Source organism: Myodes glareolus, chromosome 17 (assembly GCF_982192425.1).
Source record: "Myodes glareolus chromosome 17, mMyoGla1.1, whole genome shotgun sequence".
Classification (NCBI taxonomy): Eukaryota; Metazoa; Chordata; class Mammalia; order Rodentia; family Cricetidae; genus Myodes; species Myodes glareolus.
Window position 1 is genome coordinate 53,204,095 of NC_142042.1, and position 239,624 is coordinate 53,443,718.

General features: G+C 37.9%; 1 protein-coding gene and 2 pseudogenes across 3 annotated transcripts; 2 read left to right on the top strand and 1 right to left on the bottom strand.

Annotated features, from left to right (window-relative positions):
- The first annotated feature begins 13,309 nt into the window (after positions 1–13,309).
- Magi3 (membrane associated guanylate kinase, WW and PDZ domain containing 3) lies at positions 13,310–238,024 on the top strand. Of its 3 annotated transcripts, XM_085677890.2 has the most exons (22): positions 13,310–13,718; positions 112,600–112,716; positions 135,197–135,316; positions 140,469–140,678; positions 143,640–143,817; positions 153,106–153,185; positions 169,854–169,911; positions 177,273–177,367; positions 179,519–179,707; positions 182,627–183,232; positions 184,761–184,792; positions 197,638–197,794; positions 200,865–200,956; positions 203,058–203,250; positions 205,996–206,175; positions 213,543–213,728; positions 225,341–225,443; positions 226,110–226,236; positions 226,764–226,907; positions 233,662–233,800; positions 234,588–234,678; positions 235,247–235,384. In XM_085677890.2, the coding sequence occupies exons 1-21, from the start codon at positions 13,397–13,399 to the stop codon at positions 234,635–234,637; spliced, it is 3,378 nt and encodes a 1,125-aa protein (XP_085534016.2). In that variant the 5' UTR covers positions 13,310–13,396; the 3' UTR covers positions 234,638–234,678; positions 235,247–235,384. The 3 variants fall into 3 exon arrangements, with proteins under 3 accessions (XP_085534016.2, XP_085534015.2, XP_048298233.3); XM_085677889.2 differs by lacking the exon at positions 234,588–234,678 and having other exon boundaries at positions 13,312–13,718; positions 235,247–238,024; XM_048442276.3 differs by lacking the exons at positions 13,310–13,718; positions 234,588–234,678 and adding an exon at positions 88,571–88,613 and having other exon boundaries at positions 235,247–238,024.
- Positions 53,450–54,394, top strand: LOC125405657 (small ribosomal subunit protein uS2 pseudogene; annotated as a pseudogene).
- LOC148119410 (small ribosomal subunit protein eS28 pseudogene) lies at positions 157,545–157,786 on the bottom strand (annotated as a pseudogene).
- Positions 238,025–239,624: the final 1,600 nt, after the last annotated feature.

A 239,624-nucleotide genomic window follows, 5' to 3' on the forward strand; every position in this document is an offset into this window, starting at 1 on the left:
TTGATGAGCATTTCCGTTGGGTGTTTATTTTTCCTAAATCTCTAAAACTAGACATTCATAATGCAAGACTGAATTCCTGTGATTTCCCAAGTCTCCCTGCCTGCCCCTTGGGTATTGATCTATTCACTCTGTAAAACTTTAAACTTCCTTCCTTTTGCATGGAGTAAACCCTTAGATCAAAATAAGCATGGGCTAGAACCCATTGTGCAAACCATGGCAACACTAGAAACCCAATGGACCTCAGATTCCTCCAAAAGCTCGCACTGTAGAAGTTTCTGCTGAAGAGCCTGTACTGGTGCATTAGCTCATCATAATGGGCCTTTCTTTTGTTTCATTATTTGGTGGGCCTAGCTGTTCAACTCACGCTGACCTGGAAGTTACTGTGTAGACTGAATGCATCTTCTTACCTCAACCTCCCAAATTCTGGAATTAGAAGACATGCACCACGGTGCTCACCTTCGATAGGTCTTGTCCCCATAATGATAACTCACCCATCTGTAGCCCAGATGGGCGACATGCTGCTTTCATATAAGGGAGCTTTTCTCGTTCCCTTCTTTTCATCAGTGTTGATTTACCTTTGATCCTTTGTAATGTGTGTAAGTAGCAGGTGAATTTTAATTTCCTGTGGATATAAACTACCTCTTTATATCCTTTAGCTTGAGCATTTCATACCCTGAAATGTTAGAGGTTAATTTGAGTTGAAATATAGAACTGATACATAAGTGAGATTCGGGGCTGGTAGAAAGGATTTGAGAGCTTTATTTATGCCATTTACTAAATGCTAGACCTTGGCCAGGGCAATTGGGGTGTGCACAAACTGCCCTTCCTCTGCCGCTGCCTTTCCTTATTCCCCTCCTTCCTTCCACTCGACTTTCTTCTCTATTGTGAATGTTTGATTTTTTTAAATGTAGCAAGACACTTGTAGAACTTTTGGACATCAAAAGTTCCTTCCACCCTCACATGAATTCTGGGGATCAGACTCAGGTCATCAGGTTTCGATCAAGCACATTTACCTGCTAAGCCAACCAGCCCAATCAGTCTAATCTTAATAGGCATTTGAGTTGTTCTCAGTTACAGGCTATTATGAATAATTCTTATGTTGATCTTTGGGATGACATGATTTCTATTGTGCATATATCCAGGAGAAGAATTAATGAATGATATAATATATAGAGACTAGCTTCAGTAGAGATTGCTAGTTTACTGAAAAGGCCAAACCAGTTTATCTTCTCATAGGCAGTGTTTGGAAGTTTCCACATGCCTGCATTGTTTTTGTTAACACCAAAATCAGGTTGGTCCTTTTCATTTCAACTGTTCTGATGCGGTTGTTAATAGACCGCTGTTTAACAGTGTTTTGATTTTTTTTTTCTTGTGAGAATGATCACCACTGCATAGGAAAGGAGACCGGACATGGAGCATAGATAGTTCCAGTTTTGTCTGACACCATTTTTGTAAGTTTTAAGTGATTAAGTGACCCTTCTCATCTTTTGCCAAGAGGAGGACACTGGTAACAGCGACTCCTAACAGTGATTGCAGATTAAATTATGAGAATGAAATGACAAACTCTAGTTAACGTCTTTGAAAGAACTTGGAATGGGAAGCACTTGGGCAAACAAACATTTCTGGAGAGTACTCTGAGCAGGACAGTCTTCTGGGAGTGTCTCAGTGACTAAAACAAAGATTCCTGACCCTTCTGGAATTTTTGATCTAGAGTGGAGTGCTGGCTACTTTTATATCAGCTTGGCACAAGCTATAGTCATCCGCAAGGAGGGAACCTTGCTGCGTAATGCCGCAGGCAAGCCCGTAAGGAATTTTTTGTCTTTATTTTTTATTTCTTTCTTCCTTTTTTTTGATATTTATTCTTCTCTCATACATTACACCCTAACTGAAGTGCTCCCTCCATCTTCTCCTTCCACCCCACCCCCACCTCAGATCCACTCCTCCTCCATTTTCCTTCAGAAAAGAGATCTCCAGAGATATCAACCAAACAAGGCACAAATCCTCGTATCAAGGCTGGACGACAACCCAGTAGGAGGAAAAGGGTACCAAGAGCAGGCAGAAGAGTCAAGCACAAGCCCTGAGATTCCTGTAGGAGGGCCCGATCCACTGTGGGTGGGGCTATGCTTGCACTGGTGGTCCTACATTCTGTAAGAAAGCAGTCTGGGCAAGCCATGACACGCAAACGAGTAAGCAGCGCTCCTTTGCCGTCTGCATCAGCTCCTGCCTCTAGGTTCCTGCCTTGTTTGAGTTCCTGTCCTGATTTCCTTCAATGATGAGTCAGGTGACGTGGAAGTGTAAGCCAAATAGACCTTTTCCTTCCCAAGTTGCTTTTGGTCTCCCTGTTTCATCACAGCGCAGCAGTAGTGACCCTAAATAAAACAAGTAGACAGATGAGACACAGGAGATATAGCAAATAAACTGTAGGCTATGCTATAAAATTTAAATACCTGTTGACAGAGAAAGAAAGCAGGGTAGAGAGTTGGGGAGTCAAAAGGTCAGAGTGGAATCCACCAAAAGGGGGCTTTTGAGCAGACTTAGAGGTAAAAAGTACACTGGGCAGGCAGACACCTGGAGGCAGAGCTCACCAGGCTGCCGAAAGGCTCAGTACAAGTTTGCCTGGCAAGATGCAAGAACTGAAGAAGGCCAGTATAGCAGCAGTAGAATCAAAGGGAGGAGGTACGGACGGTTAAAAACTAAGGTTTGAGGGCTGAGCACATGACTTCAATCACCAGCTCCGCAGAAACCAGTGTGATAGGCACGGCAGCACCTAGGAAGGAGGACCAAAGACCAAGCTCATCAAGATTCCATACTGGGCAGCTTACTCAACAGAAAGTTTTCTTCCTGTTTTCGAAGCTGGGAGTCTGAGATCAAGTCTGAGATTTAAGTTGGCCTTTCTTTCCTTCCTTCTTCCCTTTCTTGCCCTCCCTCTCTTCTTTCCTTCCTTCCTTCCCAAGTGTCCTAGTCAGAATTACTATTGCTGTGATGAAACACCATGACCAAAAAGCAGGCTGGGGAGGAAAGGGGTTATTTGGCTTACACTTCCACCTTGCAGTTCCACATTGAAGGCAGCCAGAATAGGAACTCAAATAGGGCAGGAACCTGGAGGCAGGCGCTGATGCACAGGCCATGAAGGAGAGTACTGCTTATTGGCTTGCTCCCCATGACTTGCTTAGCCTGCTTTCTTATAGAACACAGGTACGCCAGTCCAGGGGTAGCCTCACCCACCATGGCCAAGCCCTTCTCCATCAATCACAAATCAAGAAAATGCCCTTATAGGCTTGCCCACAGCCCCATCCCATGGAAGCATTTTCTCAGTTGAGGTTCCTTCCTCTCAGATGACTCTAGCCTGCATCAAATTGACATAAAACTATCTAGCACACCAAGTGATAGGATTTCAGTCTTTCGTTAATGCTGAGTAGTTTTGCACTGCGTTTACATACTCTTTGTTTGTTTGTTTGTTTCATTCATCCACAGGTGGACGTTTATGTTGACTCCATATCTTTGACTCTTGGTAGAAGCACTTTAATAAAAATGAATGGGCAGGCATCTCCGGCTTTGTCATACTTGTTTCATATCTCTCGGACATATACCCAATCATAGGGCTGCTGGCTCCTATGGCAGGTCTGATTTTCCATAACGTGTATAGGGTTCTCTTTGCTTCCCTACCTGGCCCACATGTCATCCCTTCACCTCTCTGATGATAACCATCTCAACAGGTGTGAGGGAGAGTCTTCGGTTCTCATTTGCATTTTCCTGAAGATTAGCGATGCTGAGTATCTTCTCACTATCTCAGTCAGCCCTGTGCATGCTTTCCTTAGCTCCTTCTCCAGTTCTGAATGAAGGCAAATCTACACTTTACTTTGATGTTTTTGTAAGCGTCTGAAATGCCTTAGGACCCTGTCTTTGAATGGGAATAGCATTTTAAAGCACATGTGTTAGATTTCCAGTCAGTTTTACCGTGAAATTTGGGTGTTTGGAGGCACTTCCCTTAAGCTTAGCTGGGTAAGTGAGAAATTTCGCTCTGTTGAAGAAAGGGAGCTTCACGTGGAGCTTTGTAGTACAATCTGCTAGAGGCACTGCTTGCATCTACTCTGTACTGAGGAAACAAGGCTCCAGGGTCTGCAGCTTTCTAATTAGCCAAAGAACCTACAAGATTCCCACAGTGGTGAGGTCCTTTGTAAAATAAAGTCCCCAGTCCCTTTATAATTTGAGAGGCACATTCTACTACTTCTAACTACATAGTCTCCAGAATAAAAGAACAATGCAAGTTTTGCCAACTTGAGGATCATCCTATGCTTTGAGTGTAAGCTACTCCCTTAAGACAGAAAACCAGAACCTTGAAATTGCTATCAGACCTGTGCATGTGTTCCTGGGTAAGCAGATGAGAGGCACCTGTATACATTTAAAATTAATTAGGAACTGTCCCTCACTTTCTTTCTAATCCTCTCCCCTTTCTGAGGAGAGAGACTTTTCAACAAAGCAATTATACTCTACAGAGATCCCTACACAGCACAATTGTAACTTACACTCCGTTAGCCATAATCAGTGTATGAAATTAAAGCTATAATTTCTGATTTCCACAGCATTCAACGAATTTTCATAGCTATCCTTTCTACCCCGGTCCAACATCACCATCATTTATTAATGGGTCCCTGGTCTAGATTTTTCTGAAAACAGAGAAAGAGCTGACTTGAACTTGGATCGAGTTTCTCTTCTATAGTCACAGCACAGGCCATTAATGACTCCAGTTTAGGGGGGAGGGGGTGTCCACACACGCCAGCCAAGCAATCAGCTCTGCATGGTTACCGGCTACATGTTCCCCCAATTTAATTCAACCCTGACTCCGTCTTAGTGTCAGACCTTGCAGGCTGAGGGCTCAGCCCTCTTCTTTATGTGTCAATTGCCCGCTGCAGGTAACCACAGGTTTCACCCGCGCTTCTGATTGGTCAGCCATACGCTAGGGTTCTCTCAATTTCCTCCTTGCCGAGCTCAGGGAGACATGCTTACTGATTTAGTATTTATTATTATTATTATTATTAATTCTTTTCCAGAGGCCACAGTGTGAATGTTACACAGATCAAGGGTTGGAGGGAGGGATCCTGCCTGGGTGTGCCACCCGACAGGGTGTCCCCTCGTTCCAGAAACTCTCTGAACCTTGCCCTGTTCAGTTTTATGGAGGCTTCACTACAGACCTGTGACTGACACAGGGACACCCAGGGTATGACGCTGATTGGCAGAGGCTTACAGTGGAGTGGGGAAGCCTAGCAAAGCTGTCTGTCTAGATTCTCCTTGGCCTCATTCGCGCGCAGCATTCCTTCTTGCTGGGTGTGGGCAGGATTGGGGGTTTTATGACCTTCTATTAGACAAAGAGAGTCCGAGAATTTCCAAGATGGAAAGGCAGAGGAAGTTAGAGCGAGTGGCCAAAACCAGTTATGAATGAAGCCCAAAACAAAATTGTAAGCCTACGAGTTTTTTGTTGTTGTTTTTTTTATTTGTTTGTCTGAACTTGAAAGTGTGATTGCTGAGTGTTAGCTCTGTAGGTGACAACATGGGGTTGCCAGTCAAAATTTGGGCACGCCCACAAAGAGTTTTCAGGATTCATCCTGGGGAAGAAAATTCTGATTTTTCTGGCTCCCTTTGGAGAAGAAAAAGTCAGTTTTTCTGGCCTGCCTCCCGGCAGGGAAATTTCATTTCTATTGCCTGCCCTGAGGAAGGAGTCATGAACCAGGAACCAAGGAGGATATCATCCTGTCACAGTCGTCTGGCTTCCAGACACCCAGCGCCCTTCCCATCAGGAGCCAGAGGCAGAACAATAGGAAGCAATCCAGACCGGATCACACCGCTCCTCTCCACAGAGCTTTTTACTGAGCTCAGAGTAAAACCCGCGTTCTTCCTTGTATCCTTGAATGCATCTGTCATCTCTGGCCTCCCTGACCTCATTTCCCTACGCTCTGCTCTGGAACCACGCTGCGTGCACATCAGCCCCATTCCTCATGTCTTATGTGGGATTATAGGATCTGCAGAGTAGTCTGGTCTGTGTGGTCATCTGCCTTGTCATTTGACCTCTGCATTCTAAACCATGATTTCGCAGTCCTTAGTCTTCCATCCAGCCGTATCCACCTATCACACATTCTGTCTCTTCTGCTTTGTGGAGAGAATTTATTACGCCTTGAGTCTCACGATTATTTGCCTGTCTCAGGCTTACTTCCTTTCTTCCTATAAAAAGCAGTTACCCTTTTTAGTGGTGCACACCTTTAATCCCAGCACTCTGGGAAGAAGCAGGCAGATCTCTGTGAGTTCAAGGTCAGCCTGGTCAATAGAGTGAGTTCCAGGACAGCCAGGGCTGTTACGCAGAGAAATACTTGTCTGAAACAAAACAAAACAAAACAAACAAAAAAGGAAGGAGATTTGTAAGCCTGTTTATGGCTGTAAAGGGAACAATTAAAGCCACGTCAGCTCATAATCTGGGGAATGGATGGATAAAGGAATCTGTGCCAGCTGAAAGACAGGGGCCCAGCCTGATGACACACACACAGATGGGTCAAAAGAGTGCACCCTCTAGGTCTGGATCACACAGGGCTGGGCGCTCCATAGCTGACGCCACTCTAGGAAATCGTGGCCAGCTTTAGGTAGGACACTGTAGTTAAGCTAAAGGACTAGAGTTAGGCCAGGCATGCTGGCCTATATCTGTAATCCGAGCACTCGGGAGGCTGAGGCAGGGTAGGAGGGGGCAACAACCGAGGGCCTATTGACATCTTCTATTGCGTTCAGTGCTCTCTGTGTTCTGCTGTGGCCAGCTTTAGGTAGGACACTGTAGTTAAGCTAAAGGACTAGAGTTAGGCCAGGCATGCTGGCCTATATCTGTAATCCGAGCACTCGGGAGGCTGAGGCAGGGTAGAAGGGGGCAACAACCGAGGGCCTATTGACATCTTCTATTGCATTCAGTGCTCTCTGTGTTCTGCTTTGTTGGACTAGCTTGCTGCTTGACTGCTTGACTACCTTCCCTGTTCAAAGCAGGCTCCTGCTGTTGACCTTTAACGCGCCTGTGAGATCATTTGAAGTTAAATGTACCTATGTGCTTATGTGTGGAGCATAATTCTGATTTTAGACAATAAATTAGTTTAACTGAAATACAAATTTCCATATTATTCTATCAGTCTCTGATTTGAGCACTCTCATACAGATGACAAATAAAATGAGAGACAAATAAAAATGCTAATTAAACATGATGATGCATCATTAACACGGGGTTAGGCTAGTGATGGTGTATTATGTTGCGTATTTTACAACATAGTGGTACATTCAGGGTGTGTGTGGTGTGTGTATGTGTGTGTGTGTGTGTGTGTGTGTGTGTGTGTGTGTGTGTTTGGAGGCTGCTGTTTGGTATCTTTTTCTATTGCTTTCCACTGTATTTTTATGGACAGGGTCTCTCACTGATCTGGATCTCACTGACTTGGCAAGATTAGATACCTGCCTCAGTCTTCCAAGCCTGGCTTAAAGCATATGATGTCTGGCTGGGGTTAAATTTAGATCCTCAAGCCCTTTGCCCATGGAGACATCTCTACTGCTCCTATATGAACATGTCTAAGGTAAAAACGGTTCTCTTACCCCCTGCCTATGTACAGGGGGTCCACAGAGGCCAGAGGAGGATATTAGGTGTTCTGCTCTATCATACTCTACTTCATTCCCTTGAAATAAGGTCTCTACAAGATGATCCTGGAGCCTGTGGGTTTTGGACTATGGATGGCAAGCCCCACCAGTCCTCCTGTCTTTGACCCAGTTATAAGTTAGGGTTACAAGCATGGTTATGTGCTGCTTTTATGACAGTATTGAAGATCACAACTTGGGTCCTTAAATATTCTTACCCAATGAAACTATTTCCCTGACCCCTTACTTTCTTTTTTTCTTTCTTTCTTTTCCTTCCTTTCTTCCTTCCTTCCTTCCTTCCTTCCTTCCTTCCTTCCTTCCTTCCTTCCTTCCTTTCCTCCTCCTCCTCCTCCTCCTCCTCCTCCTCCTCCTCCTCCTCCTCCTCCTTCTTCTTCTTCTTCTCCTCTCTCTCTCTCTCTCTCTCTCTTCTCTCTCTCTCTCTCTCTCTCTCTGCATTGGAGATTGAACCTAGGACCTCATTCCTGCTCTATAAGTCTCTATTACTGAGCTACAGTCCCAGTCTTTTAGAACTTTTGCTATTGAGACAGGTCTTGTTATGCTGTCCGAGCTAGCCTGGAACTTGTGATTTCCCTTGCCTCAGCTTCCCTAGTATCTGGAAATGGAACAGGTCTTTCTTTGGACCCAACTCCCAAATAATAACATGGAAACTTCTTATTAATTATGAAAGCTTGGCTTTAGCTTAGGCTTGTTCCCAACTAGTTCTTAAAATTAACCAGTCTGTATTAATCTACAATCTGCCATGTGCCTTGTTATCTCTCCTCAGTACTGTATGTCTGACTTCCTCCTCACCTCACTGGAAAATTCTGCACGACTCAGATTCTTCCCAGAGTTCCTATCTCTGCCAGGAAGTCCCACCTAACCTCTCCTGCCTAGCTATTGGCTGTTCAGCTCCTTATTAAACCAATTATAAGGTGCCTTAGGCGTGTGAGGTTAAACAGACACATCTTCACACAGTGTACAAAAGATTTTTCCAACAGGATTGCAGACTTGTCTCACTAGGCCTGTCTTGTAAAGAGTTTGTAGTTCAGAATTTGAACAATTCAAGATGGTTATAATAATTGGCAGGAGATCACAGTGTTCTCACGTATTTTGTATAGAAGGATTCATACTACCATAAGCTCTGCCTTTCTACCTCCATACTTTTGTTCTTTTGACTTTGTAGCTCAGGCCTGTAACTCACTAGGTAGCCCAGGCTAGCCTGAAACTCTGATATTCCTGCCTCAGCCTCCCAAATACTTGGATTTAGAGATGTGTGCTACACACTTGACTTTGAAGAATATTTTATTATGATTTGTGGCAGAAAAACCAAGCTAAAACTTCATGTATTCTGTACAGAAGGCAAAAGTTTACAACACTTGTCTGCCCTACACCCTTTAATATCTCAGGTGACCGATGAGGAACTGATTTACCATCACTGGAATTCAGGCTTCCTTCAGAGGAATTCCGGAGATTGACTTACGAGTGAATCAGCATTCTTTCTAAACTTGTCTTGCTTTGTTGCTGAGCCGCAAAAAGCTGGGGATACAATTTGCATAGAGTGAGGGGGCCCCTGCAAGTAACCCTGGCTCATGTCAGAAACATTGTGTTTATTCTGAAGTTTTCTACTAAATGGGCAGGTTTACTTAACTCTCATTAGGAACATAGCATAGTAACGTGAAATAAACTTTTTTACTTTTTGCTAAAAGAAAACAAAAAAAATCAAAGAAACAAAAAGACAGAAGCAAATCAATACATTATATTTGTAGAGGATGCTATGGTTTCCTTCCCGAAACACTAATACTAAATGAGATTTATTTATTCAAAAAAAATTTGAGACAGGGTTTCTCTGTGCAGTCCTGGCTGTACTAGAAGTTGCTCTGTAAACCAGGTTGCCTTGATCCTAAAGATCTGCCTGCCTCTGCCTCCTGGGTGCTGGGATTAAAGGCGTGAGGCATGACACCTGGCTTTTTAATTTTTTAAAAAATATTTGCTTTAAAAGATATGTGTATATGTGTGTGGGTATATGCGGATGCCCATGACGTTCAGAAGAGGGCATCAGACCCCCTGGATCTAGAGTTACAGGTACTCCTGAGCTGCCACTCATGGATGCTGGGAACAGAACTAATTAGCTAGTGGACCATTGCCTCCTCTTCATCCTTACTGAGCCTCTTCAGCTTTGCTCAGTTGCTGCATAACCATGTATCTTCTGAGGTCCGTGGGGGTGGGGTGGGGTGGATATGCAATGTAATTTTATTATCCTCAGCAGGGAGTGGCTAGAAAAAAACATTTGGGGCCTTGTGGCCAATCAGCCAGAGAGGAAGTCCTGTTGGGAGGGCATTTGGGAAAAACTATCTTGAGATACAGAAAGGAGATGATAAAATGTCTTTCCTCCCTAGACATTGTTGGTTGAGGACAACAATTATTTGGACCCTTGATAGCCATCTTGGGATCTAACTTTTTTTTTATTCTATAAATTAGAGAACCCAGAGAAACTTCCGAAAACATTAAATTCGGTTGTTTTATTTAGTTTTGTTGGGTCTGGCTTCATATTGTTTGACTTAGTAATATTCCCTTATGAAAACTCATAACTCTTAACCCAACCATTAGGTTTAGGAAACAGTGATAAACTTGAAAGCAGTTTGACTAACCAAGGGCCATTTTAGAGAGAAAAATCTATGTGACATCTGTGACTGCGTAGCGATTTCTAGAAGTGTCCTACCGTCAGAAGCTCACTGAGCGGGCAGAATATTCAGATAGCAGGGAAAATGGACGACTTTTGCAGAACTGGAGAGGCACCCAATGATGCATGAGCCTTGTCACAAATATTACGATATAGCACTAGCCAAAATAACATTTTGAGGAGAGCTTGCTTTGCCCTCTATGCAGAGTGCTGGGCTCAGCTGCGGACATGTCTCAGCTCAGTTAAGTATTGTTGTCATGTCTGTTCTTCGCATGGGGAAATGGAGATCAGGTGACAGTAAGCAGCTTCCTAGGAAATAGACAAGCTGGATGTGAGGCTGACTCTGATGCTCAGGCTCCTAGTCACTTCGGTTTTCTGCCTGAGAATTAATATGTGGTTAAGACATTCAGCAGATGTTGGGTGACTACTTAAAACAAAGGGAAAAGGAAAAAGAAAAAAAAAGAAAAAGGAGAAAGACATGCGATGTTGTTGAGTGATTACTTAATAACTATTCTCCTCCTCCACCCTCAAAAATGCCCTCTACTTTGTTTGAAGGTGACTTATGATTAAGTTAATGGACTGTTAGCAATTGCATTTCCTACTGGTCTAAGGCGGCCATGTGACCATTTTTCTAGCCAACTATGGTGGCTCAAGCTAGGTAGGATTTTTCTCCTTCAGAGTAACATTTCCTTACCCTCCTCTCTTGCTTCATCTAATGACCCCTGAGGATGTGATGTCTGGAGCTGCGGCAGCCACCTTGTAATTAAGAGGTGACAGGCTTGGAGACAAAAGTTCATACGGATATGATGGCAAAGAGTAAACACAAAAAGCTCTTCGGTCTTTGATAACAGAGATCTTCCTGCCCAACTAGTCCTGAAACTACCAACACTTAAACTTCATGCTAAGGATGTCAAAAATGACCTCACACTCTAAGTTACTACTAGTCAGATGTTTTGTTCCTTGCTGCCTTAGCCGTTCCAAACAGATACAGTTTAGGCAGAGAAATGTGTTTCAGAGTCTCAGCAAAAATAGATGTTAAGGTGATCGAGTTTTTATCCAGGAATTTATTAGCATTAAGCAGCTGTTCATAAAACAAATTGAATTTTATCTCGGGTGTGGGTCAATCTGAGTAATCTACATGATGCCTGTGATAAACATTTCCCTCACTGGTTTCCAGATGCTGGGCTTCCTCTACCCCCATCATCAGTGTGAAGAGCATCAAAAGCCATCTGAGTTCCAATGGATTTGGTTAGAGTGAGGCTCAGCAGGATGGGGGGTGATCCTATAGAAATCGCCTTGTTCCTCTCTTGGGTGACTGCTCAGCAGACTCCAAGCAAGGACTGAAGGTTACAGTTTCCTGTCTGGCAGCCTCTGGGCCTTCTCTGCCTGGCAGGTCCCAAGCCTGCAGCTCCAGGACTCCACTTTCCTCCTGTTTTCTTGAGCCTCGACTACATTTTGTGTTTTTATTTCTCCAATTCAGTGGTGTGAAGGAAATCACTGCAGCTGTCTTGAAGCTTGGTCCAGTCTGTGGAGTTTCTCAGAGTTTAAATAAGGGCTATTATTAAAGGGAATCAGAAGGCATGTCCTGTCACAGAGGGAGACAAAGTGCCCTGGTTCAGAGAAAACACTTTCCTAGAAATCCTGGAAGACTACTTGGATGAGATTTTTTTCTAGAACGGGGGCAGTCCAACGACAAGGAAGAATGAGTCCAATAAAGAAGGAGAAAAGCCTTAAGAAGTGTTTCTTCACAGTCACCTCTCCTTCCACCTTCTTTACAGGCACGAAGCAGAGATCTGGCCAAGGTCAAGTGACCAGTGGAAGGATTTAGCTCCTTCCCGCTTCCCTCAAGAGATCTGCTTGTCAGACTCTTCTGTTAAGCTGCAGTCTCCTTGGGAGCAGGTTCACCGTTTTCTTCTTTCTCGGAGCCCTGTGGCTAGTGCAATTAATGATCTTCACTCTCAGCAAGGCTGTCTAACTTGCGTGAGATCACATAGCAGTCAAACGCCGGTCTGTATTTAACCCTCCATATCCGGACTCTGAATGCCTCGACACAGTGGATCATTCAAGAACATCTGTTGGACGAATAAACGAACCCAAACTGGTCGAATCCGTTTAGAGGCCCGGCCGCTCGGGGTAGCTGGAAACTGAGCTCGCAAGATCCAAGCCAAGCACTCGCAGGCTAGTCCTTCTGTTCAGGCTCCGAGTCCCCGCCCCCTGCCCAGCTGGGCACGCCCCCATCTTGGGGACTTGGGTCCCTTTCTGGGTCCGAGTTTCATTTGGCTCCAGGCCCTGGGCGGAGGGCCTCTCCCGGCCTGGCGACCTGTGCCCGCTCCCAGACCAGCCCTCTCTCTTCCCCTCCCTTCCTCCCTCCCGCAGACTCTAAACTTCTTTTTTCCTCCCTCTCTAAACTTCAGTCATTCTAGCGCCCGCCTTCTCTACTCAGCACAGCCAATTAGAATCAGCAGGTCCGCTGAGAGCCCGCCCCCAGCCTGCCGGAACCCAATCCGCCGTGCGGAGTCGAGAGCTGGGCTCGTCCCCCAGAGCCGGGCTGGTGACGACAGCGCGCCGGGCGCTGCGCTGCGGGAGGGGGCGGGGCCGGGCCGGAGAGGGCGGGGGAGGGGCCAAGCGGGGAGGAGGTTGCGGCGGGTTTGAAAGCGCCAGTTTCCTGGCAGCTGGGGCAGGCGTTGGTCTCGGCGCTCCCGCTCCGCAGCGGCGCCGCTCAAGCGGGCGACCGAGCTCCGTGCGCGCGTCCCGGACGGAGCTTCGCCTTCCAGCTGCTCCCTCCGCTCCCGCCCCTCTGCCTCAAGCCCCTTCCCGCCGGGCGGGCGGCCGAGCCCCGACCGTCGGCGCTGACCCCGCCCGGAGACCCCGCCGGCGCCGCCCGCGGGGCGCGTGCTCCCTCCGGCTCTCCTCGGCGGCCCGCGTGAGGGGCGGCTCGCGGCGGCGCGCGGCCGGCGGGCTGAGGCGGGGGGTCAGCGGCGGGGCCCCTCTGGCCGGGCTGTACGCGGGGCCCGGAGCGGCACCGCGGCCGCCCGCGCGGGGGCTCCCCATGGTGCAGCGCAGGTCGGGATGTCGAAGACGTTGAAGAAGAAGAAGCACTGGCTCAGCAAGGTGCAGGAGTGTGCGGTGTCCTGGGCCGGGCCCCCGGGCGACTTGGGCGCGGAGATCCGCGGCGGCGCCGAGCGCGGCGAGTTCCCCTACCTGGGGCGGCTCCGCGACGAGCCTGGTGGCGGCGGAGGCACCTGCTGCGTGGTCTCGGGCAAGGCGCCCAGTCCGGGCGATGTGCTGCTGGAGGTGAACGGGACGCCGGTCAGTGGGCTCACCAACCGGGACACCCTGGCTGTCATCCGCCACTTCCGCGAGCCCATCCGTCTGAAGACCGTGAAGCCAGGTACGTTGTGGGCTCGGGAACCCGGGTCCTCGGGGTCCCGACTCCCTAGGGAGGGGAGGGAGTAGGGGAGAGGAGGCGGCGCCGGGGTTTCCCATTTTGCGGCTGGTAAAACTGAGCTCGGGTTGAACCGACAGCTGTGTAGGCTGTCAGGGAATTGCAACTAGGAGCTGGCTTTCTTAATCCAGCTCGGTCTCCCACCGCAGACAAGAGTTTCTATTTGTATTTGCATTTTTTATTTTTTATTTTTATTTTTTTGCCTAGAGAAGGCCATTCTTTTCTGCTCCCTTTTGTGGAAAAGGTCCTATCTAGCGCGATAGTCTTTTCTTGGGAACGGTTCTGCGTATTCTAACGCGGAGAAAGGGCTTTGCTATGGAGACCTGTCGCTGGATCGAGTGCCTAGGTTACCGCCGAAAGCTCCCAGGAGGGCTCAGCTGGCCCGGTGTGTCGTGCACAACCGCAGACGTCTGGGAGCTGACAGCCCAACTCTGTAGGTCTAGGTGGCTCAGGTGTCTGGGTATCGGCGAGGTACAACGGGTGGTATGTGGAGTGGAGCTCTTGTGTTTGGAAAATACCTAGGTGCCCAGCCTAGCAAATGCTTTTGTGAGGCTTTTGAATCTACAGAATTTGTTGAAGCGTTGGGTAAAAAAAGAACCCTCGTTGCCCTGGTGTCTTTGATGCTCGTAAAATGTGCCGCAAAGCACGCTACGCTTATGGCATGCTCGCTAGTTGGAAAGCATTGATCAGACTGCGTACAGTCTGGTCTGGTAGTATGTAGTAAGTTTTCTTATGAATTTGTAAGGAGAATGTTGTTGTACCTTTCGGTATTGGTAAAATGTGATTCTGGCTTCTGAGATGGTTGTAGGCAAGAGAATTGTGATGAATTATTAGAGATCAAATTGTTTCTACTGAATATGCGGTGCATTTGAACATATAGGGCTGCCAAATCGTGACCCGGGCAAGATGTTGGTCTTTCCCTTTCACTACAAAATGCTAAAAATTTCTAGAGAAAATTTAATATTCTCTCTTTCTCCCCTCTTCCTCTTCTTCAGCTCACTTGAGGAATATTTCTTTAGTAGTCCTTGAGCTAATTGCAACTGATGATTTGAGACAATATATGTATGTATTGTGGGTATGTAACAGCCTTACTATCTTGAATGAAGGTTCTTTCCTGTTTTATCATACCCATTTTAAGATCTGTGCTTTTGTGAGTTTTTCTTACTGTTAGTTTTTAGAACTTTGTCAGACTGTAAACAACCTTTTCTTTGATTTTGAGGATTGTAAGATTCTTATTTCTTCTACAACCATATATGAAGGGTGAGGGAAGACTTTTGGGGCTGTAATTTGGCCTGTTGGTTACTGTTTGTAATACTGAAAAGATTGTACAGAAACATTTACTAGCCACTTAGATCAGTGGTTCTCAACCTATAGGTCGTGACCCCTTGAGGGGGGTGTGTCTGAATATAAACTATCCTGCACATCAAGTATTTACATTATGATTTATGACAGTAGCAAGATTACAGTTATGAAGTAGCAATGAAATAATTTTATGGTTGGGGTCACCACAATATGAGGAACTGTATTAAAGGGTCACAGCATTAGGAAGGTTGAGAACCTCTGACTTAGATGAAATCCCAGGAAGCCAGCAAATGGTGAGAACATGTGTATCATCGCTCTGTTTTGTTTTGATCATGGGGCATTATTGGGAGAATAACTGTTTAAAAAACAACCATAAAGTTGCTAGGTTGTTGAGGAAGCTGGTGTATTCCAAATCATTGTGATTCTTTTCAAAGACTAGGCGGTGGCTCCTTCATAAATACCAATCTGGCTTACAAATTATACACTTTTCAACTTTCACATTGAATTGAAGAAAATACTTAAGGGTTTGGAGTGTTACTCAGTAGTGTTAGTTAACTAACTGTATTGATCCAATTCTTTGTGCCCCAGAATATAGTCAACATTTTTTATTAATAAAATTTTCCTTTTTTGGCAACCAAAGACCTGTCCTATTTTAAATATTTCGTCAAAATAAAGGGAATAACTGGTGCCAATGGCTACAACACATCTTGTCAATCACAGTCTGAATGTTGTGCTTGCTTTTTAAAATGTGCTCAGCATTGATAATTTGTAGTGGATATCACTATTTCTGTGTCATTTGGGATTTGAAACTGCTCTAAGCAAATTATAATGAAAATATTTGTTAGGTAAATGACTTTCTTAAATGTCTTTGCTTCAAAGCGCATTTATAATGAAATACTAAGTGTTTTGTAGGTTAAACACAAGCTCTAGTACTAGAAATTAAGAACTTGAAGAGGCTGTTTGTACAACTTGGATTTGGTTAAAAATAGCACAAGTATATCTCCAGAGGATTCTGGATTCTATATGGTTGTGATTTGTTTAGAAAAGCATGAAAATACAGTGTAAGGTGTTCTATAAAGAAACTTGCCCTGCCCCCAATCCCAGTTTATCTAAACTTTGTGAGAGAGATGAATTTAATTTAAATTCATTTTTAGCATTTAAATTTAAAGCATTATACACTCTTCTTGACTGGCAACTCTTCCCTAAAATGCATTCTTGAAAGTCATTTAGAAGCTAACACAGTGAAAGAGTAAAATGTGGCCATTTCTGTAAGACGTCATGTTGATGAGTAATGATCTCATACTGTCTTTGACAGTTTGGCAGAAGGACGAGCTGCGCTGTAGACAAGGCTGCAGCAGCCCTACTTCCTCACTCCAGCCCCCCCCCCCCTTTTTTTCTTTCCATCCTGGAGATGTTCAGGGGAGTCTGGCCAAAGCTGTCAATACAGGGACTTAAAGGATGTCTTTGATTTAGTTGTATTTATTTTCATTTGTTATACTTTATAATGGTTAATCAAAAGTAGTTGTTTAAAATTTGTATCCTTCTCTGAGTTGGGTTAGTGTTTTAGTGTTAATATAGTACTTAGCAATCAATACTTTAACATTTAAAGGTTAATCTTTAGTACCATTTATTGCTTAGCCCAATTAGTTATTTCTTTTTTAATTGTTATCTGTGGCTTGTTTTTGTTTTGTTATTGTTTTTTTTTTGCAAGAGAAAAGTTGTCATTCGAATTTGAACTTTTGAACTTTGGAACACTGGTGAAACTTTTTATGGTATAATACTGTCTCTAGCACAAGTGCCTGTGATTTTACATCAGAGTATATTCTTAAACAATTTTTATTTGGATTACTATGATAATTAGGTAGTTTTGTAGAGTTTTAGAAAACATAAGTACTTGCTTCTTAGTACACCTGTAAATGTTTCATCAGTTGTAAATTACACAGATTTTGTTCTAGTTAAAGATTAAGTATTGCATTATAGTCTATAAGTACATGGAATCATTGTGTGCTGCCTTAGTATGCACACAGTGCATTGGACTGCCTTAACTCTACTACTGTGTCTAGGGATGAAAATCACAGGGAACATTGTGTTTAATGCAGTTAGTTGTGTGTTTAACAACTAATTTGAAACAAAGTTTGTAACATCTTAAATGCAGGTAAAAATGCTCACCACTGACTCAGGGATTATAGTGTCTAAAGAAATTACTTTAAAATGATTTCACCCCTAGAAATACATTCCCCTTTAGTGAAGAAACTTTATTGGATGCTTAAAATAAGGAATGTGTATGATAATCCTAGTAATAAGAACTCTGCTTTACTTCTCAACTCTTGGATCTTTTCGATGGTTTTTAGTTTTGTGGGTAAGTTGGAACATTATTGAAATTTGCTTAAGTGGTTTAATATCCAAACAAGAGATGAGCAAAAGAAATGAGACTTAACTGCTAGCCTTTTAGGTTAGTAATACAACCAAGTATTCAATATCTTCAATACAATCTTCAATTCAATACCAACAGAAACTAGAGATTAGGTGAGGTAGGCCTTTTGTTGAATACAATTGTATCAAATTTTGACAAACCTTCATTTGAAACATTCCTGCTTTTCCAGATTTTTGGTAGCAGATTTTTTCCTCTTAAGGTCTTAATTTAGTGGTTCAGGTTCAGGATTCCTATAAAAAATTAGGGGGTATATGCTGCAGCAGCAGCTGGTGTGCTACTCTTACTACATTGTTAACATCTTTATACTTAAAACCTTTTTTCTATAATACTTTGTAGGAGTACTGTATCCAAATATCTCTCATGTATTTAATTTGATTACTTTTCTGGTGTAAGTAAGACAATCATACTGGTTGCCTTATTGATTTATGTTCCCTGTCTGAAGATTTTCATTGCTTTGATGAAACACCATGACCAAAGCATCTTAGGAAGGGTAGGGTCTATTTGGCTTACACTTCCACTTCTCCTGACTCATTACTGAAAGAAGTCAGATCAGGAACTCAAGCAGGGAAGGGACCTGGAGTCAGGAGCTGATGCAGAGGCCATGGAGGAGTACTGCTTACTGACTTGTACTCCGTGGACTACCTGCTCAGTCTGCTTTCTTGTAGAACTCAGGACCAACATCCCAGGGATGGCACCACCCACAATAGGCTGGACCATCCCAGATCAATCGCCAATTAAGAAAATGCCCTACAGTCTTGCCTATAGCCTGATTTTATGAGATATTTTCTCAGTTGAGGTTCCCTCCTTTCAAATAACTATAGCTTGTGCCAAGTTGACATAAAACCAACTCTCATATTCCCCTTAACTTTAGACAGTCTTTCTTAGGTTGATGTTTTTTAGAAATTCTTTTATTTCTTGCTGTCTTGCTACAAACACAGGTTTAATATTTGACACTTTAAATTTTCAGATCACTTTTTTGTTTTATACAATTTATCGGCGAATCAATTCCACACCAGTTATGTTTTAAGGGGTTATTTATTTTGGGGGGTAAAACTTACATACACCATAAACCGTCAGGAAGGGAGCCTAGTCGCTGGAGCAGGAGCCGGGAGCAGGAGCCAGGACCAAGCACCGGAACCAAGAGGGCCTGATCCGGATCTACTTCTCTTTTTAAAAGAGAAATATACCACGCCCCAGTGGGCTGGTATTTCAGCAGCTATTGGCTGACGGAGCAGAAGTCGCTCCCCGCTGCACTGTGGGCTCGTGCTTCAGCGACTATTGGTTGAGGCAGCGGAAGTTACTCCCACAACAACAATTCATTGATAAAACTGAATTTCATGGAACACAACAACACAAGTACATGTTATTTTTCCTCTAATGTGGGGAATACTTTATAAAACCACTTGTTTAGTCATTCTTAAAAGTTTGTTCACTAATTTATGCAAGTCAATGGTAAAACATCTAAATTTGTTTGAGTATCTGATTTATAATGTTAGCATCTCATCTTTAGGTGAATAATGTCACATTGTTTTTAGTCTATAACCCTCCAAGTCCTTTTTGAAATTTTGTGGGTACTCAGTGTTTAGTGTTTTTGGACTGTGTTATCTTGGCAAACACCTTTAATCCTAGCACCCAGGAGGCAGAGGCAGGTGGATCTTTGTGAGTTCGAGGACAGCCTGGTCTACAAGAACTAGTTCCAGGATAGGCTCCAAAGCTACAGAGAAACCCTGTCTCCAAAAACCAAAAAAAAAAGTCTTTTCTCTTCCTCATCCTCCTTCCTTTCTCTCTTTCCTTGACATCCTTGACAGGCCTTATTTATTTACTTATTTATTTTGGTGTGCATTCCTGGCAGACTTTGAACTTGTGAGATGTACAACTACACCAAATAACTTCATTTTTTTTTTTCCTGTCTTTTTTTGGTTTTTCGAGACAGGGTTTCTCTTTGTAGCCCAGACTGTCCTAGAATTCACTCTGTAGAATTCAGGCTGGCCTTGAAATCAGAGATCTTCCTGCCTATGCCTTTCAAGTGCTGGGATTAAAGATGCACGCCACCACCACCTGGCTTCAATAATTTTATTTTTGAGCCACTCATATATTCTTTATCAAACTCTACTGATTTTAAAGTGAATTTTTGGTCCTTTGTGATTTAACAAAAGATGTTTTAATATTAAAGACTGCAAATATGTTACCGTGAATTAACTTTTTCTTTTTTTTTTTGAATTTATTTATTTTATATATCAGAGCTCTATCTTCCTGTACAACTTTATTCCAGAAGAGGGCATCAGATCCCACTACACGTGGTTGTGAGCCACCATGTGGTTGCTGGGAATATAACTCATGACCTCTGGAAGAGCAGCAGCCAGTGCTCTTACCTGTCGAGCCATCTCGCCAGACCCAACTTTTTCAGAATGTGTCCTGAAATGTTGAGAAGTATATTTCTTCAAATATTTTGGTAGGGAGGAGTGGCCCCTGGATGTAACACTGCTGCTGAGGGTGGAGAGCTGCTGTGCAGCGAGGAGGCTGGTGCTTTGGAGACGTGTGTGGTGGAAGAAAGGCAAGTCTACTCACTGCTCTTCCTGTCCTGAAAAAAACCAATATTATTTTGAAAGTTTTCCTTGGAATGCTGCTTCTTTTAGAGAAAGTGAAAAATCGGCTTACAGAACTTGCTTCCCCCTCAGATACCTAACGATGTCCCCACAGCAGCTAGCACTGGCGTTGTCAAATGAGTCAGAAATGGTATCATTAAAAAGCACATAAAATCATAAGAACCAAGTGATTCACTGATAAAGATTTTTTGTAGGAAAGGTTTTTATTTATTTATTTATTCATTTTACCTTTTCCTTACTATTTGAAACTCCTCATGTAAGATTTAGTATGAATTTGGGGGAAAACTAAATTCTGTAGTGTGCTGTTCTAAAAAGTTACTGTGAATAGATGTAGCAATAGACACCCTTGAGTCTAGTTCTTTGATAGTCTGAGGTGGGAGGACTGAGAGTTCAAAGCCAGCCTGGTTTGCATCCTAAGACCCTATGTCAATGAGAGGGAGAGGGAGGGAATGGGAGAGATGGAAGGAGGGAGGGAGAGAGCGAGAGCGAGAGAGAGAGAACATTAGAATATCTTAGTGAGGGTTTTTGGTTCCTTGTTACAAAAAAGGGAAATCAAATAAATAAAAGTATCTTTTAAAAGGTCTGTAAGTTGCTCACCAAGTGCTGATTTGTACCACTTTCAGAATGAGTCTCCCATACCACCCATATTGGAATCACTGCTGTGTTTTAGTAGACATCACATTAAATGATTTTTACAAAGTAAAATTCTAAGAAATTATTGTCAAGCGGTGTCAATAGTGAAACTTTAGATGTGTATGTGAAGTAAGAGAAAGGTTTCGTTTGTTTTTGTTTTAGTAGAGTTCTGGTCACTTTTCCTTATTTTCTGACTTGGCTGGATGGGGAAGGAATTAGGAAAAAAACCTGAATTTATTTTGGTTTTGAAAGATAGATAGGTTTTGGTTTAGTTGAAGAAGAACATTTTTTAGTAGTAGACGAGATGAGAAAAGCACAGGTTAGTCTATAAATATCTATAAGGTGTTCCATTGCTATAGTTTTTATATGTGTGTATATTAAAAACACTTTACTTAATATAGTTGGTGGTAGTACACGCCTTTAATCCCAGCATTTGAGAGGCAGAGGCAGGTGAATCTCTGAGTTTGAGGCCAACCTGGTCTACAAAGTGAGTTCCAGGACAGCCAGGGCTACACAGTAGAACCCTGTCTCAGAAAAACAAAATAAGAAAAAAAAACCCCAAAGCAAAGAACCACTTAGTACAAATGCACAAATCATATTTCATAACATTATATGCTAATTGGAAAGTAGATGGGAAATTATATTGCTTAAATATAGAGATAATTCTATTTTGTATTATTCCTGATAATGTTCTCTCAATTCTAACTTAAAATGTGTTTCTCCTAGTAATGATGCTGTTGGTGGGTTTAATGGTATTTCTGTCTTTAGCTTAAGTCTCATTCCACTCATGATACAGCACCACGATATTCTTATTTTTGCCATAATGTTGTGCTTGCTTTGGCAGCACGTGCACTAAAATTTTGCCAGAATGTATGGAAATATTACCATTAATACTAATTGTTTCTGGATAATAAATTTGTTTGGATTACTTTGGAACCCAACAATTTTATGTGCAAACATAGTTTACTAATGTAGTAGAAAGGGAACTGAAAACAGAGTTCCTTCTTAACCTTGACTAAGTCACAGCGGATTGACTTCTAGTTACAAGATTGGTATCATATCTTTATTTCTCCACTATTCCAGTAATTTCATGCAGCTAGTGGCTTGTGGCATTGTGGTTCTGAGGAGTAAACCTCCTACCATTTCAATCATTTCAGTCATTCCAGCATGGATAGCCCAGAGAGTATAGACTGCATTTTGCAGATCACAAATTTCAGTTGTGACATAATCTAAGCACCTGAGAAAGGGCAGTCTGTGTTTGTAGATTTAGTTACTTTGTTTTATTAACATGTATTAGACATATTGTTTAGAGATTAAGGCATGTAAAAGGTTATATAGCTAATGTTATTGTCAACTTTGTTCAGAGAAGCATCTTTTTACTATGTACACTGCTGCAGAGACTCATGACTGCTCAAAGTGATGAGAACATGTGATGATTGAATGCAGAGCCAAATATGGGACATATGTATCTATGTGTCACCCCTTCCGAGGTTCAGAGGACGTGGTGAAAGAAGAGACAGAGTGTAAGAACCTGATGAAGTGGTGCTTAGTGTCGACTGCTGACATCCGGTTATTGGAAAGCATTGTACTCGAACTCATAGCAGCTAGCATCTGTGATTATCTGTACAAGATTGGCACAAGATTGGGCTTGACTGTGTCCCATGTCCTGTTGTGGACAGGGAGGCTCTTTGGAGGCCCCACCCCTTCCTGAAGATATATTCAAAACTAATGGTTGCTAAGTAATGCAGAGACGTTCTTCATGGTGTGGCCACTTGTTTTGATGCCTATGCTCTTGTAAAAGTCTCTCATCCATTTTTCTATAAGCAACCCTAATTCAGTGGGTCATCAAAAGAAAAAAAAAAGAATTAAAGAGGGGAGTTAAATTTTCCTACTATAATTTAGTTGGGAAGTTTTTATTTTGTTTTTATCATGGAATAGGAATGAATTAGACATTTTGCCTTTAATTATTAGGGTCTGTTTTGTTTAGAGAATATCCTTTCTGTGCTGGGTAGTTTAATGCCTACTTGATGAAAGTTGGAGTCACTTGGGAAGAGGTAACCTCAGTTGAGGAAATGCCTCTCCAGATTGGCTAGTGAGAAAGCCTGTGGTGTTTTTTTTCTTGATTGAAGATTGATGTGGGAGGGCCCAGCTCACCCAGGGAGGGCAGTGCTACTCCTGGACGGTGGTCCTGGGCAGTTTGGAAAGCAAACTGAGCTAGCTTGGAGGAGCAAGCCAGTAAGCAGCACTCCCCCATCACCTCTGCACGAGTTCCTGCTCCAAGTTCCTGCCCTGACCTCCTTCAGTGGTGACCTGAGCTGTGGAATTATAAGCTGAAATAATCCTTTCCCTCCCCAAGCTGCTTGGTTATCACAGCAGTAGAAGCTCTAAGGAAGACACCTTCTTAATGTCTTGGATTTGCAATATGAATAATAACATCTACTTAACAATTCTGACATTTTAAACCCTTGGTTATTGCTATGTTTTTTTTTTCAGAGAGTTTTAAACATAATTATTTTCCTTCCAGAAAGCTTGTGAGGATTTGGCTACCCATATGACTATAAAAATTGGATTTTACTGTACATGATGATATTTAATAAAGTAATTTTATGAATTGAAAATTTATTAAGAGAAGACGTTTTTATTAGCAAATACTTTATTTTCTGAACTTAAATAGAATAGTTTTGTTTTTTTTCTTTTGATAACATAACTTTTAAAATTGTGCTTGAATAAAGTAGTCCTAGAGAAATAGTGCTGTTTGTACCTAATCATTCAAACTAATTATGCACAGGAAACTTGTGGTAAATGGCTTAGATCTCAGCAGGAAACATGAAAAAATCCAACACCAACACCAACACCAACGAAAAAACTCAATTCATATGCCAATTTTGAGAATTTTGTAGCAAGACAGACAGGAAAGGAAGCTCTGAACCCTTTAGAAATAAGGGTCAATAAAGCTTCTCATCTTCTCTTATGGTGTCCAATAACAAACCATGGAGGGACTTTGATGTACTCTGTGTTCATCTCTTTGAGCCACTGCTCTAAATAGAGGTCCGTGGTGTACAGTGATTGGACAGGCTGGGATAGCATGTCCATTCTTGCAGCTCCGTACAGATAACACAATATCATTAAAGCAGAATTCCACAAATGGGAAAGAGGAGGGAGTTCCTCAAAGGAAGGGCTGCTAAGCTGACAGCATGGGATGTAGCCTCTTTTAAAACACTTAATGTTTGCTACTTTGAAGTCAACAGCTGGACCTAATTGAGATAAAACCAATTTAAACAAACAAACAAACAAACAAAAATCACATATATGCTGTAGAACAAAGCTGAGACCAATTTTGTCAAATATTTTGCTCAAATGTTATTGCATTTGATGTTTTTAAATCTGAAAACTGCTTTATATAAAAATTTAGAAGTTTGGTTGGAGAGATGGCTGTGCTGGTGAAAGTGCTTCCCAACAATCCTGTGAATTTGATCCTTGGGACCTAAGTGGTACAAAGATCCACCTCCCTCTTATATTGTCCTGACAGCTATGTAGTTACACACACACACACACGCGCGCACACACATAAATGCAATAATTACAAAATTATTTTTGGTCTGGAGGGAACGGCTTAACAGTAAGAGCGCTGTCTGCTCTTCCAGAGGACTGGGTTAGACTCCTTAGCACCCACATGGCAGTTTTCACCTGTCTGTGACTCCAGTTCCAGGGCACCCAGCATCCTCATACAGACTTACATGAAGACAAAACACCAGTGCATATAAAATAAAAATAAATTATAAAAACGTTATTTTTATGTGTATGAGTATTTTGCCTGTATGTTTTTCTGTACACCATGCTGCATACCTGGTGTCAAAGAGGCCAGAAGAGGGTGTCAAATCCCTTGGAACTGAAATTATAGACAGTTTTGAGCTGCTATGTGGGTGCTGGAAGCTGAATTTGGGTCCTGTGGGAGAGTAGTCAGTGTTCTTAACCATTGAGCAATCTCTCTAGATTCCCAGCCCCCTTTTGTGACAGTATCTTGCTGGTTAGCCCTGGCTGGCCAGGAACTCGCTATGTAGACTAGGTCAGTCTCTAACTGTACCTGGCTTCCTGCAATAAAACATTTTAAAACATTTAGTTGCTTAGAAAATTGAGATGCTGATGCTTGGATATGTTCAGTCGAGGCATACTACTTATAAGTGTTCTCATGCAAAAAGAAAAATAAAAACAAAAGCCACACAATATCAAATGAGACTCTCCACGTCAGGGCTTCTTGTTCTAGAGTAGATGGAATGCTTTGGTGGATCATTAAATAACTTTGGTAGTGAGAAAATGTCCTAGTTCAAAAACAACGTTTTAAAACTTAACATTATTATCCATTTTGAAAATTAAATTCTAAACTAATTGCTTCTCAGTGTTTTGCTTTTAAAGCAATAGACATTTTAGACTTAAATTGAGACAGTATCACTATCGCATTATTTCTAAAGGCTCCTGTACTGACTAATTTTATGTCAACTTGACACAAACTACAGTTATCTGAAACCTCAATTAAGAAAATGTCTTTTTAAGATCTAGCTGTAGGACATTTTCTTAATTAGTGATTGTGGGGAGACCCAGCTCATTTTTGATGAGTCCATTTTTGGGTTGGTAGCCCTGGGTTCTAAGAAAGCAGACTGTGCAAGCCATGGGAAGCAAGCCAGTAAGCAGCACTCCTCCATGGCCTCGGCATCAGCTCCTGCCTCTAGGTTCATGCTCTGCTTGAGTTCCTGTCTTCTACTTCCTTCAGTGATGAGTGATGATGTGGAAGTGTAAGCCCAATAAATCTTTTCCTCCTCAAGTTGCTTTTGGTCATGGTGTTTCATCATAGCAATATCAACCCTAAGATAGTTCCCTAATTTTACCTTTTAAGTATGATCTCATAGCAGTTATATATAAGTGAACCTACTGACTTCTAGCTTAGAAACACTGCTTAAAGTAAAATATAATGTGTTACCTTTTTAATAACGAAAAAGCAATTTGGCAGGCATTGCAGAATAAAAATTCTTTTGTTAAATTTACTTTTTCCTCTGCCTCTACTGGGCAAATGGAGATACTTCAAAAAAGAACCAAAGGTTGGATGCTCGCTTTACAGGGTTTTTAAAGATTGTTTTAATTTTATACTGTTTTAATATTTAATTAAAGTATTAATATTTTCAGATTTTATGACACAAAATGATTTTATTTTTGAGACAGATAATACTGTGTAGCTCAGGCAGCCTTGAACTCATGATCTTTTTGTTTGCAATTATGTCTCCTGAGTGACAAAATTACAGGTCTGTGCCACCATACCTGAGTATAAACAATAATTTAAATATTAATCTTTATTCACAGAGGAGTTTTGCCCAGTCATCTGATAGCTAGATCTTTAGTAGATTATTGGTGAATATAAGTATGCAATGATTGTGTATACAAATGAACATCTTCATCTGGGTGTGGAGGCACATGTCTGCAATCCTAGTACTTGGTTGAGATGCAGGCATGAAGGTCAGGAGTTTAAAAATTCTAGGTCGACCTGGGATGAGTGAGATCTTGATTCGAAAACAAAATTTCCCAAACATCCCCTAACGTTTTCCCCTGGCCCCCCCAAAAGAAGTCTAACAAAAAATGAGACATCTTTGGATTGGGTATGATTCACTAATAAGAATCAAAACAGAGATTTATGTTTTTTTCTTAGATTATTTTATACCTTCTAGGCAAGTCTTTTGGCCATATTTGGAAAATTACTGCTTCTGTTGCAGAAGCCTGGAATGACTAGAGTTCTCTAATATTAATTTCATATACTGACTAATTGAGCTTTAGAATCTACTTCAATAATCCATTCTTTCTTACCTCTGTTCACAGAACTGTATCTTATCCCATTTTAGTAATTTTGGGTAGAATATTTTGTCAAAATTTTATTGTTTGAGCTCATGGTTCTATTTACCAATTTAAATATTTGTTTTAGGATGGAATGCAACTAATGAAAATTTTAATTTCTTTTGAATAGAGTTAGAGCTAACCAGAGCTGTCTCATGATGTAGTAATCATAAGTAAAAAAGACACTCAACTTCTTTTTGGTTGGTAACCTCATGTTCCGACCACTGTGCTGCAAATCTAACATGACTCTTCCACCCTGAGACCTTGTCATGGCATACTAGCTTTTCTATCTGATGTGGTTTATAAGGACAGAAATGGTGGCATTCACATCTTCCTGTAGAGAAATTAGGAATTGCACCTCCCTTTCTTTATACACAAGGAAACTGAGGTTCAGAGAGAGATTAACACATTAAAGTTCTCATAGTGAGGACTGTGAACAGGAGCATCATTAAGCCTTCATTTTTCATTTATTGGGTAAAATATTAGTTCATTATGTCTGAATAAAGCTGCTTTTCCCTACAGTTTTGAATTGAGTGGGTGTTAAATGTAGTAAAACATTGGGTGAATGCTAAACTGAAATAAAAGGTTCATTGTTTGATTCTGTTTCTGAACAAAGTTTGTGGTAGTACAGTTTAATTTGGCAAAACTGAAGAGTTATTCATAAGGATTATTAATCAAATAGAAAATAAGATTAAATTATTGCTACATTTAAAAGTGAATGGTTTGAGCAGTTATATTGAAAACTTGGATATTTTAAAGAACCTACTTGAAACAACTGTATTTTTGATATTGGAATTAATACTTTTCCTGTATTTCCTGTTCCCTTGATGGAGGAGGGTTATCTGTCTATTGTGTTATTTTCATTGGTCAATAAAGAGACTGCCTTGGCCCATTGATAGGACAGAAAATTAGGTAGGCGGAGAAAACAGAACAGAATGCTGGGAAGAGGGCTATGAGGCAGACGCCATGGAGCCAGCCACCAGGTCAGACATGCTGAATCTTTTTCGGTAAGCCACTACCTCGTGGTTCTACCACGAGATTATTAGAAATGGGTTAATATCAAGATATGAGAATTAGTCAGTAACTAACTCTCTAGAGATAATGGGCCAGGCAGTGTTTAAATGAATATAACTTGTGTGTTATTATTTCTGGGGCTAAGCTAGCTGTGCGGGAGCTGGGCAGGATGAAAAGCAGGCCTGCCCGCAGCCCCTCTCTACATCCCCTTGCTATTAAATTTACTATGTAGGTGTCTGTTAGCACACTTATCCTAAAGACTGATAGCCTAGAAAATAATGAACATAAGATTGCCTATGTTTTGAAATTAGTGGTCTTTTCTAAGTATATAGACTCTTCTCAAAGTATATTTTGCTTAATAAAACGTATCCAATCTAGAGAGAATAACTCATTGTATTCAAGCAGACCTCTCCTGCAGTCTCCAAGCACTCTACACTAAGATGGACTCTTTGAAGAGGTAGTTCAGAGCAGCCTGTGGCGTCGCTGCCTCCTGGTCTTTGTGTTGTTAGATTTTCTTTTGGGCTTAAAGGTCATCATCAACTGGAAGGAACTACGTCAATCCAGTTTGTACCCTGAGTCTAAAGAGAAAGTTGAATTCTTAGCAGTGACAGAGTGTAGACTAGAACCCAGATCATCTCATTCCTTTTATTGTTTGGTTTCTGGTATAAGATTTTACATACAAATTTGATGAAAACATGAGATTCCTCAAGGAGTCTGTATTATTTTAGAATTACTAAACCTGTTTGTTGAGGCTGTCTGCATTCATTAGTGTGGTTAGATGCAGTGGTAACCCAGAAGTTGGAGCACATGAAATAATTTAATTAATGTATGCCATAAGTTTTCAGGGCATTTTTAGCCTGACATACTGGTATAGCTTATGGATAAGATTTAAACAAGCATATAAAATTTTTAGCTGATGTTAACAGTTGAGTATCCAAGTTTTTTTTTTTTCAGTTGTTTCAACATTGAGAAAATATTTCTCTAAAAGAAATTGATCACAATGCTTTTAGTCCAATTCCCTTCAGTTGCTGCTGCTGTGTTAGGTAGTCTCCTAATGCTATTTCTCGCCCCTCTGGCCACACTTGTACTTTTTGCTTCTGAGTAAACAGGACATATAGTGAGGGAAAGTAAGTTTTCTGGCTGGGAATTTTCAGGGAGAGTTAAAGGTGAGCCATCAGGTGCACTTTGACTTAAACTTGCTTGTCTATAATGGATATTGATTTAAAAGAAGGGAAAGATTGTGCTTCTGGTGGAGGCAGGGCTGGAGAGCTGGATGTATATGAGAATAGAGAATTTACCTGTATGAGGCGAAGCTGAAGGTAGGGGCTGAGGTGGCAGTTCTGGGAAGAGTGTTCTTCAGGTGTCCTTAGTGGGGACGAGGAGAGCTTGAGTGGCTGTGTGTGTGAAAGAAAATCTTCCTGTGCTAACAGGTTACACATTCTGTCATAGTGCCCGTCATGGACTAGTGCAGGGAACAGAAAGAGATGCAATGTAGAGAATTAGTTATGTGCAAGGTCTTTGAAAGGACAGAGGGCTGAACTTGTAGCTGGGCCTCTGACAGTTGACTTCCAGGATACCTTGCAACCCACCATGGTAGCTGCCACTTTGCCACAGTCAGGTAAATAGTTAGTGAGAGGTTCTCCGAGAAAATGGTGGATCACACAGCCACTGCTGTTGTCACCTTCACTACTGGAAGTGGAATGTAGTGTCTAGTCATTGCTGTGACTTCTTGATGCCTGTGACTGTGTGTGTGTGTGTGTGTGTGCAGAGCTGTATTGTTAATAGCAGAACACTGAGGTCAGAATCATTCTTGAGTTCTAGAGATTCAACTATATTTGAATTTCTGTTCTTGAGATTATATGAAGTTGTGAATTTTTGTGTTACCAACTTTCATGAAACAGTTTGGAATTTTGTTTATTTATGGCTATGTGCTTTTTCATAAAGAGCAGTATAAATTTGTCTTCAGATTTTTTGGGGGGATAACGATAAAGTTAAAGATGCTGAAGAAGTAAGGGAGAAATCTGTTTCTGTAAGTAATTTCCAAAGAGACATTTGTGGGTTTTAAGTATTAGTGTGTGGCCTGTATCTCAGTCCTTGTAGTTTTGAAGATCATATCAGATCAGGTGCCTCAAGGTAGTATGGCCATAGATCCCATACGTTTAAACTAGAATGAGATCAAACTCTTAAGAGATACTATTTACATTTTTTAAGTTTTGTGATTTTATTTTTGATCATAAGCAGTTTGAAGTGATTGTAGCTTTTTGTACATAGAATTCCCTTTTCTTTCTGTGCACATGCACTAAGCTTCCCAGCTTGGAGAGCTGGAGAGTGCTGGGCGGGGTAGAACATTGTTACACCTCCAGCCTGTGCCTTTAGGAACTCTTACTCTGTCTGCAGCTCACAGCTTGAACCTCCCTGCTGGCTTTGATCAGCTGCCTGTTCTCTCTACTCATCTCTCCAGCTTTGTTTTCTCTTTACTCAGATTGTTTCTCCCACGTTTCTCTGCTTTCCAGAGAAAAAACTGACTTTGTATAGCTCTCACCAGTCTATTGAAGTGTTTCTTACCATCGTGAATTGTCAGTCTCTGGGGTCAGGTAGAAACCACAGGTTCAGGTATTCTTTGTTATGTTGATCATGGCTGAGATACACATACATAAAGATGCATACACTTTTATATTTTATTTTTGCGTTAGAAAATATTCTGGAAGCCAAGTTTCAAGACAGTATTTTACTTTTATTTGGAACCCTTATTTTAGTGGATCAGACTAGACTATTTCATAAATCCCTCCTTTTAAAGTCATCTTTAAAAAGGAGAAGTGATTGGAAATGGATCTTGAAATGAATCTCTAAGGATAATTTCTTACTGAGTGAAAATTTCCAAATCTGCTTATTAATTCAGTATTAAAATGTTACAGTGTGTATGACAATTTCATTAGCACTCTGTGTGGCATTTGTTTCAGTTAGGTGGTCAGGGAGGGCCTTCCTAAGCGTTCGTACTACAAGTTGAAATAATAGAAGGAAGTCTGCCATGTGAGTGTTTCTAGGCAGAGGGAACTATAAACTCTTCACTACAAGAATCTAATACAGTAAAGAAGCAGAAAGACCAGTGTGCTAGCGACGAGGAAGTGAGGTGAAAGCTTGGAGGCTGAAGAAAGAGACAGGTGTCTGTGGAGGTCTGCAGACCACAGGAAGGGGTCTGGAGTTGCAGTTCTCCTTTCCTGCTTCCTCATTGTCTTCCTCTCCTGCTCCTCCTTATCCTTCCTTCTCTCCCTCTCTAGTTACTGGTTAGGTAAATGCTTCACCATAGCACAGAGCCAAACTCCAGACTGGATTTTGTTTATTCAGAATTTGAGAACGAATGTTCGAGGCATATTTCAAAAAGCCACTGAGATTTCAAATTAGGGCAAGAATGTAAGAAATGAGACCTTTTAGGTTAGAAGAAAATTAATGATGGATTGGATTTTTATTAAGTGTAGTGCCAGTGAAATGGTGGTGGGTAGATTTGAAATACATGTTTTGAAAGAGGAAATGACAGGACTCTATGACTGCGGGTAAGGAAAGGAGAGGATTTAAGTTCAGGATGATGTTTAGGTTTTGGCTCTAGGCAACTAAGTGGGTGGTGTTGCCATTTTCAGGAATAGGAAAAACTGGAGGTTGGGTAGAATGATCAAAGTTAGGTTTCTCTCTCTGTCTCTCTGTCTCTCTGTCTCTCTCTCTCTGACAGATGTACATCCAACATTTAGCTTACTTTACTATATTATGTGTAATACATTCCTTTATTCATCCATTAGTCTATTTTATTTTTTATGCATTTAAAGGTAAATTGCCATCATCAATGCTTTTCTCAAAGGATAACTTTTGTTTTCCCCTCCCTACATCTACCCCCCTCCCCCCAATTTACAGGTGCAAAATCTAAGGTTTGCAGGAAACCATGCTCAAGTTCTTGTGTCTAGTAGTTATTGGTAGATCTAGGATAAGCTTATCATTAATCTAGAACTCTAATTTGATTATATTTTAAAATTAAGAATAAAAATGGGTGTTGGAGAGATGGCTTAGCAGTCAAGAGCCTGAGTTCAATTCCCAGCAACGACATAGTGGCTGACAACCGTCTGTAATGAGGTCTGGTGCCCTTTTCTGGCCTTCAGGCATACACACAGACAGAATATTGTATACATAATAAATAAAAAAATATTAAAAAAATATTTAAAAAACAAAGAATAAAAATGGAAGGTGGATGTTGTGTGATATGCCTGTAACCCCAGCACATGAGAGGTTAGAGGCAGTTCAAGGCTAGCCTTGGCTACATAGAGAGTTTGAGGCCAGGATAGATTATGTGAAATGCTGTCTCAAAAACAAAGCAAAACAAAACAAAACAAAAAACTAAAACCAAATAAAAAACAAAACAAAATACAACACCAATAACAAAGAATAAAAGTGAATTTTAGAAATAGAATACATTTTCCTATGTGCTGTATTGTGGCTAAAGTCTCTTGGGTGGGTTCAAGTTTCAAAGACAAAAATGCAAAAGATATACTAGTATCTGTTGTATTTGGTTGGATTGCAAAGTTATCCTGGACTTTTAGAAAAGTAATTTATTGTGCAGAATTTAGAACATTTTTGGTTGTTTGGTTTAGGAAAGTGACTTGCAATTAAATTAAATTAAAATTAATTAATTAAAGCATTAATTTTCTTGCAAGGCCTTTGCATTAGCAAATTTCTTTATATGCCTACTATGTAGCAAACCTCATACCAGGTCCAAAGATGTAACAAGGAATAATTTAAATTCAGTACTTTTAGTTCATTCTTAACTTCTTTTTCAAAATTTAAAATTCCTCTTCATATTTTGCTACATTTTTAAAAAATATAATAAATGCTAAAGATCAAGTTGATTAAAAAAGCTTGTTTAATCTTGGGAAAATGTTAGCCTTGGTAATTAAAAATAATATTATGTTGTATATTACACAGTCTGCAGACTTGAATCATCTCTACAAGTGTGAAGGGCAAACAGACTTTTCATTTGTTCTGCATGAACATCTTACTAAGGTGTGGAAATATAGTACTTTAATTTCTGTCTCATGGAGTTTGTACTAAGTAGGTTATTGGTTGTTAATATTAAACCTGGGAAATAATACTTCCTAAAGTTGGAACAAAAGTATGAAGCTTGTTTTATTTAAAATTAAACTAATTTTCTTCTACTGATAGTTTATACTTATAAAATATACTTATATTTGGTTTGTAAGAATTTGAATTTTAAGGAAATTAATCTAATAAAACATTGTGTTTTTTCTTGCTGTGTTCTAACATTTTAATATCCTTTTGTCAACTCTCTCAACCCTCATCTTCCTAAATGCCCTTTCTCATTAGTACATACTATGGCTGCTTTGTTATATTACTTCAAAATCCAGTTCCAAAGTTACCTCCTTCAGAAGTTATTCTAAGATTAGCGTATTAAAACTTTTATTTCTATACTTTCCAATCTCAGGATGTGCAAATAATACTGTACTATTTATTAATTCCAATTAATTATATATAGCCCAACAGTTTAGATTCTACTCAGTGGATTTTGATGGTAGAATTGATCTATTACTAATGTTGAGTGAAATTCAATAAATTTTATCTTAATCAGTAAACACATTTTAAACTAAAAGACAGTTCTATACTTTCACATATTGGTGGAAGATTAGAGAATATAGATGGATTTAAAAAAGGGATCTGTGAGCACTCAGTTGGCAGATGCAGGCAGATCTCTGAGTTCGAGGCCAGCCTGGTCGACAGAGTGAGTTCCAGAACAGCCAGGGCTACACAGAGAAATCCTGTTCTGAAAAACAAATAAAAAAGAAACAAACAAACAAAAAACAAAATAAAAAACGGAGTGAAAAGGCAGCTGATCCATAACTCAGGTAGTACTTGGTGACGTTCAAGGTCGTAAAGTTTTGCTCAACACTTGGGTAGAAAATTTTATTTTTATTTGTTTATTTATTTACTGATATTTTAGATATCTTATTATTTCATTTTAAAATTACTAATGACGATAAGAATGCTTTCACAGGATTATTAGTCTGAAAATTATCTCATGAGAGTGTCCTATTATGTAGCTCAACTGACATTCAACTAGCTATCCTCCTGCCTCGGTGCCCTGATGCTGAGATTACAGGTATGTACCATTATGCCCATCTCTGTCCTTTTTTTTTTTTTGACACAATTTCTATTTCTAATCAGTTTTTCTGTGTAGCACTGGCTTTCTTGGAACTCACTCTGTAGATCAGACTGGCCTTGAACTCACAGAGATTCACCTCCTTCTGCCTCTCAAGTGTTGAAATTAAAGGCGTGTGCCACCCCCCCCAAAAAATTATCTGTGGTTTTGTTTTATTAGGTTGCACCCAACTCAGATTTTGTGGGAAAAGGAAAATGGTTAGATTTTAGTTCCTTGTTAATAAGAATTAGAAAAGTAAGAGGATGGAATTAAATTGAATATTTTTGAACTTATTTGAGATTTGTTTGAACTAGGAGATGATTTACTTTTGCTGGCCTTGGACTTTATATATATAGTAAGTAGCCGTGTGTGTGTGTGTGGGTGTGTGTGTATAATATAGTATATAGACATATATATCTGCTATATTCCACCTCTTGAATGTTGGGATTGCAGGTATGTACCAGCATGCCCTGTTTACATGATGCTGGGGATTGAACCAAGGGCCTCATGCAAACTAGACAAGTGCTCTACCAATTGAGCTAAATTTCCATCTTCCTTGTGTTTTATGTGTGTGTGTGTTTAAATACGTGTGTGTGTATGTGTGTACCTGTGCGTGTATATGTGTGTGCATGTGTTTGTAGACTGAAAGACAACCTTAGGTGTCATCCTCAATGCTGTCTGTCTTCTTTGAGACAGGGTCTCTCACTGACCTGTAGCTTACTAATGAGGTTAGATTGCCAGGTTGTCAAGCCCTAGGAATCTTCCTGTTTCTGCGTCCCTAACACTAAAATTACAATGCTTGCCACCACACTGGCATTTTTATGTGGGTTCTGGCACTTGAACTCAGGATCTTGTTTTTTATAAGGCAAGAACTTTATTGACTGAGTCATCTTCCCAGCCATACGAGCGGATGCTTAAAAATCTCTTTAAAAAATATAACAAGTATAAAATGAATAGCTTTAGGTTAATTAAAGCATAGTTTACTTGTACTCTGAGAACAAAGTCCATTGGATTAAGATGGGATGTGTCTAAGAAGCTGCCCACAAACTGAATGTTTTACATAAAGTTATCATATGTGATTTTTTTGACACCCAAATTCTTTCATGGAAATACTTTTAAAGTCTTTATAGTTAACTTCTGGGGACTTGTAGTTTGGTCAGAATTAGATGTAGTGTGTCAGAAACAAGTCTGATGTCAGAGATAACTTAAATGTTGGCATCATTGCCACTAAGGAGAGCTTAGGGTAGACTTTAGTATGACTGTAAAGTAAAATTAGCATTTAGAACCTCTCAATTTTCCCCTTTGACCTTTGATAGTTTTTCTTGTTATTATCCTCTATGCCCTGACTCCAGAATGTCTAGTCTCCCCTATCTTTGATAGGCACTTAACAATAGGCATTTACCATCATATACTAGGTAGTTATTAGCAAAATTATCTGATTAACATAGTCTATACTAAGCTGGTGCAAGAAATTGCTTCTGTTAAACCTGCTTGTGTATATTTTCCTGTTAATCTCCTCAGTAACTACAAATAATAGGATTTTAAAGCCATTGTAGGAGCTTACTTTAAACTACATCACTAAACTAATTCTGTCTAATATAATGGGTTTTAGAAAGTGTAAGGAAAATATGTATGGTTCCTATCCCTGTCTTTATCATCATTTTTTAAAAATAATTTCTACTTTATTACTTGACTATTACCTTTCTCCATATGTACTTGTCTTTTGGTTCTTAAAGTCATTCATTATTTTGGATTATTCACTAAATTGTTAACTATATAGGAAACTTTGAGCTTTCCCTGTATACCAATTTTTTATATGTATGGATATTTTGCTTGCATGTACGTATGTGCATTACTTGTGGGTCCAGTGCTTTCAGAGGCTGAAAGAATGCATCATTTGTGGGAGCTTCAGAGAAGACTATTTTCTTAAATTCAGCAAGAACCACTATCCATACCTAGCTTCCTACTGTCTTAGTGTAGTGTTTGTTTTGGTGATACAATGTAAATACTTGATTAGAATATGCAGAGACACCTGGTTACCCTTATACAAAGAGTATTTTAGTGAATCATTTGGTAGCTAATGAAATTTTGAAGAATAATGATCAATACAGTAAACATTAATATTTTAACAGACATGTTAAAGAAAACTCCCAAGACTTTAAGGTGAATTATATCGTAGGCACAATGTATGTTGCAGTGCATTTGTCGAAGCTGCATCATTGTTAATGGAGGAAATTAATTTTGGTAGATATAACTGTTATGCAACTTTTGAAATATTTTGTAAAGACATTTGGCTTAACTAGTGTTGTACTTTGGTTAATTAATTTTTTTGCAATAAATTCTGTAACTCTCTTAATTAAGTGTAAGGTAGGGGAGATAGCCCAGTTGGTAAGGAAAACATGAGGGCCTAAATCTGATCCTCCAGAATCCATGTTAAAAAAAAAAATTCCAGGTGTGGTGGTGTGCCCTTGTAATTTCAGTGCTGGGGAAGCAGAACAGGGTAAATCCCTGGGGCTTGCTAGACCACTTGACGAACTTCTGGACCAGTGAGAGGCACCATCTCAAAATATGTATGTATGTATGTATGTATATGTGTATATATGTATATATGTACACACCTTAGAATCATACCTGAAATTGTTCTCTGGCTTTCACATGCATGCATACATGTATACCAGGTCTACCATTACATACTTACCCATACACATACACATACGTACATATATATGCACATAGTAATGTAAAGTTTAAGAAGCCTGTTTTTTAGGATACTCAAATCATTAGTTATATGATTATAAGTCTGAATTAAGTTATCTAATATCCATTCACTATTTTTATGAATAATTTAACTTAATTAAAAAATTATATATGTGTGGCTCTGGAATGGTAGCTCAACAGTTAAGAGAACTGGCTGCTTTTCCAGGAGACCTGGAATTTGATTCCCAGCACTCACATGGTATCTTATAATCATCTCTGACTCTAGTTCCAGGGGACCCAACACTCTCTTCTGGGCCCCATGGATCAGGCATGCCCATGGGCGCACATATATACATGTAGGTAAAACACCCACGCATAAAATAATAATTTATAAAAGTGTACGTGTACATGTACACATACATGTCTGAGTATGGATTTGTGCATGTGTGTTCAGTACTTATGGAGGCCATGTCCCTAGAGCTGGAGTTGCAGCCTGCTATGGGTGCTTGAAGAGGACTCATGTCCTCTGCAACAACAATGCATGCTTTTAACTGCTGAGCTATTTCTCCAGCCCTACATTTGATAGTTTTACGTCCATGTAGATGGGATAAACTTAGTTTTGGGAGGATTAGAAAAATAAAATCACTTCTTCTTTTAGAATACCAGAACTATTTAGAGTTCTGAACAATTCATTTCATTTCAACTTAATATTTGTTGAGTTATTACTCTGATAATATGCCTGGTAAGTACAAGGGGACCATTTGAGTAGGATTCCTGACTTTAGTGCGGGAGAGAGAGTCTTAGGACTGTTTTGGAGTTGAGTAGGATGTAGGCCAAAGAGGAGGGAAAACATGGGATTTTAGGCAAAATGAAGATTGGGAATGTCTTAAGAGCAAGATTAGAAACTATCATGGAGTAATAGAATTGTTGTATTAGTTTCCTTGCTGCTGTAATGATGATGATGATGATGATGATGATGATGATAAAATTTGTTGACATGAAAAGTTCAAGTTATTACCTTAGAATTTTAGAGGTAAAAAAAAATCTAAATGTATAGCCTGGTGTGGTATTGCATGCCTATAGCACTAGCATTTGGAGATAGATGTAGGACATTCTGTTGTTTAAGCCAGTCCTAGCTACCTAGTAAGTTTGAAGCCAACCTGGGTTGTATGAAACTGCCTTAAAAAAAAAAAAAACCCTGAAATGAAGTAGTTTAAAATGTATGTGGACAGATTGTATCCCTTCTGGAGGCTCTAGGCAAAACTCTGGTTTCTTTTTTCTACCCCTGCCCCCAAGCTTCTAGGGTCCCTGCATTTCTTGGCTTGTGGCTCCTTCATCTACTTAAACTATATCTCTCTAACCCAGTTGTTCTCAACCTGTGGGTCATGACCCCTTTGGGGGTCGAACAACTGTTTCACAGGGGTCATTCAAGACCATCTGAAAACATATATATTTACATTACAATCCATAACAGTAGCAAAATTACAGTTATGAAGTAGCAATGAAGATAATTTTATGATTGGGGGGTCACCACAATATGAGGAACTGTATTAAAGGGTCATAACAATTAGGAAGGTTGAGAACCACTGTTCTAGCCTTCGCTTTCTTCATCATATCCCCTTTCCTCTGACCTTACCTCCCCTCAAGGACTCATATTATATATGCTTGTAGGGTAAACTCCCCACTTCTGGTTTCTTAACTTAGTCACTTCTACCAAGCCCCGTTTGCTATATCTGATAATATAATAGGTTGTTGGGATTAGGACATGGGCATCTGTAGGGGGCTATTTTCTAGCGTACTGCAACAATCAAGAGAGACTTGATAATTGGCTTCAAATATTTGAAGGAAGGACTGACATATGGAAGAAGGACTATACTTTTTCTGTGTGGTCTCAGGGATAGAATTAGAACCAGTGGGTGGAAATTGTAGAGAGACAGATTTGTACTCACTTTAAGAGAACTTTGTAATGGAGCTGCGAGAATGGAGTGGGCAGTCTTAGAACAAAGCAGCATGTCCTAGACACTGGCAGTGTTGAACAGGGAGTGAAAGACCTCTTGCTGGTTGTCATAGATGGGATTTAATAAATTTAAGACTAAGTAATTAGAACTAAGTGAACTTTACACCCTTGCCTGTCCAGTGCTGTTAGCTTTTGAATATAAAACATAGCCTCTCAGAAAGGCTTTCAACTTTGACTCCATTGGTTGCCTGTTGTTTTCCTGTTCCCCACTTCAACAAACAAAAGGCTCAGAGAGAGGTCTTAAAAAGATCGGTAGACTTAAGGACTTTCTGATGAGACAGTGACTCACTTTTATATGATAAAGTTCTTGTAGTTCAGTCTTTTTATTTTGTTTTGTTTTGTTTGAGAGGGGGGGGTCTCATGTTTTCCTCCCTCTCAGGTACTGGAATTTTGTATCTGTACCATACCTGGGTATTCCCCCCCACCCCATTTTTTTCTTTCTTTCTTCCTCTCTCCCCTCCTTATGTAGTTCTGTAGCTCAGGGTGTCCTGAAATTTATATCTCCCTGCCTCTGCTTCTTTCCTGAGTAGTAGGTATAGGCTTTTATTCCTTGTTTACTTTAACATATTAAAAAGTAATTCTCTTACTTGAGGTGAAAAAAGGGAAGATTTTGAAAAAACAAAATAGATACAATTCTTAAAAGTTATCTAGAAAGGAGTTTAATTTTTAAAAATTTATTCCTTGAGAATTTGTACATACACACAATATATTTTGATCATGTTTACGCAGCCTTCCTCCAACTCCTCTGGGATCCCCTCCTACATCCCTTTCTCAAACTTATGTTTCTTTCTCTCTCTCAGTTTTAAAATAATCCTCTGAGCCCAGTCAGTGTTGCTCATTCATGCACGGGGGTGGGCCCATCCACTCGAGCAAGGCTACCTTACTAGGGACCACACCCCTAAAGAAAACAGACCCTCACTTGCAGCTACTATTGTCAATGCCTTCTCATGGGAAGGTGTTTGAAAATCTTTATTTGACAGCTTTCTAGAGAGAAGTTAATTTTTGCAATTCAATATACTGTTGTAATAACTATAAATGAATTTATTCATTTATGATAAATACTATATTTCATTCCATAACCAACCAATTCCAGTTCATCTTAGAGAGTTCAATTAGGAAATCTCAGTTTTAGTAGTTATTTATTATCAAGTAGTACTGGAAGATCAATACTGACTCTCAGGAATCCAAGTCAAAAGTTTGCATATTGTTTAGGGGCTTTTAGGCTTCTGGAAGTCAATGAAGACATCATTGCTCCTGAAAAAGCTTATATGTTTTTAGACTACCATAATGTATATTTCTTTTTTTTTTACATTTTAAAAAAACTCTGTAAATTAAAACTTTTGAGAGAACTAATGGTTTTTTTTTGGAGAAGGATTTTTGATGAAATAGAGCTAAACTAAATATTCTTTCTAGCCAGCTTGGCATAGTTTAGCATCATGGCATTTATACCCTGCCACCAAAACAGCAACAGCAGCAAGCAACACAAAATCAAAAACAATTGCATGTCATGTTTTCTACTAATATATGATTTTGGTAACAGTACACAAAAACTTCCATTGTAAAGTGGATTACACTTTATTTCACCCTGGATCCCCTCCCCCATTACATCGACACAACATTTAATAGTGTAAAGAGATAATCTTATCTGTCTGCTTGACCTTGAAATAAATAGTATTAGAAAGGGCATTAAGAGGTTGTTTTATATAACTCCCAGTTTTAAAGAGGCAAATGGTTTAACTTGGTATAATAGAATCTTAAAAATGTAGACTTGAAATCATTTCCTAAAATTTAGGCATTAGAGACTTAAACCTTTGAAGCCGCATAAAGTTTAGTGAATGTACATTTTCTGAGATGAGGGTCCATAAACTTTTATCATTTCTTTTATAAATTATCATTTAAAATATTTTGTGCCAAGTTTGTCATAAGCACTATGCCCAACTTTCTCAATTTACAGTTCATTGTGTGTGTGTGTGTTTATGTTCCCATGTGAATGTGTTTGCACTTGGATATGTGTGCATTGAGGTCAACCCCCTCCTTTTTTTTTTCAGTCAGGGTTTTGCCTTTTCCTGGATCTCAGTTAGGCTAAGCTGGCTTGCTGCCAATCCCCGGGGATTGTCCTGTCTCCCCTTATCTCTTTCCCCTCCTCAGGGTTGGAATTACATGAGTGCACCAGTGTCCCAGACATTTTTATGTAAGTTTTAGGAATTGAACCCAGGTTCATGTGCTTACAGCTGAGCTCTTGCCAGCCTCTACTGTATAATTCTTATATACTTGATTTTTTTGTTTTATCTGGAGCCTGTAGGAAGTAACCAATCTTAAAACAGAAGGGAAACTGTTTTACTGTTGAAAGATGGATGCCAATTATTGCTACTGTAATTAAATAGATCCACACAACATTCTCAATACTTTAGGGAGGATCTCAAGGTCAGTATGTGTATACAGTAAGTCACCTGTTTGAAACTATGGCCTTGTAATTTTTTATTTGCTCTAAGGTGTATTTCTTAGTACATTTTTGCCTTGCTCTCTTATTTATATTCTATCTTGCCTTAAAGAAAATCTGTATGTATTTAGATTTGATTTTCTTACTGACTGATTTGTATGATTTGGCAACTTGGATTCAAGACTGACTTCCTCCTTAGAGTGCATATTTGTTTTGTACCTTTTCCTTTTATCATTAGGGTAACTGAGTCTAATGTTGTGGATAAAACATGCCCAGACTGAGTCTCTCTTTGCCCTTTTATTGTTTGCAGAGGAGTGAACTCGATAGTAATTATTGCTTTTGTGTTTAGTTTAAAATTTTAATGTTTTATTTGTATATCTATTTGTAAGGTCAGTTCTGTCCTTCCACCTGTATATTGACAGAGGCACCTTTGCTCTCTGAGCCATTTTACCAGCCTTAGTTGAGATTTTTTTTAACTGATAAAGCTATATTCACATGTAGCTAGAAGAAGTAATAGAGATCCCATGTACTTTAAATTTTTTTTTGTAGTTTTCAACAATGGTAACTTCTTATAAAACTGTATTGCAGTATTACAGAAATCTGACCTTGATTGCAATAAGCAATATTATCAGATGTTCCTAGTTTTACTTGTATGTGTGTGTTTTTAGTTTTCAGTAGGTTTGTTATTTGTGTAGGTTTGCATGCCTTCCACCCTTGTCAATGTTTGGAATAGTTCCATTACCAACAACAGAAAAGTTCCTCCTATTGGTCTTTTATAGCCACAAAATCCTTTTTATCTCTTGTCATTTTTATTACTTTATAACTTAAACAATGTTATGTAAATGAAATCATGCGATATATAATCTTTTGGGTTTTATTTTTACACATAGATATAAAAATTTATTTTATCATATTTATCTTCTGTTCTCCTTCACCTCCTTCCCTCTTCTGACCCAGATCCTCCACTACTTTTGTGGGATTTATTTATTTATTTATTTATTTATTATGTATACAGCATTCTGTCTGGATGTTTGCCTACAGGGCAGAAGAGGGAGCCAGATCTCATTATAGATGGTTGTGAGCCATCATGTGGTTGCTGGGAATTGAACTCAGGACCTCTGGAACAGCAACCTGTACTCTTAACCGCTGAGCCATCTCTCCAGCCCCTTTTGTGGGTTTTGAAAAACTATTTAGCTAATTAATTTTGATGTAAGTTTAATTAAGATGACTTACAGAGTCCTGTGTGAGGGAGTATTTACAGGAGTACTGTTTTTTTACTAGTGGCTATTATAATGGTTTGTCCTGTTCCTTTAAGAGACAAGTCCCGCCTACTCCCCCTTCTGCCGAGGCTCTGCTCTCTTTCTTTTTGTCTCTCTCCTGAAAAGGTAGCTTCTCCTCTCCTCCCCCCATTCATTTCCCTTTCTCACTCTCTCTACCATCCCCCTTCTTCCTCTCTCTCCCTTTTCCCCTTCACTTCCATAACCCACTAAATAAATCTCCAATCTCACTCTGCATGGTATGCCTATCCGCCTCTGTCTCTCACCTGCCAGCTCGAGCAGGTTCGAGCTCAAATTGGCAGAACCGCTGAGGTCTCTCACCTGCCACGTGTCTCCCTGCCTGGGACTTGCTGCCCCTTGTGGCCTGCTGCCAGCTGCCACCCCTTGGAGAATGGTATTGTTTTATTTTTATCATTACAGCTGTAATGATTTAAGTAAAATGCTGCAGACCCCTGAGTGGCATCAATGGGCAGTGGGCCATGAGGCCACACCGCAGGTCCCCAGCATTGGCAGGCAGTGGGCAGCCAGGTCCAGGTAGGAAGCTGTGTGGCGGGTGAAAGACCGAGATGGATAGACATGCCATGCAGAGTGAAGTTAAATATTTATTTAGTGGGTTATGGAAAGGAAGGGGAGAAGGGGGAAGAGGAGAGAGAGAGAGAGAGAGAGAGAGAGAGAGAGAGAGAGAGAGAGAGAGAGAGGAGGAAAAGGGGAGAAGTAGAGAGAAGGGAGAGACAGAAGCTGCCTCTGAGAGAGAGAGAGAGAGAGAGACAGACAGACAGACAGACAGACAGACAGACAGACAGACAGAGATGGAAAAGAAGAGACTCAGGCTGGAAGCTGAAGATCAGCTTGCCTTGGTAGATGGGGGAGGGAATGGGCGTGGCTTGTCTCTTAAAGGGACAGGACAGACCATTACAACAGCTATACCACTGAAGGAGTGAAAATATCTCCCCTTGGAATTGCATTAACTGGTTATAGATACTAAGTGAGGGGAGGGGCTAATCAGGCCCTCTAGCTACCATCATCTGCCTATAAGTTCTGGAGGTGGATATGGTCTCATGGGGCCCTTCTATGTAAGGATTTTGGCAGGCCCAGGCTTGCATAGGTCTTGTGTACATATCTCAACTGTTATGATATCAAGAGTGCACAGCCATGCCATGTTCTAAAGACACTGTTTTACCTACCTCACTCCATTCTTACCCCTTTGCCTTTTACAGTGGCCAACAAACTGTGAAGGGGATAATATTTAAGTCTCATTTGTGGCTAAGCATCCAACAGTCACTGTTCTAAGCACTTTGACCAGTTTCAAGTCTTTGCAGTTACTACATACCACAGCAAAAAGGAACTTCTCTAACTATGGCTGATAAAAGCAGTAATCTGAGTATAAACATAATTATTTAGATGGCAACATGAGTGCACAGTATCCATTTATAGACTTCTTTTTCATTTAGCATAATTTAAGATCATGCTGAGTAGTTGCATGTGTTGATCATTTCTTTTCGTTGATGAGTAGTATTTTTGCTCAGCCAGTTACCTGTTAAGAGGCATGAATTGGTTCTACTTTATGACTACTATGAGTAAATCTGTGTCTTAGTTATTGTTTTATTGTTGTGAAGAGACACTATGATCATGATCAAGAAAGCTTGCATTCTTTTTTGGGGGGGGTACTGGTCTTTTAAATTGGGAATGTATTTTATCTTTGCAGCATATCTCCATTATGACTCAAATTTTTCATCAAATTTGTATTTAGATTTCAAAAAATTCACAGTTGAAAGAGTTGAGTCATATACTTAAGTTGGCTCAAGCTCTTAGTAACTTATCAATGATTAACTCTTGAATTTGTGTAGTTTTTAAAAAAATTATCTTTTGTATATGGGTTTTTTTGCTTGCATGTGTGTTTGTGCACCATGTGTGTGCATTGTCCATGGAAGCCAGAAGCCATGAACTTAGTTACAAATGGTTGTGAGCTGCCATGTGGGTGCTAGGAATTGAAAGCTGGTTCTCTGGAAGATCAGCCAGTGCTCTGATGAATAATCTCTCCAGCTCCTTAACTAAGTTTTTTTTCTTTCAATTTTGATTCACTTTTAATCATGTATATGTATGTGTGTGCATGTGAATGCAGATACCTGTAGAGGCCAGAGAACTTCAGTCCTCCTGGAGCTGGTGGTATAGATTGTTGTAAATTGCCTGATATGGGTGCTGAATTATATTTATTTTCACCTTTATGGAATTATGAAGTATGATATGTGTTGACAAAGTCGTTCCTGGCCATTCTAAAGTTATCAGTTATTCAAAATAAAAATGCAAGTCACACAATCCAGATTTAAGAATATAATATGGTATAATGTCGTGGTTTGAATGAGAATGAATTCCATTGTCTCGTATGTTTGAATGTTTGGTCTCCAGTTGGTGGAACTTTTTGGAAAATATTAGGAGGTGTAGCCCTGTCAGGGAGGTATGTCACTGTGGACAGGCTTTTAGGTTTCGCAGTGTGTCATATCTTCCTTCTTGTGATTGGAGCTGTTAGCTTTCAGTTGTTCCTGCTACCATTCATGGACATTAACCCTTTGGAATCCTAAATCCAATTAAATACTTACTTTTTATCAGTTGCAGCAGTAGAAAAGTAACTGTTATGGTTTAAGTAAAAATGCTGCAGATCCCTGAGTGGCTGCAGCGGGTGCTGAGCCATGCCTCAGTTCCAGGAAGTGGCAGCAGGCAGCGGGCTGTGGGTCCCAAGAGCAACCAGTCCCAGGCAGGGACAGCATAGTTCCCCAAGTGGTTGGAGTGGGCCATGAAGGGCATTGAGTCCCAGGCGGGGAGCCACATGATGGGTGAGAGACAGAGGCATGGATGGCATGCCATACAGCCATACAGAGTGAGGTTGGATATTTGTTTAGTGTGTTATGGAGGGAAAAGAGGAGGAGGGAGAGGGAGAAGGGGAGAGAGAGAGAGAGAGAGAGAGAGAGAGAGAGAGAGAGAGAGAGAGAAGCAGAAGGGGGAAGGGAGAAGGGGGAGAAGGGAGAGACAGAAACTGCCTCTTCTAGAGAGAGAGACGGAAAAGGAAAGGACTCAAACTGGAAGCTGAAGATCAGCTTGCCTTGGCAGACAGGGGAGGGAGGGAGTGTGCTTGTCTCTTAAAGGGACAGAGCAGACCATTATAGTAACTAATGCAAGTGGTAAGAAAAAAGTAAATAAATGTGTTCCATTATTTCTTTTAATTTATCAGAGAATGGAGTCCTAAAAAGGATATAGAACTAGAGAGAAGGTTGGAGTAGCCTCTGGTTTTAGACATAATATTATTCTATATACTGCCTCTACTCTTTAATGCACAGACTGATGCACAGTAGGTGTCCAGACATTTTGTTGGGGTTGCCCCAACGTTGGGGCAACATCTGTTGGGGTCCAGCCTCAATGGGTAGGAGTATGTGGATTAGAAATATTAGATAGGAGACACAAAGAATAAGCAGAACAATTACCTGCTTCAGTACCTGAAACATCAAGAAACTATATCCTGGGTTAAGCATTCTATTGTTTAGACAGGACTTGTTAGTGACCACACCTTAGATCAAGCAGCCACTCCCTGGGTTAAACCTCCTGTCACATCCTTGATGAACAGGGAGGGATAGGCTTAATTCTCTGACCTTTGGTCAAAGTGCAACAGGTCCACCTCTCTGGGCCATCTCAATACCCAAAACACCAAGTAACCACACCATAGGTCAAGATATCTTGTTTGTAGCCACACCTTAAGTCAGCCTTTTGTCAGTAACTTTCAAAGGGCAAGAGTAGGCTTAAACTCTCTGGCCTTCAGTCAAGGTGGAGCGGACCTACTTCTGTGAGCCCCACAATATTTGAATAAGTAAATGGTGTCATTGTACTTAGCAGAGCTCTGTGACTAGAAATGCAGACACTTGCAGTTTACAAGCAGGTCTTCTATTACTATAAACTGAGACTTGGTAGAAATGACTGAGGAATATTTTATCAAGAAATGCTAGGAATTTAGGATTTTATATCCCTTTAGAGTGTGTAAAGAGCTGTTTGGAGACATAATTACAGTTGTATTGCTGAGTATATTGGTGTAACTAGTGAGTCACTCAGATTGAAATAGTACACTGGTAAAGCATATCACCTCATGCTTTTTAAGTAGTTATCAAATTATATCCACACTAGGACAGTTAGCTGGTTATCTGTTCATGTTAGCATAAACATTTTACATTTAATGTTTTCATTTTATTACCACCTAAGTGAAATGGCATTACATTTTGTTCTGTAATTTCCCTCATTGGAATAGATTGTCTGTAATGATAAAAATAAAATTGGTGCAATTCCCCGAGTGGTAGACCATAGTGGGCCATGAGGAGCTGTGGTGGGTGGGACATGGATACGGATAGGCACATCATGCAGAGAAAGTGGGTATTTATTTAGTGGGTTAAGGAGAGGAAAGAGAAAGAGGAGAAGGGGAGAAGAGGGAAGAGCAGAGAGTGAGACAGAGAGAGAAATGGGGGAGGGGGAGGAGAAGAGAAGCCACCTCTTTGGTAGAGAGACAGAAAGGAAAGGGCTCAGGCTGGAAGGGGAAGGAAGATTTGCTTGCCTTGGCAGAGAGGGAGGGGGAGTGGGTGGGGCTTTTCTCTTAAAGGGACAGAACAGACCATTTCATTATCTATAACCGCTTTTTTTAAAGCTAGAAAAAAATGAAACAAAAACAGAAATAAACTTAATATGACTTTATTGTATAAGGTGAACAGTCAAGAAAACATTAGTGTTTTTCTGTCAGTATGGCCAGTTGAACCTTTCATTTATAAAATATTTAAAATATGCTTGATTTTAAAGAATATATGACAAGAAAAACTCATTTAAAATGAGTGAAAGAGTATAAGAGGGAACAGAGGTTGAGAAAATAGCTCAGTTGGTAAAGTACTTGCTATAAAAGGTTGAGAGCCTGAGTTCATTGTCCGGAATAACATAAAATTCTCAGTGTGGTGGCACTTGCTTATGGTTCTAGCACTGGGGAGGATAGCAGAGGAGGATTCTTTGTGTTCCCTAGCCAGCCATTCTAGTCTACTTGGTGAGTTCCAGGCGTTTGGGAGTCCCTCTTCTCACCTGACGATGGCTTTGAAACTACTAAGTACCCTGGAGACTTAAATGGACCCAGATGACCTGGAACTTGAGAGCACAGAGCTGCTAGAAATCACAGTACAAGTTTCTACAGATTGATTAGGTAAGGGACCAGATTGGAATTATGTTAGGGAAAGGACTACAGTGTATTAAAGCTCTGAAAAACACACACCTTATAGAAGGAGTCAAAGAATGCTCTTTTCTTTCTTAGGGTCATGTATATGTTCACTTGGTGTTTCCATGATCAGTGTTTGCATGATCAAAGTAAAAATCTAAGTAAAGAATTATATCTTAGATTTGGATCTTAAATGCTTTTGATACTGTATTAGTCAGCATTATCTAAAGGCGCAGAATTTATGGAATGAATAAATTGGAGAGGCTTACAGGATGCAGTCTGCTAATCCAACAATGAGACTGGAAGTCTCAGCTGTCCAGTCTGGTACTGGAGTCAAGGAGGATCCTAGAGAGCTTCTGTTCTTCAGTCTGTTGGAATCTTGAGGAAATAGGCTGTAAAACCAGTGGAAGAATACCTCAGTAGGTATAGATAGTTCTGCCAGTAGGAGTGAGGGCATGCAAGCAGAGAGCAAATGTTCCCTTCTTCTATGTCTTTTGATGCAGGCTGCCACCAGAAGGAATGGCCCAGACTTAGGGTGTACCTTCCCAGCTCAAATGATCCAATCAAGAAAGTCCCTCACAGGATTTTAGTTGATTCCCGATGTAGTCAAGGTGACAACCAAGATTAGCCATAATAGGTACCTAGCAAACCAAACTGAGTTGCTGCCGATAAGACAAGGTTTTCACATGACAGGGAATAAGCATTGTTATATCGAATAAGAACATATAAAAAACTATGTCAAGACAGACCACATTGACTGAGAATAGGAACTTTGTAACAAGAAACCAAATTCAAAAGACATTTATTGGGACAGACATGCAGATTATGAGATAGGTATTTTAATTTTGTTAAAAGGAATCAATTGGAAACATGTTTCAACAGCCAAGTGGCTGTTGGATTGGTCAGGTGACTTTGAAAATGAACCAAGTAGAAACTGTAGAAATGCAAAATAAAAAAAAATCTTTAAAACTTAGTGCCAATGTTCAATAGCAGGTAGCCACAACTGAAAAGAAAACTTACTGCGTTGTTATTCTGAGTTTGTTAGAAAGAAAGCAGTCCAGAATCAGAGACCAGGATAATTGTGCTGAGGATAAAACTCTGGAGGTACATTTCAGAAGGTGATGTGGGGGAACAATATTTGAAGTGATTAATGACTTAAAATTTTAAAGGAAAAATTAGAATCTTCACATTCAGAAGCCCAACAAATAAATATGAATGAGGACATCTACTCCTGAAAACATGGGCTTGTTCTTTTGAACTGTGGCACAGCAGAAAGAGATCTCAAAATAGGAACCTGAAGGTAGTGAAATAAGCAAAATGTTCAAAGAATGGCTGACATAGGATTGTATCTCTGGTAATTTTTTTTGAATATGATAGTAGAATAAATGCATTTTATAGTAAAAAATATTTCTACTACCACAAGGCCATTCTTCCTCCAAATATTTTAGATTTATTTTTGGTCTTGAAGTAAGAAGGGACATAGTGGTTAAGTATGTAAGTAAATCTAAAGGTATATTGATAATGTAAAAAAAAGTCTAATTGGAAGAAATTTTAAAAAACTCTGTTGTGTTAAATTATTTCTTTAAATTATTTTATTGTGTGTGTGTGTGTGTGTGTGTGTGTGTGAGTGTTTTGCATGCATGTATGCCTGTGTACTACGTACACGTCTACTGCTCATGGAGACTAGGAGACTGTGTCAGATTCCCTGGTATTGGAGTTAAAGAGAGTTGTAAGTCACCACTTGGGTGCTAGGAAATAAAACCAAGTCCTCAGGGAGATCAGCCAGTGTTGTTAACCACTGAGCTATCTCTAGCTCCTACCGTGTATGTTCTTAAATAATGTGTTATGCTGCTTGTTTGTTTTGAGTATCTAGGGCAATACTCTCAATTTTTTAGTATCAGGAAATGTGTTTATGACTATAGGATAGAAAAGTAGCATTGTTTTTCTGTTTTGTCTTGTCTTTAAAGGAAAGATTTTTATATATACCAAAAAAGGGGAAATTGATAAATTTGGCTAACTTAAAATTAAGAAATTACTTTAATAGTTTTTAATGTTTTTATAAATGCAGGTCAGGGTTAGGAGAATTTGTAAGAGGTGGTTATAACCAGAAAATACAAAGAATTAAGCAGTAAGATAAGTTTCTATTTCACATAATTGGTATTGTTAGACTTTTAAAATTCCTCTGGTTTCAAATGGGGCCTTTGAGCAAAGAAGGGAATCTGTATATGTGTGTGCCATGCACACATACAGGAGGACAAATTAGAACAAAATATAATATATGTTATTGCCATAGTGAAACCCATTGCTGCTGTGGAATGGTGCTTTTTGTGCACTGTAAAGATTTGTCGTTTGTATTAGTTTGATAAAATGCTGACTGGCCAGTAGCCAGGGGTGGCAACCAGACCAGGAGAATTCTGGGAAGAGGAAAGGCAGACACAGTAACCAACCAGCCAGATGCAGAGGAAGCAAGATGAGAATGCCTCACTGAGAAAAGGTACCAAGCCACGTGACTAAACATAGACAAGAATTAAGGGTTAAGTTGTAAGAGCTAGTTAATAATGGACCTGAGCTAAATAAATCAAACAGTTTATAATTAATATAAGTCTCTCTGTGTTTCTGTGGGACTCGGCAGGACAGAAACTTCTGTCTGTACATTATCTTGTATATTTAGAAATTAAATTAAAAAAATAAAAAATTGAGCCTAATGACCAATATTTGACATATTTTATTATTTAAAAATTGTTTTAATTATATATATATGTCTGTGGATATGTGTAGGCCAGTGTGGTTGCCTGTGGAGGCCAGAGGCATTGGATCGCCCTAAGCTGTAGATGTAAATGGTTATGAGCACTTTTAACCTATGAGCTACTATGTAACCCTATCATTATTTTCTAATGAGGAAAACCATCGTTTCCATTTGTTTCTTCAGTGGGAAATCTGTAGGAGCTAACCAGTTGGTGCTCCATGAAGCTTGTGAGTAGGCATGATATGGTTCTCCCTGCAAGTCCTCCTGGGTCTGTGAATTTGACCAGGGAAGCAACCATGATCAAATCTGCTGCTCTGGCTGGTCTTTTCTTTCTAGGAGTTTTTTTTTTAAATGTTTATCTTCATTTATAGCTGTACTCCTGAATCATTAAATAGAACACTATGACTCTGCTGCTACAGTTCATAACATTTGAAAGGATTAACATTTGGTTTATTCTCTCTAAATCCACAGCTATTAGGATATAGCCTTAAACTTCAGGATTTACTTTGCAGAAATGATTTCCTTCTAGTGTATGCTGTTTAAAAGGAATTTTAAAAAATCCTGTTATGTAAAAGGCTATACAGCATTAATTTCATGCATTGATACTTAGTATCTAGGTATACATAAATTTTTTTAAAAAAGATATCTCTAATTTTAAAAGTAAAATACATTTGTACATACATAAGAAAACTTGGAAAATATGAACATTTAGATGACGATAAACTTTTAGTAAAGTTCAGATTAATGTTTGTAGTAAATTATTTTGACATTTTTATGTTTGTGTACATGGTTGAAAGTAAGCCTGAACTCTAAAATGGGTTTTAATTTATTTTAAAGATTTTATAGACAATTGATCACATCAAAATTGAGCCTAAGTTTGTAATCTAACATTAATACCTGTACCTTCTTATTCTGTGTAGTTTTCCAGGGCGTGATATTTTAAAGTTGTGACCACATTAAATCCTTTAAAGATATAAAAGCAGAGCGTGTGCCTGTTAACAGTTCAATGCCTTTCATTTCTAAAAGCGTTGGTTTGTGATGTTTGGGTAAACATCCTTTGCCAGCTGGCACATGTTAAGCTTTATCAGTAGAGGGTGCTCCGAGATGGAAGGGGCTTTTCTTCCATGTTCTGACAGCTGCCCCCCCCCCCATTTTGCAAAGGCACAGAAGAGACAATGAAGCTCACTACTGAGTTTTGCAGCCTATTTCGTTCGGAGTCCTTGTCATTCCTCTGGCACCCTATTTCCTCCAGTAGTAATGAATAAAAATGCCTCCAGGCTTTGTCAAATGTTCTTGAGACAACTGGCAACTGTGGTGATATTTTGTTTGTGTTTTAACAAATAAAGCTTGCCTGAAGATCAGAGTGCAGAGCCAAGCTACTAGAGACCAGGCAGTGGTGGCACACACCTTTAATCCCACAACTAAGAGACAGAGACTGATGGATTTCTGTGAGTTCAAGGCCACCCTGGGCTACACTAGATTGACCCAGTCTCAAAGTCTCAAAACAGCTCAGCAATGGTAGCTCACATCTTTAATCCCAGTATTTGGTAGTCACATGGCTTTAATCCTAGCACTAGGGAGGTAGAGACATGACAGACATGGCTGAGCAGAGAGAGAGAAACATAAGCAGGAGGAGGCAGGAGCTCAGTGCAGTCTCAGGTTTGGTGGAGACGGATGCAGTCTGTCTGAGGACAGGATCAGTTACTTCCTCTGGTCGATCTGTTTCCCTTGTGGCTCACTTTCTTAATGTCAAAGTACTTGACTCTCTTCTTTTTATATTCCTCATCTGTCGGTTACACCACTGGATAAACTGCTTTGATCATTTATAACTGTGTTTTTGGTTGTTCTTGTAAATCTTTTATGCAGTATTTTTGATTTGTATATTATAAATACTTATATTGTTAAGTTAAACAGTTGATGTTTTATGAGGTTACATACTAAATCTTCATGATGAATTCACGTCCCACTTTGCTCAGTGACTTACTTCTTGATTACCACTTTCCCTTCGTATTCTGAAGTTCTAAATCTTTTCCCTCAAGGGAAATTTAGTGTTTAGTGCAGTGTTAAACATGTAGTGAGCATTTAAAAAGCATATGTTCATAGTAATGGCCACTTTGTCGTTTTGTTCCATTGAATTTCACACAAAATGTTTATTCTTGACTGACTTATTTTAATAACTAAATGCATTATTGACCCTCAGCATGATAAGCATAACTTCATTATAAACACAGCAATACCATCTCTGATTCCTCCCTCTTTATCTTAGCCTTAAAATGTTGATGTGTAAATTGATATGTAAATGTAAAGTCTCTGTTTCACAATTGCACTTTGAAATTTATAAATAGATGTCTTAATTTTTAAGTTATAAATGAGACTGAGGGTAATTTAGAGAAGTAAGTTATTAACTTTAAAGAATGTTATCAATATTAACATCATTTATTTCTTCATTAGTTCTTGACTCAGCAATTTATTTGGCAAATATTTTTGAGTGCTTGTTGTATTGCATTACTGTATGTGAAAGGAGCTGGCATTACAAAAGGGAATTAAACATTAGCTGATGTGTTAAAGTATTTTTTTAAAAGATTTATTTATTTGTTATGTATACAACATTTTGCCTCCAAAAATGCTCGCATGCCAGAAGAGGGAACCAGATCTCATTACAGATGGCTGTGAGCCACCATGTGGTTGCTGGGAATTGAACTCAGGACTTCTGGAAGAGCAGTGAGTGCTTTTAATCATTAAGCCATCTCTCCAGCCTGTATTTTTTTAGTTTATACTTAAATCTCTAAGATTTGAAAAAATGTAGAAAGTGATCATTGACATTTGTCAAGTGGAGAAAGAGTGAACAAAGAATAATTTCACTGATTTTTGACCTTTCCTACTCTCCTTTTTGATCATTCTATAAATGTAGCAAGTGAGAGTTAGGTATTTGAGATTGAAAACATGAGAACTTAGATTTTTATTGACTACAGATTTTTGAGACACTAATAGCATGTAGTTATTATTCTAAATCTTTAAGAGTTATTTGTAGCTCTCTCTCCCTCTCTCTGTCTTTTCTCTCTCTTTCTCACCTCTCTCACCTTCTCTCTCTCCCTCTCTCTGTCTTTTCTCTCTTTTCCCTTCCCCCAATTTTTCTCAACCGAGGGCTCCGAATAAAGGCGTGATTTAGGAAGAAGAAAAAAAAAAAGAGTTATTTGTATGCCCCGGGACAGGTCCATATGGCGTTGTTCTTTGTTCCCGACGTAACTTAAAAGGGAAACTTACACAATGTCCGGAGCCCTTGATGTCCTGCAGATGAAGGAGGAGGATGTCCTCAAATTCCTCGCTGCGGGAACCCACTTAGGTGGCACCAACCTCGACTTTCAGATGGAGCAGTACATCCACAAAAGGAAAAGTGATGACATCTACATTATCAATCTGAAGAGGACCTGGGAGAAGCTGTTGCTTGCAGCTAAGGCTATTGTTGCCATTGAGAACCCTGCTGATGTCAGCGTCATCTCCTCCAGGAGCACTGGGCAGCGAGCGGTGCTGAAGTTCGCTGCTGCCACTGGAGCCACTCCGATGATCGCTGGCCGCTTCACCCCAGGGACCTTCACTAACCAGATCCAGGCAGCCTTCAGGGAGCCACGGCTTCTAGTGGTGACGATCCCAGGGCTGACCACTAGCCCCTCAGAGAGACGTCTTACGTGAACCTGCCCACCATTGCCCTGTGAAACAGACTCACCTCTGCGCTACGTGGACATCGCCATCCCATGCAACAAGGGAGCTCATTCAGTGGGCCTGATGTGGTGGATGCTGACCCGGGAAGTACTCCGCATGTGTGGCACTATCTCCCGTGAGCACCCATGGGAAGTTATGCCTGATCTTTACTTCTACAGAGACCCAGAGGAGATTGAGAAGGAAGAACAGGCTGCTGCTGAGAAGGCCGTGACCAAGGAGGAATTTCAGGGCGAATGGACTGCACCAGCTCCTGAATTCACTGCTGCTCAGCCAGAGATGGCTGACTGGTCTAAGGGTGTGCAGGTGCCCTCTTTGCCCATCCAGCAGTTCCCTACTGAAGACTGGAGTGCCCAGCCAGCCACTGAGGATTGGTCAGCAGCTCCCACAGCGCAGGCCACCGAGTGGGTTGGAGCCACCACTGAGTGGTTCTGAGCAAAGGAAAAAAGGTGAAAGTTCCTACAGACTGGAAAAAAAAAAAAGAGTTATTTGTAGCTGTGAGTTTGTGAGAATTGAATAGGCTGTTTGGAAATAATCATTGTAAAACATGCATGTAAATATAATGTCAACATTATGTTAGTGAACTATATAAAATTTAATGATAGATTTCTTGTAGAATAAATTATTTTGGTTATAAATTTAGGAAAGTTATAGTGTAATAGCAAGGAAGAGCTGAATGATAATCATTTTCTTATTAATCTCTTTACTATCCAGTATGTTATATAAGAAGTATATCCTTACATAAGTGGGATCATATAATTGTCTTCTATATTATGCTTCTGGTATGCAGAAGGCCAGATTAAAATAACAAATACACCAGTGAAGTAAAAACAAAAGATTTCTCTAATGGCAAAATGGTTTGTAAGAATGATGAAGCAGCTCACATAATTATAAGCCTAAGTGATTTTTATTCATTGTTTTTACTTAAACAAGACTAATAAATTAACCTATAACTCAGTAGGTTAAAGTATTCAAAAATCAAAAGGTAGGCCACTTGAGGAGCCTAATTTCTTTATTTACTTAAAATTAAAATGTAAATGCATCAGATAGCAATTAATCTAGGTTAGTAGTTAATAGGAGATGCTAAATGCTGCTTTTTCCCTTTATGCTTTTTTAGTACACAGACTTTTGGGGGGTATGGGTGAAACACTTTGTGAAATGGAATTGTAACTGCACAACTTATAATGTTATTTTTAAAATTCTGAAAGTCTTTAAGCATTTTTTAAAATATCTTTTTAATGCAGTTTAAAGAAAGTCATTTAAAAGGTTCATTTCCATTTTACACCACGGGAGTGTCTTTACTCAAAATGCTCCTTTGGAAAGGCATTAATTATGTATTGCTTTGTTTGTTTATTTTGACTAGACTAATTAGGTTCTTGTTTTACGTTCTCCTTACTCTTAATACATGTGTCTGTGTCTATATTTAGTATAGATGTGGAGACCTGAATGTGCACAGGACCTGATTTCTTTCCTCCCTAAAATAGTCTTAGCTTTAAAATATATACATATTCATCTTTACAGTTAGTTATGTTTGAATGTGACAGTACTATAGAAAGTCTCAGAGTAAAATCAGTATTTTTGCAGACATTCTAAGAGTGTTATATGAAATAATTGGTGGTGACAATCTTAGAAGTATTGTTGTTGTTGTTGTTGTTATTATTACTACTACTTTGAGTGTGTCAGTGTGGAAGTTAGAGGTCGACATCAATGATCTTCTGATTGCTCTTCACTTTATGTATTGAGGCAGGTTTTTTAATTGAAATCAAAGTTTGATGCTGTTGCTAATCTTGATAGCTAGCTCTGCTCCGCAAGTACTAGAATTACAGCCAGGCAACCATCAACCATTCCTGCCTGGCCTGGCATTTATGTGGGTGCTGGAGTTTGAACTCTTATTATACAACAAGGGCTTTAAGGTGGGTGGTGGTGGCTCACACCTTTAATCCTAGCACTTGGGAGGCAGAGGCAGGTGGATCTCTGATTTTAAGACCAGCCTGGTCTATAGAACTAATTCCAGAATAGCCAGGGTACACAAAGAAAATGACTCAAAAAAACAGAAACAAAAACCAAATAAATGCAGCAAGTGCTTTAGACCCACAGAGCCATCTTCCCAGTCCCAAAATATGTATGTATTTTCTCTATTTTTTTTCTTGTCTCCACTCTCATGCTTAGCCTGGGTTTTACTTACTGCTATTTAAATTTTAACATGTTTTTTTGCAGTTTTTTCCTTTCACCTTTGGAGCTAAACTTACCTACTAATATTTAATAATAAAATTGGAAGTGAGATAAGTGTATGCTGCCTTTAAGCTGATGACTACTACTTCCATTATTCTTAACTAATTAAATTTTACTTTTTCTACACCCATGTTACCCATTTTTTATTTCTTGTTTTTATCATTAGCTTGTGATTAATTTATGGGTTTTATTCTTTTTCTTTCTAGATAATCAAGAAGGAAAGATGGTAGACCATAAAAAAGGACTATTTAATGATTTTTCATTCAATTTCTACTTGACTGTGTTTGCCACTGGCAAAAATAGACCTTTCTACATATTGAATAACGTATTAAAATTTTAAATGATGTAATTACTCTTTCAGTCCACAAGAATATAGAATTACTTTTTTTTCTCCCTATCTGTATGTTAGATACCATTGTTAATGGTTCAGAAGCTAGAAAAGACTGTTCACAATTCTTAGTATTCACTAGCAGTAATTCAATTTTTTTGTTTTGTTTTGTTTTTGTTTTTGTTTTTGGAGACAGGGTTTCTCTGTAGCTTTGGAGCCTGTCCTGGAATTAGCTCTTGTAGATCAAGCAGGCCTCAAACTCAAAGAGATCCGTCTGCCTCTGCCTCCCTGGTGCTGGGATTAAAGGCGTGCGCCAACACTGCTTGAGTCAAATTTTTTGGGGGGCGTTTTTTCGAGATAGGCAGGGTTTCTCTGTGTAGCTCTGGCTGTCCTGGAACTCACTCTGTAGACCAGGCTGACTTCGAACTCACAGACATTCACCTGCCTCTGCCTTCCTGAGTGCTGAAATTAAAGGCTTGAGCCACCAACACCCAACTGTAATTCATTTTTTTTTTAAAAAAGTATATAAAGTAAAGAATTTCATTGTAGCAATTTTATCCTTACATGTTGTTATACTGCATTTTAATTTAGAACTCTCCTCCACTGCTCTTTCTTGTCCTCTTTGTCATCCGCCTTCACTGCTTCCCTTCTTCCCGAGCAATGGGCCTACCATCTATTTTCTTTTTTTTAATTGATTTTTATTGAGCTCTACATTTTTCTCTGCTTCCCTCCCTGCCTCTCCCCTCCCTTTCAACTCTCCCACAAGGTCCCCATGCTCCCAATTTACTCAGGAGATCTTGCCTTTCTCTACTTCCCAAGTAGATTAGATCTATGTAAGTCTCTCTTAGGGTCCTCGTTGTTGTCTAAGTTCTCTGGGATTGTGATTTGTGCGCTGGTTCTCTTTGCTTTATGTTTAAAAACCACTTATGAGTGAGTACATGTGCTACTGTCTACTTTCTTCACATTATTCCATTGACTTCTTTTCCCCCTCCTCCCTTTTTATGATTTCCTTACACACACACACACACACACACACACACACACACACACACACACACACACTATGACCATGGTAACTCTTATAAAGGAAAACATTTATTTGGGGAGGCTTACTTACAGTTTAGAGGCTCAGTCCATTATCATCATGGTGGTGTGCAGGCAGACATGGTGATGGCTACATCTTGGTCAGAAGGCAACAGAAAGTGGATTGTAACACTGACGAAGCTTAAGGAAAAGAGACTTCAAAGCCTGCCACAGAAGTGAGACACTTCCTCCAATAAGGCCATATCTCCTAATACTGCCAGTCTCCCAGTCTCAGTCTCTCTCTCTCTCATTCTCTCCCCCACCCCAATTTCAAATATAATTTCTTTATCTGAGGGAAAATATGGTAGTTTCTTTTGAGTCTGTCTTATTCTCCTTAACATAATGGCAGTCATTATTTTTAAATTAAGTACTTTTATAATCTGTTACTTGTCTAATTTTCTGGTTCCTTCTCTTGTTACTTCCCTTTGCTAGTGTCAGCTCTGCATATTGTAGTTCCTTAAACACAATCCACTTTTCTCTTTCTTCTGTGCCTTTGCATGTACCGTCTACTTCGACTGTTATTCTGCTCTTGGCTCTTTTCCTTTCTTGTTATCTGACAGCTCCCTCAAGTCTGTTTGGAGGTTATTGACAGGGGTCACTCATGATTCCTTCTCATTTCCTGTGCTCCCATATGTCCCATTGTTGCCTCTCAGACTGTAATACTGGACTGTTTGTCACCCGGTGTGACTGTAAGCTCTATGGGAATGCAATGGGATCCTCCATCACTCTCGTTCTCTACTTTGGACAGAACACTCAGTGTTAGACTGTGAAGACAAAAGGAAACTGGAGTTGAGTGTCTTTCACGTGCTAGAGAAGTTAAGCTTAGTTTTCTAGACACAACTGAATATGGTAAGTTGTCCCCAAAACTTTCTAAACATAGGATTTTATCATATATTATTGTGTACTAGCAATCATATAGTCAGAAATCTGAAGTTAAGTAGTTTCTCCAGAAATTAAGTGTTAGAACTGGGACATGAATAAAGACACATTTTGACTTCATAATTTTTGGTTATTTCATTTTTATCACATTGTTTTCTTAACTGTATAAATGTATTTATAAACAACAGACTTATTGACTAGCACTAACTTTAGGAAAATAAGTGATGATAATAAAAAGTTGAGGTAGTTTTTAGTGGGTTACATTTCTTAAAAAAAAAAAGAGAAACCTCATTCATATTATTGTTGGGTATCTGTGAAGTTTAAGTGTTAGCCCACAGCTGGAGTAAGGGAGAAGGAAGGAATAGTAGGTATTTGGCCATGTCTATATCTCTTACTAGAAGGAAAAAAATCTTTTTGAGAAGTTCACCTTATTTATCACTGCTGAAATTGGTTGTGTGTGACCTTGTAGTAATTTAACTGTTCTACTGATTATCTAAGCTTTCATGGAAAATATCCAGAAAGTGGAGAACATGGTGTTTGAAATTAGATCATCTTTCATCTAGGGGAGAGTGCATAGTTCCATCATCTAAAGTTAGGAAACTGTCTTCCTGAGTGATGATGATGATGGTGATGGTTTGGGATGGAGCAGCCCTAAAATTCATAATTTGAAGCAATAAAAGGGAATTAAGCATTGTTTTAATCCATATCAAGGAAAAACTAAAAGTAAATCAACCATGTTTCTATATAGTATTTAGATGCTAACATTTTTGCAATAGATTTTCAAGTTTTTCCCTATGCTATTGACAATACATATGCTTAAACATTTTATGTGTGCTGTTTCTTCCCCTTACCAGACAGCAAACCCCACTAATTTTGAACCACCACCAGACACAAGGTAACAGAACTCCATAACATAACTAGAGTAGACTGTAGATTGTTAGGTGGTAAGCACCTTTGCCTGCTAAGTTGTCTCACAGGCCTCATGGTGTTAAGGCCACTTTCCTTCAAATAGCTCTTCCTTACAACTTCCCTCAGTACTGTTTTCAAACACAGTGTAAAAGGATCTTCAGTAACTCTTCCTCCTGCCACTCAGATTTCTGTACCAGCATCTTCCACAATTACTATATCCCCTCAACCTTCTCACCCTCTTGACTTTTGACCATTTGGAGAGAGAACTCTGGTAAATTAAATTGTGAAGTTCTCACTGATTTACCACATAGTTGGGAGGATATGTTATTTTGACATAGAAATGGTGGTATAAAAGATGTTTGGTTGTGTGCTATTATTACTCTTATAGTTGAATTATATTTTAGCTTTGAAGATTGTTCCATGTTCTAACTACCCTCATACGTTTTTTCCCAAAGGGAAGTACTTTATGATTTCCTAACAATTTGGGAACAGTCATTTGGCATAGTGATCCACCTGTCTTTGGATCTCACCTTTCTCTGTCTTGGTAGGATTTTAGATTAGTAATCCAAAGCAGAAAAGTGAAGCAGTAAGGATAGGGATAATTCAAGTTAAGGACATGGATAATTATTGTTTGATTAATTCATCCCTGTATAATTAAAAGTTAAGGACACCAAAAATTCAGAGTCTTGGCTATAGAATGAAATATATTCTTTTTTGTGGGTACTCCATTTTTTAACATTAACATTTGAACATTTCAGTTATTTTCCCATTATTTCTTTACTTAGAGCTTAAAGATAAGTAGACATAGAATAACATCTGATTATTTCATGACTCTTGGTGTATTTCATACTTTGTCAACCAGATGGTTCTACAAATTGTTGTAATGCCATATTTTCTAGATCCTTAGATATATTGAATAGCTTTTAGTCATTCAGAAACCACTGATAATTGATGCACCAATAATAAACATAATGTTTACAATCAAATTTAGCTTGCAAATATTGAGAAGATGTATATATGCTTTTACTGTAATAACTTTTAGAATCTGTTTAGAGACAGATGAAGAAAAGGCAGAAGATATGCTAAGAAGCAGATGTTGTGTGACTAAAGTACCCAGCTGTGTACTAACAAAATGAATCTCATGCCAGTTAGTTAACAATTCTTTGGCCGTCAGAGACATATGTAAAGTAGTAAACACAGCATGAGGAAATAAAAAAAATTAAAAATATTTTCTAAGCTCAAACACTGGCAATGTCTATTCTACCATTTGTGCTATTGGATAGTTGGTTTATTGGATAGTTGGTTTATTGGATAGTTGGTTTTATCATAAGTACCAAGGACATGTAAAAAAATGACATATTAGCTAACCTGTTAATCTTCATTCTCAAATATTAGTTTTAAATATAGTTTCCACAACTTTGACTTAGTTGAAAAATTCATCAAAATTAATTCTACTTGTTAATTTAAAAATTATGGTATCAGCTTTTTGGTAGGTTTTGGAACAAGTTTGCTTTGCTCAAGTCTTATTTGAATTCTTTCAGATCAAATATGTTTAACGGTTTTTTCTATTGAAGTGCTTCTTTGCTAGACTTAGATGAATGAACACTTAACTGCAAAGTATATTATAGTCATGGTCTTCTGTTAGAAGGGGCAGAGCATTTTCATAGTAAAGGTTTTCCTCTTTTAAATGCATGGCAAAGGTTTTAGGGATGTCCTAAGTAGGCTAAAAGTTCAGTTTTAATACTTGAAACAATCTTCCATCATATTCTTAAAAATTAGGACCCAAAATGTAACTATTTCTACACATAGATTGGTTCTATATTAGCTCTTTGCAATTGGTTTGTTTGCTACAGAAGTTTTTCCTTGATTATTTACAAATGTTGCAAACTGAAGCATGGAGTTTTCTTAGAGACCTAATGAAACACCTTAAACCTTTACAGAGACGAGAGTCAGTATTAATTTGTTAGAAAATGAAAATGAAGAACCATAATTAAACCTTTGTGTGCTTTAGAGATTTCAACTCATGGTTTGTTGGCCTTATGGCTTAGGGCTTGTGGCAAGGCATTGGCATTCTGGTGGGAATCAGGCAGAAGAGTGAGACCACTCACCATATGGCTGAGGAGTAAGAGAGAGAAAAGGAGATCAGAATCTCACAGTGCTCTATGGGAGCTCCTCCGTGGTGGTGTGAACATTTCTCACTAGGACTTACCTCCTAAAGGCTCAGCCATCTCCCAGTAGTGCCTTGGACTAGGGCCCAAGCCTCCAACATATGATGGACCTTTGGAAGACATTTAATATTCAGATGAGAAGTAAGTTTCATTATTAGGGTAGACCTTCCCTATTGAATAGTATAATAGGGTTACTCTAGTAAAATCGCTTCTTTGTATAAGTTAGCACTTGGGAATTGAGTAATTGGGAAACCTCAATTCACTCTTTCCTGTTAACCTGAGCATCACCAGTTTTTGTGAACCCATTAGAGAACAATTGTCAGGTATCCTTTCAAATATAGAGCAGGAGGCTAGCCAAGTGACTTTTAGTAGGTAAAGTCACTTGCTCTGCCAAGTCTGACAACCTGATTTTGATTTCTGGGACCCACAAGGTAGAAGAAAAGAGCTCACTCCTTGCATAATGGCAAGAGCTTACCCATATGTGTTTCTGTCTCGCTCTGTCTTCTTTCTCTCTTTCACATACACACATACACACATTAAAATTACTGAGTATGAAGGTTGTTGTAATTGACAAATTATATATGTCAGTATACACACTTTTTTGTATATAAACTTCTTCGTTAGCGGGAATGATTTTCTGTAAACTAGCATTACAGCTCTGCTGTGACATGATAGCTCAGGAAATCAAAATAATAGTGCTGTTTCTTTACTCATGTCATCATAATACCATATTTATAATATGATCAAAATTCAGTTTTAGAAATACTGCACTAATTATATAAATAATAAGACAACATGTCAGGTATTAGTAATGTGATATACTAGATTGTAAAAGATAGATGATCAACCCAATTTATGTTTTTATGTACATAATTTTTTTGTGTTTCAGTGTATTTTGGTGTGTGTGTGTTGTATAAGGTGCTTAATATTTAACTTATGTTAAGAAAATATCAATAAACTTAGAATATTGGGAATTCATTCTATGTTTTTCTCATTATTGTAACATTTATGTGATTTAAATTTCTAAATCATTTTTAGAAAGGGTATGTATTCAGAACATATCAGACCCTAGAACTTCTCGATTAATTGCAAATGAAAATGAGTTCAACATCAATGTTTATTATGCCAGTACTTCTTTTTTTTAGAATAAAAAGCATTTATTTATTGGTGTTTTGCCTATATGTATGTCCGTATGAGGGTGTAAAATCCACTGGAACTTGAGTTACAGACTTATGGGTGAGCTGCCTTATGGGTGCCTGGGAATTGAACCCAGGTCCTCTGGTGAGCAACCAGTGCTCTTAACCGCTGAGCCATCTCTCCAGCCTGCTAGTACTTTTTTTTTTTTAAATTTATTTATTTATTTTGTTTGCAGTGTTCTGTCTGCACGTATGCCTGCGGGCCAGAAGAGGGCACCAGATTTCATTACAGATGGTTGTGAGCCACCATGTGGTTGCTGGGAATTGAACTCAGGCCCTCTGGAAGACCAATCAGTGCTCTTCCTGCTAGTACTTTTAAAAACAAAAAAGTAGGTTGAATTTCTGTATTCTTTGTATTAAAGAGACTTATCTTACTCAATCTTACTGTCAGTATTATGCTAGCTTGTAGAATTAATTGATATATTTTCTATATGGGTTAAATGTTGCCTTAACGTTTAGTCTCTGAAAATATCTTGCACTGTACTTCAAAGGAATACTTCAGGATAGATATAGCTTTGGGTTTCTTCAGATATTTTTTTCTCAGATTAGTTTTGGTAATTCATATTTTTATTAAAGAACATAGGTAAGTTTTTATGATTTTTAAAGTGCTTTATATGATTTTAAAAAAAATCTCTCATCTGCAGCTATATTACTTTTCTCATTTATGATGAGTTAGTTAACTATCATTTATGATGATAAAGTTAACTTCTGAGTGTTCCTGAAAAATGTCAGCAAAGTTCATTGCTAGACAATGGTATACTTTAGATTTTTTTTTATTCCTCATAAGGAAAATAGATACATATCAAGGAGTTGGGTTTTTTTGTTGTTGTTGTTGTAAGTGGGCAGTATAGTCACATAGGTCTATAACTTTGGGGAATAAAACATGAAGAGGAGAAAAAAAATCACAGCTATGCTATTGATTATGGGTAATTTTTCTTCAGCATTTCCTTCTCTGTTTTTGTACTTGACTTCACAGAGAAAATAAACAAGCATTAGAAATAAATGTGATCCTAATTGCCATGGCAATATGTCTGCACACTTTCCTCTGTGTTCACCCACCTTCTATTGGTAATGTGCTTAACAAATGCTTAAACAAATGCGGCTGGACGGGTAAATACTTTTTTTTCTTGCTTCCATAGCTCTCACTAGGGATTCTGAACTATTCCATAACAGGTTCAAGTCACAGACATGATAGGATAGTTTTGCTCTATATAGGCACAGGGAGGAGTAGAGAGAAGAAAGGAAAAGGAGGGAGTGAAGGAGCAGAAGTGGCCGTCAAGATAGCAGCATTCTTTCCTGAGTAGTTGAAGTATAGACTGGTTGATTCCTCTTATTTTTCTGCAAAAAGCAGATCTTACTTTTTTATTTCTTTTGGAAACTTTCTGCAAAGAAGAAATGGGAAAAACAGGAAGGTAAGTGAAGTAGAGGTAGCACTAAGAGTGATTTTTTTCTTTTCTTTTCTTTTTCTTTTTGTGCAGTGACTTGTAATGTACAACAGCTCCTTAAGAACAGGTTCCTTTTGCGGTGAGAAAGCATGAGTAAAAACAGTGGTTGTTTTGTGTATTTTTTCCCTTTTAAGTCATGTTAATCTCTCAGATGATCTGTCTATTGAGTGGAATACACAGGCATAAATAGTAAGAAGGTTTAAGTATGTTAAAGAGGAGCAAGTAAAATACAGTAGAGGAAACCCCAAGATTAGAAAGAGTCAATGAAAACATTTACTAAAGGAAATGAAAGGACTTTTAGTTGTTCTACATTTCTTTCATGTTGCTATGCCCAAAGCAATTATGGTAAGAATCATGCCCTCATCATCCAGCTAATACAAGTGGAATCAGCACCAGCATATTGAAACGTTCTATAGCATGCAAAAGTTAGGTTATTTTAAGTAGGCTGTTTTGCTATACAAAAAAATAAACCTAAGCACATATAAAAATAGATTATAGGTTTTTATGGGAAGATAGACAAACCTAGCCTACACAGAAAATCATCAGTGGTCTCTTACATGTGCATAATAAATAGGTGAAGTCAATAATTGGTTAGTTAATTGAAGTAAATAAGGAAGAGAATCAAAACAAATGATGTACACGTTCTGTCATTGTAGTGAGGAGCTACGGGCAGGCCTGCTTTTCATCCCACCCGGCTCCCGCACAGCTAGCTTAGCCTCGGAAACAACAACACACAAATTGTATTCATTTAAACACTTCCTGGCCCATTATCTCTAGAAAGTTAATTACTGGCTAACTCTCACATCTTGATTAACCCATTTCTAATAATCTGTGTAGCACCACGAGGTGGTGGCTTACCGGGAAAGATTCAGCATGTCTGACCTGGTGGCTGACTCCATGGCGTCTGCCTCATTGCCCTCTTCCCAGCATTCTGTTCTGTTTACGCCGCCTACCTAATTTTCTGTTCTATCAAAGGGCCAAGGCAGTCTCTTTATTAACCAGTGAAAATAACATATAGACAGAAGGCCCACCTACATCATGTCATGGTTAGCTTTAGCTGCCATCAACCTAGAGTCATCTGAGAGAAGAAGTGCTTCACTTGAGGAATTGCCTAGATCAGTTAGCCTTTTGACATGTTTGGGGGTAATTATCTTGTTTGCTAATTAATGTAGGAGAGCCCACACTATGGACAGTACCGTTCTCTGGGCAGGTGGTCCTGGATTATATAAGAAAGTTGCTAAGCATGAACCTGTGTGAGTCAGTAACTGGCATCTTCTACCCTACTATACTTCTTGGCTGTGATGTGAGTTTCTTGGTTGGAGGTAATGCTGTGTGGATTAATAAGCAGTCTGCCTCCAAGTTTCTTCAATACTTTCCCTCAATGATAGACTATAACCTGAAATTTAAGCCGTATAAACCTTTTTCTCCTCTAAGCTGCTCTTAGTGTTATATTACAAAAGAAATGCAACCTGGAAACATACTATAAATTCAATTTTTAATTTAAATCACACAGATAAACTGTAAATTATCACAATTTTTGCCTAAACAACCTACAGATCTATTAATTGTTTTCAATTCCATTTTCCATAAAGAACTTTGACATTTTCAAAGTAAACTAAGGATGAAATCCTATTTGATTTTCAGATTTTGTAAAAAATAATTTTCTTTTTAAATGCTTAGAGACTTACCTTTCCAGAACTTTCAATGTTTTCTCAAAACATGTATCTTGGTTTTCATAGAAACACCCTTTCTTCAAAGAAAACCAGCCTACAAATCACAATCCCAGAGAATTTAGACAACAATGAGGAAACTAAGAGAGACTTACATAGATCTAATCTACATGGGAAGTAGAAAAAGACAAGATCTCCTGAGTAAATTGGATGCATGGGGACCTTGGAGGAGGGTTGAAGGGGGGGAGGGGAGAGGCAGGAAGGAGAGCAGAGAAAAATCTAGAGCTCAATAAAAATCAATAAAAAAGAAACACACTTTCTTGAACTCATACTTCATAATGTTTAATCAAGTACTAAGTTATGTAATCATAGCTTGCATACAAATAAGTGAAGATAAGCATATATTTTGATTTGAAAAATGAAACCCGTTGCTAATAAGTTATTAAACTTAAATTTATGGTTTATAGCATATGCCATTACTTAGCATTAAAGAGTATGATTTACTGATACATGAGCAGTGTAAATACATATCAAATCATTATGCGAGATGTAAGCTATCGAGAACTACAAACTTCTTACTGTTGAGTTTCTATGTTGCATGTCTTGTGAGCTGTACTTTGAGAATGTATCCAGGATTCAGTGACTTCTAATTTCCACTGACATTCCACCATCTAACTTGCCATTGTCTTTTGTTTGGATAGTTGTCTAAACTTGGATTTGGTCTTGTGAAGCTGCTTTGTGTGCCTTCAGTTAATCAGTAGAGTCTTTGGCTCAATTTCTTACTTGATGTCCAACTTAAAATAACCCTTAAAATGAATGGGCTGTATGTACTTACAAGATCTATCTAGTTATGCCCTCCGATCCCAGTTTACTCCTGCTCTCCCACTGCAGTTGCATTACCTTCCTCGCCTTCCCTTAAACATGCCAGATAGGCCTTTTCCAGGATCATTAGCTTTGTTGCTTTTCTGTAGTTGTCTACATGGCCCGCTTGTTCTATTACCTTCTTCATGTATTTACTTACCTGTTACCTTCTCAGAAGGCTGTTTGTAACACGAATTCTAATTGTTCTTAATTAAAAACCTGGGGTCAGATATTAGGGAATGAAAGCTGAAAGATCAGAGAAGCAGAACAGACAGTCACTAGAGAGACCTTTTATATCATCTACCGATGCTTAGACCGAAGGGGTGATCCTGTCCTCAGACTGCCACTGTCTTTCTTTTGGGCAAGGAATTTGAAGGAGGGTAAAGATATCATTCTCTCTTTTTAAAACATTATCAATTTACTCGTTGATTGTTATAAATTAGACAGCAATACTGACATTTAAATCTGAGATTCTATGAGAGGTAAGTCACATGTAGACATCTCTGTTATTCTTCAAGCAGCACTGAGATAACTGTGGAGTAGGGTTCTTCAGTAAGGAATATATGGCAATTTTATGAATTTCCCCTACGTCAATTAAATGACAAATGTTGATTACTGTTTATTTCAAATTCTTGTTCAGATGTAGAAATAATAGTGTTGAATAATATATTTTCTATTTTAAGATTACATTGTAGCCTGACCTGTTGTACAAGTCTGTAATCCTACCTATATGGGAATTGAGGAAGGAAGATTGAAAGTTCAAGGTCAGCCTTGAAATTAAAGTAGCTGGGGATATAGCGTAATGATCAAGTGTGTACCTAGCACATGCCAGATCTAGTTAGGCTCAGTCTTACTTAAGTTAGAAGTGGTCATTGCATTACAGAGGGCTGTGAAAGGTAGTAAACTATATATCTATAGATAGATAGATGGATAGATAGATAGATAGATAGATAGGTCAATTATTGATAAGATAGCCTTGATGAATATGGAGAAGGAAAATAGGATATTCTATAAATATGGTGGCATGAGGAATAGCAAGAGCTGTTTAGATAGAATCAAAAAGCCTTCACTGTAGAGGTCATATTTACATTGAATCCAAAGTGTTAGTGAAGAGGACATTTTAAGAGGACCTGTTATCTTGACTTTTCTAGCAGAAAGAACTGCAAGGTTGTAATAATAAACTTATATTTAAGAATGCAAAGGAGACTGGTATGCCAAAAGCTATGAGGAAAGGGGAGAATAATAAGTGACAACATTGGATCATAAGCCATAGGCTAGATCAATGAGAAACTTGCAGGCTATAAGGAGGAATATGGATTCTCAAAATGTGAGAAAAAGCTTTTAGAGAGTGTCTTAGTTAGGGTTTCTATTGCTGTGAAGAGCTATCATGACCACATCAACTTTTATAAAGAAAAACATTTAAGGGCTGGAGAGATGACTCAGCGGTTAAGAGCATTGCCTGCTCTTCCAAAGGTTCTGAGTTCAATTCCCAGCAACCACATGGTGGCTCACAGCCATCTGTAATGAGGTCTGGTGCCCTCTTCTGGCCTTCAGGCATACACACAGACAGAATATTGTATACATAATAAATAAATAAATAAATTTAAAAAGAATTATTTTTAAAAAAAGAAAGAAAAACATTTAATTGGAGTGACTCACAGTTTCAGAGGTTCAGCCCATCATCATCATGATAGGGAGCATGGTAACATGCAGGCAGACTTGGTGCTGGAGAAATAGCTGACAGTCCTACATCTTTCAGGCAACAGGAAATGGTCTGAGTGTCACATTGAGGGAAGCTTGAGCAAAAGACACCTTAAGGACCATCCCCACAGTGACACACTTCCTCCAACAAGGTCACACCTACTTCAAGAAGGCCACATCTCCTCTAATAATGCCACTCCCTTTGAGAGCCATTTCCTTTCAAACCACCACAGAGCGTTGTCTTCTTGATTTTGTTTTCCAAAGTAAGATGTTTATGATATATATAGAAAATTGATAGGAACAAGGCAAAATGGAACTAGAAACACTAGGAGGGGCCCTATTGCCTGCAGTGATGACTTGTGTTCGGGTGGTGACAGTGAGACTTAGGGTGTATGTTGGTGGTAAAGCAGTATAACTTGAAAGAGTGTGAAATAATCAAAAGTGGCCTTACATTATTTGTATATATAATAAAGTGCATAGTGGTGCTCTTTGCTATAGCAATCTGCCCTGAGGCTGGAATTGGAAATATAAGTTGAGAATATTGTTTTATCTATATTAACCTTCAGTCTACTAAGGAATATAGACATCATCATTTGTCATCTCAATCTTTTGTCATTTTTCTTTTAGATAACAGCATTTAAAAGTTATTTTAAAATAATTTATAGGTGTAAGAATAATTTTAAAACTTTATTTAAAATTTCATTAATTTCAACATAGCTATTTATCTGAGATATGGAGTTATTTTGGTTTACTGTTTCAGAGCTTTTAGTCAGTGGTCAGCTGATGGCAAAGCATCATGACAGAAAGGTAGAATGGTAGAGTAAGCCCGCTCATCACACTCAAGAAGCAAGACACTAGGACGGGCCTGGGAATAAGGCATACCCTTTAAGGTTGACTTACTTCCTCTAACTAGGTCCTACTGTTACTGATAGTCCCAATCTAGGCCAGGTTCTTGGTCTCCTATTCAAAGAACTGGAATAAGAGTTCACATAGGTTTGCAAGAGTAGCAAGGTAACATTATTCAAACTGAAAGAATAATACAGACTGGAGAGATTTATGTTGTCAAGACTAACAGCATGTCTCATGAGTAAGGTTGCTTGCTCAAAGACCTCAGATTAGTGCCAACATTCCTTTTACAAAATCTAAAGGAAGAAGGCTTTAATATTTTCTGCATTGCTAAAAGGCATAATTTGAATAGTTACCTTTTGATTTATGGGTGAAATCATGTAACCATTGTTTCTACGTGAATGTTCCTTTCTACAATCCATCTGATTTTAAGTGAATGGATACTCAATTATGCATAGGCATAAAATGATAAATAGGGAATTTTCTCTGAAACTTCTCTGTGGGGGCATAGTTTCCTTTGCTGCAAATGCCCTCTAATCAGTTCAGGATAAATTTGGCCTTTTTGGTCTCTGACCTGAATACACTGGAATATATCTGAATAGAAACTGTCTAGTTTGGTTGTTGTTGAAGAAACAGAAACTTGTATTATTAGAGCAGGGTATATGTGTGGTGAGAGATGCAGGTGGGGGGCCCAAGATTGCTAGGTGTGTTGTTTGAGGAGGAGTGTACATGTATAGTGTCTACCTTGCTACCTCTTAGTTTCTACCAGCTTCTAGTAATGCCATGAAATTATTAATTCAGGGCCTTCATAATTCAGTCACTTCCCTAAAGCCCCACATCTGAATATTACATTAAGAACAAGGCCTTCAGCACTTGAGTTTTGGGGATTCTTCATATCTAGGTTATAATAGTAGTAAATCTGGGACTGGAGAGATGGCTCAGAGGTTAAAAGCACTTACTACTCTTGCAGAAACCTGGATTCTGTTTCCAGCATCCAAATGGTGGCTTACAACTGCCTAAAGCTACAGTTTCAGTGAACCTGATGTCTTCTTTTGGCCTCCACTAGCACTGTACACACAGTACACAGACATGCACTCAGATACACATACACATATATACTGTGGGATAACCCTTTTGTATGCTGTGAATGTATGTTACTCTCACTGGTTGATAATAAAAGGTGCTTTGGTCAAGGCAAAATTTAGGTAGGTGGAAAGCCAAACTGAATACAGGGAGGAAGAAGGGTGGAGAGAGACGCAAGCCAGCTGCCCAAGAAACAAGATGCCAGAAGACCATTAAATGCCATGGCCATGTGGCAATACATTAATAGAAATTAATAGAAATGAGTTAATTTAAATGTAAGAGCTAGTTAGTAATAAGCCTGAACTATAAGCCATAATCCTGGAATTAATATTAAGTCTCTGAGTGATTATTTAGAAGTGGCTGTGGTACAGGGCAGGACAGAGAAACCTCCATTTACACATATAGAAATAAAATAATTTAAAATAGTAAACCTTAATTTTAATTTTGTATCATCTTGTTCTTGAAAGCAAATAATTATACTTTTTTTTAAAAAAAAGTTCATTGAGTATAATTAACTGCCCACCAACTACCATAATTCTGGAATATATACATTCTATAAATACTATTTCCAGATATTACAACTATTTTTCTAATAGGTTCTACCTTATCATTACTTCTGATTTTTGCATTTTCAATGTCAAAGGAAAGTGCTTTTGAAAATTTTGTTGTCTAATTTTGTTGAAGAAAAGGTAGCCACGTAAGAAAACACTTTTTTTATTTATGAACTTCAAGTTGAATAATCAACTCAGTTAAATAGTTCATTTCACCATCACCTGTTCTCTTTAGTCTATCTTTGTATGCCTTCCACTTTTACCCTCAAAGGAACTTTATTGAGTGGCTTGCTGTATAAGCATCATAAAAAAGATGAGATAATAGTATAAATATAACCATATTGCTAAATGGCATGATCCGAATTTTCATAACAATTATATGGTAATGTTGAATGGCCACCTGGCTAGACGTACCATATTTTCTTTCAAATTTTTTTTTAACATTTTTTGTGTGTGTGCGTGTGCACGTGTGTGTGTGCACACCATAGGATACTTGTGGAGAAGATAGCTCAAGGTAGCTGATTCTTTTCACCATGTGGTTCCAGAGATCAAAATCAGGGAGAATGCTCAGTGACAAGAGATTTCTACCTATTGAGCCATACTATCTTGATGGCCCCATACTATCATTTTGTCTTAAAAATCTTTGAGAAAATTCATCTATAATCTCTTCATCTGAAAATTTTGTCTTCCCCCAGCCTTTCTTTTCTCCATTGTTTTGCAATAGGGTATCAGTTACATACCCAAGTTGTTCTGAAATTTAGCACCTCAAGCTAACCCCTCCCACCTGCTGGGATTATGGGTCATCACTTCTGGATTGCACTGATGCGTTCTCTCTCTGTCTCTCTTTCTCTCTCTCTCTCTCTCTCTCTCTCTCTCTCTCTCTCTCACACACACACACACACACACACACATTCTAGTTCTCTCTTACTTGCGTTTTCATGTTAAATTCTGCTAAGAGTTTTGTCTTTTGCTTATCAGAAACATAAACACTGGTCTGTAATTTTATGATGAAAATTTGAAAATCTGCCAATTTTGTTCCTACTTGTCAGGGATATATTTAGTGCTTCTTGTGAATCAAGCCCGCTACATAGATTTCTTTATCTTTGTCAAAATTGTTATTTCAAGTATAAGAAGAATAGAAGAACCTTTTAATTTAGAATATGTAACATGAGGGCCAGCTTGTTGGGGTTTCTGTCCCACCCAGTACCCCAACAAGCCAGCAAGTCCCAAGGAAAATTACACGGAGTCTACATCAGGTTATAAACTGATTGGCTCATTAGGTCAGGCTTCTTGTTAACTCTTATAACTTATATTAACCCATTATTCTCATCTATGTTAGCCATAATGGCTCCGTACCTTTTTCAGCTGGACAGGTTACATGCTGTCTCTTCGGTGGTCTGCACAGGAATGGCTGAGGAACCTTTCTCCTCCCTAGCCTTATCCTATTCTCATTACTCCGCCTCTACTTCCTGTCTGGTTGACCCGCCTATACTTCCTGCCTGACCAATCAGCGTTTTATTAAAATACATGATTGACATAATACAGATAATTCTCCCACACCCTGTCTGTCTCTTCCTCCCAGGCAATGGAATTAAAGGTGTGTGCTACCACACCTTGAAGTCACAGAGGTCAACTACCTCTGCCCCTTAAAGTCTCAGAGGTCAATGTGCCTCTGCCTCCCAGGCATTGGGATTAAAAGTGTGTACCACCACACCCTATATAAACTTAAGTTTAGTATATCTTTTCACAGAGAGTTGTTAGCTGCCATGTGGGTGCTAGGATTGAACCCAGGTCCTCTAGAAGAGCAGTACCACTGAACCTTCTCTATCCCCCCCAAATATTTTCCTAAGTTTTGAGGAACAGATGATTAAAACGGAAAGTCTTGAAACTATTTATCTATATAGGTGTCTGTCCGTCTTTCTGACTGTCCGTCCGTCCATTCATCCATCCATTCATTGACTAGTTTGGAGCAATGAGATCTTATGCTTAAACAACTGTTTTGAATCTTTTTCTGTTTCCTTAAAAAATAATACTTTGCTAAAGAGTATAAGGGTTATATTCAGTGAGGTTGGCTTTTATCATTTCTAATAATTTTCATACTACCTTAAATTTAAAATTTAAATTGAATTTTTTTACTTGTCCTAGGATCATCATTTTGTAATTCAAGTTTAGAAAAATATCTTCTATACAACTTTCATCTTTTGGATTTTTTTTATTGAGTTTTTTTATTTTTTTAAATGAAACCAAACTATTGTTTTTCATTTTACATACCAATCTCAGTTCCCACTCTTTCTCCTCCTCTCATTCCCTCTTCTCCCCCCACCCCCCATCCACTCCTCAGAGAATACCACATTGCTCTGGGGAAGGTCCAAGGCCCTCCCTACTATATCTAGGCTGAACAAGATATCCATCCAAAGAGAATGGGTTCCCAAAATGCCATTGAAAGCAGTAGGGATAAATCCTGGTGCTGCTGCCAGTGGCCCTGCAGTCTGACCCAGCCATACAACTGTCACCCACATTCAGAGGGCCTAGTTTAATCCTGTGTGGTTCCTTCCCTCTCTGGCCAGAGTTGGTAAGCTCCTTTAGCTCAGATAAACTGTTTCAGTCGTTGTTCCCATCATGGTGTTGACCTCTTTGCTCATATTCTCACTCCTCACTCTTCAACTGGACTTTGGGAGCTCAGCCCAGTGCTCTGTTGTGGATCTCTGCCTCTGTTTCCATCAGTTGCTGGACGAAGGTTCTATGGTGACATTTAAGATATTCATCAATTTGACAATAGAGCAAGGTCAGTTCAGGTACCCTCTACTCTAATGCTTAGGGTCTTAGTTGGGGAAATCCTTGTGGATTCCGGGAATTTCTCTTGTCAGGTTTCTTGCTACCCTCATAATGGCTCCCTCAATCTAAAGATCTCTTTCCTTGTTCTTTTCTCTGTTCTTCCTCCATCTCTACTATCCTATTCACTCAATTTCTCCTTCCTCCACCCCTTCTCCCCTCTTCCGTTCCATCCTCCCTTCTCCCCTCACCCCCATGATTTTTCTCCCAATTTTGTCAGACGAACTTTTTCTTTTCTATTTCCCCTTTCCAGGTGGATCTGTATATGTCTTTCTTAGGGTTCACCTTAGCAGCATTATTTGTAATAACCAGAACCTGGAAATAACCTAGATGCCCCTCAACTGAAAAATGAATTTAAAAAAAAATAAGGGTATATTTACACAATGGAGTACTACTCGGTGGTTAAAAAAAAAAACAATGACACCTTGAAATTTGCATGCAAATGGATGGAACTAGAAAAAACCATTTTGAGTGAGGTAACCCAGACCCTGGTATGTACTCTCTCATACATGGATACTAGCTGTAAAGCAAAGGAAGACGAGCCCTGTATATAGACCATGATCCTAGAGAAGCTAAGAAATACAACTTTCATCTTTATTCTTAGTTTTGTGTAAAACTCTAGTCTCTCAGTGTTGTGTGTAGTAGTTAGTCCTACAAGCCTGCTTAGGTAAAAGGCGTTCTGAAACAATTCTAAGGATTATTCTTGGAAATTAGTGGCAGCTAAACAATATTAGATGTCTTTTGCTCAGAAATTTTTGTGATTTGCTTCTATTAAATGAGATCATTGGATGCAGAAATTATTTTGTTTCTTTGTCAAGTCCCTCCAGACAAATTTACAAACCTAATTTTAAAAATTATCTAAAGAAGTAAAAATCACAAAATTGATGCTCAAGGCAGGCTCTCCTAGCTTTTCAATGTTTATGATGCTAAAATTCTCAGATGACCTTAACTTGAAGTAATGGTTGCCCAATCTGTTGTTTTACATTTTTATATTCATAAATGTTATTTTTTAATATTTAGCCACTTGAACTAAAAATGTTGTTTCTTTGATTTTCTCTTTCCCTTGTTTTAACACTAACTTCTCTAATTCTGTCACAGGTTTAGGGAGGAGAGGCTTCCTCTTTGGTCAGTTGTAGCATCATATTATCAGTTCTAGCACATTATAGGATTTAGTATTTGTCCAAGGCTTGGATAGTTACATGTCTAAAGCACTCTTTATAATTTACTAGTAAAAGAGGAAGATTTTGGATCTTTTCTTGTGAGTTTTTCCATTTTTCAATGAAAACTATCCCCTAATTTTATTGTCTGGCAAATTTCTACCTTATATTTTTGCTAAAAGATCACCTTTTCAAGGTTGTACATTTGTCTTCCCCCATGACTTAAAATGACCAATAAAGTCAATAACTGCTGATCAACATTCATATGTGATTGATACAACCAAAGAACTAAGACTTTAATCGTATAAATTAAATATGAGTAATCACATATTAGTGGTGAGTACTGGGTCGAGCAGCATAGTTCATAGTTTCTTTAGTGTGCTAATAGATAAAGGAAGAAGAGGATTAAGATCAGATTTATAATGAAAATATAGCATCTACAGTGGTATCTAAGGGTACAATTTTGCTGAATTCGATGATACACACTACTAAGAAAGAATAAATTTATTGTCAATAATTTAAAAATTATTACTTAATACCTTGGTATAGTTAAAATATATTTGGTTAAATAGAGCATATTATTAAATATAGGTTTTACTTTTTTGAAATGCAGCTGCCACAATTACACACATGATTCCTATTAGTGGTTTTTACATTTCTATAGGATAGTACCTCTGTGAGCTCTAGTAGGGCAAGAACCTTAATTTTTTACTTTAAATTCAACTATTACTATGTCTTAGCTGTACTACTTAACCATTTGCATGAATGAAATAACATCTAGTAATTTTAATCACAGCATTGTTGTAGAACTGAAATTTTTAATTAAACCAAGTAATGGTACAGTACTTCAGGTGTATATCTGCTTCATATTGTATCTTGAAGTATGATTGAAATATACATGGACATACACATTTATACAAAGAAGAAAAAATATGTTTCAGATACTTTTTCTGAGTGAAATTCTTATTCATAACGGCATCTAGAATTTAATTCTGTCAATCCCATATATAAGACATTGGGGCAAAGATTGAGTAATTTGATTTAAGAAAAATACTTGAATTCAGGCAGCAATTCATACATTGGTAAGGATATTTTAGAAAACTAAAATCTTTTGAAAAGATGCCATCAAAAGATTTAGAGGAATTCGTAGTTTATATTTGTAACCATTATGCAGGTGAGATAAAAAGTACATAATTTTGTGTCCATAGTTATTTAGTCATGTTCATGTTGTGAAGGGATCTCAGTGAGTGAGACTGGAGGAGCCTCGGGGAGTGCTTCTGCTGTTTGCTTGGAGTAGTGCTTACTCAGAAATAGTACTCTGGTTTTTACAAAAGATTTATTACTGTTCAGTTTTGTTCATTCAGTACTATGTTTATGATTTTAGCAATACTTATCAAAAAGTATTAAGAAAATGTTGCCACTGGTAGGACACCAGTGATGTCTTCACTTGATTTCTGGGAAAACAGGGTTGTTGCTTGTGTAGCAGTGTTGGAATCAGCTTCCCTTTTATGTTAATGGAGGAGATTCCTGCTCTGTAAAAGACCTAAAATACTTTACTTCTGGGGAGAAAGCAAAACATCAAGAATGTATGTTTATTTCTCCTCAACTCTCTGTTAACATCTCCCAGGGGATGAGGGACGTTTTATCCACTCTAGTTGTAAATCTGATATTTTATTACTCTGAATAAATCTTATCACATGAATAGTCTTGAAGTTGTGGGGTATAATTCCCAAGGGATAGCACTATTCTTTTTCGTTTTTAACCTGCTGCCACAAATTCTCATTTATGTTAAATTTATTATTTTTCCTGTTCATAAGATTCTTTTAAAAAGTAATGACATGCATTTTGATAATTCATCCATTTGTAAGAACATTTCAGAAAAATATTTTGAAAAATATGCCATCCAAAGATTCAGATAAATTCTCTAGGTAGGGAAACGAGATACCTCTAGGCACTATTATTTTACATGCAGGTAGAAGGCCTGTTTAGCTCATGCTTGCATGGGTCTGGGCTGGCAGGCCATTTGGAGTATCGAGCAGCACGGTTCCCTACAGCTTTCAGGGCCCTCATACCGTCTATTTTACCTCTCCAACATTTCTAGTGGAGGTGTTCTCGTCTGAGATGAATCTGGATCATCACACTAAGTTACATTCACATCCTACTTTGTGGGGAAAAGGAAACAAACAAGTGAAATTAAGCAGCGTTTTAAAGAGTGAACCACCCCATGTTCTTACCCTGTTGGCCAGGAGTTAATCTCATGGACACAGCTATCTAACAAAAAGGGCCTGGAATCTGTATTTTTAAAAGAAAGAAGAATATTTATTGTTTTTTATGCCATGTTAATGAATCCCATTCCCCCACCCACCATTCCTATACCTGCTGTAGGTGTCACTTTGTACTAGGAGTTTTTCCTATGTCATCTTACTTAGTCTTAATGACTGAGATACAGGTTAAGTCATCCAGAAGTTAGGCGCTAGAGGATTTGATTCCCAAGTACTGTGGCATTGCAAGCATACATACCTGAGAGATTAAGTACATATCCAGAAAATCTTGGCGCAAGCTTTAACGATGGTGCTGTCATCAATAAAGACTGAACCATTGAAGTTTGAATGATATGATCAGAAATTCATCTTGTGGCTTTTAAATTTTAAATCCAAATGAGAATGTAGATTAGGTAGTATGTGTATGAACCTTGAATTTGGGGCAAGTATTTTGGGTTAAGATTTTAGTTTGAGGATCAGGAGAGATGATTTGCAGAAGTTATAGCTGCTCTTCCAGAGGTCCTGGGTTCAGTTTCTAGCACCCACAGGGCAGCTCACAACTGTACATAACTTCATTTCCAGGGGATTTATTGTCCAGTTCTGGCTTCTGTGAGTACCAGATATACATATGGTACATAGACATTTACAGGCAAAACAACCATACATGTTAAAATAATAAAACAACAAAATAAAAGATTTTAGTCTGATTACCTTTTGTGTATAGATGTCATGTAAAGCAATGCTTTCAATGAGGTCATTGAAACTTAGAAGGTAGCTAAAAGAGAATAGGTTCAAAGACTGTACCCTAGGATATCCTATCATTTTCAAAGATCTGGGAGATGAAGTAGAAATAAATACTTTTACACATAACTTTTTGTAAATTTATGAATAAATTTTTGTAAATTAACTTTTCCAACCTATCTCTGTTTCTGACTTTGGTATACAGAATGCCCACATTCTTTTATTTGATATAACTTTTACTTGGCAGTTGATAGAAATTTTATATACTTTATGAAATGATTACCATTATAAGCTAATTGGCATATTCATAACCTCTATAAGCTAAGTGGAATATTTCTCACCTCTTACATTAACGTTTTTAAAGAATATTTAAGAGTTTTAGCAGGATTCAAGCATACAATATAGTGTTTTAAGAGACAGTCAAGGTGATATAGTTTAGTCCTAGTATTTATTTTACATAATTGGAACTTCGTTTCTAGTGACCAGCATCTCTTCATTTTCCTACCTTCTAGTGGACAAACGCTAATCTACTCTTTGTTTGAATGAATTTGAAAAGATTTCACTTGGCATAATGTCCTAGGTTCATTCTTGTTGCTGTCAATTACAGGAATTCCTTTTGTTTAAGGCTAAGCTTTCATTGTGTATTAGTTTTGTATGTCATTTGTGTATTTTTGCTTTTGTCACCTGGCATTTGGGGTTATATTCAACAGTTGTTTCCCAGATCCATGTTTAAAAGCTTTCATCCCCTTATTTATAAATATGTTGCAGCTTTAAGTCGTATGTTTAAGCCTTTTAGTCCAAAGGTTCTCAACCTTCCTAACACTGCGACCCTTTAATACAGTTTCTCATGTTGGGGTGACCCACCTCTAAAATTATTTCTGTTGCTACTTCATAACTATAATTTTGATACTGTTATGAATCATAATTTTTGGAGATAGAAGTTTGCCAAAGGGGTCACCACCCACAGGGTGAGAACCACTATAATCCATTTGGATTGAGTTTTGTATATTGTGTGTGGTAAGGATCTGCCTTCATCCTTCTACACCAGTATATCTAGGTTTTTTTTTTTCTTCACAATACCATTTGATGAAAAAACCCTTTTTTTTTTTTTTTTGCATGTCATTGACATCTTTGTGGAAAATTGAATGTCTGTAAAGAAATGCTAGAACTTGTTTCTGGGCTTTATTCTATTTTATTGGTGTGCTTGGAATATGCCAGTTACTTATATTGTTATGATTGCTGTAGGCTATAGCATATTTTAAAGTCTAGTAATAATATGTCTCCCAAATTGTTTTTGTACAGGGTTTCTAAGGCTGCTCTGGATCTTTGGTGGTTCCGTGTAACTTTTAGGATTTTTTTCTTTAATTCTGTTTTGCTTATTTTGAACCCAGAGCCTTGCACATGCTAGAAAAGTAATCTACCACCGAGCATTTCCAGTTTTCCCTCCTTCCCCAACACCTCCCTTTTTTTTTTAAAAAAAAAATGCTATTTAAAAATTCTTCAAAAATTTCATGCATTTATACAGTGTCTTGATGATATCCATCCACTGCTACTCCCCTCAAGCTCTCCGTAGTGCCTCCAATCCCACCACTCTCTCAAATTCATGCCTTTCTGTTTTGCTGTCATTATTTAATACCCCCTCACTTTCCACCAGCACGGGGACATCCTGCCAGCAGCTACATTCCCAAAGGAGCGTGCCTGCCCGTCTCTTAGCAACCGTTAACTGGTAATCTCTTCCACCAGGGTGGGGCTTTGGTGGCCCCTTCACTGTTTGTTTTGGAAGTTTGGTTTGATTTTGTGTAGGTAAACTCAGGTGCTAGGAGTAGATAGGTGCAACAGCCGTGTCAAGCCTGTATTTTATAGCTCTTTCACCCATCAGCCCTTAACTTTATGTCCACCCTTCACAATGTTTTATGAGCCTTGGATGGGGGACTGCTTCCCCTTTTGAGACAGGGCTAGTTCAGGTTAGCCTAAACGTTCCAGTTATCCAGCATTAGCCATCCAAATAGTGGAATTACAAAGCATCATTGCAACTGGCTGGAATTTCTTTTATTTTCTATTCTGTAAAGACCATTACTAGAAATTTGAGATAAATAGCATTAAATAGCAAACTGCTTTTAGTAACATGATCATTTTAGCAACTTGAATTATTTCAAACCATAAAAATGACATTTTGCTGTGTGTATCTGTGTCATTTTCAATTTCATCAGTTTTTTAGTTTTCAGTGTATAAGTCTTTTTTCACTTTCATTAATTTATTCCAAAGTGTAAGTATTTTTAAAATGTTATTGTAAGTAAGAGTATTTTGATTTCTGAATAGTTTGTTGTTAGCATATAGAAAATTTAAGTGATTTTATATCTGCAACTTGATGTTGTTTTTGTGGTGCTGGGAATCAAACAAGGACTTCTACTATATAAGTAATAATTGTCAGCTATTTAGATAATTTAATGTAAATATGTTTTATATAATACTAAATCCATATTCAAAATTTCTTAGGTGTTTTGTTAAAATTCTTTATTGTTTATCTACCTTTAATTAAGAATAACACATTACACCTAACCATCATGCCATTTGGTCTCCTTTAAATTAAGAATTTATAAATCTTTTCTCAGAGAGGCAGAAAGTCTTCCATGTCAATGTTTGGTATTTTTGAGTCCTAGGCAAATTGTTTTGTAAGATGTCCCTCAATTTATATTTATCTCTTTTCTCATGATTAATCTAGTTTTGGCAAGAACATATCAAGATGTCATGAAATTAGTTGGTTTGACTGTATATGTTACAGAATTTTATGGTTTAAGGTCAAAATGGTTATTAAAAATCACATGAATTAGTACCTTCATGTTAAAGGTATATTGGAGTATAACTTTCTTTAAAATATAATATTGAGGGGATGGAGAGATGATTCATTGGTTAAGAGCACTGGCTGCGTTTCCAGAAGACCTGTGTTCAATTCCTGGCACCCACATGGCAGCTTGTAATATAAAATATTATGTCTACACATGTATGAGATAAACTTTAATAATTTTTTAGATTTATACTTTTCTAAGTTCTGCATCCATGTTGTACAAGGTCACTTAACATCTCAGCATAGCTATTTACAACTTTAGTTAGGAGATTTTCCCTTTGAATTTTGATTGATTACCCGAGTTCTTAATGAAAACCACTGTGTATATCTTCATATACTTTATTCAAATTAATGAGTTTTTGGTAATAATACTTTAAACTAGCTAGATTTTGTTTACTTATTTTCAGTATGTTTAAAAATAATATTAATAGAACAAGGAAGGCAGGATCAGAGGGAACCTTCATCCGACGATGGATGGTGATTGAGACAGAGACCCACATTGGAGCACTGGACTGAACCCCCAAGGTCCAAATGAGGAGCAGAAGGAGGGAGAACATGAACAAGGAAGGCAGGACTGTGAGGAGTGCGTTTACCCACTGATACAAGGGGACTGAGCTAATGAGAGCTCACCAAGGCCAGCTGGGCTGGGACTGAACGAGCACGTGATCAAACAGGATTCTCTGAATGTGGCTGGCACGGGGACTGTCTGAGAAACCATTGATAATGGCACTGGGACTTGTTTCCTCTACACGTACTGGCTTTTTGGGACCCTAGTCTGTTTGGATGCTCACCTTCCTAGACCTGGAGGGAGAGGGGAGGAACTTGAACTTCCCACAGGGCAGGAAACCCTGACTGCTCTTAGGACTGGAGAGGAAGGAGGAGAGGGAGTGGGGGGAGTGGGAGGGTATTGGGAGGAGGGGAGGAAGTGGAAACTTTTATAAATTAATAAAAAAATACATAAAAATAATATTAATATATTGAGAATTTCATGCAATAAATTTTAATCATAATCAATCCCCATTCTTTCCAGACCCACTCTAATCTCTACCCCCAATGTTATATCCTCTTTTTAAAAAAATAGCTAATCTATTCCAGTTATTTTTAAGATCCCTGGTTCCACATATCTGCTATTACAGCTTAAATATATCCTCAAAAGAACTGCATATTAACAAAGAGAAACTACCAAAATAGATGTGGAAAGATATAGTAGGAAGAATCTTCAGATTTTTGCTATTACTCTATTTTTTCTGTTTTTGTAGGGATTATTGCTAGAAAATTACTTCATACTGTCTCCTTTTACTTTTAGAGATAGTAGTTGGAGCCAATATAACTGCTGAGTAATTAGAAACAATGCAAAGTATGTGGGCTAAGAAAACCATGGAGGATCTAAAGTGCTTTTTGATTTGGCAGGATCTAATATAACACTAAGTAGAAGAAGCCCACATATACATTATAGAATTCAAGATGTTATCTAGCTTGCAGATTTCCAAAGACTGTAGTATTTTGTTTTTCTATTTTTAAAAACTTTTGTAATAGTTTTAATTTTTATTAGCATTTATTAATTAAATATTATCTTGACATTTTCATATATGTATATAGTGCGTTTTGATCATTTTCATCTGTTACCATCTCTTATTAACCTCTAATGTTTTTGTTTTTTTATTTTGAGACACATTAGCTTTGTAGCCCAAGACTGGTCTAGAACCCATAGCTGTCCTTCTGTTTTTGTCTTTCAAGTGCTGGGAATACAGGCATTTAAATAATATACTGTGCCTAGCTTGTGACTTTCTACTTTAATGCCAGTTTATGATGTATGTTTGAACTTCATTAAGTTTATGAATGTAATTTGTAAAAATAGCAGCTTAATCTGATTAAAATCATCTTGTTTATTATGCAACATCACTGATTTAACAAATAAGCTGAATAATGAATTTAGGACTGAAGTATGCATTTGTTATTAGGGATATAAAGTCAGTAATCTCCAGGAGTTTACAAGCTAATAAGAGAAGGAGATGTAAACAAATATTTATAGCAAACTCTTTAAGAAAACATTACAGAAAATATAGAAGTAGATATGGAGTTTGGCCAGCTCTTCTATGTTAAAGTTAGTCTATGTATCTATATGTACCCCACATATCTAAGTAGATGACATCATTAGACCTTCTCTGAGTTATAGAAGGATTGCCTTTGGCAATTGCCTGTGCTGTGCATAGAATTCTTAGATTTTTCTTTAACATGATAAGTAAATACAACTGGTGGTTTTGAAGCTTTTAGTGATTGATGTCTTTCTGTAAACATTTTAGCCCAAGAGTCTAAAAAGGGAATTATGCTTTAATTTGTTACTTTTGGTAATGCATCTTAGGATTTCCAAATATTCTCATGTTACAAAATAAGCACATTAAAAATTTGAAAAATCAGGTAGCTATTCTACTTTAATTGACAACTACTTAGATTTAAATTTTGCTGAACTCTGTTTTTGTCAAGGGTAAGTTTCTAGTCAATATAAATGAGACTTATATCTGTGTCTTTGTCCCAGAAAAATCACTGGCTTCATGCTCTTTGAGTTTGAGGTTTCAATTTAGATTTGAATTGGAGAAATGGCTCCGCAGCTAAGAGTGCATATTGCTTTTCCAGAGGACCGGAATTTGATTCCCAGCACCCATGACAGGAAGCTCACAACACTCCCGCTCCAGGGCATTCTACCCCTCTAGCCTCTTTGGGATCTGCTCAGGTGTGGCATACATACGCATACAGGCACACACACACATATGACTAAAAACGAGATAAACCTGAAGAAAAAATTGATTGTACCAACAGATAGGTCGATGTTTCAGTAACAGACAACTTGTGAAGTCCAACATGCATTTGTTAAATAAGATTATCAGGTGTGAATTAATTAGTAAGCCAGTTTACTAACACCAAGTAAGAATTTGCAGTCTTAGAATTTTGTTGAGGAAGTAAACCTTGTTTTGTTGGAAGGAACATTGATGATTAGTGAGTTTCTCTTTTCTGTAGTGTTGTTTACCTGTGAATTTACTTAATAATTTATTAGTATAATCATGATTATATTTTATGTTCAGAATTTTATTATTATTTTCTTGCATCAAATCAATTTCCAACCGGTTAAATTGTAAAAATGTTTAGTGATGTTTATGGTTTTCTTAATTTTTGCTGCTTTGGGATAGCACTGAATACCATAGAAAATCCAGTTCTTAATGAGCAAGTACTTTGGAGGATAAGACCTTTTTTTTAATTGACATTTTTTTCTTTTATTTTACATACCGACTGCATATTCCCTCTCCCTCCTTTCTTCCCGTTTCCTACCCTGATTCCCATCTGCCCCCTTCCCATCCACCCACTCCTCCTTGTCCCCATTCAGAAAGGGACAGGCCTCTCATGGGCTTGAATATAGCATAGCACATCAAGTTGAGGTAGGACAAAGCTCCTCCCCTTATATAAAGGCTGGGCAAGGTAATCCATATGGGGAACAGGTTTCTAAAAGCCAGCTAAGTGCCAGGGATAAGTCCTGATCTCACTGCTAGAAACCTTACAAAAACAGACCAAGCGAGCTTCCATCCAGAGGGCCTTCCGAGGGATCCTGCATCTGACGAAGGACGGCGATACAGTCGGTGACCCATATTGCAGCACCGGACTGAGCCCCCCGAGGTCCAAATGAGAAGCAGAAGGAGGAAGAACATGAAAAACGAAATCAGTACTGCGAGGGATGCTATCACCCACTGATACAAGGGAACGGATCTGATGAGAGTTTACCAAGGCCAGTTGGACTGGGACTGAAAGAGGACGTGATCTAACCAGACTCTCCGAATTTGGCCGGATTCTCTGACTGTGGCTGACCCGAAGTCTTTCTGAAAAGCCATTGACTATGACACTGGGACCTGTTTCCTCTACATATAATGGATTTTGGGGATCCAGTCTGTTTGGACACTCACCTTCCTGGACCTGGAGGGAGGGGGAAGGAACTGGAACTTCCCACAGGGCAGGAAACCCTGACTGCCCTGTGGGACGAAGAGGGAGGAGGAGGGGGAGTAGGGGGAGTGGGAGGGTGTTGGGAGGGGGGGTGGAAATGGAAACTTTTATAATTTAATAAAATTTACAAAAAAAAAAACAAAAAAAAACAAAAAAAAAAAAAAAAAACAAAAACAGACCAAGCTACACAACTGTCACACACATGCAGAGGACCTGGGTCAGTCCCATGCAAGTTCCCTAACTGTTTGCCCAGAGTCCATGTGTTCTCACAAACTCAGGTCAGCTGTTTCTGTGGGTTCCTCTTTCATGACCTTGACCTCCCCTGGCTCCATACAGTCCTTCCTCCCTTTCATCAGGAGGGCTCCCAGAGTTCAGACCAATGCTTGACTGGATTTCTGTATCTGCTTTTATTAGTGCCTCGGTAAAGGCTCTGTAATGACAATTAGAGTAGTCACTAATCCGATTACAGTAGAGGGCCAGTTCAGACACCCTATCTACTATTGCTAGGTGTCTTAACTGGGGTTTTTTTGAGGCTGAGTTTCTCTGTGTAACCCTGGCTGTCCTGGAGTTTGCTTTGTAGACTAGGCTGGCCTTGAAATCAGAGGTCTGCCTGCCTTCACCTCCTGTGTGCTGGGATTAAAGGCGTGCGCCACTACCACCCAGCAAAGATTTATTTGTTTTATTTTATGTATTTGAATGTTTTGCCTGCATGTATGTGTATCACATGTTTGCCTGTTGCTCACAGAGGTCATAACAGGGAATCAGACTCCTTGGAACTAGAATTATAGATGTGAGCCACCACATGAGTGCTGGGACTTGAACTTGGGTAGTCTGCAAAGAGCAACCATTGCTCTTAACCTTGGAGTTACTTTTAAGCCTAGATAAGAACATTTTTAAAAAATAATTTTTATCTTTGTTGAATTACTCTTCCAAATGCACGATCTTTTATTTGACTCTTCTTAGAACTCTTATAAGATGCATTATGTTCTCTGGCCTGAATATTATATTTTCTAGATTAAACAATATAATTAGAGTTTAATTGATTGAATCAGATTTGGGAAAACAATGGTAAATTTTCATTTTCTAAATACTGTAAATGTGTCTTTTGTTGTCATTCGTTTGTTTTTTGAGACAAGGTCTCCTTGTGTAGCCTTGCCCAGCCTGGAGCTTTCTGTGCGTACAAGACTGGTCTCAAACTCAGAGGTCCTTCTGCCTCAACCTCAGTCCCAGTGCTGGGATTAAAAGCATGTGCAGCCATTATTTCCAGCTATAAATGTGTCTTTTTATCTTCGCCTTTTTTAATTTCTATAATTCCCAAGTACTGCTATTATTATCTAATATATGCACCACATTTCCTTACAATATTTCTTGGGTAGCATTTTAACTACACAGCAATTTTCGCTATATAGCTGTTGTAATTGCGTGTTCGTTTGTGTGCGCAGTACTGGAGCTAGTTTAGAGGGACTTTCTGAGACCATTGAGTAAGGAAAGAAATCAACACAGAATTTATCAGTATGTATGCCAGCCTTCTGCAGAAAAATGATCAAAAAATCTTGTGTGGGTTTATGTATGTATTTTTACACATTTACATGATTGTATAATATTACTAGTATATAACAACATAGACAATCGGCAGTACGTAGTGAACCTCATTCAGAAAATGAAACACTAGAATAGTAGTGAAGGAGGACATCAGGGCCCAGGATATCGACTACAGAGGTAACTCAAGCACCTCGACACCAGACTTAATTATTCCACTATTGTAGGACATATTAATCTGTGCATAATAAAGCTTTTATTTGTCCAGTAACACATCTTTATGGCAAGTGTTACTATAGACCTTATAATAACAAATAAGATGTACAAGTTCCCTGTGTTATAAACCCAAGTATTTTGTTGATCATGTGAAGAAGAATCTGTGGAGAAAATTGAGCATTTTAATGAAGTAAAAAAGGGCAGAAATGGGAACAAGAGAAGATGTGATTGTGATAGAGTAGGACATAAAGGTTTTCCTATTAGAAGGTGAATTTGAATAAAGAGCTGAAGGAAGTAAGACTTAGATCCTTTGGGAAACAAGTAGGATCCTATAGAACAAGTTAAAAGTTTGTGAGCATTGGTTTATTCTAGAAATTTGAAGAAGACCAGAGTAATTTAGGCATAGGGATGAAAAGTATGAATAGCTGAATTTGAAGAGGTGGGTAGACTCTTGTAGAGTCTCGATGGGATTAACTTTATTCTGGTTTTCATGGGAAGCCCCTGAAGCATTATGAACAGGGGAATGTTGTATGTACTGAAAGCTATACTAATTTGGACTTAAGAAAGCTCAGTCTGGCTGCTGTGTGAAAAGTTGACTTTAGACAATAGAGAAAAGCTAATTCTTAGCCATATATGTTATTGTTTAAGTATTTTAATATATTAAACATTTTCATCTTCAAACCAACTGTAAGATAACAAGTATTATTTTCTCAGTTTTGCACATAAGCAGACTACTAGTACCTATACAACTCCAGATAAAGAACCTAATCTTCTACCACAGTATAACGTACTATATATTATTCTCTCCTTTACTTTTGAGGAAATAGTTTTCCCCCTTATTTCTTTTTGGTTCTGTTTTACACTGTTGAAAAAATTATAAAGGAAGATTTTTGAGGGACTAGAATGATGCATTGTGATTATAGTGTATTCTTTCTCTGTACTTTCTACTTTGAATATTATCTTGATTTTCTTCTCACAGACCACAAAAATAACCTTAGAATTATAGATTCTGAATAAAAGGAGTTGCTCTCAAATGATGTTTCACATCTAGAAAAAGTCTTTGAACAGTCTTGTTTTTTTTTAATTCACAAAACTGCTGCTTTTGTATACTAAGTGACCAGAATAGCACTTAACACATAGCAGATAGTAAGTGTTCAGTGAATGAGTAAATGAATGAGTTACACATTTCTCTGTAATGCGTTCTTAGTTTTTAACCTAATACGAAGAACTGATTGGTTTTTCTATGAGAAAGAATATTGTGACTAACTGTTCTAATTAAGACATCACAATGAATCAGTATTCACATGTTGACTTTATTAGAGAAATCTGGTCCTTTGGAATTGTGGACCCTACCTTGGTACCAATAATTACCGTCCAAAATAAGATATGGCTGGCCAATATCAAGTTTTCCTTAACTGCCCATGGAAGAAGATTTCATTACTAAAAGAAGTATGAGGAGCTTGGGTATCTTTAATTGTCTGCATAAAATATTAGTTAATATTTAAGCTTTAAAAACTTATCTCTTTAAAAAAATTTAAGATTACATTTGTGTGTGTGTGCATGCGCACATGTGTGTATTTGTTGTTTATGTAGGTCAGGGGACAACTTGTGGCAGCCTGTGTTCTCCTCCTGTGTGGGTTCCAAGGATCAAACTCAGTATTCAGACTTGGCAGCAAGTACCTTTACTGGCTGAGCCATTTTGTTAACATCAGTTCTTTCTTTTAATTCTAGTAAATTTGTGAAAAGATATGTTAAAAAGAAAGAAATATGTCACATAAATATGGACAGTGTACGTTGTAATATTTTTGTTAAAAGAGCAAAAATTTCCATATAAATGTGTCTTAATCCCTTTGGTCAGAAAGTTGCTATCCAGGTTGTTTGGCAAGTCTGTCTGTTCTTCCCCCCCCCCCCAACAGACTCCAAAGTCCATTGATAAGTAAATATACCTTGAAGTTATGACAACTCACCTCATTTAACTGAACTTGAGAAGGTTTGTGTAGTTCTAGTCATCCACACTTATTTCTGATAACTCGTGAAGGTGTGAGGAAAATAAAATCAGCTCTACAACTAGTTAGGAAGTCAGAAGTCGGAGCAGCATGAGTGATGACACACCCTTACTCCTTCATCACGGGTAAACTTGTAATGCTTTCTGCCTTTTCTTTAAATTGACTCGTGCCATATTTTACTGTATGTAGAAAGTACATTCTCAAGGGAAAGAATGGAGTCAGAACTAGATCCAGAGCAGAAGGAAATAACTAAGCTGTATTGATCTGTGCTTGTCCTACAATGCTCCTTCCAGCTGAGAAAATGATTTTTTTTTTTTGAGAAAACAGCCCTCGGGATTCTTTGTTGGATGCTGTCACTGCTATTTCAAAACAGGAAAACAATTATGCATAAGTTATGTGGAGAAAATAGTTTTCTTGAATTTTTCTCTTAAGAATGAGTAGGAGGAAATTATAGGAAATGGGTAAATGATGGTATTATTTAGAGATCATTCCATTTTCACATAGACAACCCTAAGATAAGCAAGGGTATCTTTGTGAGGAAGGGTTTTTTTTATTGTTATATTGTTTGCATATTTACCAAAATTCTCTGACAAAAGGGTTTTTATCCCAAATTACTATGTTGAGGTCTAGATTTTTTCCTAGCCCCCAAATGTCAAAATCATATACAAATTTAAAACTATATAAGAATATCCACTAGAATTCTAAAATGAGTAACTCCATAGTTATTTTTATCTTCTTATACATTTTACTGAAATTAGGGTTAAGTTTTCATTTCTCATTACCAGTGAGTACTATTCAATTATCTTTTTATATGAATTATATAATTTCATTCCTGCTGTTTCTGTGGCACCAGAATGAAGATTCTATCATAAAATTACTTTTTAGAAATTGTCTATCATGGTTTCTGTGTTACTGTGACTTATTAGAACTACAGTCGGTCTCTTGACCCTGGCCACCTCTCTTGGTCAGTGGCTTCTCTCTTGCTCTCCCTTCTTCTCTCTTCTCTAATGGTTGGGTTTAGTCTGCTAGCCATATCCAGCTGGGACTCTTTCCCCTATCTGCTTTCTCCCTTGTGTCTACAATAAAAATCTCCATATTTAAAAACAAGCAAGCAAGGCATAGTTTCTTATTTTTCAATATGTGATTAACACAATTATACACACACACACACACACATATTTAAAAATCAGGGCTTGGGAGTTAGCTCCATGGGTAAAGTGCTTGCTGCAAAGCAGTGGAGCTGAGTTGGGATCTCCAGCACTCACCTAGACTAGAGTAGTGGCATGTCTATAACTCCGAGGGTGGAGATAGGCAGCATACCAGAGTTTGCTGTTCATCCACTCTAGCTGAATTGGTGAGTTCCAGGTTCAGTGAGAGACTCTTATCTTGAAACAGAATGTGACGAGCAATAGGGCCGGACGCCTGACTTTGATCCTGGCCTCCACAAGTTCGTAGACACCCATACCAACCACACAGATCTGTAAACCATAATCTCTTGCAAACTGTTAGATCTTTGTGTTTGATGAGGTGCTTCTGGTAAATCTACATACCCACTTTTTACTTACTTACTTAGCTACCTCCTGTTATACTTAAGAACAGTGGTTTCCTAAGAGAGAGATTCTTGTAAATTTAAACCTGGACATGGCCAACTTGTTTCCTTTTACATTTGAGATATTACCTTCATGGTATTTTAAATGGATTTGCTTGAGTAAATGTAACACATATGGTTGATATGTGTTTGGTCTTTTCAGTATTCTTAAGTCTATTCCTTCTACTAGTAAGTTCACATTTCATCATAACTAAAAAGGAGCTATTGAGTTGACTCCCTGAAGTTTTTCCAAACCTGTACTCTGTTTCTCTTATACACTGTTGCCAAATAGTCATTTTAAAAATTATACTGTAAAATCTATGCTTATTGGATTTGTTTGTATGGTGTGCTTTTTGCTTGAATAGAAGATAGTGGTTATTTTATTAATTTGTTGATTGTTTCGAAGTTTGACATTTGAAGCAATTTAATGACTTTCCGTGCTTAGAACAAATAAAAATTACCAGCTTTTACCTGAGAACAACTGATTTGTTGTTTCTCTTTTAGTCAGCAGCCAAGTATATATGTTTTCACATTTCTATGTAAGTATGAAATATGAATAAATTCCAGAATTCACTATGTGTCACATATATTCATATGTGTCATTTTTATGTCCCTAAGTGATTTTTTAGAAGATTTTGATATATGAATTGGCAGATGTCTCCTTTGCCTTCACAAGATAATTACAGGTTGGTGACATTTCTTTTTCTTGCTAACATCTGCATAAAAAGTTGCCAGTCACTGTATGAACATTTGTCATATCATTGCACAAAAAATTTTATTCATGAGGCATATATTTCTAACACCCAAAGAAAAGTAGTAACTGAGTGAGTGTGGTTGTCACATACCTGCAATCACAGCATTTGGGAGGCTCAAATCGGAGGGTTATGAGTTCAAAGCTTTGTCTAGGCAGCATACTAGTTAAGGTAAATCTAGGCTACATTAAAGAGGCTTTATCTAAGAAAATAATTAAATAAAGATAAACTAAGTTAGTTTTATTATTTGTTCTCCAAATGTTTTAGATCAACTTTAGGCCTCTAAAACATAGGATTAATGCTGATAATTGGGTATAGGTAAATATCCAATGTAGATATAGATTGGCGATAAAGTAAAAATAAGTTTATAAGAAAGTTTTATATGCTAAGCATATAGAATGAATGTATGTGAAGCATTTGTGCAGCCCTGCATTAACATTCTAGGCAACACTGAGCAAGTTCTTTATCTGTTCCGGCTTCTTTATGCTATTCAAGGGGGAGATCACAGAATTTGAATGCGTTCTCTTTTTAGGTAGTTACAAGTGGCTAGATAGTAGCTTTATAAAATTTACCTTTTAAGATTGATTTATTTTATGATTGTGAGTATTTTTTTTTTTGGATGTATGTATGTACACTGTGTGCATGCAGTACCTGAGGCATCCAGAAGAAGGTGGCATACAGATCCTCTGTAGTTGTAGTTACTGATGGTTCAGAGTCATCATGGGGGGTGAGAACTGTACCCAGGTCCTCTGCAAGAGCAACCAGTGCTCTTAATCTCTGAGCCATCTCTTGAGCTCATAAAATTTAATTTATAAGAAAGCATAGAGCCAGGTGGTGGTGGCATATACCTTTAATCCCAACACTCAGGAGGCAGAGACAGACAGATCTCAGACTGGTCTACAAAGTAATTTCTAGGATAGGCTCCAAAACTACAGAAAAACCCTGTCTTGAAAAACCAATAAAAAAAAGGGAGAAGAAAAATCACACCGAGGCAGACAGTGGGTGAATATTTAAATAGTTTAGACTTGAATTGAGGGAAAGTTACCTTTCAGGACATTATTCTCAGATGAGCAGCAAATTAGAATTATGAATTTAGTGATGTTTTAACTACTTTCTTACATCTACAACTAATCAATTATTAATGTATTGGGGAAGTGGGAAATTATGCCTTTTAGCACAATTAATAAAAACCCAGAGACAGAAATTGGGATGCAACCTGAAGGTCAGAAAAGCAAAACAGCCAGCCACTGGCTCTTACCTCTACCTTAGTCCAAAATGACGATCCTGACTCCAGGAATCTCAGAAAGAGACTGTGTGTGAGAACTGTCTCCTCCCCGTTTTATATTCCTCTCTAGTGCTGGGTGGGGTTAAAGTCATGCACTACTACCACTTGGTTTCTTTGCAAACTAGTGTGGCTACTGGGATTAAAGGTGTGCGTTACCACTGCCTAGTCTGTAAGGCTGATCAGTGCATCTGTTTTACTCTCTGAACTTCAGGCAAGCTTTATTTATTAAATGCAAATTAGCTATCACTACAATGACTTAAAGTTATTAACATCATTGTCAGGAGCAATCATGTCTCATGTCAACAGAACCCTAAATTATTTAAATGCCTTGTTCTACAGATTCTTGAAGTGGTTGAATATTACCTATCCAGGCAGAATACAATCTCTATGTATCTAAAGAACCTAATTAATCTGACTATATGTATAACAAATATGAACAACTATTGACCTATATTATTTAATACCTCTATAGCTTAAGGACTAAGACTTAATGTCAAAATATTAACTAATCTGTAAACAAATGTGCTGCAATGACCTCAAAATTTAAACAGTGTATATGTATCTTGATCAGAGGTAAGAATAATATATAATGCAATACAAAAATATATTTTAAAAGTTATATCAGTATACAAAATGTCCTAAACAGAGGTAGAAGCATGCATGTATACAATCTGACAGAATAACTTTGCATAGGTGTACAAATATTGTAAACAGAAATAACAAATATAATTTGAACTTGAATCAATATACAAAGCTATACCAATGTAAATTATCCATAAATAACAGTTCACAAGTATTCACTCTATTATCTACTATTATTATCCCCATTTTTTTTGAAACTACATAGTTTCTACCCCAACCCTCTACCTTATACAAATAATCAACAACCCCTAAATGGTGTTCCCAACCCTGAGGACAAACTTTTTTGGGAGAGGGGACGTTGTCCTCTAGAATTGCTTCCTGTTGTCATGGGGGCGATATTCTCTTTATGGAATTTGGCAAAAGGAAAGTGATGGTTAATTTTCAAAATTACTGTCTAGTATAGTTGTAAATGATTTTAAAGTTCTTATTTGGAGTTCTGGCCAGAATGTCATGCGAAGGTGTACCATTTCAGCAGCTGGTACCCAAAAACCAGTCTTACAGTAGTGCTATCAGTATCATGATGTCATCTCAACCAGGAGTTGTTGCTGTGGGGCTCCAGCAGCACCTTCAAAGCAACTGCGGTCAATTTTCTAGGACTGCTGAGATGAACTGAATCCAGTCTTGTGGCGTTGCTTTGTTTCTTGAAGCCCACATTTTGATCATTTCCTTAATGAAGGACAATTGTATTCCATAAGATACAATGCTTGTTTAATTTTTTTTTTTAGATCAGTCATATGTGTGGCCTCCTATGTATATTCTTTGACTACTGTAGGGTATTTGGTGCTAGATACTCTTTCTGATGATATCACTGGAAAAGCAGGTATAACTCTGGGTAAGCTATGCCAGAGTTTGGTACGTACTGATGAGGCTACGTTTTGTCTTTGTACCTTTGTCCCTGGTCATCAAATTAAATAAATTCCTTAATCTTTTCAAATCTTTTTACCACTACATTTTGTAAGGTCTAGATCTCCTGTCTAGTGTTCTGTTCTAATGCCCTCATTGAGGATTTCAAGGTGTGAAGTCTGTCCAGTAGAAATAATGTCTAATCCTTGGACATATTTTTTAAATTATGTCCTAGACATAATTTTAATGTGCATAAGCATGCACATTAACCTTCCTGGAGAGACAGTCTATTAGTCAATCTATCATAACCCTTCTACAGAGTCCAGTTAATATATTCAACCATATGAATTCTCTCAGACAATGTCTCAGCACCCTCTGTCATTGACTGGGTTTTGTTCATCAAATTGGCTGTATCCTTCTCCAGAATGCTGAATTTTCCTTTTAACTGATCATTATCAGTCTGTAAATACTGTATCATTTTTTAAAGTACCTCATTTGTCTGGGTTTTGTTTGTCAAATTGGTTGTATCTTTTTCTGTAGCACTGAATTTCCCTTATAATTGATCATTGCCAGTTTGTAAAGACTGTATAATTTCTAAAAGTGCCTTATTTTGGGCCCTATTATCAAACCATGTTTTTTAAGTATAAATTATGAAGGACAAAGCTAATCCCCAGAATCAAATTGAGGGGTATAGGAGGGAAATCATATAAACCTTGCATAACATTGTACATGATCAAGTAAAAAGATTATTGAACTCCTGTATGGTTAAATTCCCTGTCATTTTTTTACTTATAAATTATAAATTTATCATTTATATTTCAAATTATAAATCTTACCTGTGGTTGAATTTGAGCTGGAGTAGGTGCAGTAACAGTTACCTGCCAGTAGGTGTCATAGCACACTTGGAGCCGTGTGGCTGGTTTGAATCTGATTTTAGTATTAAATGCTAAAAGATATGCTCAGATTAAAAACAGTCATTTAGTGTAAATCGCAGACTTTTTGCTCCACAGAGGTCCCTGACTGATTGGCAGCTGCACAAGCAGTAGAATAGCAAGGTAGCAGTGCTAAGCAAAGGCATCTGGGGAGCCCACATCTTGCCTGAGTTTCTTGCCTGAGTTTCCTCGGTACAGAAAAACTGAACCCAGAGTGGCTTCAAGTCCTCAGGCACATTGACCCTCAGTGACTGCATGGCTCTGAGGCATTTAATGAGGAAATTTGAAGGACCTCAGCTAGTGGCTATTTAGGGCTGCTGCACTTTGGAATTCTATACTCAAAATGAATGGTGGTGTGGAGCCTGACTATGGCTGGCCAGAGCCCCACGTTGGGTGCCAACTGTAGAAATTAGCTCAATTCTGGAAATAACCAGGTTACTTAAAGAATAAAGCAATTATATTTTTATTTATTATAAGGGGAAAACTCACAAAGCAGGATTGAGAAGTCCAAGCTCAGCTGTGCCCTGTGGGAATCACAGAGAGAGGGGGGGGGGGACACCTGGGCCATGTACGTGCTTTACTCCTGGTCCCAGAAAGCCACACTTTAACTTGGTTCCACCTATTAAAGATAATTGGCAAACGAGGTTTCCCCATCAGCCAAGCATAGCTGTTCGTATTGTAATCCCAGGATTTGAGAGACTGAGCAGGAGGATCACCATGAGTTCAAGACAGCTGGGGCCACAAAGTGAGATCCTGTTTTAAGTATTAAAAAACCTCAGCAATAACAAACTCCACAATTTCCAAACATCACCAGATATTTCTTGGAGAATATAGTTGACTTCAAGTGAGTGAATATTTAGTTAATCCATAGAGGTAAAAATTATGTATTTTGTTTGTGTCTGTTGTGTGGATCCCCAATAAAGAAATAACATTAATGGAAATGCCAAGGACACACATAGTTAAATACAAACTAATTATTTTCTTATTTTTATAGTTTGTTTCTGCCCTAAAATTTTGTGTCCTTTTTTGTTCTTTTCTTTTTAAATTGTTATTTAGTAGCTGTCTAGAATTACTTCATCTGTGTCTATGGCTTTTCTGACCACTTAAACATTGGCACTAACAATGCAGAGCCTTTAGGATGGTGTTAGTAAGCATGAGGCTTTTATGTCAGTAGTGTGGACATCTTTCTGTAGTATGTCAAACATAGTAGGTGAAATAATTCAGATGCAAAATCTTATCTTCCCTGAATTTTTTGTTTTGTTCTTCCTGGTTTCTGCTAGGTTGTGTAGGAGTCATTCTAGATTACCTCTACTATAATATGTGGACTTTTGTCTCCCTATCTTCCTCTCATTGTGTCTTCCATTTTGTTTCAAGTGCTGGATCAAAAACAGAAAATTGATCCTAATGTGTTTTCTTATTGAACCATTGTAGAAAGACTTTTTTCTATTGTCAAATTTTTCACCATCTGTAAAACTGACCATGTCCATCTCTTTGCTCCTAAATTTATCTGGTGGTCCTCTGCAATAACACCCATAGTATACCACTTGCTTTGTTGACCAATCTTGCCCTCTCTACTTCCACGAGCTCCTGGAGTGCAAAGGCCTTATCTTTGTGTCCCTAGCTATGATCTATTTATGTTGATGAAATGAATGAGTGAAATATGTTGTGGTTATAATTTTTATTCATTGTGCTTAACTTTTATTCTCTGTTCTTAAATATTCTTAAAGTATGGTTTTCTAAATTCAGTAATGGTAGCCAGATGTTTTGCATTTTTACAAGCAATTGCCTTCCTAACAGCATACTCATTACTAGTCTGGAAAGACTGTGTAATTAAAATTATATCAGAAAGAAACTGCTGTTACATGTCCGGACAGGGGCAATCATTTAAATCCAAAACATGTTGACAGTCTGATTGGGTAGAAAAGCATTTTAATCAAAGTTAGAAAAACAGTTCTATTTTTATTCTCATTTTATTGTTGCCCCCATTAACATTGAGATTTAAAGTTGAGGCAACATACCATTTTTTTCCAAGCTCACAGATTGATTGCTGTGAAGTTGGGTCAAATACATTTTTCTGTGATAGGTAAAATAGGTATTGTATGCTGTATTTCTAAAGGGATGTCAGCTTTAACTAGTTTAATTTAAAAACTAATTAAGCTAAGTGTTATTTAATGTTTTAGGTAAAACATGCTTATTGTGAGACAATGAATATCTAAAATCCTATTTATAAACAGGAATGTACAAATCAGAAAGCAGCTAAGTAACTTTGAGATACATACTGTCTCCAAGTTTTATCTCTTTAGAGTAATGTGTAAGAGTTGTTTCCCCCATTACTGTGAGCTGTCTTTTCCCAGGGTCGGGAGATGGGCAACAGTGCTTTTGAAATACTCTCATCCTGCAAACAGAAACAAAAAAACTCAGGAATTTTGGTTTTACAATGTAATCTTTGAGTTCCTGTTCTAAAGGTGTGTCTTTTGTATGAATACGTGTGTGTGTGTGTGTGTTTGTGTGTGCGTGTGCACAAATGTAATTTATTAAGATAATTCTATTCATTTTGAGGCCTAGACCTGATTCATAGCTTAAGGTTACAAAACCTTAAGATTAAGGTTAGCATGAATCCCTTTGCTTCTTTGTTCTGTGAAGGAAGTTTACAATAACCAATTCATTGGTTGTAATTATACCAAAACAGTCCAAAGTAAAAACAAGCAAACAAGCAAAACCTCCCAAAAACCTTAATGATACCTATTAAATTTCCTTTTTATATGATTTTTCATAAAAAAGGTAATTTAAAAAATAATTTTCATTATCCTAGGATCACGAGTCTATCTTATATGTAGTATACTGTTTTCAGAAGTCAAGACCACTTCCAGGTTTAATGATTTGTTGCAACAACTCCCAGATGACTCATCTTAGTCCCTCTCAGTGCCTGATTTACTATAGTAAAAGGAAAGGAAACGATGTAAAGTGTGAAGACACCAGGCAGCACTCACTCTGGAGTCACACAAGATGCCCTCAACTCCTCCGGTGTGGAATCGTGGCAGCACACGTGAAATACTTACCAGGAAAGTTCATCAGAGAGTAATTGTAACATGACGGCCGGCTTGTTGGGCTTTCTATCCCACCCAGTACCCCACAACCGACAAGTCCCAAAGAAAATCACACAGAGTCTACATTAGGTTATAAACTGATTGGCCCATTAGCTCTGGCTTCTTGTTAACTAATTCTTACATCTTACAGTAACCCATAATTCTTGTCTGTGTTAGGCATATGGCTTGGTACCTTTCTCAGCTTTCAGCTCACATGTTGCTTCTTTGGTGGTCTGGGCAGGAATGGCAGAGGGAGCTTCCTGCTTCCCAGAATATTCTGTTCTCATCACCCCGCCTCTACTTCCTGTCTGGTTGACCTACCTATACTTCCTGCCTGGCCAATCAGCGTTTTATTAAAATACATGATTGACAGAATACAGATAATTCTCCCACACCAGTAAGTGGCTGGGTTTTTATGGTAACTGGTTTCATACATATCTTCGACTTCACAAAATTTCAGCCTCCCTGAGGTATAACAAACAGACCATATAGTTTGCACAGTTCAGATATAGTGAGAATTTTCAAAATCAGGGAATGGTGAAAACTGTCCCGTGATCCAAGTTCCCAGAGGGAAGCCAACATCCAACTTGCAAGTAGATTTTTCAAAGCATAGCCATCCAGGTCTTCTGTGTTAAGGCTGTCAGTGCATATGTAGTATAACTTGAATGCTTACAGATAAAGTTTATCTATAATAATAATGATAACTTTGGAACATATCAATACATCTGTGCCTATTTTATGATGACATATTATAAAACAAATATATCTATGATCAGTTCAGGTTTTTAACACTTAGCATATTAACCTTTAGAACTGTTAATATTTTTTTCTAATAAAAATTTGAAAAAGGTTCGAAACAATCCTGACAGCCTGAATTCTACTCCCAGAACCCATGTAAAGAGAAAAGGAAAGAACCATCTCCACAACATTGTCTTGTGACCTCCACATGTGTCTCTCATGTTATGCACATAGGTATAATAATTTAAAATAAATGTATTGAGAGTTCATTTTTTGAATTCTTGTGGAAGTCCTCTAAACATTTATATAAATACAGCAAACAGTTGAGTGCTTTATGTATACTTATTATTGTTTCATATACTAGGGATATAGAAAAGAAGCAAGCATGGTTCTTCCCATGAAAGTCCCTATTCTAGCAAAGATGTTAAAAATGCAAATAAATTAATAAAGGACGTATATTGTTTATCAACTTGTATTTTATAAGCAGTTTTAAAGTATTTCCTAGTGTGATGGTATATATTTCTGTGTATATTGGGACAGTTTTCTTTTTCCTGTTTTTTTAAATTTATTTATTATGTATACAGCATTCTGTATGCTTACAGGCCAGAAGAGGGTACCAGATCTCATTTTGGATTGTTGTGAGCCACCATGTGGTTGCTGGGAATTGAACTCAGTACCTTTGGAAGAGCAGCCAGTGCTCTTAACCTCAGAGCCATCTCTCCAGACCCTCTTTTTTCTGTTTTTTTTCCCCATATTTCTTTAATTCTGTGGTAGAGAAGGAAAGGTGTACATAATTATTTTTAGCATATGGTAAACACTATGCATAGGTTTGAGTATGTTGTGTCTTTATTTTCATTAAATTCAAGGAAGACTTTAATTTCTTTCTTTATTTCTTCCTTGACCCAGGGGTGACTTAGTAGTTGACTGTTCAACTTCCATGAGTTTGTTGACTTCCTGGGGGTAGCATTGTTGTTGAATTCTAACTTTAATCCATGGTGATCTGACAAGACACAGGTGGTTACTAATATTTTTTTGTATCTGTGGAAGTTTGCTTTGTTACCAAGTATGTGGTCAATTTTCGAGAAGGTTCCATGAGCTGCAGAGAAGAAGGTATATTCTTTCCTATTTGGGTGGAGTGTTCTATAGATGTCTGTTAAGTCCATTTGATTCAATACCTCCAATAATTCTCTTATTTCTCTGTTAGGTTTCTGTCTGATTGACCTGTCCATTGGTGAGAGAGGAGTGTTGAAGTCTCCTACTATTAGTGTGTGTGGTTTGATGACTGTCTTGAGTTCTAGAAGAGTTTCTTTTACATATGTGGGTGCCTTTATATTAGGGGCATAGATATTCAGGATTGAGACTTCTTCCTGATGAATTGTTCCTGTTATGAGTATGAAATGTCCATCTCCATCTCTTCTGATTGATTTTAGTTTGAAGTCAATTTTGTTAGATATTAGAATGGCCAAACCCACTTGTTTCTTAGGTCCATTTGCTTGGAAAACCTTTCCCCAACCCTTTACTCTGAGCAGGTCTTTGTGGTTGAGGTGTGTTTCTTGTAAACAGCAGAATGTTGGATCCTGTTTTTGTGTCCAATCTCTAAGTCTGTGCCTTTTTATAAGTGAATTGAGTCCATTGATATTAAGTATATTAATGACCAGTAGTTGTTGACTCTGATCATTTTTTTGGGGGTAGTAGAGTGTATGTGTTTTTCTTCTTTGAGTTGTGCTTGTGAAGGGTTGCTAGATGTCTGAGTTATTATAGGCAGTGTTGGGAATGTTGGATTCCTTGGGTTGTGATTTTCCTTCTAATATTCTCTGTAAGTCTGGATTTGTAGCTACGTATTGTTTAAATTTGTTTTTATCCTGGAATATTTTGTTTTCTCCATTGATAGTGAACAATAGCTTGGCTGGTATAGTAGTCTGGGCTTGCATCCATGGTCTCTTAGTTTCTGCAGTACCTCTATCCAGGACCTTCTAGCTTTTATGGTTTCCATAGAGAAGTCTGGTGTAAGTCTGATAGGTTTACCTTTATAAGTTACTTGACCTTTTTCCTTTGCAACTCTTATTATTCTTTCTTTAATCTGAATGCTTTGTGTTTTGATTATTATATGGCGAGGGGATGTTTTTTTCTGATCCAGTCTATTCGGTGTTCTTTATGCTTCTTGAATCTTCATAGGAATATCGTTCTTTAGGTTGGGAAAGTTTTCTTCTATAATTTTGTTGAATATATTTTCTGGACCTTTGATCTGCAATTCTTCTCCTTCTTCTACCCCTATTATTCTTAGATTTGGTTTTTTTTATTATGTCCCAGATTGCCTGAATGTTTTGTGATGAGAATTTGTTGGATTCGCTGTTTTCTTTAGTCAGAACGTTTATTTTCTCTATGGTGTCCATAATCTGAGATTCGTTCTTCTATCTCTTGTATTCTATTGGTTATGCTTGTTCCTGAAGTCTCTGTTTGTTTACCTATATTTTCCATATCCAACCGGCCCTCAGTTTGTGTTTTCTTCATTGCTTCCATTTCAGTTTTCAATTCTTGAACTGATTCCATTACCTGTTTGATTGTTTTTTCTTGGTTTCCCAGGGTATCGTTTACGAATTTACTCATTTCTTCAAACTTTTTGTTATATTTCTCTTCCATTTCTTTACTCATTTCTTTAATCTTTTTGTTAAATTTCTCTTCTATTGCTTTAAGTGAGTTATTCATACCCTGTTTAAGAGACTCTATTGCTTTCATAATAACACTGTTTTCCACTTCTTCCGGAATAGAGTGCTCAAATCCTTCTGTCGTAAGATTGCTGGGATCTGGTGTTTTCATGTTGTTTCTAAGATTGTTGGAGGAATTCTTGCCTTGGCGCCTGCCCATCTCTTCCTTCAGATGCTCTCTAATGGCTCTTCCCTCTGCTGGGTCTTCTGCTACAGGATTAGTGCCCCTTGCTATCCAGGAATCACTTTGCCTGCAGTCCTACCTTGCTGCAGGCAGGCTATTAAAGCAAAGGAACTCCCTCCCGTTTGCACTCACCGCCCTGTCCCAGCGGCACCCACACAGGCTGAGTTGAAGGATTTTATGCCCCGAAAAAGGGAGAGAGGAAGGGAAGGGGTTCCTGGCTGAAAGCGGGGCTGGCGTAGGAGGAGAGAGGGTTTAGCTGGGGGAAGCTGCCCCTTCTGAATACCCAGGGAGATAAGGATGGCGGGAAAATTGTGTGTTCCCTTACCGGGCTTGTGTGGCGGGTCAGGAACACACTTACCCCTCCATTGTATCTTCTGCTACAGGATCAGTGCCACTTGCTGGTCAGAAATCTCCCTGCCTGCCTTGTTATTATCTTTTCACTATTGGAAATGTAGAAGTGGGGGTTGCATCTCTGCCTTAGTGGTTAAGAGCACTTACTGCTCTTGCAGACAACCCTCGTTTAGTTCCCAGCACCTCAAGTCCAGAGTGGCTTGCATCTGGTCTATACCTCCAGTTCCAGGAGATCTGAGAGCTTCTTCCTATCCCCTCAGTCACCACACACACAAGTGGTGCACATAGATGCAGGCAAAACACTCATACATATAAAATAAACCTCTTTTTAAAAGAGAGAAAATACAAAAGCTATGGGAAACATGTTTTGTTCATTTGTTTTGATTTGCTTTTTTGTTTTGGTTTTTTTTTTGAGATAGGCTTTCTCTGTAGCCTTGGAGCCTGTCCTGGAACTTGCTTTGTAGACCAGGTTGGCCTCAAACTCACAGGGATCTGCCTGTTTCTGCTTGGGATTAAAGGTGTGCGCTGCCACCACCACCTGGCAAAGAAAAATTTTAAAGCAGAGCTTTTTTTTGTTGTTGTTGTTAAATTATTTTTTGTTTTTGTTGTAGTTTTAAAAAAGATGTGGTGACATAATGTTTAGTCCCTGAACTCTGGAGTTGAGACAGGAGAATTGCTCTGACTTTGAGTCATCATGGTGTATTTACTAAGGTTCCGGGGCAACCTTGTCTCAAAATTAAGACAAAGGGAGAAAGGGGCTTTAAAATTTTTTTTTAAGTAACAAGTATTCTGTAATATATTTTTGAAGTATTATTAAATGTTTCAGTATGCATTTGTTTTAATGTTTCTCTCCTGGTACCACCTTTTGAGACAGGGCCTTATTATGTATTCCTAGCTGTCCTAAAACTTGCTGTGTAGACCAGGCTGGCCTCAGACTCACAGAGATTCCCTTGTCTGTTCCTCCCTAGTGCTGGGATTAATCAAGGGCATCCACCACCACACCTGCTTCCCCTTAGATTTTTCATTACACTTCAGATACATTTTAGTTTGCGTTCATGCTGAATATTCTATTTTATAACCTGTTTTTTCATTAAATATATAATTAGCCTTTGACTACATCATCATATCAAAACTTTGCTTTGAGTGATGCTTCTTAGAAGTGATTTCTGTCTTTTAGTACTATACTAAAAGTATTTTTCAGAGATGAATTCAATTTAAAATTATCAGTATAACAGCCATATTCTTAATGTTTGTGTGTGGAGGGGGGATAATATGACTTTTATTCAACTCCTTGGTAAATATTTTTCAGTGACAAAATACATGACTAAAACAACCTAAGGAAAGGTTGAGAGTTACAGTTCAGCATGGCGAGGAAATCTTGGTAGTAGTAGTGTGAAGCACTGAGTTTGTTGGATTCTCAGACAGGAGCAGAAAGAGAGAAAGTAAGGGAAAGAAATGCTGGTTCTTGGCTTGCTTTCTTTGTTCCCCTTTTTAGTCAGTATAGGACCCCAACCCATGGGATGGTGCTGCCCACATTCATGGTGGGTCTTTCTCTGTTATAGACAAGGCTCACACAGACATATCTAGAAGCATGTTTCTAAGTCTAATCAAGTTAACAGTGAAGACCAGCCATCAGAGTTCCTGATTTAACATGCTGAAGATCTAGTACTTGAGGCAGAGACGTACTCCAGTGTTCCATGACTAGCACACAGGAAAGGGTGAAAACCAGACCTCTTAGTGTGGGCTGCAGTGGGTCTTGGTTTCAAACAGTAGATAGACCAGCGATCAGTTTGCAGAGTTTTTGCTCTAAGCGTATTTTTGTGCACATAGCATTGTAAAGTGTCAGGTAGAGTAAGTGCAGAACAAACTACTAAGAAAAGTGGTTGGCTGTGGACTTTAGACAGGAAGGGAAGAGTGTTAGCAGGCTTGAGTTTGCCTTAGAGTGAGAATGTTCCTAAAGCGCAGCAGCATTGTTTTCTGGGGCACCACCTCTTTTCCTCTGTAACTCAACCTGGCATGTGTGAAAACTTTTCAGAGAAATATTATTTGTGAATATGTCAGCAAATAAAACTGAAAAGGTATACAATACAATGATGTGTTTTATTTATATTATCTAAAATGAAGGAATTTCAATGCTACATTAATATGAAATTGTACAAATAATTAACAGTGTCAGACTTTTAGAAATAAATATTTTCACTTTGTTAGAGTTTAGTTTTTCTTTTTTTTTCAGATGCTACTTAAGCCAAAGAGTTTTCTCTAGCTTTAATCTCAGATGTTCTGAGTGCAAGTTTATTTCAGAACAACAAACAAGAGCTGGTGGGATAGTTCATTTGGTAAAGTGCTAGCCATGCAACCGTGAAGATCTTCATTCAGTCCCTAGGCACATGTAAAAGACTAGGTTTGGTGCTGCATACTTATAATCCCAGTGATAGAGAAGAGGAGGCAAACAAATCCCTGGGGCTCACGGACCAGCCAGTCTAGCCTACTAGGTAAGTTTGAAGCCAGTAAGAGACCTTCAGTGAAAAAACAAAGTGGATAGCTCCTGAGGACTTATACCAAAGCTTGATCTCTATGTACATGCACACACATGTACACATGTACCTGGGACAGGAAAGAAAGGGAAATGAAAACACTTTTCTGGAAATGTTTGCGGTATCCAGTGGCCCTGATCCAGGACATAGGAAACAGATGAGGATGAGGTGGAGCTGCTGTGCGGCTGTTGGGCGCTCCTGTTTTGACATCTACTGTTGCTGTGACCCTGTGCGCGGAAGACTTCTCTGGACTGGTAGTGTTTGGTGTTGTGCAGAAGATGGCAACGTTGCTTCAGCTTGTGCTTGTGTGGTTTGGTTTTTTGGTTTTTTTCTCTCAAACTGTATTTGGAGCAGTACTAAAAACCAATGTGTCTAAAACTGAAATAATAGCTCAAGAGATTCCAGAGTATTTAATATTTTTCACACATGGGACTTGACAAGAATATAATTAATTATTTTAAAAGTTCATTATTTTCCTACTTGCCTGTAATGAGAGTGGCCTACTTAGTTATAGAGATTCCAGCATTCTAAATTTATAATTTTAGATACACTCTTACAGATTGAAGATAGGAACTCAGATGAGATGGCCTTTGAGCAAAAGTAAGGAATGTGGAGGTAGATAGAAAAGTATGTCTGTAGTTGTTATGTGAATGACTTTTTAGTGTTAGACTTGAGTTTGTTAGATGTTCTTTTAAGAAATTGTGACAAGTTTAATGCTCAGCCTATTGAATCCTGGAACTCTTGTTTCTGCTTGAGTGAACTCTTCCTCCTATTTCTAGAGTGGGCTAGTTGAGGTTTCTCTCACTTCCTGTAACCTACTGTTCTTTCCAACTTCAAGTATGTAGTTGGAGGCTGCTTGTTCATTCCCCACTGCCGAGAACCAGTTATTTGCGATACTATATTATTTGCGATACTGTTTGGTCAATAGCTTAAATGTCTTTCTAGTTAGCTCTTATATCTTAAACTAACCTATTTCTATTAACCTGTGTATCTCCACGTGACTGTGGCTTACCCGGCAAGGTTCTGGTGTCTGTCTCCTCTGGAAGCTACCTGGCTTCTCCCTGGATCCGCCTTCTTTCTCCTCTATCTGCTTGGAATTCCTACCTTGATCTATTCTGCTAAGCCATTGGCTGAAACAGCTTTATTCATTAACCAATAAAAACAACACAGAAGGACTTCACTCACCATTTCCCCTTTTCTGTCTAAATGAGAAGGAAGATTTTAACTTTAACATATTAAAATTACATATCTAAACAGGTATTAAGCAAGAATTACAGTTACAATATTTATATCTTCATTATCTTTTATTATATTAAGGAAAACTATAACTCCATCAAAGACTTCAGAAGAATATAATATTACCTAAGTAAACAGGAAGTGCATTGTAAGCAACTTCCAAAACTCTAGAATTGACAGAGATGTCTTGCTGCTTGGACAGTCACCCAAAGTTCTTCTATAACATTGGGGCATCCATCTTCAACATACAGGCCAGGCCCATAGTATTCACCAGACTTTTCCATGAAGCAGGAAATTTTAAAGACAGTTCCACCTATGTTGGCAATTTGTCAGTCACTTTCTTCTGTGTCCTGCAGAATGTCTGGCAGAATCTTTCATGAATCAGGAACCTAGTAAGACCATCTTACCTTTAGGCAAGGTCAGCATTCATTTTTCTGTGGGTCCTGCATGTCCAGTTCTAATAGCATTTTAGAACTTCTCTGGCCCTCAGCTCCAGAGACTTTCATGGTCTTCTCCCAGACCAGTTCCAAAGACTTGTGAACCAAATAGATTGATTGTTACAATGATCCCAGTTTTGATACTAATCTCTATAATTAGTTACCTTTGTATCACTTTGACTAAAATGTTTGACAAAATCAGGGAAGGATAGATTTGGTTTGATTTGTGGTTTCAAGGGATTTTCAGTCTTACCATGCCAGAAAAGGCATATCAAAGATCATCACAGTGAATCGGGTAAAGGCACCTCAGAGCGTGATAAACTAGGAAACAGCAACTAGAACTAGAACTATGACCTTCGTGGACTCCTCCTCTAGAGGCCTGCTTCTACCAGCCAGATCCTTTCGTTGAGGTTGCATAGTCTCCTAAGATAGTGCTATCTGGGAACAACCACAAAGCCTGAGTCTTGGAGGGACATAAAAATGTATGAGGTTTTTTTTTTTAAAAAAAAATATGTAACTTTTATATCACAATATATTTTACCATTAAATGTCTACATGCTAATTATCTAGAAAATTGTATGTTTTACAGTTTTACAAACTGTTCTTTGTGTTCTTGGTCCTCATTGTCTTGATCTGCGGAGCCAGCTAAGCTAATTGTAAGCATGTACATCTTTTTTACAGCTTTCCTGAGGCCTTTCCTGATTTTACTAGAACACACAATATAGGAGATTAAATAAGTTATACTGATATTATGAAGCTAGGCCTAATGGGAAATAATCAATTATTGTTAGTAGTGTTGACTTAGTTATATTGAATAGTTTATTGGGGGATGTTTTAGCACTCAGAGGCAAGAGGATCAAAGTTGCCTTTTGGACATTGCTACAAGAAAGAATTGAGAAATGATCGTGCCCATCCCTTGCTTGTAAGAAAAGCAAGATTATATTTTAAAGGTTTCTAGCATCTATACATACAATTTCAAGGGTAGAGATTTATAAAAGAAAAAATGTATGAAGTTTTAAAAGATGTATACAGAATGCTGTCAGCATCAGCACTTTCTGAAAATATGCATATGATCAATAGATGAAAAAGAACTAATAATTATCACACAGTCATAACAGACTTTAAAAATAAACATATGCTCTGCCTATGATGATGCACAGCTATAATCTTAGTATTAGGGAGGCCAGTAAGGGAAGATCAGGAATTTAAACACAGCCTTGACTATATAATGAGATCCTGTCTCCAACTAATAATATAAGATAAACTTTTTTCTTTTAAAGACCAGAGCTCAAAAGGAGCCAACACTCTTCAAGAAGAACATAAATGAAGAAAATGACCCATTTGGAGTTGGGGATTATTAAGCCCAGAGTCTGGATCCCACTGCCAAGTTCTTTTCCACTGAACTACCTTATACCATTCTTCTTCTGCTTCTACTATAATGTTGAAGGAAGTTGGGCATGATGGCACACGCCTAACACTGAAGAGGCATAGGAAAACAGATTTCTGTGAGTTTGAGGCCAGGCTAGTATACATAGTGACTTTCAGGACAGCCAGGGCTATGTAGAGAGACCCTGTATCAAAACAAAACCACAAAAACCAAAAGACAATAAATAAATAAAATTTAAAAACCTTGAAAAACCAAGTTACTTTTCCAGCAGTGTAAACTTAAATAATACGTAAGAGGAGAGCTGGGTATTATGTTATATGCCTGGTTTGGGGGTAGGGGTGAATAAGAACATAATATAATTTAGAGGTGGCTCACAGCCACCTATAACTCAAGTTTGAAGGAATCTAAGTTCAGGGCATCTGCACGTAAGTGGTTCATGTAGATTCACATAGGTGCATATATACAGGTGCACATACATAAATCTGTTTTAAAAGAGTATGATTTACTTTAAACGAATTTATAGTTTCAAAACTTTAAAGAGAAATGGGGAAGGAGCTCAGTTGGTAGGGTGCTTGTCTGGAATACATTCCATCCCCAGCACTAAATAAACCCAGTATAGTGGTACACACCTGTAATCTTAGCACTTAGAGGCAAGAGGATCAGAAGTTCAAAAATCACCCTCTACTTCATATTAAGTTGAGGTCAGATTGAACTATTAAAAAGACTGAAATGGATTGATTTCTGGAGTTAAAGAACCCAAGACATGACCTAAAAATTATTGTAATTTGTTTTCCACCCCCAAATCATAGAGGAGAATGTAAGAAGTACTCATGTAAGAAGAAGTGGAGAGAAATGTTTCATAGACTGTGAAAACACAAGCCTATTGCCCTATTGTAGTCTAAACTGCAAGCAAAACCTAAATAAAAGTTTAAAAAACAAAATCTAAGTATTTAGAAAAGAACAGCTTATCACCATGAATCTATATATATTTCTAAGAAACAAAAAATGCCAAAATGACTTCATTTTGCATTTTCCCACAGTTTTCTAATTGCTTCTAGACTAAAAATTAGTATGGACATGTTGTATCTTGACTTTAGTAAGAAGTTGACAAAGTCTCCTTACTGCCTTTGTTAAAAAGATGATGAAGTGTAGGTAGATTGATTTCCAGTTGTTTGCATGCTGAACCCATGCCAACAGGTCTCAGGGTTTATCAGACAATAGCCAGCTGCTTTATCCACTGCTTTCTCAATGACAATTGGTGGTGAATAATTGTTTGCATATTCAGTAAAGATGGATTTGTAATTGTGAATTCCTGACTAAGGAGTTGTACATTGAAATTGGAGTTCCAGGATTTTTTTTTCATATACTTGAAATTTCAGTTACATTCATCTACCCAAACTCTTTGTCTGATATGTATATTTCTAAATTTTATACACCAGTTTCATTATTCATAAAGTAAAATCAAAGACTAGAAGTCAAAGAGTAACAATTATTTTTTTTAAAGATTTGTTTATTATGTATACAGTGTTCTGCCTGCTTGTATGCCTGCTTGCCAGAAGAGGGCACCAGATCTCATTATAGATGGTTATGAACCACCATGTGGTTGCTATGAATTGAATTCAGGACTCTGGAAATGCAGCCAGTGCTCTTATCCTCTGAGCCATTTCTCCAGCCCCAGTCATAATTCTTAAAGCATAGGCTGGTTAGATAAGAATGTTCGCATTATGAAGAATCTTTTGTTTGTATTTGTTTAGTTAACATTTGCTCTAGCCCCAACTAGATGTTTTCCATGCACTTAAAATGTCAAGGTTCTGTGAACTAACCAGTTTTATTAAAGTTTCATTATATATAAATCACTGAGGGTTACAGTATTTTGTCTTCTTTGAAAAAACAAAAACAAACAAAACAATGATGGAAGTGCTGGAGAATTGAATAACACTTAAAAGCACTTACTACTCTTACTGAGTACTCTGGTTTGTTTTCCAGAACCCACATGGTGGTTCATTCCCATTCCTAACTCCAGATCCAGGAAATCTGAGACCCTCTTCTTGCCTCTTCCAGCACCAGGACACATGTGGTACACATACATCCATGCAAGCAAAATACTCATAAATATAAAATAAAAACAAAAAATTTTGAGTTTCTCAAAATAGTTCCAGGTTTATTTTCAGTTTTAGTGATGATAAGCAAGAATTCTACCTTTAGCCTCTAGTTGCACATTTAAAATAAGATGTCAGCTTTTAATATAATTGTCTCTTCTCATTTTCTTTGTAACTGCTCATTCCAGTAGAAGTTAATGGTAAAAAAAAAAAAAGTTAGTGGTGTTATTCCAATTCTGATAATTATGCACATTACTCTTTAAATTTAGCCTTTTCTGGCTTTAACATATCAAATTCTCTTAAAATAAGATTTGCTTTGACACCATTTCCCCTTAAGAGATTCATCATGCTTGATAATTTATGATTTAGGACTTTATTGTGGCTTTATCTTTTAGTTATCTCTAAGCTAAAAAACATTATTTTTGTAACTTAAAATCTAATCTAGGTTTTAGCATTTTATATTTATCTCTAAGTTGTGCCATATCCTTAAAGTTTTGAGTGTAAGAAAAGTAAATTACGTTGTGAGTATGAGACATTTATCCCTATTACTCATCTGTCATGTGGTTGCATCTAGTGAGGGTTGCTGTCCAACCCTCCTTCCTGCCCCCGCTCCCATCAACCCCTGAGGCAGGTGGAAGAGCTGGCCCAGAGATTATGAAAGCTAGAGCTAACTCTGTGTTCCCCTCATCAGCTGCGGATTCTACACCTCACTTGGACAGCACCTTAGAGCTGGCCCTGTAGGTGTGGGTGTGGGAGAATCAGCCCTTAGGAGGTGAAGACCTGCCGTGCCCCTTGCTCATTCTTTGAATTATCCAGGGCAATACTGGTCAGCTAACCCTAGTGGTGAAGACAGAGAAGAGCTGGTAGACTGGCCAAGCCCGCAACTACCCAAACCCAGAACCAGGGTTATGTGTTGGCCCACCCCAACATCCACCTCATCTGTGGTCTGCTAGAGCCTGGGGTGGGGGTGGGGGTGGTAGTTGTGGTCAGGGAGTATGTCAGTCCTTTGGACCCGGGGCTGCAGGATCTCTGCGACACAGGGCAACAACAGGAAGCCCAGGAAGAATCACAGTGAGGGCCCAGCATTGATGGTGTAGCAGAGATCACGGCCTTGAACCAATGATTCTTTGCGATGAATGCCTGTATGTAAAAATATACGGATAAAAAGGGATTTACTTCGTGACTTACTGCTTTACTGCATCACACTGCAGCTTCCATGACAAGATTTTCCCATTCTTCCTTTTTTTATTTTAAATTTTACTTTGTCTTATTTTGGGAATGGAGGAAGATGGGTGGGATTGAAAGATATGATGTGAAAGACAAAGAATAAATAAAAAGAAATTTTTAAATAGAAAAGGATCAGTTATAAAGTGTTGACTCGTTTTTAGTTATACCTGTATTACATTTTATCAAGACTAAACCTTTTCCTGAAGCTATGTTGGAGAGCCAAGTTTTGAATATTGAAACCTATGTTATTCTTTTAAATGATAAAGAAACAGACACGTTCTCTGTTTATCCCAAAAATGCCTATCCAAATATCTCAAACACTTTCGGCCATGTGTTTGGAATCCACCAAAGCTTTTGTTAAATATTTACAAATAACTTGAGATACCTGTTGCCAATTTTTAAAAGAATTTAATGAACTCATTATCTGGTTGATTTTTGTAAAATGAATATTGTGTAGTATTGATTATGTGTTCGGTTTTATCATCTACTCAGCAATGAATACATGTTGGAGTATACATAAAAAGTAAGACAATATGATTATGTTTGAATTGGGGTGGGACCCTAAATATCAGGAATAAGCATGCTGTAAGATAGGGGTTGTTTTGCATTCATCATTGTAAATATCTTTAGGGTTATCTGTTAATCTCAGTGTTCCCATTCTCCCCTTCTGCAGTGCCTATTTTTGTTAGGACATTGAATGGAGTTGTTTTGGTTTGTGTTTATTACTAGGCCCTATGTTATCTCTAAACTTTAGAAAAAATACTGATTCCTGGTTATATTACCATCTTTCCATGTAGGTTCTGTGTATTTATGTGTAGTAGAAATGAACAAAAATGATTATAGAGATGCAGTGTTATAGAATAGTAGATGAAAGGGTGAACTGATCTGTAGTAATCTTTTTGTTTTGAAACCTTGTTTAAGTATGTTATTCTAAATAAAACACAGTATAGTCAGGTAGTAATTTCTTATTCACTGAGATAATATGTTTTGTCTGAGCATGGATCTTTTCTAATTATCTACAGTCTTGTCTAATAAACAATGTTTGCACTGCCTTTTCATTTAAACCAGTCTTTGTTACAAATTTATAGCTTTGAGATTTCTTCACCTTCTGTTTACTGTTCCTGTCCCCCATTTCCACATAAATAATAGAAAACATTGGACTGTCTTGCTTATTTACTCTATTTAGAAATCCACAAGTAGACTGGCTGCTCTGCCTACTGACAGGTGGCAGGTCCTGGTCTAGGGCCCAGATGTTTTTTCAAAGAGCAGGAGTGCACAGTGAATCAGCTAGGGTTAGAGACTGCCAAAGCTGGAACATGTGGGAATTGCATCTTGAACAAGAGTTTGGGATTTTTTCAAGTGCAACAGAAAGTCATGAGGATGGGGGCACTAACACTGACCTCATCTGTTTTCTGTCTCACGGTGGTGACTGTGTGAGGGGCAGGGAAGAAAGGAGACAAAAATGGATGCTGGGTTCCTGGTAAGATTCCAGATGGGAAATGACGATGGTAGATTAGATTTCAATGGCACTGCTGAAAATGGAGGGTAGTGGCATAGGGTTTGGAAGTGCAGCTGGCAAAAACTGCTAATAGATAGACCTAGAAGACAAAGGTGAAAAGAGAAATCAAAGATGACTTCGAGTTAGGAATTGTTCTTCCAGCTGGTGGTGCTGTTATTTTCTAAGAGAGAAAACTGGGGGGATAGTGGAAGAGTCTTGTGTTGTCTGTTTGAAAGTTGAGATGCTTATGTCATCTGCAGTGTATGTGAGTGACGTAAAGTAGAGATAACGTGTAAGAATCTGGATTTGGGGCTTTTAAAATATGGTGGTAGTTAAAGCCATGAGACTGAATGAAATTACTGTGAATACTCATCATATTCTCTGCACTATATGTTCTCCTGCCACATAAAATTATGCCTGCATTATATTGCAGTCATTTATTTTAATTACAGTACCTATAGAATTCTTATCTTCTTGTAAATCAAATACTGATTTCCTTGTCCTGTTATTAGCTAAATGATTTAAAGCTATTTGATCATTATTTTATATACTTAAGTGAGTATCTAATAATTACTTTTTTTTTAAAGGCAAAGTCATAAATAAAGATTTGCGGCACTACCTGAGTCTTCAGTTTCAGAAAGGATCAATTGACCACAAACTTCAGCAAGTCATCAGAGATAATCTCTACTTAAGAACCATCCCATGTAAGTACATGATGGCATAAGAGAAATGAGACTGAAATGTCTTTACTTAATTAAACAGCTAGAAATACTTTAGTGAAATTTATTTATTTATTTATTTATTTATTTATTTATTTATTTATTTTAAAAAAAGGTTTGAGCATTGGGTAAAAGGACTTGCTGCCAAGTCTGGATGATTTCCCAAACCCAGCTGGTGGAAGAAGAGAGTTAATTCCCACAAGTTGTTGTTTGCCCTGCACACATAGCATGTGCGTGCACGCACACACACACACACACACACACACACACACACACACACATATAAAATGTATTTTGCATGAAATTGTGAAGACTAAGTTGAAGGCAGAGAGTGAAACAAAAGTTGAACGAGGAGAAAATTTTCCTGAAGAATGTATGTGGTCAGTTTAAGTAGAAAAAAATTGAGATTCCATGTTATGACTTGTAACAAAGTGATGACCACAATTTTAAAATATGTACTTACCTGTTCTTTAAAAAAAAAGTTTATATTTTTGCTGGGTGCCGGTGGTGATCTCTGTGAGTTCAAGGTCAACCTGGCCCACTGTGAGTTCCAGTACAGCCAAGGCTACACAGAGAAGCACTGTTTCGAAAAACTAAAAAAGAAAAGTTTGAATTTTTATTTTTTTTTTCTGCATGTGTGTTTTGCCTCGATATATGTCTGTGTACCACATTCATTCAGTGCCCTCTAAGGCCAGAAGGCATCAGATAAATCTCTTGGGGATGTCATGTGTGTGCTGGATTGCACACATGGTCCTCTGGGAGAGCAGCTGACACTCCTAACTGCTCAGTCTTTGCTACAGCTCCTATTTATCTGTTATTTACAGGATTTTATTTTTAAAAAAAGATTTTTTTTTATTATGTATACAGTGTTCCGCTGAATGTCTGCCTGCAGGCCAGAAGAGGGCACCAGATCTCATTACAGATGGTTGTGAGCCAACATATGGTTGATGGGAATTGAATTTAGGATTGAATTCTGGGAGAGCAGCCAGTGCCCTTAACTGCTGAGCGCCCCTAAAAAGGAATTTTGAAAGTCAGTGCCTTGTACATTACAAACAAATATCTTATTAAACTGTTACTGCTATAAACTCTACTCATTCCCCAGTGGGAATTGCCTTGTATGTGTAATTTATTTTGAATTTTTATGTAGCTATTAGTCCTAATATAGAATCTGAATATTGATGTACTGGTGCTTTTTGTTTTAAATGTATAATGAGAAATCATATCTGCTAAATTTTGGCTTTAGTAAGTTTGGGTCTGGGGAAGAATTAAAAAAATAGTAAAAAAGTAAGAGGCATGTAAAAGCATCCTTTTTGGGAGGGGGTCTTAGTTACATTTCTCCTGCTGTGAAGAGAATTCATTACCAGGTCAGCTTATGCAAGAAAACTTTTAACTGGGGGCTTGCTTACTGTTTCAGAGAGCTAGTCTGTGCTAGTACATAGAGAAAGCATGGCAACTGGCAGGCAGGCATGGCACAGGGCAGTAGTGGAGAGGTTAGAGCTTACCCAGGAATAAGGGGGGTGGAGGGGGAGATTTCGAATGGCATGGGCTTATGAAACCTCAAACCCTACCCCCTATAAATACTTCCTTCCCACAAAGTTCTACTAATTGGTGACCAGACAACCAAATACATGAACTTTGGGTGTCATTACCATTCAAACCACCACAGTTTTCTTTTTGAGTATATTTGTAGATTTTTGTGGATACTAACTTTCTTTCTGGAGGTTTGTTTGCCTTTTTTCTTTTGTTTACTCTTAAAGACAGCCTTCATTTATTTGCTCTTCTTACTTTACTGAAAATCTGTATGTAAGCTCTTGTCCTAGAATAGGTACTCAGGCAGTAGCTGCCTCCTACCCAAACTTAGATCACTTGCTTGTCTTCTCACTTCAATCTAGCCTACCTTTTGTAGGTTGTTGTTTTAAGTCTCTTCTGTGTTTGAAGTCCACACCTGGCTCTTGACTGTTTGTTCTCTTTAGTCTTCCAGACTGTAGATTTAAGTTCAGAGTCCTTAACCTGATACAAAGCTTATTTTTAAGTAACTCCTTATCTATAACTTTGTTTTTATAAATCTTCTTTGCCAGGTTTCAGAATTACCACTCTATCTGTGTTTACATGATGTGTCTTTGTCCATCTTTTTATTCTTAAAGTTTCTGAATTTGTTTTGCAAATAGTTTTGAATTTACTCAATAACCAGTGTGAAACTACTGATATGGTTACTATCTTTAGCCTCACTGTCTTTTTTTATCATACACCTTCTATAAAAGTCATTTTGCTCCCAAGTTTATTTGGTTTATGTGTTTTGAAAGATTTGTGTGTTTATCCCAGTGATCAGCTTTTTTTTCCTCTGTGGTAATCTTTTTCTTCTGCCTTTATTGTGTTTTTTTCCCCTATTGTTAGTAGTCTATCTGTTTTCTCAATAAAAAGATATTCAGCAAGTCAGAAGATTTATTATTCTATTTTGCATATATTTTCTTCATTCCTACTCCAATTTTTCCCCCTAAACCTCGAGCTCACCACATTGCCAAGATGATCTTGAACTTCTCCTCCTTCTGCCTTCATCTACTGAGTGCTGGGATAAAGGTGTGTATCACTATTCCTTGTGGTGATATCTTGTTTCTACTCTAACAAATAAAACTTTCCTGAAGATCAGAGGGTGGTGCTAGCTACTAGTTAACCATAGAGATCTGGAGGCCTGTACAGACAGATAAGAGGTGATATGGCTGGACGGAGAGAGGAATATAAGTCAGGAGGAGACATGAGGTTGAACTTTTGCACTGAGGAGTTAGAAAGGCAAGAGTTGACTATGATTTGAACCTTTCTCTCTCTGATCTTTCAGCATTTGCCCCAGTATCTGGCTCTGTTTTTTTTTTTTAATTAATAAGACCAATTAGAATTCATGCAACATTTGGTACTAAACTAACCTATACGACTAACAATTTTTTTAATTAATTAACTTATTTATTTATTAAAAATTTCCACTTCCTCCCCACCCCCCTTTTCTCTCTCCCTCCCCACCTCCCCCTTCCTTTCTAGTCCTAAGAGCAGTCAGGGTTCCCTGCCCTGTGGGAAGTTCAGAGTCCTCCCCCTTCATCCAGGTCTATAAAGGTGAGCATCCAAACAAACCAGGCTCCCACAAAGTCAGTCCTTGCAGTAGAATCAAAACCCAGTGCCATTGTCCTTGACTTCTCAGTCAGCCTTCATTGCCAGGCACATTCAGAGTGTCCAATTTGATCACATGTTCCATCACTCCCAGTCCAGCTGGCCTTGGTGAGCTCCCATTAGATCCGTCCCACCGTCTCAGTGGGTGGACGCACCCCTCGTGGTCCTGACTTCCTTGTTCATGTTCTCCCTCCTTCTGCTCCTCATTTGAACCTTGGGGGCCTTGTCCCATAGCCACACTGATGAATATCTTGCATATCACCATAGAACCTTCATCTGGCGATGGATGGAGATAGAGACAGAGACCCACATACGACTAACAATTGATGCCCAACTTTATACTTTAAGGCATGAATTCACAAAAAAAGCCACTTGCCTTGCCTGTGATTTTTTTTTTTCAGCCACTGACACATGTGGGGGCTCCCACGGGAGTCACTGCCCCACTGGCTAGGTTTTCATTTCTTTTTTCCCTAAGCCTCTGAGCGATTTTGGGATTTTCCTGTTGTAGCTTCTCTACAACAGTCTCCAGCTGCCACCCAAGCTCAAGAAGCACTGGGCTCCAAATGCCACAGGACTCACCCACCCGAAACTCGCTCTGCCTTCAGGCTGCTCGCCACACATGCTTTTTCTGCACAGTCCTATGTATGTTTTTCAGATAGCCAGCTCCCTCTCCCCTGTGGGTTGTGGGCTTTCCTTAGACCCCTCTCCTCGGACTGCCACTCTCAGCTCACGGTACATGATAGCAGCTGCAGCTGTGCTCAGCCAGACTGTGCGCCACCTGTGTTCTCACCCAGACACGCTGTGCCTCACATTTCACCGTGATTGTGGGCTGATTTGGTGAGCCAATTGGGAATTCTTAAAGGGAGGAATTAGTTAAAAGAAAGTTTTTTTCCACATTAAAAAAATGGGAAACACTATTTTGATAGAGATGGTCTCTGTATTATTATACAACAGATGGTATAAAATTGGAACAATTAAATGAAAGGATGAACATTATAACCAGGATTGGCATAACGTTAAGTATCATTTTGATAATCTTTATTGTTGGTTTGATAATTCTTGACTTATCTCTGAAAAAGTTGGTTGATATGAGTACCAAGATACAAGCCTTTGAGAAACTTATTAAAACAGATCATAGAGATATTCATAATCAGACATAGGAATGTAATGGAGAACCAATTTCAGCCTTGCTTTATAAGTAGAGAGGACCCACCTAAGGTTTTCAAACAACCAACTTTAGTTTATTCAGTCACCTTGCAGGAACAACTGCCAAATTATAGATATCCCCAAGGCTGTGCAAGAGTTAAATGGAATCCTGTGCCAATGTTAGATTTAAGGAGATTCAAGGAAGTGATAGTCTCATAAGGCATGCATTCACCTTTTGTGAAACAAATGTTAAAATCGTGGTCAACTTGTAATAAGTAGAATTATCTCTCAAGACTGGTGAGACTTGGTTATAGCAGTCTTGGAGCCTGGTTCTTAGTTAAAATGGAAAGAGGAACTGGTGGAAAGATGAGGCTAAGACCGTTGAACAACAAAATAGAGCTAAAGGTTTGAAAATATCCCAGGACCACCTCTTTGGAGAGGGGGGTTATGCTGATGTACAAAGGCAATCTCTATATGATGACTATACCCTGGATTTATGCCATACAGCTTTGAATGCTTGGGGCAGAATTGGAGAAGCAAGAAAGAAAATTGAGTCATTTACTAAAGTTATACAGGGCCCAAAGGAAGCATCACAAATATCTTACCAAGATTAACATCAGCTGTAAATAGATTGACACCAAATTCAGAAGCTAGACAAATAATAATTGAATCTCTGGCTTTTGAAAATGCTAATGCACAATTAAAGGCAAGATCTGCACTCATGGAAAAATGGATCTGAGATACAATCAATATTGATTCTCATGACCATGATGATGTTTAGATAGAAGAGGTGTTTCCAGAGATTCGAAGAAAAATTGAAATGTTGAGTGTTTCAGTTGTGGTGAAGAAGGTCACCTAAAAATGGATTGTAAATAGGGCGTTCCTAGAATCAATGTTTTACCTAAGCATAAGTCAAACAGAAGGCTCCTTTATTCTGGATTATGCAGATGGTGTGGCAAAGGCAGGCATTGGACTAATAAGTGTAGATCGACAAGGGACAGTAAAGGTAACCCTTTGCCATTGATAAATGATGTGAGAGGCCTCTCGCAGGCCCCTATTTCAAATTTGGTTCAGTCATTTCCTGTGATCATGGAGGAAATTCCTTTTCAGAACAATTAAAGAACCTAATGCCTATTATAAGAAACCATATTGCTCTGGATGATAGAAAAACTATTGAAGAGAGAATGAAAAATTTAGGAGAAACCATAAAGCAAATATTTTGGCAAACTTCTATAAATGAGCAAAGATCAAAATTAAAAATATGAATAAATGACATTATCATTGGAGGCCTTGTAGACACAGGTTCAGCTGTCACAATAATTGCACCAGAATCTTGGCATCAAATTGTACTCTTCAGGAGGTAAATGTTCGACTTTTAGGAACTTAAACTTTATCTCAGGAAAAACAGAGCATGAGATGGGTCAGATGTATAGGGCCAGAAGGTTAAATCCATAGATAGCTAACATAGTGATGTACTTATGGGGGCATGGTTTGTTATAACAATGGAATACTCAGATTAACATTCCTCCAATCTCAGGAACAAACCATAAATTAATGTATTTTCCTGCGGAAAATATTAGAAGGTATTATAAAGAACAGCCATCAACCATTCAGGTTGTACAAGAATAGGGCACAAGAGCCACTGATCTTCCAAAATCACCAACAGCCCTATCTTTAAAATGATTGACAGATAATCCTGTTTGGGTTGCACAGTGGCCTTTAACAACAAAGAAATTACAGGCCTTAGAACAGCTGATACAGGAGCAGTTAAATGCTCAGCATACTGAAGAATCATTCAGCCCTTGGAATTCTCCTGTATTTGTTGTTAAAACAAATCTGGAAAATGGAGAATGGCAAGAGATCTAAATCTGTTAATAAGGTGATTCAGCCAATTGACTCTCTATAGTCTGAAATTCCTTTGCCTTCTCTATTGCCTAAAGGATAGTTATTGACTTAAAAGATTGTTTCTTTACTATTCCTTTTTAAGAAAAAGACAGAAAAATTTGCCTTCACAGCACCTACTTATAGTAATTCTCAGCCTGCTAAGAGATATCAGTGAAAGGTTCTCCTACAGGGAATGTTAAATAGCCTCACCTCACCCTTTGCAGATCTCCAGACTGCTGTGGTTAACTAGTGGGTAACTCCATCCTCTGATCTTCAGGCAAGCTTTATTTGTTAGAGTACAAATGAGATATCACTATAACACCTTTTTTACTTTTCATGTAATGCTGGAAATTAAACTCAGAGCTGGTACATACTGAGTAAGCATTTTACCAACTAAGCTACATCACCAGCCCATTTACCTGAAGCATGAATCTGATTAATCTTAATCAATAAAAAAAATTGGGAGTCAAATATTGGGGGGGGGAACCTGGAAGATCAAAGAACTGGGAACAGCTGCCAGTTGCTTCCTATCTATCTCCTTCCTCCATCCAAATAGCTGAGATCCTCTCTCTGCCTCCTGAGTGCCAGGATTAAAGGAATGAGCCTCCCAAGTGCTGGGATTAAAGACATACGCTACTACTGCCCAACTTCTATGGTTAACTAGTGGTTAGCTCCACTCTTTGATCTCCAGGCAAGCTTTGTCAGAGCACAAACAAAGTATCACACAACATTTATACTGCTTTTTGATATTTGAGTTGTACTTATATGTAGTTGGAGGCTGCTTGTTTGTTCCCAGCTGTCTGGACCTGAAATAATCACATAGAAACTGTATTAATTAAAACACTACTTGGCTAATCACTTATGCATATTGATAGCTAGCTCTTATATCTTAATTCATCTCTATTAATCTGTGTAAGATGGGCGCTAAAAAGTGGTTCTACACTAGTTCAGAATTAAGTATAATAAAGTGTTATTTAGGGGTAGACTCACAGATCACAGTCCTGTACAAATGGGGAACAGGAACGGAATCCAGTGGCCAAGAGAGAGCACATGCAATCTTTACTGCTGCATTTATAGTATAAGAGACTATGCCCAACTGGATTAGTATCTTAAAGGCATTGGCATTTAAGGCATTTTTAAAGCAGTTATACTCTTCCCTTTGTAGTCATCATTTATCCATATTTTTTGAGTAACTACATATTTAATCTCACCACTAATCCCCATGTTGTTTTTTTCAGTAATTGTGATAGTTGAAAGCTAGTTTTATGCTAGGTTTCCCAAGCAAAGTTCCTAGCAGTTTGTGACTTTTATACTTCAACTGACATTCATTTGGATAGATATTAAATTTGGGATCTTATTTTTTTTCATTGACTACATTAAGTATAGCAAGCTGTTATCTAATTGTTTCCTGGCATAAAGCCTTGCTTTAAAAGGTTTGATATGTCATGTCTATTGAACAATCTCAGAATAGCATTTTAGTTTATAAACTCACTTTATTGAAAAAAACTCATAAATAAAAAAAAATCACACAACCAGATTAAGTTAGCCACACAAACACTTGCCCAGTCCCTAACTTGATATGTTTAAATAATTTGTATACAATTAGGATGACCATCCTATATCCTTGGAGCTTCTCTTAGGGTTTTCTACCTTCACTCTCAATTACAGCTTTATCCAGTGGCTCTCCACAAACAGGACAAAACACAACAGAATTGAAACCAGAAGACCAGTTGGCTTTGCATCATCTGTCAGGACTCATGTGTCCTTTTGTTTACATTCCATCTTTCCTCACCATCTAATACTATCTTTTCTTATGCTTTCTAATAAAAAACTTTATTTTAAAAAACTTACAAATAAAAAATTCACCCAAATTAATCAGACCCCAAATCAATACATCTCAGTGAACTTTTTTACAGTTTGAATTGTCATTTGGAATGGAATCTGTGTAGCTTCATATTGTGTTTACATTCTCATCATCGAATATATTTTAATGCACTTATCTACCTCCAAAACCACAACAGAACAAGAAGGGCTAAACATTAGGGGATGAGGAAAGACTGAATGTAAGTTAAGAGATACCTGTTAAAAGAGGTTATGAAGCTAATTATTTTTCTAGTTCTAACTCTGACATGGATTTTTCCAGGATAATATTTTAAATTTTATAGCTTTAGAGCCCCCCTTTTCCTTGTTCAGATACATTATAGAAAAATAGAGGTGTGCCCTCTAAGACTGTCTCCTTTACTCTTTGCTGCCCCTTTGTTGCCTTTTAGTTTACTTTATTATCTCAGGTTTGCATTTCTCCTCAATGTGATATTTTGTCCTAGAAAGAAGATATAATCTAAATAGTTTTGGTTCAAAGAGTCTAAGTAGTTGTATCCTTTCAGAGCTTATTAGGACTTCTTAGCTTACTCTCAAATTGAAATGTCTAAAAATTCCTTTCTGAACCTGGAAACCAATGATACATTAGTAGCATTTTGCAAGCTGAATGGTCACATCTGATATCCAAATACCATTCTAATTAAAAGACTCAAGATCTACATGGATAAAATTCTGAAAACAGATTAGAGACAATGAAGGTATAAAATGAGTCTAAAATATCTAGTTGTATCGGAAAGGATATAAATGCTTTAAAACATTATGCAGACATAACAGAATTACACAGAAGCCACAAAGGAGAGTGGCTTACTGACTAAAATCTGAGATCATTAGAAGAGAGAGGTGTGGGAGGACGCATGGCTTGGGAGCAGGCAGACACCCCTGTGGGAGATGCTGAACTATAGGGCAACAGGACCATGGTGCCTACGTAATGAAGAGATTGTGCAGTAAGGAGTCCTGTCATACAATTTCCTCAGCTCTGTCTAAAATCATCGTCTGCACCATAGCATCAAAGAGAACACGGCAAAAATTGGCATACATTGAGCATAGAGAATAGAAATCTAGATTTAGGAAATCTAAAGTTTTTGGAGAACTCTTTGGAAACTGTAGGGTTAACCATTCCCAGTCCTTACTCAGGGCTTGGAGACATTTGAATTCTAACCAGCCCTAGCAGAGAGGAGCCCACTTGAACAAAGTTAAATTAAATAAGCCTCCAAAGGGCCAAGTAAATATGCATATAACATACCTGCCAGAAAGAGAAGATTTTTTTATGTGACAATCAAATAGAGACACCAAATATTAAAATATTCACGTTTAACATCTAATAAAAATCACTACACATAAAACAATAGGAAAATATCATTTAGATGACTTTTCAAAATAAAGGTGGTGGGATGATAGAAAAAATATAGAAATGTTACTTGTTACAATATTACCACACAAGGAATTTAGAGAGCTTTTAAAATATGTTCATAAATTAAGCCATTGAATAAATGCAGTTAAGAGAAAATGTAACAGCAAAAAGAAATAAAACTTAAAATGAAACTCACTGGACAGATGTGAAAACAGATTCCAGAATGCAGAAGTAAAGTTCAGTGAGTGTGAACACAGCAATATAAGCTAATCAAGTTGGAACAAAGAGAAAGAAGCTGAATGCGGGAAACTGAAAGGAGTCAGGGGTTCTGCATCATTGGCTAACTGCCAGCCAGTTTACCTTTGTTACAAACAATGAGGTTGGACAAGATATAAGTAACATATGGTGGACATGAAATGTAGACAGAACTGTGCTCTACTGATATTTAGCTATAGAACTGTAAACAAGCCACAGTTGGGAAAACAGGTAAAACATTTTAAAAATTCGCTGAACTCTTGCTAAATTCTGTGAAAAACTAAACGTGTAAATTTAAGAAGCTCACAGACTCCAAGCAGAAGAAATTTAATAAAAATCAGACCAAGGCATTTCATAGCCTAATTGCTCAAACCCAGAAACCAAGAGAAAATGTATGGCAGATAGAGAGAACAAAGATACTTTGCATGGAAGGGAGCAAAGGATTGCTACAGATTTATTAGCTGGAATAGCACAAATCAAAGTCTAATTACTGAAATCTTTAATACACTAAAAAGAAAAAATGCCAACATATATTCTGTATAGCAGAAATATCTTTTAAAAATTGATTGTTTTTCAAAGAAAAAAAGTGGAAGAATTTTTCTGCAACAGAATTAGTATAATAAATAGTAAAGAAAATTCTGCAAGTAGAAGTGAAATAATAGTCATCATAGTTTAGGATTTCATATCCTCTTTTAGTAATTTTTAAATTAAAAATTTAAAAAATCAATAAGTAGAAAACAAGAATAGTACTCCATTATCGTGACTAGTTGCTGTTTATTCGAACAAATTGTCAAACACAGTAAGTGCACATTCTTTCTAGTGGACATGGAATTCTGTAAATATGATGTTCTGAACCACAGAAAAAAACTCAATAACCATAAAAATGTTTACATCATGTAAAATATGTTACCTGATTATGATGGAAATTAAATTATAAATTATACAGCTTGGAATCTAGAAAATCTCCAGATATTTGGAAATTAAGTAATATAAATAACCTGTATATTAAAAAATCACCAGAGAAATTTAAAAAATCATATATGGCAACATAGCAGAAACTTATCTACATTGAATCAAAATTTTTAGGATAGCTGGAGCTATCCTAAATAGCTACATTTAGAGGGAAATGTAATACTAAATATTTCTATTAGTAAATTGTAAAGCTGTCAAATGGCACAGACATTTGTCTTAAGATTGGAAAGAAAAAGAGCAGGGTAAAGCAAAACTAGCTAGGAAGGAAAAAATTAGTGAAAGAAAAACTCAACATTGATTTTTTTTTTGTACCTACTTGAGAGTGAGAAATTAGCATAAGGATGGAGTGATGGTATCAGTAAGAACCCTGTTTTTAGGTGAACGTTGAAGCATTGAAGGACATTTTGAGCAATTTCTGATGTGTCGTGTTTGTGCCCCTGTCCCGTTCCCCCACCTCCACCCCGTTATCTGTTTTAACAGCCTGGATGTCCTGGAACTCAGTTTGTAGATCAGGCTGGCCTTGAATGTACAGAAATACCCTGCTGCCCTTGCCTCTGTCCCCCTCCTCCATTGCTGCTCTTAAAGATATGCACCACCATGCCCAGCTTCATTCTGAGCAATTTTATACTGAAATAAACCCTGCAACTTGTAGCACACATTCTAGTAGGTCTTAATAATAAAAGCCCAGAGTCAGATATAAGGGGAAATGCGAAGAGCCTCTCAAGAGACTGAGTTCCTGTTTTTCTCCAAAACAATTCTATACAGTATTTTCTGAAAATAGAAGAGGGGGCCTTAAAAAGTGTTTAGTGGCTAAGAGCACTTGCTGTCCTCTCAGAGGTCCAGGTTTGAGTCTCAGTACCCCACCTGACAGCTCACAACTGTCCAGAACTCCAATTTCTTGTAATCCAATGGCTCTTTTGACCTATGTGGGAAGTAGGCATGGATATGGTGCATGACATACAATAGATAGAGAAAGTACTCATAAGATAAATTAATAAAACAATGAAAATAGAGGGAACATTTCCAACTCGTTGTGTTCTTATTTGAACATTATTACACTTGAATAAAAACAGACAGTTATTAAAAGAAAACAATAGGAGACTTCAAATTTTCATGGACTTTGATCTAAAATATTTACTAATATTTTAGAAAATCAATATATAACAATATACAAAAGGATAATGTGTTGTAACTAATTAGGGCTTGTTTCAGAAATGCAGGTTAGTGTATAATTTGAAAATTAATATTATGGTGGGTGTGGTGGCACATACCTTTAATCCCAACACTTGGGAGGCAGAGTCAGGTGGATCTCTGTGAGTTCGAGGCCAGCCTGGTCTATAAGAGCAAGTTCTAGGACAGGCTCCAAAGCTACAGAGAAACCCTGTCTCAGGAAAAAAAAAAATATTAATATTATGACCGAAAAGAGGAGAAAAATGGTATCTTAATATAAACTTCTTATACTAAAATTTGATTTCATTCATGTTAGACTTTCTCAGCAAACCAGTTTATTGCTTATTGCCTTTTTGTGCCAAATCTATTATATCTTGCCTGCCTGTGGTCCTGGAAAAGTGCGCTCTCATCCTCCAGTGCAGTGCTCAGCATTGTCACTAGAGGGCACAGGAAGGATTCTGAAAAAAATGGAGCTTTCTTTCCTTGGTTTCAGCCTGTCCTTTTCCCTTGTCTTGCAGACAAGTTCAGCAGTACCCTAGCAGTCAACTACTCAGTGGGATTTCAGTGATGCCAGTGAGGGGCTTCTTAGCTTAAACAGCAGCATCCTCATAGTTACTCCCTGCGTTCTACCTGTGTAACCACTCATTGCTGTGATTTCTGTCGCCCTACTCCCTCCTAAGTAGATACAGTAGCACCTACAAGAGGTTTCTGAGAAGTCCAGCCACCGCTCTAGTTGATTTTCTATTAACTTCCAAACAAGCTTTGCCCACCACCACCATTGCATGGGCATCTTTTGGGGGGGGGTCACACTAGTACCCCAGACAGTTAGTTCTCTACCTGCCAGCCTTAACCTACGGAACCAACGTTGTTTCCAAGCAATCCAGCAAGATTCTTTGCTCACTGGCCTGTTGTTGTTACCACACCTGCTTGAATGAGATCTGAAATAGAGATTTTAGGAGTGTTCCTCTATTGCAAACTGCTCACCAATGAGAATTCTTCCTCAGGTATAGGATAGAATTTTTCAGAGTTTTCTTTTAGCTCTACTTTTTGAATTCTTTTTAAAACTCAGTTAATTCTTTGTAAATACTGTTAATATTTCTTTAAACCTCCCCCCCTTTAAATTACATGCAATTTTTTTTCTGGATCCTGACTGACAAAGAATTGATTCAGATAATGATCCCAGGAGACAGACGCTCCAAGAAGGAGTTTTGAGAGGGGTTTTGGTTGTATTGAGTTCTTTGCAGTAGAGAAGTAAGAGCCTGCAGCTCATGACAAACCGAGGCATTGTAGTTAATCCTGGTATCGCCTGTGGCTGACTGTGACAAAGTGCCAGATGAATCCAGTACCTTGGGAGCACAATGGTGTAACAGTGATAGCAGCTACAGTAGCTACATTGTGATATGAACTAGAGTGTTGCTTGGGGAATCCTGTGCTACAGAGAGAAAGCTTTGACCTAATATTTTATTATTATGAACTAAAATATTTTAATAACTTTTAAATAATCACTACCCAATATAAATATTTAATATAGACAATCTGTTTTAAAATGGAAAGTTAGTACAATATAAGTGCCAAGTAAATAATTTAAAGCCACATGTGATAGCTCATACCTGTAATCCCAGCACTTGGGAGGTTAAAGCAAGAGAAATGACAAGTTCAGGAAAACGTTTTGCAAAATTTATGAAGATAATGACATAAACTATGAACTTTTAACTCTCATAATGATCAGTATAAGACATGCTAAGAATCCATTATATAATTTGATGGTTGTTTTAGTTAGGGGTTTTTAGAAGCTGCAGGAATTGCTTCAGCCTTTTAAGTTACCCACCCACTTGGCGTGGCCTCTTATATTATATATGCCGATGTAAGGTGCATATCCGGCCTCTCTTCCGGCTGCAAGATTCAGCTGCTGCTCCCCATTCGATCAGAGGCCTGTAATTTGTGAGTCTATCCCTAAATAAATAAGCCTTTAGTATACTAAATTCTGAGCTACTGTGGAATTTCTTTTAAGCATCCATCTTCATTCTATTGCTGTGATCAAACACCAAAACCATAAAGCAAGTTGGGGAGTAGAGGGTTTATATGGTTTAAACTTCCACATTGCTGTTCATCACCCAGCGAAGTCAAGACAGGAACTCAAGTAGGGCAGGAACTTGGAGACAGGAGCTGATGGAGAGGCCATGGAGGAGCGCTGCTTACTGACTTGCTTTTCCTGGCTTGCTCAGCCTGCCTTCTTATAGAACCCAGGGCCACCACCCCAGGGATGGCACCACCTACTATGAGCTAAGCCCTTCCCTGTCAATCACTGAGAAAATGCCATACAGCTGGATCTCATGGAACCATGTCTTCAACTGAGGCCCCTTCCTCTCCGGTGGCTCTAGCTTGAGTCCACACAAAGCTGATTAGTACAGTGATCTTTGATCTTAAGTGACAGATATTCCAGATACAAAAAATTTAATGTTATAATGATATTCTCAGTTAGTTAAAAGAATGTCCAAAAAAGTCTTCCCATTGAACAGTAGGTTAGATTATAGATTGTATCATATAATTTTTAATGATGAAAATATTTTGTTTCTTTCGAATTTGATTTTACCTTGAAAATTCTAGTGTTTTTTACTTCAAATTATTAGTTTTTGATATCATATTTGGCATTCTACAATATTTACTGCGTCTCTTTGTATTTCTTCTGCTACAGTATCAATGAGGGATTGAACTGAGAAAGCAAAATGCTCATAGTGGAAAGTGCCGGGGGATATTATGGGGTGTATCTAAATAAATAATCTTCAACTCTCCCTGCAAGGCTAATAGCATTACATAGAGTCCTGTGTTGAAACTGCCAGTTTTAAGGACTTATTTTCCAAAACCTGTTATTTCTTGAAATGGTATCCATAGGATTTGTATGAAGTATGGTTATGCATATGATCATTTTGATGTTGCTTTTGTAAGAAAGACCTACTATTAGCAGACAAGGCCTCACAAACACACCTGTAGGAAAAGTTGCCAGTAAAATGGCAGCTCGTTAAAAAAAAATATTATAAATGCTGCTCTCCCGCATGCTTCTGTCCTGTTGCCTGGAAACGCTAGCCCAAACAGTTGATACTGTTCAGTATTGTCTACTCCTACTTTCAGTTGACAGTTTCTTTAAACCAATAAGTTCTACATCAAATTGTTAGGATTTGATTCTCACAGAATTGCAGTGTAATTTTTCTCATTTTCCTTATCCACTGTTTTTATTTTCTAGGATTTAGGAAGTTTCACTAGTAAACTCCAAGATAGAATTTCCAGATATAAACATTAATATAAATCAGTTGTGGTTCTCATATGCTTGTGAGAATACAGAATGGTTCATCTTCTTAGGCAAATAGTTTGTAAATTTAAATATATCTACTTACGGACTTGTAAGTTTTTGTCTCCTTTAGTTATAGTAGCCAAAATTGTGAGATAGTCTCAGTGCCCATCAGTGGTAAACAGACCATGGAATATTGATATCTTTACAGAGGTGTTCTACTCATAAAGTAAGAGGGAGAGAAAGGGTTTCTCTGTAGCTCTGATTGTCCTAGAAGTCTCTTTTGTGACCAGACTGGACTCAAGCTCACAGAGGTGTACATGCCTGTATCCCAAGTGCTGGGATTAAAGGCATGTACCACCATACTCAGCCTAAAACAGAACTTTAACAACCCAATAAACTAAGTGAACCTAGTATTGCTATACAGAGCGCTCTACGCAGCAGCAGCAGCATACACATCCTTAGACGTCCTCAGGCCATGCATACTACCTGTAACAAATTTAGACATTTGAATATGTGAGATGTAATCTCTTCTGATGACCATAGTGAAGTGAAACTAATAACAGAATAAAAGTAGAAAAGTCTACAAATGTGTGGAAATTAGAACAGTAAACCTTTAAATAACAAGTGGCTAAAATTAGCACTTATAGTGGAATTGAGAACATACCTATACCAATAAAAATGAAGGTACAGCATACCAAAGCATACACGATGTAATGAAAGGTAAGCAGGAGAACAGTCACCAGGAAACTCTGAATTTCATACTTGAAGGCACTAAAAGGGGAGAAACTAGACCCAAAGTCAACAGAAGGGAGGATAGTCATGATGAGAGCAGGTATAATTAAATACAAAGTAGAAACATGATAAAGGAAATAAGTAAAACAGAAGTTTTGAAAATACTAACAATTTACAGAGCAACCTTAATGTCTGAAATGAGAAAGTAGAGATGTGGCTGCTGATGTGAGAGTTAGGACAGTACTGGGAATAGCTAACTATGCACTAGGCAATTGACTAGAAGCAAAACCCTACCAGGACTGAGTCATCAAAAAGTGAAAAATATATGAAGAAACCTTTAGCCATTGGAGAAACTGAAGCTGCAGTCAAAGCCTTTCAACAAAGAAGCATTTTGTACCGTATTTCTATTTAGTAGTACAAAATGCATTAGGTATAAAGGAAGAAATTGTCAAGTTAAAATTCAGAACTTGTGTACTTATGTCTATTATTAAAGGATTCCCCCCGCCTCGAGACAGGATTTCTCTGTGTTACAGTCCTAGCTGCCCTGGAACTAGCTCTTGTAGACCAGGCTGGCCTCGAACTCACAGAGATCCGCCTGCCTCTGCCTCCCAAGTGCTGGGATTAAAGGTGTGTGCCACCACTGCCCGACAGGACTGTTTTTTTAAAAGATGAAAAGAAAATCAGTAGAAGCCATAGATGGCTTATCTACTCAGAGTCTATGCTGCACAACCACGAGGACTGGAGTTTGGATCCCAGCACCCACGTATGAAGACAGGCATCTTGGGAATATCTAACTCCAGAAAAGATGACAGTGAGAAGGATGATTGCCAGGCTTTTTTGGCTTCCAGCCAGCCGAGGAAACTCAAGCAAAGTTCAGGGAGAGACCCTGTTTCTAAAGAACAGGCAGAGAATGATAAAAGGATATATTATTTTCTCATTTGGCCTTTCATCTATAAACAGGCATTGTACTTGCACATTCATGTCCTTACATGTTCACCATACATGTGCATCACACATATGAGTGCCCCCCAAAGTTAAAAAAAAAACAAATTGGTTTATTTTTTAAAAGAAAATTTAAGAGGAGATGCTGCCTGTTTTGTTTCTCTAATGCAAATTATCTCAGAGATGAGCGGTAAGAGGGCAAATGATAACAACAGGTTGTATTGGTTCTTATGCTATTTTTTCCAGCATGCTTAATATCTTGCCATCAGATAGCAGCAAGTAATTACAATAAATGAACACAGCTGAATGCTATACCTGAAGGGAATATAATACAAACCAGGGCACCTGTTTACTTTAACGTAGCCTCTGTTCTCTGTTTGATCATAATAGTTAGTCTTAGATAACTATTATTCCATCATTATGAAAAGAAAACATCTTTCTTATTCTAGTACTTTTTATTAGTAATTTAACATTTCTTTTTAATTGTAGTAATATTTCTAACTAGAACTATTTTGCATTTTGTAATAGTTTTTGAAAGGTTATCTCTGCCTCTGTTTATTCTGTAATGTATTTTGGTCACATGTGCGGAAGAAAGTGCTTTCAGCAAATCACATTTCATAGAAATGTATCTATGAATGTATTTTATGGGCATGTAATACATATCTAGAAAAAGGATTAAAACAGTTACTTCATGTTCCACAGTATTTACAACTATGGCACATCTTATAGTAGAATTTTTAAGTCATTCTTAGAGATGAAATGGTGATGTATTATACAGAGTTCTGATTGATTAGATTTGGTGATTTATTAACTATCAAGAACATAAAGAACTATAAATTAATTTTTAAAAGAGAAGACTGAAGACATGAAGAGATACTTTATAATAGTAAGTCCATATGGCTAGTGGTTTAGTTCTTTTTCTGTTGCTGTAATAAGTTACTGAAACTGGGTTGTTTATAAAGAAAAAATTTTGGGGGTGGGTGGCTTTTTTGGATTTTTGACTCATTAATCTGAATGTTTAAGAGCATGATGCTAGCATTTGCTTGGCTCTGGTAAGAACTTTGTAGCAGAAGGGAAAGTGAGTATGTGAACAAAAGGCATACATGTTCCAGAAAGTGTGAGAGAGAGAGTAGTTGGACTTTGTTTTTTTATGTTAACCAACTTTAAGAGTAGCTATAGAGTCTCACTGTGTAGCTGGGTTCGCCTTGTACTCACACTCCTGTTGTGTCTACGTCCTCTGTTTCCAGATTATAGACAGGAAACACCATGCCTGGCACATGACAACTAATTCAATTCTATAGGAATTATATTAGTCCCTTCATGAGTTTGGAGCCCATGACTAAATTCCTTGGATTTCTGTTTGTTATTATTATTATAGTTGTTATTGTTATTATTATTGGAAAAGGGGTACTTGTATGCTAAGTATGTGTGGATGTCACAGAACAACTTTTGGGAGGTGGTTCTCTCCTGCCACCTTGGGATTTGGGGACTAAACTCAAGTCTGCAGGCTCAAGTGGCTAATGCTTTTACCTACTGAGCCATCTCACTTGACCTAAATTACTTTCCTCCCTTTGAAAGCTTTATACAACATGCTTTGATCATATTTACCCCCTCCCTCATCTCTTAACCAGATTTACTTTTATCTCTTTTCTCTATTCACACAATTTTCTGTCCTTTTCCACTTCCCACCAAGACCCAATATATGCTGCCCCCAAATTCTTGAATGTGTGGTTTTCTGTTGGAGCACTGTTAGCTTAGCAGGGTTACATTCTAAGAGAAATCTGTCTTTCCCTCTCCCACAAGCTCACAGTTAACAATAGCTCCACAGTTAGAGATGGACTTTCATGCCCAACTCCCATTTTCATGTTGAAATTTAGTCTAGCCTGGGCTTCCCCAGTTTTTGTGTGTACTGTTTTAACCATTATGAGTTTGTATGTGTAGTTGCCCTATTATTCCCAGAAACACTTTCTTTGTATTCATCTATTACCCCTGGCTTTTACACTGTTTTCTGTCCCTCTTTGGCAATGACCCCTGAGCCTTGGTAATAGAAATGTGATATATGGTATATATATTCCAATTAAGGCTAAGCATTCTGCAGTTACTTATTTTCTGTGTTTATCACCATCTTCTATGAATAAAAGTTTCTCAGATGAAGTTTGAGAGATGCACTGATATAAGGGTATAAAGATTCAGCTTAGTACTTTCTCCATTCAATGAACTAGTAGTTGTAGTTTCTCCCCTAGAGCCTGGGACCTGTCTACCATAGGTTCTTGGCCTGATAATGGTGCCAGATATGAGTTTTCTTTTGTGGAGCAAGACTCAAATATCAAATATTGTCCGTGCCACTATTATACTAGTGAGCATGTCTTGCCAAGCCAATCATTATTGTATCTCTCAGGATTCATAACTGAGTATGATTGATGTTTAATTATGCCATCACCTCTTAACACTATTACATTGGGGGCCAAGCCTTAACCATCTGCAAATTGTAGTCGCCAGTCAGCATAGAAAATGAATGTTTAATCTTTTAATGCATTTATATGTTAAATATATGGTGAGGTGCTTTGAAATACTCAGTTTACTGGCAAAGGTTTTAAAACCTGATTAACAAATGTCTTATATGAACACACTGAAGAATTGATAATGGATCATTCCTATCAAATGAAGTTGCAAACCAGGCAATATACACTGTTTACTAGAAATACGTTATTTAGTTAGTATTACCAGAAAAACAGAAAGGAAGTCAACCTCCCAAGTATCTAGATGATGGTTACTTTGGGACTGGAAGGAATAAAAGGCTTATTGAAGCACACAAAGTACCTTTTATAGTTTTAGAAATGTTTTTTGTTTGGTTATGTTTGCTTATTGAGGCATTGTCTCACAGTGTAATCCTGACTGACATATGACTTGCTATTTAGACCTGGCTGAGATCTGACCTTGATCTCACTGCCTCTGCTGAGTTCTAAGTTATGTGTCAGCACAGGATGCTAGAGATATTTTCATTTTCACCTGAATTGATTTGCATTAATTTAAATTGTCAAGAGCATATTTTGTATACTTCTCTGTGTACCTCAGACTGAAACAAAAAATGAGAGTGATCCATTATATCACATGTCCTTAGGTACTATGATGTGAGAAGTGATCAGTGATTTAAAGTAGAGATTAGCTTTGGACATAGGGAATTATCTTATTGAGTGATGGTGGCAAAGATATGATTGTAGTCTGCTGAAGAGAAAATGAGGGGAGGAGGTAGGAACTGAGTAAATGGACCACTTTTCTTTGTCGAAAGGAGAAATGTACTAAGTAACTTGTACACACAAAATATGTAGAGATTATCAGCAAACTAAAGACAGTTTTTGAGATATTAAAGACAAAAGAGTAGGAGAAAAAATAGATTTTGATGCATTATGGGAGAAAGGGTAGAGTTTATAGTTAGTAGTTTGAGATGAGGATTAGCACTAAAGTCATCCTATTGTAGAAAGTACCATGAGCACCATCTTGTCCAACACCACTTAGAAAGGTAATGAATCCCAGCGAGGTGAAATACTTGTTCTAAATCATACCAGTAATAATAATAATAATAATAATAATAATAATAATAATAATAATAATAATTTCAGACTAAGAGAAAATTCTTGCCCCTTGGGTTGGTGCTGTTTTTATGATATTATTTGCAATATAGTTTGTTTATGAATTGGATTTTATATGGTCATTATATTTTGTAGTAAAATTCATTGCATATCCTGTTAACCTTTGATACTTAACAAAGTGGTTTAAAATGGCCATCATGTGTTATTTACTATGACTTCATGAGTTGCCTGGGTTTAACTGTCATCACTCCTGTGGCAGCCATTGACAGCCTAGCAGGCACTGGGGAAGCTGGTGTGACTCTGCCTTTATGTCTGGGATCCTTTTGGAGTTCCAGTTATTCAAGGGTCTAGCCTGACATTCCTTGCATGGTATGGTAATAGGAACATTCCAGGAGGATGGGAGATGGAAATATAGACTTCTAAACTTGTATAGTATGTTTGCCATTAAATTAGTAAAAGTAAGTTAAGATTTAAACTGAAGGGAAAAGCTCCTCATCTTTTTTTTTTTCACTGCAAACACTTTATAAAGATTAAAATCCTGCTTCCTTAAAACATAGAGTGTTAATGGGCATCTCAAGCTTTTTCTTTTCCTTTTTATGCTGCCTGCAATACCAGAGTGTTCTAGTGTTCTCCGTTGTCCAGCCCAGAATCATGCACAGCCATTTAGTTCTTTGAGGTGGGAGTTCATTTTTTCCTAAATACCTTTCTATAAAGATGGAATTCTGAAGTGTGTTTGTGCAGCTCAAAAATAAAGCTATATTAACTGAGGGAAACACTGGTCTCGATGCAAGGCACACTCACAGCAACATTTATGTTTGGTTGTCTTTTCTTTGTATATTATAAACATTTATTTAACTGTTGCAATTGGACATGAATTTCTGAAATGTATGCTCAACAGTAATCATCATCTTATTGGAAAAAAGTACAGTTATTGTATCAATGGATTCTCCCATATTTCATAGGCAATTCTAAGTTATAATTTTTAACTCTTCAGTTTCCTAGCAACTTTCTACTTAATATAAAGCAAAAATCTCTTGATCTCAGTGTAACAGCCATACCTGTCCTGGAACTCACTCTGTGGACCAGACTGGCCTCGAACTCACAGAAATCCACCTGCCTCTGTTTCCCAAGTTTGGGATTCAAGGCATGCACCACCACTGCCTACCTGATTGAAAGAATCTTAGCAATGTAGTTCATCAAATGAGAAACAAAAATTTTGATAATAAAAATAAGTATTATACTAAAAGAGGAAGCTATGTTTTAAAACTTTTGTATCCTCTAGGATCTAAAACAAAATTCCTATATTCTTTTAGAAAGATGCGTTTTAAATGATGGAGAAAATTCAGCACAATTACTTTATAGAATGTTTCCATAGCCATTATTTTTCTCAACCTATTATTTTTGTCATAATCATAATCTTTGTGGGTCTTTTTCACATTTTGGATATTATAAAAAGAGGTAAGTTTGAGTCTAGCCTGGTTTACATAGCCAGCCAGGGAGATATAATGAGACACCATCTTTCCCTACCTCAAAATGTATATGCCAAAAATTGATGCAATCTTTGTCATTTATGCCCTGATAAAATTGTAAGGGGTGATGAAGTCTGTTCCTGGTGAATTTATCTTTCCTTCTTGCAGTAGCAATATTGGGATTTTAAATGGTGATGGAGAGATGTCTCAGTGGTTAAGAGCAGGTACTGCTCTTGCAGAATCTAGATTTGATTTCTTGGACCCACAGTAGGTTGCTCACAACCACCTGTAACTCCAGCTTCAGAGGCTTCAACCTCCTCTTTTCAACTCTGTGGGTTCCTACACTCATAGACACACACACACACACACACACACACACACAAACGTAAAAGTTTAAAAATAAAATCTTTGTTAAAAATTGTGTGCCAGGAAATTAAGTCTTTATAGCACTAAACTTTAGGTTTTTTTTTATAGGTTTGAATTTCATGGTTATTTTCTGATCTTTATAAGATACAATTTGTTAAACCAGTTGTGTCTTTCATGTAGTCCTCTTAGACTGAACTTTATAGGTACTCTGAATAATTTATGTTTTAAAAAGTACTTTACAATTATATTTTTCTTTTCTCCTTAGGCACTACAAGGGCTCCCAGGGATGGGGAAGTTCCAGGGGTGGACTATAATTTCATTTCTGTTGAACAGTTCAAAGCACTGGAAGAGAGCGGAGCCTTGTTAGAAAGTGGAACGTATGATGGTATGTCTCCAAATATTAAAACTACCTCAAACTAGCCAGATGGCCAGAATTATTTCAAAGGGAATTTCATCAGTAAATTTGATTTTTTAAAAAAAATGTAATTTGGGAGGACTAGAGATATTGATCAATGGTTAAGAGCACTGGCTGCTCCTCTAGAAGGTTTGCTTTTGATTTCCAGTACCTACATGACAGCTAGAAACTGTGTGAAACTCAGTTGCAGAGGATCTGATGCTCTCTTTGGGCTTTTGTTGGGCACTACACACACAGAGATATACCTGAGGCAAAACAACTGTACACATAAAATAAAGATAAATCTTAATTTATTAGAAAATTGTTCTTTTGATTAGGAGATTCTTAATTTACTATTTAGGTGGTATTGGACAATAATGAGAAGTATTACATCACATTGAAAAATTCATTGTTGGTGCGGGATAATTGTCTGTATTCTGTCGATCATGTTTTAAATAAACACTGATTGGCCAGGCAGGAAGTATAGGCGAGTCAACCAGACAGGAAGTAGAGGCGGGGCGATGAGAACAGGAGAATTCTGGGAAGGAGGAAGTCCATTCCTCACCAGTCCCGCCCAGATCACCGAAGAAGCAAGATGTGACCTGCCCTGCTGAGAAAAGGGACCAAGCCATGTGGCTAACATAGATAAAAATAATGGGTTAATATAAGTTACAAGAGCTAATAAAAAGCCTGAGCTAATGGGCCAATCAGTTTATAACTTATGGAGACCTCTGTGTGATATTCTCTGGGACTAAAGGGCTGGGGGACTGGACAGGACGGAAACCCCAACAAGCAGGCCCTCATGCTACAGAATGATGCCCGGGGCTCATGTTACACATTGTGAACAATAAACTAAAAATTAACCAAACTGGCAAGTTTACATATTTCATAGCAATTCACTGTCATCATCTGAACCAATGAGTACTTGTTGATGGTTTTCTGTTCATGGGTGGGAATATAAAGTTTGTATACTTGGAAAAACTTACATGTACTTTAAAGAAGAAAGTATAAAATGGCGGATAGAGCCAATAATGAATTTTTATATCTGTTTCCCCATTTGTTTCCCTGAAGTACAAACTTGAGATCGGTTTCAACTCTTAAATGATTCCTTGTTATGTACTTATTTTTTCCTATTTAACACACTTTGGATTTGGCAAGCTTATTCTCCCATAGCACCTTATACTTTTTCAACATTGCTTCATTCTGCTTTTATAATGGCTTCTTTCACAAGTTCTGTGTAGTAGTTATGCCTTTCTTAGTTGATGCTGTCTTCAGTGTCTTTAGATGATGTTCAATAAAACTGCTTTGAATGCATCTCTTTCATATGTATATATGTGCATTTATATGCACATTTTTGTCCAGAAAACATACTTCTCTTGTCACCACGTATAGTCATTTCTTCCTGCCAGCCACTTTCATAATGCTCTTCTTTTTCACTGCCTTATTTTAGGCACTTCAGATGAGTTAGTTACACTATTGCAGTGTGATTTCTCTTCCATTCTCAGTTTCTAGCCTGTTCATTCCATCCTTCCGATTGCTACAGTGCTGGGCTTCTTCAAGATCACATTTTAAAAACTATTTATTTATTTGTTTGTTTGTTTATTTATTTATTTACTTATTTATTATGAATAGTGTTCTGTCTGTATGTCTGATCACCAGAAGAGAGAAACATATCTCATTATAGATGGTTGTGAGCCACCATGTGGTTACTGGAAATTGAACTCAGGACCTCTGGAAGAGCAGTCAGTGCTCTTAACTTCTGAGCCATCTCTCCAGCCCTCAAGTTCAGCTTTGATCATTCTGGTCATATCTCTTTCTTACTCAAAATTTTTAGTCTTTTCCTTCCCACCTATAAACTTTTACCTAACTACTTTTTCTGGGTTTAGCTCCCACGAATCATTCATTCATTTAAAATTGATTTGCTCATGTTTCATTTATTTAGCAACCACATGTCAAGTATGCACTATGTGCCAAGTCTTGTAAGAGACCCAAGAATACTGTGATGAACAAGATCAAAATGCTGTTGCCTTAATAAGTTCTGTATCCTAGTATGGAAGGCAGTCAAAATTAAATTAAGTGTAAACTGAGGTGCTATGAAGGAAACAAAGCAAGAAATTTAAAGAAAAATGATTGACATGTCAGAGGAATGGACAAGCTAATTTGTTTTCACTTTTATTCGAATAGCTTACCTCTGACATTTAACCTTTCTTATTTGTTTAATATGCATGTTTTGTTTATATGCATATTTTGTGCTCTTATGAACTGTGTAGAGTCTTATGTGCATATTTATTATATTACTGTAGTTTTTAAATTTTTATATATTACTATTATCCTACATTTATTGATTTAATTTCTCACAGTTTGCCATCATTTGAGTACTGCATTTTATTTCTTCGTTATCCTGATGCTGGACCAAAATTTTTTGACTTGTAGAGTTTATTTACTCGGTCTGATGAGGTAGTTTTGAATAGCTGCCTGTTTCCATTCTTAACGGCAGTACCCAAGACTTCTTGTTTGATAATTTCAAAAATATTATGGTTCTAGAAGTAGACCCTGTTTCAAGAAAGGGAAAAAAGTAAGTGTAATTATAGTCAGCATAGTGGAACATGCCTATAATCCCAGCAATTGGGGGAGATGGAAGAAGAAAGATCAGGAGTTCAAGGCCAGCCTTAGATATGATCCTGTTCTCAAAAAGAAGGAGATCTCAGTATGATAGTGTGCACTTTTTAATACTAGTTCCAGTACTTAGAAAGCAGGCACAGGGTAGAGGGGCACTGGGGCAGAGAGGTATAGGCAGATGGATCTCTGGAAGTTAGAGCCAGCCTGGTCTACATAGCATGCTCTAAAACAGATGGGGCTATATAGTGAAACCCTGTCACAAAGAGAGAAAGGTCTGGGGGTGAGGGAATTCTGTTAAATATTGATTTAAAAAGATAAATCTTATACCCAGAGGGTATACACCTATATTCATATAAGTAAATGTGAATATGACATAGATAACTAATACAATTCAGACACTATTATCTTTGATAATCATGTGTTTGAAATATTTAATAGTTGATAGCTTTATTAATGAAAAAGCCTTTCTTTTTCAATTAAGTAGAATTTTTTTAGATTAAAAAATCTTTGAGTGTTGTTATGCCTGAATGTATATGTATGCGTACTACATTTGTGCCGGGTGTCTGTGGAGGTCAGAAGATGGTCTGGGTCTTTTAGAACTGCAATTATGAATGAGATTGTAAGCTAGCATGTGGGTGCTAAGAATTGAACCTGGGTCTTGTGCAAGAGAAGCAGCTGCTCTTAACTGCTGAGCCCTCTCCCCAGCCCCGGGAAGCCCTTTCTTAAAGAAAGAAATTACAAAAAATTATTATGATGCCCCAAAATGAGTTTAGTGACACGATAGCAGTTTGTACTCTGCATTTTTTTTAATTTTTCTTTTAAGAAGTGTTCGTTTTTATGTAGTTAGTTAGCTGAGAATTTAGAGTAAAATGTTTGTCTGTTGATAATATTGTTCCCTAGAAAACATGTGCTTTTATTTCTGATTTGTTTTATTCAAAATCCTTGATAGTGTCATTGTTGAGCTTTAAAAAGGAAAAATAGCGGGGCATGGTGCTGCATATCTTTAATCGCAGCAGAGACACAGGCAGGTTGGTCTCTGTGATTCTGAGAACAGTGTTATAGATAGTGAGTTCCAGGGCACCCAGGGCCACACAATGAGGTCCTGCCTGTAGACTAAGATAAAATGGGGAAAATTGAAATTTTAGTGCATCCCTCCCCCAATTAAACCTCTACTCGTAGTATCAAATGTTGTTCAGAAAACAGTAAACTGGCTTTTTCGTTGCATCTTTATTTACAGGTCAGAAAATCTAGTCTGTTTTAATACAAGTCTTTGTACCCACTTCAGATAGGGAAAGAATTGAGTTGAGAAGTTTGACTTCCTTGAATATTGATAATTCAACAGAATTCACTATAATGTGCCTTCCCTCTGACATGTAGATTAAGGCACATTATGTTATGTTAATTATAGATTTGTCTTAGTATTATGTGATCTGACATGATTTTTTTTTATCTAGAGAAAATAGCAATTTACTTTCTTAACTTGTGTTATGTCAGTGTGTATCTTAATTTGAACAGTTTGATTAAAAGTGTGATATTGTATAAGCACAACAATAAAAGACAAGTGTTTTACTTCTTACTATATATATCTTTTTATAACATTAACATAATGACTGATGTAAAGTCAAAAGGAGTGGGGGCAACAACTGTCAGGACAACTAAACTTGCTGAAGATTTTCCCATTATGCCTGCTTGCATAACACACTGAAAGTTATTTTGTTAGTTTTCATTCTAATGGACCAATTACCAGTACTCTAAAAATCATGGATCCTCTATAAAACACTAAATTGCTGTTGTGAGTATACTAGTATAGAACTTGATCAATAATGTCTCTTCAAAAAATGTTCAGGTAGTAGCCAGGCGGTGGTGGCGCACACCTTTAATCCCAGTACTTGGGAGGTAGGGGCAGGTGGATCTCTGTAAGTTCGAGGCCACATTGGTCTACAGTGAGAGTTCCAGGACAGCTAGGACTACAAAGAGAAACCCTGTCCCGAAAAATAAAACAATAACAACAAAATTCTCAAGTAGTATAATTAAAATGTGCAGAAAACCCTTTTAAAATTACACAAACATCTTATATTTGTGTATGACATAGTTCTTAGCCTTTGTCTGTATATATCCTCTTAGTAAAATAATTCATTTTGTACATTAGAACATAAGTATTGAGTTAATTTTATTCTTTCGTTTTTGCATAAGACAGTTGATGTTTTTATATTTCCAAATTTGGCCCTAATTTGGAATCCATATAAAACTTAATCCAATATGAATAAATAATTGATATCATCACCTTCATAGCTAATACAAATTGTATTAATATGTTAGCTTATATATGACATGATATATGAGAAATTGGTCCATACTCTCATTTCTATTGCTTCCTCTCTCAGGGAATGCTTTGGCCTCCTTCCCGTCAGTGGTAGGTACTTACACAACTTCAGTGTAAGAAACAGCAGATATTCTGTGAGCCGTATTCATGTGACTCAGTCAGCATTCGTGCTTTCAGCTGCTGTCATTTTGTACACCACAGGAAATTTCTATGGCACTCCCAAGCCTCCAGCAGAACCTAGTCCTTTCCAGCCAGATCCGGTTGATCAGGTCCTCTTTGACAATGAGTTTGACACAGAATCCCAAAGAAAACGAACTACATCTGTCAGCAAGATGGAAAGGATGGACAGCTCTCTCCCTGAAGAAGAGGAAGATGAGGACAAGGATGCTGTTAATGGCAGTGGAAACACGGGTTTGTAAACAGAAGTTTGTAACAACTTCTGATTTTTTTTTTGGATTGGCTTTGACCTTTAATTGAAATAGTGAAATTTTTCTTGAAATATTTATAGAGCAGGTGATAGGATTCTATTTTCCTTGAAATCTGTGTGGGGAACATGATGATGTATGGATCATCCTGTGAGCTAATCTGAGTTTTCTTAACTTTGATAAATTGGTAGTAACTGTCATTAATGATATGTCATTACCTTGCTGTCTGGAAAACTTGTGATGCTGGGATATGGGAATCTTACCTGAATAATTCCTGTTTCTCAGAAGTAAAACAAAATTGGTTTTATAATAACAGCTTTCAACCCAAAGTACATAGACTTTGGAGGTGTGCCAGAAGAAATTATCTGAAAAGTTAGGTAGCAATATTTTAAGTTTAAATTCAGGATCCACTCAAAGATAACTTGCAAATAAGATTCATATCTTTTTCTTGGCTTCCATATGTCCTACTGAATGAAAATAAAACTGCAAAGGATAAAGAATCTGCCCTGAGTGTCTCTGAATAATTTTGTAATTTTCCAGAAGATTGTTACACTTAACTGAGAGTAGAACTAGGAAGTCAGAGGGTTCACAAAAGACTTATGTTAGTGTTATTTATTATAATCATTCTGTTTGGAACACTTGTGTGTAAACTCTATAAAGGCTAGAATTTTTTCTGTTTCCCCCCCCCCCATTTCTGTATTCACTTCAAGAGAAGGAAATAAATGCTGATCATGTCCCTAGATTTGCAGCTCATCACTATATGACCCTGAAGCATCTTCATCTTTCTTTTGTCACCTATTAAAATTTCCTTTGTATATAGTTTTTTTTACATTATATGATCATTGTTTATTCCCTCTCCAGATGGTGAGTTCTGTGTATTGTTCTATCTTCTCAATACTTATGCTTAATGTTAAATAAATTAACCAGTGAATTTAGATGTGAAGACTGAAATTGTGTTTTAAAAGGTTTAGTCTTTGAATTGCATGAGAAAAGTATTACAGATTATTTAGTTGACGTTGCTTTTGTCTGGCATACTTTTTTCCCCAAGTGTAACTCACTTCCAGATTGATTTCTACATTGGATACCTTTAAATTTTTATTACATATTCTGCGAGAAAATAAACCAGAAATTTCATCTATATGCTCATTCAACAAATAGTTATTGAACATCTGCCAGGCTACTAATCTCTAGGCATTTGTTCTAAATTACTGTTCTCATGGACTTTACTCTCTGATGAGAGAATAATAGCTGGATAAATAGCATGAATAGTGTGTCTGATGCTGCTAAACAAGGCATGCAAGGAGGTAGAAAGAAAATAGAGGTAGTCAATTTGCAGTTTTGGATACAGTGACAGAGAAGACTTGAAACAAATGAGTAAACAAGTATCTGAAAGAAGAGCATTGTGTGTGTGTGTGTGTGTGTGTGTGTGTGTTGGAGACAATGGAATTTATAATCAGCTTCATAGGCACGCATCTCACTTGGCTTTCTGCTGCTAATAATATAATATCAGAGCCTAAGCAATCTAGAAAGAAAAGAGGTTTGTTTGGACTTGTGGGTCAGAAGCGCCAAGGCTAAAAAGGGTCTTATCTGGGATGACCTTCTTGCTTACAGAATCTCTAAGTGATACAGGGCACATAGGCAGTCAGGGGAACTCATATGTGTGTCGAGAAGAGCATTTCTAACAGAGGCAACTGTAAATTCAAATATCTGAAATGGTAGTATGACTGGAATATTAGATAACAGCAAAGAAGCCAGCGTGTCTGGTCATGGTGTGGGCAATGTTTTGTATGCGGCTGGAGCAGAGTGATGAAAGGAAAAGGAATGCGGTAGTGACTGGTCACTGTTTCAGAGGTCAGCCTATAACCTGTTCTCTCTGTGAAATAAGCAATGAGGTCATCATAAGATACAGGATAATAATAATAAAAAAAAGTAGTTCAGTAGTCCTCCATAAGCCACACCTTAATTTTCTCCAGTTTCTATTACGCACAATCAAAAGTGGTCGGAATATATTACTATATATTAAGATATTTTGGGAAAGCAAGAGAGAAATATATTTGCCTAACTTCTAGAACAGGATATTGTTATAATAACTTATATTTTAGTTAGTGCTGTTAATCTCTCAGTAACTAGCAAGATTAATAAATTGTGTGAGTAGATTTATCCAAGGGATGACCAGAACTGAAGTAGGTATGGGTTGATGCCTCATGATATCAGAGGCTTTCCCCCAAATTATCTAGATTAGAGATGTTGTTTATACAAAGTGAGAAAATGATACAATATATAAGTTCTAAGAATGTGTTTTAAGTACATTACTTGTAGACTCCCTAGACAATACCCAAGTTTTAGTCTACCTACCTACGTCATAGAGTTTGGGACTCCAAAAGGATTTTAATATATTTAATATACTTAACTTTTAAAAATAAAGTATTACTTAAATACCCATATTAAAAGTATATGAATCTGCTTAGTATAGCTGTCAAAAACATGGTATGCTAGATGCAAATTCTGGCTGTGCTGTTTAATGAGTTGTGAACCGACTAATTTAGCCTCTTTTTGGCTTGGTTTCCTCAATGCATAAAAAGATAATAATAATAATACTGATAGGGTTGCTATGAAGACTGAATTAATATATGTTACATGCTTAAAATAGAACTTGCCGTGTTAAAGGTCTGTGTAAGTACAGTGCTGCTATTAAGATTCTTACTGAATTGATTCTGGTGGAGTTTTTTGCTGCTTTTTCAGACTAGCATCAGAGGGGTAGAGCTTATTTTATTCAGAAAATGATAAAAACTTAAGTATGTTTATTTATTTCAAAGTTAATACAAGAGTATATACATAATAGATAAGGCAATTTGTAGTATATAATTCTAATGATGTATGCACTTGGCATTTTGTTTAAAAAAAGTTAACTTTACCATTTATACTCTTCTGTTTCCAACAATTACAGAAACCAGAGAGATGCATTCTGAGTCATCTGACTGCTGGATGAAGACTATTCCAAGTTATAACCAAACAAATAGCTCCATGGACGTTAGAAATTATATGATGAGAGATGAGAATCTGGAACCACTGCCCAAAAACTGGGAAATGGCCTACACTGACACAGGGATGATCTATTTCATTGAGTAAGCAACTATCTGTGTTTCTTCCAGCATGCTTGTCACTATGATGAACTGGAATTTTTTTAAACCTTAACTTGATTACTCATTCCAATATCTGAAAGCTTTCACTTGTTTTTATTTTAAAATATTTTCCATTTAAGCTGATTCTTTAGTTATTTCCCTGAATAACATCTCCCTCCCCTTACCCCCCTTCAACTTGTATTATGTAATATTTGGCTTTTAGAATGTGTATGTGTCTAGGGCAGAGGTCAACCTCAAGTGTAGTTCCTCAGGTTCTGTCCAGTTTGTTTTTGAGACAGGGCGTCTCATTGGCTTGGATATCACCTATTGTGCTGTTCCAGCTGACCACATCCCCAGTGCTGAGAGGGCAAGGTACCCCACTATGTAGCTTCTGGAGATCAAACTCATGTCCTCACTTTACCAACTGAGCTGTGTCCCCATCCTTGGTCTCTGGTGAAGGTTTAAAAGTAGGTGATGAAAAATGAAAGGAATAAAGGATGTTTTGCCTCACTTAAAAAAAAAAAAAAAGAAAAAGAAAAAATTTTAGGTAGATTGCCCAGTGCAGTGAGATAGGTGTGGTAGTACACAACATTAGTCCCAGTCTTGAGAGGCAGAGACTGAAGGATTTATGTGAGTCCCAGGCCAATCTTTGTCTTCATGGCAATTTCAAGGCCAATCTGGGCTGCATAGTGAAACCCTGTCTCAAGTCAGCCATCAAACAAAATGATTGTCATGGGAAGGGCCATACCATTATAGGTGTTTTCAGCTCTAAAGTTTGGAGCTGGTGTATTGAAATAATGTATTTAAGTAATTCAGTAGATAATATCACTGATCTTTAATAGAAGTATAATAGAAGTACAAATAGGAAACTTTAACTGGAAAAGTATTAATATAATATTCATAATAATATTCATAGAGGTACTGACTACCACATAATTAGATCAGCCTAAAATTGAATATTGTTTGCTCCAGAGAATGTTATGCAAATAATTCATTCAAAGTTCATTATGAAGAATTTTTATATTCCTATGCACCTGTAAGTCTAATCTTTAAAGCAATTTGTTCAGGAGTAGAATATTAATGTAGTAGAGTTACATAATTTAATAATTAAATAACAATGAATATACTGAGGTCTGGGTACTTACCCAAAGAAGAATTTCTCTTTCTCTCTCTCTCTCTCTCTCTCTCTCTCTCTCTGTGTGTGTGTGTGTGTGTGTGTGTGTGTGTGTCTTCTACCATCCCTTTCTCCTTCCCTCTCTTCCTCCATTCCTCTCTTCCAAATCTTTTATCATCAGACAGTCTCACAAATGAGCATTTTGTTCTACCAAGTCAGAGTCTAGCGCTTAAAAGACAGACTTTGAGGACACAGTCTTTTTTACCACATACAGTACATTCTCATTCCTGTAAATATTAGTGTCAAGGTGTTCACAAAACAGTACAACTACATATACTCTTTTTGGACAATTGAAGGGATTTTTAAGTACATTGTATAACTAGACCATAAAAATAAGGGGATTATGTCTTTATAGTTAAATATGTTATTGACCTAAAATAGTAAGAATTGAAACTAGGGGTTTAGAGAGATGATGACTCAGCGGTTAAGAGTGCTTACTGTGCATTCTTTTTATGTCCCAGGTGCTAGTCTGTTGTCTGATGTGTAACAGCAATGCTTTTTCCCCATTCTGTAGGATGTATTTTCTCTATGGTGATTGTTTCTTTGCTGTGTAAAAACTTCTTAATCTTACGTAATTAAAATTGTGTATTTTTGAGATTATTTCTGGTACAATGGAACCTTGTTCAAAAAAATCCTTGCTTATGCCTATATCTTATATTCTTTTTCTTATATTTTTATCTACAGGTTTCAGTGTTTGAGATCTGTCTTTTATCCATTTCCAATTGCTTTTGTGATGATATATTATTATGAAAATATCCCTTATATTCGACCTGTCTAGAAGACTTAATAATATACCTTGAGGTCACTTAAGACTTAAGATTGCTGTCCTATTATATCTCAGCATGTACATCTAACCTGCCTTTAAGAGAACAAAATAACAACCAACCTGAGTTGCTTTGGATTTTCCATATAGTCAACTTTTACAACTTAAACTAATAATTAAATTATATAGTCTCCCATGTCCCGTCCCTGACCTAGAACTCAGTGTGTATGTATGTGTGTGTGTATGTGTGTGTGTATGTGTGTGTGTGTGTGTGTATTTGATATGGTAGTCATCTGTTGAAAACAAGAATAGTTTGAAAACCAATCTCATGAAGGAAATATCCATCCAAGGTGTTGGAAGCAGCATACAGATTCTGTTCGATGGCATTTTCTCATTTGTTATCTGGGTTAGAGTCAGTAAAGTTTCAACCCTTTGTGAACTCTGCTCATGATTTTTTTTAAATTAATCCATATTTAGTCCCCATGTTACTTACACTTTCTTTGCTACTCAGTAATTGCAGAGCAAAAAGCCATTTTTTAGTGAGGACCCCCACTCCTACACACACAAGAACAAACAGATTCACAAGACAGCTTTCAGGCAGGCAACCATACAGACACATACTACAGATGAATTATAGTTGAGAGATCATAACACACAGGAAAAGAGAATTAAAAATTTCAAATCTGCTTGCTTTTGGTAAACTAATCTCAAGAGGGTGTGCTTTTAATTTCTTTTCCTTAATGAGACACTAATAATTTTTGGATACTCTGATATTATTACTAATGTGTTTAGTTGGCACAGATTTTATGCAAGTTGATAAAATCTTTGATTTTTCTGCATGAGGAAATCCATTTTGCCAAGTGTTGTACATAGCAGAGACATGAACAAATATCTATTTACACCAGGTAGGAAGTCAACAACAGACTACAAGTATGATACCACCTGAGTCCAACTTAGTGCATCAGTGAATTGATTGGCATTGCTTACAGAAATACTGATTAAAACTTCCTTAAAAGTGCAGCCTTCTACCATCTCTCCCACGGCTCTCCCTTCCCCACTGTAACAGACTGTATTCCCTGAATCGTGTAATAAATCCTTCCTCTTTAAATTAATTCTTCTCAGCTATTTAGACAGAACAGTTAGAAAGTTAGGTAGTAAATATGGCTTATATGAAACTTTTATGTGTTTTATGTGAAAAATGAATGCCATACAAAGCAGTATTTTTCTCTTTATCACTACCTCTACATTTATATCCACTCATAATATACATACTTATATATAATTATGTGTGTATATTAAGAAAGTGAAAATTTATAATAACACCTCAAAAAAAAAAAAAAAAGAAGAGCATGTACTGTACCTGCAGAGGACCTGAGTTCAGCTCCCGGTCCCATCTCAGGCAGCTCACATCCACTCGCGATTCTAGTCCTGGGAGTCTGATGCCCTTTGGGCTCCTTGGGTGCCAGGCAGGAATGTGATGAGTGTAGAGTTACACAGGTACACATTTGTACACATAAAATAAAAATAAATGATTTTAACAAGTATTGAAACTAAACTACTACATGAAAATACGGAAGAAATTCTATGACATTAGATTTAACAAAGACTTTCTGATATGACCACAAAAGCAAAAGAAAACAAAGGAGGCTATAAACTTAAACACTTATCCACGAAGCAGTCAGTGAGTACAAAGACAACCCATGTAATCAGAGAAATTTTTCCAAACCATGTATTGACTGAAGAGTTTGTGAATCCCAAAACAGGCAAATATTTAGTGATGGGGCAACAGTTCTGTTTCTGTAGCTGCTGTACTCGGTTTGTGTTAACTGCTGTGTTCATGTGTAGCTGTGAGAAAAGCATATTAATAATATAGGTCCAGAAGGTTTAGCTTTTACATTTTAGGAATGGCCCCTGTGAGTACTGTTTTGTACCTTAGGGAATATTGAGTAAAATCTTAGCATATTACCTATATTTTATAGTTTAGCAATAACGTTTGCATTGGTATACTCAAAGTCAGGCCTTTCTCAAGGACAAATTTTGTGTTCGATTTAGGAAGATATTTTTTACAACTCCCTCCCCCCCAACCATTTGTGTTCTAGGTTTCTGTGAATTGTGATCTCTTTCCTTTTACTATATTTGATTTTACAGCTTTTATTTTAGGGACATTCTCTCTGTCAGGATGTATGACACAGACTTTCTAAAATACTCTTATGCTTTCCTAAAAATTTATTTAGTATACACTCAGAAAGTATCTCTGCTATGGTCTGCCAACTAGTGTCGTACCCGAGCGTAGGTGTAGAGTGCTGCAAAGGCTAGGAGGGATTAGAAAGAACACAGGAGGTAGCTTCTGTTTTTTAACAGTTCTTTTCCTTTCTAAAAGTGGGCAAGTCATTGATAAACTAATCTCAAGAGGGTGTGCTTTTTATAATTATGCTCATAGGACTTCAGTAATAACTGGCATTATGTTTTCTTTCTACCTTTTTTTATGGATAAAAATGTTGAAGGTTTATTTATTTATTTGTGTGCTTTTTTCTTTTTCTTTTTTATTTATTTTTTATTTTTCCATTCAAAAATTTACACTTCTTCCCCTCCTCCCAATTCCCTCCCGCTCCCCCACTCCCCCTTCTCTCTATCCCTCCCTGCTTGAGTAAGTGCAGGGAACCCTGCCCTGTGGGAAGTCCAAGGCCCTCCCCACTACATCCAGGCCTAGGAAGCTGTGCATTCATATAGACTAGGGTCCAAAAAGCCAGAACATGCCATAAAACCAAGTCCCAGTGCCTTTATCAATGACTTCTCAGTCAGCTCCCATTGTCAGCCACAATCAGAGACTCCCTTTTGATCACATGCTCGTTCAGTCCCTGTCCAACTGGATTTGGTGAACTCCCATTAGAACAGGCACACTGCCTCAGTTGGTTGACCAACCCCTTGGCAGTCCTGACTTCCCTGCTCATCTTCTCCCTCCTTCTGCCCTTCAACTGAACTTTGGGAGCTCAGTCCATTGCTCTGATGAGGGTCTCTGTCTCTATCTCCATCTGCCTGAGGAAGATTCTATGGTGATATTCGAGATAATCATCTGTGTGATAGTGGGGCAAGACCAGTTCAGGCACCCTCTCCTCTGCTGCCCAAAGACCTAGCTGGGGACATCCTCGTGGACACCTGGGAACTCCTCTAGAGTCAAGTCTCTTGCCAACCCTAAAATGGCTCCCTTAATGTAGCTATCTTCTTCCCTGCTCCTATATCCACTCTTCCTCCATCTCCATCCTCCCACTCACCCAAGCTCTTGCCAGTCTTTCCCTTCTCCCCTCTTCCCCTCTCCACTTCCCCCAACCTCACCTCCACCCCTACCCCCACTCCCATGCTCCCAACTTTTGCCCTGCAATCTTGTTTGCTTCCAATATCTAGGAGGATCTGTATATGTTTTTCTTTGAGTTCACCTTGTTATTTGGCTTCTTAGGCTTGTGAACTATAGGCTTAATGACCTTGGTTTATGACTAGAGTCCACTAATGAGTGAGTACATACCATAGTCATCTTTTTGGTCTGGGTTATCTCACTCAGGATAGTGTTTTCTATTTCCATCCATTTGCATGCAAAATTCAAGATGTCATTGTTTTTTTTACCACTGAGTAGTACTCTAATACGTATATATTCCACACTTTCCTTATCCATTCTTCCATTGAGGGACACCTAGGTTGTTTCCAGGTTCTGGCTATTACAAATAGTGCTGCTATGAACATTGTTGAACAAATGCTTTTGTAGTATGATGGGGCATCTTTTGGGTATATTCCCAAGAGTGGTATTGCTGGATCCTGATGTAGTTTGATTCCCAATTTCCTGAGAAATCGCCACACTGATTTCCAAAGTGGTTGCACAAGATTGCATTCCCACCAGCAATGAATGAGTGTTCCCCTTACTCCACATCCTCTCCAGCATAGGCTATCATTGGTGTGTTTGATTTTAGCCATTCTGACAAGTGTAAAATGGTATCTCATTTTAATGATTTGCATTTCCCTGATTGCTAATGAAGTTGAACATGACCTTAAGTGGGGTTTTTTTTGGCCATTTGAACTTCTTCTGTTGAGAATTCTCTGTTCAGTTCAGTACCCCATTTTTTAATTGAGTTAATTAGAATTTTAATGTCTAGTTTCTTGAGTTCTTTATATATTTTGGAGATCAGACTTTTGTCTGATGCGGGATTGGTGAAGATCTTCTCCCATTCAGTAGGTTGCCTTTTTGTCTTAATGACAGTGTCCTTTGCTTTACAAAAGCTTCTCAGTTTTAGGAGGTCCCATTTATTCAATGTTGCTCTTATTGTCTGTGCTACTGGGGTTATATATAGGAAGTGGTCTCCTGTGCCCATGTGTTGCAGTCTACTTCCCACTTTCTCTTCTATCAGGTTCAGTGTGAACAGATTTATATTGATGTCATTAATCCATTTGGACTTGAGTTTTGTTCATGGTGATAGATATGGATCTATTTTCATTCTTCTACAGGTTGACAACCAGTTATGCCAGCACCATTTTTGAAGATGCTTTCTTTCTTCCATTGTATACTTTTACCTTCTTTGTCAAAAATCAGGTGTTCATAGGTTTGTGGGTTAATATCCGGATCTTCTATTTGATTCCATTGGTTGACGTCTCTGTTTTTATGCCAGTACCAAGCTGTTTTCATTACTGTAGCTCTGTAATAGAGTTTGAAGTCAGGGATGGTAATGCCTCCGGAAGTTCCTTTATTGTATAGGATTGTTTTGGCTATCCTGGGTTTTTTGTTTTTCTATATAAAGTTGATTATTGTCCTCTCAAGGTCTGTGAAGAATTTTGTTGGGATTTTGATGGGGATTGTGTTGAATTTATAGATTGCCTTTGGTAGAATTGCCATCTTTACTATGTTGATTCTACCCATTCAAGAGCATGGGAGATCCTTCCATTTTCTGGTGTCCTCCAGTTTCTTTCTTCAAAGACTCAAAGTTCTTGTCAAATAGGTCTTTCACTTCCCTGATTAGTGTTACCCCAAGATACTTTATACTATTTGTGGCTGTCGTGAAAGGTGAAGTTTCTCTGATTTCCTTCTCTGCTTCTCTATCCTTTGTGTATAGGAGGGCTGCTGATTTTTTGAGTTGATCTTGTATCCTGCCTCATCAGTGAAGGTATTTATCAGCTGTAGGAGTTCTTTGGTAGAGTTTTTGGGGTCACTGATGTACACTATCATATCATCTGCAAATAACGAAAGTTTGACTTCTTCCTTTCCGATTCGAATCTCCTTGATCTCCTTATGTTGTCTTTTTGCTATTGCTAGTACTTCAAGCCCTATGTTGAAGAGATATGGTGAGAGTGAACAGCCTTGTATTGTTCCTGATTTTAGTAAAATGACTTTGAATTTTTCTCCATTTAATTTGATATTAGCTGTTGTCATGCTGTATATTGCTTTTATTATATTTAGGTATGATCCTTGTATCCCTAACCCCTCCAAGACCTTTATCATAATGGGATGTTGAATTTTGTCAAATGCTTTTTCAGCATCTAATGAAATGGTCATATGGTTTTTTCTTTCAGGTTATTTATATGATGGATTACATTGATAGATTTTTGTATGTTGAACCAGGCCTGCATCTCTGGGATGAAGCCTACTTGATCATAATGGATAATTTTTTTTGATGTGTTCTTGAATTCAGTTTGCCAGTATTTTATTGAGAATTTTTGCATTGATATTCATGAGCGAGATTGTTCTGTAGTTCTCTTTTTTTGCTTGAGTCTTTGTGTGGTTTTGGAATCAGGGTAACTGTAGCTTCATAAAAAGAGTTTGACCGTGAATGACTCCTCTGTTTCTATTATGTGAAACACCTTAAGGAGTATAGGTGTCAGTTCTTCTTGGAAGTTCTGGTAAAATTCTGCATTAAAATAATCTGGTCCTGGGATTTTTTTGGTTGAGTGGTTTTTTATGACAGCTTCTATTTCCTCACAACTTATAGGTCTATTTAAATTGTCTTGATTTAATTTTGGTGTATGATATTTTTCTAAAAACAAGTCCATTTTTTTTTACATTTTTCAACTGTGTGGCATATAGGCTTTTGTAGTAAGACCTAATGATTCTCCCAATTTCCTCAGTGTCTGTTGTTATGCCCCCATTTTTATTTCTGATCTTGTTAATTTGCACATTCTCTTCTTTCTACCTTTTTATGAAACGTTTTCTTTTCTGACATCCCTTTGTTTCAGAGAGTTTTTAGTGTGTGTGTGCATACAAGTACATGTATGTAAGTGCAAGTATACTATACCTGTGTGTTGTTGAATACGTAGAAGACTGAGGACTATTTTAGGTATAATCTTCAGGAACATATCCACCTCTTAAGACAGGTCTCTCACTGGATCATGGTTATTTACAATTAGGCTAGGCTAATCAGCCAGTGGTCCCCCAAACCCATCTATCTCTGCTTCCCCAATGCTGGGGTTACAAGTATGTGTCATCACCCCTGGCATTTTTACATGAGTTTTGAAGATTGAACTTGGGTCCTCATGTTGACAAGGCAAGCACTTTATTGACTGCTATTTCCCTACCCCTATTTCAGGGACTTTGAACACTGCTTGTTTTCTCTGAACTTTAATAGTTTCCAACATTATTGCCTTGCATGTGACTTGGCCTGAAGCTGACTAAATGTGGCCTATAATGAAATTAAACACATTGTTCTCTGGGACCATTTTTGGTCTGTTTCACAGAAAGGAGCAATGACATTATCTTTCTGTTTTTTTCTACCTTTTTTGTTTGTTTGTTTCAGGTGATCCCTGTTAGTTTTATAGAATTTTACAGTTTTATAGAATGATGTTTAACCAGAGCCATGACTTTTCAGTGATATGTTACAGAAACAGCCACTTTAAATCTTGTAAAATTTTTCTTATTTTAAAGAACCTCTATAAGGACAGAAGCTTCGTTTGTTTTCAGCCCCCATCAAATCACAGATACTCAAAAGCAAAACAAAAAAAATGTTGCATTACTTTTTAAACAAAAGCAAGGAAACATGATTTTTAGTTCAGCTTTTCTAACTAGCAATACACAGTTATGTGGCTATGTGTCCACTGTTTGAAATGGTTTTGACTGTTTAAGTCAATTTATCATTATCAAAATGGCATTTGATCCCTTCTTTAAGTTCTTCATTCTCAAATTTGTGCTTCTGGCATTACCTTTCTTTTCTGGCTATTCTAAGCAATGGATTGGGAATAATTGGATTATTGAGTCTGTGGTATACATATGGATCCTATAGGAGGTAAATGCTCTAATATCATATGCTTTTTAGTTGAATCTTTGCTTTCAATACTTTTCTCCCTCTTTATTTTACTATTTCTAATTGAGATCTTTATTCCACAGTCATAATACCAAGACAACCACCTGGTTGGATCCTCGTCTCTGCAAGAAAGCCAAAGCCCCTGAAGACTGTGAAGATGGAGGTAGAGATTCCGAAGCCTCTCATACTAGGCTTATTCTCTTAATCCTTCCTTTCTCTTCTTGCTTAGATAATGACTTTTTCAAAACCCTAAGCAAATAGTAATATTCATAAGCAGTTGATTGTCATCATAATTAACTGGTGGTAGTAATTATGTTATATAAGCTTATAAGAATTTTTTATCTTCTTTAAAAAGAAAAAAATGTCTCTGCTGCTTTTTTAACGTATGTCCTAAATTTGAACTTTTAAAATTATATTCAGTAAATTAGGTACAGTTTCATTATGCCTAATGCAGAGCGTAGGCCATGTATTTAAAGACTTACTGTAAAAATATAGTAATCCAGACAGTTGTAGGACAAATAAGATCAGTGTAAGAAAATAGATCATTGTAGCCAAAAGAAAAGTTTAGTACAAAATAGAAATCGTGGGATATATCTCTAGTCACTTGATTTTCCATTAATTTGCCAAGAATCAATTTTCTGAGAAGAAAGTATCTTCAACAAATGTTATTGGAACAAGTTGGCATTTTGTGTATAAGGCCCTGGTTTCCATTGCTAGTACTACAGAATACATAAATAAAACAGAGCTTACTGGAAAAGCAAACCTCACCTATATCTCATTTCTTACACAAAAATTAATTTTTAATAAATAATAAGATAAATAAAAAACCTAATCATAAAGCTAAGCATAAAACTTTTAGAAGAAAATATAGGAGAATATATTCATAAAGTGAAGATTGGTAGTTTCTATACAAACTATAAAAAGACTAGAAGAAATTGTTGTTTTGTACTTAATTTTAAATTTTTAAATGTTCATTAAAAGACATCACTAAGAAAATAAATATCGCAGTCTTATAATTCTAGCTACTTATGAACCTGAGGCAGACGGATTTCAGATTTAAGATCAACCTGAACAACTTAGTGTCTAAAAATTTGAAAATGTATTTAAAGGAGCTAGTGTTATAAGTCAGTGGTAGAGCTCTTATGAAACCGTGGTAAAGGGAGTAAGAAAATTAATAGACCAAGTCCCAGATTTTGCAGTGTCTAAAAGGGGAATTATGGTAAAGATCTATAAAGAACTGTTTGAGGATTTTAAAAAAGGTTTATGTGGATGAGTGTTTTTTTTTTTTTTTGTATGTCTTGTGTACCACTTGCGTCCATTGCCTTTACAGGCCAGAAGAGGGGAGCCGATATCACTGGAACTAGAGTTAGAGAAGGACCATGTGGGTCCTGGGGACTGAACCAGGGTCCTTTGCAAGAGCAGCAAGTGCTCTTGACAGCTGAGCCACTGTTCCATATCCTATAAAATTTATAACTCAATGATTTAAAAAATGGATACCATATTTAAATAATCATTTACCAAAGGAGGTACACAAATGATCAAAATATAGATGAAAAAGTTGCTGGAAACAGTTTGAGTGGTTTGCTAATTTAACACACTGGAATGACTACAAGAATAAAAATGATAATTAGAGAAGCAGTAGCTCTTCCATATTGATGTACAGAATGTAAATGGTACAGCCATTTTGAAAACCATTTTGTCAGTGTCTTAAAAGTTAAATTTAATTTTTTCTATCATATGATTTTCCATTTCCATTTCTCTGTATCTACCCAGGAAGAATGAAAAGTGTTTATGTGTGTATGTGTGTGTGTATACTCAAAAGCTTATAGGTAAGAATTTGTAGTTAACACTATCAATAAATACACCAGAAGTGGAAACAACTGTTTGCATAATGAATATGTAAAATGTAACATAACTCTACAGTTAAATAATATTTAGCAATTAAACTAAATAATATATATTTATGTATGAAATGCAGTTATATTGTCCAAAGTACAAAAAGATAAGATACAGAAGACCAGATTGTACTATTCTCTATATAAGAAAATTGTGAAATCTAAGGAAACAGAAAAGGTTAGGAGTTGTCTCAGGAAGAAGATGGGAATAGAGATTATTTGTGAATTTCCTAAAAGTGATAGAAATATTGAGTTAGTGACTATAAAAATGAATAATGTAGTAAAAAATCATTATAATACATTTCCAATTGACATCTGCTTTCAAGGAAAAATTCGTTTTCTCTAGTGGAGTCTGACTTTGCATATTAATCTCTGCCCAGCAGTAGATGGCCAACACAAAGCACAACTCAATGGTATTTGTGTAGATATTTTGTCTTCTATTGCTTGTTTGGGCATTTTTTTTTGGCCATATTGGTCTTTTGATTATGTAATGGTTTCTAATTTTTTGTTTTTATGAATTTTGTTTTTGAATGTTAGTGTCTTTGTGTTTCTTATAGTTTTTTTCCTTTTATAGAAAATTGAATTTTTTCTCATGTAGTCTATCCTGTTTACAGGAACCCCCCTCCCTTTTATTTCTACCAGTACATCCCTGTTCTCCAGATCCATCCACCTCTCTGTTTCTCATTAGAAAACAAACAGGCTTCTAAAGGATAATAACAAAATTAATTAAAATAAAATGTAATAAAATAAAACTAACACATTAAAATTAGTCAAAACAAACAGGAGGAAAGGAACCTAGAGAAGACACAAGAAGCAGAAGCACTTGTTTATACACCCAAAAATCCCATAAAAACACTTCATCCCCTTTGGCTCTTACACTCTTCTGTCCCCAACCCTTCCACAGGTTTCCCTGAGCCTTGAAAGGAGGGACTTGATGGAGATATCCCATTTAGAGCTGAGTGTTCCAAGGTTTCTCACTGTTTGTATAATGTCTGGCTCTGGGTCTCTGTATGTGTTCCCATCGGCTGTAGTGGAAAACTTCTCTCAGGATGACTGAAGCAGACACTCAAGACACTTTAAGTATAGCAGAATGTCATTAGGATTAATTTTATTACTACTTTTTTGTTATTTGTTTGTTCGTTTTTAAGACCAGTAGTAGTATTTGTTCTTACTCTAAATCCCTGGGCTATCTAGTCTTTGGTTTTTGGTCAACCAAGCAATGTCAGGTATGGGTTCTATCTTGGGGAGTGGGCCTTTAGTCAAATCAGATAGTGGTTGGTTGCTCCTACAAACTCTGTGCCAGTACACTAGCAAATCTTGCAAAGTAGACACCACTGTAGAACAAAGGATTTGTGCCTTAGTTGGTGTTTACATTTTTCCTTTGGTAACATGTAGCATACCTTTCTGTATCAAAGGTGCTAACACATAGGGTGAAGGCTCTGTGTTCAACATCTCCATGTTCAATGAGTTGTGTAGGTCTTGTCTTAAGCAATGGGACCTTGCTACAGTTTGTGGAGAACAAAAGCCTAGGCTGTTTGTGGATTCCTGTGGGGTCTCTTTGGCCAATGCTTACGTTAGATGTAATTCCAATCCTTGTACTGGAAGCTTCATTTAGTGACAAAAGATGGACAGTTGGGCTCTGTCTCTCCCATTATGTAGTGATTTCCTTTAGGTAATCTTCAGGCATGTTTTTATTTTGGAAAGCTTATGTGTTAGGTTTCTATACTACCCCTCAAATGGCCCTCAATTTTAGCTCAGCTGTGTCTTCATGCATTCCCGTCATTGTTTCCCTCTTCCCTCCTCCTCTCCACCTGATCTTTCTGTTCCAGTCCCCTACTACTAATCCATCCAAAACTATCTGTTGTATATATCCCTTTCTAGAGAGATCAGTCCCCCTACCCACAAGTCTCTTACTTTGTACTTAAACTCTGGTTCTTCAAATTTTAACTTGGTTATCATTGGCTTAACAGCTAATATTTACATAACAGTGTAATATATATTATATATATATATATATATAAATAATATATACCATATTTGTCTGGGTTACCTCACTCAGGATGATTTTTTTTTCTGGTTCCTTCTATTTAATCTGCTATTTTCATCATTTTATTAATTCTATTTCTCTGTGTATCTACTTGGTTATTGTATTTGTAAATGGAGACTGTGCTTTTGTTTTCCAGTTGCCTGACCCCAAATAATCACACAGAAACTATATTAATTACAACACTAGCCAATAGCTCAGGCATATTCCTAGCTAGCTCTTACATCTTAAATTAACTAATTTCTATTAATCTTTGTTGCTAGATGTTGTGGCTTACCAGTAATGTTCTGGCATCTTTCTCCTTTGGCAACTACATAGTATCTCTTTGACTCCATCTATTCTCTCTCTTTATATCTCTATTTGGATTTCCCACCTGGCTTTACTCTGCTAAGCTATTGGACAAAACAGCTTTATTCATTGACCAATAAAAACAGCACATTACAGAGGACATCCCATATCATCTCTCATTTTCTGTCTAATTAAAAAGGAAGGTTTTAACTTTATTTTTTTTAAAACAATACAAATGCTTTATTTAATAGTCGCAGGTCATCATGGGCCAAGTGGTGGATACTCAGGACCCAGTAGGAAAGCAGGAAGGTCAACGTAATCTCCGAGCCTCCCTTTCTGACTCCAATAGGGTGAGCACGTCTCCCTCTCGAACAGGACCTTTGACGTTTCGGGTGATGGAGCGGCTGGTGTCATCCATAAATTCCACACGTACCTGCGTGCACTGTCCCTGCGAACCGGTCCTGCCCAGCACTTTGGTTACCCTAGCGAGCTTGATGGGCTGCACGCGACTCGTGTCCATGATGGCGGCGAGCAGGCAGAGAGCAGGTTTTAACTTTAAAATAGTAAAATTACATATACAAAACCATTATCAAGCAAGAATCATAGTTACAATATTTAGGACATTTACATTTAACAAATTAAGGAAAATATCATCTATCCTATCTTTGTTAGTCTAAAGTTTTATATCTAATTTATCTTTTATCATAACTAAGGAAGACTATAATTATATCTAGTCTTCAACTCCATCAAAGACCCCAGAAAGATATATTACCTAAGCAAACAGGAATTGCATTGTAAGCAACTTCCAAAACTCTAGAATTGACAGAGACATCTTGCTGCCTGGATAGTCACCCAAAGTTCTTCTTAAAGGCCCATAATATCTAGTAGACTTTTCAGTGAAGCAAGAAATTTGAAGGTCTGTTCTGCCTTGTACTGGTAGAGTTTGTCAGTTGCTTTCTTTTGTGTCCTGCAGAACATCTGACAGTTTCTTTTGTGAAGCAGGAACCCTGAAGGACCATCCAGTCTTTTGGAAAGTCAGCAGCCACTTTTTATGGGTCCTGCATGTCCAGTTTATACAGCACACCATCAAGCAGTCCAGGCAAGAGCAGATTGTTGCCCAAATGTCTAGCCTTGTCACATTGAAGGCAAATTCCATAACAAGTTTCTTAGATGCCCATTAACCTCTCTGAAGTAATTGATGCTGCCAGAAGTAGACATGTATCACTGCTGACAAAAGCCTAAGTACTTAAAACATTTCAAATGCCATATTCTGTAGGTCTTTGAAAAGTTTGAAGAATACCTATATACCTGAAATATATCCCTATATATGTAGAAAACCTAACTAACATGACTACAGTTTGATTATTTTATATGACTATCTATTAATCCATAATTTTTAATTATACACTACATTTTTAATAAGCTTTATAAACATAATACCTTAAACAAGAGTAGAAATATACATACAACAAAATTGACCTTAAATTTGTACCAGTAAACCAAAGTCCATACCAATAAAGTATTCAATTCTATTTCATATCCCCCTTTTTTTTCTGTAGAAAGTCCTTGACTGTGCCCATTAACCCTTTATAATCAACCCCCTTTAAATGTAAACAAACATTTATGAACAATTATTTCAGAAATTTGGGCATCGATCTCTAGACTACTACCTGCTGATTAGGGATATTGTTAATTGTTAGTCTTTTATAGGGTATCCTATGTAATAGGCCCATCTCAGCCAGCAGTTCTGAAGCTATCATGGATGTTGGATCACCTGGTTTATCACTTCAGGAGTTCTTGTTTGATCAAAGTATGTTAGCTGGTCAGGAATCCACAGCTTTCTATCCTCTGTGGAAACAAAAGCAGAACCTCTTTTCCAAAGTAGCATGTCCTTAGAATTAAATTTTGAAGTCAAGATACCTTTAAAATATATATGTGAGTTTAACTTGTTAGCCCATACAATGAAATGTCTTTTTGTAGTTATCCATACAATGAAATGTCTTTTTGTAGTTAACTCATTCACAGTCAAAAAATTAAAGGAAAACACAATAATATACATAATCCAGACTCTTTGTGTATTTTCCATCTTTACATGATTTCTTCACTTTTTTGTTTTTATTTTTTAATTTTTGGTTTTTTTTGAGACAGGCTTTCACTGTTTATCTTTGACTGTCCTTGATCTCATTCTATATGCCTGGCTGGCCTCAGACTCTCAGAGATCCACTTGCCTCTGCCTCCCAAGTACTGGGATTAAAGGCGCACACTACTTACTCTATTTCTTTTTTAAGGACTTTCTCTATTCCTTTTTCTTTTCTCTTCCAAGCCTTACATATATTTTTAAACACACTGTAAACCGTTTAGAGGGTGTTTTGCTTTTTTTTTTCATCTGAATCTGTCTTTCCTGTGTATCTCTATCTTTTTCTGAGCACATGAGTCTTTAATCTGTTAAACTGTATGGCTAGGATTAAAGCTGCAGCTTTGGTGGCTGCCTCTGCCCCATTCCTTAGCTTTCTGAGATTCTAGCTTCATGGCGGAGGTAGTGGTGAGAGCCATGTTTGCCGACACCGAGAAACCTGGCACCAGCTGCACATAAACACCATTTAAGTGTTTGATGGCAGGGCCTCTTAAGAGAGCTGCAAGGTTTTTTGCCACTAATACTCAGTGAGGATGCCTCTCTTAAAGGAACTGTACCTCTGCTTGCCTCTTAAAAGCCAGGCTTGACTCTGTTCTTTTCTATCTAGAATCCTTTGAGTTTTGTGGGTTTTTTTTTTTTAAGCTTTCTCAGGTTTTATGTGGAAACTTTGCCAGCATTTGGGTGCCCTTTGTAAACTCGTTCATTCATTCATTCATTCGTTTATTTGGATAATACTCCATTATGTAATATACCACATTTTCTTTATCCATTCTTCTTCTGAGGGACATCTAGTTTGTTTTACATTTCTGGCTATTCTGAATCGAACATCAATGAAAATTGTTGAGCAAGTGACCTCTGAGCATATGCCAATAGTTGTATAAGGTAGATCGATTGCCATCTTCATGAGGAACTGATTTCCATAGTGACTGCAGAAATTTGCACTCTCACAAGCAATGAGTAAGTATTGCTCTTGCTCCACAGCCTCACGAGCATGAGCTGACACTTGTTCTATTGTCCCTAATTAGCCAATCTGTAGGGTATGAGATAAATTCTCAAAGTAGTATTTGAAAATTTGTATTTGAAAATACAAAGTTTGATTTGTATTTTCCTGATGACTAATGATGTTGAACATGCCTTTAAGTGTTTCTCAACCATTTGAGGTTCCTCTTTTGAGAATTCTCTGTCTAGATCTATACCCCATTTCTTTTTTCTGATCAAGCTGTCCAGTTTATTATTTCCTCAGAAGCTGTTATATAGCAAATGGGCAAAGGGAGGAAGGGAAATGTGTCAGGGGGAAGGGAAGGGTGTCAGGAAGCTCAGGTCTGCTGGAATTCCTATACCCCATTTTTTTGAACTGGGTTCTTGGTTTCTTGAAATCTAGTTTTTTGAGTCCTTTATTTATCTTAGATATTAGCCCTTTATTGAATAGGTAGTTGGTAAAATTCTCTTGCCATTCTGTAGGCTGCCACTTTGTTAAAATAATGGTGTTCTTTGCCGTGCAGATGCTTCTCAGTTTTTTTAGGTCCCATTTGTTAATTGCTGATTTTAGTACTTCTGCTTATGAAGTTCTGTTCAGAAAGTCTTTTCCTGTGCCAATGAGTGTAAGGTTATTCACTCTTTCTCTTCTATCAGGTTCAATATATCTGGTTCTCTGTTGAAGTCTTTGCTCAATTTGGAGTTGAGATATTTGCAGGGTGATAAATATGTATCTATTTGGTCTCATCTTCATGTAGTAAGCCAGTTTGACCAACACCATTTGTGGAAGATATTTTTTTATAGTGTGTACTTGTAGCTTCTTTATATATAAAAAAATCAGGTGTGTGGATTTATGTCTGGGTTTTCAGTTCAATTCCATTAACCAACATGTGTGTTTTTGTGCCAATATCATACTGTTTTATTACAATATCATGCTGTATTTACTATAGCTTTGTATACATCTTGAAATTGGGGATGGAACTTCCAGGAGTTCTTTTATTATTCATGATTGCTTTAACAATGCTGTGGGTTTTTTGTTTGTTTGTTTGTTTGATTGGTTGGTTTGGTTTGGTTTGGTTTTTTGTTTTGTTTTGTTTTGTTTTGTTTTGTTTTTGGTGTGTGTGTGTGGCTGTATGTTTTTTGTTTTTGTTTGTGTGTGTCTGTGTGTGTTTCCATATGAAGCTGAAGATTATTCTTTCAATATCTATGAAGAATTTCAGTGGGGATTACATTGAATATGCAGATTGCTTTTGGTAGAATGGCCCTTTTTACTATATTAATCCTACTGATCCATGAGTATTTCACTTGTTTATTTAGTTACCCCAATATGTTTTGTATTTATACAGGCCATTGTGAAAGGTGCTGTTTCCCTGACTTCTTTCTCATTCTGATTGTCATTTATCAGAGGGCTATTGTTTTATTGTGAGTTAATTTTTGTATCCAGATACTTTGCTGAAAATGTTTATTAGCTGTAGGAACGCCAGTGGAATTTTAAGGGCACCTATGTATACTGTCATCATATGCAAAGAAAGATACTTTGACTTCTTTTCTAGTTTGTAACCCTTTGATCACCTTCAGTGAAATCCGTCCTTGATAATAAGCTGTTTCTTAGATGCAGCAGAAGGGTGGGTCCTGTGTTTAAATCCAGTCTGTTATTCTGTGTCTTTTTTTTTCTTTTTCCCCCCAAGACAGAGTTTCTTTGTTTAGCTTTGGAGCCTGTTCTGGAACTCCCTTTGTAGACCAGGCTGGCCTCTAACTCACAGAGACCTGCCTCCAAAGTGCTGGGATTAAAGGCATGTGCCACCATCACCTGTTTATCCTGTGTCTTTTTATTGGGGAAATTGAGAACACTAACACTGATGTTAAAAGATATTAGTGAACAATGTTTGTTGATTCCTGTTATTTTGGGGTGTGTGTGTGTGTGTGTGTGTGTGTGTGTGTGTTTCCCTCTTTTGATTTTTCTGGTCTGGGATTATTTATTCCTTATGTTTTCTTTGGTGTGTTTACATCTTTAGGTTGGAATTTTTCTTCTATCACTTTCTGTAGGACTGGAATTATAGATAAATACTGCTAAATTTGGTTTTTCATGAAATGTCTTTATTTTCTTCATCTATTGTGAGTGAATGTTTTTCTGAGTATATTAGTTGGGCCTGGCATCTCTGATCTCTTAGAGTCTGTAGAACATCTGTCCAGGCTCTTCTATCTTCCATTGAAAAGTCAGGTGTTAATCTAATAGGTCTGCCTTTATATATTACTTTGTCTTTTTCCCTTGCAGCCTTTAATATTCTTTCTTTGTTCTGTACACTTAGTGTTTTATTATTAAGTGTAGAGGGGAATTTCTTTTCTGGTCTAATCTATTTGGTGTTCTATATGCTTCTTGTACCTTGGTAGACATTTTCTTCTTTAGGTTAGGGAAATTTACTTCTATGATTTTGTTGAAAATATTTGCTGGCTTTCTTCATCTTCCTCTATTCCTATTCCTATTATTCTTTGGTTTGGTCTTTTTATAGTGTCCCAGATTTCCTGGATGTTTTGTGCCAGGAATTTTTTAGATTTAACTTTTTATTTGACTGAGATTTTCGTTTCTTCTACTGTGTCTTTAATGCCTAAGATTCTTTCTTCTATCATATTCTGTTGGTTAGACTTGCTTCTGAAGTTCATGTTTGAGTTCCTAAATCTTTCATTCTACAATTACCTCAGTTTGAGTTTCCTATGTTGACTCTGTTTCCACTTCCTTTTACTGTTTGTATTTTTATAGATTTCCTTAAGGGATTCATTCATTTCCTCTTAAGGTTCTCTGTCATATTTATAAAGGCTATCGTACTGTCTTTGTCTTGGGCTTCAGCTGTATTACAATACTTGGGGCCTACTGTGGTAGAGTTACTGGGCTCTAGTGGAGACACATTGTCCTGGCTGTTACTGATTTTGTTTTTATCTGACAACTGGACACCCAGGTTTGAGAAGGTATTTCTAGGTCCTGATAATATCGTCTTGTCTTTGTCGGTTGGATGTTTTGTTCCTTGGTTCTTAGGAGAATGTGATGGCTATTTATTGTCTGGTAGGGAATTATTTTGGTATCCAGATAGGTGTGGCTACAGGGGGTTCTGGGTAAAATGTGTTTCTAGGTGTTGGGAGCTGATACTTAGGAATAGGGATAAGCTGTGAGGCAAGGGGATAAGGGACCCCACAATTGCTTGTAACTCTATTTCCAGGGAATTCATCACCCTCTTCTGGATTCTGTAGGCACCAGCTTACACACACATGATAAAAAATTAATTAATTAGAAAGAAAACGGGAGAAGGCAGGGTTTAGTGGCACATGCTTATAATTCCAGCACTTGGGAGGTGAAAGGCAAAGAAGAAGGCAAGTGACAGGTAAGATGAATGGAAATAATTCTGTTCCCTCCTGTTGTGTGAGTTCCAAGAATCGGTCTCAGGTGGTCAGGCTTGGAGATAGGCACCCTTGCTCAGCCCCTGTATTTTCTTTATAAATTTTTTATTTTATTTTATCTTCTTTGTCTATAAGGCTTTCATAGTAAGTCCTTTGTGATGGTGAAGTAAGCCATTATATAGATAAACTACAACATGTAATACTTTAAAAAACTGACTTTTCAGATTGTGCATATTCATTAGTCTTTGTCTGTCTTGTTGATTTGTTGTCTTTCCTACCTCCTAATTCAATTTCTGCTCAGTTCTCTGCATTTTCTGTTTGATGGGAGATATTTATTCCTCTCAGTCTATTGTCTTGACTGACCCACTTAATCTTCAGTATTTTGCCCTTCTTTCTGAACTAGATTTCTGTGTTTCCTATTGCTTTTGTACCTATCTTTAGTTGTCTCATTGGCATGTCAAATGCACATATTTAAAAAGTAAATTTGACATCTTCCTATACTGCTACTCCCTATGAGATTATGGAGGCCAATACAGTCAAACTGTCACATTCTACTCCCTGGCCCCCATAACTTTGTAACAATATTGTAATGCAAAATTTATTTAGTCCAACTTCAAAATTCTCTTTAGTCTATCACAGTCTTAACAGTAAAGAAAACATTTAATTGGGGTGACTTACAGTTTCAGAGGTTCAGTTCATTATCATCATGGCAGGGAGCATGGCGGTATGCAGACAGATGTGGTTCTATTGCTGAGATTGTTACATCTTGCAGGCAACAGGAAGTCTACTGACACATTAAACAGTATTCTGAGTATAGGAAACCTCAATGCCAGCCTCCACAGTGACACTTCCTCCAACAAAGCATTCTAGACAGACTAGAATGTTTCTCAGCAAGCAAGTAGCATCTGAAACAGGAGTTCCTAGAGTCTCAGGCGTATTGAGTGTATTCTGTAAAGCTCACTACTCAGGTAAGATATGTTTTACTTTGTGGAAGGAACTGAGGGGCTCAAAGAAATAGAAAATGTTTCTTTCATGCTTCTCTATGGAATTTGAGGAATTCACACTATTTTTTGTCACAATATAATTATTTATAGTGTCCCCTTTTACTCTCAAAAGTAGACATATGGGTCACCCAAATGGCTCAGCAAGTAAAGATGACTTGCTGCCAAATCTGACTACTGCTTTCATTCCCCAATCCACATGGTAAAGGGAGAGAACTAGCTGCTGAAAGCTGTGCTCTAACCTCTACATGGGCACTGTGGTACATGTTCACACATAGATACACATAAACAAACAAACCAAGGAGGTTCATCAAATATACATTTCTTCCAAGAGTAGTTAAACTCCTTCCGTGGAAGGGTTACAGCTAGAGATACATTCCAGTATTGCCTGCATATAATCTGGTGGGGAGGTCCTGATTGGACCCTTGAGTCTCTATCTTTTATGCTCAGCGACTTTTACCACTTTCTCTGTGTACTTTGTTTCCCTTCACAGGAAGGCTGACTGTTTTCACTAAAGACTATATCTGACTCTCTGAGAGAGAGAGACAGAGAGAGAGAGAGAGAGAGAGAGAGAGAGAGAGAGAGAGAGAGAAAGTCATATATATATGAAGAGGTTATATATATTATATATATTCTTCATCATGCTTTATATAGAGTAGATGTTAACAGAAAATAATATTCTGAATGTAGGACTGTATAATGTAAGATACTGTTTGCCATCCACTGATCATTTAAGATCTATGCAAACTTCACCAATTCTAAAACATATCCTTTCTTTTCCAGTCTTCTGAAATTTGAACCCAGCTATGTCTCCACACTATCTGATGATTTAACTGATGAATATATTTATCTTCCATTCAAATAAAATAATTAGTATTTTGGCTTAAGTAATTATCTTAGAAAATACAACATCAGGATTCTATTCTACTCTCAACCCACCCATTTCTTATATGATTAAAGAACAATTAAGAATAAATTTTTACCAAAGCCATCTTATAAATATATTGAATGTTGAATCATTTTGGAGCTTAGAGAGTGATAATAGAAAATTACCAGCTGAATAGGCCTCCACCATGGAAAAGCAGTTGTAATTCATACATTTAAATAAGAAAAAAATCATTTTGAAAGAGAGAAAAGGGAAAAGATAAATTCATGGGCATTAGAATCATCCAGCTGCGTAATATGCCAAAATTAGTTTTTCTTTTTTGAGTCAACTGTTTTGGGGGGAAATGCATCTGTTTCTAACAGAGGAAAAGATAGTGAGGTTAGTTAGGTCTTTCCCATTCCCCAAATAAACATATTTCTCTTGCCCTTTACCCTACATCTTTTACACAGTTCTTACACTATCTTTTTCACAAGTTTTTCTTTTTCTTTTTTGGTTATCTCTTGTTAAGGATTCCACCTCTATTTTAAAATAGTGATTGTAATAGTCTTGCATTTAGCACCCACCCGTAACCCCGCCTTTTCAACGAACTGCTTCCCTCCTCAACAGGGTTTTTCTCAGCTGGTCTTGGAGCTCATTCTTTAGACCAGGCTGGCCTCAAATTTGGAGATCCAACTCCCTCTGCCTCCCAAGAGCCGGTATTACAGTTATGTGTCACCACTACTTGGCTCTTTTTTCCTTTTTTGAGGCAAGGTCTCACCATGTAGCTCTGGCTGACCTGTGACTAAATCTCTGTGTAGATCAGGCTGGCTTCAGGCTAACAAAGATCTACTTACATTTACCTCCTGAGTGCTTTGATTAATGGCATGTGCCACTATGCCCAGCCTAGAACTGCTTTTCTTAAAATTACCAACAAACTGATTGTCCAGCTTGATAGCTTCTTGCCAGCTTTTCCTCACTGCTTCCCACAGCTTATTTGTGCTGGTCATACCTTCTGTCTTTGTCTTTCCCATAGATTGGAATTTATCCTTCCAGTTTCTACTATGTCAGTGTTCCTGAGACTGTTTATCTTTCACCTTTCTCTGTTCACAGTTTGAGCATTCTTATCCACTGCCATGACTTTTCCCATGGTGTCTACCAAATGTTTATCTTACTATGTTTATCAGTTAAATCTAGGTCCATATTGCCAGAAGCTTCATAGATACCTCTATCAGGATGTGTTCAGACTACATATATGGAATGCCTTTCTTTCTTGCCTTTAACAAATGATAATCCTCTCTTTTGTTTGAGTAAAAAACTGGTTATTCTAAGCTTTTCCTTCACTGTTTCCTTTTTGTTGCAGTTAAGTACTAAGTTTCAGTAATACAGCTTTTAAAAACTTAACCACTTTTTAAGTGTCTACTTGAGCTAGACACAGTATTAAGGCTTTTAAAATGCTTCTTCTGTCTCCTAAGTTCTTCTAAATCTTAATTTTATACTTTTAGTTCCTGTAACAGTTTTTCCTATTAGTCATTAGTAAGTACTTGATAATGTGTTGTAGTAATTAATCTTTGCTATCAAAGATTATAAAAATTGGTTGAATTTGACTTGAGTACTTCTGTGAGAATTGTTTTCAGAAAGGTTTAGCTGCAGAGGGAAGATCACCTAGAATATGAATAGCATCATCAATTGGGTAGGAATCCCAGCCTGAATAAAAAGGAGAAAGTGAGCTGAACTCTGGCTCCTGACTGTCAAACCGCTGCTTCACATTCCTGCTGCCATGCCTTCTCCATGATGATGGCCTATGTCCTTGAATTGTGAGCCTAAACGAACTCTTCCTTCCGTAAGTTGCTTCATTAGATATTTTGTCACAGCAACAAGGTATTATACCTTCATCATTCTTATGCCAGGAGAACTAGAAACTGAGGAAATCACCATGGCCTCCTCTCCCACTCTTTTCTCCCCTGATCACTATAGTAATTATCGATCCTATCCCTCTGACTTCCGTATCTCTGTAGCACGCGCGCTCTCCTCGCTCCTACTACCAGTGCCCTAGTTCACTCTTCATAATTTATTGCCTAGTCTATTCATGGTTTTATTTGCTGTTATATCACTCCATTCTGTCTGTTTCTTCCTGTTACTGAGTGCCGATTATCTTATACAAATATAAATTTAATCATGTCATAGTCCTGCTTAATCACTCTTATTATAATCAAAATAAAGATCACAAGCCTGGGTGGTGGCTAAGTTGGTGGGAATTTTTGTTGTGCAATAAAGATGACCTGAGCATGAATTTCCAACATCCATATACTACACAGGCATAGCTATGTGTCCCTGTCACCCTGTCCTTGTAGGTCAGAGACTGATGGATCCCTGGGTACTCCCTGGCTAACACACCTACTTGAAATGATGAGCTTTGTTCCATGAGAGACCATGTCTCAAAAGCTAAGTAAAAGGCCAGTGAGATAGCTTAGCTATCTCGTCTGACCACTTGAGTTCGATTCCTATCACCAACATGGTAGATGGATAGAACCATTTCCTGAAAGTTGTCTTTTGACCGTCACACATATTCCTTGGCATGTGTATGCACGGCACACACACACACACACACACACACACACACACACACACACACACACAAATAAATGGAATTGAAAAATAAGTGGGAGGGCTCTAGAGAAAAATACCTAATGTCCTTTGCCCTCCATACTCATATGAACAATGCACATAATTTCTTAGTATGGCACATTTGGATTCTTGTAATTGGCACTTATTTATAAGACTCATCTCTCTTTGCATATAACTTTTCCTCTGTTCTGCCAAATTATCTGTGATTACCGAAAAGACAAGGCATTTTTTGATCTACATTTTATTTTTTTTTAGCAAAGGAAATATTAAGTAAAAATGTACTACAAAGACATATCAATTTTACCTAAGAATAAGATACATCTTGTGTTTATTTCTATATGAAGGTGATCTGGCTGCAACGTCTGTCACCCCATTGATAGTCAGGGTTGACTCAACTGATCTGGCTGGCTAGGCAGGTGTCCCCTTCCTCCCTCACCATTCCATGTGCGACCTTCCCAAAACCGTACACTAGGTCGAAGAGGACGACCTTCCCCGAATAGAGGAGAACTGGTCTTTGGTCAAGGATAATCCTTCCCTGCTAGAACTTCCAAACAAGCTTTTAATTCTTTAATTATAATTAAGTTGGTTCTTTCAGATGCTCTTCTGATGTTAATATAATGAAAAGTAAGTCCTTCCTTAGGTTTTAAACTTACCTGGATTGTGCACTTGAAATGACAGAAGTCCTAGACTGGGGACTGGGTTCTTCTTTAAGATGTAGGTCAGAATGTGTGTGTGTGTGTGTGTGTGTGTGTGTGTGTGTGTGTGTGTATGTATGCATATGCATGTGTATGTATGTATATATATAAAATAAGTGATGATGTATAAAAGTAGAAAACATAATAAGATGCAGCTGTTTGGATTGGACTTATGGGAACTTATGTTTCACATCAACTTTATCAAGCATCTTAAAAGAAATATAAATGATTATTATAATTTATTTATAATAATTTATTATAATAACTTGTATTTTTATTTTATTCTGATTTGTGTGTGTGTGTGTGTGTGTGTGTGTGTGTGTGTGTGTGTGTGTGTATAGGTGTTTTCATATGAGTTCAAATGCCGAAGGGGAGGCATTGGATTCTCAGGAACTAGAGTTACAGGCAGTGTTGAGCTAAAAATGAATGGATCTGAAGTTCTTAACCTGAGTTACTTAACCTCTCAGCCTCTTCAGCACCTAATAACTATTAATTTTATGTCTTGTGTTCAGATAACAGTTTTGCTTTAATGTTATTTTTTCACGAGTTAGCTTTTGTGTGTGTGTGTACTTTTTTTGTTTTGTTTTTGTTTTGTTTTGTTTTTTAGATAGGCTTCTACTAGATAGCCTCCCCTGGCCTAGAACTCACTATGTAGATCAGGCTGGCCTCAAACTTCAGAAATCCACTTGGTTCTGCCTCCTGAGTGCTGGAATTAAAGGCTTGCATCACCACACCCAGCAAAGGTCAACTTTTGTTCTAGTATGCTAATTACCTGCTGAGATACACTTGGCTATTGAAAAAGCTACTCAAACTAAAACTGTTTTGTTCTCTGAGAAGTGAACCCTCAACTTTCTAAATCTCAAGCATTAATTTAATAAAGTAAATTCACTCACTGATTAATTTTGTTCTTTATTTACAGAGCTTCCTTATGGCTGGGAGAAAATAGAGGACCCTCAGTATGGAACATACTATGTTGAGTAAGTTTGTTATTTGAGTTAATAGTTTCCCAAATGTTTTCTTTTCTGTACAGCCCTAGGGAATACTAAATATGACACCTTATGTTTTATGGTCACCTGATTTTCTGGTTATTTTAGCTAGAAGAAAAGGAACACTTTCTGCACTGACTTTGGGGTTTCTAGAAGTTAGCTTTGGGTTCCTCAGTACAGAGCATGAAAGGGGAGGCCAGAGTGGAGGCCAGAGTGGAGGCATGTACCTGTACTCCCAGTACTTGAGAGGTGAGTTTGCAGAGTCCTTGAGTTAGCAATACTTAGCAATATAGAAAGACCCATTTCTATAGAAAGACGAGAAAGGAAGGCGGAACAAGGAAGGGTAAGAAGAAGATTGTAAAAGAAGTAGGAAAATTGTGTGGAGGACTAATGGCTATTGCATTCTTTAAAGAAGACGGCAGTACATGGACACTGGGTGACTGAACTCCTGTGGTCTCTTCCATCACTACCAGTGTATACTTCCAAAAGGCATTAAGGTCATTGTAATATAGTAATCCAAAATTTAGAGGTATATAATTAAAGGTGTTTTTCTTTTAAAGAGGTCTAGAGACTGTAGTATTCTTTCAAGGAGTGAAGCCTGCTTCTAATGCAGCTGTCCAAAGAGATAGGAACACCATACAGTTGCTGTTAGTGACCACTTTCACTTCTGAGCTTTCTTTCCTTTTATCAGATTGCTTCATTGTTCAGACTACTAGAATTACCTTCTTTTTGGGGTCTACAGAGAGGATTTTAACTTTAGGTGTTGATGCCAGAAACCTCAATATTATCTGGAAATTTAGAGGCATGGAGGTTCTCTATTTTCTCCTAGCCCTAAGAAAGGAAGCTCTGTAAATAAAGAAAAGAATTAATCAGTGAGTGAATTTATCTTATTAAACTAATGCTTGAGAGTTAGAAAGCTGAAGGCTCATTTTTCAGAGAACAAACACAGTTTAAGTTTGAGTGACTTCTTCATTAGCCAAGTGTATCTCAGAAGGTAAATAGGATACAAGAATAAAAGCTGACATTAGCTGCCTTATTTGCAAATGCAAAATGATACAGGAAAAATAGGATGTTAAAGAATATTATAATTTTGCTGGGTGCTGTTGGATCCCAGAGGATCTCTGTGAGTTTGACACCAGTCTGGTCTACAAAGCAAGTTCCAGGACAACCAGGTTGTTACATAGAGAAACCCTAACTCAAAAAAATCTTCTATTTATGATTAATTTTCAATACTAGTTGTAAATCAATGTCATTTTCTGATAGTTATCCCTAAAGTAAGTACTTTGACTCCCACTGTGGTCTTTAGTATGTAGGTTCTTTTTGTATCTCTGGTTAGAGAGATGCTTGAAGTGACTGAAGTGACTTCTTAAAAGCAAGAAGCAACTTAGTCTTCATTAGGTGTGTAACTTGCCATATCCAATGTTTTGCTTCCTTTGACAAGCTTTACTAATTTTCTTTCTATTGTATTATCTAATATATTACTGATAATGATGTAATGTGATATGCAAAGTATTCATCAGCTCTTTTGATATTTTTATTTTCCCTAAGGCATGAGTAGTTGAAGGAAGAAACAATGTATTTTTGTTGGTGTTTTTCAAGTCAAAGGCAGATTTGGAGGCCATCTGAAAAGGATTTATGCAATGCTTTTCTTCCCCTTGTATTTAACCTGTTTAAATTATTCTTGCATCAAATATTATTTGCCAGTGATGCTGCTGAACATTTTTGAGATAATGACTCTCATTATTACTCATTCCAAGTGAATGTGAATACATGATCAAGAGGTGAAAGTCATTTGCGTGTTATAAAATCTTTAACTGAATGATCTGGTTCCTCTGAAGCGAAGACACAACAGTGAAGCAGCTTTAGGGCAAGTCCTGACGTCCACTCCAGGTGCTCATGGAGGTGTGTGGAACACCTGAGACAGAAGTAGCAGCAACACCACGGTTACATTCCATCAACTCAGAACAAGCTCGTTTACAGAAGACAATTTATTAGATTTAAGAACAGTCTGTACTCAGGATGTACATTATAGAATGTGGCGTGAGTCCCAGATTAACTGGGTCTGAGTTTCAGCTCTAGTAGTGTGCAGTGAGCTGACTGGAGGGATGAAGAGCTGTTACTTGAATGGCTGTTCTTTGGCTCTCTTAGTTTGTCAGACCAGATGGCACCATGATTGTTATTGGCAGGAATGTTGCAGTAGTAACACTAACTACAATGGCAGTTTTTCATTGTGAAAGTTATTTTAAAAGATGAGATTCTGAAATACATCTTTTTTTTAAAAAAAAAAAGTTCTAAAATTTAATAGCAGGTCTTCACTAGAAATACTTAATTTTAAAAATGGGGGAGGGGCTCGCCTCAGCAGGCTTAAGTGGTTACATAGGAGATCATTCTTTCCTAACACAGTGTCATCCTAGGAATCAGTGGCCAGTGTCAATAGTCTCTTCTCACACTTAGGTGTTCTTTGTTTAGAGGGTGTCCTTACTCCATGGCTAGACAAATAAATCTATTCATCTTAATATGTGCTTATAAATAACAAAGTGAAACCCTTCACCAGCTGCAGCACTTGGGAGAACAGGCCGTTTGCCTGGGCAGGATAGTACAGTTGACCCTGTAGACAGGGGTGAAGGTGAGACAGCTCTGAGGGCATGAGATGGACATAGCTAGTGCCACCTCCCTCGTCTGCGGAGTGATGGTGGGAGTGAGGAGAGGTGCCCTCCCCCACAACCTTACCACCTTTAGTGGGTAAGGGAGCTGAACCTGCCCCTCACCAGGTGTAGCACTCAAGAAAGTGGGTCCTGCATCTCACCTGGGCAACACAGCAGAGCTGACCCTATTGACAGGGGTCCAGATGAACCATCTCAAGAACATGAGGTGGGAGTTCTGGCTCCGTCCCTCATCATGGGCAGGGTAGAGATACCCCCCTCTGCCTGTGGTGAGTGGGAGAGCTGGCTCTGGGGTCATGAGAGTAGGAGAGCTAGCCTTGCCCCTCACCAGCCACAGCATTTGAGAGAGTGGCCCTACACCTCCCCTGGGCAACACTGTAGAGCTGGTCCTGATGGTCCAGGGGCGGAAGAGCGAATCCCAGCAATGTGAAAGCAGAACCGGCCCTGCCTCTTGCTCATTGCTACAAGGGATGAGAGAGTCAGGACAATGCAAGAGAGCTCACCCTGGTAGTGAGAACAGAGGGGAGCTGGCAGACTGACCATCCCTGCAACTACCCAGGTTCAGAACCAGGGTTCTGAGTTGGCCATCTTGACATCTACCCCATCTGTGATCTATGGAAGCACATAAAGGGGCCGGTCCTGCGGTCCCAAAGCTGCAGGATCTGCACAACACAGGGCAACAACAGGATATCCAGGAGGAGTGCCACTGAGGGCCCAGAATCCATCCAAAACCAGAGACCTTGAGCCAGACCAATGACTATTTGTAGTGAACACTTGCATCAAAGATAAATGGACAGAAGGGTTTACTGTGTGACTCATTGTGTCACACTACAGCTTGTTTAGGGGGTTGCAAGGGCAGAGGGTGCATACGAAGGGACAGCAAAATGAATGGGATCGAGATGCATGATCTGAAAGACACGAACATAAAAAGCTTTAAAAAAAAGCCAAGTGTAGTTTCACTGATGTGTTTTATAAGGAGGTGGCATTTAATATGGTCTAATGTAGTAGATGCAATTGATTACTCCACTAAATCTTATATTCTTTTATCTAAGAATTTTCAGGAAAAGGATATTATTCATTTATTTGTCTCTACTCTCTTCTTTCACTTAGCACAAAGTTTAGAAATATAAATCACTAATTGTTTTCCTCTAAAGCCATTGTGACAAAATGAGTTGTTCTTTTTTTTTTCAGTTTTTTTTTTAAAAATTTATTTATTTATTTATTAAAAATTTCCACCTCCTTCCAACCTCCCATTTCCCTCCCACTCCCCCTCCTCCTCCCTCTCCAGTCCTAAGAGCAGTCAGGGTTCCCTGCCACGTGGGAAGTCCAAGTTCCTCCCCTCTCCATCCAGGTCTAGGAAGGTGAGCATCCAAACAAACCAGGCTCCCACAAAGCCAGTCCATGCAGTAGAATCAAAACCCAGTGCCATTGTCCTTGGCTTCTCAGTCAGCCCTCATTGACAGCCACATTCAGAGAGTCCAGTTTGATCACATGCTCCACCAGTCCCAGTCCAGCTGGCCTTGGTGAGTTCCCATTAGATCAGTCCCACCGTCCCAGTGGGTGGACGCACCCCTCATGGTCCTGACTTCCTTACTCATGTTCTCCCTCCTTCTGCTCCTCATTTGGACCTTGAGAGCTCAGTCCAGTGCTCCAATGTGGGTCTCTGTCTCTATCTCCATCCATCACCGGATGAAGGTTCTATGGTGATATGCAAGATACTCATCAGTGTGGCTATGGGACAAGGCCAGTTCAGGCACTCTCTCCTCTGCTGCCCAAGGAAAAAGCTGGAGACATCGCCTTGGACCTGGGAACTCCTCTAGAGTCAAGTCTCTTACCAACCCTAAGATGGCTCCCTTAATTAAGATATCTACTTCCCTGCTCCCATATCCACCCTTCCTCCATCCCAACCATCCCATTCCCCCAAGCTCTCCCGAATCCTCCCCTTCTCCCTTCTCTCTACCCATCTCCCCTTACACCCACCCCACCCCCACCCCCATGCACCCAACTTTTGCCTGGCAATCTTGTCTACTTCCAATATCCAGGAGGATAACTATATGATTTTCTTTACGTTCACCTTCTTATTTAGCTTCTCTAGGATCATGAATTATAGACTCGAAGTCCTTTATTTATGGCTAGAATCCACTTATGAGTGAGTACATACCTGGATGTCAAACTGTAGAAGAATGAAAGTAGATCCATATCTATCACCATGCACAAAACTCAAGTCCAAATGGATTAAAGACCTCAATATTAATCTGACCACACTGAACCTGATAGAAGAGAAAGTGGGAAGTAGTCTACAACACATGGGCACTGGAGACCACTTCCTACATAGAACCCCAGTAGCACAGACAATAAGTGTAACAATGAATAAATGGGACCTCCTGAAACTGAGAAGCTTCTGTAAAGCAAAGGACACTGTCATTAAGACAAAAAGGTAACCTACTGATTGGGAGAAGATCTTCACCAATCCCACATCAGACAAAGGTCTGGTCTCCAAAATATATAAAGAACTTAAGAAACTAGACATTAAAACTCTAATTAACCCAATTAAAAAATGGGGTACTGAACTGAACAGAGAATTCTCAACAGAAGAAGTTCAAATGGCCAAAGGACACTTAAGGTCCTGCTCAACCTCCTTAGTGATCAGGGAAATGCAAATCAAAACAGTTTTGAGATACCATCCTACACCTCTCAGAATAGCTAAAATCAAAAACACCAATGATATCCTATGCTTGAGAGGATGTGGAGTAAGGGGAACACTCATCCATTGTTGGTGGGAATGCAAACTTGTGCAACCATTTTGGAAATCAGTGTGACGGTTTCTGAGGAAACAGAGAGTCAACCCACCTCAGGATCCAGCAGTACCACTCTTGGGGATATACCCAAGAGATGCCCAATCATACTACAAAAGGATTTGTTCAACTATGTTCTTAGCAGCACTATTTGTAATAACCAGAACCTGGAAACAACCTAGGTGCCCCTCAATAGAAGAATGGATAAAGAAGGTGTGGAACATATAAACTCAGCGGTAAAAAACAATGACATCTTGAATTTTGCATGCAAATGGATGGAAATAGAAAACACTTTACTGAGTAAAATGAATCGTTCTTGCTGATGATATAAAAGACAGCTAGAGTTCATCTCTAAACAGGATTCTTTCTAAGTGCTAATTTTTATGGTTTTTTTTTCTTAAGAATGCCAAGATTTTCATTTTTATATGCTGAAAGTTAAGAAGCACTAGAGGTGGGCTGGAGAGAGGACTCATTAGTTGAAAGCATGTACTGCTTTTCTAGAGGACCCCAGTGGCTCACAACTGCCTGTAAGTCTAGCTCCGTGGGATCCAGTGCTCCGACCTCTAAGGGCCCACATGGCACATACCAGACAAATAAAATAAAATTAAATGTTTTTTAAAAGACACTGTAGAAGCCCAAAGGACAAAAAAAAACCTAACCTCCCTTGCTGTAATAGTTACTTGTTTGTTTCTGTTTATTTTTTCCTTACCTTCACCGTTAATAGCACAGGTAACAAAGGAAACATTGCTTCCCTTTTTATATGTATATTGTATGATTAATTGACCTATATACAGATAATAATAGCCTGAAATTCTCATGGTTTGATGTTTAATTGTTGTTGTTTGGTAATTTCTTTTCTTACTGAAGTAGATTTTTAGTGGAAAACATATTTGGCTGAACACTTTTTGTGCTTTGATATGATAGAATATGTTCAAATGGCTTCTGAATTGGACCTCATCATGGTTTTAAACATCATTTTTAGTTTTTATTCTTTTGTCACAGCTACCTTCTAAAATAACTATCATTTAAGTGGCTTGCCAGAATGTCAGTGCTGCAATTCTTGTGTAACAAGTGGAAGCTTGTCTCTTTCCTGCTTTCCTACAGAGTTCTAAGCTTTCCAAGAGTCAGCTGTGAATGTGCTCAGTCACACAATCCCACTAAATTTATGTTATATTTATTTAACTAATTTATTATGTAATTATGAAGAAATTGAAGCGTAAAAACAGTGTTGTTCTGTAACAATATTAGTAGAAAGGTAATAAAGTAGTATGGGATAGTGTTCTAGAGCAGTGGTTCTCAACTTGGAGATTGAACAACCCTTCCCACAGGGGTTGCCTATCAGATATCCTGCATGTCATGTTTGCATTATAATCCACAACAGTGGAAAAATTACAGTTATGTAGTAGCAAAGAAAATAATTTTATGGTTGGGGTCAGCACAACATGAGGAACTGTACTAAAGGGTTGTAAGGTTAGGAAGGCTGAGAACCACTGCTCTAGGGGCTTTGCACTGTGATATTTTCAGGAGTAACTTGATAGATAGTTTGATTTATTTTAAAGTAACTTACAAAGTCTTCTGTGTTAATTGCCTTAAAAAATGCCTGACCAGGTACCAGTTCTTCTGACTGCCGCAGGAAGAGAACTTCTGCTGTAGTTTTATAAACTGCTGTTGTTTCCATTGCTGGGTTTGTGGAGATGTACTAGCATAATTCTAGCACCTTTGACCTCGAGTCATCCCCTGGGCCTCCCACTGTCTCTTTCAGCCTTTCTGTTCTCCATTTTCTCAAGATACATACTCCTTAACCTCTGTGATGGGATAGGATCATGTTTTGTTTAGGAAATAAATATAACTCTTTCATCTAAACTTAAACTGTACATTTCTCTATATTTTACAGTCACCTCAACCAGAAAACTCAGTTTGAAAATCCAGTGGAAGAAGCCAAAAGAAAAAAGCAGATAGGACAGGCTGAAATTCATCCTGCAAAACCAGGTAGAACTTCTTATTTGGTCATTGTAACAAAACATGGACTATACATGATGAGTTAACTTTTTATTGCTAAATCTTTGAAACTCAACAGAGAAATTTTTGCCTCTATAAAAGATATGAATCATCTTTTTTACAAAATCATGTATAAACATTGTGAGAATACTGAGATGTTTGTCATGATTAATAAAAAATATAAAACTGTGTGATATTGAGGTTGAGTTTTAAAGATTAGGGTTTTTTGTGTTTTTGTTTTTGTTTTTTTGAAGCCTGGTCCAGTATTAGTTCACTATAGCTTCTGAATTAACTACTTAAGTACGATATACAAATTTAATCTTTAGGATTCTCCTCTAACCACTATTAATCAGTACTAAGTAAATCTACCAGAGTATTTCCCTATGCCATTGGCTGCCTGTAGAGTTACATACCAAGTTACATATGGTTTTAATGCACCTAGTCATACTTTTTTTTTAAAAAAAAAGCTACTCAGGAAGTTATTGGATGTTCCACCCACCTGTCTCCTTCTTTTCTTTTATGTATTATTACAGCCAAGTTCTCTGTGTATATTGTAGAATAAAGTATGATCCACTTCTATTATCTGTGAGAAAAATACTTCTTTCTTCTAGCTACTCTTCAAAAACCACAGGTGCCTTCCTTACGTTTTACATGTAGTTCAGTAAACATTCAGTTTGACAGGTATTTTTGAGCACTCTTCATATGTCCTGTGCTTCACTAGTCACTAGATATTAAAAAATGTTTGCAATTAAGTCAATTCTTACCCCTCAAGAATTTTCTGGTAGATCACTGTCATAATATGTAGTGAGAAATGTCATTTAAAATTGTGGATGAGTGTACTAGCTAAAGAGCAGGCTTAAGTCTCATCATGTAACCTTGTTTAAGTTCCCTAAAATCTTTATGCCTGTTTTTTCACCTATGGAATAATAATAGCATCCTCTGGAGATAGCTTCCTCATGAAGGTTTCTCAGGTCATTGAAGATATCTCAAGAGGAAGGCACTATTATATTAAATGTGTGTGTGTGTAATAAATTGCTTAGAGTAGTATTTGCTATGTAGCAATCAATAAATAATATTCTTAATAAATGATTTTATCATTATGCATGGGTATGGAATCACCTGTTATCTGATGAGGATACATTCCAAGACCACCAGTAGATGCATTAAACTTTACGTAAACTTTTTCCTGTATATGCCTTACCTCTGATAAATTTAATCTTTCAAAGAGATTTATTTTTTATTTCATGTGTCTGAATGTTTTGCCTCCATGTATGTCTTTATACCACACACATGCAGTTCCCACAGAGATCAGAAGAGGGTGTTGGGTCCTCCAGAACTGGAGTTACATGTGGGTGCTAGGATCCAAACCCAGGTCCTTTTGAAGAGCATCAAGTTCTCTTAACCACTGAGCCATCTCTCCAGTCCCTAACCTTTTCACTTAATGAAATTCTTCACTTTTTCTCTTTGATATATCCAAATCACCAGCATCACTGCTCTTGAGCCTTGGAACAATTTTGTAAGTAAAATAAGGATTACTTGTATATAGGTACTGTGAAACCACAAGAGTTGATCTGAAACCAAATGACTACTAAACAGCTGTCAAATGGTAATATATATAGCATAGATACCTGAATGAAAGGATGATTTGTGTACCAGATGAAATAGAGCAAGGTGGCATAAGATTTTTCCACACTTCTCAGAAGAGAATGCAATTTAAAACTAGAGTTTATTTCCATTTAATATTTTCAGAATTCACCTGTCTGTAAATAACTGAAAGTACAAAACCCAAAACTGAATGGAGGGAGGTTATGTTAGTGGAGTATGGGTAAGGGGAAATACTACAGAAAAGGCGGTGAAGCAGAGAGAAAGTGATTGTTTTCCTTTTCTGAAGTTGTCAAGAAATTCCATAAAGATACTGTTAATAAATACTCCCTTGTGTCCCCCCTAACAAGGGTTTAGTTTTTTTAACTCAAATTCTAACTGTTCTATATCTTCAGAGTTTCTGAAATTTCCTATTCTTCAGGCATTTTTTTACTGTTGTTATTTTTACTTAAGATATATAAATATTTTGAAAATTGACTGTATAGAGTTTATTTGATATAACTGTTTTTGTTTTCAAATATGATTCTTATTTTGACACAGATATGGAAAGGTCTCACTTTACTCGGGATCCATCCCAACTTAAAGGTGTCCTTGTCCGAGCATCACTGAAAAAGAGCACGATGGGATTTGGTTTTACCATCATTGGTGGAGATAGGCCTGATGAGTTCCTACAAGTGAAAAATGTGCTAAAAGATGGGCCCGCAGCTCAGGATGGGAAAATTGCACCAGGTAACAAGGTTTTCAGAATTACTGGAAGAGTCTTGGTACACTAACAGAAATTATTGCAAAGGTGTGTGTGTGTGTGTGTGTGTGTGTGTGTGTGTGTGTGTGTGTGTGTGTGAATAAAGAGAATAAACTATGCAATTGAAGCTTGAGATCCTTGTATTAAAATAGTTTATCCCTTAATTAAATATATTGCTAGTTTTAAGTCTGGTTGTTTTTTATAATAAGAAATGATTAAACAAAACATATTTTTATTAATGTTTGGTTTTTGTATAATTTTTAGATAATACTTTGAAATTTATAAAACTTAATATTTGATAGTAATTTCAGAAGATCATTTGTTTATTCGATAATAGAGTACTTCAAAACATGTTTTATAGGTATATGGGTATTTTGCCTGCATATATGTACCATGTATGGGCTTGGTGCCCAAAGAGGCCAGAGGAAGGTATTAGATTGCCTGAGAGTGGAGTTAGAGATGGATGGATACTGGAAATCAAACCTGGATCCTCTGGAAGAGCAGTCAGTGCTCTTACCCACTGAGCTGTTTCTCCAGCTCCCATGGGGTACTTTTATAACTCCCTACATCTATTTATCATCTCTTTTGAAAAGTAGTCCATTGAAATGTTTTAGTGATAGCAAAGAAATTCTTAATTTTAAACTACTTTCTCCCCTTCCTTGACCTTACTTGTAGTTAGTAAAGTTCAACTAGTCTTAAGTATTACAGATACAAACTTTACTATTTTTATAAAGCTACATACATAAAGTTAGGTTGTCTTGTATTTAATTTCTTCATTTTTAATTAGTATTTGTTAGATATTTTCATATGGCTAATATTGTTTCAGAAGACCTTGGTATAGGTTCAAGACAAATTACAGAATATTGTGTAGATTACACACTGTTTTCCAAAGAGTTTAATGTTCACTGGGGTTTATTTCTATTATTTCACATGCTATTGTAATATGAACCCACACTTGGATGACTCAGTTGTTACTGTACTTTTTTATGACAGATATTGTTTGTTACTTTTAATTAAGTTATAGAATCTCTCATATACCTTTCAATGTATTGATAGAAACTTTAAAATATAAAACCTAAAATAACTGAAAGTTATATTTAACTTATTTTTAAGATTAATGAACTCTGAAGATCTTAATCTTAATAGGAAGAGTTTTCTTTTTAATTTTCAATTTTAATCTTTCAACATTTGTTTATGAAACATATCATATAGCATAGAAAGGTAGATAGATAGATAGATAGATAGATAGATAGATAGATAGATAGATAGATAGAAAGAATAGTTTCTCATTCATCTAAAACTGTTAGCTAATTTGCATTAAAACTCAATACTTCTATGAAAACTTCAGGAAGTTTTTGGAGTTCTTCACTTGGAGGTAAAAAGTTAAAGCTTTGTATCTGATTAATTTATGTATCCTCTTGAATCAGAAACAAATTTCTACAAATAACATTTTTAAAACTATTTCGTGTATGGGCTTTTACCTGCATGTGTGTCTGTGTGTGACATGAATGCCTGGTGCCTGTGGAAGCCAGAGAGGTTATCAGATCCCTGAGACTGGAGTTACACATGGTTGTGAGCTGCCATGTGGTCCTCTGCAAGAGCCCCCATTGCACTTAAGGACTAAGCTGTCTTTCCAGCCCATACAAAGTTGCACTTTCCACACCATGCGTCCTGTTCTTTGAAGTCTGGGCACAAGAAACTAAAGTATCTTTACTTTGCGGTAACCTTTTAAATAATTATATGAAATAAAAACAAATAGATGAGATATTGAAATTTTATGTTATTTTGTTATTGGATAACTAATTTCAGAAGTCAAATTGCCAACTGTTGAAATTCTGTGGAATGATTCTGCAAAATGAGCATATTATAAAAGAGAAAGACAAAATTAAATCTTACAAGAACTAATTAATTTCACCTTTCATTATCTTAAAAATATATACACTGGTTATTTTGATTTTGTTGCTGCTGCTTTCTCTATTTGAAATCCCTTATAGTAAACACAGATTGCTACAGAAAAGACTCTAAAGTGAAGTAGCACCAGTAAGAGATGTCATTCTGGTCCTTTTGCCTTATAATGGATTTAAGAGACATTTATTAATAGCTTATTCATACAAGTAGCCAAGAGAGTTATTTTCTTTTGTATGTGCTAAATACCTAGTACTGTACTGTACTGAGTTTTGAATAGCTACTTAGTAATGGCTCAGAAAGTATGTTCCAATTGAATAAAACTTGGAGGATTTTTAAATGATAGACTTGAATTTGAGAAGATTATAACTCTCTGATGTTAAGATAGTTAATAATTTGACATTTAGAATTTGTCATTTAGTGGTTAAAAAGAAAGCACTTCTTGCTCTTTCAGAGAACACAGGTTGGTCAGTTTCCAGTAGCTTATGACTACCTATATCCCCAGCTTCAGGGAACCCAGCATCCTGTCCTGTCTTCTGTTGTACCTGCACACGCATGACATACACTTGGACATGCACACACAGAGAGACAAACAAATGAAAATACTAAAATAAATATTTTTGTTTGTTTTTGTTTTTTGAGTCAGGTTTTCTCTATGTAATAACCATAGCTGTCCTAGAACTAGCTCTTGTAGCCCAGACTGGACTCAGACTCATAGAGATCCACCTGCCTCTGCCTCCCAAGTGTTGGGATTGAAGGTGTGCTCCACCACCGCCCGGCCTAAAAATAAATCTTAAAAGATGCAGATATATTTTTATAACAAAGTCATAACAGCAAATGCTTGTATTGGAAATCTCTTTTCAACATTTATAAACAATTAGAGAGCTTTAGAATTCAAATTTAGTTTCTGTTTTTCGTTTGTTTGTTTTTTGTCTTTTCCCCAGCAAAAACATTAACTTATTTGGTGGTTTTAATATCTTAACATGATTATATTTTATCAGGTGATGTTATTGTAGACATCAATGGCAGCTGTGTCCTTGGTCACACTCATGCAGATGTTGTCCAGATGTTTCAGTTGGTACCTGTCAACCAGTATGTCAACCTTACTTTATGCCGTGGCTATCCACTTCCTGATGACAGTGAAGATCCTGTTGTGGACATTGTTGCTGCTACCCCTGTCATCAATGGACAGTCATTAACAAAGGGAGAGACATGCTTGAATACTCAGGATTTTAAACCAGGAGCAATGACTTTGGACCAAAATGGAAAACCAGGCCAAATCTTGGCCAGTGACCATCTCAATGGTCCTTCAGATTCAAGTGAACAGAGAGCATCCCTGGCATCATCAGGCAGCTCCCAGCCTGAACTAGTGACTATCCCTCTGATTAAGGGCCCTAAAGGCTTTGGGTTTGCAATTGCTGACAGCCCAACTGGACAGAAGGTGAAAATGATATTGGATAGCCAGTGGTGTCAAGGCCTTCAAAAGGGGGATGTCATCAAAGAAATTTACCACCAAAATGTGCAGAATTTATCACATCTCCAAGTGGTAGAAGTACTAAAGCAGTTCCCAGTGGGTGCAGATGTGCCGCTGCTTATCCTAAGAGGAGGTGAGTAACAGCACAAACATTTTACCTGACCATTGCTCTCCCTTCCAGTGTAGGTGTCTTTTGCTAGCATTTCCCTGGCAATTCGTATTTATTTTTCTTGTGGCTCTGTCTGCATGTTTTAGCAACAATATCTTTTTAAACTCTATGTTGGTTATTAGTGGTTATAATTTCTTTACTATGAAGGTCTTTATAAAATTAAATTCATAACTTTAATTATTAGAGAAAGTCATGGTACTATGCTATATCAGATACAATTCTTCCTCTTAATTTCATCTTCTCAGTTGATAACAATAATAGAAATTGGCTTTCTCTAGTCAGTGGTGCTTCATCGGGAACTCTACACCATGCCAGAGATTTGAAATGCTGGCATTTCTATGTATGAGTAAAACAGAGAGATGTTAACCTGTCCTTTATCTTAAGCTCTACAATCTGCCTACAAATGTTGATTAAATCTCACATGCTTATGTGAAAAAAATGGAAATTTAATTTTTCAAGGTCATCAACTGACATGATTATAAATCTAATTCTAAGAACCAACTACAAAGCTGCATTTCAATAGGCTTTCTTAAGTCAATACCAATGAATAGCTAGTGTTTAGCCTTTCTTTCTTATCTCCCTGACTCTTTTTTTTTCTTTTTTCTTTTTCTTTTTTTGTATTTGAGGCACACATTACTTCTTAGGATACTTTTTTCATTTTTCTTTCCTTTCCTTTTCTTTTCTTTTCTTTTCTTTTCAACCCATTTTGGTATCTTTTCCAAGTTATATAGTACAGTATGCTCAGAGTCAGGGGGAAAAATCATCTTTGTGATGGGGCTGAGAAAGTGGATCAATAGAGTTCAGGTATACCAGCATCAATATAACAAGCCAGACAATTCTTGCATGCCTGTCACCTCAGCTCAGAAGTGCATGGAGACTTCTAGCCTACCCAAGAAAATGTGAGCCCTAGGTTCAGGCAGAGACCTTGCTTCTGCCTCAGAGGAGTAGATGGAGTGTATAGAAGGAATGCATAGAGGAGGACATCCAGTGCCCTCTTCTGGTCACCTTGTGTGTACATTTCTAACTGTCCTATCTTTCATGTCATAAAGCAGACAATTGAAAAGTCTTTGCAAACATCCTTTTAGTTTGCTTCAGAGGATCCAGGTAAAAAGTAGCCAAATATTAAAACAAATAGCCAGCTATTGTATACACACAAAAAATACAAATAGATCTTTAAAAGAAATATCTTTGTGAATACTTGAGAGTTTTTTTTTTTAACAAATATAGCAGAGCCCAAGGTTTGATATTTGGTGAACTGATGCCAGTTTGCTGCCTCTCTGCTTACTACTGTTTCTGTGATTTAAGGAACCTTAACTATCAAGAAGGTTAGAGTATTGGAGATAATAGATGTTTGATGCCTGATGCACAGCTGATACTAGATAGAGTTTATTATTAGGCTACTGAAATTGAAGTTTTATCATAGACATTATTAATGATTATGGTCTAAAAGTGTTTCCTCTGTTTTTGAATTTTGGTTATTTTTTAATTTTAGGTCCTCGTTCACCAACTAAAACTGCCAAGATGGTAAGTACTATGGTGATCCTCCAGTGCGTTCCCCATACCCTGAAAGAGGTGCCTCATTCCCCTCTGGAAGAGCAGCTTCTTGCTATGAGAATGTCTGTGAGAAGTCAAAGAGAGGTTTGCTGCCGTAGGCTTAGATCAGAAACTCCAAGGCGTGGGTAGAAAACTCCCTGTGAGGATATACTGTGTTGGTTCAGGCTGACTGCTGGAAAACACTGGAGGCCCAGATTACCAACAGTTCCGCTCACAAGATTGTAAAGTTGGCCACTGAAGAACCTGAGTAAACATCCTTTTAGGTTTTTTTTTTTTTTTCCAGAGAAGCCAGGGAAGAAGCAGCTAAATGTTAGGACAGATGGCCAACTATTGGTACATCTTCTTGTTGGTGCCCAAGGAAAAAAATAGTAGCTCATTATATTTTCATGGAGACTGTAAATACCCATATTTAAACGGTCTCACAGTTAAGACTAAGCAAAACTTTTGAGCTAACTCTTCTTATATCAAATTATAAGACTATTAGATTTGAAACAGTGTCTTTTTTTTATTGCTTCTTTGAATAACTGAGAAACCTATTTAAAGATTGATATGGAGAAAATAGACATTTAAAATGGTGGTGCCAAGTGCTATTATTGTGAAAGAAACTATACCAGGCATAACACATTTGTGGGTATTTACATGGATAGAAAGACAATTATATTTAAGATCTCAGCTTAATTAATGGTTTGGCCAACTTGAAATAGAAAGATGGTTTCTATGAAAAGACATAGGTTTCTCCAGGAAAGACCACATGGTATGAAATAGGTTGATTGCTTCCAACACACCAAGTCTGCAAAGTTGCTGTTGAATGGATCAGAGCATAGGAAAGAGGGACCTCATTTAGAATCTACTTTTTTTTTTAATGGACTTTCTCTACCATTAATTCCAGTATGAACAGAAGTTTTGTCTAATTAGTTAAGAGTACACTATATTTTTCTACATTTCTCCCCTTTCTATAGCAATCACTTTTAGCTCTATATCCATTTCATAATGGGTTCCCCTGCAACTATGCAGTGTTGATGATAGAAGACTCTGGTGACCTATGGTGATGCTAACAGAATCCTAGAGGATGTAGAGAAAGGAGAGATAGATAACTTTGATTTGTTGTTGTACCACAGAATTTCACAATTATTTGGGGGATAAACTCAAAGTAAAGGTAGCAATCTGCAATCCTCTGCATGCATTGAGAACTGGAACTGAATTCAGCAGCAAAGAGGGCTGCTTACACTTTTTGTCTGCATTTGTAGTACATGAGACCATGCCCAAAGTGAACTGATATCTTAAAGGCTATTGACTGAAGGAGTTCCCACACCACCTCCCTGTTGTCTAAATAAAAGAGTTCTAAGCCCAATAAAAAACTATATACAATAAGAACAAATATCAATTATTGTCCAGGAAAAGGAAGAGGCAAAATTTACATAAAAATTAAAATTGCAATCAGCATGAACAATATAAACAAGAAATGTATGCTAAATGTTTCAATAGTTATCCTATTCTAAGGAGTCAAAGTCTTACATTAAAAATGGCTTGGCTAAGTCATGAGAGGAAAGTAACTATGACTATCTAATCTTCAACCCCATCAAAAACCTGAGAAGGGAAATAATATTACCTGAGTAAATGCAATCAGGCAACTTTCAGAAGTTTCAAGAAATGACACAGGCCACCAGCTACCTGGACAACCTCCCAAAGTCTCATTTGCAATGTTGGGCAACTAACTTTCACTAAGGCCTAGAATATCTGACAGACCATTTTCAGAGGAAGGAAAATTTGCAAAACCTTCTTACCCTGTCTTGGCAAGGTTTGGCAGTCTTTTTGCTTGTATCCTGCTTGTCCAGTTTGGACACCGTGCATTTTGTGAGTAGTCAAGGACAGTTTTGCCAAGAAGAAAAAAAGCTCCAAGTGGAATGTCTTCAGTGCCTAACATTCTCTCGGAAATAGGACGGTGCTGCCAAGAACAATTGTGTCTCACATCAACAGAATTCTAAGTTACTTAAATACCATATTCTACAGTTTTTTGAAGTGTTTGAAGGTTACCTATCTATGCAGAATACAATCTCTGTACATATAAAGGACCTGACTAGTCTAACTATATGTATGACAAACATGAATGACTATTGATCTGTAATTTTTCATACCTTTCTAACTTAAAGACTAAGGCTTCATATTAGCAAATTAAATAATCTTTAAAGAAATGTGTAGAAAATGAGGACCATAACCTCAAAATGTAAACTGTATGTGTGTATGTATGTATGTATCTTAATCAGAGGTAGAAATATACAGTGCAATATGATAAATATATCCTAAAATTGCATCAATATATTAAACAAAGGTAGAAACATGTATACATACAATATGACAAAATAACTTTGCATAGGTGTACCAATATTTTAAACAGAAATAGGAGCATGTTCAATATAACTAATATAATTTGAATTTATATCAATATACATGAATTTATACCAATGTAAATTGTCTATAAGTAATAGCTCACAAGTAATAATCTACCTATTATCCCATCTTATTTATTTTCCTTTTTTTTTCCAAAAGAGATCCCTGAGCCTACTTCATTCCACTCCTAGCCCTATACCACTTATAACAAACCCCTAGTAGATGTTCCTAACCCTGATGACAAACTTTGTTGGGAGAGGGCATGTTGTCTTCTGTGATTACTTCCCCCTGTCATGGGGGCGATGTTATTTCTATGGGATCCTATAAAAACTAAAATGATGGCTAAATTTCAAGATTACTATCTGCTACAATTGCAGATAGTCTTTGAGTAGATGGTAGGGTTTTTCTGAAATTCTTATTTGAAGTTCTGGGCAGAATGTTGTAAGAAAGTGCACCATGTCAGCTAGCCAAGTTGAAATCATCTTGAGTAGTTTTTAATCCAAAACTGATTTTAGTGCTGCTATTCGCATAATGGCATCATATCAACCAGGTGGAATTGTTGTTGTGGGGCCCCATATTCTTCCTGAAACTTCAAAGATTACTGCAGGAAACTTTTTTTGTTCATTGTGGAAAACTTAAAAGTTATTCATATAGACATAATATTCAATAAAATGTACCATAGAGATAAAAATAGGTACGGGAAGAAGTGAAAGCAGAATTTTAATAGTAGTATTCCCTAGATTTTATCTTCCTTCTATCCTACACCAGGTGGCCCCTGATATGAGACAGAAACTCTGAATTGGTTTTAGAGAAGGATAGCCATTGTGCAACTCCAGAGATAACTTTGATTTTTAATAAATGACGACTACTATTATATGTATGTCAATAAGATCTTACCCTGCAGATTTAAGATTCTTTTTTGATAGCTATCTTTTCTTCTTAAAGCATCTAGATGTCCATGACTTTTCAAAGATGAGTATTTTCCTGTAAAGACAAGAACAGAACCCTGCCCCAACCCTAATAAGGTTTCTTTACAACCTATGGATTGTCATTTCTGTGGATAAGCTGTCATTTCTCTTTTATCAAGAGGTTTCTTCATTTCAAACCAAATCTTGATTAACTTTGATTGTATCCGTAGCTTTTCTCCTGTGAAAAGAAGAATCAAAACCCTTTTCCAACAAAGCACATCTTCTGCTTTCCATTCTGAGGTCAATACATCCTTGATACACACCCGCTGATTTAATTCAGAAGTTTTTCTACTATCAGTATCTTTCTGCTGCCTATGTTCCTTTCTCATTAGCATTAAGAAAATTCAAGGTTAATAAAGCATTTGCAATCTATTTCTGGGGGTATTTTTCATCTGTTTCAGTTTGTTTAACATATCCTTTGTAATTTGATTTGATCTTCCTGTAGGATGGTGTGGTGTACCTTTAATATGTTTTATATTATAATAAACAAAAATGTTTCATTTTCTTAGAGACATATGCTGAACCATTGTCTGTCTTTATTTGTTCAGGATCACCTATGACGGCCATGATTTCTAGTATATTTGTGATTACTGAGTCAGACTTTTCCAAACTCAAAGCAGTTGCACATTGAAAACCTGAATAGTTATCAGTGGTGTGGTGTACATATTTCATTTTCCCAAATTCTACAAAGTGGAACACATCCATCTGCCAGATTTCATTCCTTTGAGTAACCATTGGGTTACTTCCTGCAGTAGTGGTGTTTGGTTATATAAAGAACAAGTAGGACATCTTATAATCTCATTAGCTTGTTGCTACATAATGGAAAAGTCCTTTTTTAAACCTTTGCTATTGACATGATTTTTTTATGAAATTCTGAGACCTTCAGCACATTTACAATCAATAATTGATCAGTTTCTGCATTACCTTGTGCTAGAGTGTCTGGCGGACTCATATGCGATTGATGTGGGACAAAGTCTATTGATGATTATATCTTGAATCTGAATAGATAATTAAGTCAATTCTGTATCATCTGGTATAAATTCAGTGATTTTAATATGCAAAACAACTTTTTATACATACTGTGAATCAGTAACTATATTGATGTTCTTTAAAAATCCCTTAGTAAAATAAGAATAGCATCTAATTCTGAATTTTGGACAGAATCATAAGGGCTTTGCCCCACTTTACCTAGATTTTCTGATTTGTAACCTGCCTTTCCTAATTTATTTGCATTAGTATAGAATATAGGGGCTCCAATTATTGGTGTGTCACATACAATGAGAGAAAAGATCCAATTAGTTCTCTTTATATGTTTAATTCTATTGCTTTTGGGATAGTTGTTATTAATATATCCAAAAAAATGAATACAAGTTCTTTGCCATGGTTCATTGTCTTCCCGTAATTTGTTAATTTCATCATTAATAAAAGTTACTATAATTTCTGCTGTGTCCATTCCTGCTAATTGATGAAGTCTCAGTTTTAATTTTATAACTAATTCAGATGTCTTTTCCATAAAAGATTTTAATTTTTTACTCATTTTATTCTAAGACAATATCTTCCCTCTGCATTAAAATTCCTGTAGAGGAATATTTGGAGGGTAATATGGCCAGAATACAGTCAAGATTTAGATCAACATGATCTACATGTACTTCCTGTAGTTTCTGTTTAGTCAGTTCTTTCTCAGCATTACTTGATAATTCCCTGGGACTATTTAAGTCTTTGTCACCATCTAAGATTTTGTTTAAATGAATTATTTGATCAGGTTTTATCCCAGAAGTGGGCCATAGATTAAAAATATCTCCTAGCAATCTTTGGAATTCATTAAGAGTCTGCAATAAATCTCTCCTAATTTGCACTTTTTGTGTCCTACTTTCCTGTAAACCTATTTTATAACCCTACATAATTGATATAATCTCCTTTTTGTATTTTTTCAGGAGCAATTTGTAATCCCCAACTAGGCAAAACTTTTTTTTAACCTCTTCAACATTCTTTCTAAAATATCTACATTTGAATCAGATAGCAAAAATGACATTCATGTAGTGGTATACTATATATTCAGGAAATTGTTTATGTATTATTGACAATGGCTGACTTATAAAATATTGGCATAAGGTGGGGCTATTCGTCATTCACGTGTGAGGACTTTCCATTGATAACCTTTTAGTAGGCTGAGGATTATTATAAGTAGGCACTGTGAAGACAAATTTCTCTGTCTTTTTCTTGCAAAGGTATTGTGAAAAAACAATCTTTTAAATCAATAACTATAAGAGGCCATCCTTTAGGCAATAAGAAAGGCAAAGGATTTCCAAATTGTAGAGGGCTCATTGGTTGAGTCACCTTATTAATAGCTCTTAGATCTGTTATCATTCTCAATTTTTCAGATTTCTTTTTAACAGCAAGTACAGAATTCCAAGGGCTAGTTGATTCTTCAATATGTTGAGTATGTAGTTGCTCCTATACCAGCTGTTCTTAGGCCTGCATTTTCTCTATTGTTAAAGGCCATTATTTACCTCATATAGGTGTCTTAGTTAACCATTTTAAAGGTAGGGTCATTGGTACCTCTGAAATTTTGCTAGTTCTTTTGTGGGGGTTTTTTTTATAGCCTGAATGGTTGGTGACTTTTTTTTTAATAGTACCTCATAATATCCTTCCCAGCAAAACGTGTTGGTTTATGTTCCTTTTATGAGACTGCAGGAATGTTAATATGCTTATTTTATAGTTGCAACAGATCACGATTCCATAGATTCACTGCTATTTTAGCCACATATGGCATCAACCTTCCTCTCTGGTCCTTTTGGCCCTATGCATTCAAACCACCTCATGCTTTGTTTTACTTGAGATAGGGTTCAATTCCTAGGAATTGATCTTCGCCTCCTAAAGAGACCAACTCAGCTTCCAAGATTCTGGATTATTAATAATCACATCTGTACCCATGTCCAATAATCCTTCAGTTATAATTACAAAGCTGAGAAGCTTTGGTCTTTGGTCATTTATAGAAGTCTGCCAAAATATACTCTTCCTATTTTCTACTTGAATTTTTGATTCATCCTCCATGTTTATTCTGTCATTTAGAGCAGTATGGTTTTTTACAACAGACACTGGATTATCTAATTTTCCTGGGGAGGCATGTCCTTCACAGTAACTGGGAATGACTGGACCACATTTGACCTAGGGGCTTTTAAGAGACCCCGCCTTAGGAGTTTCCTGTTGATAATGGATTGCCTTATTTATCTATTTTTGATCTACATTTATTTGTCCAGTGACGGCCTTTGCTGTACCTTCTATATAATTCAGAAGATTAAGACCTTCTATTTTTGTTATTACCAGAAGAAACATTATTTCTAGGAATGCTTTGTCTACTATATATCCTATTCTACCACAAGTAAAATATTTGGTATTTTGATGTCTCTTCATACCTTTAAAAATTGCTTCTCCTACCCAAGCCTCAGTATTATTGTGAAATGATTCCAAATTGAATGTGTTCAGGATCTATTTATCCACTGGTGCTGCTCTGACCTTTAAAGGCCCAAGTAGGTTTTTGCATTCTAAGTGGCATTTTCAAAAGCCAGAGATTCAATAAGTACTCATCTAACTTTTGGATCTGTTACCCCTATTTGTACAGCTTTAGTGAATCTTTGTAAAAAGTCATTAAAGGGTTCTGTTGGACCTTATATGACCTTAGTATATGATTCAGTTCTTCTTTTTGATTCTTGAGTTCTGTCTCAAGCATTCAAGGCTACTGTATGGCATAAGGATGAGATGTGTTCAATGTAAATAGCTTGAATCTGTGGATCAGCATAATGGCCCTCACCAAGAATTTGATATTGGGAAGCCTCAAATCCTATTACTCTACCTTGGTATTCCAGGGCTTTAGCCTCCTCTCTCTAGTAGCACTTCCCCTGTAACTGTGGTCCATCGTCTAGCACCACACAGACTAATTGAAACCAATGATGTGATGGAGTTAAAAAGTGGTTAGTTATAGTTTTCCATTGTTATGATAAAAGATAAAATAGATCTAATATTGTAACTAATTCTGGCTTGATAACTATTTTGTTATATGAATTTTACTATGTTAAAGTGAAAGCCTTTCTTTTTGTTTAAACAGAAAAAGGGGAAATGATGTAGGAGGGTATTCTTTCTTTGTGTTGCTTTCATTGGTCAAATAAAGAAACTTCCTTGGCCTTTTGATAGGACAGCGGCTTAGACAGGCAGAGGAAACCAAACAAAATACTGGGAGAAAGAAAGCAGAGTCAGGCAGACACCATGACTCTCCTCTCCGAGACAGAAATAGGTTAGACTCATCCCGATAAGCCACAGTCACATGGTAATACACAGATTATTAGAAATGGGTTAATTAAGATGTGAGAGTTAGCCAAGAAGAGTCTAGATATAATGGACCAGGAAGTGTTTAAATGAATATAGTTTCCATGTAATTATTTTGGGTAAAGCTAGCCGCAAGCCGGGCAGAGGAAAACTGCCCGCCACTCCTTTTTACTACAGGTTCAATTTTTTTTTTATCACTGTCTTTTGTAAATCCTGAATCTCTTGACCTGTGAATATTTCTAATGTTTGCATCAAATCAATTAATTTCTGGTTCTCATTCTGCACTTATGATTCCAAGGTTTAAAATTTTTTCATTTTTAGAGATTATACGATGGCGTGTAGATTGTCTTCCTGGAGGAATATTCTATCTGTAATCCTATAACTTTTTAATAAATTTTTCTTGTCAATTTCAACACTGTGAATCCTTTCAGATAATCTCTTCATACCATTTTGCAAGGTTTCATAACCCATTGACCGTGGATTGAATTTTGCCTGTCAGATTAAGGTTGTCATTTTCAATAGTATGCACCCTTTCACCTAACTTCTCATTACTTTACTAGTCTATAAAGACTGTATCATTTCTAAAAGTTTCTAATTCTTGAGTCTGTTATCAAACCATTTCTTTAAGGATATAATATGAAGAAGAAAACTAATAGCCTCCATGGCCACAAAAATATATGTACCAAGTAGGTCCATATAGCTCTTGCAGAAGTCCATCCATAGCAAAAAACAAAAAGGTTGTTAAATTCCTGGATGGTGATATTGTCTGCCGTTTTCTTGGGGTTGGCTTACAATTTTCAAATTTATTTATTTATTTATTAAACCAAATTAACTTAACTCTTATAATTTTCAGAAAATTGTTGTAAGTTTTATAATCAAGATTGGCCAGCAGATGTCACAGCTGCAGCAGTAAGGGAGGTTCTAGATCAGTACCTGAATTACCTGAGACTTAGAATTACTAACACATTTAGTTAATTACTTAAGAGCAGCACATTCACCTATGGAGAAAGTTTGAGTTGGGCAGAAGGTAAAGGATCCCAGATCTTGCAGGCAGTCACGAACTGTGAGGCAACTGGCCAGAGCTCAGGCTAGGCATTTGTGGATCTGAACTGGGAATGTAAACCTGTATTCCAAGTGCAGGGTTAGAGCTCCAAGGGTCTGAGCTCGGCCTGCTCAGAGCAGGCATGGCAGCAGTTGAAACTCAGGAGCAGATCCTAAACACATAGGCCAGAGAAAACAACGAAGGAGTTATAGCAGAAACCGTGGCAGCGGTAACTCAGCTGCATAGGTAAAACCAAGCCACACGGGCACTGGCCGGCAGGAATTTGCCATGTTCCAGCAGACCAGCCAAGCCAAACCTTGTGCACTTGCAACAGAGGGGTAGTCCAGCTTCAGAGGAGTAATTCAGCTGCATGGGGTAGGAAAAACTACAGGCAGGGATCTAGCCAGGGCCCGGCAATGGCATGGAGTCAGGCCATGTGGGCACCAATTTGTTGTTGCACCGAAGAGTTCCACAATAGCCCAGAATGGAGTATAGCAAAAGTTTATTTATTTGGGGATAAACTCACAATAAGGGCAGTGATACGCAGTCCTCTGCATGCACTGGAAACTGCAACTGAATCCAGCAGCAACGAGGACCATGCATGCTTTTCGTCTGCATTTATAGTACACAAAACAATGCCCAAAGTGGGCTGGTATCTTAAATGCTATTGGCTGAAGAAGTTTCCACAACAGCACTGTCATCTTCCTGCTATCTCACTGTGTCTAGGTCAGTGAGCAATACTGTTAGTCCTGAATTCTAGGCAGTGTTGAATACTATATACATATACCTGTGAATCTTCTTCTCAACAAATTTCAGAATACAGAGCTGATCTCAAACTCTTTTTTTAGTTATTTGTTGAATTTTTATTTATAATTATTATAAGAAATCACTTTGTAGCCAGTGAGATAGCTATTTATAATTGTTATAAGAAATCACTTTGTAGCTAGTCTCAAAGTCTTTTTTTAGTTATTTGTTGAATTTTTTATTTATAATTATTATAAGAAATTACTTTGTAGCCAGTGAGATAGCTATTTATAATTGTTATAAGAAATCACTTTGTAGCCAGTGAGATAGATCAGTGATCAAAGGTTCTTGTTCTGCCTGGCTAACCACCCCAGTTAGTTCCTAGAACTTACAGAGGAAGGAGAGAACTGACTTCTGAAAGTTCTTCTCTGACCTCTATCTGTACACCCTCACATACCATACATCATATGGTAATGAGAAGGTTCCATGAGGTGCTGAGAAGAAGGTATATTCTTTTATGTTTGCATGGAATGTTCTATAGATGTCTGTTAGGTACATTTGATTCATAATATCTGTTAGTTCCCTTATTTGTCTGTTAAGTTTCTGTCTGGCAGAACTGTCTAGTGGTTAGAGTGTGCTGTTAAAGTGTCTCACTATTAGTGTGTGGGGTTTAATGTGTGATTTAAACTTTAGAAGTGTTTCTTTTACATAAGAGGGTGCCCTTGTTTGGGTGGCATAGATGTTCAGTATTGAGGTTTCCTCTTGATGGATTTTTCCTGTGACTAATATGAAATGCCCTTTGTCTCTTCTGATTGATTTCAGTTTGAAGTCTATTTAGTTAGATATTAGGATTGCTACACCAGCTTGTTTCTAAGGTCCATTTGTTTGGAAAAATTTTTCCCAACCCTTTACTCTGAGGCAATGCCTGCCTTTGAGATTGAGGTGTGTTTCTTGTATACAGCAGAAGGATAGATTCTGTTTTCATATCCAATCTGTTAACCTGTGTCTTTTTATAGGTGAGTTGAATCCATTTATATTAAGAGATATTAATGACCAATAATTGCTAATTCCTGCTATTTTAGTTTTTGTTTGTGGTGATGCTGTTGTGTGTGTTTTTCCCTTCTTTGGGATTTGCTGTTGTGAAATCATCTATTATCTGTGTTTGTGTGAATGTGGCTAACTTCTTTGGGTTGGAGTCTTCCTTCTAGTATTTGTGTAGGGCTGGGTTCGTTGCTAGGTGTTGGTTTAATCTGGTTCTGTCATGGAATATCTTGTTTTGTCCATCTATGATGATTGAAAGTTTTGCTGGGTATAGTAGTCTGGGCTAGCATCTGTGGTCTCTTAATGTCTGCATAACACTTGACCTTCTGGCTTTCATTGTTTCCATTGAGAAGTCAGGTGTAATTCTGATAGGTCTGCCGTTATATGTTACTTGGTGTTTTACCTTTGCAGCTCTAATATTCTTTTCTTTAATCTGTATGTTTAGTGTTTTGATTATTGTGTAACAAGGGAACATTTTTTTTTTGATCCAGTCTGTTTGGTGTTTTGTAAGCTTCTTGTACCTTCATAAGCATATCTTTCTTTAGATTCAGAAAGTTTTCTTCTATTATTTTGTTGAATATATTTTCTGTGCTTTTGAGTTGGACTTCTCTCCTTCTATCCCTATTATTCTTAGGTTTGGTCTTTTTATGGTGTCCATATTTCCTGGATATTTTCTGTTAAGCTTTTGTTAGTTTAATGTTTTCTTTGACCAATGAGTCTATTTCCTCTATTGTATCTTCAGTGCTTGAGATTTTCTCTTCCATCTCTTGCATTCTGCTGTTTATGCTTGCATTTGTGGTTTCTGATCATTTTCTCATAATTTCCATTTCCAGAATTTCCTTGGCTTGTGTTTACTTTATTGTCTCTATTCCAGTCTTCAAGTCTTGAATCATTTTTTTCATCTGTTTTATTGCTTTTTCTTGTTTGTTTTTTTTTAAGGGATTTGTTGATTTCTTTTTTTTGTTTGTCTTTTCTCCATTTCTTTGAGTGAATTTTTGATTTCCTCTTTAAGGGCCTCAAACATCCTCCTAAAGTTATTTTTGGTCGTTTTCTTCTGCTTCATCTGTATCTTGCTGTTGGAGGGCCACTAGTTTTTGTTGGTGTCAAATTGCTCTTTGTAGTGTTGCATGTGTTCTTATCTTGTTTATCCATCTTTTCTTCTGATGTAGAAGTGTAGTGGGGGCTGTGTCTCTAGTGATAAATCTTCCAGGTGCCAGTCGATCCATGGCTCAAATGGTTGTTGCTCGTGGAGTAGTCAGGGTCATGATTCCAGTCACCCCAGAGGTTACTCAGTGTTCCTGGAGGCTACTTGATGCTTCCTGGGGTAGCTCTGCAATCCCCGAGGTCATTTGGGCCTGCTAATATGGAGGTTGCTTGCTTGGGGATGCTCCAGTAGAGGTTGCTGGCTCAGGCCTGCTCCAGTTGGTGTTGCTGGCTTGGACCTGCTCCAGTGGATGGTCACTGAGTGGGACCTGCTCCTTAGGAGGTCCCTAACTTGTTCCAGTCTGGCAGAGGTCTATGGTTTAGGTCTGCTCCCTAAGTGCTCAGTCCCTTGTACCTGTTCCCACAAAGGTTGCTGACTCAGACCTGTTCTTGTGGAGGTTGCCGGCTCAGGCCTCTTCCCGCAGATGTTCCTGGCTTGGGCCTACTCCCTTGGAGGTCCCTCAGTGGTCCCTGGCTTGGGCCTGCTCCCTCATCGGTCACTTCCTTGTACCTACTCCTGTGGAGGTGGCTGCCTTGGGCCTGCTCTAGAGGAAGTTACTGGCTCAGACCTGCTTTGGTGGAATTTGCTAACTCAGTCCTGTTCCTACAGATGTCCCTGGCTTGCACCTGCTCCCATGGAGGTCCCTGACTTGGGCCTGGTCCTGCAGAGATCTCTTGACTCAGGCTTGCTCCCTCGGAGGTCTCTGACTCATGCCCAGTCCCACAGAGGTCTTTGGCTCAGGCTTGATCCCTCAGCAGTTGCTCCCTTGTTCCTGCTCCTGTGGAGGTCTTTCAAGACTATGTTTTTGTAGTCCAGGACCTGGGAGGCAGAGGCAGGGAGCATGCAACAATTCATAGTCAGCGAGCAAGAGCACATAGTATATTCCAGGCCGCTAGGGCTAAAGAGTGAGATAAATAACTCTTATATAAGTTAAGTTTGTTTTAACCAGACAGAATGCTGTATAAGTGAACTCATGGATACACAACCAGTCTTCTGGGACTTTTGCCACCTGTACAAAATGTCCAGGTTTACAACACAGTTTTATGAAATAACCAACCATCTTATTTTTAAAATTCTAAGTAAGGCCCTTTTTTTTTCATTTTAGAAAACTGATACAAAGGAAAATTCAGGAAGTTTGGAGGCCATAAATGAACCTATTCCCCAGCCTATGCCTTTTCCGCCCAGCATTATCAGGTCAGGATCCCCGAAGTTGGATCCTTCTGAGGTCTACCTGAAATCTAAGACTTTATATGAAGATAAACGTAAGTAACTGGGGATATTTCAAGGAAGCAGCAACAGGATCAGTTGCGATTGTTTCAAAATGGTGCTCTGCTATTCTTCACAAGCACACTGAGAAACTAACTGTTCCTTCATTCCCATTTATGTCATCCTGAGCTTTCTTTCCACAAACAATCTGTACTCTTTAAAAAAAAAAATACTATGAATTAAGTACAAGCTGTCCACTAGATACCATGTTAAACAAATTGCAGTACAGAGAAAAATAGGAACCTGCACCCAGAAATACTGTTAATTTAAATGGAGCTGACAAATACATGATGAAATGAGTACGTACAGTGCAAGTATAGCAACACAGCGGCCGTGTGCTGGATATAACCAGAGGTTAAGGGGTCAGAGTCAGTGCACATCACCTCACAGTGCGATATAACCAGAGGTTAAGGGGTCAGAGTCAGTGCACATCACCTCACAGTGCGATGACAGAAAGATAAGCTGGAGAAGCTGGGATGCAGAGGAGGAAATACTCAATTCATCAGCATGAAGAGTAGGAAATACCAATAAAGCTTCAGAAGAGAAGCAAGCTTAAGCCGTCAAGGATGAGGAGATGTTAAGACAAACAGAGGAACACTTGTATGTTGTCTTCCTTAGCTTGTGGGAAATGCAGTGTGGATGTGATTGGCAAAGAAGCCAGAGGAAGAGAGGAACACAGATTGTGGACAGCAGATGAGGAAGCTGAACTGGGTGTGTAAAAGAGAACCACAGAATATATGTTTAGTTGTGGGGAAAATGGTGCTGGATTTGTATGTTAGAAATATCGTTCTAGCTAGAGAATGGAGGTCGATCAGAGTAGACGGGTATGAAGTACAAAGAGGAAACCACATGAACTTGTTTAAGGAGTCAAGTGAGAGGAGAAAAGAAAACATACAATTTAAAAGCATCACCAGGGAGCCGGGCAGTGGTGGCATATGCCTTTAATCCCAGTCCTCAGGAGGTAGAGGCCAGCCCAGATTATAGAGCTAGTTTCAGAACAGCCAGGGATGTTATTCAGAGAAACTTTGTCTCAAAACAAACAAACAAACAGACAAAAAGAAAAGGTGTCTACACGTGGTGGTGGCACACACCTTTAACCCCAGCACTCTGGGGCAGAGGCAGGCGGGTCTCTGTGAGGTTGGGGCCATCCTGATTTACAGAGTGAGTTCCAGGACAGCCAGGGCTACACAGGGAAACCCTGTCCCAAGAAACAAAAAGAAAACACAACAAAAGTAGCCTTTTACACTAATTTAATTACTAATGATAAATTTTTTTCTGATGTAAAATTTCAGTTTTATTTAGGTTTGAATTTTGAAAACTTAGTTTGTTTTTAAGAAATAGATCTTTGTGTGACTTGATCCTTTTGGGGGCAGCTCTGGCAATCGCGCCGGTTCTATCCCCGGTCCTGAGCTGACTCTGGAGCCCGTTCACCATGGTGGGATACCTTGCTCAGCCTTGATACTGGGGGACAGGAATTGGTCCTGCCTCAAGTTGATATCCCAGACCTTGTTGACTCCCCTATGAAGGCCTTACTCCCTCTGAGGAGTGGATGGAAGGTGGGAAGGAGGGGATGTTGGTGGGGGGGGAGTGCGGCAGTAATGGAGGGAGGGGGAGCTGGGGTTGGCATGTAAAATAAAAAGTAAATTTTTTGAATAAAAAATAAAAAAATAGAACTGTATCTGCATTGTAAAAGGAATACATAAATGGAAAGGTATATAACTGGCTTCATGCTTATATAACTAGTTGAACATCTTTTTCTTGATAGCTGTTGGCCATATTCAGAAAGGTCAGAATCAGACCATGTATAAGCATAACAAAGCAATAATTTAAATTAATACAGCAACGTGTAGTGCCCCTTCCATCAGGCTGTCTATTTGTAGTCCGATACATTCTTAACATAGGTAGAAATCCCTTATAGTCATTGGGCCTTTGTGTGTATGTGTGTGTGATATGTGTACAGATACATACACGCCACAGACACATGTGGATGTGGAGGTCAGAGGACAAATTTGTGGAGTTGGTACTATTTCCACTTCTTCTGCTCCTTCTCCATGCTTCACAGCAAGTGACCTGCTAAGCCATCCTGCCAGCCCAACTCCAATGCTTTATTTGGTAGGGGCTTTTAGTATTGTGCTGTTGTTGCTGCTGGCAGTTGGACCAAGGACCTTGCGCCTCACTCCCACTGAGCACATGTTCCACATTTAGCCACCCACCTCTACCCTGAAGTTCCATGACTCTAGTGGGAAGTATTTGTCAAAAGACATTGCTTCCAAAGAATTGCCAGGAAATTACCCTACACCATATTTCCCTTACTTTTTAGTTTCCTGGCAGTTTCTGTATTTTTTCTTTTTAATAAATGTGTCTTATAAATAAAGCTAATATTTTCCCAGAGACAGAGTCTTAGGCATGAAATGTATTTTTCTGATTTCATATTCTCATTAATGCTACAAGATTGTGGGGGTAAGCCTGGCACCTGGGGAGTCAAGTTGGGCTTAAATCTTAGCTCTGCCAGCCACTGGAAGACATCAGGTGAGTTATTCAGGCCCTTAGTTTACCCATCTAAAAAACGGGATTGCTAAGAGGTATTACATGCCTATTTCTCTTCTTCTTTAAGAATATTGACATTTTATACATTTAGGCTAAATAAATAGTTCCCTAAGGAAATATTTTCCTTAGGCAAAACTATTCCCTTAAGAGTAGAAATAAGGTATTTGGGGCTCTCTTCTCCAAGGATTTAAAGAACCTTGCTCAAATGTTAACTTCTTATTTGCACTATCAATTGGGTCATTCTGAACTTAATATTGTAATATTGGCTGGACAATGTTAGAAGTTAGTATCAATGAAATACTGAAAGGATAGGACTGTGAATGTTAACCTAATTGATCTTGATCCAGTTTTGATTAGCATTTTAATTTCCTTAAATTCTCACATAAATTTTCATATATCTGATAGTTCTGAGATTATAGTTTTTGACTGCTCTTTAGTATTTTTCTACTAAGTATTGGGCTTTATTTTATTTTAATACAGTTAAAATAAATTATAGTTACATATTCTTACTTTCCTTAGCACCAAACACCAAAGATCTGGATGTTTTTCTTCGGAAACAAGAATCAGGGTTTGGCTTCAGGGTGCTGGGAGGAGATGGACCTGACCAGTCTGTAAGTATAAACTTTGGGACATTGGCACCCCTAGGTTTTTTTTTTTTTTTTTTTTGGTTTTCATTGTGTGTTTGGGGTTTTTGAGACAGTGTCACACTATGTAGCCTGTCTGATTAGAACTCCCTGTGCAGACCAAACTGGCCTCAGAGATCAGCCTGCAGTTGCCTCCCTTTGGGGATTAAAGGTATGACCAGCACACCCAGCTTGCTGCTCTAGTTAATACTAGAGTGGGGATTTGGTAGAATATAAGTTGTAGTAGTTACTTTTGTTACTGGGGTAAAGTATCATGATCAAAGCAACTGAGAAGGGAGAATTTACTTTGCATATCATTCCCAAGGAATAGTCTATAATGGCAGTAAAGCCTGGACCAGGTGGCCAGAGCTGGAAGCTGAGAGATCACATTTCCATCTACATGCAGGAAACAGAGAACAAACTGGAAATAGGGAATGGTTATAAATTCTCAAAACCTGCTCCCAGTGATACACTTCCTCTTGCAAAGCTCCAAAGGTTCCATAACTTTCCTGAAGAATCCCCTCACTGAGGACCACATATTCAGGGAGCTGTGCCTGTGGGGAGCATTGCTCATCAGTGGTATTTTTTATTTTGTTTCCTTTTCTCCCTTAAGTTTGCTCGTTTTTTTTCCTCTAATGATTTTATTATTATGAACACTACATTTTATGTCTATCGTGGTCTGTTAGGTTAACATGGTATGGCTTATGTTTAAAACCACATTAAAAACTGAGTATTTAGCTCTAAACATAACATCAATTAATTTACTTCTGTTCTTTGTAAATACACAAAGCTTATTAAGAACTAGAATTGTAACTCAGTGGTAGCCGTGCATGTGACTACCAGGCATGAGGGCTTGAGTTTGATTCCTCATGCCAGAGATAAAGCTTATTTGAACTAATTATTCACCTCTGCCTTTATTAGACAGAATCTAAGGCATTTTCCTTCTTTCAGAACCCTGTATGTAATCTAGTGTCTACTTTACCACAGTAACTGGGCTTCAGAATACTCAATAGAAAGCTCGCACCAGGCTCAATACTTTGCCTGTTGTTTTGTCCTTAGCTCTACCGTTAGAGACTTTCTAGAAGAAATAATGATCATATTTATAAAGCATTTAAAGTCCAGAATTTTGTTTATGTGGGTTAATTTAGAAAACATAGTAGGCTTTGGTTTTACATTTTGCCTTAGTGTTGAAAGACAGCAGTAATACAATCTAGAGTTTAAGAGCACATTTACATTCGTTATATATGATATAAAAGTTCTGCATTATTGCTCTTAGAAATTTAGTCCTTTAAGTATGAAAGGCTTCTATTTTTTGAGTAAAACATCATATTTATAGCATATAAATGTTATAATTATTCGTATAGCTTACAGTGACAGTGTTCATTTGGATACATGAAGCTTATAGCCCATTGTGCACAGAGCAAATGTCAGATTCTGTGGTTTGATAGCATATGTGTTTTTCATTGCCTTCTGTTTTGTTGATAGTCACAATGTTCACTTAAAACATTAAAGGATTTATTCTCAATAACTTGAGAGCAACTATTCTTTTCTAAATGTCAAATTTTAGTAGTTCTAAAACTATCATAAAATTTTAGGATTCTAACTCCTGGAGAGCAAAATGAACTGGGTCTTTCTACAAGATACAAATGACCCTCATCCTCCCTGCTCCCTCTGGCATTTTAGGAACAACTATTTCTTGGCTATATACCCTGAACTTGTATTGTATTGTTGGCCACTGTATATGGCGGAGAATCATAAGAATGACCCTAGTTGCTGTGTACAATTGTAGAATGTCTTTCTATTTGGCTTTTTTTTTTAGATTACTTTTAGCATTTTGTTACATTGTAGTGGTGGAGAAATTGGAGATGCTTTTTAAGTTCTTAAGCAACTTTGTATTTTCTTCCTTGTGCTCAACCATGAGAATCTAGAATGTATCTTACAGTGTGAGTATTTGAAGTACCACTTTGGAGGATATATAATTTCTAAAATACTAATTTTCTGAAATATGACTTTTCATAGATGAAGTCTTAAACTCTTCAACCGATCTTACTGAATTGCATAGACTAACCTATGCTTTGCTATCTTACAGATATATATTGGGGCCATTATTCCCCTGGGAGCAGCTGAAAAGGATGGTCGGCTTCGTGCTGCTGATGAACTGATGTGCATTGATGGGATTCCTGTTAAAGGAAAATCACACAAGCAAGTCTTGGATTTAATGACCACTGCTGCTCGAAATGGCCATGTATTACTAACTGTCAGAAGAAAAATCTTCTATGGAGGTGTGTAAAATTCTTTCAAAACTGAAAAGTTAAGGATCCACTTGCTCTGTTTTTTAGGGTGTTTTACAGTATTCAGCAGTGTATATGCTGACCTCTTTGGTATCAGGACCCAGCAGAAAGCTTTGTAGTAGTACTAAGGATCCAGAAATAGTTTTACAAAGAAATAAGTTTTGAGTTACTACATTAAGATATATTATCATAGTAGCTGATTTTACCAATAGACTACCGATAATGGAAATATCAGTTTAAAGGTTATTTTTATAAATATATATTGCTATTTCAGCATACCCAAATAGCCCCTACCTAAATATATCAAAAGGCTTGATCATGGTGAAGTCCCAGATAGTCACAGGAAATTGGAATGCTTCTCATTATAAAGTTTTGGTCTAGGGCCAGGAAAGAAAACTCAATAAAGTTCTTGCCCTTACAAGCATGAAGACCTGAGTTTATTTGATCCCCATAGCCCCATAAAAAGCCAGGCAAGTTGGCATGTACTTAAAATAGCAGCTCTGTAAAAAGGCAAGTATGGCAGTATGATTTGTGATCACATTGCTGGGGAGGCAGAGGCAGGAAGATCCCCTGGGCCTACTGGTGAGCCAGTGTGGCCTAATTGGTGAGCTCCAGGCCAGTAAGAGACCCTGGCATTCAAAGTTGTCCTCCAGCCTCCATTTGTACAAGTACGTGCATGCACATGCATACATGCAGTGAAAAAAGAAAGTTTTAGTGTAATATAATTTAATACCTATTGGTGCTCACTTTGTATCAGATGTATCAAAATTAGTTTATTTGGACCCCCTGACTCTATGATGTAATTAGTCATGTACAGTCACCCACAAAGAGGTTCACAGATAGTAAATAATGGGCCTAGAATTAATTGCAGAGCCCAGAGTCTAAACCATGACAATAGAATTTGAACGGCTCTTCTAGTCTCTTATCAATACCTTTGTGAGTATTGAATATAATTTTTTTTGAGAGCAGATTTGCCCTAGCTGGCCTGGAACTCACTATATAAACCAGACTAGCCTACACAGATAAACCAGGCTAGCTAGCCTACACAGAGATCTGCCTGTCTCTGCCACAATGTCCAGCTGGATAAGACATTCTTCCCCAAAAGAACAGTTCAGTAGCACAAGAAATTAAGTCTAATAAAGAGATGGATTTTAGTCCATTTACTACCTAGGAGTAGTGTAAAAGTAGGTATTGGTCAATGTTAACTAACTTATTAAATTACTAGTATCACCTGATCTTTTTTTGTGCTGGGGGTTGAACCTAGTGCTGGCCTGAGCCAGACTGCAGCGCTAAAGGACTGATTCTCTTTGTAAATAGCATCACACTGGAGAGTCATACAGAGTTCCATGCAGTGTTGCTCCACATTGTGCTAGGATCAGAGCATGCCTGTATTTAGTGAAAACTTGAGAGGTATCACAGGGAAAGCCATGGTGTTTTATAGTAATTTTGTATTATTAGAGACTTAACTAAAGAATTCCAATGGGAAAAGAACCCCATCTCTGCTTTCTCAGTAATGATGGGGTGTTGGTATTTTATGCTGAGATTCTAAAATATACTCTTTAAATGTGTTTATGTGCTCATGTAGGAGGAGGGGAGGCATGTGCACAGAGTACAACCTTGGCGATTATTCCTAAAGCATCTTTTTTTTTTTTTCTTTTTGAGACAGGGTACTTCATCTTCATTGGCCTGGAATTTTCTGTATAAACTAGGCAGGCAAACCCAAGGATTTGCCTGTCTCTGCTTCCCCAGTATGGCCCAGGCACTTTACCAACTCAACAGCTAAAACATTCTTAACACCAAGCAAATTTAAAGCTAAAGAGGCTTTATAAATATGTCTTAAACAAATAGAATACATTCTTAGTGATGACTGACCAAATTAGCACACAAATAAATCTTTCCTTCTGTTTGTTTTTTTCCAAATCAATTAAAACTTCCATTTCACTCTCTAGTTCTTGTATATCCTTGAATAGCAGCGAAAGGACACGGGGATAGCTGCCCTTGCTAGGGGATTTCATATGACTGCATACCCAGGAGAGTCTGGCGTTCACAGGCAAGCTTGTTATATATAGGGTAGCGTGATGAACTCAGCTGGTCTCATCAATCAGGAAACTTGAATTATAAAACGCCTATATAAGATACATCCTGTACAGATAGCAGACAGTTTGGGGCAGCATTCTTGAAGCTTTCATCTCCACAGACATCTGTGAAACATCAATCACTGACTAAATTATATTACAGTTCATTTTAAAAGGAAGTTTACTGTGTCTCTTCTATCATCAACTTTTGTTAAAACTTTATAATCTTCACAGAACTAAAGCAATTCCAATAATTCTGATTTTTTAAAAACTTTTTATTTTTACTTTATTAACTTATTGTATTATGTTGATGACAAGTACCTTTACCCACTGAGCTAACTGGCTGGCCCAACAAATCTTTTTAACTATCTAATCACATGGATGTTTTGAGGAACTTTCTCAAAAGTGAAATAACATTAGGTCATATATATTTTATCTGTTGTATGTTTTAAGTATTTAGGAAGTCAGATATTTCCCCTGCCTACACCTGTACTTTGATTATGCCCAAGATTCCCAGGGAAGAGAGGCAACATGCTACATTTCTGTTCTTTGTAGTAGTAGAAATGAAATTTTCTCATTTCACTCAATACTTATCAGCACTAAAATACTTATCTAGCAGAAACTATTTTCCATATATTAAAACCGGTGATGTTTATTATAGACAAGCAATCTGAGGATGACAGCCCTCAAGCCTTCACACAGAATGGATCCCCCCACCTGAATCGGGCTGAGCTCCCAGCCAGGCCTGCCCAGGAGGCCTATGATGTTATCTTACAGAGAAAAGAAAACGAAGGGTTTGGTTTTGTCATCCTCACCTCTAAAAGCAAGCCACCTCCAGGAGGTAAGGGCAACTGTACCCTCTCCCTGAACATTCAGTTTCCCTGACTTTATGAAATGAATTAAGACCTGTGTATAAATTTTCTTTGGGATATATCTTTTTAAGGTAGTAAATTTTTAATATTTGTGTGTGTGTGTGTGTGTGTGTGTGAGAGAGAGAGAGAGAGAGAGAAAGAGAGAGAGAGAGAGAGAGAGAGAATGAATCTTTAATTTCAAAATTAGGTAATCTAAACCAAACCTTCGAGCCTTCATATTTCTCAGGCATCTCAAATGCCATAAAATAAGTCTTGGTTTTCACCAAGGCTACACTAAGAAAATACGGAAATTGCCAGGGACCCAGTTTTATGACTTTAGAGAAGTTACGACTTACATTTTTTTAAGTAATAATTTTTAAGTTTTGAGGGAATAGATTTTCCAAATTAGAAGTGGTAAAAGTAGAAATGAATTAAAATCTAGGAACAGTTGAGGAAAAGAGTAAAACTGAGAAATAGAAAATCTTGACCCAATTATGCCTTAGTTATTTTATGTTGCTTCATAATAATTGGGTTCCAACTGTAAAGCCTTCTTGTTGAATGAAAAGAAGCATTTCTGCCTTTCATGCATATTTCATTGAAAGGTAAGATATTGTTAGAACTTTTAAAATTAATATTCTGAGCCAGTGTTAAGAGCTTCCCATGTGAGGTGGATGAATGTGCACATAAGGGAGGCAAGGAAGCACAGCAGTGAGCATCAGGCTGCTATGAGCCAGCACGTTAGATCTTTATGTTTCTAAAAAATAGGGATCCTAACTATGATTATGAAATCCAAGTGAATATCACATGAGAACCAGCACTGATATTTCAGTATTATGATTATCAAATAATTATTTTTTCTAAGTCAGAACAATAAAAATTATAGACCACATCAGAATATCCCATCATTTGCTACTAGATTTGATTATATCTTGGGTATATATTGAATAAAAGATCTTATTAAACTTAATAGTGACTAATACCTTAATTTAAAAAAAATTAAAACATTTTCAGGAAACCAATTTGCAAAAATCTTGCTACAACGAATACATGCATGTGAAGGGAGAAGCTGCTATGACCTGAGTCAGCTCACTGCTCGCTGACACTAGTTCCATTTTCCAAAAGCAGTTGCTATGGTAACACTTGGAACTAGAACTGCCACTGATGCTGTGAAGATGATTATATAGTCTGTGTCAGAAATATGAAGGAAGAGATGTTTTGGTGTTGGCTTATTGGAAATCAGACTTTTAGAAATGAGTAACTATTAAAGATAATCATATTAATCGTTTTATCTAATCACTGACATTCAAGTTAATAAAAATAGTAAAAGATTTTTATAATTTGTGATAGTGCTGACCACTTTTATATTAAAGATGCTCTCTTCCTATCACTGCAAAAAATAATGAGAATCTAGTGTTCACTGTAAAACAAAGCAATAATAAAGGTAGATTCAGTAAGAAGTTGTTACTTACGTGTTTAAACATTTCCAGATTTATGTGTTTATTAACAAGACATGAATGTCCAGACCCAAGACATTCTTCAGGGTTCAGAATCAGACACTACAACAAGCAAAAAGGGCTTCTTTGTCTGGCTATCTGAGAGCGAATGAAAAACTCACGCGTGCTCTTCCAAATCAGTCTCTTTATTGTTCTATTCTACTCTACTCCAATTCCCCTGTCCTACTTCTGACTCCTCTTAGCTTCTTCTTCCCCTAGCCTAGAAACTTTCTTTTTCCCAGGAGCCTTGAAGCAATGAAGAAAATACAAAAGTTATCTTTCTTTCTTTTTTTAATATTTATTTATTTATTTATTATGTATACAATATTCTGTCTGTGTATATGTCTGCAGGCCAGAAGAAGGCACCAGACCTCATTACAGATGGTTGTGAGCCACCATGTGGTTGCTGGGAATTGAACTCAGGACCTTTGGAAGAGCAGGCAATGCTCCTAACCACTGAGCCATCTCTCCAGCCCCCAAAAGTTATCTTTCATTGGTCAAAATCACATTCCTAGGATAAGGATTAGGAGTTGAGCCATTGCGATGGTAACACATGGGTTTCAAGGTTTCAGGAGTAAAACCCCCAGACTGGGGGTTGGGGGCACAGTGCCCAGTGACAGACTTTGAGACACAGGTCTGTTGGTAACATACTAGCAAGTAAAGAACTGGCATGTGTTTCTTAGGGTGCTTTGTGTAGTAGCTTTGGTCAGTCATCTGTGGCTCTGCCCTTGTGCACAGCTCTAAGGTTTACACTTACGATCTACTTACAAACAGCCGTGCAGTGTGTGTTACACTGAAGAGAAGTTGTTATTTTTTGATATCAGTCTGAGAAAAAAAAAAGCAGACTTTTATTTTCTACAGTTCTACAGTCCTCATAGGACAAATAGATCTACTTATAAAGCATGTCGTAATATATATTTTATATATCAAAATTACACAGCCAAATAGAAAGTCATCTTCCACAGATTATAAGTGCCCCTAAGATTGAGATATAATCTTGAGATCACATATACACATCACATGAGATTACACAGTATGGACACCAAACTGCTTTAGCAACAGTGAGCAGTAGTTCCAGAGTCAGGGGTCCTGCAGACCTTGTCTGGACAGGATGGACCTCCGTCACATAACCACTCCTCTGGTGGGCTGACATCTGAGCACGGGTTGTTACCTGCTGTTGACTCTCATGGCCCCTGGCAGTTTATATTTATATTTTGCTTTTATATTCATTTAAACACTTTACTATTTTGATGCTTTTGTGTATTATATATATTTGGTCTCTGAATAAGATGATATCATTGAATTTTTTAGGCTTCATAATCAGACAAACTTGGATTCAAACCTATTCTGTCTTTAATAGCAGAGGACTTAATCTTGGGGCAGGCTACTCACCCAACAAGAGCTGTGCTTCCTCTGTAAACTGAGGCTGGTGCTAACATAGTTGTGTCATTTATCATTGGGTTTGAAAATTGCAAGAGATAAGTATGTTTTTTAGTGGTGGTGCTGCATGCCTTTAATCCCAGCTCTTGAGTCAGGCAAATCTGAGTAAATTTCAGGATAGCCAGAGAAACCTTGTCTCAAAAAAAAAAAAAAAAAAGCATGTAGACCCAGGGCCCACAGTGGTTGCTGTGGGTCATTGTGGTTCCTACTGCTGTTGTTATTATCATCCTACCTAAAACGCTGGGTATCTGAGACAGTGTCTTATAATATTGTCTAGGCTATTTACTGAACTTGTGGGCTTAAGTGGTCTTCCTGGCTCAGCCTCAGAGTCGCTGGATACCCAGCAACCTTCTCTGTTAGAGAACCTTTACAGTTTTGTTCATACTTAATAATAAAATATGAAAACCCAATTCAAATGTAAGATTAAGGCAAAACTAACATGTGGCAGGAAATGAGTGTTTGCAGCTCATCAGTGTGAACGTAAATTAGGCCCAGGTGGTTGGTGTGTTTTTCATAATAGTGAAGGTTTTTAGTCAAGATACAAAATTAAAATTAGTGATTTTACTTAACTGCTAGATAATAATCTCACAAGTGCTGGACCCTGGAGCGTTCCTCCTAGAATGCCATTTGTCCATTCCGAGAGAAGACTCCTCTCTCACTCACAGAGGCCCATTGCAGAGTGCACTTTCTAAGGGGTATGTACCGTGGAAAGGCAGAAAACCCAGCTGTACAGGTCCTTTATATGGACCTGTCCCAGAGCACTGTTTGACATAGATCATTATTTTCTTCTAGGTAAATGTGTCTTCTAGTGGCACGTGTCTCAAAAAGGAGTTCCTAGTAACATATCTGATGTCAGTTTTGAAACTGTAAGATTCCCTACTGTTGACGTCGTCTGAGTTCAGGAGGTCCTGGTCAGCACCCATCTTCAGTAAGCCTCAGTGCTGAATGGGCAATGCTTAGAAAAGGCCCCATTTTAGCTGCAGAGAAGCGCTCACTCCTTTTCCTTTCCAGCACTACAGGGGCATTACTGTCACTCCTGTCGTGTTCTCCATGCTCTTCAGTTCTGCTTACAAAGGTCTGAGAAAAGAACAAATCCAGGTGCAGTCTTTTTTTTTCTGAAAATAAATGTTTAAGAGTACTAGCCTGACCTAAATAACTAGACATGCTAAACTGTGAGACAGATTGAGGCCAGAGATGAGTGTAGATTGATACGGAAAAGGAGGCTTTATGGCGGATGTCCATAGACTGTATACCAACAAAACGAGACAAGACTTGAAGCTTTGAGCACTCTGAGGAAAACACCACGACAGTTTTCCCAGTCCACTCAGAATGTTCAGGTGTGGCCTTCCAGTTGGCCGGATGGTTCTAGTTGCTTTGGTGACTCCACTCTAAGTGGCCAGACTGTAAGAATCTGGCCACTTCCACCCTCCTTCACCCAGACAAGCTCCATGTGGAGGTGCATACCACCATTTGTAGTGTCATGCTCAGCTCACACTGTAAGGAGGTGGACTGGTACATTACTTGTATTTTGTTAAATAAATCTTGCCTGAAGACTAGAGGCAAAGAAAGCTAAAGCCACTAGAGGTCAGGTGACACACATCTTTAATCCCAGGATTTGGGAGACAGAGGCGGAAGAATCTCTGTGAGTTCAAGGCCATCCTGAACTACTCAAGATCACTGCAGAAACAAATCCAGGTGGTGGTGGCTTACACCTTTAATCCCAGCCCTAGGGAGTCACACACACCTGTAGTCCCAACACTAGAGGGAATAAAAGTGGGAAGAGAGGGAGGCGCAGGCTGCTTAGTCTGTGGTCGCCCAGCCTTGGGGAGGTAAGACTTCTCTAGTGGCTTGGCTGCTTTGCTTTTCTGGTTTTCAGGTTGAACTTCAATTTCTGTCTCTGAGTTTTTATTGTTTGTGGTACAAGAAAGGGAACCACTGAGATTTCACAGATTAATTCTGTTTGATACCTTCCCAAGTCTGAACAAACCTTCCAGTGTGCCAAGGACCTGAGTGATTTCTTCTCAGGATTTAGAATGAACTCTATTTGTGAGTAAATCTTTGATTTAGGAGATCACAACAGGGCCTCCCTATGATTTACCACGTTTCTGATGTGCCACCTGTTATACTGTACCAACCCAGAATGCCTGGTGGAGAATGTGGCCCATATAACATTGACATTTTTTTTCTAATTATTCTATGTAACATGAATAATAAAAACCCAGAGACATATATTGGGGTTCAACATAAAGATCAGAAAAGCAAAGCAGCCAACCACTAGAGAGACCTCTACCAAATTTTCAGACCGAAGGTGTTGGAAGATTCTGTCTCCACAAATCTTCAGACTCCACACTCCACTGAGTTCCTGTTTCCTCCCTCCTTATGCTCCTCTCTCTGCCCAGCCATAGCATTGCTGTCTCCACCTCCCTAGTGCTGGGATCAACTTTGTATGAGCTCTGTTTCTCTTTTAGACAGATTCAATTTTACGTGTCTCAGGATGGCCTTGAACTCACAAGCCCCGCCCCCCCCGCCCCGCCTCTGTCTCCCAAATCCTGGGATTAAAGGTGTGTGCCACCACTCACCCACTCACTGGCCTGTATGGCTGACTAGTATGACTGCTTTGTCCTCTGATCTTCAGGCAGGGTTTACTTATTAAGACACAAATAACATGCCACTATAATTCCATTTGTAAGGAGAATGGACTCCTAAGTGCTTGATTTCATTCATCACTTGTGTTCAACAGTAATTGTCCCCATTTATAGATAACATCTACTACTGTATAATTCTGGTATTGTCAAGGACATAAATCATGACCAAGAATAACTTTCCCAGTCGAAATGAAAGTCTATATCTATAGGAAACTAGCAGCTATACTAGTAAGGAGTGTTTTTCTCAAGAAATTAAAAATACTATTACTGTTCCTATCAGTCAGTATTCATGAAGAGCCCAAGTGCCTGGTAGTTTTATTGACCTAGGCTAGGAAACTCTCAGAAAATATAGAATTGTTTCCTGGTACAAATGCCACTTATTGCACATTGGATGATACCTGTTTTTGACAAGATGCCCTGAGTGCATGGGAACTTGTCTTAAGTTGTATTGCACCCCCGCCCTGTCTGTCTGTGTGGTCGTCACAGTTTTGTGCAATGAAGAGAGCCAGATAGTCTCAACAATAAATAAATATTCAGCCTTCTATTCTCATGTAACATTTGAATTTTAAAAAGATCTCAAGACAAATTTTATGCCACTGTGTATGTATATGCATGGGGAGGATGCATATACATATATACATGTGTGCATGAAGACAACCTGAGGTGTCATCCTCAGGAACACAGTTCACATCCTTTCAGATAGGGTCTCTCATGGTCTGGAGATCATCAGCACTTGGGATCACATGCCTTTAATCCCAGCACTAGGGAGATAGAGACAGGAGTGATATTGCTGGGCAGAGAGATTAATCTAAAGCAGGATGAGGTAGGAACTCAGTGCAGTCTGAGGCAGTAGTCTGAAGATGTCAGGCTGAGGACAGGATTGCTTCTTTGTTCTGAGCATTGGTAGAGGTAAGAGCTCTAGTGGCTGCAGCCCTGCTTCTCTGATCTCTCAGCTGTCACTCCCTGATGACTGACTCTGAGATTTTATTATTAAGAACAATTAGAATTCCTGCTACCGCTGTGAAAATGGTTTAGTGGTTAAGAGCACTTGTTGCTCTTTCAAAGGATCCCAGTTCAGTTCCCAGCACCCACACAATCATATGTAACGTGAGTTCCCAGGGTTCTGACACCCTCTTCTGAACTCCAAGGGTATTAGGCATACATGTGGTGTATATATGTACATGTAGGCAAATCATTTATACACAGAAATAAATCTAAAAAAAGAAAAAGATGAAAGATCTTTTACAGGGATGTCTGAAGGACGCATGTGGAACCACCATGCCCAGTAGTAGCAGAGATATTCTAGGTGCTCTTAGAGCGCTGTGGGTGCCCTGTGTGCTCCACCAGGAGCTCCCCGTCCCTGCCCCAGCAGTCATCATGCACCACTCCTATCCCCAGGCCAGCCTTCTGGGATTGTCACACTTGTACTCTCCTGTCCCCTTCTTCCCTGCTCACTCTGGTCCCTTTCCTTTCATTGCACCTTCACCTCTCTGGTCTGGTTGATGCCCCCACCCCTACCCCGCCCTACAATGGTCACTATCATTGTAAAGCTTTTTAGGTCAGTAAAGTCAGTGGCTTTCAAGAAAAACTAGTACAGGTTTCCAGGAAGTGGAAATCATCAACAAGCTTAGATTTGTGGTTACAACCACATTAAAAAGTCTCTGTGTGTGGTCAGTGGGGAGTGATTTGGAGGGAATAATGATACTTAAATAATAATGATGACAAGCCCATCACTAGCAGGTATCTTAATAACTGGAAAACTTGGGGTTCTTTCCACAGTTATTCCTCATAAAATTGGCCGAGTCATAGAGGGAAGTCCAGCTGATCGCTGTGGAAAACTGAAAGTCGGGGATCACATCTCTGCGGTGAATGGGCAGTCCATTGTTGACCTGTCTCATGATAATATTGTTCAGCTGATCAAAGATGCCGGAGTCACTGTCACACTGACAGTCATTGCTGAAGAAGGTGAGGAAGTGGCCACCCTGCCTCCCCCAAGCTGATGTCTCAGTTACTGTTCTATTGCTGTGAACAAACCCCATGAGCAAGGCAACTTATAAAAGGAGACACTAACTGAGGGCTTGCGTCTGAACGTACTGGGGTGCAGCGGCAGTCAGGCAGTCACGGCACTGGAGCCGGAGCTGAGAGTTTACACCTGATGCAAAAGTTGCAGGCAAAGAGATAGCAAGAGCATGCCTGGTGTGGGGTGTTAAAACCTCAAACAAGGCCACACCTACTCCAGCAAGCCTTTGCCTTCCAGTTCTGCCCAAATAGTTGTACTAACTAGGGCCCACCCATACAAACATGAGCCCACAGGGGCTGTCCTCTAGCCTCCGCACAGCCCCAGGGCAGAGTGTGAGAGAGCTATTTATATGCCCTGCAGTCTCATTTCTCGCCTTTTCCATTTTATATCTCAAAAGACAGTTTATTATAAAGTTGTCAGCTGCTCAAGAAAAGACATTTAGTTGGTGAGTGGTGGCCATTTATTTGTGAACTGAAGAAGCATCCAGAAGTGAAAATTGATAACTTACAGATCTTGTTTCCTTAATGTTTAAGTCTTGGCTTGCAAGGGTTTAGATGGAGCTGCTGTTGATATGTCAGGTCCGTGCCATGGTGTGCCCTCCTTGGAAGCAGAGCTTGGTTCTGGGCAGCTGCTATATGAACAGGACTGGTGGAGCGGGTAGGAATGGCTCCTCCATAGGGCATAGAACACATGCTGGTAGCCGGGAATAGTATCTGGCTTTGCTCAAAAGCTGCCTTTCAGGCATTAGGAATTTCTAATTAGGAACCATTTTAACCAGTCTGTGTCCTTTGTTTGTGAATTACTAAGTAACCACGATGTAACGCTCATGTCACTTGTCCTGATTCTGTAGTGATAATGAGGAGAAGATAAAAGAGTTATGAAGATCCATCTTCCACATAAAATTTCCTCATACCTTAGGAATGTGGCCCAATGGTGGAACACTTGCACAGACCCTGGGTTGGATCCCCAGTACTGTACTGTCAAGAGGAGAGAGATAGCAACTAGGGTTCCCCATAGTTTTGTTTATTTATGTTCTCTCTTTCCTCTTTGATCCTAAAGTCAATTTCCAGGTGTTTTGTAATCCACCCCCACCCCCATAGCATCTTGCTGTGTTATCAAGTCTGGTCTCAGTCTCCTTATCTCCAGTGGCCCTTCTGCCTCAGCCTTCCAGAACTTTAGGCTCGCCACCACTCCAGGTGCCTTTCTTTTTTGTTCCTACTGGACTTCTCCCATGGTTTTACCTTTAAGGTATTATATAAGTCTTCTTTCTGTCCAAGGTACTATGGTGGGTATTTATTCATGAGCATTCTCTCCTCAACATTTATTTTGTGACTCAAATTATAAAGCAAAGTCAGTGCCACGGATGGCATTGCAGAGTTGTGTGTGCACTTTACCTTTATACCTGGTGTGCAGCGGTACTGAGTAGTAGAATGGACTGCAAGTACAAGACTAACAGACTGCAGGGAATAATCGTCAGCGTTCCCTGTCTATCTCAGGCTGCTACTTTTATAAAATACAGTCAAAGTAAAACCACATAAATATTCTATCTATGATAAATGGTATCATTTTTTTTCTGACTGCTTACTCTCATTGTCCTATATGTGCTATTGCTACTGGCCACAGATCATACTTTCGAGTGTTGTTGGGATACTTTGGTAGGAGAACAACCATTTCTTTCTGCTGGTATATTGTTTATTCAAGTTATCACTGATAATTTTGTTTTGTTCTTAAAGAAGGCTCCTCTGTGTAACAACCCTGGCTGTCCTGGAACTCACTCTGTAGACCAAGCTGGTCTTGAACTCAGAGATCTGCCTGCCTCTGCCTCCCTAGTCCTGGGATTAAAGGCACCACCATATCAGTCTGGTAAATTTTTCTAAAAGGTTATCGTGAATCACTTTTTTCTTTTAAGAGTAAAATTTACCTTTGACATTTTGGGCCAAATATTTCTGGACAGATGCTTAAGGTAGCCGACATGATGATGTTGGTCACCACTAGGAAGAAATTGAAAAATGGGAGAAAACTAATTCAGTGATTGCTTGTCATTTTATTGTACTCTAGATATTTTTAAACTATGGAAATGTTCAGAATCCCTTTTACTCAGGAAATAATAAAAAGTCTCCCTTTTGTTCTAAGACTTTCATTCATGGAATCTGTAAGTCTTCCAAATGTCTCATTGAATCCAGTGTAAACCTTACCAGCCACCTTGCAATGAAATGACTCTTGAGAGCTATTGACATCATTCTTTAAGCTTCATAGCCTCTTACCTGGTGCCCGTCACCTGCTTAGGAAAGGGTTATCACCTAGAACAATGTGTTTCCTCATCCTTTCATCTTCCCTTTGCAAGGTGTTGTTTAATATCTGGGCCTACTTTACCAAAGAAATGACAAGGCAAGTGCCATATGCCATATAAAAACTGTCAAACTCCAGTCATGACCTGTGCCTGTGTCCAGCCTTTCTGTTGCCTCCCCCACACTAATTTGGCCTTAAAGTTGGTACAGGAATTGAATGTGCCTGGTAGGTTCTGCTCACTACATAGAAAACTTTTTCCCCAAAAACGATTCCTAATGTTTTGTCAAGTCCTGTTTAAGAGTGGACATAAATTACCACTGCTACCAAGAATGTATTCTGGAGTGATGTGGACATCATTTGGGCCTTTTTCTCCATTTAGTTCTGTTGTTTATTCTCCTTGTCTCCACTTAGTTGTGTTTGCTGCCATTTCTCCAAATTCCATTCTCATTTACCTTTTCGTATGCTTCATTTGTTCATTTTCCTTTGTATGTCTTTTAAAGTAAACTGTCTTGTCATTAGTTTCTCAGTTGCACAGATACATGATATTTTGCTATAGATTGCTGTGCTGGGGCCTGTTCTCAGAACCCAGGGATTTTTGTTTGTTTTCTGTTTTCTTGGATCCAGTTAAAGATTCTAAAATTCCTTATGCTATCTAGTTGTTTTTCTTTTAAGTAGGATAAATTCACAGATTATAAAGCTCATTCCAACATGTTCAGTTCAGTGCTGTTCTGGAAGATCATTTTGGGTGTGTTGTGGGGAGGTATTTTTTTTTAATTTATCCACAGGGTTGTCTAACCATTACTATTCCACATTTTATTAGCTCCCAAAAGAAACCCCATAATTATTTCCCATTTCTCAGCAGCCGCACATCTACTGTTTGCCAGTACTTCAGTGGCATCGTACATGACCTTGTCTGTCTGGGTTCTTTCTCTAGCAAATCTTCAAGGTTCAACTTCATTGTAGCTTTATCATTCCTTTTATAAGTAATACATATTATATGTAATACTCCATATATATCATTTTATTTACCAATTAGTTATTTGATAGGCACTTGTTTCTCCTTTTTATTTTGAATTATGTTGATGTGAACATTAATGGACAGGTTTTCCTGCAAATGCATGGTTTCATTTTTCAAGAATGATTTCATTTTCTTGAGTCTATTTATACCCAGATGTAGAACTATTGGGTCATATGGTGTACTTTTATATTTGACTTTTTGAGGAGTTGCCAAATGATTTCTAAGTGCCTTCACCATCTTTTACTCTCATCAGCCATATATGAGGCTTCCAATTTTTTCAGACCTCCACAGCACTTATTTTTTGATTGTGGGCATGGTTTTTCATCCTAGCCACTCTAATATGTGGGAAGTGCTAGTTCATTGTGCTTTGGCTTTGCATTTCACTGGGGACTAGTAATGTTAAATTTAGCATCTTTTCCTGTGCTTTGGAGAAATGTCTATTCAGATCCTTTGCCTATTTTTAGCTCACTTACTTTTTCTTTTTTATAAGATTTCTTTACTTTCTCTGAGTACTATACCTTTTCATGTGTATCACTTTCAGGTATTTGTCTCTTGATTTGTACTTGGCCTTGTACTTTTTTGGTAAATACCCTCTGATGCACAAACATTCTAATGTTGATGAACACTGACTCATTTATATTCTTTTTGCTGGCTTGTGTTTTGTTCTTAAAGCATTATGTACATCTAGGGTATATCCACATTGTTACTTGATAGTTTCCTGTGTGTGTTTACTTCATCTGACCTATCTTCCCACATTGCCCTCAGTTCCAAGCATCAGAATCAGTTCTGTGATACACACATTTATATGGATGGGTTCCTTATAAAACAGTGTGAGAATTTCTGGGACTAGTATTACTTGCTCTGTCATTAACATACCAGTTTGGCTTAACTATGAGAGCATTTCCATAATCTCTACCTCACTAAAACACCAAGATTTCTTCTTGAGCCTTTATATCTTAGTCTTTACTTGGTATTATTGGCTTGTTTGGTTTTTTGAGACAGCCTTGAATTCAGAGATCCTTCTGCTTAAAGATATGTGTCATCACATATCTGCATTATTTAAATCTGGATTATGTCATTGTCGTTTAATTTGTGTTTCACAACATATCCCTTAATTTTTCTTTGGAGATTTTTATCATTTTCTTATATAGAATTTCTTGAGAATTATTTTGGTATTCAACTTTATTTTAGGAAATGCAAATACTCTTGTCATTTGTTTATGAACTTTAACTTTGATACTCTTATTAAATTGGAATTCTTAGTGTATATGTAAATAATTATTTTTACAGTATGTCTTGGACTTTTGATGTTTGTTCTGTTTATTTTAAGACAATTTCTTATGTAGCTTGGGCTGCCTTAACTAATGGTCTTCTCACCTCTGCCTCTCAAGTACTGCAATTACCAGCATGTGCGTGACACATACTTGTTCTTCGGGTCCTAAAATCATCGTCCTTTCACTACACATTGAGATTATTTTTATATTGTTTTCTACTAGATATTTTATTGTACTGAGGTCCTTAATCCACCTGTAGTCTTCCTTTGGATGTGATCTCAGGAGGAATTTACTTTTATTTTAGTCTTTATTCCTGTAATAAGCCAATTGCTCTACATCAATAGTAGTTAGTATTGCTTTACTTTATTGGCCTGTGGTGCTGACTGCTCTATACAGCTTAGCCTAGAAACATGAGTCTCCACCTGTTCCATTCTTTTACTTTGTCATCTACTGATGATATGTTAGTTTATATGTAACTTTGTTGTTCTGTATATCTGTTAGGACAAAGCAACCTTTCTCTTCCACAAGACAGCTAGATATTTGTCTTAGGGTTTTATTGCTTTGAAGAAACAGACACTATGACCACAGTGACTCTTAGAAAGGAGAACATATCATTGGTGCTGGCTTTCAGTTGAGAGGTTTAATCCATTATCGTCATGGCCGGAAGCTTGGCAGCATGCAGGCAGATGTGGTGGTGGAGAGGAGGTTGAGAGTTGTACATCTTGATCCACAAGCAATAGAAAGTGAACTGTGTGCCACACTGGACGTAGCTTGAGCATATAAGACCTCAAAGCCCACCTCCATAATGACACACTTCATCCAACAAAGCCACACCTGCTCTAACAAGGCCACAGTTCCTAATTGTGCCACCAAGCATTCAAACACGTGAGGCTATGGGAACTCTCTTAGTCAGGGTTTACTGTTACTGTGAAGAGACACCTTAACCACAGCTCTTACAAAGAAACATTTAATTGAGGTGATGGCTTACAGTTTGAGAGGTTCAGTCCATTAGCATCATGATGTGGAGCACGGCAGCATTCAGGCAGACGTACTGATGGCTACATCTTGACCAGAAGGCAGCAGGAAATCAACTGGCTGTCACACTGAGTGAAGCTTGAGGAAAGGACTGTAGAGCCTGCCCCACAGTGACACACTTCCAACAGAAGGTGTGACCCAGATTAAAGGTGTGCCCTCCAGCCTCAAGGTCTGAGATTAAAGGTGCCTGTCATCCAGCTTCCTCCAACAAAACCACATTTCCTCCAACTAGGCCACACCTCCTAATAATGCCAATCACTGAGTCTATGGGGGCCAAATACATTCAAACTACCACAGGGACCATACTTTTCAAACCATAACAATATTCAAAGAACATGCCTATATAAAATCTTTGACCAAATAATTAAGATTCTCAAAAAATCAATTTTATTAAAATATATTTTAAAATATATGTACTAGATTTGAGGTAATTTAGATGGTTAAATATTATTAGTCCACCTAACAGAGTGGAAGACCTCTTTAGTTTTACACTTTGAGAACATTCTCTCAACACACTGTAATACTGACTGCTATAGTTTAATTGTGCATTTATTTAATTGTTCAGCATCTGACAGTATAGCTTTTCTTTGGTACTTACATGTGGAAACTCTAGCAAGAGGCTTAATACTCATTGGAAGAATGATATACTTAATCCATTGATTTACTCTCTGTGCAATTTTTCAGATAAAATTGAAAGAGAACAGAGGCTTGTTTGACATTATGGAATGAACATTTAATGTTGAGACACATAGAATAGCTTCTAACTTAATAAAACATTGCAAAGTCACAGAGTGTATGTGGGTGGAAAGACTAAAAACAAAAAAGATCATCTAAAGTAGAATTTTTTTTTTCTTAACTGTGATGAAGACAATAAAAAGTATGTAAGTTAAAATGTGAACACCAGTGTTGTGTGATGTTTCTGCTCTTTTTGACTTTTGGAGAGACCCACCACCCAACTCCCAAGTAAATCACACACTGAGGCTTATTCTTAGTTTTGAATGCCAGACCTTAACTTGGCTTTTTTCTAGCCAGCTTTTCTTCTCTTAAATTAACCCATCTACTTTTCTCTCTGGGCTTTTATCTTTCTTACTTCTCTGGCCCCTGACACCTTCCTGTCCTTGTTCTCTTGTTGCTTCTCTTCTTCCTCAGTTCTTCTATTTATCCTTGCTGCCTGCCAACCCCACCTATCTTTGCTCCTGCCTTGCTATTGACCGTTCAGCTCTTTATTAGACTATCAGGTGTTTTAGACAGCAAAGAATCACAGCTTCACAGAGTTAAACAAATACAACATAAAGTCACCCACCTTAAAATAATATTCCCCAACACACCAGGGCTGCCGACATGGCCCATTGGTAAAGGATGTGCCTATCATACATGAAATCCTAGGTTTAACCCCAGCACCACATTAAAAAAAAAAATACCAATTTATGATACATTTGATTACTCATAATATCTCATCTTAAGATAAGAGGGAGCTGGGTGCTAGTGGTGCACACCTTTAATTCCAGGACTCGGGAGACAGAGACAGATGGATCTCTGTGGTCTACAGAGTGTTCCAGGACAGGCAGGATGATTACAGAGAGACACCCTATCTCTGGTGTGTGTGTGGGGGGGGGGGGTGAGATAGAAGAAAATCTGAAGATGGTCAGCTTGTTTATTATACTGTCCTATTCTGATGTTATATAATCATCACTCTAATGAAGTTAGAAAAGCCAAAAATGTATCCATAGGGGAAAGAATATTCTCAGTGTCTCACAAAAGGGACACATAAACAGTGTGAGTAAAAATAATTTAGCAAGGCAATTGCTTTTTGCAGAAAGCGTGTACCAGAACCCAAACTATCCTAGCTAGCACACTCAACCTAAATGGTCTCTATCTTTTACCCCAATGTAGGTGGTTACTGCATTTCATTCTATTGGTGGGATCCTGACATAAGTCTGACATAATTATTTAATCAACACAAAGCAGTGGGGGGATCAGAAAATAAGGGTCCTTGTCAGATTAACTACCTTTAATAGAAAAAAATATCATTTCTCATACCTGCATTGGACTCTCTCCTTGTCATCTTGCTGATAATTTTCCCATCAGTTTTCATCCCCCAAATAGTAACTATGGATTTATAATGACAAGAAAAGATTTATTTCAGCTCAGTAAAGGGCTCTCAAATTTAGAGGCAGATAAGTAGAAAATGACATACACAGTAAGTAAAAGTAGAAGGACAGAAATTTCCAGAGGGAACAGGAATACAAAGAGGGTATGATTCCTTTAATCAAAGAGATCATAATCTAGCAGGAAGGAAGGTGTTTGACCATCTCTCACACAGTGTGATCAACATTGTAAAAACAATGAAATCAGTATGGGTAAGAAGCCAGAAGGGTCTCATAGGGAAGGGAAAGTAACATTTTGAACAAAAGGTGAAATATGAAGGCTTGTGTCCAGGTGACTAACCTGATTAGTATCTCATACATGACAAAAAGTTTACCTTAAGTCTTAAAGCAAAATAGTTTGGTTGTTTCATTGGTTATGTTGAAACTAGAGGCCCAGGCGCCAAAGGAAGTTCAAATTGGTGACGAGAAAGCCAATTAGATAAAACTTGCTCAGTTTGCATAATGTTACTTGTATGTACGTTTTCAGGGCTGACCATTGGGTGTACTCTTCCCTGAGGAAGACGTCTTCTCCCACTTCCAGAATTTCTCAGTTGCTTGTCCTGTAGTTTTTTGTGGTTTTTGTTTTGTTGTTTTTCAAGACAGAGTTTCCCAGTTGCTATGGAGCCAATCCTGGAACTTTTTCTGTAGACCAGGCTAACCTCAAACTTACAGAGATCCGCCTGTCTCTGCCTTCTGAGAGTTGGGATAAAGATGTGCGCCACCACCGCCCCGTAGAGGGTTGAGGTCTGATGATCTTTTCCCCAGTCCACTTTGTCCATTGCTGCCGTCCCTGTTCAGCTCACGTTTGGGCAGTCATGTTGGTGATGTTATGGATACAGCCTTGGACATTCCTAGGACATAGTCTCACAGCAGACTCGGACCCTCTGGCTCTTACAGACTTTCTGCCCCTTTTCCATAGTTTCCCCTGAGCCTTTGTTGCAAGAATGTTTTGTAGATGCATTCTCTAGGACTGAGTTCCACAGTTCTGCCTTTTGACAGGTTGTGGGTTTTGGTACTGGTCTCAGTTTGTGACAAAGAGAAGTTTCCTTACCTGTGGATTTAATGACAAATGTTTTGATTGTTGTGAGGGATTATATTCTCTTTGTTAATGAGTGGGTATAGATTCTCCCACAGTAACCTTAACTTCACTAGTACTGATTAGTTAGCTAGGCTTCCAGTAATATGTGTGGTTTCCATCTTGTTGAACGAGTCTTAACATCTGGTTAGAGAGCTGTATATGTATAAATGTACACATATATACATGCAGGAAGAATCAAAAAGGAGCCAGGCAGTGGTAGCACATACCTTTAATCCCAGACTTGGGAGACAAAGACAGGTGGATTTCTGTGAGTTTGAGGATAGCTTGGTTTACAGAGCAAGTTCCAGGACAGGTTCTAAAGTTACAGAGAAACCCTGTCTTTAAAAAAGAATAAAAAAATAAAAAAAGAATAAAAAATGAGAAAAAGGAGGTCATGAATTTGAAAGAAAGTAAGGAGGATTTGGAGGGAAGAAAGGGAGAAATGTAATTAAAATCTTAAAAAGTAAAAAATAAATAAATGAGAAAAAAGGAAAGAAAAATACTATAAATGTAGTTCAGTGGGTAGAATTCTTGCTTAGCTTGCATGAAGTCCTGAGTTCAAATCCAGCACTACATAAACTGAGTATGGGATCTCAGAACTCAGGAGGTAGACACTGCAGGTTAAAGTTCAAGGTCATCTTCAGCTACATAACAATTTCAAGGGTAGCCTGGCCTACATGAACCCTGTCTCAAAAACTAAATACATATTTTTTTTTCATATTTTGGAAAAGTTAGGAGGCCAAATTGTAACCTCTTAAATCCACTAGGAGACACGTTCATTACAGAGGAAAGGTTGGCACCCACTCTACTCCATTTTCTATCCTGGGACACTTGTCTGTAATGACTTAGTCCCGTGTGCCCTCATCTAGTGGGCTTGTGTTGGTACCAGCCACAGCGAAGCAGGATTAGAACTGCCCCAGCCCGGGCTTGACTGTGTTGCCTTTCTGTCTTCTGTAAGCTTCCGCACTTTTCTGTGGACACCCGAACCTCGAAACAGGTGCACGCTTTTCCTGACTCGAGCCCACGAGAACGGACGATTGTCCTAGGAGTTAAAACATATGACACACACACAAAGAGACCGGGCTCATCTGCCAAGGAGCAAGCGGCAAATGGCAGCTTTATTAAGCATCGGTCGGATATATATACTGTGGGGCAAAAGGACACCAGCCCCCATCAGGATCAAGGAAAGAGAGAAGTCAGGGAGCCACACCCAAGGTCGGAGAGCAGCTGAACAGAGAAAAGAGGAAGCCAGGTGGGCGTGCTCAGGCTCAGAGAAGAGCTGACCCGGGAACCTTGCCTGCAGCGAGAACCTTGCTTGCAGGTGGAATTACCATAACAGTAAAGGGAGAGTTCTCTCTAAGCTACACCTTTGGGCCATAGGCAAAATTAACATAACAGGAGAGGGCAGTTCTATGCTACACCCTTAAGCTGATGCAGTGGAACCAGGTAGCAGAACAGCCCTGCATAGCGCCTCGGAAAAATGGGGAACCTGTGTACCTACAGTCTTCTTCACTTCTTACCATCTTGCCTATGCTTTTAGGAGTATTCACAGCTTCTAGTTGCAAGACATTCTCTTTTATTTTGTTTTTTGAGACAGGGTTTCTCTGTGCAACTTTGGCTGTCCCCGGTACTTACTCTTTACCAGGCTGGACTTGAACACAGAGAACCACCTGACTCTGCCTCTGGAGTGCTCAGATTAAAAGTGTGTATCACCCTCACCCAGCATGTGATGTTCTTAAATACAATTTTGAAGGGAAACAGCATAATCAAAATTATAGAAATAGAATCCAAGAACAGTGATTTGTAAAGCCTGAAGCTTCTACTTCCTGCATACAAAATTTCCTGTTTCCATCCCTTATCTTTAACATCACATTTTCTCTTCTCCTTTATACTCCAAGATTCATTTATCAATTTCTTTATGTTGATCTAATAAAAAATAGCCTCCACATTGAACATTTTTACAAAATAATTTCTAAATATATACTTGAAGAGAATGCAGTTCCAGATGAGACATCATTTTGATGATGGTGGTGATAAAGATTCTCTTTTGACTGTCCTCTCCCAGAACTTCCGTCTAGTTGTGGATGTAGACCTTGGTTGGCTCTGTAGTCAGTTTTCCAAGCAGTTAAGAGTGATGTGGACACAATACTATTCTCTCTTGCATTTGTGCTCTTAGAAAACAAAAACCAGGAAATCTTTAGAAACATTTCTCTCAACAGTCTAGGTGTCTTTGATCTTTGATGCTCAGCATCAGGCAGAATAGAATAATTTCCTCTGATAAAATGCAAATTCCAAGATGTGTTGAGTTTGTGTGTACCCGCTGTGCTCCAGCATCTTGAAACTTAGCACTATCAGGAAGGAAAAAAAAAAAAAAAAACCTGTGCTCTGGCAACTTAGAATGGGCTGAGCAGCATCCCCTGGCGCTCTGTCCTCTACACAGAGATGACTGAATATGTGCAGTTCTAATTGTCATGTATGGAAGAGACAGACAAGGGTGAGAATATGAAATTAGAAATAGCTCCTATCCTCTTGAAACATGTTTTTTAAAGCCAGAGGGGAAAGACATTACTGTTCCAATTCCAGGACATAATAGTACAGTTCTGTGAAAGCCTCAAAACTGGGAACTGCAACCATTACTATTGTTTACTTAACGATCCACTTGGTCTTCGTGTTTTCATGTACAGATTCTCATTTCTGTTGTTTTTCTCTTTGAACAGAGCATCACGGTCCACCATCAGGAACGAACTCAGCCCGGCAAAGCCCAGCACTGCAGCACAGGTCCATGGGACAGGCACAGGCCAACCACATACCTGGGGACAGGTGTGGCTATTCTCAGGTTTTGGGTTTTTTCTCATCTCCCCGCTTTTCACTATCCCACTCCCAGGCAGTAGTGCACAAGCCAGATAACCAAGTGAAAACTGTTGTGTATTTCATCTTCGCGTCCTCCCCACCCCAGACTGTCACCCCCTTCCCAGTCTCCATCCCAGGCACAGCACAAAGACCCAGTCAGCCTGACACCAGCAACTGACTGTGCTTCTTTTGGTAACCATGTCAGTAGGGAAGGCCGGCCCTACCTGAGTCAGTCTTCTTGCACTGCCTGAGACTGAGTGAGAATTTGTACGTATATCTGTCCTGTTATTAAAAACATTACTCATAAAAGAAAATCCAGCCTCTCCCAGGCCTTGGGGCTTTGAGAGGTCCATTTCTCGGGGTAACAGTCACCATATCTGCTCCAACCTCAGTTTTTTGAATGTCACTCTGAGAGAGCAACTCTATCAGGACCCCACTGAAGGAAGTAGGGCAGCGTTCACAGGCTTTAGGCTACTCTGGAGGGAACGAGCTGCCTTTTCTGGCAATTCTGCTTCTAGAGACAGTCCGTCTGCAGCATCGTGTAAGGGTGGAGGATGGCAGGGCTCAGCTTCAAGAAAAGAGAAGTTACTGTTTTTCATTTCCTCGGGGTAGATTATGCCTTGGTTTCTCTCACAGAATTGCCCTAGAAGGTGAAATTGGGAAAGATGTCTGCAGTTCCTACAGACATTCGTGGTCTGACCACAAGCACCTCGCACAGCCTGACACAGCAGTGATTTCGGTTGTGGGAAGTCGACACAATCAGGTAAATAGAAACACCCTGCTGCTAAAATTCTGGGTCACTGTATCACTGACATTACTGTTTTTATTGCAAATCTGTTTGAATACATTTACTTCCAAAATTACTAATTTTTACAGAACTGCTAAAATGGTTGGAATGTACTAAACCATACAAGAGGGTGTAGAGATAAAACTTTACCCTGAAAAGGGAGAAATTTAAACCTAGGCTAAATATGTACAGGTACATAGTATTATAGCTAATTAAATAGAGAGAGCTTTTTGCTTTTTGTTTAGGGAAATTTTTAGAAAATTAAAATTTTAAAAATTCTGTTCTCTAAATTGTTCTATTTCACAATGACCAACTAGAAGACTGCATAATCTTCAAATGAATTAATAAAAATTAAATAGCAGCCCAAACTAGCATTCCTTCCTTATGTCATAGAAATGCATATCAGGAGTAGTCATCATGTCTCTCGGCTGTAAAAGCAGATTCTCTTCAAGATGTAGTAAAAGCAGTGCATAAGAACATTCTATCATGCTTCTTTCCTATAGAGCCTTGGGTGTTACCCAGTAGAGCTGGAGAGGGGCCCTCGGGGCTTTGGGTTCAGCCTCCGAGGAGGGAAGGAGTACAATATGGGGCTGTTCATCCTTCGCCTTGCTGAGGATGGCCCTGCCATCAAAGACGGCAGGATTCACGTGAGTTGGCTTCTTTTTGCAACCTTTACTTCTGACTCTAGACTGGAAGCTTATAAAAATAATTGCTTTTGAGGGAATGCAGAAACCTCCAACATCTAAGAAATGAGTTTTTCCTAAAAGCAGCCACATGCTGCTGTTGTGCTTTTCTGGCCACCCAGGGTTTCTTAGTTTGATGGTTTCTTTGTGTGTCTGTAAGAAAAATTAGTTCTTGTATAGTCAGCATACAAGGCCAATGGATTAATAAATCAAATACACTTCCATCTTATTAAAAGTCTTAAAGACAGCAGGATAAAAAAAGACTCCAGTTTCTTCCAAGAGTTTCTTCCAGGGAGTTTTTTCCACTTAGTTCCCTGAAGAGGCAGAAAATTCTGGTCTGCCAACCTTTATGATTATTAGAAAGACCAGAATCCACATCAGTAATATTTTATCATAGGCTTTCTCAACCCTGCAACACCAGCACTGTATAAGGCAATGGAGACTAAATGGCTTAAAGATCTGCATTTTTTTTCTCCTCTGCATGTTAAAGAGGAATCTTACATAGAAAACTGTTGACTTTAATGTTTAAAAATTAGTTAATTCACTAGTCATCACTAAAATTTTAAGTTCTAGACAGCCTTCCTCTTAATACCCAAGAGAACTTTGGGTTTCCTCTATCTGTCATTAGGAGGCACCAGGAAAAAAGAACCCTTTTAGTTGAGTAATAGTAAGACAAATTATTCTTAGCTCTAATAATCAGAAAAGGCTCGGGGGTGGGGGTGGGATGTACCTCAGCTGGTAGTGTGCTTGCATAGTATAGCCTTGGGTTCAATTCCTAGCACCACATAAAAGCGGTGGCGCACACCTATAATTTTCGCACTTGGAAGTAGAGACAGAGGGGTTGCAAGTTCAAGGTCATCCTCAGCTACCTTAGCAAGTTTGAGACCAGCATGGGCTACATGAGTAGACATTGTTCCAGAAACAAAAATATCTTCTGGGTAATTGCAGCTTTGCTTTTCCACATTACCGCTTCATACCCATCATTTGTTTCAAAACTAGTTTTGAGTATTCACCTTAACCAAGACTTTAAGTCTGATGTTAAATGAGTTAGTTGGTGAGAGTATATCAGTCCTTCCTTAAAATGACCAGGCATAAACACAAGATCAGAGAGAGTGACTAACAAAGGTTCCTGAAGAAAAGTACAGTTCAGGAAAGAGGCTGAAGAAATAGCAATGGATGAAATGAAGGAATGGCACTCTACATAACAGGGAACTCTGTGGCTGAGCGATGTCGTTATTTAGGATGTATACAGAGGAGTGGAAGGAAATGAGGTGAAGAAAGCATGGGTTAGAAGTATGGAGGTGCTGGGCAGTGGAAAGGCACAGTAGGCTTTTGACCAAAGATGTTTTCAGAGCAGCATGCTGCTAAGAAGTATCTACCTGCAATGTACAGATGGATGGAGAAGAGAAGTAGCTGTCATTCATGTATGGAGTGTGAGAACTTGCCTGCTAAGGCTTTGGGTAGAAGGTAAAATGGAGGAGATCACTTTCCAGTGAAAGAAGGACCAGCTTAGGTGACCCATTAAGTATCTGATCAGTGAGAGACAAGGGGACAAAGACAAAGGCTGTCTGGGGGACCTCCTTGCTGTGAAAGATTTGTCACTCATATTGGTTTAATAAAACACTAATTGACCAATAGCCAAGCAGGAAGTATAGGCGGGATGACCAGACTAGGAGAATTCTGGGAAGAGGAAAGAAAGACTCAGTCTACAGTCACCACCCAGACGCAGAGGAAGCAAGATGAGACTGCCTCACTGATAAAAGATAGTAAGCCACCTAGCTAACACAGACAAGAATTATGGTTAATTTAAATTGTAAGAGCTAGTTAGTAATAAGGCTGAGTTAATAGGCCAAACAGTTTATAATTAATATAATTCTCTGTGTGTTTTGTTGGGATTGAACAGCTGTGGGACTGGGCAGGACAGAACCTTTTGTCTACACCTATTCTTACCTCTGTGACAAAACAAAAAAATTTCAGGTGAGAAAGAATTTGACAGCCAGCTGCTATAATTTTTTTAATTAAAGTAGAGGTACCAGTTAGTTGTCCAAATGTATTTCACAGGCCTTAGATAGTGACATGACCCAGATAGACAGAAGCGAAGGGCAAGTATTTGTGGTAGATTAAGTCACTCCAAGTTTTAGAGAGCAGCAGGCCATGGACATAACTCTGAGTGGGGCCTACAATTAGTGCACAATAAAAGTAAAGCAAACAGGAAGGGTAGAAATGCAAAAATCACACACCAGAGCCTGAGAGTTTATTATAAGCAGGAAGGCCAAATGCCACTGGGGGCAGCTGATACAGAGTAGTTCTGACTAGCCTGCTTGCTTTCTCACATAGTTCAACAGAGTGAAAAGAGCTCAGGTTTGAGAATTGAGGAAGATACAAATCAAACCTTTTTCCTACCATTTTGAAGCAATATAGCTTTAAGCAGCTTCTTTTTGAGCCTCAGTTTAGGATCCATTGTAAATGCTTTAGAGTTCTCTTGATTCTCTCCCCCTCATGCTCTTCCTCTTCCTCTTTACCTCTCCTCTACTGAGGTATTTCACATTTCTTCTTTTTTAGTTTTTCAAGACAGGGTTTCCGTGTAGCCCTGGCTGTCCTGGAACTTGCTTTGTAGACCAGGCTAACCTCAAACTCAGAGATCCACCTGCCTGTTTCCTGGTGCTACGATTAAAGATGTGCAGCACCACTGCCTGGCTTACATTTCTTCTTTTTAAAATGTTGGTTCCAAATAGAGCCCTCAGATCTACTAATTCCATCATACAAATGTAAGTCAAACATGCCTTAAAAGCAGGTAATGTGTAGCTCTAAAAGATATCAGAAACTGAAAGTCCCATAACTGAACCTACTTTTGTTTAAAAAATAAACACTAGATTTTGAAAACAAAAGTAGACTATTAACTGTTATATTCAAATATATTCTAAAAAGAAAATATGTTGACTTTCAGAGAGGTCTCAACTAACACTCTCCGTGATGCCATGAAAGGGCCTCCACCTCTCTTGCCTCCTTCCTCCCTTACTGATCTCCATATAGCAGTTTGTACTCTGTACCTTTGAATCAGTGTCTTCAGTACTTCATACAGTGCCTTGAATATACAGTGGGCAATTCATAAACATTTTTCAAAAGGATGTTCTGGGTGAGTTTTTAAATCAAGATTAGTACTTTATAGATGCTTATAGATATCAAGAGGTTAGAATGGATGGATAAATCTAGATAATTAATCTTTAAAATTATTAAGTGTATGTGTGAGGACAACTTGAGAGTATTGGTGCTTGTTTTTCACCATGTGAACCCAGACTTGAACTTAAGTCTGTCAATCTTAACAGCAAATACTTCTACCCACTGAGCTACTGCATCAGCTCCTAAATACTGAATGTTTTAGAAAATGAAGATTTGTCCTCAGTTCTTATAACTGGGTAGACAGGATTAGTGGTCCAGCAACAATGTACTAGTATAATTCGGAAACCAAGAGAATGTTAGCTTATGGGTGGGAAGGTACTGCGTGTCAGCAGAGGATCTGGAAATATCTGGAGTCTGAAACTGGTCCTTAAATCCTGGGTTATGGTTCATTGTGTGTCTAGCATACCTGAGGCCTAAGTTTCTATCCCTAGCGCTGCAAGCAAGGAAGTCAGATTCTCAGTTCTGTCTTCCAAGCAGTATGTATTGCCACTTACGCTACTGTAGGTCCATGAGGTAAGTGGCAGTACCTACACTTACAGACTTAAATCCGAGGATCTCCTTGCTGACATCCTCTGGGTTGGATTTCCTCAGGAGACATTTCTTAACAGGTTGTAAAATAATATAATCCATTTATGTTTTAGAAGACAGTGAGTTTCTAAAGATTTAATATTTTATGTGTGTGGGTGTTTTGTCTGTAGAGGTCTTTTTACCACATGCATTCAGTACCCTCAGAGGCCAGAAGAGGGCATCAGATCCTCTGGGACTGGAGTAACAGATGGTTGTGTGCTGGGAACCAGCACTGTTCAGCTCTGAGCCTCTCTGCAGCCACAACTGCAACATCTCCTTTTTCTCCCTGTCTTTTGTTTTGGGTTTTTGAGTTTTTTGGGTTTTTTGTTTGTTTGTTTGTTTGTTTGTTTTTTAAGTTTTAAAGCCTAGCTGTTTTACCAAGACTGGCTTCAGTTGATCACTGGAGTTGCTCCGTCTGCAGAAACATGTCTTTTCCTTTACTTCATCTACCTTTCATTTCTCTCTCCTTTCCCTTCTCCTCTCGTCTCATGATTTTTTGGTAAAACTGGAGTTGAATGTTCAGCTTTTCAAAAATACTTTCACCATTTTATTGACATTTTATAGCAACCTATAATCTCAAAAAAATGTTCATCTGTCCTCCCAGAGGTGTTTTTCCCTTTGGTTTTAAGTGTAGAGCTCTCAGACACACTTTCCCTTCCCTTTTTTATTTTAAAGTTAAAATGACACCTGGTGGTAAGTCTGTTCAATTACAAGTTTTTTTTAAGATTTTATTTATATTAAAATATACAGGTTTGTGGCCTGAGACAAAGAATGTCACTGAAACTGTGACATCATTCTTAAGATGACTAATTGTGCTCACATTAGTTTTCCTTTATTGTCAAAATTATTTATTCAGAGATACTTTGTTATTTATACTTCCTTGGGGAAATAATTTTTTATCACTTATCAAAGGAGCTTAATAGTGGCTTTTGTTCCACTTATTCTAGATAATTGACTTTATTACTGTTTTCTGTTCTGTAATCTTCATCTTACTTCGCTGTTTGAGTTCATTTCCTGTGTTTTCTTAGTCTGCTTTTTACCATAACTGAACACCTGAGTTTGGGGATTATATAAACTGTTACACCTCTGGAGTCTGTAAAATCTCATGTTAAGACGCCCCTGCTGGTGGGAATGCTAGTTTTGAGACAGTAGGCATGTGACAGGGGGACAAAGAATGCTTAGGAGATAGGATCTCACTTTTAAAACAAAGCTACTCCCCATTGATAATAATTAGTTGCCTCCCAAGTTCCCACTCCTCAGAACCCTAATATATGACTTAAGAGGTTAGGTTTTCAACATGTGAATTCTAGGCAATGTTTAAAGCATAATGTCAGTTAAATTCACCAGCTGGTCATGTTTCATTTATTTATTTATTCTTTTTATTGAGCTATATATTTTTCTCCGCTCCCCTCCGTTTCTCCCCCCTTCCCTTCTACCTTTTCCCATGATTCCCACACTCCCAATTTACTTAGATCTTGTCTTTTTCTACTTCCCATGTAGATTAGACGGTCATGTTTCTGATACCCTTCATACCTCCATTTATTCAAGAGTAAAACATGTTTTTTCTCTTTGTAAATATACAACACTTTTATTTGTTCCATAGTTTATAATTTCTTCAGTGTGTAGAATTGGATATATTCAGTCGCATCTTTATGCCAGTGCATTTTACAATAACTTGAAGACCGGCATGTATTTACAGCTGGTGTCTCATAGCACTCTCCTACCGCCCCATGAGACAGGCGAGGAAAATGAGACCCCTGACCTAGGACAAGGTTAAAGCTGTGTATGGTAAGAACCACATAGCTGGACCTCAGCTTCCTGTCAGGTCAGGTTGTATCTCTAGATTCATTTTTAATTTTTTTTTTTAGTGTTTTGCTTGTATTTACCTGGCTCACAAAGGCCGGAAAAAGTTACTAAATCCCCTGGAACTGGCGTTAAAGGCGGTTTTGAGCTGTCATGTGGGTGCTGGAAATTGAACCCAAGTCCACTGGAAGAACAGCCAGTGCTCTTAACCACCTTCTCTCCAGCCCGTCAAATCTCAGTCTGATCTGTCACTACTTAGGGATTATTTATGGTCTTACCAATATCTGGAATATTTGGGTTTTTATTTTCAGTAATGTCTCATTGTTCGTTTTAAAATAAATACTCTGCTGCATATGACCTTGATGTAGCTTTTAAATCACATCACCATCTTTACTCGTGTCTTTTACTGTTAAATTTCCTCCTATTTTTTGCTTTCTTTTAAAATATATACTTCTGGTAAATGACACCAGCATTATGGTATCTTATTTAGTCCTAGTTTTTTGTTTCCCAGAAAATTATTTTGTGTTTAAGTCACTATATACAGTGCAGTAATTGGTTTAAATAACTGTTCATATACATAAATAATGTATTCTCAAAGCTTTATAAATTGTAATCTCCAAGTACATCGTTTAGCTAAGGCCTCACCCATGTACAGGATATGCTGGCAATGTAAAGAATGGTCAGTCTCAGAAAAGCTTCTGTTATGAGCAATCACCTGCCCAGCTTTTTAGTGAGTTTGCTGCTTGTGTCTGAAAGCGCCTGTCCAGCTGTCATGTAGATGCTGCTTTATGCTGTTATTTAGGTTAATATAGAAATGTCGCCTTTTCTATTGTTTCAAATTTTGGTAGAAAACTAGATTTATTTAAAAAATTTATTTTGTAAGACTAGAGATCAGTCTCAGGGCCTCACATATGTGGGAAAATTTGATTGATACTGATTAGTAACCACATAAAGCTTTCCCATGAGAAATTTTTATAAAGCAGATAAAAATCATGCACTGTCTCTCCTCATTGCCATTATCTATCCGTCCAGCAGCCATCACCAGAATTGCACTCTGCTAGGTTAAAGATTTCACAAGTAAGAATGACTTAGCAGGGTGAAGGGCTCTGTTGACAATGTGGAAATGAAAAACTGCTGTTTCACACAGTTGTGAATGTTCCTTGTCCAGGTTGGTGACCAGATTGTTGAAATCAATGGGGAACCTACACAAGGCATCACACATACGCGAGCGATTGAGCTCATTCAGGCTGGCGGAAATAAAGTCCTCCTTCTTTTGAGGCCAGGAACTGGCTTGATACCTGACCATGGTAAGCAAAACAGCTAAACACTCATGCTGGGGAGGGCCCGACAGAAGACAGGGATACCCCTTTGGAGGGCACGGACATCTTACTGGCTGACTCAGAAGTGATACCAGCACCACCAAAGAATGTTACTGTAATGCAAGTGATGTTCCAAACAGTATTATTTGTTGAAATAGAATGATTATCTTTATTTCATCTGAAAACACATAGTGCTTTTTGTAGAAAAATATGCCTGTAAGAAATGAGAACATTAGAAGCAAACATTTCAAATGTCTTTAGAATATCCTAGCTTTATTCCCTCCTTGGTTAATTACACATTGCCAATAAATGTTATTTTCTTAAAGTAAGATAAGTGTGTCAATGAATGCCAGAACTTTAGGATTTTTCTAGTCATTTATCAAATTAAGTTGCCATAGCCCCACTACCTGGGGACAGGGAGGTATCTGATATCATGTCTGTACTCCTGCACTGATAGTAAATGCCCTTGGCTTTATTAGACGTTCTGAACTGTCGCAGTGTTTCAAAACTCACTTTGAGAATGCATGATCCTAGAACTCCACCCATTGTGTACGAGTCTTCCCTACAGCTCCGTCAGAGCTTCTGTAGGGTACATGTAGACATGAGCTTCTGTAGGGTACATGTAGACATGAGCTCCTGCCGTCCCTTCCAGCTGTGATCTCTGGCTGTGTTACCTTCCACCATCTGCTCATACAGCACACGTGCCCATGACATCTGTGCTAACTGTGCTGGTTTGTTTTCACATAGTCCTAGGCTTTTTCTCTTCCTTCTTCAGGTTTGGCTCCTTCCGGTCTGTGCTCCTACGTGAAACCTGAGCAACATTAAGGCTTTCAGGGCTTTTCTTGGTCTTTCCTTAAAAAGACTTGGTAAATTTGCATGTCTTTTAAATCACTTCTTTTTCTTTTTAATTAAAATGATGCTATTAATAAGTACATCTACTTCTGTCTTCTGCACTTTTTCAGTCTCCTTTTGACATTAAATTTGACAGCTTAACAAGAAAATTATTTACGGTGCCCATAAACCTCATTTGGGGTACTATAGTCTGGTCTTTTTCACTAGTGAGTTTGGCATATCCTTAACTTAAACAGTAATAATAGTTAAGTTAGTAAGTTTCTTGGACCAGCTACTTTGGTCCAGTTTTATTATTTGTATCTTATTTGGATTTATAAATAATTTATAGATCATATATTACCTCTTACAGTACATAAGTGAAACAATTATAACATAATGTGCCCTTCATGTATGAGCAGATATCTACAAGCATCTGCCTTTATAAAGAGTGACATAAACGTGTATAAGCAATGTAACATACTCCTCCTTGGGCTGTGTTACTGTGTTACTGGTTAGTTACTCAAATGGCTGTCAAAGTTCAAAACTCACTGTTTCTGTTTATAATTGTTGAGTGTAACTGTGTTTTACTCAATCACTTTTTAGGTGATTGGGATATTAATAGTCCTTCATCTTCCAATGTCATTTATGATGAACAGCCACTTCTCCCATCTTCACATTCTGCTTCCATATTTGAAGAACCTAATGTGCCAGTAATCGAAGACTCTCTGATTAGAGTTCAGATATGTGAAAAGGCAGAAGAACTAAAGGACACTGTACCAGAAAAGAAAAGCACTTTAAATGGAAGCCAGCCTGAAACGAAGCATCAGATTGTTTTCCAGAAAAATGTGAGTAAGAAAGGTCCATCCAATAGTTATGGGCATGAGAAGAGTCTACTAAAAGGAGAAAATGGTGTCACACGAAGAGGTAGATCTGCTAGTCCCAAAAAGTCAGCTAATCGACATTCAGAGGAACATTTGGAAAAGTTTCCCAGGCCCCTAAAAAGTGACCCCAAAGGAAAATCTAGAGATCGGTCACTCAGCCCTAGGAAAGGAGAGACTAAAGGTCAGATCACCACTAAGGCAGGTTCTGGACATGATCCCTGCAGAAAAGGCAGGGGACGCTCTTCTAGTCCCAAGAAGCAGCAAAAGATTGGAGGCAACAGCCCATCAAACACTGAGAGCAAATTCCCAGAAGTTGGGAGTCAAAGAACAGCAGGCCATATTTTCGACAGTACTGAACAGCTCCCAGATGGTAAAGAAAAGTCGGGTGTCATCAGGAAAGATCTGAAGCAGAGTCAACTGGGTAAAAACAGAACGAGGTCTCCAGAGAAAAAGGGCCATAAAATTGATGAAACATCTCTTTCATCCAAAAAGACTAACAACACCACTAGTAGGGCAGTGTCTGAGAAGGAAAAAGGAAAGAAGCCAACTGCAGGAGATAACATCCAGATCTCAGCAAAGAAGCTCAAGCAGGAACCTGAAGAGAAGGTGATGTTAAATAAATCGGGAGATGACAAACAGAAAGATCCAGAGGCCACTGACAAATGCAAGGAGCATGCAGGGGGCACACCTGAAAACAGCTCTCCCGTCAAAAAAGCACCCATCACTCCAGGGCCCTGGAGGGTGCCGCGAGCAAATAAAATCACAGGCACCGTTGGCATGACTGATAAACAGCTGTGACCTTTTGTATAATTCAAAGAAAATTTAAGTTGTTATCTTTTACTATAACACAGCATTCTCTTAAAGGGGAGAGGTATGTTTTTCCCCCAGAAAGTCTTCAATATCTAATTGGAGCATCAAGTTAGCCAGGCTGCATGAAGGGCTTCTGAGATTGCTAAATCCCACCTGGCCCTTGCTGGCTGCCCTTCCTCATGCTCAGGAAGGAGCTGCACCCATGGGCTCCTCTGCCACGCCCTGCTCAGGCCACCCGCTCAGCAATGACATGATCTTACCAGTGTGGTCACAGCTCACTTTGTATTTGTGCCAAGTTATCTACTGTATCATGTCTGTTTATCCTTCCCATTCTGATATTTCCAGTCATCAAACAGTTCAGTTTGGATTGAAGATATTTTCAATAGCATGTTGCATGTTTACAGAGAGAAATATTTGAGTCCTTGCAGAGGAAGAAATTGTTAGCTGATCATTAAAGTTGGCACTTGCCTCTTCTCACAGCTTCTGACCGTCTAGTTTAAAAATGCAACTAAGAAACATCACTATGTACAGGAAAGGTCAAATATTGAAGATGCTTTTTTATGGCTAAGGTGTTTCAAGTAACTGCTAAAGATATTCCTTACAATTGAATGCTCAAAATGAGGAAGACTAAGCAACAGAGTGAACAAACTCCTGCCATGTTAGCCAACCCTAATGTAGTTACAGTGTCTCAGACCCCCTACTATAGTGAGAGACGTGCAGAAGCGTGTAGAAATACCATTTCTCTTTAAAGAAAAATTACTATATCTGGATATCTTGATTATTAATCATTAGTCTCTAATACATTATTGGAAAGCCTAAATCTATAGATCATTGTGTGAGACTTAGTCATGAATCCAGTGCTACAGCCAGACAAAGCATCAGCTCCTGTGGCATAGAGAAGTTCATGTGGGGCAGACATACAGGTTTTCAGAATTTAGAGCAGAGCCTGCATTGGGCTTCCGCAGCAAGTCAAGACTAATACAGTATAGACTGTGTGGTGGAACTTTAATTTTTAGCTAATTAACTAAAAACAGGAAAAGCTTTCAGAGTTCTTTTCTAAAATCTAAGAAAAACTGCTAAAAGTTGGAGACAATTTTTAACCTCATGCAATAGATCAGGATGTTAGTTAGGTTCCCTGAAACAGCATTCAAAAGCATCTATAAATATAGACATTTCTCAGACCAAAACTGTCTACTTATAGAGTATTTGAACACTCATTCTGTTACCCCGTGAGTCTGACAAACTCCACTGTGACCAACTGTACTGACCTTGTAGGAAACACATGCTTCCACCCAGAACTATATTTACCCATCTATTATGTATAACTACTTGAATAGAGCAAAATTAGGAGGCTTGATAAATGCTAAGAATTTAGTACCACAGAAATGATTTATTTTCCCTATAGTCCACAATTAGTGACACAAATCCTATTTTTATTGTTAACTGTGACATAACTTTGATGTCATATGTTGTCAGTCTGATGTGGCTCTTCCTAAGTAACCTGTCACTGTACTGATTATATACTGACTTAGCCATGTGGCCTTGGAATGCTGTGCAAATATGGATGTCCTGGTTGTAAATGTTTATATATGTACAGTACCTTTATATACACACTTGAGGTTCTGATTAGAGAAAGATCTGTAAATCGCTCGTTATTTTTTATATAGATATTAAAAAAGAAAAAAATTTATGTCCTGCTTTTTTTTTAAAAAACTGTCAGCATCATTTAACATTGCTGTTTTGCAGACCTTAGTTGCCATCATGATCTGAGTCATAAGAGTCTTAAAATCAGAAAGACATAATAATGTGTCTTTGCCTGCACTGAATTTCATATGTGAATGAAAGCCTTGAGTTGTATACCCTTATTTCATTGCAAAGACATTTTTTAATGCCCCCTTTCTCCACTACTAGAGAAGACATTTCATCTCACTGGAATCCAGGCACTACACATTTATAGTGGGATAACAGTACTGACCACTTCCCACTAGTTCACAGAATTCCATGGTGATTCACATTATTGAAAAATATTTTATTTATTTTAAATTTACTTTTAGAATTAAGTATCTGGATTTGATTTCATTTCACTTCATGTGTGTGTTAAATCCTACTTCAAAACTCTGGTTTATTAATACTCTTCAGGAGAAAAATTCCTATAATTGCATGACCTCACACTAAAAATAAAGTCTAGTTCTATTTCCAGACCCACATGGAAATAATGGAAATGTGTCAGAGCAAAAGCTGCTGAAAGTAGGAGCTCTGAAGTTCTGTGAACACACTGTTCCCAGGCAGGGCTGCTGCAATCCCACAGCATTGCCTTCTGACAGCTACAGCACCCTTACAGCTAAGCAGCTCTGAGCAGTGTCAACTCCTTGATCAAGAAAGTCTTGGCCCCAAAAAGCATTTGGCTTCTTATTTTTACATGAGAATCCCTTCATTTAAAGGAAACTCGAGCAGCGAAGATGGCTCAGCAGGTAAGAGCACTTGCCACCAACCCTTCCATCGCCAGAACTATGGTAGGAGAGAACCACATCCATTCAGGTGCCCTTGATGCACACATTTACATAAATTAAAAAGCAAAATAGTGAAGATACTTCTTATTCTTGTGCAGAAATACAAAGCCAAATGCTTTGCACATATCTGGACAAATGGAGTTCCATACTTATATTTCCATTTCTCACCAAAAGTATTGAAGGCACACAAGAGGTTGAGTAAGGTTCTGCCTAGTGACCGCCACAAAGATGTAGACTGGAGCTGAGCCTACTGTATGACTGTATAACCAAAGAACATCTGTGTAACCTGACTGAAATACAGCAGTCCACTCTAGAGTGGGAGTGCATCAGAGCACTGTCTGTCTTTGTGTGCCTTGCACCTAAACACTACCAATTTTATAAACAGCAACAGATACATTTATTTGGGAAGTCTATCATCTTTTGTTAGCTGAAATCGTCTGACACATCTACAAACTTGATAGGCTATAAGTTCTCCATGGTACTGACATAGAAGCTGAATCTAGTCTCTAGGCATATAAGCAGCATTAAATATGAATATGAATTAAATAAGCATATGAATGCTTATGAAGAATTTTATCTAGTAGAAAAGGTCTATATCTCATGCTCTAAAATATGGACACAGCCAAATGCTTAAACTATGTACATTAAAGTCAAAAAGAAAAAAAAACAAATTTAAAAACCAAGAAACTTACTTTGTACTTAGGACAATCGCTAGTTAACCTGCGTGCTACCTTATCGGAGTTGTGTGTGTTGTGCAGGAAAAGTATACCACTGCATGTT

Excerpts from the sequence above, each read along its gene's own strand:
- Magi3 (XM_085677889.2), top strand. The coding sequence starts at position 13,397 with ATGTCGAAGACGTTGAAGAAGAAGAAGCACTGGCTCAGCAAGGTGCAG. Across the intron at positions 225,444-226,109 it reads AACCACATACCTGGGGACAG|AATTGCCCTAGAAGGTGAAA; the intron begins GTGTGGCTATTC and ends TTTCTCTCACAG. Across the intron at positions 226,237-226,763 it reads TGGGAAGTCGACACAATCAG|AGCCTTGGGTGTTACCCAGT; the intron begins GTAAATAGAAAC and ends TCTTTCCTATAG.